The sequence below is a fragment of the Anolis sagrei genome, chromosome 4 (genome assembly GCF_037176765.1).
Source record: "Anolis sagrei isolate rAnoSag1 chromosome 4, rAnoSag1.mat, whole genome shotgun sequence".
Classification (NCBI taxonomy): domain Eukaryota; kingdom Metazoa; phylum Chordata; class Lepidosauria; order Squamata; family Dactyloidae; genus Anolis; species Anolis sagrei.
The window spans coordinates 82,535,197-82,815,978 of NC_090024.1; the positions used below are offsets into that span (position 1 = coordinate 82,535,197).

The window sequence follows — 280,782 nt, forward strand, 5'->3', positions numbered from 1 at the left end:
AGCCGACAGAGCAAAACAAAAGTATTAGATTTTCCATCTCACCATGTGGAATTTTAAGTGGTGTTTACTTCTGGAAAATTATTTGGAAAAATCAATTTCTCAGAAGCAAACATTAAAACAAATATTATCAGAATGCAGCCATTGGTGAAAGCCATTGAAAGTTTTTCTGGATACGAACTGCCTGATTACAAACAAAAGGGAAGCTGGTTTTCCTTGTCAAATGCAAAGATAATAATCTTGGCCTTTGGTTATCATGTCCCCTGTCAACAGTATGTCTGGCAGCAGCCTGCAGCACACAAGCTGCTTTAGACATTGCTAGGTTGTGTCGGGCTTCAGCAACATAAACACTCTAAACTAGGATTTGCACATTATTCAACAAGGGATTTATGTGCCAGATTTCACCAATGAGGTTATAAAGAAGCCCATGTAAAGCAAATTCTGGGTGATATAACACAGCTACCTAGAGTGTAAACACATGGATGTGCAGTAGGTTTTCCATTACTGCACTAGATATGATAGATACACACAGTGTAATCTTTCCGAAGTGGTTGCACTAGTTGAGGGATTCTGGGAGCCGAAAGCCCAATAATTTTGCAAACTTTCAACATCTCTGAATGAAAGACTATTGGGGGGGTGGGGGGAGGGAGCAACAGAACCAGGAAAGGATTAACAAGATAGTTGCATCACATCAAACATATTTGCATTTTTTCCTTGTTGCTGAAAGGGCGGAACTGTCCATGAGTCATGGAGAATACAGCTACATTTAAAATAAACTATGAATTAAATAGCACTATAGTCAACAAGGGAATGTCATAGAATAATTATTTTTGTGAAGGCTAGAGTTTCCTTATTATATATTTCAAAAGATATAGATTAGCCATTTCCCTTACACACTTGTAAAAAAAATGTTGTTTATTCGTTCAGTTGTTTCTGACTCTTTGTGAGCTCATTGACCAGCTAATGCCAGAGCTCCCTGTCAGCCATGGCCACCCCCAGCTCCAAGGTCAAGCCAGTCCCTTCAAGGATAATATCCATCCATCTTTTATATACAAGTGTATAAAAAGTGAAGCATTCCAGAAAGAACAGAAATGAGGTGTGCATTTTCTCATAAAAATAAACCTAGTATGAATTTCCTTACAAAAAATAACAACCGGAAGTATGAGATGAATCCAGACAAAGTGAAGAATGCATAGTTTACCTTGGCTTGTGCAACAAAACTGACCACAAGGCAACATTTTCATTTGTTGTCACTCAACAGATATCCCTGGCCATGAGTGTCTTTCCCTCTGTTAGTGGGTTGGACAGCTTGGGCCTTATGGGAATACAACCACTGATCATTACCCTCCTTCAATTCTAATTGCTGTTCCTTTACTAGCATTGTGTTGTTGGGGGGCTTTTGAGTAAACACCTTCTTTAAAAAATATTGTGTTTTAGTAAAAGCTTTCTGGTTCTCACAACAAATTTCGCTATATTAGGGTCGCAACAGAGACTAAAACATCAATGTGCATTTGATCATTTTCTAGATATTCAACCAGATCTATGTCAGAAGGAAATAGCCCCCCTGGTAAAACCTTTTCTAAAGTCACGAAACCAGGGAAACTGACCAGCTTCCCTGGTTTCATGACTTTGACCAGCACCATTTTTTTTTATCAAAGACCAGATTGCAATTTTCCTTGTGTTGTCCTTTCCCACTGTTCATTTGTTTACAGTTTTGCTGATTTGTCATTGGCAAAATGGGTCCCTCAACTGTCTCTGCCTTTTCAGGGGACGAATTGTTGTGTGCCTTCATGTCATTTCCAACTTACAGCAACCTTGAATGATGTATTTTCTTGGCAAAATTAGTTCAGAGGGGGGTTTGCCTTTGCCTTCTTCTGAAGTTGACAGACTATGACATGCCCAAGGTTACCCAGTGGGCATCATGACTGAGCTGAATTTGAATCTTGGTCTCCAGAGTCATATTCCAAGGCTCAAACCATGATATCACATGGCTCCCAATTAATTATTGAATGAATTATTCTATTAATAAATGGTAGCAAAGTTGTCTAGATAAGGAAATAGATCTCATCATAAGACAATGCTGCACAGATAATACAAAGCCATCAATTTTACATATATATATTTAAATAAACTGTTAAAATACTGAATGGAATAGAATAAAAGCAAATCTTTTAAAAAAGCAAAACAACAACAACAAGAGGGACAACCAGTCTGTTGAGCATGGATGAACAGTTTGTTGAGCATGAACACTGGAAATGTGGCTATAACTATAACATTCTATGGTTGACAGAAACAAAAAAACTACTTTATTTTTTCAGTTCTAAGACACTGCTATATTAACAGGGGAAATGGGGTGCATCTTAGAATTGCAGGTGTATTGTATGTATTTTTGATGATGGTGGTGGCACTGAAATTCGGAGGCATCTTACAATCGATGTTGTCTTACAATCGAAGAAGTTTGGTATCTGGTCCAGGAGCCATTCTGCACATTAGGTGGCAGCAAATCCAAGTGTACAATCAATAGAAAAGTATAGCCAATGCTGACATTGTGTAAGGCATGAAAATTGGGTACACGTATTTCCAAACACTTCTTATTCACACATTACATTTTAAGGTATAAACTAAAGAGACAAACAAACAAAAAACCCATTTGAGATAGCACAAAGTAAGCCTGTTTGAGGCACAAATGGCACATGTGAGATGGATTTAACCAGTGACCATTTTCCATGATGTCGTCTAGCACAAAGCATGCCATAAAAACATTACTGCTTTGTCAGAAAAATAATAATAAATTTAACCAATGTTTATATTTGGAATTATTTGGAATTATGAGAATCTTGTTAAGTGCTCTTATCTCCTCCACCCTATACCTGTACTTTACTTTTTTTTATCATTTTATGCTTGGGAATCTTATTTACTGCAACTTTTACATGTGCTTTTGTTATTGTTCCACTTGGTTGCTTTTCCATAGTTCTCCATACTGACTTGGAAGACAATTTAAGTACAGGCCCATAGCCAGGATTCAATTCGGGGGGGGGGGGGCTGAGTTTTTTTCAGGGGGGTTTCGGGGGGCTGCGTTTCGGGGGGGGCTGAGTCTGAGTGAAAGAGGGTCTACCCTAGCAAACCTTTTATATTGTTACCCCAATCCCCCAATGCATATGGGATATATTGAGTATGGTGATCAGATCATGATATGAATAAACATAACAGTTTAAATAATGCACCAGTAAGGCCTTTTCGTGAACCACCATGAGAATTTCGGGGGAGGCTGAAGCCCCTCAAGCCCCCCCCCCCCCCCCCCCCCGCGGCTACATGCCTGCTTTAGTATATACAAAACCAGAGAACTTTCTATTTAAAAGTTATTTGTAAATAACTACTCAAAAAATAGCCACAGGGGAAAAAACTTAGATGACTCAAGAATGGGAAACAAACTGTACACTATAGAGGATAATCAAGAGTGTCTCGAGGGCAGCAGCAAAATTGGTCTATTCTAGCAATTTAGAGGAAATTATTATCAGGGATGCGAATCATCTTGCTTTTGGTTGTGGTGATCTCTGTGTCACTAAAATTACCATTTGACAGAAATAATAGTTTTACCAACAGATTTTGGGCCAGCTTTGTGTTTAATTAGAAATGTAGATAGGTAGAGATTTTATGAGATCGAAAGCTTCAAATGTCAGATTAATTGCTGATGTTTTGGAAATATTGCTTTGGGAGAGTTTACCATTTTCTGCTCTGCCTCAAGTCACATGGCAATATGGTGCACAACATGCAGCCCTCCAGGTGTCTTAGACTTCAGTTTCCAGAATTCCTGACCATTGGATAAGCTGGCAGGGCTTCTGGGAGTTGGAGCCTGAAACATCTGGAGGTTGTTCACCACTGGTCTAGATGTCGGGGAGGAAGTTGGGTAAAATCTTCAGGCTCAGAGCCTACAATTGGAATAGTCAAATATGCTTTTTAAATTCCTACAACTCTAAAAAGTTGGTAGGATGATATGTCTAATCACATTAACAGTGCTGCTCTAGACAGATGGATTGAAACTATGGCAAGACCAGCTTATGAACAGTTACATAAGAAAAGAAGGGGGTGAACAGGGGAGGGAATAATGTAGCCATTCAGTTGTCATATATCTGTAATTCCCATCATTCCTCGTCATTAACTCGGCTGTGGGAAATTGTAATCCAAAAACTTCTAGACTGCTGCATAATTCCCAACCCTGTGATAGAATCATGTGTGCTACTTCTATTATTTAGAAAAGAAAAGGCTGGTGAGACACATCACTGCATTTCTTGCACATTCCTAACAAAAAACACAACCATGTTGAGTTAATCACCAAAAGTCAGGTGATGCAAGTTTTGCTTCCCTGGACTCTTGCGTGAGTCAGGGAGATGCTCATGAAGATCTTAAGGTGAGAGGAAATGATTCAGAGCCCTTGAAAGAGAGGGAGAGAGGGAGAGAGAAATGGCCTGTTAAGGAACACCCATCAGAGGGAAAACGGGATTCTATCAAGTTAGGTGGAAGAAAGAGGAAACCAAGAGCAGTGAATGAGTGGACATGAGGTCAGAAGATAACTTGAGATGAATAATTATGAATGCTGGACACGGCATATTATTTGAGAACACACAAATGCTGGACTACTTCAACAACTACCATGTAGGGCTACACAGAGAACCCACTGAAATCCACAAGCACATGGACAATTTCAACAGAAAGGAAGAAACCATGAAAAGAACAAATCTGGCTACCAGTATTAAAAAACTTTAAAATCATAACAGTAAATAAAGAACAACACTCAAAAACAGGGGAACTCCAGACAAGTAACTATCAGGGACAGCTAATCACCTCTTAATAAAGGATTCCCCCCAGGCAGTAAGAAGTCAGACCTTGTTACTGGTAGGCCATGAAATGTTAATCAAGGTGGCCAACTGAAACATTCACACCTACCTCCAGCAGACAAGAGTTCTTTCTCCCGCCCTGGACATTCCACAGATATATAAACCCCATTTTCCTAGTTCCCAACAGACCCCTCAACCTCTGAGGATGCCTGTCAAAGATGCAGGTGAAATATCAGAAGGGAATGCTTCTGGAACATGGCCATACAGGCTGAAAAACTTACAACAACCCAGTGAATCATAGGAGTTTTGTAAAATGGACAGCAATTCTGAAATTCCAAAGCAATGCAGCAAATGCACAAGAAAGAGTCCCATAGCCCTCCAGATGTCGCAGGCTTCCATATATCATCAGACCATTGATCAATAGTTAGGATTATAGGAGTTGTAATTGAAAACGTCTGGAAGCCTCATGCATGTCCTCCAACTATCACGATTTGACAGGCACAATCCCAATTAACCCTCTGTCATCTCATAAACAGCAATTATAGTATTAAAGGTTGCCATTTCAATAATTTAGTATATTATTCTAATTTCTCCCCTCTGGTGGATTATCTTTCAGACACCAAAATGTATTTAAGCTGCATTTGATCCTTTACTTAAAAAGAAAGAGCAATAAGAGTACAAAGTTAACGCTAAGAAATGGGAAAAAATGAAGTATGCACATTACAAAAGGAGGAAGAATCACAACTTTAGAAATCATCAAAAGAGACTAATTAATTTTACACAAATACTGTAAGCACATCTGAGAAATATTTGAAATGACTTGCTCAGTTGTAAATATGCACTCCCCCAAAGGGAGGAAGAGTAGTAATTCCATTTTATTACATCAATTGTTCCAGTTGAAAGATACCCATCAAATCCAAATTAAAATTAAAATCATATTGCAGTCCTGTGTTCAAGAAGCATAAGGTCTCTTATAATTGGATGTAAGCAGAAAATCTGTTTTTAAATACAAAATTAATTAAACCACTCAAGTACACAAATAAAGTCATTTACAAGTCTAATAAATCCTGTCACCCAAGACTAATTGTGGCTGTTGAAAAGCGAAATGCCTGCAACTAGTTTTATGTTATCTCACGGAACAGAGCCTCCTTTGGCATGACATAACAGCAACAGCATGGCTCTGTCTTGCAGAAAGAAATCAGCTTTCATTGCTTTGAGCCATTCAGGGAACCAAGGGTTCTGACTCTAATCTAGAAAAACATTTCTTTCACATGCTAGCATTATCCTCGCTCTGATCTACAATTTATTGTTCACTTACAATAGCAATCAGAGTAAAGGATATTTTAAAAATAAATGTTAGTTAAAATCTAATACAGCGGACCCTTGGTATCCATTGGGGTTTGGTTCCAAGACCCACCATGGATACCAAAATCCACGGATCCATTATATACAATAGTGTAGTGAAACATTGTTTCTTACATAAAATGGCAAAATTGAGGTTTGATTTTTGGAATTTTATTTGAATACTAGCTTGGGGTCCTGGCGATGCCTGGGTTACTTCTGCCCTTACAGAATTTGAATAAACCTTGATTAATTTGCTGAGTATGCCTGCCCTGTTTGGCATGGGTCTGCCCATGCAAAGCAGGTGAACATAGCATTGAATGAAACATGCAGAATAATCACAGGGTGTCTTAAACCTACACCTGTTGATAAACTCTACAAGCTAGCTGGCATTGCCCCCCCCCCCCCCCCCGATGTGCGACAGGAAATTGCTGCTAAATGTGAGAGAAATAAGGTTGAACACTGTGAAAGCTACCCAGTACATGGCTACCAGCCTCTTCCCAGTAGACTCAAATCAAGGAAAAGCTTTATGAGAACTACGATTCCTGTTGGCGTCCCTCCAGCAACAGCAAGGGTATCCCTCTGGGCAGCTAAATCAGGAAATCCCAACTGGACCCCTGCCCCCATGAGGGCCTTCCTCCAGGGGCGAACTAAGCATGGGCAATTTGGAAGTCCCTGAATAGACTCAGAAGCAGAGTGGGCAGATCAAAAGACAACCTGGCAAAATGGCACTACCTAAAAGAATCCCATACCTTGTGTGACTGTGGAGCAGAACAGACAACTTTGCATCTGTATGCTTGTCCATTGTGCCTTGCGTCATGTAAAGAGGAGGAATTGTTGGAGGCTACAGACAATGCCATTGCTGTGGCCCGTTTTTGGTCAAAAGATATTTAGCTGCCTGCACACCTATTTTTTATCAGTTTTATATTCATTTATGCAATAAATAAATAAATAAATAAATATTAAATAAATAAATGTGTTTATTTGCTCTGAAAAATATACACTTGCAGTTTTGAAATATCTTTTATTGTAATCTGTTATATTTCTACTAAAATTGTTTTAATCATGGCTTTAATATACAGCTCAACCTTGGAATCTATTTTGAAAATGGTGGCCCTGCTTCTGGACTTGCAAATGATTGTTTGAGCATGAATACCCTCCAAGCACATATTGTTAATAGTCGTGTGCATTTGGGGTAAACCTTGATTCGTTTTGTGTCCTGGCTTTCGGTGGAGCCCCCAATCTGTTTTTACTAAGCCCCCTGAAATTGGGAGGGCAGATATTTACTTTTGGTTTTTGGGCCCATTATTGGGGGGGGGGGGGCTTCCCACCCAGGCTCCCCTTCCCAGCATGTGCTTTTGGACAGGGTTTGCTTCACCCTTACCAGGGGAGTCGAAGAGCTCCCTGGCTGGGGCTGGAGATCCATCATGTTTGCTGCTTGCGGCTTGCTCCGCAACTCAAAGCGTAAGACCAAAGCGCACGGACCTGCCAGGGCCTGCACCTGAGCACTGAGTAAGCACCGGTTCTTACTCGATGCTCGGGTGCAGGCCCGGGCACATAGAGCCGAAGCGCCAGGAGCTACAAGGACCAGCACCTGAGTAAGCAGCACTACTTACTCAGCGCTTGGCTGCAGGCCCTGGCAGGCCCGGGCGCTTTGGGCCTATGTGCACGGCAATCCAAAAAGCAGGCTTGGAGCCAGTACCCGCTCCTGCCTGCCTTTCGTATTGAGTTTATTTTAGTTCCAGAAGAAGTATTCCTATTCTGTGCCATCCGAATGGCTGGAATGAAATCAAAACACGAATCAAACAAATGATACAGATACCAGGCCCATGACTAGTTGTTATGACTCACCTATGAGTAAGGAATCTATACCAGCATGATCTCAGTTAATATTTATGGCAGGCATCTTGGAGCCAGTGTCCAGATTGGTGGCTGTCTGGGCATTTCCCACTTTAGAAATTATGTTCTGTTTTGGCTTCCTCTTGCTTTCCAAGCTCAATTGAAAATGCTGCTCTTTGTTCTATAAAACCTAAAATGGCTTAATCTCTGCATACCTAACAAAGAAACACCTCAAATACCATTGGAATTACAAAGGGGAATAATTGGTGGACTTTCCTAAACCTTGAAACATTCTTATAGGTCCCTCAGAGCTCCAGCTGACACACGGTATGGAAGCAGTGTGTGTGCATTCATGTGGAGATAGATGGATAGATTCAGAGAGAGCCAGCTGGCCATAAGATTGGAGTATTAGCACATTACAATGTGCCTACAATAACCTAGTAATAAGTGAAAGTAATGTTAATGGACATGAAAAAGGGGTACATACCATATAATTTAACTTAAGAAAAAGACAGATTATGCCTGCCTTGAAATTTTTCCTCTTAAGTAATTCCAGTAATCAGCACTGGACAATTCTGGGGATAAAACATGTGTATATATCCTCATATCTGTTATCACACTATGTTGCCTCTCATTCAAATTATGCAATTTTAGAACAGCACGCCAGGCACTGTCATCATGTGGAAGTTAAGACCAATATTACAATTTGCAAGATTTGTAATTTGAATGAATGAACCCTATTTTCCTCCAATTGCCTTCTTTTTCCAGTTTCTAATAGAATTTAGGCCTCATTAACACTGACCAGTTTCAAACCAGTATTGGTTTGCTATGTAGACAATTACTTATGAAATCTTGCAACCAGTTTGAGGCCCCGGATGGTGATTACACAAACTATCTCTACGCAGATGACACAAAACTCTATTACTCCTTTCCACCAAAATCCAAGGAAGCCCATCGGGTCCTGGACCAGTGCCTGGCCGCTGTGATGGGCTGGATGAGGGCCAACAGGCTGAAATTGAATCCTGACAAAACAGAGGTCCTCTAGGTCAGTCGCTCGGCCGAACGGGGTATAAGGTGGTAACCTGTGTTTGACGGGATTACACTCCCCTTGAAAACACAGGTCCACAGTTTGGGGGTCCTCCTGGACTCAACACTGATGCTTGATGCTCAGGTGTCAGCGGTGGCCAGGAGGGCCTTTGTACAGTTAAAACTTGTGCGCCAGCTGTGACTGTACCTTGAGAAGTCTGACTTGACCATGGTGGTCCACACTTTAGTTACCTCAAGATTGGACTACTGTAATGCACTCTACGTAGGGTTGCCCTTGAAGACAGTTCAGAAACTATAGCTGGTGCAAAGGTCAGCAGCCAGATTGTTAACTGAAGTAAGTTACAGGGAATGGTCAATCCCCCTGTTTAAACAGCTCCACTGGCTGCCGATAAGTTTCTGGTCCTAATTCAAGGTGCAGATTATTACCTATAAAACTCTAAACGGTTCAGGGCCTGCCTATCTTCAAGACTGCATCCTCCCCTACAAGCCCACACGGTCCTTAAGATCTTCTGGGGATGCTCTTCTCTCACTCCCACCTCTGGTTGGTGGGGACGAGAGAAAGGCCATTCTCGGTGGTGGCCCCTCATCTCTGCAACTCCCTACCCAAGGAGATTAGGCTGGCACCCTCCCTAGCCATATTCCATATTCTGTAAGGAATTAAAGACGACTGACGACTCCTATGACAAATGACTTATATCATGACCTGAATCATGATCTAATTCTGAATTCCTATATTACATTACTGTATATATCTTTAAGTTAAGTTGAATCGATCCTGTTAAATTGCTCTGTTTTCATGCTATTTCCTATGCTATTATACGTTTCTATCCACCTTATTAAACCAGCTTATCCTTTAACCACCTTATCCCCCCCCCTCCAAAATTAGTCCACTGTTGCTTTAGATGCTGTTATTATCTTTGTTACACTGTTTATGCTGTTTTAATTTGTTATTGTTTTGTTTTAATTGTATTTTGCTTTGGGCTTGGCCCCATTTAAGCTGCCCCAAGTCCCTTCGGGGAGATGGAGATGGGGCAAAAAAATAAAGTACTCCTCCTCCTCTCCTCCTCCTCCTCCTCCTCCTCCTCCTTCTTCAGAGCAGAGATGTGCAGTAAGGGCTTTCTTTCGCAAATGTTTGTGGGAATTTGTTGTCTAGCTGCTGCAGTTTGAAGCTAGCTTCGACCTGCATTAAATGCTCAGTGTAGATGGGGCCTTAGTGTCATTCTAAAGTAGCTTCTCTGACTTTAAAATGTATTCTTGCCACTTGAGAAACTCGTGGTTGTTCTGTGCTCTTTAACAGGAAGCTGCTCCAAAACGTTCAATACAGAATGCCCCGATAACATCAGCAAGAAGGTTATTCAGTGTATGCTCCATCCTGATGCATCCCTTGAGACTGAAAGCCAACAAAAGTGCCAGCATTCTTTGACTCATTGAGACAATTGAAGCACAAGCAGAACAATAATAAAGACACATGTCTAGGCATTTAGGGTAGGAACAGGACATAAATCAGGCATGCTGGTTACCGCCTTATCATCTCAGGAAAGCATCAGCTGTTTGCAAAGCAAATATCTGCAATATCTGAATCAGCATTCCGTATGACAAGAACTTTATCAATGTCATTGTCTTCTATGTGCCTATTGATTCCATGGTAGGAATTCCCCACTGCCTTAGACTTTTTGGCAGATTCCTGTTCCCAATCCATTCTCAATTACCAGCATTTAACAATAGAGCAGCCACTGATACTCCTTGTTACAGCCCTTTATTGAGGTCATCAGAGAGTAGGGAGGAGAGAATTCATAGTCTAACTGGAGCCACAAAGAGGAAAGAACCTCTCCAGAGGGTAGCTAAAAACTGGGACATCTTCTGTGAAAACCAAGGTCCCATCTACACGGCCATATAATGCGGCTTGAAACTGCAGTATACGGTCAGCATAGTCTCATGTAATGCTGCTCAATGCTGCTAATCTTTGCTAATGCACTTTAATGCTTCCAGGTGTTATTGTTGACTATGTACTCAGAATCCTTCATTATTGGTCATTCTGGCATTCTGGGAGATGAAATCCAAAAATATCTGGAGAATTAACAATTGGATCACTGCTTTAGTCTATTTCCTTTAACTGTTATACAGGTTGACTATTCCGCATTTAAAATTCTTGAGACCAGAGGTGTTCCATATTTCATTTTTTTCAAATTTTAGAATAATGAGATATCTTGAAGATGGAACTCAAATCTAAATCTAAAATTTATTTATTTTTCACATATACTTTATACAAATAGTTCCTGTGTGTGTGTGTGTGTGTGTGTGTGTGTGTGTGTGTGTGTGTGTGTAAAGGTAAAGGTTTTCCCTTGACATTAAGTCCAGTCGTGTCTGACTCTGGGAGGTTGGTGCTCATCTCAATTTCTAAGCCGAAGAGCCACCTTTTTCCATAGACACCTCCAAGGTCATGTGGCCAGCATGACTGCATGGAGCACCATTACCTTCCTGCCAGAGCAGTACCTGTTGATCAACTCTGATGAGTTTTCGAACTGCTATGTTGGCAGAAGCTGGGGTTGACAGCAGGAGCTCACCCTGCTCCTCAAATTTGAACCTGTGACCTTTTGGTCAACAACTTTAGCAGTTCAGTGGTTTAACCCACTGCGCCACCAGGGGCTCCTCTCTCTCTCTCTCTCTCTCTCTCTCTATACACACACACGCATTAATACATTTGTGCATGAGATAAAGTTGTATGCACCAAAACATCAGAAGCAAAGGTGTCAATGTTTCAGTCACCCCTTGTGGATCCTTTGAACAACATTCAAAGTCATGTTTGCATCTGTCTACTAGCTTAGTGTTTCTATCACTGCAGCAGTTTTTAGTGCTGTCTGAAGACCTGTGCCGAAGGCCTTCTCAGAAGTTTTCATGGCACACGGGAGAGCTGTAGGAAGGAGAGGGTCACATTTTCCCATTGCTGCTCATGGAAGCAACTCCATTTGCAGAACTATCCTGTTGGAATTCGGCTGTGTTATGAAGGCATCATAATCAAAGCCATTCTTAGAGCTGGTATACTATGAAACTCTTCTAAATTTAGTTGTTGTTTTTAATTATGGAGGACCAGAAGACTTCATCATTTCTCAATTTATGATGGCTTTTTAACTACATTAAAAATAAAACGACTAAGGATAGGTATTTGACTAAAGATGGAGGAAATCAGGACTGAGAGTTTTAGATTTTGGGTTGCTGTGGGTTTTCCAAACTGTGTGGCCATGTTCCAGAAGCATTCTCTCCTGAAGTTTCATCCACATCTACGGCAGGCGTCCTCAGAGGTTGTATAGTCTGGGGATGTCTACCATAGATGTGGGTGAAACATCAGGAGAGAATTCTTCTACAACATGGCCTTACAGCCCAGAAAACTCACAGCAACCCAGTGAATCTAGCCATGAAAACCTTCGACATCACGTTTTAGATTTTAATAGGCAATCCTAGCTCTCCTTTCCAATAAGTGGAATACTTAGAATTAGCTATAAGTAGATGAAGATTGTTGTTGTTGTTGTTTTTCATTTCTGCTCTAAGTAATCTGCTTTAATAGTTTAGGAAGGGCATAGGAGGATGGAAAATTTGAAGGTATAGAAATATAAGCAACAGACCAGGTAATAAAATGTAAAATGAGTTTGGAATTGCATGTGAAACAAGGATATGTAATCATTAGCTGCCTTGCAAAACCTAAGGACCAGTATTCATTGAGCATGGAGGAGAAAAGCCAAGAGGTTATTGGCTAGGAGTAAGTAGTTAACACAACCAATGAGAATGTACAATGAGTGGAAAGAAGAACCAGGCTTGTGCATACCTGCATAGCATTTTGATAGAAATAAAGTTTAAGACCAGTTGTCAGGATAACAAATGGAGTATTTCACACAGTCAATACATGTGACATCATACCAGCAACTACGCAGGTTGAGCTTCTGATGTACCTTAGATGACCCACTCATTAAACAAACAATATAAATTGGCTGCCAACCAACGAGCTTTGAACTGATAGCACTTCCAGACAAGGCTTTTTTTTTTTATCATGACAGCATCACCATGGGTCATTCACTTTGTGAATGGAAGCTTTACGACGTGTCATCTTCTTCCAAACATAATTCCTTCCTCACTTTGCTACTGCTTCTTCCATCATTTTTTCTTAATGGCAAAAAAAAAAAACATTAATTAAGAAGCAAAGATAGAATAGTTGTATGGTGAATTTACCAAGGATGGTACCAAAAAGGTAAATTCTCTTTCCTAGTCTAATCCACATCAGAATAACCTTTTCATAAGACCTATTTACATTACTAATGCAATCTAGCTGTAATTCAGATTATGAGCTTCAGAGATCTGATCATGCCCACCATTTCCAGTTACTGGTTGTTGATGTCTGTTGATGTATTTTATGATATTTTTTACTCTTCTGGTTTTAATTGTTTTAATTATATTGTTTATAAGTTACTGTTTTTTAAATTGTGTTTTAGTTTGTAATCTTTGTTTATACTGGGGTTGGTCCCCATGTAAGCCGCCCCGAGTCCCATCGGGGAGATGGTGGTGGGATATAAAAATAAAGTGTTTGTTGTTGTTGTTGTTCCTTGGATTTACCTTGTTTGTGCACACCTACCTGTAATATACCAAACTGACACTGTATAGTTACTCACATGCGCCATCTTTGAATTAGCACTGTTTCTATTTCTTTCAGCTTCAAAGAGATTTGCCTACTTCTGTCTTCCCAGCCAAACAACTTTTCAGAAGAGCCCTATTGGAGACACTGTTTGCTTGGACATCAGAATGAAGTTCCCTGCCATGTGATTAATAGTGAGAAGATATCCTGATTAACCTTGGGCACCTTGCTCTAAGCAAGTGATATCCCCAGCTGGGAAGCTGTTTGTCCAGGAAGATGGCAGCGGTGGTAGACACGAACAGAAAGGTAGAGTCAGGGACCAGTTTCTCCATCAATTCCTAGTACAAAATTGATGGGATCTTTAATGTCAGAAAGCAAACATCACAGCAAGTAATATGAATATGTAAAAAGAAAATCATGATGCTCATCATCCAGCCCCCAATGCCATCACAACAAAACACAGCCACAGCTTTGTATATCACATTAAAGCAACATTTTTCAACCTGGGAGTTTGGACCCTTGGGGGAGGGGGGTTGTGAGGGGGTTGTCAGAGGGGTCACCAAAGACCATCAGAAAACACAGACTTTTCTGTTGATCATGGATGTTCTGTGAGGGAAGTTTGGCCCAATTCCATTGTTAGTGGGTTTCAGAATGCTCTTTGATTGTAGGTGAACTATAATTTAACTCCCAACTACAGTTCAATTACAACTCCCAAATGTCAAGGTCTATTTTCCTCAAAACTCCTCCAGTGTTCAATTTGGGCATATTGAGGATTTGTGCCAAGTTTGGTCCAGATCCATCATTGTTTGAGTCCACAGTGCTCTATGGATGTAGGTGAACTACAACTCCAAAACTCAAGGTCAATGCCCACCAAACCCTTACAGCATTTTCTGTTGATCATGGGAATTCTGTGTGCCAAGTTTGGTTCGATTCCATCATTGGTGGAGTTCAGAATGCTCTTTGATTGTAGGTGAACTATAAATCCTAGCAACTACAACTGATAAAATTAATCCCCTCCCCAGTCCCACCTGTATTCAAATTTGGGCATGTCGAATATTTGTGCAGAAATTTGTCCAGTGAATGAAAATACATCCTGCATATCAGATATTTACATTACAATTCATAACAGTAGCAAAATTACATTTATGAAGTAGCAATGAAAATAATTTTATGGTTGGGGGTCACCACAACATGAGGAACTGTATTAAGGGATTGTGGCATTAGGAAGATTGAGAAACACTGCATTAAAAGCCTAAAAGAATAGATTTTACTGCTAAAGAGGTTGTACATTGCGGATCAGGATCAAGGCAGTTATAAGGTCAGTCCATTTTTTTATGTTGACAAGTCCATATGAACAAGAGTTGATCCCTAATAACAAGATGTGAATAATGTGTGACTAAAACAGATGCTGTGGGATTGCAACTACCATCAGACCATGTTACGGAATGATGGGAGCGGTTATTCATCTTGATGGCCACATTTCCCTTACACTTCCTACATAATTGTACTTATGAGTAGATCTATTGTCCCTCTATCTTTTAAAAAAATCATGAGGAAAAAAAATGGGGATTGGGAAATAATCCTACTACAATGAAAATAAACTCAAATTTATTTTAGTATTAGTCAATGGAAAAATCATTAGAAATAAGAGGTCTGGGTTTCAATAAGGAGGTTGCTTCTTTTACAGTAAATTGATATTCCTTTTTCTTTCTCAAGGCAATTGCCTCAACTGCAGTCTCAAGTGAAACACTTCACATTGCTCTTTGGAAGAGGTCTTGACCCCTTCTTTGCTTCAAGCCCCAGCAGGATGGTCTTGTGCAGCTTCCCTCAGTCCCTACCCTGAAGCTTGTTGCCGAGGCAATGCACAACCAAGACAAATATTTCTGCACTAAACCTAGTGGAAGATTTCTGTCCTTTCGACAAAAACCATGTCACTGCCCACGTGGAGTGGAAAAAAGGCAGATTGCAGAATACATGGCAGAGAGTTAGTAAAATAGTGCATTCCTGACATAAGGAGGAGAGTACAAATTGCATCAGCAGGGAGACAGGGGAGCAAATTTGTGCTCTCCATATTGTTGCTGTTTCTTTTCACCAGTCAGGGAGTGAAAATGGCGAGCAGGATGAGTATAATTCCCAGAAATAGGAGAATCTCCATCTGCACTTTTCTTTAAACTTTTTTGGAAGAGGCATTTCAAGAATATTTATTTACTTAATTATTAAAAAGAATATTTATATCTCACCCTTTACATGAAGATCATAGCGAGGCTTACAATAACATTAATTTAAGACAAACAATAAATAATTAAAACATATTAATATATATTAAAAACAACTCAGTTGAAAAGCAGAAAATTAAAAGCCAGTTAAAATAGTATTGAATAATAAAACCATAAAATATGTGCAGCCTGGATAAAAGCAGTTCGGCACAAAAAGCTTTAATAAAAAACTGGCACTGACACTGATTATAACATTGACACTAATGAAGTGTCCAGGAGAAGGGAACTCCACAACTGTGAAGCCAATGCCTTTGACAATGGATTTTCCCAAATGATGAGATATGGAGGAGGACTCCTCTGATAGAGTTCAGTTATCAATTCAGTATTTTGGAGTCATTGAATTATAGAGTTTAACCTCCTTATCCATGGATACTACACCCACAGATTCAACCATCCACAACTTGGAAATATTTTTTAAAAAGCAACTAAAAAGCACAGGATTGTTGTGAGTTTTTTGGGCTGTATGGCCATATTCCAGAAGCATTTTTCCTAATGTCAGGAAAGAATGCTTCTGGAACATGGCCATACAGCCTGGAAAACTTACAGCAACCCAGTGATTCCAGCCCTGAAAGCATTCGACAACAAACTAAAAAGCAAATCTTGATTTTGCCATTTTATATAAGGAATACCACATTACTACACCATTAATGGAACTTGAGCATTCAGAGATTTGGTAGTCACAAATCTCTGAACTGGACCTGGAACCAAACCTCAGTGGACATAAAAGACGTGTTGCCTTGGAAAGGTGCAATGCAAGGTGAAAGGGATAAAGAAAGATTAATGTTTGTGTTTCAGTCTCCTAAAATGCAGACTTTTGGGTAGGTGACATGAGAAATATCGTAACACATTTTATATAGGGTTTCCGTTGAAGAATATTCTGAAACTTCAGCTGGTCCCCTGGTGGTGTAATGGGTTAAACCCTTGTACTGGCAGGACTGAAGACTGACAGGTTGAGGGATCAAATCCAGGAAGCATGCAGATGAGCTCCTTCTGTCAGTTCTAGCTCCCTCATGCGGGGACATGAGAGAAGCCTCCCATAAGGATGGTAAAACATCAAACATCCAGGCTTCCCCTGGGCAATGTCCTTGCAGACACACTAGAAGCAACTTGCAGTTTCTCAAGTTGCTCCTGACACACACAGAAAGCTGTTCCAAATTGCTGCAGCTAGATTATTAGGTGCAGCCAGCTAAAAAGGCAACCTTTGTTGCAGCAGTTCCACTGGCTACACAATGTGCTAGACTTTTATAAGTTGTGATGGTGGTGACTTTAGTTGCTTTGGTTGCTTTTAAACTTTTATATGATAGTACGATTTAACCGTTTGTCGTGACCATTGTAAACCTCTTTGAGTCCCAAATGGGGGTGGGACAGGATATATATAAATATGGTAATAATTGTGATGATGACAATGCTGCCATGAAATTTGGGTTTGCTGCCATGTGATATAGGGTTGGATTAATGCTGATACTAATCTCAGCGCCCTGCCAGACAGTTTTCTCTTGTCTCCCTGCATCCCAATAGGAGAACACTCAGCACAGTGTAATGGTTTGAGTGTTGGACAAGGACATTGAGAGACCAGGGTTAGAGTCCTTCACTTGATTCAGTGACTTTGGACAGATCACAGTCTTTCAACTTCATAGGAAGACAAAGGAAATCCCCTGGGGAAAAAATCTGCCAAGAAAACCCCACGATAGTGTCACCGTAAGACACTTGAAAGCATCACAACAACAATTATCACAACAACCTTTAGGGTCGGGAATCCCAAAGCATGTCTAGAGAAATGGTCAATAACCATGGCCAGCAGTGCTTGACACTACTGTTTTTAAAGGAAAGAGGAGAAAGTGGAGGAATCTAAATCCCTCCAGGGACCTGACTCCATCCTGTTTAAGACTCTTACAGCATCCTCAAAGCTTCACACATAACTGTTTTTGTAATTTGAGGCAGGCACACTATCGCAAAAATTGTATCAACAGTGAAACCAAGACTTTGTTTAACAAGCCATACTGAAACTTAAGCAACAATCCATTTCTGACCTGGAGCCTTTGCTTCCCAAACCATGAAAGCATCTACTTGAGGAGGTGATTTGTTTGGAGAATTGCAAAATGAAATGTTAGAAATGAGAAAGCTAGTAGCACAGTTTTTTTACTCCACCTGAAAGCTACTCTCTGCCCTTTATTTTCCTGTGCAAAACTGCATCTTCCTTAGAAGCGTGTGTGGAAGAGGGTTTACTTACACTAATTTCAGAAGAAAAAGTATCTGAAGAATATTATATGAATAGCCTGGGCCCCTGATAGTGCAGTGGGTTAAACCGCTGAGCTGCTGAACTTGGTGACCGGAAGGTTGCCAGTTCAAATTTGCGGAGTGGGATGAGCTCCCACTGTTAGCCCTAGCTTCTGTCAACCTAGCAGTTTGAAAACATGCAAATGTGATTAGATCAATAGGTAACGGCACTCCATGAAGTCATGCAGGCCACATGACCTTGGAGGTGTCTACGGACAACACCGGCTGTTTGGTTTAGAAATGGACATGGGCACCACGCCCCAGAATTGGACATGACTGGACTTAATGTCAGGGGAAAATCTTTACCTTTAGTTTACTAGCCTGGGCTACTGCCAATTCTTTGTCAAGTCTGAGACTGGCAAGATATTCCCTTGATCGTGCAAACCACCATGATAGTTCCAGTCTGTATTTTTTTTATTAAACAATACAAACTGTTATCAATGGGCCTCTACTTCAAATATATTTTATGCACGTAATTATATTAGTAGTTCAAAAACATGCAAATGTGGGTAGATCAATAGGTACCGCTCTGGCAGGAAGGAAATGGTGCTCCATGCAGTCATGCTGGCCACATGACCTTGGAGGTGTCTACAGACAACATCGGCTCTTCAGCTTAGAAATGAAGATGAGCACACACACACACACCAGAGTTGGACACAACTAGACTTAATGTCAAGGGGAAAACCTTTACTTTTTCCTTTAAGTAATTATAATACTCCTTTACATTGAGTCAGGCCATGAAATCCTCTCAATGTCTTTTCTTTGCCATATATTCTCCGGCTTTCTTATCTCCTTTTCCAAAACATATTTAAAGTGATGTTTACTTTAAGGTTAAACCTAAGACTTCTTGCATGGAATCCATGTGCTCTGTTATTAAGCTATACATTTTCTAGAAACCTGTCAAATATGACTTCAGGCAAGGATGTTGCTAGTCAACTTCCACCACTCCAACACTTGGTGGACCTCTTGATAATCTGGTTTATATAGCATGTAGAAGAGCCTCGGATAATCAAAACATGATTCAAAACTTAGGTGAAGAGGAGCCACAAAACAATACTAGCAGCCATACCGGAAACTGCATCTTAAAGCAAAAAATCATTTTGAACCTGTTGTTTCAGGCATTGGACTGGGAGAAGGGACAAAGTGATCCCCTACCACCATCTGATAGAAACCTTCTACACTGCCATATTATCTGCAGTGTAAAAGGAGCCTTAGTCACAGCCAGCCATGGTCTGAAGGCTTCTCTGGAGGTTCCAGTGTGTGTTCTCCTTCTTCAGGAAAGAGCATGGCAGGAAAGCCATGTGCATGGTTCTACAGAGCAGAAATACACCACAGTGTTGCACTATGGACTTCTCAGGATGAGACATAAGGCAGGCTGCTCTTGAGCAAATATTGATGTATTTGTATATTGATAGAAAGTCTACAGTATGGTTTCAGGTCTTGTTCTCAGGGGGATCTTTTCTCAGAGGTTATCCTGGAGGCCATCTGTGATGTGGTGACACCAAGCTTTCTCCTTGATTACCTTACACAATGCTCCTCAAAGCAAGATATGGGCGGTATAGTTCAATAGTTCTTCTAGCAGGTGTATTTATCCATCTAACTCACAATTGTCTCATCTTATTGGAAACGCGTTTCCTCTTTTATGTCACCTACTATTCCATTTAACTAGAGATATCACTTACACAACCCAAAATTTGTCTTCCTCCAATGATAGATAGTCCTTCCCAAAAAGCTTTCTTGAAATCCTCACAATTTGTTTTGTTTTTCAGCATCCTTAATTATTTGGTGCCATCCCAAATTGTCGTACACATCTTTGACACCCATTGAGCTGCAAAATAAATATCATTTGCTTTTGCAAGGGATTCACAGCTTCCTGTCAGCACTTCCTATTCTAGCTTATTGATCCATAAGAGAAACTCCGATTTTACACTATTTGCTAAGTTTACTCAGCAAACTTTGGCTGTGACCTTGGTCAAAACCTTTATGGAAGCTTCATCTATATTTTGTTCAATTTTATGTATAAATCAGAAGAATGATTTCACTAATTTTACGAATTGAGCTTGAAATGCAACAGAAGATGTAACAGATTAAAATTTACAAACAATTATGAACTAGGATATTTGTTTCAAAGGAATCACATGGATCTATCTTCAGAAAAACGATTCTTCTGGGTGTCTAACTATATCCCTTTAAATCATACTTTCCACTAATTATCTACCTGATAATTTAGACTAAAATATGGGTAGTGTAATTTCCTGATTTATATACTCTCAGTCCCATCTAAAAAGCTTATGCTACATTGACTGTTTTTTTTTTCAGTTCTCTAGTTTAAAAAAAACAGTAGTGGTGACATGCTGAATATTTTTGGTAGAAGAACAAGAGTTTCACATTTCAGCTCTATGACTCTGAAACTTTCCCATCAATGTGAGATCGAGCTCTTTTGGGGGGTCTCCCAGCGGGAGAGATCCCTGAAGACCGCTAAAGGGGTCCGTTGACCTCAGTGAGCAGCCAGCGAAAGCCAATCCAAAGAACGAGAAATATTAAAAATTAATCTCACCAGAGGCTGAAGAGGTTCAGTGACCGAGGCGTTTATTTCTGCGATTCAGCTGAAAAGGATGCAATTGCAGGGATCCTTCCACCACAAGCATGGCGGAGTACAGTGATGCAAGCATATTTATACAATTTTTGAAAACCCAGAGTTCAAACCTTCCGCCCCGGCTCCTCTGATGTTCCCCGCTGTGATTGGGTGATGGGCGGACACCTGGGAGGCAGCCCTCCTGCCCCTGGCGCCTCTGTACCAATCAGGAAGCTCCAGTGGTCTGTAGGATCCAATGGGGAGACCTCTGTCACATGGTGGCGACAGCCAATCAGGAGAAATGGGGGCGGGATGAGGGAGCACAAAGGAATCTGGGAAAGGAATCTGCAGACAAAGGAATGCCATGTGCTCAGCGAAACAAAGGAAAAATGTCTCCAGCTGATGCAGCTTTGGGGGGGGGGGATATGAATGACTATTTCGGCATCGGGCCTCAGGGGGGGATCAACGATGCCTTATGCAAATACAATCTTTTTATTCCGAGCATCCATAAGTCCCCTTATCCCATCAGACATGCTCAGAGAATGGGGAGGGACCATTATGGCTATGGTTCCATGCAGGGTGAATTAATCAAAGGCGAGTCTTGGGAGATGCAGAGGTTCTCCCTCAGGCAGTTCCTGGTCACATCATTTGTGGGGCAAGGGTTAAGGGGAAAAGGGGGAATAGACCATACTACACAGCAAGATACATACATTCAAATCATAAACATTTCATGGCAACAAAACCCCATCTTTGTCCCACATCCCAAGTATATTTAATAGAGGATCTAATTTTAATTGAAAACTTGGAGTCCCATGGTTCTGGAGAAAGTTTGTGGAAATGGAGGTGGCTTGCAGTTCAAAGCAAGCAAGCAGACTTGGGGAGGGATGCTCGGCATCAATTGGACCATATATAGGTGGAATAGGTTTTTTTGCAGCAGGTAAAACATTTATAAAGGGACAGTTTTAGGCAACAGTTTTATGTATCTGCTGCAGTATGGCAATCATCTATGTTGTTGAATGCAACTCTATCTTCCTCTCCATCAATTATATTAGCTGGGACTTGCAGCCAATAATGCCTGAAATGGTCTATAAGACCCTTTTTTTCACTCCCACCACCTGCAATTGGGACAGGGATGGGACCGAAAGCAGGGCCTACTCCAATGACCACAGTGACTGAGTTGGTCTGTAGTGGGAGATGCGGTTCATCAAATAGGTATTATGGTCTGGAATAGAGTTACCTTAAAAACTTCTGTTGACTTTGTGAATTATTTATTTTTCAGAAGAGGTACTATATACATTCATTACATGTGCCTTTTGTGTTTATTGGTCCATATTTGAGTTTATCATATTGTCATAATGCTAATTGCTCCAGACCAAGGCTTCTTAAGCTTTTCCACTCACAACCCCTTTTGGTCCAATACTTTTTTTTTCACGATGCCGGAAATACTGGTATACAAATTAGTTATAAAAATTCAAACAGTTACTGATAACAAATAAGTATTTCAAGGCTTTCTAAATAGGTGAAGTTCCCTTTTTATGAAGTACAGCTGAAGTAACTTCTGCATACTTTCCTGTAAATACTGCACAAGAAATGCATGTAAATAGACAGCCACTAGGTGATGTTCAGAAAACGTTTACTGTTGCCAATTTTTTTGGGACCCCAATATTCAGCTAATCAGACCCCATTTGGGGCTGCAACCCACAGTTTAGAAGCAGTGCTCTCAACTAGTGAAACATGCATTTCTTTGGCTGTGGTGAAATTAAGCAAACATTAATATTACATTCTTAATCAAACTGTGGGGTGTTTCATTTCCATGCAATGAATGCAGAACAGTCCACATCAATAATGATCAAAAATCAAATTTCAATCAATGGTTCAAGGAACAACTTTGTTCTCTGGTTTATTGTAAATCAACTTGATACAATATGATACAAAAAAGACCAAGCTGAGACCTCCTTAAACATTTTACAATAAATTACGTGATACAAAGCATCACAACTTATGTAATATTGCAGTGGGCAGTAACTCATTGGTATAAAAAATTTCCATAAAAGAAATTAAGCTGCAGAAGGGACATTCAAAGTCATGATCAAGAGGAGTCGGAGAAATAAATTAAAGAGAATATTATTTCAGTTTATTAGCATTGCACTCTGCATCTATTTGCACAGCCAAGCAATAAAAGTCCTTATATTGATAATGCAAATTGCCACAGTAGAATAACAATAATTTTGCTGCAGGAAAATATGGAAAAACCCAGTTTCAACTAAAAGAGGAATTTGAAATATGAGTTTGTGCACCTTGTTATTACCTCTGCAACAAAAACAGTTTTTGACGTCATCTTTTAGTTCCAGTATGTATTTTGAAGGCCTTTTTAGGCTAGAAGGCAGGTCACCGGGAACACAAGTTAAGTACCCAGGGGGGGAAGATGTGCAGCAATTAGGAGTTTTTCTATAGCTATCCTCTTATTTTTGAAGATACAGGCCAATTCTTCAAATTATAATTTTAACATCTGATTGGTTGGTGTTGTTTTCATTAATGACATGTGTTCACATAGAGCAAACCAGGCATACGTGACCGTGCAATCTGACAACAATTTGATAACTGGTTTTCTTCTGCATGCTTACTTGGGAAAGATCCACAGTAGTTTCAATGTCACTTAGCTCTTACTATGCATGCTTAGGATTGCAAAATTATGTCAGGTTCCTTAATGCATTTTAAATGGCTGTTTATTCTATTTGGCTTCATGGGGTCAAAGGTTTACAGTTCGAATGAAGTTTGTTAACTACTTCCAGTTTGGAATGAAATGTGATCATTTGATTGAATACACATGTGTAGTGTGGAATACATCTAGCCACATTAAAACAGTGGATGTGGCTCTTAATGACACATACCACATTATCACAGGATGTCTACACCCTATACCACTGGAGAAATTGTACTGTTTTGCTGGTATTGCATCATCTTCTGTCAGGAAGTAGCAGCCTGTAATGAAAGTACCATGGCAGTGGCTCTCAACCTGGGGTCTCCAGATGTTTTGGCCTTCAACTCCCAGAAATCCTAACAGCTGGTAAACTGGCTGGGATTTCTGGGAGTTGTAAACCAAAAACATCTGGGGACCCCAGGTTAAGAACCACTGTACCAAGGCATTGACATCTCCGGCCCATCCTCTGTTCAGATATCAGCCAGCACACCAATGCTGGACCTTCCCACAGCAGCACCAGAGGTGCTCCAAGTAGCCAACTTCTGGTCAAAGGATATTTAACATAATGCCAAGTTTTTCACTTTGTTTGTGTTTTTAAACACATTATAGACTGTACCCTCTATTTGCTTCTGACATGATAAATAAATAAATTTGATTGGTGCCTCATAAGAAATATTAAAATGTAGAGACTGAGCAATTCCCTTTCTGAGTATCGTAGTCCTGCTAAACACACTCATACAGTCAAACCATAGGATCAGAGTTGGAAAAGACCACAAGGGCCATCCAGTCCAATTCCCTGTTTGGAGGAATATACATTTGAATTAGGGGGTAGAAGCAAAATTAGAAGTGGAAAAACAAAAAGTAGACACAAGCACAAACATAGACAAGAACTCTGCCATTATGTTTCACTTTTCTAGTTCCACTTGCAAGAGCACAAATAATGGAAGGAATATGAGGGAAAGCAGGCTACCAATTTTCATGTAATCAAAAAATAGAAATCGTATTTCGGTGCAAATTGAAAATACAATAATGTCCTCAGGACAATAAAAAGTGCACCATCATGTAGGCTTGCTTACACAAGACCATAGTTTAGCTTCTGAAAATCTGGATAAATTGCATCAGTGATTTGGTTCAGCATGAATCACTTTGTTGCTTTAGGAGTGCAAATCAGTGAGCAGCTCCAGGCTTGATACAAATTCTTTTTGAATTTACTGTTTGAGGTTTCCAACCACCGTGTCCCCCTTTCAGTCCTCCAATTGTCTCACCTGTTTGTTTGTTTGGGTTTTGAAAACCTTTTAGTTATTTGCGGTGTGTTTCTGGTTCAGTAAACCTGCAAAGGTAGTAGTATTAGTTCTGCTGAAAGAAATCTGCCACTGAAGTCTTCTCGTGCTCCCTGTACAATGTAATCGCTTGGCTCATTAAAACCAAGAGACTGACAGATGAAAGGGAAATAGATTAGCTAAAGGAGGCTATTCAGAGTTGGGCAAGTTTGTGTTTTCTGTGTGTATTATAATTGGGGGTTTTCTGGGATTTTTTCAATACAGAGAGAAGAATGTCAAACATGAAAAACAAGGGGTATGTTTGCAAACACAGTTGTATAAACAGATGTATTACCTTGCTAAATCGAAGTACTGCCTCATCTCATCCAATATGCTGGGGTTTTTTTTTTTTCAACAGCGGTCAACCAGACTCAGGTGGTATTTTCTATAAAGCATCTAGGAATCAAAACTGAATTGCCTAACTCATATAAAAATATGTATTTGTGTGTATATGTGTGTGTGTGTGTGTTACTGACAGAATTATCTTTTATGGATTTGTTAAAGTAGACGGAGCTCAATTATTTGACAGGGAGGGGGAAACTAATTCAGGCGGTAGATGCTAGGAGGCCAGAAGCAACCCCATGACTGTTCTGGAGTCTCTTACTCTGTTCTCAAAACCTGAACTGGCTTGTTGCTCTTGAGTGTTGTTAAGGACCTTCCCTGTTGCCAGCACGGAATAATTCATCTGGAAGTCTAGCCAGCTTCTGGATGTAAAATGAGGGAAGGAATCATTTAAGGCAGGGGTACTCAAACTTTTCAAACAGAGGGCCAGGTCACAGTCCCTCAAACTGTTGGAGGGCCAGATTATAATTTGAAAAAAAAAAGCATGAATGAATTCCTATGCACACTGCACATATCTTATTTGTAGTGCATAAGACACTTAAAATGATATAATAATTAAAATGAGGAACAATTTTTACAAATATAAACTTATTAGTATTTCAATGAGAAGTGTGGGCCTTCGTTTGAGATAGAATTGTTGTTGTTGTTGCGTGCTTTCAAGTAATTTCATACTTAGGTTGACCCTGAGCGAGTGCCGGGTAAATGACCTTGGAGGGCTGCTTCTGGCCCGCGGGCCTTAGTTTGAGGACCCCTGATCTAAGGAGACACTGATGATTTCTGTTTTTATTGGTTCTGTATGGTTTTTATATTATATGCTAAATGTTTTAAATTGCTTTTATGTTTGTTGAAGCATCAAATTGTTGCCAACTGTAAACTGCCTTGAGTCGCCTTCAGGCTGAGAAAGGCAGTATATAAATATTTATTTATTTATTTATTATTTGAACTTATATGCCGCCACTCCCCTGGGGCCCGGAGCGGCTTACAAGAATAGCTAAAATCTAACAAAATTTAAAAGCAATTTTAAAACAATTTAAAAACAACAATATCAAACATTAAAAGCCTGTCGAAACAGGTATGTCTTACATGCCCTGCGGAAAGCTGGTAAGTCCCGCAAGGCACGGACTTCAGGTGGCAGAGTATGGTAAAGAAATAAATAAATTGTCCACTGCAGTGTAGAAATATGAGTACTAACTGGCTCAATATGTGGCAAGATATTAATTTAGAAGTCTAAATGAAGAGGAAGTACAGAACAAGTACAGATGTCACACTGAAGCTACTCTAAGATATTGCTTAATATGGTATATTGAATTAACATCCAATTTTTATCATCTCAATACTTTTATGAAGCAATTTAGGAGGAAAGTTGAATCTCTGAAATAGAAAATGACTGTATTAATATAAATGGAGAACTTTGAGGATTACCGGCTCACCAACTCCACATGCTTATTATTTATCAAGTTATCTATGTATTGCATTTGCATGCTAGAATGGGATTCAATTAACTCTTAAATAATTTCCACACATGCACAACAGTAGACATTAATGGTTTAGCCATGTGCCTGGTATCTCTGAAGTCATGTATGCAAGATTGTACTGCAATAACTTTATAGGTTATGCTTTGAATGTATGTCAGGCACAGACACTCTGCTTTCGACTTCCATTCATCCATTCCAATAACATGAATGGAGACATACTGTAGTTTGTTATAGTCCAGGTCAGCCTCAGCCTGATGAACTTCATGGCTAAGTGGAGAGATTAAAGTCTTTCTAGTACACATCATACAATGTCTTTGCTTTGAAAATTCCTTTGTACTGGAACTAGCTTAAAAAGGCTCGCAAAACTTCAGAATTTATGGTGGCCGTATTTTGCAGGGGGTGGGGCGGGTTGACAAAATTTATTTGTAGGAGGTTTCCACTGCCTTCCTCTCATCCATGGTTTCCAACTATGGTTTCATCTCTCAGGTGGCAGATGCTGTTATTTGGGGGGGGGGTGATTCTCTGGCCATTCTTCACTATTGTCGGTCAGAACTCCAAGTGCCATCCAATATATCCTGGACTTTTACAAATCGGTTTATTGGAGTATGCATTTATATTGCCACTGCTAAATATTCAGTTGTCAGTACAGCTAACTTCTAGACCTTAACTGGGAAGGTGTGTACTTGCATCATCTTTGTCTTTTGCTTCAGGCAGCAAAATGTCTTGGGCCAACCCAATTAAGCCACTTGCAAAATGAAAAGAGTATTCCTAGGTAAACATATTTATGACATTCCTTTATGGCAGAAACAAAAGCAGTCACAGTAATTGGTGTCAATCTGTCATGCAGATCTGCTCACAATAACCAAGGAAGCCCTGAACTGATGGCTGCATTTCACAAGATAGTTTTGAAACAATGCATAACGTGTCTGAGCAACAATAGATGTTAATCGTGGCAGCACCTGCTTAGTAAGGTTACCAAACACAGAAATTAGTTCTCTGGTTATTATCATTATCGGAAGACCACATTTGCTAATTAGAGTCAAGCAAAAGGTCAGAGGAGATTAATGGTGGGGAAAAAGAAAGACAGTCGTATCCTTCAGTGCACCCAGGAAGGACAGAGCATGAATATCCCAATACTGCCCTTTCCTGGGCCTTTTGTCATATAAACATCTCAAGTGGTAATGCATTTCTACAGAAATTTCTTCACAAATAAATAACACCCATGAACTATGATCACAATCTATTCCCAATGTGACCAGCTTTGAAAAGAGAACTGTTATTTCCAGGGAAGAGGACAAAGGCTATTTTTACATCTTTGTTTAAAAATGTTAGAACCTTGGTAACAGAAACATATTTTTTAAAAGTACAAGAATGTGCAACTCTGTTCTTGTCCTGCTAAAACTAGATACATTATGTTTTTTTTAAAAAAACTGCCACATTTTAAATTGAGAATTGTCTGTATAGTTATACCTCGACTTACAAATGACCCAACTTGTGAGTCTTTGAGATATTATCAGTTGCTTGGCTCAGTTTTTGCTTAAAGATACAAGCAGAGATCCAAATTACAAGCTAGATATTCCTTTTTGTGGCCTCTTCCTCCACCACTATCTCCCCTCTCGCAAGTCCCTCTCAAAACCTCTTTCCACTCTTTTTTCTCTCTTCCCCTCCATTCATTTTTCTCCACCTCCTCATGATGGCAAGTGGCAGCATTTGGGGGACGGGGGGTGGGGAGGGGAGTGTACATGCAGACATGGGGAGAGGAGCACATGTGCAAGGAGGTGGTGGCAGTACAAGTGTTCCCTTCATCAGCCACCACTGAGGGGGAGGGAGGGAGGAAGGTAGTGGCAGCTGAGGAGAAGGAAGGAAGTAGAGGAAGTGGCGGCCTTCCTTTTCCCCTTAGAGAGCTCCCTTGGGCTGGGGAAGGAGCAGGGGGATTTCTCCCTCTCTCCCCCTCCCGGAATAGTTCCAGTTTTCAGAGGAGTGCCCCCCTCTCCTCTGCCCGCCCCATCTGGCAAATGAACTTGGTGCGAGCTGCCAACAGAAAACCCCAATGAGTGTCCAAGCCGCACCTGATGCAACAGTTTCTTTCTTAGCCACCTCAGGCCAAGGAGCTGTGTCAGGAACCGGTTTCCTGGCCTTGGACGTTGGCGCAAAAAACCAGAATCCTGACATGGAGAACTGATAAGGATATGCAGCTGGTGGCCTTGGGGGGGAGCAGTTGGTATTTGGCGGGGAATATTGCGCGAGAATCTCGGTCGGCGGGAAAGGGAATTCAATTGTGAGGGAGGGTATATAAGGGTTGACCTGCAGCTGTACGCCAATCCTGGCTTTCTTTGTGTATGAATGTCCAGCAGTAAATGTTCCTGATTGATAACGGATTGGCGTCCTGTGTCGTTATTGGGGCGGCTGCTGTGAGCTTACATTAAGCCGGGATTGCTTGTACCATCCCGCGGCTGTGGTGAGGTACCCTTATGGAACAGGAGGAAATTCCAGTGGAGGGGGAAGAGCCAGAATCTCCCTTTGAGAATGCGGAGGAGGAGTTGGAGAGAGTGGCTGCTTTGGCTACGTCGACCACTTATGCCCGACCCAACGGAGTAACCCAGAGGCGAGTGAAGGGGGCAGAAGCGGCAGCGAGAGAAAGCAGTGGGCTAGGATTTCCCTCCCCGCAAAGATTGGAATATCTGGAGGAAAAGGTGGCGGCCATGGAAACCACACTCGCAGTGATGTCGAGGGTGATGGAGCGGCTGGCCCCCTTGACAGAGGAACCCCAACCCCGAGGAGGATCGGTGTGGAGTGCGGAGGAGAGGAGTGACCGGGAACCCGGGGCACGACCGAAATTGCAGGCGAGTTGGGGAGCTGCGCCAGAGAGTGAGGAGGAGGAAGGACGACCCCGGGGCCTGACGCTGACATCCCAGCAGGCGCTTCTGGTGCCCCCGGCAGGAGCCAGGCATGGCACAGGGCGACACGGACTGCCCTCGGGCCAGCATGGGCTCCAAGGAGGGCTGCTGGGAGCGGAGAGCCAGGAGAGGCAGCCCCTTCTCCACCAACCGAGGAGGGAGGAACTGAGAGTCGAGTTTGGAGGCGAAGCCGGGAGCCTCGATTATTTCCTAACCATGGTGAGAGGATATCTAAAGGACAACGCACGCACCTTTGGATTGGAAGCGAGCAGAGTGCGGGCAGTGGGCGCAGTGCTGAGGAGGGGAGCAGCGGAGTGGTATGTCCAGCTCCACGCCAGGCACGACCCATGCTTGGGATCCACGAGGCGGTTCCTGGCAGCGATGGAAGCACGTTTCAGGGATCCGCTTGAGAGGGTGCAAGCGAGGGAGAGGCTGCAGACGATAACCCAAGGCCAGCGTTCCGTGTCCGAATACGTGGAAGAGTTCCAGTTGCGGGCTGAAAAGGTGCCGGAATGGTCCAATACCACTAAGGTCCAGATATTCAAGGAAGGCCTGCGGAAGAAGATCTTGGCTTGGGCACTTCATCGCGATGATCCGGAGGAGATAGGCGGATGGATCGAGCTGGCAGGCCGCATCGAGACGACCCTAGCCCAGGTCAGGAGACATCGTCGGGCGGTGCCACAGCAGACGAGAGCCAAGGAGGAGAGTCGGAGGATGGAAAGAGGCGCGATTGGGAAAAGCCCAGCCGGAGGGCCTAAGGAGCAGAGAGGCGGCTGTTTTGTATGCGGCCGTGTTGGGCATCGGGCCGCAGTTTGCCAGCAAAGAAAAGGGGGGATCCCCCTATATCAAAGTTTAGACCGGCCGCTGGGAAGAGAGCGGAAGAGAGCCCCCCTCACAGGGCCCCGGCGGGGGATCTGGTGAGTCATAACCCAGGGATGTTAGTGTTCCCGATAAGGCTAGAAGGGGAAGGGAAGTGGGCCAGCTGCAAAGCCCTCATGGATTGTGGCTGTTCCAGAAACATTATGACCCCGGAATTGGCAGAGGAACTGAATTGTGAGAAGGCCGCCCTGCCAGCCCCTATAGCGTTTTCACAGCTGGACGGTTCAGTAGCCACTGGAGCCCCGGCGCGATTCGAAGTGGGGGGAGTGAAATGCAAAATAGGGAACTGGGAAGGCGGCATAACCTTTGTAGTATCCCCTATAGCAACTTACAATGTGATATTGGGGATGCCGTGGTTGAAGGAGGCAAACTCACAAATCAATTGGAGGGAGGGCAGCCTAAGCTTCCAAGGCAAGGAGAAGGAGGAATGTCGTAAGGGGGAGGGAAGCACGGCAGGCGGAATGCAGGAGATCCCCCCCGAGTATAGAGACTTTGAGGACGTATTTGACGAGATGGAAGCGGATCAGCTTCCTCCCCCAAGACGGGTCGAGGTGAAAATCGAACTCAATGGGAATGCTAAGCTACCTAGGAGTAGGCTATACCCCATGTTGGTCAAGGAGATGGAAGAACTGAGGAAGTACATTGACAAGAACTTGGCCCGGGGGTTCATAGTACCATCCGAATCCCCATTGGGGGCCCCAGTGCTGTTTAGGCACAAAAAGGACGGCTCATTGAGGTTGTGCGTGGACTATAGGGGGCTGAACGCTGTAAGCACGACCAACAACTACCCAATGCCTCTAACCAAGGACTTGCTGTCGAGACTGTCAGAGGCAAGGGTGTTTACGAAAATTGACTTAATTGAGGCCTATCATAAGTTGCGAATATGGCCTGAGGACAGGTGGAAAACGGCTTTTACCTGTGCGCTAGGGCACTTCGAATATTCCGTCTGTCCTTTCGGGCTAAAAGGCTCTGGAGCAGCATTCATGCAAATGATTAATGAGGTCTTACACCCGTTACTGTACCGCGGAGTGTACTGCTTTGTAGATGACGTAATTATATTCAGCCGTGATAGGCAATCCCATGTTCGGTTGGTGAGGGAGGTACTCCAGAAATTGAGGGAAGCAAAATTGTTTGCAAAATTGCAAAAGTGTGAATTTAATAAGGAACAGATAGATTTCCTGGGATACCGAATCTCCAGGGGAGGAGTGGCAATGGATCCTTCAAAGGTGGAGGATGTCAGGGGGTGGGGACCCCCCCAAACACGCAAGCAGTTGCAGTCGTTCCTAGGATTTGCAAACTTTTATCGGGGGTTCATAGAGGACTTTGCTCAGGTAACTTTGCCCCTAACTGAATTGCTGAAAACGAAGGGAAAGGGAGAGACGGTAAAGGTACGGTCCCCGGGGGCAAAATTGAATTGGTCAGCAGAATGCCAGAGGGCGTTCGAGGAACTGAAACGCAAGTTCACAGAAGAACCTGTCCTAGTCCACCCTGATCTGACTAAGCCGTTTGTAGTTCATTGTGACGCATCAGATTGGGCCTATGGGGCCGCCTTAATGCAAAGGGATCCGGAAGGGAGGTTGAAACCTTGCGGATTCATATCAAAAAAGTTCAGTGAAACTGAACGGAACTGGCCAGTGTGGGAAAAGGAGGCCCTGTCAATCCTAAGGGCCCTAGAGACATCAAGGCACTTACTGGAGGGAAGCGGCGTGCCCTTTGAGGTATGGACCGACCATAAGAACTTGCAATACATCACTTCCCCCAGGAATCTGTCAGCGAAGCAGATAAGGTGGGGGCAGTTCTTCAGCAGATTCGATTTTAAGCTGAATTTTCATAAGGGAAAACAAAATGTGGTCGCGGACACGTTGTCACGAATGCCGGAAGATGAAGGGAGGGGGCAGGCCCCGAAGGGTAGTATTTTCTCAGAGTGGCAGTGGGGCATGGCAGTGCAAACCAGAGCACAAACGGAGCGCAGTCAAAAGCTGGTGGGGGTTGAGAGCAAGGACGGGGGATGGGAGGAGGAGATAAGGCAGGCTTGCAAGGAGGATGTGTGGCTGGAGAGGAACAGGGAAAAGGTGGAGTGGAAGGATAGATTGGGGTTCATGAATAGAAAGTTATACATCCTAGTCAACCTACGGGAGGAAATGATGATCAGATGCCATGGCAGCAAGGGAGCAGGACACGGGGGAGTTACGAAAACCCTAAAATTACTGGCACGCCAATGTTGGTGGCCCGGGATGAGGGGTGATGCAAAGTTGTACGTGTCCCGATGTAATACATGTGCGCAAAACAAGGTGCCCACACAAAAGCCAAAAGGGTTGTTGCAGAGGGTGGCAGAGCCATTAAGACCTTGGAGTGTAATCGCCATGGACTTTGTGGGCGAACTCCCAATTAGCCGAGGTCAGCGCTACATATGGACAGTAATGGACTTGTTCTCGAAACAGGCGCATTTCATAGCGTTACCCAAACTGCCATCCGCAGAAAAGTTGGCTGAGCTGTTTATTAAGCATATATATCGGTTACATGACTGTCCCGATCAGGTGATCAGTGATCGAGGGGTACAGTTTACGGCCCGGTTCTGGGAAAGGTTCATGCAATTGATGGGGGTGGAAAGGACCCTGAGTTCAGCGTTCCATCCCATGACCAACGGGGGGGTTGAGCGCACACAACAGACGTTAGGATTATTCCTGTGAACATACACAAACCATTGCCAGAACGACTGGGCAGACTTAATTCCATTCGCAGAAGTAGCATATAACGGAGCCTGTCACGCATCCACAGGGAAATCCCCTTTTGAGATAGTCTATGGCATGGAAGTGACCCCTTTGCCAAAATTGCCGAGTTGGGAGGAGGAACCCTGGGGGAAGGAAGGATGGCCAGATAAAGTGAAGGCGAGTTGGGAGGAAGTGGCGAAATCACTCAGAGAAGCCCAAAGGAAATATAAGTTGTTTGCGGACAGAAAAAGGAGGGAGGGAGACAAGCTGGAGGAAGGGGAATTGGTGTGGTTGAGCACCAAAAATCTCAAATTGAATACCCCCTCCAGGAAGCTATCTCCAAAATACATCGGTCCATTTAGAATTTCCAACAAAATAAACGATGTCACGTATAAGTTGAAATTGCCAAAGGTTTTGGGGAAAGTACACCCAACATTTCACTGTAGCCTGTTAAAGAAATACCAAGGTCTGCTAGATGAAGAAGGAGTATGGTAGTGACATGTATTTCCCTTCCAGGAAGAAGAGGAGGAAGAGGGGGACGTCATGTCAGGAACCGGTTTCCTGGCCTTGGACGTTGGCGCAAAAAACCAGAATCCTGACATGGAGAACTGATAAGGATATGCAGCTGGTGGCCTTGGGGGGGGGGGAGCAGTTGGTATTTGGCGGGGAATATTGCGCGGGAATCTCGGTCGGCGGGAAAGGGAATTCAATTGTGAGGGAGGGTATATAAGGGTTGACCTGCAGCTGTATGCCAATCCTGGCTTTCTTCGTGTATGAATGTCCAGCAGTAAATGTTCCTGATTGATAACGGATTGGCGTCCTGTGTTGTTATTGGGGCGGCTGCTGTGAGCTTACAGAGCTGCCTCCACAGCAGCAGCCTCTTAATTTATTGAGATAAATTTATTATTATTATTATTATTATTATTATTATTAAACTTTATTTGTACCCCGCTACCATCTCCCCAAGGGACTCCGTGCGGCTTACATGAGGCTGAGCCCACTATACAACAATAAAACAATAGCAACAGTAATACAACAATAAATAAAGCTCATAAACAGAAAATAGCAATAAACATTAACAATAACACAGTGATGCTTAAAAACCTATGGCAGGGCCAAATGTACTAATTAAAAATTTAAAAAATAATGCTGGACGTGACCAGGTGACATATAAACAGGATAGAAATTTTGGAGAGGGATAAAACGTGCAGGCAATCCTAGATCACTACTAAAGTGCGTTTAGGGACATATTGCTGGGAGTTTCCTTATTCTGGGAAGGCATACTGGAACAACCATGTTTTCAGGCTCCTCCTAAAGACTGCCAACGTGGAGCATGTTTGATGTCCCTGGGGAGTGAGTTCCAGAGTCGAGGGGCCACCACCATGTTAACAAATTAACTCTTTCTCTTATCTCAATACTTATTGATTTTCCAGCATCCGCTTGGAAAGGACAAAGGAAATAAACAACTGCCACCCCAGATAGTAACAACAACAACAACAACAATGCTGCAGCAGCCACCTCACCACTGCCAGGATATAGGGTAAGAAGAAAATGGTGGATTGAAAGTGGGAGGAGAGAAAAGAGGAGGAAAGGATGGAAAAGAGGGGAAGGAGAGGGAAAATGTGTGGGCAGTTGTGGACTGTGTTTCACCTCCATCCATTGGCCACACCTTGTTTGGGTGATATGGGGGCTTTGATGAGCTGGTTGTGGGTTCCTCTTGAGAGACTTTTGGAAGGATGGGAACAGATGAGAAGGAGGACTTCATCTCCCTGATCTTGACAAAAAAAATGTGGTTTTTGGGAGTCTGGGATGGATTAATCGCATTTCAATGAATAGTGTTTTAATGAATAGCATTTCAATGAATGGATTAATAGCATTTCAATTAATAGCATTTCAATGAATTTCAATGGGAAAATTTGTCTTGACATATGAGCAAATTGAGTTACGTGTAACAGAATGAATTTAACTCATATGTCAAGGTATTACTGTATATTTTACACCCTCCAAAAGTTGTGGATTGAAACAGGATGACTTCAAATCTGCCAAAGAGGTATACAAGTACTCAGTTGGTAGTTTCTTTTCAGCCTACAACTCTCTTTCAAAATGACAACAAACATGGCAGTGCTAAAGAGTCATGATTGTTACCAGACAGAAACAACATTCTGCTCACAATTTGGTGCAGTGGTTTGAGCATATGACCATGAATCTGGAGACTAGGGTTCAAATCCCCTCTTGGCCATGGAACCCACTGGATGACTTTGGGCCTCAGAGAATGAAAATGGCAGATTTCTTCTTGCCAAGAAAAACCTGTGAGGGTTCAAATAGATTTGAAAAATTTGAAGACACACATCAACAATAGCAAAAATTGCATTTCTACAATACACATAAAAAGGAATTCGGATACTATTAAATTAAAAATAGTTGAAATATTTACATGTTTGTTTAAGTATGCCTGGTTATTTCTGACCTAGATGATGTGGATCTCTTAACAAGCTGGGCACAGGTATATGCTTTGATGCTTTTCCTCAAATTTGTGTTGTACAGAATGAACAAATCTTCTTCAATAATCAAATGAAAAAACTTGTACTAGTAAATGCTTGCAACCCTAAAATAAATCAAAGGAGTATGCAAGCTCTGGAATCAAATGAATGCAGGCTGACTAAACAGGAATAATTTCTATGTTGTGCAATTTAAAATATTCAGCTCTCCTTACATTTGGTTAGGGACTAATACAAATCCGCTGACTCACTAGGAAGGAAGATTAATATATGTATTACCTCCCTTTTCTGCTTAGATGATGAAGTAGAATTGACAAGCTACACACTATCTCCTATGTCCAAAAAGGAGGACACAGGAGGACACCACATCATGTATTCCCCAACTGTGCTGTTTCAACAGGCACAGTCCTAGCTAATACTTTGCCATCCCACTTTCTCAACTGTTCTGATTTCCTCCCCCAACTTTCCGCTTTCCTCTGCTGCATACTTTTGGTGCTGCAAATTGAGTTCAAAGTATAATGATAGTTTGCATTTAGTTAAAATAGCAGAAGAGAGAATTTTGCTCTTCTACTTCAAATAATGGTTTTGTATGTTCTTTCTTGGGGAGCCAGTGTGGTGTACTGATTTGAGCACTTCACAATGCTTTTTATCATATGAATTTGGTACAGTAAAATTACAACTATATATTAGCATCTGTGGCCATTCCTTATTACACGACATTGTGACTCTCCTATCTCAGATGTACATTCCAACCATTATTATTGTGTACATTTTTGTTAACAGGTAAAACATCAGTAGCTCAAAATGTATTGATGCTTTTCCATTACTGCCCCAGGTGCAATAGGTTTTTCCCACTGCGATGTCATGGCATCCATGGCCATTAATTTTCAGTGGCCATTAATTTTCTTCTCTCTCCTTGTTTATTCCCAAATTGTGCTGGTTTAGTCAAATTCCAGTGAACAAACAAGGGGATCCCATGATGCACTTGACTCTCAAGAACAGGATTTGAATTCCCTCTCAGGCCTCTTCTGCACTGCCATAGAAATCCAGATTATCTGAACTGGATTATATGACAGTGTATACTCATATAATCTAGTTCAAAGCAGATAATGTAGATTATTTGCTTGGATAATCTAGACCAGTGGTTTTCAACCTGTGGGTCCTCTGGTGTTTTGGCCTACAACTTCCAGAAATCCCAGCCAGTTTACCAGCTGTTAGGATTTCTGGGAGTTGAAGGCAGAAACACATGGGGACCCACAGGTTGAGAACCACTGATCTAGAGTATATGGTAGTGTAGAAGGGGCCTCAGCATGGATGACCTTGGGCAAGTCAAACTTTTTCAGCCTCTTAGAGAGGCTAATACAAAACAAATATTTTCAGTAAATCCCATAATAGGGTCACTCAAAAATAAAACAGGGAAGAGTAGAGCCGTGTAATGTATATCACTTTCAACTCGTTGGAAAAAGGCAGGCTATATAAATGTAATCAAATACAATCCCAAAAGCATACTGTATGTGTAATCTGTTTGACTTTAAGTAATGAGCTAAGTAAGAGTGTATCTGTGGATGTGTTTTTCTGTCTTAACCATTGGACCCAGAATATTTCCTGCACCATTAATTTTATAATTTATTAAATGGATTTGTCATGGAAGACATGTTTTAACTCAGTATAAATAATCAATCCTAAATCCTGGCAGGAATCCTCATTGAACTCAGCTTCGATCTACACTGCCATATAATCTAACTAGTTTCTGAATTCAGATTATCTGCTTCAATCCACATTATCTGCTTTGAACTGGATTATATGAGACCCCATCTACACTGCCAAATAAAATCCAGATGATCTGCTTTGAACTGGAGTATATGATTGAGTGGAAGATGGAATTTGAGCAAGTGTTGCTTCTTAAAACAGGAAACCATGCTTCTAATCAAGCATCAGAGTGCCCCAGAAACCAACTGGAGAGACATAAATTCAAATGTGGACATACAGCTGATTAGTCACTCTCTCCCAGTTTAACCTGCTTCATAAGGTTTCTGTGAAAATAAAAAAGAAAAGGTAGAAAACATGTGGTGCTCTGAGCTCTTTCAAAGAAGAGGGGAAGCAAAATAAAATAAATTATCCAAGGAGAGAGGTTCACTGACCCTCTCAATCGCCAAAGACCATCAGAACATATATATTTCTGATGGTCTTAGGAACCAGGCATGTAGCCGGGGGGGGGGGGCTTGGGGGGCTTCAGCCCCCCCCCCCAAATTCTCATGGTGGTTCGCGAAAAGGCCTTACTGGTGCATTACTTAAGCTGTTATGTTTATTCATATCATGATCTGATCACCATACTCAATATATCCCATATGCATGGGGGTATTGGGGTAATGATACAAAAGGTTTGCTAGGGTAGACCCTCTTTCACTCAGACTCAGCCCCCCGGAAACTCAGCCCCCCCCCTGAAACCCCCCCTGAAAAAAAATCAGCCCCCCCCCCGAAACGAAATCCTGGCTACGGGCCTGTTAGGAACCCCTTTGGCAGAGAAGGATGAAGAACTTTCCACCTGACCTTCTTCTCCTTTTTGGAAACAGATCACAAATCCTCCTATCAAAAGCCCTCTTCCACTGTGATTGGCCAGCCTCTCAGCCAAGGGGAAGGCTGTTTCTGAGACTCCAAGCGGAAAAGGGAGCAAATGTGCTTGGCACATGGCAGCGTGGTGTGCTTGTGTCGGTGAGGGAGAGGGTGCTAGGCTTGAGCGAGGCTCACGCCAGGGAGTCTCTTCAAGGCATGGGGGTTTTGTGAGGGAAGTTTTGCCCAATTTATCATTGGTGTTCAGAATGCTCTTTGATTGTAGGTGAACTATAAATCCCAGCAACTAAAATTCCCAAATGTCAATGTCTATTTTTCCCCAAACTCCACCAGTGTTTACATTTGAGCATATTCAGTATTTGTGCCAAATATGGTCCATATCTATCATTGTTTGAGTCCACTGTACTCTCTGGATGTAGGTGAACTGCAACTCCAAAAGTCAAGCTCAATGCCCACCAAACCCTTCCAGTATTTTCTGTTGGTCAAGGGAGTTCTGTTTGCCAAGTCTGGTTCAATTCCATCATTGCTGGAGTTCGGAATGCTCTTTGATTTAAGGTTAACTATAAATCCCAGCGACTAAAACTCCCAATTGACAAAATCAATCTCTCCCCATAACCTCACCAGTATTCAGATTTGGGCATATCAGTTATTTGTGTCACATTTGGTCCAGTGAATGAAAATACACCCTGCATATCAGATATTTACATTACAATTCATAACAGTAGCAAAATTACAGTTATGAAGTAGCAACAAAAATAATTTTATGTTTGGGGGTCACCACGACATGAGGAACTGTATTAAGGGGATCACGGCATTAGGAAGGTTGAGAAACAATACTCTAAATGTTGTTGGATCTTTAAAAAACCCATCCGCTGTAGTCAAAACAGTCAATGATGAAGTATGATTATTATTGCAATCCCAAATCTAAATGACCACAGGTTAACACTCTTGAAATAAATTATCAGACTTGAAATAAGGGACCCTTCTGTATACATTTAATATTAAAGCCTTATGCAGCTCAAAACCTAAATTTGGGGAAGAAAAATATTAGATTGCTTAATTTGTGTGTTGGACTAAACCCTGCCTAAAAACTAACATGCAACAGTTCCTGTTGGAATTAATCCCGAATGCAAAGGGGAAAATTGCTGGGGAATTTATTACGGATGTGGTAGATAGATGAAACCTTTCTCAACTAACTAGTCATTCTCTACCTTTGAAACTTGGCAGTGACTGTTGAACTTCCTACAACTGAAACAGAATTCAAAGACATCTCCAGGTTTGTCTGGAACAACATGGCTGTGTTATTCTTGTAGTTTAGGGAATGAAATTGGTAGCAAACTCTTTTGCAGACTTCCTCAGTTGCATACCAACTTATACTACCATTGTTTTAGCATTGTGGGATATAATTAATAATAACAGCAGCATCCATTTTGTCCTCCTGGTTAATCTCTAAGGAACAACAAGATTACTTTGGAAACCACTGAAGGAGTAGGTGGTGAATCATGGTGCTAAATGACAGCACCTGTCTGTGGTGCCAAAAAATGCAAGGACACCCTGTTGCGGCACTGAAACTGTTGATGAATAGCAGAGAGCATCCCACTCCACTATATTTTGAAAGAGAAGGGAGGCTAGATAGACTAATAATTGTGGAAGTCGCCCAGTTTTAGCGGTGCAGTTCTTCTTGGTTATTACAGTGGCCAATAGGGAAACAGAACTCACCAAAAAAGTTGGAGTCTGAACCACATGTTGACCATGCTTGGATTAGGATATCAGGTCCAGAGAAAGCCATGTTGTATCTTTGAAGAACACATCTCCAAATGATGAGTAGATGCTAAAACTTTAAATCTCATGCAGACATGATTTAATTCATTATTTGAATGAGAACACACAATAGGCAATTCATAATGTCTGTTAAATTGCCAACTTTCCAAATAGGGGAAAACCTGGAGGAAAGTAGCTGCCACATACCACAAACACACCAGGCTATTTGCAATGAATTGAACACCAGATTCCATTATGCTTAACAATGAAACTGCCCTAGCTTTCGATAGATTGTGACATTAATAGACAGTGAGAAAAAATAGGTGACAGGCAAAGAGATGAAGCATTTATTATGTGTGATTCAGGTCTTTGGACTGAGTTAGTCATGGCTCAAAGAAGTTATATTCCAAATTAGGGGAAATGCCAGGTTTAAATTGGGTTAGGTGCAACTTTCAAGAGAATGAGGAAAGCATATTTCCATTGGGTGTGTTATGCATAAAAGATTAAAGATTTTATTGTGTGAGACAGGCAAACTGGCAGGGCAGTTGGACCATCACTTTTGGTAATAGTCCCTATTACACAATGCTGTGTGCTGCTGGTCTTCCTCTTCCCTGAGATTATCCTATCCCTAGGTATTGACAGATAACAATTGGTGCAACTTTAGTAAAATATCAGATTCAAGGTAAGTCATTTTCACAGGACTTCTTGGAGTTGTGATGTTTTGTAAGACCTGCATGGTATCATTGGGCTTTAGGATCTACTATCCTTTATGAAATACTATTCAGTGTCATACAAATGCTGAATAAACTGGAGAAGAACTATACAAGAGTCCAGATTTTGTACAAATTGACTTGCCATAAGATTCAATAGAGATGTATCTTGGCAGACATCACCAAGGTCAAGAATTCATCATAGTGACGCACAACGGCATGATTGATTTGGATGTGAAACTTGTAAAACGGAATTATCTAGTTGCATGAGCTTGTCTGTATTTTGATGTATGGGTCGCTCAGCAGTCAGGAATGTGATGCTGCCACTTTGAATATCCACACCACATTCAGGCCTTCTGAAGAGGGTTTTGCACCTGTCCAACAAGATTTGCAGCTGATAATCATATGAATTCAAGGAAGGGATCTGGGGACAAGACATGATTGAAAGGTCAGTGTAAACCATAGGAATGACATTGCAATGAGGAAAGATTAACTGTACACTGCAACAAGGAAAGATTAACTGTGCATTGCAATGAGGAAAGACGAACTGTACTTGTACTTCCTTTCAGTTATCCAACATTGTTATCAAATATATGGCAGTCTCACTGACAACACATTGTTAGATATATATCTAAGGATAAAATTTTATTCACATTTGACATGATTATGAGCACAATGGGTGGAGTTTAGTTAGTTGGACTTTGAAATCAGTGAGGCCTAAGAGTTTCTGATTCTAATGGGAACCTGCTGCAAATAAAATATTATGAATTTAATCCAGAAGGATTTAGTTCCAAGTAGCAGTGCATAGTACTGGGTTGAACTATTGGCCAAAAATCAACATTCATATGACAGACACTTCCATGTTTATCTGTTTTTCCCAGTAATTATTATAAAAGAAGTAGAGGTTCTGATTAAATCAGTGATTCTCAACCTGCGGGTCCCCAGATGTTTTGGCCTTTAACTCCCAGAAACCCTAACAGCTGGTAAACTGGCTGGAATTTCTGGGAGTTGTAGCCCAAAACACCTGGGGACCCACAGGTTGAGAACTACTGAATTAGATCCATCATATCAAAGGGAATAATGCCATAATCTAAGTAGACATCCTCCCCCCTTCACTATTTGTTAAATAGACAAAAATAAAGCATACAAAGGACCATCAAGTCCAGATTGGTTCTGTTATTTTCAGGTTCAGGTGTTATTGGGCTGCAATTCCCAGCAACAAGAATAGTATACTGTATATAAAAATAAACAATTTCAAGAAAGAGAATCAAAATTCAAAAGGTTGTTTCCAAGATAGCCAAGAGTCCAAAATCCTTTCAAATACAGTCTCCAGAGTCAATCCACAAATATATCCATAAGCAAGATAGCATGAATCCAAAGCAGGCAACCTATGCCGCACATGAACTAGAAACAAGAACAAACTTAGAATCTTGAATACATGAATTCCAAGAACATAGGACCAAAAGCTGAGAGCTGTTCACCTGAATACAACATTACTCTCACAATGAATTGTACCAGCAGGAACCACTTTAAAAGGTCTCAGTCCCTCTTATAACATAATTCCACACACACCTGCTTTTCTTCTCACCTCTAATTCTCTGGGAAAAGAGAGCCTGTATTTGTTGCATACCCTGTCTTCGCAATCCCAATTGCCTTGACCTAGACAAACATTCGTCTCCCACATTTCTCTCAGCCTGCACTTCTGGCAGGTTCTCATGAGAACTGATGTCACTTTCTCCAGTCTTGTGGGAACTGCCAAGAGATTCCAAAACAACTCTCTCTAGGTGACTTCTATCCTCCTCTGGGCCCTCTGAATCTATACCAGCATTGCCTTCCTCATCTTCTGAGCACTCAGAATCAGATCCAGGCTACAACACTATATATCAGCAGGATCATTGAGTTATAACGCACATAGCTTTCAATTATGGTTTCATAATTTTTTTTTAAACCTCCCTTCTAGACAGCACTCATATTTTTTTAAACAGCCTCACCTCATTCTCCACTCTTCACCCCACTAATAGACAGACAGACAGACAGACATGTGTGCATCTTCAAGTTGCCCATTGGCTTATGGTGACCTCATTAATTTTTTGGGAAAGGGTTAGTTTGAAGTGGTTTTGCCAGCTGATTTCCAATCCAGCTACTAACCAGAGCTGGTCCTGTTTAACTTTCAAGATCAGGTAAGATCTGATTTGTTCAGAGTATGTATGCTGAGAAAGATAGATAGATAGATAGATAGATAGATAGATAGACAGACAGACAGACAGATACTCAATGTTCATCTAACTAGTTCACATAGGCCAATTAAATCCTTCAGTTGGATATAAATAGCCTACCTGCACAGTCATAGACATTTATTTGTATCAGTGACTGTGCAGCGAAGCTTCCCATTTTCTTTTTCTTTTTAAAAGATTTATATTAAAATTGTAAAAGCAACTATCTTTTCATCTTCTTTAAAGAAGACATTTGTACTGCAGAAACGTTCTTCCATAAGCACCCTGTCATTCATCCTTATAATAAAACAATATGACAATGGCAGGTCTGTCAGGCTGCTCTAATCTTGCCCTGAAGCAATTACAGGTAATGACAAAATATTTTTCTTACATGTGTTTTCTAACCTTCAAATTCTAGCCAATGGTATTGCATCTTCATATGAGGAGGCAACACTGTTTCTTAGGAATTTTATTTCACTGCTCTCTCTATCTTATGCACACACACAGAAAAATCGTTAAATTGAAAGACATTTTTATGAGGCTTTAAACAGATTATCTATTTCAGCCTCTTGTTACTTAGACAAGTTTATACAGTCCAGTTGTAACCAAATACTTTTTCAGTGAAATTCTGTGCATATCTCATATTTGAAAGTAAATCCTACTGCGTTCAATGGGCCTTACTTCTACATAAAATACATTGGTTATGTAATGTTAATTGCACAGTGTCTTCACTGTTTCTTAAAAAGAAAAGAAAAATATTACAGTGCCCAAATTCTAAAGAATTATACAACTATTTCAACGTGCACAAGAGGACTTCGGACAAACTTTGCTCAAAAATTATTTATTTATTTGCCATATTTATATCCCACCCTTCTCACCCCGAAGGAGACTCAGAGCACAATCCGATGCCATACAACACATATCCAGCAAATAAAATATACATTAAAACAACCACTAAAACATTTCAACATTAAAATAATGTAATCCGGTATCATAATCAAAGGCCATTCCAGTTATCACTGTACCATTCTACATTCACTTATTGCACTGATAAATTATCCAAAAGCTTGGATAATTTAGTTTTTAGTTTTTCCTGAAGGGCAGGAGGGAAGTGTCTGACCTGATGTCACTGGGGAGGGAGTCCCACAACTGAGACACCACCTTTGAGAAGACTTTGTCTCTTGTCCCCACCAACTGCACCTGCGAATGAGGTGGGACTGAGAACAGGGCCTCCCCAGAGGATCTTAATCTCTGATATGGTTCATAGAGGGAGATGTGTTTGGACAGGTAAGCTGGGCTAGAACTGTTTAGGGCTTTATAGGCTAAAGCCAGCACTTTGAATTGTGCTTGGTAGCAGACTGGCAGCCAGTGGAACTGACATAACGGAGGGGGGGGGGGTGTATACTCTCTGTACGCTGCTCCTGTGAAAAATCTGGCTGCCACCTGTTGGACTATTTGAAGCTTCCGAACAGTCTTCAAAGGCAACCCCACATACAGCATGTTGCAGTAATCTATTTGGGATGTAACAAGAGTGTGGACTACCATGGCCAAGTCTGATTTCCCAAGGTAAGGGCGCAACTGGCGCACACGTTTTATTGTGTGAATGCTATATTGTATTGTAATATGTTTTCAATTGTGTAATGATGATGCATTGTGTGGTTTGCATTTTTGTATATGAACACATGTTGTGAACCGGATCTGAGTCCCTCTTGTAGGTGAGAAGATCGGTATAGAAAACTTTTAAATAAATAATTAATAAATAAATGCTCCCCTGGCCACCACTGAAACCTGGGGTTCCAGGCTCAGCAATGAATCCAGGAGAACTCCCCGAGCTGCGAACCTGTGCCTTCAGTCAGAGTGTAACCCCATTCAGCACAGGCTGTAACCCTATACCCTGTTTGGCCTTTCAGACGACCAGGAGTACTTCTGTATTGTGTGGATTCAATTTCAATTTGTTCTCCCCTCATCCAGATTGTCACAGCTGCCATGAATTCTACTATTACTAGTCCGGCTGATGAGGAAACTGAGGAAGGCTTTACTAGTAGCTTGCCAAAGTCTAAATTCTTGGCTACTGGAGACATGAGGAGAACTACCAGGGCCCCTCAGCTTTACTAGTACAGAAGACTCCAATTAACAGGCACCCATGGAGATTGGTAGATACCGGATACATGTATGGTAGTTTCTGGTTGCTTGAGAATTACTATTAAAAGTAGGCCTACTATACCATACCATAACATAGAAAAGGTAAAGGTTTTCCCCTGACATTAAGTCCAGTTGTGTCCGACTCTGAGGGTTGGTGCTTATCTCCGTTTCTAAGGTGAAGAGCCAGCATTGTCCGTAGACACCTCCATCCGTAGACACCTCCAAGGTCATGTGGCTGGCATGACTGCATGGAATGTCGTTACCTTCCTGCCGGAGCGGTACTTATTGATCTACTCACATTTGCATATTTTCAAACTGCTAGGTTGTCAGAAACTGGAGCTGACAGCAGGAGCTTACGCCGCTCCCTGGATTCGAACCTGCAACCTTTCAATCTACAAGTTAGCAGCTCAGCGGTTTACTCCACTGTGCCACTGGGGGTTCCTACCATAATATATCATACCATAAATTCTATATTGACTTGATATTAATATTGGAATAAGATAATTAATAGCAAATTAAGACATAGAAGGACAACTTAATGTAACACAGTGTTCCTGTATTATAAAACCATCTTTGTTAATGCAGTATTTTTTCTTCAATTTTTTGCCAGTTGCTTGTGAGTTCCAGTTACTTGAGAGTTCCAGTTGCTTGAGTTCCACTTAACATAGGGCCCTTCCACACAGCTGTATATCCCAGAATATCAAGGCAGAAAATCCCACAATATCTGCTTTGAACTGGGTTGTCTGACCCCCAACCACAAATTTTTTTTTGCTTCTTCACAACTGTAATTTTGCTACTATTATGAATTGTAATGTAACTATATGATATGCAGGATGTGTTTTCATTCACTGGACCAAATTTGGCAGAAATTCCTGACACGCCTAAAATTTGAATACTGGGTGGGGTTGGGAGGGGATTGATTTTATCATTTTGGAGTTGTAGTTGCTGGGATTTATAGTTCACCTACAATCAAAGAACATTCTGAACTCCACCAATGATGGAATTGAACCAAACTTGGCACACAGAACTCTCATGACCAACAGAAAACACTGGAAGGGTTTGCTGGGCACTGACCTTGAGTTTTGGAGTTGTAGTTCACCTACATCCAGACTAAAAGAATTATTGATCTGGACCAAACCTTGCATGAATACTCAATATGCCCAGATGTGAACACTGGTGGAGTTTAGGGGGAATAGACCTTGACATTTGGGAGTTGTAATTGCTGGGAATTATAGTTCAAATACAATCAAAGAGCATTCTGAACCTTAGCAATAATAGAATTGGGCCCAGACTTCCCATACAGAACCCCCATGACAAACAGAAAATACTGTGTTTTCCGATGGTCTTTGGCGACCCCTCTGAAATTCCCTCGCGACCCCCCCCCCGGGGTCCCGACCCCCAGGTTGAGAAACACTGTTCTATTCAATATTTTAGAAACTGTTTTCTAACTCAAGCATGAGTTATAGGTTATAGAAGGACAGATACACATCTCCTGCTTTCACTTCAAGGCAAGGTCTAAGTTGGAGTTGACCTGAAGGGCCGTAACAACAGGAGCAATCCTATCATAGGATTTTCTTGGCACGATTTATTCAGAGGAAGTTGACCTAATTTGTATCAAATTAATGTGATTCAGAGTGGAAATATGCAGACAGGGAAGAAGACATTGCTTTAACACTGAAGGGAATATCCTCTGATGGAATTGCATTAAGCTGTTTTGCTACAAGAGGAATCTTGTGAATGTGCAGGTCATACGGGATTCCTGCCTTTCCCAACTGTGTTTAGGTTTTGTTCCTGTCTTTGTCTTATTGTCTTTATAAGTTTTGATTATATTTGACAGCAGTGTTAAGTAGTTCAGCTACAAAGATCCAAATCAGATAAAAGTGTGCTTAAATTCTTGAAACTCGCCTTCCATCTCAAGCTTCCTGACTTGGCAAAGGGCATTCAAAGGCTGTTTCAGGTCACAATTTGAGGTTATAGGAAACATTACTGTGGTTTATCCTGTACTACAGGCAGCAATATGTTCTCCAGGGACTTGTTTTAATTCCAGTTTATATGTGAATGTACATAGCTGGATATCCCAAGATTAGATGGTGAGGCAGCTGAGAGCATATGCCACAGCTTTAGGTATGTGCAAATAAATCAGAAAGTGTTATAAATTCATTAAATTTGTGTATTTGAATCAATATTAGACACATGCAGGAAAGGTGAGGGGAAATTAGAAATTGAAACACTCATCAATCATTTTTGTTAACATTCTGTAACATTTGGATGCCTCCCAAGGTCAGTTTAATTTTCAGTATAAGTATTAAGCAACTTTGATAAAGCCAAGAGAACATAAAGTGTTTTGAAAACCAATCCCTTTTCTTTGGACCAATTGTCACCACAAGCAAAGGCACTCGGGGTGGGGCTAGCAAAGTTAATGGGCGGGAGACTGCGAACACAACATTCTTTTTAGAAATGTAGTTTGGGAAGGTGATGCCCCTTGTGGCAGAGAGTGCAACAGGCCCTGCCCTAAACAACATTTCCCAGAATGCAGTGTTCAGCTTCAAAAAACCACAATGGCCAGCACCAATCATTTAGACTCAGTCTAATAATAATAAATAAAATTACTGAATCTGCAAAGAGGACTAAAGTAAGTAAGTAATAGTATAAATCTGTGCTAGGTTGAAGTTATGTGGTTGTGTGCCATAAAGACAGACACACATTTTGCCTAAAATTTTTAAAATCCCCAAAAATCTGTAGCTATGTGAATCTTTCTGAAACTTCTGGGGATTGATGCCCTGGTTATCTTGTGTATTGTACATAAAATTCAAGAAGATAGCTTTTGCATTTTTAAAAAATAGTTGTTTATAAAAACTGCAAAATTTTCCCCAAAATCAGTGTATAAGTGAAACATTCTGAAATTTGGTGGGCTAACAGTGGAAAAGGTGTTCTACCATTGTAGTAAGTTTCACCCCAATAGTTTTAAAAATGAGGGAGATAGGAGCCCCTGAGGTTTCCCCAATGATAGTAATTATGTACAATTACTATAATAAAATAGTAACGAAATTTTGTTACTCTTATTACATTAATGAATTTTTCACTACCTATATTTTAGGAACAATGTAGAAATGAAATGCCAATGCCCCCAGTTTTGTAATGACTTTTGAACCATTTCTTAATGGATCGCATATCCCTATGGCCTAAACATTACCTGAGGCATTCACAATAAAAACCATGCTGCATTCTTTCAGATTGATCCAACTTGGAAACTGGTTTCACCCAAAATAAAGCAAAAAAAAAAAACTATTTAAAATGGATCTCCCTTTGCAGGAGAAAGCAGTGTATTTCTGGGGTTAATCGGTTCATTGTGAAAAAAAATCCTACCTATGATTACTGTGAAATAAGCTCTATTGTCTTCAGTGATACTTACTCACAGGTTAAGTATGATGAGAACTGAAGCCTTATTGTGGCATGGGCTTTCCTAGACAATGACATACTTTTCAGGTATTTAATGTGAGCTATGAAGAAGAAGCATTTCCACATGCATGCTCAAGTTATATGGGAAGAATAAATAACATTATTGCATGATGATGATGATGATGCTAATGATGGAGAAAAGAGAACAAAGGGAGAAAAAAGGATAGAAGAACGAATTGTGAACAAAAAAGCCAAAACCATATATTCTCTGCTTATTGAAAAAAAACAAATAAATCATGTATGTATATAAATATTATATACATTCAAGAAGAAGGTATTTTTTGCAAGATAACCTCATAATTCACACTGAAACCCCAGGGAGAGGAGGAGGGTAAAGCTTTTTATGAATTTCAGATCTGTAATCCTACACTCCTGTTTTCCTTTCTGAACAATCCACATTGATTCTCAACATTCATTCTGATCCATGGAGAAATGCACACACACACATATCTGCTGGCAATGTGAAAATTGATATTATCAAGGCAGAGGGATAAGCTCTACGAACGGAAAGGTGTAAATTAGATTGATCACATACAATGCACATAAACCAGTGATGGGAAAAATAAAAACAAACCGTTAAGAAACCATCTCATCTTTGGTGGTGAGAAACCACACTTAACAGAACTGTTTCAAAACCAAGGTCTAGAGAACCAACATTCATTAACAAATCTAATTGTCTACTACAAAATCTGAATGTAAACTATGGATTATGACATAACAGCACCATGGGTAAATCAGCTTCTCTTTGGAACATAGTAAGCTGTGTACAACACCAGCAGATTGAACAAGTGTAGCTGAAGATTTTGAACAGAATTTACTGTATAACAACAGAAATAAAAATCTACAAAAAAAAAAGATGGATGGATGTTATCCTTGAAGTGAAGGGCTTGACCTTGAAGGACTTTGGAGGGGGGGGGGTGGCCAAGGCCCAACAGGGAGCTCTGGCATGGGCTGGTCCATGAGGTCACGAAGAGTCGGAAATGACTGAATGAATAAACAACAAAAAGTGGGAGAAATCAAGCAAGAGAGCTGTCCAAAGTGCTGAGCCTTATCTCATAAGTAGGTCCAACACTTTAGTCAGCTCTTTTAACGTTCATGTAAAACCCACAGTGGAGTCACTGCATTACATGAATGGCCAGAGATATGTGGCACTGAAACCACATCAGATCACTAGCATATAAGGTTTAACTGTACAAATGTGCTCCTGGCCACATCTGAACGCTGCATATCCAGGTTCAAGACTGAGCCCAGAGTATTTATTTATTTACTTTGCTTATATACCGCTGTATCTCAAGCCCGAAGGCGACTCACGGCGGTTCACAAACAGTAAAAACAGTAGAAACAGCAGTGGTTCCATACAACATATAACAATTGACTTAACACATTATCCATAAATTACCAATAAGCAATTACAATGCACAATTATTACAAAAAACAACCGTACCCAATCTTCTCATCATCCAAGCATAGTCCAGGTTCGTCGTCCATTGTTCCATTCCTATGTTCCATTACCAGATTGCACTAAATTACTCAAACGCCTGCACAAACATCCAGGTCTTCACCTTTTTGCGGAATACCATTAGAGATGGTGCTAGTCTAATGTCCGTAGGAAGGGCGTTCCACAGCCAAGGAGCCACCACCGAGAAGGCCCTATCTCTCGTCCCCGCCAGCCGAGCTTGAGAAGCAGGCGGGATCGAGAGCAGGGTCTCCCCGGAAGATCTCAAACTCCTCGTGGGTTCATAGGCAGAGATGCGGTCAGATAGGTAGCTAGGGCCGGAACCGTTTAGGGCTTTAAAGGCCAACGCCAGCACTTTGAATTCAGCCCGGTAGCAGATTGGTAGCCAGTGGAGTTGGCGCAACAGGGTGGTTGTATGCTCCCTGCGCTCCGCTCCTGTTAAAATCATGGCTGCCGAGCGTTGGACTAGTTGGAGCTTCCGAGCTGTCTTCAAAGGCAACCCCGCGTAGAGAGCGTTGCAGTAGTCTAAACGGGATGTAACCAGAGCGTGGACTACTGTGGCCAAGTCAGACTTCCCAAGGTATGGGCGCAGCTGGCGCACAAGCTTTAGCTGTGCAAATGCTCCCCTGGTCACCGCTGAAACCTGGGGTTCCAGGCTCAGCGATGAGTCCAGGGTCACACCCAAGCTGCGAACCTGCATCTTCAGGGGGAGTGCGGCCCCATCCAACACAGGCTGTAACCCTATGCCCTGTTCGGCCTTGCGACTGACCAGGAGTACCTCTGTCTTGTCTGGATTCAATTTCAATTTGTAGTATATCCAAGCTAAGAACCTGTGCCTTCATGGGAAATATATATCCATCTAGCAGAGGTTGAATCTACCTTTTGACAAACCAGAAGCTTATTTGTCTGGTTTAATTTTTTATTTGTCCGTCCTCATCCAATTCATTCCTGACCATAATACCAAAAGGGCCTCCTTGGAACTGGCCATGGCTAATTTCAATGTGTAAACCCAAAGAACACAGATTCTGTTCTACAGGAAATCTAAATGTAATAGGTTTGCTTTAGGACAGTAAACAGATGCTGGTATGACTTGAATATATCTCTGTGCAGTGCTGTTTCAAATATTCACAACCTTTTTCAAACCAACAATGTCCATGCTACCCAGCAAGTTAGAACTGGATAATATCCTTAGCATCGGTGGTTGTGAGGTCAGCAGTCAGTGACCTCTTAATTTATAATCTGTAAAGCCCAGCAGTGAAATATTTGTTAACAACAACGTGTGAGGCTGCAAGAAAGAATGAGCTTTTATGATCACCTTTCACCAAGTGTTTTGTATCTTAACCAATTCAAAATCTAGAGTTACAAAAGAGGAAATTCTTGATGTTGTTAAACAAACATTTTTTTTCCTTTCAATTTCCCACCATATTTAACTCTTGTCATTTCACTTTCAAGAAACTATTGCTGGCATGTTGGAGAATGTGGTTAAGTCACTTCTGGCTAACTAAGTTGTTTAACCAGTTGCAGCAATCAAGATGTGGGATTTTCCTAATTTTCAGGGAACAGTGTCCTTATATTTTTGAACAGTTGGAAAGAAGCAGGAACTTTGTCACTTAAAGTTACCTGTGTAAGTGTGAAAGAAGCTGCACCTGAGGAAAGTTATGGTTCTGTGCAGCTGTTAATTCTACAGGAGATACAATTCTCTTTCTATATGGGTGGATCTAGTATGTTGTTGTGCATCTTAAATACATTTCCAACTTATGGGGACGCTAATGCATTGCAATAACAGGATTATCTTGGTGAAATTTGGGGTTTTTTTGCGTGGGGGGGGGGGGGGGCTTGTCCTTGCCATTTTCTGTGACTGTGAGAGTATAGCAGTGGATTTCTATGGTAAAGCAGGTGTTTGATCTCTATTCTTCCAGTATCCTAGTCCAGCACTCAAACTATACTATACTGATATCAAGTATATTCATATCAATAAATCATGAGATAATTTCTGTTGCTAGTCCTACCTAAAGTAGACCCATTGATTTCCCTATGTGTTTACTTGTATGTGTGTGCCTTCAAGTTGCCAGTTGACATACAGCAGTGGTTCCCAACCTGTGGTCTGTAGGCCACCTGTGGTTCACAAGAATGAAAATATGGTCCACAGCCTCACCGTTACTATACCATTGCCTTGAAACCCTGCTGCAATTAGAGCAACTTGCCTTGCAAAACCCTCTTATACTGCCGAGACAACAGGGATGGCAGGAGGGGAGAGGCTGACTACCCGCAACAGATTACTACTACCACATCGGCTCTAGAGGATAACATATGGTTTTTCTGTCCGTGAGAAGATGGAGACTCCTGGATGGCATATGTGTATCAGAAACTAGAGCTGATGTGGTCTATCCAATGCAATTTTCTGAATCAGCACCCCAAATAACCAAATGAAATCTAAAGTTGACCAAAAACTGATTTGTAACCCTTTTGGTGTTCATGTTGGAGAGTGGTCCCTGGTCAAAGTGGTCCCTGGTCAAAAAAGATAGGGAACCACTGACTTACAGGGCCCCCAAGTTTTTCTTTGGCAAGAAACAAAGAGGTGGTTATGACTGTTCCTTTCTCTGAAGCATAGTGTACAACTTGACTTACCATCCAACAATTCAGTGAATTGATCTACAAGCTACTGTAGTAGCTAAGGTGGGACTAATCTACAAGATTTTTTGTTTGTGCACTCCTTTTGAATGAAGACTATATTGTTTTATCTTTCATGACTTCCTTCTTACCCAGTATCTGTTGTAGGGTATATAGACATAGAGTAGGCAATGTGGAGAATCCCTATGGTTCCTAGAGACTCTGCTGCTTCCCCCTTTTAACTGAAAATGACAAAATTCCTACTTATCCAGTAGGGAGAAATTTTGTTACAACCCCCAAGTTATATGCCTGGGGTTCCTCCCTCCCAAACCTGGAAGTTTTGTTTCATTTAGACTCTGCGCCTCGGCTATGAGCTCCAGAATCTTGACTATGATATACATACATTTTTGTCTGTGTAGTCAATTTTGACTCCTCAGCATATGTAAATGGCAGGTGGAAGTTTGTGATAAATTGATCACTACTGGCCAGATTCTGATGTTTATTCCCAGTTAGAGTAGACCCACTGAATCCATGGTTTGATGGTAAACCAATATATAGGTAAATCCCATTGATTCAATGGGTTGATGTTAGTTGGATGTATTAATAGAACTGAGACCTAAAGCAGAGAAACAAAGATTAAAACCTTTACAGCAAAGCATGATCTTTCAATTTCACACCATATTTATGCTCTTGGCATCCTCCAAAGGTGGACAAAAAAGACAATTGTCACTGGCCAAAACACATTTTGGTGCTACCAATGTTAGATCTATTTCTGGGTATATTTGATCTCCTGATTCAAAAAATTAGATCATGTTTACCCTTTCAGCTCTAGTTGTTGAGATATAGCATATACCAGTCTTCATCTGCCCACGCATAAAAAATCATTATAACCATATCTAAGAAACTAGAGTCGATGTGGCCCATCTAATGCAAATTATACCAGGAACAAGCCTAAAAATCAAGACACAAAAATGTTTATTTGTTAGGCTGTGTTTTCAGAAAATTCTGTAGGAAAGAAAGACTAGAAAGGGATATAAGTACAAGCAAGGGTCTCCACTTTACTAAGTGGAGATAAGATTGTGAAATTTAAGACATACGTTAGACAAATCAATTTTCTCCATGAAATATGTGGATAATAGTACTTCTAGTTAGTGGTAGCACAGCAGTTTAAAGTCGCTAGCTGCAGAAAAGGCTATTGTACTTTAGTGTACTATTTTAATATGTAATGACTTTGCACTTTGTTGTACTTGTATATTATTGTATTTTCTTATATGCTGTAAACCGACCTGAGTCCCTCGTTGAGGTGAGAAGGCCGGTATAGAAAACTTCTAAATAAATAAATAAATTGACCGGAAGGTCAACAGTTCAAGCTGTGAGTCGGGGTGAGCACTCAACTCACAGTCCTAGCTCTCTACCCACCTAGCAGTTCAAAAGCGAGTAGATAAATAGGTACCACCTTCTGGTGGGAAGCTGAAAGGGTGCTCCATGCAAAGATGTTGGCAAAGATTGGAAAAGGCTATGACCAGCAGGCTCCTTCGGCATGGAAAAATGGAACAACAGCACCTCCCCATGGCTGGAAGTTGAGCATCACCTCCAGGTGCCAGAAATGGATAAAAAAGAAGACCTTTATCTATCTGTATATTGTATGTCATTGTTCATGTTAAAGGCATTGAATATTTGCCTTATATGTACTGTAATCTGCTCTGAGTCCCTCCGGGAAGATAAAGCGGAATATAAATAAAATGTATTATTATTATTATTATTATTATTATTATTATTATTATTATTATTTACAGTAGACTCTTGCTTATCTGGCATAAACGTCAGATAAACGAAAATGTTGGATAATATAGTCTCTTACTGTTACCCATCCAACGTGGTGCTAGACACCTAGAATACTAACAACAGACTCAAATGGTTAAGGCAAGGCAATGCCTCTGGACTCAAGTGGCTCAGCAGGAAGTGCCTGGATGTGGAAGCGGATCATGGAAATCTCAGAGGGAGGGAGGGAGGGAGGGAGGGAGGGAGGGAGGGAGGGAGGGAGGGAGGGAAGACACTTCTGCTTCTGCTTCCAGTCCTGTCTCTTTCCCCCCTCCTCTTCCTCCTTATCTTGCCCTTTTATTGGGAATAGAGAGGGAGTTGGGGAGCGCTCCTTTTAATTGAAGGGGTAGTGTTGGAGGAAAAGGGAGCATCGGATAAGAATGATGGATAAGACGGAATGTCAGATAAGCAAAGGTTGGATAAGCTAGACTCTACTGTATTATTTTTAGGACTGCTGGGAAAACTATTGAGATAACATCTTACATGTGATGGTATGCATGGGCTATTTGCCATAGCACAACAGATGTATTCTGCAGCATAAGGGAAAGCAAATACAACATTGTTATAAGTTGGAACCATGGGCTGTAGTTGCATGTTGAGGTTGCACATTGCACATTGCAGTTGTGCATTGCACAGAAGCACCAAATCATTAACAATAGCACAGTGCTGTTGTTTGGCATGGGGATTGTATAGCGCTGCCACAGCATGTCTTCATGTGCAGAAATTTACACTATGCTGCGGAGATGTTGAATTGCGGCTGATGAATGTGAACCGCTTGTATTTGTAAAGTTGCTAGTTCTGGTGGTAGTGGTGATGATATTGAATAAAAAGCAGCAGTAACAAGCAATAATAATTAACAATCCTTGCCAAATGCTTCTCAAAATAGGGTGAAACTGCCTTATAGTGATGAGGCACGCATATATCAGGAAAACTTTTTTTAGTCTTTGAGTTGCATTTTTGTGGATAGTCACTGTGCTTGTTGTACACCATTTCATGCATTACCCTTTCCCCCCTAAGGCAGCAATAAATTTAGGTGAACAAATTTCATGGCAGAATAGGGGGGAAAGGTAACATCCTTTGATCGCTAAGAGGGGCTCAATCTGCCAAGGTGTGGAGGCTGTGGCCTTCCAAGTTGCCCTTAGCTCTTTTGCTGACCTTGGCTATTTTTGTGCTGTAGGGGAAATGCTGACATTCCCTCTCTAACCCCACCATCACTTTTTCAAAAAGACATGGAGGCTTCGCTGCACTTATTCTGACTATTTTTTGAAAACAGCATGAAACATCTGATTTATTCAGCATCAATTTTGTTCCTCCAGTTGATTAAAATTGATTTGACTTCCTCCAACAAATCCAGCATTTCCTCTTGAGCAGATAATTAGTTCTAAAGGTAAGAACCTCTCTTGGAATTAAATGTTTCATTCCTGGAATCTGCCAATCAGTATATCTAGCAAACTATGAGATATTGTTTTATTATGTACATGGAATTCTAAACACACTGAGGTTGCCAAAATTAAAAGGAAATAAAAAAGAGTTCCTGTACTAAAAGAAAGACACTATGGGGAGAGAATCACAATCTAAATACTCCTCTAACTCAATGGCAGTTAGGTTCTCTACAAAAACCCTTCTGGATTGAACTCGGTCAAATATTGAAATGTGGGAAATTAATGGCAAAGCAATTTGCAGGTGCGCAGAGGAGGAGGAGATGGAAGAGGAAAAAGATGAAGAGGAACAGGAGGGAGGCTTTAGAACAACAGTTCAACCACCAGCTGCAGTAAATCTTGCTAATCAAAAGGTTGGCAGTTTGAAGCCCGGGTCAGGGTGAGCTCCTGGTCTTTAGCCCAGCTTCAGCCTACATAGCAGTTTGAAATGTGAGTACAGTAGAGTCTCGCTTATCCAACATTCGCTCACCCAATGTTCTATATTATCCAATGCAGTCTGCCTCCTGCCCGGATCCACTGCTGTTTCAATACATTGCAATGTTTTGGTGCTAAATTCATAAATACATGAACCACTACATAATGTTACCATGTGTTGAACTGCTTTTTCTGTCAATTTGTTGTAAAACATGATGCTTTGGTGCTTAATTTGTAAAATCATAATGTAATTTGAATTTTAATAGGCTTTTCCTTAATCCCTCCTTATTATCCAACATTTTCGCTTATCCAACGTTCTGCCAGCCTGTTTGTGTTGTATTAGCAAGACCCTACTGAAGATAAATAGGTACCGCTTTAAAGTGGGGAGGTATTTAAGGCACCCATAAGGAAATGCCAAAAAATGTTGGCGATTCAATCAAGGAGGAAGTTTAAAAACAAAACTCTTTGGGAGGGAAGATGGAGCAACAGCATTCTTCCCTCTGCCCTGTGGCTGGAACTGAGCAAAAAGCCTCCAAGATGCTGATGTTGGGAAAACCTATATATACCTCTATGTACAGTTGCTGTCCTGTCAGTGTATAATGGCATTTAATGTTTGCCATATAAGTGTTCTGTGATCCACCCTGAGTCCCCTTCAGGGTGAGAAAGATGGAATATAAATACTGTAAATAAAGAAATAAAGAAATAATTATTGCATGTGTGAGCCCTGATATTGTATATTTAAAGTGATGAATTGCTCAAAATGTATTAGCCCTAACCACTCCCTCTTGTTTCCCCTCCAATTTAGCAGCCGACGAATCAAGCCTTGAGCAGCTGTCTGGAGACTAGAAGACATATAAGAGAAAAGCTATGGTTATCTTCAGCCACAATTTGACAAGCAAATGCTTAGCCCCTATCATTTTTTTAAAGGGTAGAAAATTTTAAACTGGAAAAACATGTTTGTTGTTTTGGACTGCCATATTTGTCAAGGCTTCAGATTACAAGAAATGTAGCTTGGAAACTCAAACCTGTTCTTCTGATAATGTGAAAATATCACAAAAACTTCTGTAAAGTCTAATACTCATTCCTAGTTCCTTCTTTTGCAGTAGTTCCAAAATAATGTGTAACCTCTACAGTCTTTGTATTCATATACTAACATTAAGGTAACAGCACATTCAAATTGGGTAAGCTGTGAAATAGAAGTGGTGGGAGCAAAAATGCTGTATTTCCTTGTGTCTTTGCTGTCTGTGAATTGCATGCAGAAGTTGTGCATAGGTATGTTTTCAATTAATCCAGGAGATTACTGTCCATTATTCCGGATTTCTATCAGAAACTATGGGAGCCAGTGTGGTGCAATGGTTGGACTGTTAGGTTAGGACTACAAGAGACCAGAGTTTGGGTCCTGCCCTGACAGGCAAACCCACTGCGTAACCTTGGGAGAGTTACATTCAGTCTTAGAGGAATACAATGGCAAACTGCCTGTGAGTAAATCTTGCCAAGAAAAGTCTATAGGATCACCATAGTTATAATTGCATTTACTGGACAAAATAAGTAAGATGGAAGACTGGAGCTTCTCCACCTAGCCATGAACTGTCCCCAGCCACGCATTGCTGTGGCCCAGTATGGGGATCTGGAAAATAAAGTAATGAGAAAATATTGGTTCCTAATATATGTAATTTCTTTAGGGGTCCCTTTTCAAATCTATGATACTATATCTGTCATATGCATGTGTGTGTGTGTGTGTGAATCATATATATAACTATGGCTGGATGGCTCTTCGTCAGGAGGGCTTTGATTATGTTTTCTTGCCCTGGTGAAGGGAGTTGGACAAGATGGCTTTAAGATAGCATTTCTCAACCTGGGGGTCAGGACTCCTGGGGGGATCATGAGGGGGTGTCAGAGGGGTCGCCAAAGACCACCAGAAAACACAGTTGGTCATGGGGGTTCTGTGTGAGAAGTTTGGCCCAATTCCATCGTTGGTGTGGTTCAGAATGCTCTTTGATTGTAGGTGAACTATAAATCCCAGTAATACAACTTCCAAATGTCACGATCTATTTCCCCCAAACTCCATCTTTGTTCATATTTGGGCATATGGAGTATTTATCCCAAGTTTGTTCTAGATCCATCATTGCTTTAGTCCACAGTGCTTTCTGGATGTAGGTGAACTACAACTCCAAAACTCAAGGTCAATACCCACCAAACCCTACTAGTGTTTTCTGTTGGTCATAGGAGTCCTCTGTGCCAAGTTTGGTTCAATTCCATCGTTGGTGGAGTTCAGAATGCTCTTTGATTGTAGGTTAACTATAAATCTAGCAACTACAACTCTCAAATGACAAAATCAATATTTTTGAGTGATGGTCACTCCTTGGGTTAGTAGGTGTCTTTTGAGTTATGATGTTACTCAAAACGAACAGAGCATTTAGAGAGAGAGAGAGATGGTTACATTATTCGTTTGAATGAATAAATGTGGAAAGTAGATTGTTCATGTGCTATACACATTTGTAGTATGTGCGGTACACATTCATAGGGTAGTCTGTACAGTTTTTTCATCAGTCTTGCATAAGTGGTTGAAGCGGTAGCAATCCCATGAACACACCCTAAATGTATACTGTTATGCATGTGTGGGCGTTTCTCGGAGTTCATTATGAACATGTGGGGATGAGTGCCCACAATCCTTCAAGTTATCTGTCTGCAATAATGCATTCATGTTGTTTCAGAGGTTCAATTTTCCTTCTAAACTGCTTCATTAGACTTGAAGACACAAATTTTTGTTTATTTTATTTATATTCCATCTTTCTCTGAGCAAGAAATAAATTACTGAATCCACAAAGAAACAGACCTGCAATGTGTTAATTGGAAGCAAACACACTTGCACACTAAGCACTTTCCCCAAAGTTTCAAACAAATCAGCAAGGACAATAAAAATGTCCCAGCCCATCTATTTTGTCATAGCCAATGCAACACATATGGACAAAATGCTCCATGGCATTAGGGAATGGATTGTGGATCACAATATGGAGAAACAATGCAGTGCAATCTGGTCGACAATAGGTTGGCCCATTCAGGGGGAAGAGGGATTGGAATTCTTATTGACAACATACAAATGTACATAAACATAAGCTAAGCCACTGCTTCTAAAATTATGGGTCCCAACCCCAAATGGGGTTCTCTTAACTCAATGTTGGGGTCACAAAAAATTGGCAACAGTAAAAGATTTATGAATGTCACTAATTTACACAAATCAGTTAGCAACGATGTGCAGTGTTTCTAGTGGACTTTACAGAAAATGTTTGTGCTTTACTCCACAAAATGGTAAATCAGCCTATTTAGGAAGCCTTGCAAATGTTAATTTATTTTCAATAAATGTTTGATTTTATACCTATTTTATATACTTATATACCTGGAGTCACGTAACATTTCTTAGGCAGAAAGAGGTTGTGAGTGAAAATGTTTAAGAAGCCCTGACCTAGAGCACAATACATTGGAATTCACTAAAGGGGTCAGAAAATATTGTTTAGTTACTTCAAAAAAACAAGTGGGTGAGAGGCATTTCAGCCCTGAAAAACCCTAGCACTGTTAATGGTTACAGACTCTCACTAGGTAACCTGTGTGTCTCCTTCATCTACAGGTGCTTGAACTTTAGAGGTAAATTAAAATCTCTTGATCTCTCTGCTAATGGATCTTTAGGTTGGCTTTTGAACTGGGCAGTCTTTAAGGTGGAAGGTGTCTTCAGATTGTCCTCTGTAAAGGAGGACAAAGAGTGATTTTTGTGTGCTCAACAGGGTAATATTGCTATGTGTTATCTTCACTATACCTGGAATTGTAACAGAAGAGGGTGTTTTGCCATTATTGTAGACTCCCACTTATCCAACTTTCGCTCATCCAGCGTTCTGTATTATCCAACACAGTCTGCCTCCCGCCCGGATCCATAACTGTTTCAATACATTGCGATACTTTGGTGCTAAAGTCACAAATACAGTAATTGCTACATAATGTTATCGTGTATTGAACTGCTTTTTCTGTCGATTTGTTGTAAAACAGGATGTTTTGGTGCTTAATTTGTAAAATCATAATGTAATTTGATGTTTAATAGGCTTTTCCTTAATTCCTCCTTATTATCCAACATTTTTGCTTATCCAACGTTCTGCCGGCCCATTTATGTTGGATAAGTGAAACTCTACTGTACTTTAACCACATGTAGTAAAAAGTGTCATCAGTTGCCATCTGTAGATCCAATAGCCATTCAATAAGAGAAGTTTGAACCATTTTGTATTAGTTCATTGCAAACTCCCCCAAGACAGAACTGGGACAGTTTAGTCTCACCAAACAATGGATTTTTTTTAGTTTCGGCAATCGAACACCATGAAAGAGACTCATGTAGTAGTTAAAATATTTATTTATAATATGTTTACCTTAACAGGCATCAGATATTTTCCAAATTTCATACAGAAATATGTAAGACATGCATAGACCAATATGGCCTGTTCAATGTATATTCAACATAGTAAATATAATGACAGCTCCATGAATATAAATATATTATATATAGATTTAAAAAAGCACATCATACAAAATCAAGTTCAGACCTTACTCAACAAATACAGTCAGAGAGAAATTGAACTAGTAACAGCCACAAATATTAACCTTTGACTTTTACACCATCACTTTAAACTTTCTTCTCTTTCTAGAGATTGCTATATTTTTTCTTGCTCTCTAGAATTATACTAAAGACCTCCCAACTTGTTGAGATCAGTCCTAGGCAGCTGAGAACCAGACAGGCCCTATATCCCTGGATCAGATCCTAGGTTTTCTGCTTTAAACTGGATTACACGTCTCCCCACTGCCAGATAATCTGGGATAAACAGAAAACCTTGGATCAGATCCTGGGATATAAAGCCTGTCTGGAAGGGCCCTCTGTATCTATTCAAAATATTGGTGACCCAGATCTCCACTTGACATCAAACACAGCAAGGTCTTCTCTGATGGTGTTTGTTTACGCAGTTTTTAAAAACATGCTGAATTCCCATGTATTTAAAACTCTTTACACCTCCATCCTAAGCACACTTGTTTGAAAGTATGACCCACTGGAACACAGTGACATCTACTTCTGCTGTACAATTGTGTTACATCTCAAATAGAGGACTGTAATATTATTTCCCCATCGCTTTTTAGAACACGGACAGCTCTTGACCCACAGCCCTGAAAACTCAAAAGGAACTAAACAGTGAGCTACATGTGTTCATGACTGGTACAACAAAATTAAATAAGATTCATGTGACATTTGAAAGTCACAAAAAGTTTGAACAACACTTTGGCGAAAGTGCAAGCCAGAGAATGTGAGGTAGACTTGTTACATAGGAGATGGGTTCTGATCAAAGTAGCAGAATCAACTTGCATTCAGAGTCAAAGCTACAGCAGTATTTTCTTTCAAAGCTTGACCACTGAATTTCTGATCTTCTTGATCACAATTCAGATGTGCATTGTTTTTTGAGCTGCTCCATCCAAAACCTTCCACACTGAATGAGCTCATGTTGCTTCAGTTTTCTCCTTTCTTCACAACCGGAGCCCAAATGTATCCCTTCTTCTTCTGATAGTCCACGTGGGGGAAAGTCCATTTAAGGAATTCTCTTGGACCCAACCCGTTCAGCTGAATTCCAAGAGGATGGCAGTATTTAACTGCTTTGTCATCTGTCCGAAGGGAAGATTCATTTGGGCCCTCCTTTACCTTTAGAGAGTTAATATTTAGAACAACACTCCTTGATCTCTTCCTAGAGAGGAATGTTAAGAAGTCAAAACAGAGCCTCAGCAATGCTTTGTCAGTAAATCTCGATGACTCGAGGATTAGGGCTGGCGATCTTTCCACTAAGACGTTGTCTTCAGGCTTTCCCAAACATTTTGCTTTTTATATGTTCGGTTATGCTTCAGCTGCTTTGGTTTATGAAGCCCGCTCTTCAGTTTGGCAATACTGAAAGAAGCTTTGATGCTATTACTGATGGTATCCAACCTGCAGAAACAAGAAATCAAATACATTTAGAGATCATATGTTCATACTGGTATGTATTATAGACATGAACATCATGAATTCTACTCTGTTTAGTTATATATTGCTGAAAATTTTAAATCATCCAAATTACTAAGCACATATGCAGTTCACTTGAGAATTATCCCGACCTTATGTAAGCTTTGGCACTTTAGTTGGCCCCTTTCCTGTACTTATGACACTTTATTGGCCAAGGACACCGCCCTGGCAACCCAGCCTTCTGACTATTTCACTTTGCCTTGGCCCTCCCAAGGAATCATTGCACTTACTCTGAGCCTGAACCCAGTTTCAAATTGGCCAGCCTGGGTATTGTTTTTATGATGTTAATTGATTTTAATGTTTTTATTATTTGTTGTTATTGATTGTTTTTACTGTGTCTGTTTTATTGGTAATCCTTGTCCTTCCGTAAGCCGCCCCGAGTCCCTTCAGGGAGATGGAGGCGGGGTATAAAAATAAAGTCATATTATTATTATTATTATTATTATTATTATTATTATTATTATTATTATTTTACTGACACAAAAACACAGTATGTCACAGCAAATGAGATCTATATGCTGGATATTATTATTATTATTATTATTATTATTAATTTTCCATGCTAGTCTTGAGAACACATGTGAAACACAGATCCTCCTATACAAAAATTGGTATATTTAATCTAATAGAGTGTCCATTTCATCCTGATATGGATATAAGAGATGGTAGATGGTAAAAGAGTTGCTCACTAAGGTCCCTTCTTCACAGCCCTATATCCCAGAATATCAAAGCAGAAAATCCCACAATGTCTGCTTTCAACTGGGTTATCTGAGTCCACGCTGACATATATTCCAGTTCAAAGCAGATAATGTGGAAGGGGCCTAAATTCACATGTTGTCCAATTGCTGTTTGTTCTAAAGACTGCATAGAAGAGTCTTCTCCAGTAGAGAGTGTCTCTTTCTCCTGAAGTCCTCAAAGACAGAAGTACTGGCTCAAGCTTTCTACAAATGGTATAAGCTACAGAAAGGTGAACTATATATCTCATATGAAGTACACAATTGAACTACTAAACTATATAAGGAAAAGTTGTAATACCCTTTGGAGTTACTTCCATTATCATCTGTAGCAAAACTTAGTGTTGGATCCTGCAATGGTATAACATATTTTCCACAACAACATAAAGTGGGCCCTCAGTATCTGCTGGGATTTGGTTCCAGTGCAATCTGTAGCTGCTAAAACCATGGATGCTCAAATCTCATTATGTGCAATGGTGTAGTAAAATGGTGCAAAATCAACTCTTTTTTCCCAGCTGCAACAATTCCTAATGCTTTGTGCCTTGTACTGAATTGCAGAGATGTTTATTTCAATTACAGATGCAAAAGACCAACTCACCTTCTCATTTTCTTGCTGTTGGCTAATTGCCTGAATGCACACCCAAGCCCTTTGCAGTCTCTGTTTTTAAGAAGGTATTTCCATCCTTTCTCTGTAGTGGACTGCGTCCTGTATAAATTGGGAAGAAAAACAGAAGAATTGCTATGAGAAAAAAATGCATTCCATACATAGACCACTATTTTCTTGTGTTTATTAATTATATCTGAAACCTTCCCTTTCTCTATACCTGTCCTCCACCACAATTCTATCTGGGAGGTAGTTTATGCTGAATTGATGTTTGCATCATGGTGTAAATCTAATAATCTATCCAATATGCAACTCTAACTTTGTTACATTAAGCTTTCTGAAAATCCTGATACAGTTAACGTCTTCTGTTCAATAGGAACATGACTGTTCAGGTGATTGTGGCTCAAATCTAGAGCACGGAAATGTTATCTTTGGACTAAAACTCCCATCAGGGCAGGCACCCAAATTCTGATGAAATCCCTTTAGTAATACTTAGGCTGCTTTTTTGTGTGTGTCAGGAGCAACTTGAGAAGCTGCAAGTGGCTTCTGGTGTGAGAGAATTGGCTCTCTGCAAGGATGTTGCCCAGGAGATGCCCAGATGTATTACCATCCTGTGGGAAGCTTCTCTCATGTCCCTGTATGGGAAGCTGGCGCTGGTAGACGGGAGCTCACCCAGCTCCCTAGATTCGAACCACTGCCCTTTCAGTCACCAGTCCTGTCAGAACAAGGGTTTTACCCATTGTGCCACAGGGGATCCTCACTTAAGCTGCTGAGTAAGTATATTGGAGTCTATTTGCTTAGTTCATTACAGTGGACAAAAAAAAAACAAGGCAGTACATACCAGTTTTCTTTTCCAGCTTTGCAGAAGTTGACACATTTCTTGTCTTTCAGATTTGCGCACTGGCATCGGTTAGGAGATCCTTGAAGGCTTCTGAGAGGTAAGTCTTCCAAGGAGCGCCTGATTCGAGAAGCACTTCCCAACCCGTATGGCACAGTCCGCCTGTCAGGAAGAAAAGAAATAAGAAAGGTTAGCTTCACTTGCAGCGATTGTGCTCTAGGATTCTAATTTATTTTTGAAAAATAAAATGGCTCAGGCTAATTTGGGTTGCTGTGACGTTTCCGTGCTGTATGGCCATGTTCCCAGCATTCCTCACCATTGGCATTAGAGCTGCAGTCTTGAAACATCTGGAGGTTATGATTCCCACTCTGTTCTAAGGACACTTCCAGACTAGCCCTATATTCCAGGATCTGATTCCAGGTTTTCTGTTTATCCAGATTATCTGGTGGTGGGGACTCATATAATCCAGTTTAAAGCAGAAAATATGGGATAATATCCTGGGATAAAGGTCCTGTCTAGAAGAACCCTAAGATTTTCTTTGCTCTTCTGCAAAATTGACAAGCTAACAGCAGTCCCACCCTAACATTATTGCTTTAAGTAGTTGAAGTCTACAGAAAGAATGAGGACAGATTTTGACTTAAACTAATGTATTAAAGCTGCAATTCACAAGCAAATGCCTCTGCAAACTACTTGGTTTATAGATGAACTAAAGTAAGATAAGACACAGGTGCACACACAGCCAAAAGCAGTTGAATCGGCTTTAACGTTGCTATGTTAAGTAACCGTTAATGAAGTATATTATCTTATAAAGTAAGGCCTGTAGATTCCCAGAATTATTTAACATTACTTGGGGGCCAGGTCAGGATAAGGCTGCAAAAACTGAGTATGTTCACAACAAAGTTCTCCTTTTGCTTACTTAGACATAATCATTTTTGTGTGTGTATCAGAGCAACTTGAGAAACTGCAAGTTGCTTCTGATGTGAGAGAATTGGCCATCTGCAAGGATGTTGCCCAGGAGATGCCCGGATGTTTTGATGTTTTATCATCCTTGTGGGTGGCTTCTCTCATGTCCCTGCATGGGGAGCTGGAGCTGACAGAGGGAGCTCATCCATGCTCTCCCCAAATTTGAACCTGTGACCTGTTGATCTTCAGTCCCGCCAGCACAAGGGTTTAACCCATTGCACCACTGGGGGCTCCTTGACATAATCATTAAATTGAATATAATGGGAGTTTTCCACTTTGGGAAAACGGACTACAAGCCTAAGCATTCCCAGCCTATGAGAGGAAGGTTTTCATATTTTATTTTGTTTTTATGAAGAAGTATTTTCTCTTTGCCATCTGCAAGGGTCACAAGTGAGCACGCTTATGGCTGCTATCAATCTCATGGGTTTTAGAGATTACAGCCACACATTTAAGGCTTAAAGCACATGCTTCCTTGATAGTAAGCCCTAGGAGTCTCCAGGAGATTTAGAACCAAAGCCAACGGGATTCTGCTTTTTTTATGGTCATGTCAGGAGCGAATTGAGAAACTGCAAGTTTCTTCTGGTGTGAGAGAATTGGCCATCTGCAAGGATGTTGCCCAGGGGACACCCAGATGTTTGATGTTTTACCATCCTTGTGGGAGGCTTCTCTCATGTCCCCACTTGGGGAACTGGAGCTGAGAGAGGGAGCTCACCCACCCTCTCCCTGGATTCAAACGTGCAGCCTGTCGGTCTTCAGTCCTACTAGCACAGGGGTTTAATCCACTGCGCCTCTGGGGGCTCCATAGGATTCTGCTGTTAGTGGTGTTTTCTGATACCATGGCCTTGATGTCTGCTTTTACTGCACTACAGTACAATTGCTTAGGTTTAGCGTATGTGCATCGAACCCAGATTGCAAGTTTCAAAAGTGCATACAATCAAACATCAGGTGCACTTAGACCTCCCATTTGCAGCTCTTTCGGACCAGCTGCTTGGTAGCACCAGGCAGATAAGGCAGCGATAGGAAGATGCCGCCTTCCAAAGTAATGAAGCAGCAACTTTCGACTACAATCCCAGGGCGATAAAAACTACATTAAGGGCTTAGCCCGAAGGCGGAGGAGGCAAGACTCACTCGGGGGTGTTGATCCAGATGATGTCCAGGTGGCAGAAGTAGACACACTCCTTATCCATCAGGGAAGAGCAGGAGCAGCGCTTGGCCCGACGCAGCGGGGAGAGGGCGCTGGAGGGACGCTTTTCAGCACTGCTAGACGCACCGAGCTCCGCGGCATCTGCGAAGGAGAAGCAAAGGAGAGGAGATGCTGAGTGGAGAAGGGAAGAAGAGGAGCCTGGCCAGTGCTGTGCATCTACAGTGCACAATGAATGCAGTTCGACACTGCTTCAACTGCCATGGCTCAGTGCTATGGAATCACGAGAGTTGTAGATTTACACAGTCTTTAGCCTTCTGTGCCAAAGAGTGCCTCACCAAACCACACAACTCCCATAATTCTATAGCATTGAACCATGGTAGTTTAAGTAGCATCACACTGTATTCATTCTACAATTTTGATATATCCTTGGACCTAGTGAGAAGCAAAGGTGGGCTCTACAGAAAGAAATACGTGAGAGGAAGTCATAGGGAGGAGGGAGCAAGCAAGCTTGTTTTTTGCTGCCCTGGAGACTAGAACGCAGAACAATGGCTTCAAACTACAAGAAAGGAGACCTGAACATTAGGACAAACTTCCTGACTGTGAAAGCCATTCAGCAGTGGAACTCTCTGCCCCAGAGTGTGGTGAAGGCTCCTTCTTTGGAAGCTTTTAAACAGGCTGGATGGCCATTTGTCGGGGGTACTTTGAATGCAATTTTCCTGCCTCTTGGCAGGGGGTTGGACTGGATGGCCCATGAGGTCTCTTCCAACTCCATGATTCTATGATTTTAAATGTGGCACTGGTTCTAGCACTCTAAGCTTGCCTACTGCTGTTGTTCCAGTTCACCTGCCACACAACATGGTGTGGGAATTTGAAGTGTGTAGTTTAGTGATGCCCAAGGGTTCCTACTGCCAACCTAGCAGTTCGAAAACATGTAAATGTGAGTAGATCAATAGGTACCAATTTGGCGGGACGGTAACAGGGCTTCATGCAGTCATGCTAGCCACATGACCTTGGAGGCATCTATGGACAACACCGGCTCTTTGGCTTAGAAATTGATATGAACACCACCCCCTAAAATCAGACACAACTAGACTTAATGTCAAGGGGAAACCTTTACCTTTATCTTTACCTAGCTGAGAAGCGAGGATCTCGCCATGGCAGTGAAAGTGGAATCATAGTACTCTCACAATGCAGCAGTGATGGGCATCTACACTGTAGCATTGATAGGTTTTGATACCACTTCACTGCCATAGCTCACTACTATGGAATCCTGGGATTTGAAGTTTCATGAGGCACCAAAACCTTGTCAAACTACATCTCTCGCGATTCAATAGCATTGAACCCTGACAGTGTCAGGCTTCATTCATTCTATAGCATGAATGAGCCCTTGGAAACTTTTCAGCTCTGCGGAAGATGCTGCGAAAACACTCCCATAGGTACTAGAAAAAGACTAATCCGGGGAAGGACACACTCCAAAGAAATCATAGCGGGTTTCCCCACTCCTTCAGGTTTGTATTTTGTTTATTTAGGAAAGGGCATCCTGGTCCATGTGCCAAACTGCATTCCCAGCTCCATTCTGGGCAGCTCTGAGCTCAACTTTACCTTCAGGCATATCCCTTCCCAGGTGCCAGCCAAATGGGACTCATGCTTTCCATTGAATCATAGACTTGGAAGAGACCTCATGTCCAACCCACTGCCAAGAAGCAAGAAAATCGCAGCCCCAAACGGTGGCCATCCAGCCTCCAAAGAAGGTGCCTCCACCCACTCTAGAGCAGAGAGTTCCACTGATGAACAGCTCGTATAGTTAGGAAGTTCTTCCTTATATTAAGGTGGAATCTCCTTTCCTGTAGTTTGAGGTGGAATCTCCTTTCCTGTAGTTTGCTCCACATCCTAGAGCCCTTCCACACAGCCCTATATCCCAGAATATCAAGGCAGAAAACCCCACAATATCTGCTTTGTGCTGGGTTATCTGTGGGTCCTTCCACACAGAATATCAAGGCAGAAAACCCCACAATATCTGCTTTGAATTGGGTTATCGGAGTTCACACTAAGATTATGTAGGATACAGGGCTGTGTGGAAGGGTCCATAGTCTCCAGGGCAGCAGAAAACAAGCCTCTCCCTATGACTTCCCCTCCTTCTGCCCCCATTCTGCAAAACTTGAGGCCACATCGCAACCCCAACCTCCATAAGCTAAAAGGATCTTTTGATCCAGGCGAAGGATCCCAACATTCTCTGCCTTTAAGGAGCATCTGCACTGTAGAATGAATCCCCTTTGACACCACTTTTAGCTGCCATGGCTCAGTGCGATGGACTCGTGAGCCTTGCAGTTTGGTACCTCTGGAGACGAACCGTGGCAGTGAAAAGTAGTGCCCAAGAGCATTCCTTCAACACATTGACACACCTCCCCAATAGACATCCTCCTTCAAATTGGGGCCTTTATTTAGTGTGAACTTGGGAGGAAAGTCAGTTCAGTTCAAAATATGACAAAGCAGTGAAGCAACCCTGGCCCCAAAGGCTATCATAGAATCATAGAGTTGGAAGAGACCTCATGGGCCATCCAGTCCAACCCCATTCTGCCAAGGAGCAGGAATATTGCATTCAAAGCACCCCCGACAGATGGCCATCCAGCATCTGTTTAAAAGCCTCCAAAGAAGGAGCCTCCACCACACTCCGGGGCAGAGAGTTCCACTGCTGAACAGCTCTCAAAGTCAGGAAGTTCTTCCTAATATTCAGGTGGAATCTCCTTTCTTGTAGTTTGAAGCCATAGCTCCGTGCCCTAGTCTCCAGAAAACAAGCTTGCTCCTTCTTCCCTCTCACATATTTATACATGGCTATCATGTCTCCTGTCACCATTCTCTTCTTCAGGCTAAACATGCCCAGCTCTTTAAGCCGCTCCTCATTGAGCTTGTTCTCTTGATCATTTTAGTTGCCCTCCTGCTTAGCCAGAGGTTTGCATCTATTCCAGGCATGGGCCAACTTGGGCCTTCCCTCCAAGTGTTTTGGACTCCAACTCCCACCATTCCTAATAGTTTCAGGTCCTTTTCTTTTTTCCCTCAGCCGCTTAAGGAAAGGGCCTGAGGCTGTTAGGATTGGTGGGAGTTGGAGTCCAAAACACCTGGAGGACTAAAGTTTGCCCCTGCCTGCTTGTGGAATGAATGTAGTTTGACCCCACGGCTCAAGGAATCCTGGAAGTTGCAGCTTAGTGAGGTAAGCATCAATCTTTGGCAGAGAAGAATCCTATAGCTTTGAGCCTTGGCAGGAAAGTGGTGTCAAACTGCATCCATTCAGAGGGCTTCCCACCTTCCTGGGCAGCCTCTCCGTCAAAAGGTGGCTGTAAAATCCAGCAAGGATCTCCTCCAAAAGAAAAGCTTGCGGCATCTCTTTCTTACCTGCCCGCGGAACTCCTTGGCTCATGACCATGAGCAGAGGAAGGATGAGCCGCGCGTAATCCATCCCCATTGTGTTTCTTTTTCTCTTTTTCCCACGAGTGTAAAGTATCCTTTTGGTAAAAGCGGGTCGGCTCCTGAGTCTTGACTGGCTGCCTTGCTTGCCGGAGCGCTTCTGCCTGGCCCGCCTTCCCCGCGGCTGCTTTTATAGAGCGCCGGGTAAACAGCCCCGGGCTTTGATTTGATCCGGAGACAATGTTATTGTGCGATTAGTCACCGAGAGGCAACGTGCGGGGCGAGATAAGGGGAGGCCGGGGAGGAAATCGCGCGAGTTTCTCTGAGCGGGGCAGACGCCGTCTGGCCAAGGCAAAGGCAAAGGGGCAGGCAAGCAGGCAGGCAGGCAAGCAGGCTCGCACAGGAAAACAAACACCCGGCGCAGACCTGGCCAGGGGGAAAAAGCAAGGGCAGCCCCCGGGCCCAGGAGGGGCGCCTCCAAGGCTCGGCCGGCAGGGGGCGCGCTGGCGCACTCGCTCTCGAGTCATTCTGCATAGGTTCTCCACTGCAAAAGGAGTCAATGCAGTCCCACACCTCTTGATCTGACCTGGCTCAAGGCCATGCAGTTTGGTGAGGCACCAGCACTCCAGGGCAGAGGAAGCTCAAGGACTTGCAAAATTACAGGTCTCTGGATTCTATTGCATTGAACGCTGGCAGTTAATTAAATTAAATCTATATAAATAAAAATGTAATGTCCCGTGACCAACAGAAAATACTGGAAGGGTTTGGTGGGCAGTGTCCATTGGTTTTGGAGTTGTAGTTCACCTACACCCAGAGATCACTGTGGACTCAAACAATGATGGATCTGGACCAAACTCTGCACGAATACTCAATATGCCCAAATGTGAACACTGGTGCAGTTTGGGGGAAATAGAATCTTGACATTTGGGCGTAGTAGTTGCTGAGATTTATAGTTCACCTACAATCACAGAGCATTCTGAACCCCACCAACGATAGAATTGGGCCAAACCTCCCACACAGAACCTACATGACCACCAGAGTGGGCCACACCAACACATGTGGATCCAAACAATGAGTAACATAATTAAAAATCCAATGGACGAATTGCTGCCAAATTTGGGCACAAGACCCTACTAACCCAAGGAGTGACCATCACTCAAAAAATTGATTTTGTCACTTGGGAGTTGTGGTTAATGGGATTTATAGTTCACCCACATTCAAAGAGCATTCTCAAGTCTCCTGGGAGTTGTAGTTTGGTGAGGCACCAGCACTCCATGGCAGAGGAGGCTCAAGGATTTGCAAAACTACAGATCTCAGGATTCTATTGCATTGAGCAGTTAACGTTTGTCCAACTGCATTCATTCTGCAGTAGAGAGGCCCCCTTACTACTATTATGTTTATTTATACAGTAAATAAACCTGGTGGTGCATTGGATTAAACTGCTGAGCTTCTGAACTTGCTGATTGAAAGGTCGGTGGTTTGAATCGGGGGAGCGGGGGGAGCTCCTGCCAACCTAGCAGTTCGAAAACATGCAAATGTGAGTAGATCAATGTACACCCTTAGCGATCACAGAGAGAAGGCCTTGCCTGGCAGAGAGGGCAACCCTGGTGCATCATAAATAGACACAGTACTGTATTTTTACACGCTCTGTAATCTTCTCGGCCAAAGAGTGCTGGTGGCTTACCAAACTATAACTCTCATGATTCCACAGCATTGAGCCATGGCAGCTCAAGTGGTGTCAAACTGCATTCATTCTACTGTGGAGATAAGGAGCCCCTGCCGGCAGGACTGTTGACCACAGGGAGCATGGTGAGTTCCCATCTGTCAGCTCCAGTTTCTGATACAGGGACATGAGAGAAGCCTCCCACAACACCCCCTAGGCAATGTCCTTGCAGATGGCCAATTCTCTCACACCAGAAGCGACTTTCTCAAGTTGCTCCTGACATGGAAAAAATGCACATTTTCAAGGCATTTAGCAGTCTCTGCCAAAGAGTGCTGGTGTCTCAGCAAACTACAAATCCCACGCTTCCATAGCATTGACCCAATGCAGTTCAAAGTTGTCATCTGCAAAGATGTTTCCCACCCAAAGGACACTATTATTTGTCAGGGTGCTTCAACACTTTAGAATGAATTCAGTTTGACTACACTATAACCACCATAGCTCAATGCTGTAGAAACCTGGGAGTTATAGTTTCACCTTCCCAGCCAAAGAGTGCTAGTGCTTGCCAAACTACCAATCTCAGGATTCCATAATGTTGAACCATCACAGCTCAAGTGGTGACTGCATTTATTCTGTAGTGCCGAGGCACCACAGTCTATTAGGTATTATTGAGAGGTGTCAAGTTGTTTCCGACTTATGTTGACCTTAAGCAGAAGAAATCACAGTTTCCTGAGGCTGAGAAAGTGCGACTTGCCCAAGGTTATCCAATGGCTTTCTATGGCTGAGTGGGGATTCAAATCCCAGTCTCTAGAATTGGAGTCCAGTGCTCAAACCACGAACACAATGTTGGCTCTCTGCTAAGATGTTTACTTCAACATTTCTGACAATTCTTTCATTCTTGTGTTCCCACTATTTCTTTGCAGGTGGTAGATCATAATCTTGCACAGATTCCAGAGTATCATTGCAGTATTTCACAACATTTCTTATATCCAGTCTGTGTGATCTTGTGCATAAACTGATAAGGTGGGCGATAGCTTCATTACTGATTACCCCATGCATTTTACATTTCATTCTTCTCCCTCGCTCTGCTGGGTCAGTGTTCTTTTTCATGTTAGTCACTGTGAGTGCCTCTACACTGTAAAATGAATGCAGTTTGACACTTTGACTGCCCTGGCTGAATGCGATAGAGTTGTCGTTTTACCAAATCTTTAGCCCTCTCTGTCAAAGAATTCTTGCTTCTCAGCATCTCCAACCAGGCTCAAACCCAGAACCTCAATCAATGGCTGGTACCAAAAGAGAGACTCCCCCCTGGGCACACAGAAAACTGTGCGGCTTGGAAGGCGCCACGAGATGCACCACGAGATGCAGAGCCGACCTCAAGAAATGGGGCTACAAAGTGGAATCCACGACATGCAAGTGTGGAGAACAGCAAACCACTGACCACCTGCTGCAATGCAACCTGAGCCCTGCTACATGCACAATGGCAACACCAGAGGCACTCCAAATGGCCAGATACTGGTCAAAGGACATTGAATCAACTATCAAGCTTGCAAACATTGTGTTTTGTCTGTCTGTGTGTTTGTTTGTTTTGTTAAAAATGTAATGCAAATGTCTGGTTGCTCCTGACACGTTAAATAAATAAAAGCATCTCCAACTATGATTCCATGGTATTGAGCCTTAATAATTCTACAGCACAGAAGAACTGGCTGACTCTGAAAGTATGCAAGTCCTATCCGACGTTTAAAATCACTTTCCACTCACCTTCTGGTTTTACTTTATGAAACTTCCCATTTTCTACTAATACAAGGGGGAATCATGTGGGGAACAGAGCTTGGAAAAATTATTCCTTTGGACTGCAACTTCTGGAGGTCCTGGAACAACATTGAGACAATGATGGGATACTCTGAGTCTGGATTAGATCTACACTGCGCTATATCACAGAATCTGATCCTAGACTATCTGCTTTGAACTGGATTATATGAGTCCACACTCAGATAATCTGGAATAAACAGATAATCTGAGATCAGATCCTGGGATACAGGGAAATGAAGATCCAGCCTGAGATAACTTTCACTGACAGCCAACGTAGTATGGAGCTGAACGGTTCCATCAAGTAGATGAACAGTTCAATCTTGGCTGCATAGGTCATGCCTATAAAGGTAAAGGTTTCCCCTTCATTTAGTATAGTCGTGTCTGACTCTGGAGGGTGGTGCTCATCTCCATTTCTAAGCCGAAGAGTTGGCATTGTCAATAGACACCTCTTAGGTCATGTGGCCAGCATGACTGCAAGGAGCGCTATTACCTTCCCGCAGAAGCGGTACCTATTGATCTACTCATATTTACATGTTTTTGAACTGCTAGGTTAGCAGAAGTTTGGCTAACAGTGGGAGCTCACCCCATTCCCTGGATTTGAACCACCGACCTTTCGGTCAGCAAGTTCAGCAGCTCAGTGGTTTAACCCGCTGTGCCACCAGGGGGCCTCTGTAGCTCTGTGGATTTACAAGTCTGGTGTTTGGGATGAGAAATGTCCTAATGGTAACAACATGACAATGGAAAGAGATGCCTCAGAATGTGGTGGATTGTTTTCACTGGAGGTATTTAAGAAGTGGTTCAGCAGTTACCAAGACAGTTGCAATGGAAAGATTTCTGTGCTGAGCAGCCAGTTGGATTAGATCAGTGCTTGTTTGGAAATGCAGCGGAATAAATAATTATGAAATAGGAAGAATGAACATGGAATGGCTAGACGATGCTGCTGGATAATGTTTTAACTGGTGATGATATGTTTTTAATGGTTTTATATGGCTTTTATAATATTAGGTTGAATGCTTTAACTGTATTTTTATGAATTAAAATGCCAATTACAAAATGCCAATTACAAAATTGGCATTAAATTCCGCCAATTTTGTAAGCCGCCTTGAGTTGCTGTAAGGCTGAGAAAGGCGGGCTACAAATGCTGCAAATAAATAAATAAATAATTCTCAACATTTACTTTCCTAGAATGGCAGAATGACATCTCCCAGAATCCCACATTTTTGGCTGTGTTAGGGAGAGTTTTTGGAAAGTGACATATCAAAACACATGGGGAGCCACATATTGAGGACCACTTGTATATCTCCCTCATTCCCTCAATAATTCTCTGAATTTGCCAAAGCTAAATGGTCTCGACAGAGCAGGATTTTAAAGTCTCCTAAACTTAAGTACCCTGGAATGTCCATGAGGTCTGATCTACATATATAGCAAAAAGAGAAATTCTTGAGGGGATTATGTGGACTGTACCCCTGTAAGTCAGACCTTCTACATTTTGTCAATACTCTCCCCAACTTTTAACACACAAAGATTTTAGCACAGCAGGTTAACTGCCAGCTGCAGTAAATCTTGCTAACCAAAAGGCTGACAGTTCGAAGCCTGGATCAGGGTGACCTCCTGGTCTTTAGCCCAGATTTTGCCTACCTAGTAGTTTCGAAAATAGTAATGAGAGTAGATAAATAAGTACTGCTTAAGCAGGGAGGTATTTAAGGCAACCATAAGGAAATGCCAGAAAAATGCCAGCAATTCGATCAAAGGAGGAAATTTACAAACAAAGCTCTTCAGCAGGGAAGATGGAGTGAAAGCACCACCACCACTACCACCACCACCACCCCCCGCCCCGGTTGGCTGGAACCGAGCACAGCCTTCAATATACCAAGGATGGGAAAGCCTATCTATATCTCTATCTATGTACAGTCACCTGTCTTGTCAGTGTATAATGGCATTGAATGTTTGTCATATATGTGTTCCGTGATCTACCCTGAGTCCCCTTCAGGGTGAGAAGGAAATACTGTAAATAAAATAATGAATAAATTAAATAACAGACATAGAGAAAATCTGAATATCTCCTTCCTGTGTTCGTTTTCTAACTGCAGGGACTTCCATGTGGTGGGGCACTTTCAAATTGTGATCCCCATTTGTGTTCTTGAGAAATTTAGTTATCTCAGGTGTCTACTTCTGCATTCCATTGTTACATGGACCATTCCTTATGTGCAATACTTATGAAAAAGTGCAACTTTGTCTGAGAAAGGGGCAGTGCTTCTGCATGAGTTTCACCTTAATTGGTTTACTGTGTTACAGTCATGCTTCAGCTTGCCAACTATGTCACTTGGTGATACTTATCTCTGCCAAGTTAAAATAAAAATAAAAATAGAGATTGCCCTTTGAAAGACGAGACCTTGGAGGCAACCTAACATCCAAGTGACTCATCCATGCATGTCCTCCTGCCTATCTAAACATTTTTGCTGGTTTACTTTGGATTTGCTCAGGGTAAAACTATGCAAGTGCAAGTTGCAAGCACATTTTCCTGCATAGCATCATACAGTAATGAGGAAATAGAGGTTGTTAGGATTATTGTTTGAAAACAGCATATTTAGGTGCTATTTTTAAAGTGAGTGGGTTTTTTTTATTGTGTCAGAAGAGAATTGAGAATATACTGCAAGTCACTTCTGGTTGAGAGAATCGGTCATCTGAAAAGGTGTTGCCCAGGGAATGCCCAGAGGTGTTACCAACCTGTGGGAGGCTTCTCTTATGTCCCTGTATGGGGAGTTGGGGCTGACAGATGGGAGCTCACCCCATCTCACAGATTCAAACTGCTGACCTTCAGGTCTTCAGGTCAGCAGGTCAGCCAGCACAAGGTTTTAACCTATTGTGTCACCAGTGAGTGAGTCCATTGGTCAGAGTTTCCAAGACCAGCAAATACCTCTTATGCCAACAGTATTTTCCAGGTTCAGGAGAAAAGTGATACTATTTCCACAGTGCAACCACCACACTTTTTTTTTAGCTTTGAAGAATCTAATAGAGTAGCCAGCACACCAAAATCATCCTTACACAGTGGTTCTCAACCTTCCAAATGCCTTGACCCCTTAATACAGTTCCTCATGTTGTGGTGACCCCAACCATGAAATTATTTTTGTTCCTTCTTCCTAACTGTAACTTTGCTACAGTTATTAATTGTAATGTAAATATTGGATATGCAGGATGTATATTCACGGGACCAAATTTGGCACAAATACCCAATATGCCCACATTTAAATACTGATGGGGTTGGGGGAAGGGTTGATTTTGTCATTTTGGAGTTGTACTTCACCTACAATAAAAGAGCATTCTGAACTCCACCAATGATGGAATTGAACCAAGCTTGGAACACAGGACTTCCATGACCAACAGAAAATACTGGAAGGGTTTGGTGAGCATTGACCTTGAGTTTTGGAGTTGTAGTTCATATACATCCAGAGAGCACTGCGGACTCAAACAATGATGGATCTGGACCAAACTTGGCACGAATCCTCAATATGCCAAAATGTGGACACTGGTGGAGTTTGGGTAAAATAGACTATGACATTTGGGAGTTGCAGTTGCTGGGATTTATAGTTCATTTACAATCAAAGAGCATTTTGAACCCCACCAACAATAGAGTTGGGCCAAACTTCTCACACAGAACTGCCATGACCATCAGAAAATACTGCGTTTTCTCATGATCTTTGGCGACCACTCTGACAACCCCTCATGACCTCTACCAGGGGGTTCGACCCCCACGTTGAGAAATCCTGTCCTAACCCTTCTAAAATGGCACTGTAAAGAAACTGACATTTTAAGAAGAATGACCATTTTTTTTCCTCCTTTCAAATTTGATTGCCAAACATGTGAGAACATAACAATGGCAGCCCACCAAAAGATGCTCATCCTATGAAAAAATGTGTCTCTTATTTTAAATGCAAATATTGACCTACAGATTCCACATTACAATTTGCTTGTGTTATGTTTGTGTGGTAACAGTGAGAACGCTATGTTAATTGTAGTAATGCTTTCGGATAAAGTACAAAGTCAAGCCAGAGTATATTTTAGTTGTCAGCTATAATTGGATGGTGCAACAATTAGCATCTAGCACCATCACTTGCTAAACAAATTAAAAATCTTGTACCTACAACACTTGCTAAGCTTCTCCGTCTTTGTTACAGAGACTTCTTCCTTTGATCTGGAAAATCACTGAACCAAGTAACTTCATAGAATGTAATCTTAATGCCAGTAAATTACAAAGCAGACATTTTCGCTAGAGTGGCCAACTTTCCTCACTGCCCCGGGCTCTGTGTCTTGATAAGGTAATTGGCTCTACACACTGGAGGAGAATTTGTCTGACCCACTATGGGTATACCCAGAATCCTGGACTAACTGGAGCTTAACTTGGACTCTGTTCATCAAAATTCTTCTTATGTTCATAGGCACTTTATAGGCAGAAATTAGCTAATAGTAATATTTATATTCATGCTGTGAAAGATTTCACCTGCTAATCCTTGCACAGCAAGCAGATATTTAACTAACTTATAATCTTTATTTTGCCCTGTAATGCTTCCTAATGTATAATACTACTTATCTGACTTGTTATCCACACCCTGATCCTTGTGTAAATTTACTTGGCTAGTGTTGCTACTGTTTTTCTTTATTCTTGTGGTTTGAACGGCAACGTGATTTTCCAAAATCTTACCAGAAATGTCAAATTTGCATGGCAGAAAGCTTTTCCTCTCAGGACTTCATCACATTGAAGCAGGGAAGTGTTTGGTAGAGTAGAACCCAGTCATAGTTAGTTTTGAAATGAAACAGATGTTTTCTTTACCTTCATCACACTGTTAAATGTATCAGTGTTATTCAGTTGTACTCAGCATTCTTTTAGTTGATTTTTGCCATCACACTGTAATTAATAGGAACACCCACTGTCCCTCCCGTATGTTCTTTGTGGGGGAAAAGCCTCCTCTCTTTGAAATGTCAGATGATATGTGCCATCAATTCCAGAAACAAGGAAGCAGGGAGATGCATCTTCCCACTCTCCCTCCCTCTCTCTCAACTGCCCCACAGAGAAGGGAGTGGACCTTGGCAAACTATAACTCCCAGGATTACATAGTATTGAGATATGGTATTTAAAGTAAGGTCCAGCTGCCTTCATTACACAGTGTAGATACACTCAGAGAAGGTTCATGGACCTTGGGAACTGCAATTCCCAAGACCTTCACATGGAGATATAGCATTTATAGTAAGGTCCAGCTGCATTCATTCCATGCACCCAGAGAAGGGTATGGAGCTTGGAAAACTATAACTCCCAAGAGGACTCAATTGCATGGAACCATGGCATTTAAAGTGGGTGCAAGGGCATTCATTCCATATTGTAGATGCACCAAGATGTACGGACCTTGGAAACTAGCTCTGTTCCATGCTATTTCCTATTCTATTATACGTTTCTGTCTTCACCTTATTGATTCATTTGTCTTTGAATTAGTTTGCACAGTGGCCTTCTCCCCCCCCCCCCCCCCTCCAAAATTTTAGCCTTTGGTTGTTTGATACATATTTACTATTGTCTGCTGTTTTATGCTGTTTAAAATTGTTATTGTTTTTGCTTTTTGTTTTAATTGTACTTTGCCTGGGCTTGGCCCCATGTAAGTTGCCCCGAGTCCCTTTGGGGAGATGGAGACGGGGTGGAAAAATAAACAACTTCTTCTTCTTCTTCTTCTTCTTCTTCTTCTTCTTCTTCTTCTTCTTCTTCTTCAGCAAGGCCACAGGTTCACTTCTTCTGCTGCAGAAAAACCTGCTTCCTAGTTCCATTACTCTGTTATTCTTTCTTGTTTGCATTTTCTTTCAAGGAATTCAGTATGGGACACATGGTGCCTCATTCTTTACCTCCTCTCTAGGACCAGTTATGCAGAAAGTACTGAAGGTACTCACCAGTGCTGAAATGACTTCAGAGAAGTAGCACACACATTTGTGCCCACATGGCTTATCCCTCTATCTACACCCCATATTTTTGAAAACAGGCACTTTGTTAGCTATATAATACCAAACAAGAATGGGAAACATGTGGCCATCTTGTTGAACTGCTGTTTCCATCATCTTTCAACACTAGGTGGCCTGGATTGGACTGTTGCAACACCTGGAAGTCTATAGGTTCCTATGCTCTCTTATACAGTTTTCCCTAACTTTGCACCTTTCCAGATGTGCTGGATCACAACTTTTATTAGCCTCCGGCAAAACCCCATTTGTGTTGGGAATAGATGGTATAAGTCATTTATTTAATTTGCACTCTACCTTTTCCCTAGTACAGGACTCAAGCAGGGTTACATTTTGCCCACTGTTTTCATAGTTCTGTCTGTGTTTGTTGAGGGATAGGCAATGTGTGGGCCAGAAGTATGAGTGCCCACAGCACAATGAATCACCAAGGGCCATAATACTATCGGTACTTTCTGCTGAAATGATCTCATTGCGTTATTATGAAGAGGAAAGCAGTGGAGACCTGTGTAAACTACCTTGAATTCCTTGGAAGAAAATGCACCAAGGACTCAGAATAGATGGTAAATAACCATGCTTTGTGTCAACTGACCTCTGTTTCCTGATTTCTTTAAGGTTTTAAATCTCCTCAATTTTCTATAAATTGGCCTGTTTGATTTTGACATTTTTAGAACCCTCTTTGGCCCCTTCCATACACCTCTATATAATCCACATTAAATTGGATTATACGGTAGTGCGGACTCAGATAACTCAGTTCAAAGCAGATATTGTGCATTTTCTCCCTTAACAATCTGAGTTATATGGCTGTGTGGAAGGGCTCTTTTTCTGTATATAATTGTATACAGAGTATCTAAATCAGGCATGGGAAAACTTCAGCCCTCCAGGTGTTTTGGACTTCAACTCCTGTTGGAGCATGCCAGGAATCAGTGAGTGTGCATGTGTCAACTGTAAAACAAGATGCATTAAGCTGATTGGACGAGCTACGCCTGGAAAGATGGCTAAGCCTGGGACTTTTGGATACTGTTGCATTTTTGTTCAGGCTTGAGCTGTGCAGGTGCAGAGAGAGAAGAGGAGAGAAGCAGAGAGAGAGGGGGATTTTGAACTGTGCTCTCGCTTCATGAACTGCAGAAGGAATTTATCCACCTGGACAAAGAAAGACCATTTTAAATATCTCATGAAATGACATTTAGTGAGTTGATGCAACTGATCATATTGTACATATGTTGTTCTGAATTTTTTTTTGTCGTGTCAGGAGTGACTCCTGGTGTGAGAGAATTGGTCGTCTGAAAGGACGTTGCCCAGGGAACGCCTGGACGATTTGATGTTTTTATCATCCTTGTGGGAGGCTTCTCTCATGTCCCCACATGAGGAGCTGGAACTGATAGAGGGAGCTCATCCGCCTCTCCCCGGATTCAAACCTGCGACCTGTCAGTCTTCAGTCCTGCCGGCACAGGGGTTTAACCCACTGCGCCACCGGGGCTCCTTGTTCTGAATTATTGTTCATCTGCATGGCATATTTTCTTTCTCTGGCAAGGCAGTGTGTGGGCTGATCAAACGTGAACTACATGTGGTTTATTTTACATTACACCACAGGTTATGGGCATAGTATCACACCTCAGTGATACATCTACTTCTGCCACTGCCACTGCAAAAGTTATTTTTAAAGGAATGTAGTTAACTATTCCTTTAAGGAATTGTGGCAGTTGAAGTCCAAAACACCTGGAGGGCTGAAATTTGCCCATGCCTCATCTAAATCCTATATCTAAAGATGTCTTTATATCCTAGACACAGAGCCCTTGGCATCCATTGGAGTTCGATTCCATGATCCTCCATGGATACAAAATCAGTGGACTACACACACACACACACAGTGGCATAGTAAAATGGTGTCTCTTATATAAAATGGTAAAATCAAGTTTGATTTTTGGATTTTTTAAAAAAATTCAAGCCATGGATGGTTGAATCTGTGGATATACAAGGGTTGAATGAAAAGTAATGCCTCCACCTTCGTAACTCCTCAACAGATGGCAGTACTGTTTTGCGGCAGGTACTGGCTTGTTCAGTAGGCTCTCCTCTACAGTTCCATTTTGGTGGGAAGCCTTAACATTGAACAGTTGTGTTGTTAAAGTGCGAAGTATGGAACCCTGCACAGACGGTCAGTCAATGCGACTTAAGCAACGTGCAGTCATTGAATTCTTGACAGCAGAAGGTGTCACCCCAAAGGAGATTCATCAGAGAATGCAAGCTTTTTATGGTGATTGTATTGATGTGAGTACTGTGAGTTGTTGGGCGAGTAAGTTTAAAGATGTTGAGGTGGGAACATCTGACTTGCGTGACAAACAAAGAGTTGGCCGCTTTGTGACAGCAACCACTGAGTTTCACAAGCAAAAGTTTGACAGATTGATTCAGGATGATCGTCGTATCACTCAGAGAGAAATTTCAAGCATAATCAGCATTTCACAAGAACGTGTGGGTCACATTATTGCTTTGCTTGGCTATCAGAAGATCTGTGCACGATGGGTATGTTGAGAGAACTGTGAGACGCTGGTTGCAGAAACAGAATGTCGACTTCTTCCATGACAGCTTCAGAAAACTTGTTCAGCGTTGGCAGAAGTGTATCCAATTGTATAGTGTGGAAAAGTGAATAGTGGTAGTTAAAAAGCACGTTCTAAGGATTATTTCTGCATTTGATTTATTAAAATATTCCCATCCAAACCCAAGTAATGAACATGGAGGCATTACTTTTCATTCAACTCTCGTAAAATCCATGGATATGCAGGGCTTATTCAGTTTTCTTCTTCTTCTCTCTCTTTCCGCCCTTTTGGTAATCTTTCCTCAAAAGGCTTGAAATAATACGTATGAATTTTTAATCTCTTTCTCTCATTCTTCTTTTTCTTCAGGTCGGTGGACATTTTTATTAACGTAATTAGAAATCCCATTGCTCAGAGAAGGTGTCAGAGACATGGCCTCTTCATTGCTACGGCCTCTCTCTATTCAAACCCTTCTCCCCCATTGTCCCTGTGTACTACTCTATGGGGATTAGCAGAGCTTTGAAGTTGGCTCCTCGGCCCCTGTTCTTCCTTTGTTACTGCCCCCAAGATGAGTACCCTTAAAACATCAAACATCTGTGGGGTTTGACAGCTAATTACAGCAGTTTTCTTTTAAGGGTGTGGGGTTTTTTTTTTAAGATAGTGAGTAGCCACAGCACTGCATTTGTATTCGGGGATGTCCAGTCTGCTTTTTTGGATGGTGAACATCCTCTTTTTAAAAAGAGATTATTCAAACTGACAACCCAAAGGATGTGGTTTTATGGAATTACAAGGATTTAAAAAGTGTCCTGATGAAAGGTGGGAAACCTAATTCACAAATTCTGGTGTCCTTGCCCACATCAGATAGCTTAGATTTTCTCCCTCTTCTTCCTTTATGCTAATACAAGGTTGCGTTTCCCTTATCTGAAATGCTTAGGACCAGATATGGTCCATATTTTTATTTTTGGGGACATTGCGCATGCATCACAAGCTATCTTGGAGATGGGATCAAAGTCTAAACATGAAATTTGTTTATATATATATATATATATATATATATATACACAATAATTTTTAATAATGCATATGAAATCATGTTTGTTTACACAAAACCATCAGAAGACAAAGGTGCCATAATCTCAGCCACCTATATGGACAATTTCAGATTTTGAAGCATTTTCGATTCCAGATGAGAGATACTCAGTAAGTATGGTGTTTATTCAATATTTTTGAAAAATGATGCTGAAATCATTGTTGAAGGCTTTCATGGTTGCAATCACTGGGTTGCTGTGAGTTTTCCGGGCAGTTTGGCCATGTTACAGAAGCATTCTCTCCTGACGTTTCATCCACATCTATGGCAGGCATCCTCAGAGGTTGCTCTTGGTCCCACCTCCTTCGCAGGTATGGTTGGTGGGGACGAGAGAGAGAGCCTTTTTGGTGGTAGCCTCTCAATTGTGAAACTCCCTTCCTAGTGATGTGAGATCATCCTCCTCCCTCCGACATTTAGAAAACAAGTAAAATCCTGGTTTTGGAACCAGGCATTCAGAGATTCGCTATAATCCAATAGACAGCTGGTTTCCCTTTTGAGATTAAGTCTTGTTGAGTCCGACTCGGGTGGTGGTGCTTATCTCCCTTTCTAAGCTGAAGACCTGGCATTGTCCATAGACCCCTCCAAGGTCATGTGGGTGCCATGACTGCATGGAGTGCTGTTACCTTCCGATCAGAGTGGTACCTATTGATTTACTCACATTTTCATGTTTTCAAACTATTAGGTTGGCAGAAGCTGGGGCTAACAGCAGGAGGTCTCCTCACTCCCTGGATTTGAAGCACCAACCTTTCACTCAGCAAGTTCAGCAGTTCAGTGGTTTAACTCGCTGTGCCACTGAGGGCTGAAAATCAGTTTGACTGTAGCTGCAATGGCTCATGGACTCTGTTTATGGACTTTGTTGTTGTTTTAAATGCTGTTTTAAATCCTGTTTTAATTTTATTTATATGTGATTATTTTATATGTAATGATTTAATGCTTAATGTATTTATAATTTGTTATGTTTATGTTTTGATGTGGCATCAAATTGTGCCAAGCTGTAAGCTGCTCTGAGTCCCCCTTGGGGTGAGATAGGGTGGGATAGAAATATGGTAAGTAAATAAATAAATAAATCATGACCTCACAACCTCTGAGGATGCCTATCGTAGATGTGGGCGATACATCAGGAGAGAATGCTTCTGGAACATGGCCATACAGCCTGGAAAACCCACAGCAACCCGGTGCTGAAATCCCTTATTCCATTCATACCTGAGTTAGAGGAGACATTACTCCAAGATTAATGGTTCAAACTACTCAATCCTCAGTGCTCTTTCTATTCACTCTCATGGATTTTCTCATTTCTACAGACATCATGTTGATTCCATGATAAAATGCTGATGAAGCACCATGTTGTTGTGAAAATATCAGCCGTGACTCTTCTGAAAAAACCCAGATATAACATCATGTTTGCTTGCCAGTAAGGATGTTTCTTCCCACACATGCATTCCTGGATGATACCTCCAATTAGCCACTGCATTCCTCCAGAATAGAGATGATGAGAGAATTATATTGCTTGCAATTTTCTTTCCCCTCTAACTGTCATGTGGAGGGAAGCATGGAAATAAATAAAATTTACTTGCTCTTAGAAGCAGAAGGCAAACAGTACTTGCATTTCCTTTGGAGATTAGATAGATATATTCTCCCCCCTGCATTCCTCAAGAGTTTCCCCAGGCAATAAAGATGTGGGACATAGCTGTTCAAGCCATTGCATGTTACCATGATGGAGACTTTCCTTACTTTTTTTGGACTTCGGATCCCAGAATTAATGACATCCACTGATTCAGTCATCAACGGCTGAAATATATACCTCCTCCAAATCAAATTATAATTTTGTTATTTTATGCAAAGGGCACCATTTTGCTATGTCATTGTACATAATGGGACTTATATGTCGATATCCATGGGTGTGTGTGTGAATCCTGAAACTCAAATGCAGCAGATGCCAAGGACCCATTGTAATATTTAAATAGTAACTACAAATATACTGTTAGTAGGAAACAACACTTAAAAGCTATTTAAGACCTCAAAATTATTTCTACAAATTCACATCTTCAAGTGCTGGCATATTATTATTTACCATATTTATACCCTGCCCTTCTCACCCATAGGAGACTAAAGGCAGCTTACATATATAAGAAGTGATTCGATGCCATGTATTCCAAGCCCAGATCCATTTTTCTATCCATCTACCTACCTCCTACCTGTTTAATAAGTGCACACACATGCTCACTCTCTTACATTACACCTGTAAGTTAATTGGTACAACTACTACTTAAGGCTAGACAATTAGAGATACTTTAAAAGATCCAAGATTTCACTAGAACAGTGTTTTTCAACCTGGGGGTCACAAGGGGTGTCAGGAGGGGGGTCGCCAAAGACCATCAGAAAACACAATATTTTCTGTTGGTCATGGGGGTTCTGTGTGGGTAGTTTGGCTCAATTCTGTTGTTAGTGGGGTTCAGAATGCTCTTTGATTATAGATGTACTATAAATTCCAGCAGCTACAACTCCTAAATGTCAAGGTCTATTTTCCCCAAACTCCACCAGTGTTCACATTTGGGCATATTGAGTATTTGTGCCAAGTTTGGTCCAGATCCATCATTACTTGATCCATCATTACTTGACAGATCCATCTCTGGATGTAGGTGAACTACAACACCAAAACTGAAGGTCAATGACCACCAAACCCTTCTAGTATTTTCTGTTGGTCATTGGGAGTTCTGTGTGCCAAGTTGGTTCAATTCCATCATTGGTAGAGTTCAGAATGCTCTTTGATTGTAGGTTAACTATAAATCCCTACAACTACAACTCCCAAATCACAAAATCAACCCTCAACCCCAACCCCATCAATATTCAAATTTGGTCATATTGGGTATTTTTGCCAAATTTGGTCCAGCGAAAGACAATACATCTTGCATATCTGATATTTACATTACGATTCATAACAGTAGCAAAATTACAGTTATGAAGTAGCAACAAAAATAATCTTATGGTTGGGGATCATGGTATTAGGAAGGTTGAGAAACATTGCACTAGAAGCAAAAGCCAAGAACAACGTATGAATCCATTTGGATTTAAATCAATGGTTAAAGTGCATATGGAAGGAAAATATTCCACTCTTAAAATGATGAACCCATAATATTACCCAAGTACCCTTTCACATGAGGCAATGATAGTGCTATGATTCCACTGTAACTGTCATAACTAAATCTTAGTGGAATCTGGGGAATTATAGATAAAGGATAGATATTTAAAGTCCCAGACACAGAGTTCTTCTTCCTTCCCAAGATTTCATAGGATTGTGCCATGGCAATTAAAGTGGAATCATATTTAAAACGAGATAGTGTTAAAAACTGGACTCATTTGCAGGTTTTCCAAGTAAAAAATCCAACATGCTCAGTCTTGTCCTTAGCCTATATTGGATTACAATTCCTATCCTGAACAGCATGAACCTGGGAGTTGGAATAGCATCTTAGTATCATATGGGGAGGAGCCCCCTGTGGTGCAGTGGGTCACAGTGCTGAGCTGCTGAGCTTGTTGACCAAAAGGTCGCAGGTTTAAATCCGAGGAGTGGTGTGAGCTTCTGCTGACAGCCCCAGCTTCTGCTAACCTAGCAGTTCGCAAACATGCAAATGTGAGTAGATCAATAGGTACCCTCCGGCACGAAGGTACATACAGTCATGCCGGCCACATGACCTTGGAGGTGTCTACAGACAACACTGGCTCTTCAGCATAGAAATGGAAATGAGCACAACATCCCAGAGTCGGACATGACTGGACTTCATGTCAGGGGAAAACCTTTACCTTTACCTATCATATGGGGAGGAAAGCTGGGAACAACAGAACTGCTGGTCACTATTACATCACATTGTCTTGATGCAACATCCAAAGAGGCTTGCAAATAAGTTGGCTGGGCAGCTATATTCCTGAGCTTGCGATTCGGAGCTGGGAAGGCCAGTCATTTTGCAGTTCCACCAAAGCACTGCACAGTCTTGAGACTGATCCTTGTGGGCTTCCAGAAAAAAGAGGTTATGTAAAATGCAACAAAATCCAAGTGTCTCTGCTTTAGTAAATACATCAGGCCACAAGGTGGTGCTTTGCTCTATACTTTTGTCCTAGTCCTGGAAGACTAGGATCAGAGTAAGTATAAGCATAGTCTTTAGTAGTGCAAGATTTGCTATAGAATTTGTTTGCACTTTCCCAGATGATGGTAAATCAGGGTCACCAGAGCAAAAACTGGAAGTAGTTTCTATCCCCTTAATAGATGGGTAGAAGAGGAAATTTCAGCAGGTATTCCTTGTCAAACAACCAGGCAACAAGCAATACTTATGAAATTCCATCTTCTATACAGCCATTAAAGCAGTGGTTCCCAACCTGTGGTCCATGGACCACCAGTGGTCCCCAAGAAAAAAATTATGGTTCCCGGCCTCACCATTACTACACTGTTGCCTCGAAACCATGCAGCAATGAGAGCAACTGGTCTCGCGAAACTCTCTTATAGTGCTGAGGCAACGGGGATGTCGGGAGGGGAGAGGCTGTCTACCCACAAAAGATTACTACTACCACATTAGCACTAGATTATGAAATATGGTTTTCTGTGGGTGAGCAGATGGTGACTAGTACTAGATGACATGTTCTGTATCAGAAACTAGAGCTGATGTGGCCTATCCAATGCAATTTTTTTAATCGGCACCCTAAATAACCAAGCTGAATCTAAAGTTGACCAAAAACTGATTCGTAACCCTTTTGGTAGTAATGTTGGAGAGAGGACCCTGGTCAAAAAAAGTTTGAGAACCACTGCATTAAAGGTACAGGAACCCATTATAGTTTCATTCTGGCAACTCTTCAGAATCTGAAGGAACAAATTATCCAAATGGAAACAGTTATTCATTGAAAATGTTTTTTGAGAACTGGAGTCGGTGTTATGGTTAAAAGACTTGAAATAAAACCCTCATCCAAATCCCTACCAAGTTGTAAAGTTTGCTAGCCAGTTGCTATCTCTCATCCTCACCTTGTCACAGGGTTAACATATTTTTTTGAAGGAAGGTTGCAATACCAGTACAAGTGAAGATGAGGAGGAAATTGCTCTTGAAATTGCAGAAGTTATTTACTTAGGTGATCCCTCAATGTCCGTGCATGATGGCCTTCCAAGTGTAGTGTCTTGGCAGTGGATACGTAGGTGACTGTGGAGACCTATTCTTGACCCGAATGTTCTTCCACAGTGAAGGCATCAGTTTTCAGGTGGAAAGTGGTCCCAGGCAGGGTTCATTTGACGCACCTTCCTCTTGGCATGTTTTCTTCTTTTGCTCTCCCTTTGTGCCTCTTCGAATTCCACAGCACTGCTGGTCACAGCTGACTTCCTGTTAGAGCATTCAAGGGCCAGGGCTTCCCAGTTCTCAGTGTCTATGCCACAGTTTGCTTGGTTTTATTTTGTTTGAGGTTGGTGCACAGGTGATTAACACACAGTCTTCACAGAGTGAGGGTCTCAACTAGTGGCATGGTTAACACCTTCTCAATCTCTTGTAGCCTTCCTCCCCCTTCACAGCCATTGTAACATGAAGCATGTTGTCTTCCGCCTGATCCACCGTTGAGGTCTTCAGATTGTGCTCAGTCTGGAACCTCCACTGCAGCCCCTCCTGGGAGTGCATGACTCTTATGGTTACGCCCACAGGTTCATTGGAACACACAAGCCTCCACACCACAACAAGGTGACAATCTATAGTTAGTTATATGCCTTCCTGACTGTACTGTTTATTTAAATTTTTCATGCTGGCTGAGCCTAATGTACAAAAATTACCAGAATACTTGCTGGAAATGTAAAAAGTCAACGGGCACCTATTTCCATCAATGGTGGTCCTGCCCAGTTACACAGAAGTTTTGGAAAAACATACAAGAAGAGTCCCAGAAAATTATAAAAAAGAACATCCCGTGCAAGCCCGACTACTTCCTACTAGGACTCACTGATGAAGACCTAAAGTTGGATGACAACGAAGACATCATTTTTACGTATATAATTACAGCGGCTCGCATGGTCTTCGCGAAAAAATGGAAAGAGGAAGATACCCCAACAGTGGAACAATGGCTAGACAAACTAATGGATATCAGAGATATGGACAGACTAACCTACCACTTAAAATGTAACTCTGGCAAATCAATGAAACAAACGGAATGGTCAGAAGTAGACGAATACATAAAGATGAGAGCTGAAGGGAGCTCTGCTCAGGGAACAGAAAGAAAAAACTAAATGATCAAAGAGACATTCAGTACACAAATAACTAGGCCAATGAATCTATACCTCGACACGAGGAATAATAGGACAGGCAACACTATAGGTAACTATTCTGTAAGGAAACAAATTGGAAGTCGTTTTAACTGTGTACGTTTTCTACGTTTGTACGTTTCTACTTTCTGTGCATTGTCTGTCAATTGTCTGTATGTAGGGGGGCATGGATGTTAGGAGGGGGGTATGTTAGTTGGGGGGGGGGAGGTGGATGTATGTTGTGGGGGGGAAGGAGGGGGGAAGGGATATCCGGCCCCCCTTATCTGATGTCTGTATCAATCACCCAGATCCCTGAAGATTAAGGAATTTGTAATTTACACCTACTGACATCGGGGGTTTATTGGGGTTTATATGTTTATACGTATATGTATATGTATATGTCTATAAATTTGTAAAACCAAATAAAGATTATAATAAAAAAAAAATTTTCATGCTGGACCTGTCAGCCAAAAATTATCTCAGAGTGTATTGTCGAAGGCTTTCTCAGAGTGGTTTACGAATTATTAACTTGACAGTCTCTTGTCTTCAGGTTCACAATCTAAGAAAGACAGGATCCATAAGGAAAAGTGTGTGAGAGGGAGTTAAGTACAGCAGATGTTGGTTGCTCTTCTCTATTTCAGAGGCCAGAGGAATGGCAGGAGGAACAGGGAGCTTACTCAGCACATAAGGTCATGAGGCCAGTCATTTTCCCAGGTAGTGATAGCCAGGATCAGCCCTTTATGGGGGAAATGTTCTCTTGTTGTGAAGTACCATATACTTCATATACATACTTCCTGTCCTTTAGGAAGCAGCTAAAATCCTGGTTTTGGAATCAGGCATTCACAGATTTATGATGATCCAGTATAGATTAAGAGTTATTTGACCACAACATTTGGATTAAAATGGATGATGTTTTTAACTTGATGAATTGTTTTTTATATGTGTTTTAGAACTTATTTATTGTGTATGTGTTTATGATGTTATTTATTGTATAGCATTACATTTTTGCTGTTAGCCGTTCTTGAGACCCTCCACGGAGGTAGAGAAAAACGGGATATAAAAGTTCTAAATAAATAAATAAACTCAGTAGGCATGGGCAATCCATGGTTCCAAATGGTTCCAAAGTACTTACAAAACTAGAGGGAGCTAGTGCTTTGCTTCCAAAGTTCTGCTAAAGTTCTGGTGGTGAAAATTTCAGAACTCTAACACAACTTCCTCGTTATTGGCAATTTTTATGTCAGAACCAATTAGGAACTGCCATTTATAACAAAAGTTTGAAAGTTTTGTTAGAGTTCTGAAATTTTCACCATCAGAACTTTAGCAAAACTTTAGAACAAAACCACCAGCACCCCCTAATTTTGTAAGTACTTTAGAACCATTTAGAACCATGGATTGCCCATGCCTAATACTCAGGTATAAGTCAAGCTCAGAAATTAGTTGATAATAGGTTTGGGGACCCAATTATGGATTTTGATATGACCTGTGGATAAGCTGAGGGTCATTTCGCAGAGAAGAGAAAGCACAAATACTGCCTCAAGAGCCCATTTGACCCTGGCTACCACAATCACTTTCCTGCCCAGCCATTCAAAAAGGTCAGAAGCACTGAGGGGATTGTCCTTCTTTTAGATTCTTCCAGAATGGACTAAGCTGTCACCTTTTGTCAAAGGAGTGGCTTCTTGTTTTTGAATAAGACTTACTTTGAGCCATGATAAGTTGATCCAGGGTTTTGTTTTTGTTTTTTTACTCAAATGTCTAGACTTACTGTATGCCTGATAAGGTAGGTTAAAGGGAAAGTGTCTCAGAAAGCTGAAGGCGAGAAGATTCTTATGCTGCAATACTCATGGCAATTGGTCTATGGGCATATCTACACTGATCGTTTAGTTCTGATTCAAATCAATATTGAGAGAAGTGTATTGCTGTGCTGACTTTTTCTCGTGTCAGGAGCAACTTGAGAAACTGCAAGTCGCTTCTGTTGTGAGAGAATTGGCTGTCTGCAAGGTCGTTGCTCAGGGGATGTCTGGATGTTTTACCATCCTGTGAGTGGCTTCTCTCATGTCCTGCTGTGCTGACAATTACGTAGGAAATCCTGGAACCAGTTTGAGGCCCAGGTGGTGATTGCATACACCACAGGGCACTGATGCACCTTAAGGGCTTTGTTTTGTGTGCTCTTGTAGGAGTTTCTTGTCTGGCCACTGCAGTTTGAGGCTAGCATCAAACTACATTAATTGCAAATGGTGCTTAAGTCACACATAGCTAGGTAGATCACAATTTGCTCAAAATCTCAAAGGACTTCTTTGGGGAAAGAACATATCAAAGAGCAAAGCAATAACCGCAAGTGTCTATTTGCCAGTCAAGGAACGTCCTGTACGAGAGCTAAACACTTCCCATACTCCCTTCCAAGCAGGCCTGGAATGACCAAGCTCTCAGATTTGGGTGTTTGGTTGATCTTGCAGTAAAGGCTTTGTATGGACTTGAAGTTTACTTTTCTGCACAAAGGTCTTTGACCTTTTAATCCCACTGAAATAATCCTGCCCTTCCCCATGTCTTTATTTGTTTGCTTTTTCTACTTCAGTGCATTTTAAGACATTTGCTGCTACTTCTGTAATAGCCCTAGGTGTTTCAGCTTGTTGCTTGTCTCCCTCCTTCACATTAAGCAGACATAATAAGTACGGAGTAGTAGCAAGACCGATGAAATTAAACAATGAAATTTATTAGTAGTGTGTTAACAAAAGCAGCATGTAGTTAAATGTCTGCATGGTCGGAAAGATTATTAATATTGGCAAGACCTCCTCCCTTACAGAATTCTCTACAACAGTGGTTGCCAACCTTTTTTTTTAACCAGGGAGCACTTGACCAGGGACCACTTTGACCAGGGATCACTTTCCCACATTTATTTTATTTATTCATTTTGAGCATTTATACCCTGTCCTTCTCATTCCCAAAAGGGATGGTTTACAACAGGCAACCATTATATGCCAAACAATACATTAAAATACACAGTTACAATTTAAAAAGCAATTAAAACAATTTAATTTAAAAGAGTCTACCAGTTCAGAGTCATAGTCCAGGTTAGTCCATTGCCAGGAGGGAGGAAGCAGACCTAGTTTTATTGGGGAGGGAGTTCCACAGCTGAGGAGCCACAACGGAGAAGGCCCTGCCACTTGTCCCCACCAGTCGCACCTGCGAAGTTGGTGAGACTGAGAGCAGGGCCTCCCTGGATGATCTTAACGTCCTTGGTGATTCGTAGAGGGAGATACATTCAGACAGGTAAACTGGGCTGGAACCATTTAGGGCACTGGTTTTTAACTTTCCTAATGCCATGATCCCTTAATACAGTTCCTCATGTTGTGGTAACCCCCAACCATAAAATTATTTCCATTGCTGCTTCATAGCTGTAATTTTGCTACTGTTATGGATCATAATGTAAATATCTGATATGGAGGATGTATTTTCATTCACTGGATCAAATTTGGCACAAATACCCAATAAGCCCAAATTTGAATATTAATGGGGTTGGGGTCGAGGGTTGATTTTGTCATTTGGGAGTTGTAGTAAATAGAGAAAAATAATAAACATCATAAAAGGCTTGAAAAACCTCATCTAATAATAATAATAATAATAATAATAAGAAGAAGAAGAACTACTACTACTACTACTTTATATTTGTATCCTGCCTCCATCTCCCTGAAGGGAAGATTAAAATAAACACATTAGAATACATAAAACAACAGCATAAAACAAAATAAAACATCAAGTTATAACAAAATATAAAAACTACTTATACAGAAATATATACGGTACCCATTTCCAGCTTAAAATGAGAATATTGATTCTGGTTCAGATGATTTTGGAAACTTCAGTCTAAATTCAATCATTTTACCTCAATAGAACAGACTCATTAAATCAGGAAACACTTATTTAAGTTCCATTGGTTCAATAGATCTACTCCAGTTGATACAAACAGTTTCTTGTGGGGTATAAATAAATATAATAATTATCTTTAAGCCTTTTGTTTTGCAAGACTTTTATAAATAAAAATATAACTCAAATGTTTGCACACACTGACCTACAATTCAGTGTTTTTGGAAGGAGTGTTTGGTCTCAGAGCAACTGTTAATTTGACTGAGTCCTGCAGAGGAAACCATTGAAATAATAAATTTCTGTAAGAATAAAAACAATAAATTGCTACTGTGGCATCCTTTTAACTATGAGGTTTAATGAATACTTGCTGGCAAGGAGGTTATCTTGGGCTCCCTCCTGACAAATTGATCAGGACAGTTTGCATACATTCAGTGGACAACTTTGGAGTAAGCAATCATTTCTAGTAATATTGATGAATTGCCTACATGCTCTGTTTATTAATATTTGTGAGCTGTAAGCAGTCAGGAAAAGCAGAAAGAAACATTTATGAAATAAGCATTTTTGTTTTACACACCCTCTGAATGTGTCAGGTTATATTAATATCATCATTATCATAATTATCATCATCATTTCATGCTTTTATTTCATGATTGAGATGCAAAGCAGCTCACATTAAAAATGATGCAATTTCAAATCTGCAATGTGCAAATATTAAATAAAATTAAACATCCAAATCAATTAAAATCATTCCAAACACTTAAAAACTGTTAAAATGTACATGCATTGAAACAACAATGCTACCATATACTGATATAGCATCATCTACAGGGGTTTGCAAAGTTTGGATGAGAAATAAACCCTAAGATATCTTCAAAATCTGTGAGGAACAGGTTTTAAGCAGGAAATTAGATATGGGGTTTTAAAAAATCAACTCTCAATGATTTTTTGCCAACATAATTTTTATTCAGAGAAGTTGGAGGTCCAAAAAACTGCAGACCTACCTTTTGTCAATAATGAATCTAAATCACACAGTAGTATTTCACTGTTTATACCAATACATGTTCTAGCATCAACATACTCTTAATGTAAGGTTTGAAAAAAACAACAACGCTTATACACAAGAATATACTATTAAACTGGCTAAATGTGGCCTTATCTTTTGCAGTGTTAAATAACATCTGTTAATATGCGCCTTAGGTTATACAAAGAATGCATATTATGTTCACTTACAGAGCAAAGATCCTTTTTGGATGAGTGGGGAATTTGAGCATTGTAATCCTAGATGGGAACATTTGCATATTCTCCTTACAGGTTGCCTCCTGTATCTTGACATTTCAAGGTCTTTCACATATGGTTGGGAGTGGGATGCACCCAGGAAAGTCTAAACATGACATTCATTTAGTGGTTTCAAATACACTGTTTCAGCCACTCATGTGAATAATTTTGGAATTCCAGATAAGGGATGCAGAATCTATACTGAAAATAGAAACAGATCACACAGCAACAATATTATGGCTATGTTGGATCTCCTTGAAGGTGGATAGATGGTTATGCTGGGTCTCTGTGACATTGGATGGGTCAATCCTTTAGGGAGCTGCAGGGAGAGAAGGGTTAAGAGTCAATGTGAAAAGAAAGAATGTAAGAGAAACCTGAGGGAGAACTATAAAGTTCCTGTTCAGGGTTCCAGCCAACCATCATTCCTTTACCCTTACATAGGGGCCGAGCTTAGTACAGCAGGCTAAACTGCCCGGGTCGGGGTTGAGCCCGGGTCAGGGTTGAGCACCCACCATTAGTCCCAGCTCACCTGCCCACCTAGCAGGTTGAAAGCAGAAATGTGAGTAGATAAAAATAGATACCGCTTTTAGCGGGGAGGTAATAAAGGTGCTCTTAAGGACATCAATTGGAGGAAACCTCCTTGGCATGGAAGATGGACCGACAGCATCCCCCCCCCCCCCTGCCATGGCCAGAGTTGAGCACAGCCTCCAAGATAACATGGGAAAATGCCTTTACATCTGTTGCCTGTCCTTGTTATTGTATTATCAACGTTGAATGTTTGCCGTATGGTGGGGTATAAATACTGTAAATAAATAAATAAATAAATAAATAAATAAATAAATAGCTCAGACATGGGCCAACTTCACCCCTCCAGGTGTTCTGGACTTCATCTTCCTCAATTGTGGGAGTTGAAGCCCAAAACACCTGGAGGGCTGAAGTTTTCCCATGTCTGTAATAGCCCATTACATACACCTCCCCACTTTCTTTCTCACACACAGAATTTCCTATTTTACCCCAAAAGGTATAGCATTCTATGTATATAAATTAAACATGTCCACTTCTCATTAAGCTCATTTTCAGTCTTCTCATGTAGCCCTTGTGATTGTCTGTCATAATCAGATTCCCTACTTCTGCAGAGCTTGGAGTCTACCTTGCAGGATCTTGAGCATTACCTTACTGGCATGTGAAATAAGTACCACTGCATGGAAGTTTGAGCGTTGCTAATATCTTTGTATAAATGTCTAGGCGACATTCAGAAACCTTTTATTCTTGCCAGTTTTAGTGACCCAACACTGAGTGAAGGGGTCCCCATTTGGGGTCGAGACCCACAGTTTAAGAAGCTGTGATTTAGTCTATAGATGTGGGAATGGTAGGCCACCAGCAGCACCCATGCTTGCACAATACTTCTTCAGAGGAACCAGAACAGCTTTCCAAATTAGTTATATCCCTTTTCCCAAGGACATCAACCATAATAGTGCACATAATAAAAAATAACTAATTGGTATGCAATACATTCTCCACACATGAACCAGAAACTTAGAATGGGTACAATTATGTTATTAATCTCCCAGCTATCAACAGCTGTCAGGCGGGAAGGAGTAGCAAAGATGATTATTTTAAATCAGGAGAAAGAATCTGACTCAAGAGAGGCAAAGGAGGGATTCAAGAGGTATTCGCTCTTCAGTGATTCTTCAACTGCACCCCACAGGAAGGAATCAGAGGCCTAACCTGGACACAGGAAACTTTTCCTTGATACATATATTTATTATACATACATATATTATATTATATTATACATATATTATATTATATATATATATATATATATATATATATATATATATATTATACATATATTATACATACATATACATACATATATTCTGTCCTTCAGTCAAAATTTCTCAAGAGTGTTCACATATTTTAAAGCATGTAATATATAAAATAAAGTTAAAGGCATTTTTAAAACTCATCATTTTTATTTCAAAATGGGCATTTGCCTGAATTTGACATTTTTTAATCAAAATTACCTTGGCCATTGGGAAGGGCATAACACCACCCTTTTATTCAAGAGAAAAAAATACTTATCATAAAATAAGCAAAAAACAGTGAAGGTTCACAAATATGTAGAACTGGTCATATTGATTGCGGAACTGAAACCTCACTATGTCAACATGTCAAAGGAAAACAAATATGCATATCAAGCATTAGAACACCAGCTTTCGAGACAAAGCTATGCAGAACTTTGATTACATAATTTTGTTCCAGACATGATTTCATATTGATGTTTGAGCCACACAAAAACATTAAACAGGTATGTGTGGCTGGAACATTAAACTGGAGTGCCAAGAAAATACATGGTTGGTCCCCAGAATTAGCTTCTTCCACCTCTCAGTCAAAACTAACAAAACTAACAAAATGAAGTTCAACAGTGACAAATGCAAGATACTCCACTTTGGCAAGAAAAACAAAATGCAAAGATACAGAATGGGGGATACCTGGCTTGAGAGCAGTATGTGTGAAAAAGATCTTGGAGTCCTCGTGGACAACAAATTAAACATGAGCCAACAATGTGATGTGGCGGCAAAAAAAGCCAATGGGATTTTGGCCTGCATCAATAGGAGCATAGTGTCTAGGTCCAGGGAAGTAATGCTACCCCTCTATTCTGCTTTGGTTAGACTACACCTGGAATATTGTGTCCAATTCTGGGCACCACAATTCAGGAGAGATCTTGACAAGCTGGAATGTGTCCAGAGGAGAGCGACTAAAATGATAAAGGGTCTGGAGAACAAGCCCTATGAGGAGCGGCTTAAGGAGCTGGGCATGTTTAGCCTGAAGAAGAGAAGGCTGAGAGGGGATATGATAGCCATGTATAAATATGTGAGAGGAAGCCACAGAGAGGAGGGAGCAAGCTTGTTTTCTGCTTCCCTGGAGACTAGGACGCGGAACAATGGCTTCAAACTACAAGAGAGGAGATTCCATCTGAACATGAGGAAGAACATCCTGACTGTGAGAGCCGTTCAGCAGTGGAACTCTCTGTCCCGGAGTGTGGTGGAGGCTCCTTCTTTGGAAGCTTTTAAACAGAGGCTGGATGGCCATCTGTCAGGGGTGATTTGAATGCCAATATTCCTGCTTCTTGGCAGGGGGTTGGACTGGATGGCCCATGAGGTCTCTTCCAACTCTATGATTCTATGTTCAATAAAGGCCCCTTCCACACTTTCATATAACCCAGATTATCAAATCAGATGATCCCCATTATCTGCTTTGAACTGGATTATATGTCTACATTCAAAGCAGATAATAAGATAGATTTTAAATGGCAGTGAAGGAGACAAATTTACCTAGTGCTGTACCACCACTGGAAGTCTAGGATATAGTTTGGCTCTAAGTCTTGAAAAGAAGCCAATTGTCTCTTTTCCCAGAGAATATGTTCTGAACACCTATTTTCAAATGTTATTAAGTATTATCAAGTTGACTTTGACTTCTGGTGACCCAATGAATGAGAGATCATCAATGCTTGTCATCTATAGCCTTGCTCGTGCCTTGCAAACTCAGGGCCATGGCTTCCTTGATGGAGTCTATTCACCTGGATAGTCTTTGTCTTTTTCTACTGCTTTTGCTCTTGTTAGACCTGTGTCTGGCTATATTTGACCCACTGATTCCAAAAATTGCACCAGTTTTCTCCTATCAGCTCTAGTGTTTCAGATGCAGAACATATGCCACATATTAGTCATCGTCTGCTTGCCCATAGAAAACTATGGTAACCACATCTAAGAAAATTAGACCTGATGAGGTCTATCCAATGCATTTTTTAAATCAGTGCCCTAAATAACCTGAGAAACAGGCCTAAAAACCAAGACACTAAGATTTTTTTGGTTGCAGTGTGCAAAGAGGATCAAGGACAGAAGACAGAGAGGAAGGTAAGAATAGGCACCAACAATCATTATCAGATTTCCCTTAGGGATTTATCTTCTCAAGGACAAAAAGATTGTCCCTTATAAGTAGGTGTCCTTTATGATAACGAATGCTGTCTGTATGAGAGTTTTAAAACTTTTCATAGACTGTATAAAATCCCAAAAATGCTATTATTTTGGGAGGTGGGTCTTCTTTAAGACAGAAGCATGTATAAGGAATAATTGATGAATGTGGACAATATGACAATTAAACACAAATATGCATGAATAAGTTAACTGCCACCAATATTTTCACTTGATATAAACTTGTGAAAAGCTACTTCTTACCAACCCTAAACATGCTGCTTATTGTAATTTCGAAAACTAGGCAACAGTACCAACAAGTTGGTATGCACTGCTTTCCATTTTCAAATTTCATCAAAAGGGGATGTTTCATGCAAGCAGAGTACGTCTTGAGCTTTCTTGTACGTTTCCTTCTGGACAATACAACAAGGATCTAGAGTACAAGGCTGGCACCTGCTGTAGCCCACAATCCTATGCACACTTAGGAGAGAGCAAATTGGACTTTGGTGTAAATATCTCCAGGACAGGTCCAACAGATTCTGCTGCCTAAGGTGAAAGGCTAGAAGGCACTTCTCCACATTCAGTATACAGAAGCTGGGTAGATTAGTAGTCCAACCTTACTTCAACAGTGGGAGAATCTTTCAGTACAATTTTAATTACAATATTAAATCTTTCGATCATTACCAAATTACAATTACCAAAGATTTTGTAATGTTTCTTATAAAATGCTGGCGATCCTATTCCTCCAAATATGATCTGCTACAAAGCTTTTCCCCTGAAAAAAAAAACCCAATATAAATTGAGGAGCAGGGAAGAGAATGTGCTCAGTGGCTTTGTATACAACCTTCATATCCATTTTCCCCAAATACTAACTGCTGCACATGAAGCAAGTCAATTGTAACATAAGGAGAAAACCAGCACTTTCGTGTGATGCAGTGATTTTGTATAAATGGCTTTCACTTAACACCAAGGTAGCAGAGGTGAGTCGAGGAAAACAAACAAGGCTTAACATTTGACCTTCAGAGGCACAACAAACCAAATAAAGCTCAGCTAATGAACTCATCTGAAGCCAAGCTTTTCCTTTCCTGAATGAACTTCAGGAATGTAGCATGCTCTCATTTTGGGGCTTCAGGGGAGTCTCTCTGTGTTAGAATTATATTTGGTACACTCAAATGAACCATAGCTATCCACCACATTTTGCTACCCAAACCTCCTTTCATGCGGATAAAGGAGATTTCTCTTATGGCTTGGAAAACCTGCCTCTGTGTTGTAAGAAACAGTGGCAACAAAATCAAAGGACCCTTTGTATAATATTTTGTTATCTCTATGTCTATTCAACACTACCATGACAAGGAAATAAATCATGAAATGCTTGAGTAATCTATTTACTCATCCCATCAGTACCAGTGTAGTCTGAATGTCTAGATTGGTCTTAAAATGTTAATTGTTTATAGAAGCAGTATCAAATAATCCAGTTCTAATATCCCAATACCCTAACACCACTACATGTGTCCCTTTCCTGTAAAAAACAGAAATGACTGAAATGTGGAACCCAATGTCTTTGGTTTTACAGTAGAGTCCCAGTTATCTGACATAAATGGGCGGGAAGAACGTTGGATAAGCGAAAATGTTGGATAATAGGAAGAGATTGCTTGCTCGTTCACTCAGGTGGTGACTTTGTTTGTTTACTAAGTCCCCTACCTTGCTCGTCCCGGTGGCAAAGGCGATGACGGCAGTGGTTGCCATTGCCATCCTCCCTTGCTCGCTCACTCACCAGGTTTTGGTTCTGCCTCCGCCGCCACTGCCTTTGCTGCTGGGACCCAGCCCGGTGAGTGAGCAAGTGAGGGAGGGTGGCAGCGGTGGCAGAACCAGGAGCCTGGCTGCCTCTTCCAGGCTCCTGCTTCTGCTGTTGGTGCCAACTTTTGCGCCTGCCCTCCCTCTCTCCCTCCCTCCCTCCCTCCCTCCCCAGGCCAGGTCCTGGTGGCAAAGGCAGCGGCTGCTGCCTTTGTTGACAGGACAAGCAGGCCTTCGGATAATACAGAGTGTTGGATGAGCAGAGGTTGGATAACCAAGACTCTACTGTATTTCAATTCAGTTTTATTATTGATTCAATTGTATTTTAAATTGGTTGTCTTTTCATTTGGTTTTATTTTAACAAATGACAAAAGGGTCAAATATACAGGTTTGGGGTATAATTTAAAATGCTCAAAAAAGTAGGTTGTCAAAAAGTGGGTGACATCTGCATACAATTACAGTGCTATTATTCTACTTTAACTGTCATAATGAAATCCTGGGGCAGTTTGATCCGAAGGTAAAGCTTCCTGGCTGAGAATTCAAAGTAATCCCTCCCTAACTCCGTAAGATGTTGCCATTATAGTTAAACTGCATTTCTCTAGTCAAACTTATTCTGCTGTATACAATACAGAATTTACACAGAGCACTACTTGCGGAATCTACTGGCTTTTCCATACGTATGTAATCAGTAGGGTTATTTGACTCATTTCAAAAATGAAGTATATTTGTAAAATGTAGCATATGGTGTCTGCTATGCAGTGACACACAGCTATTGGTCTTTTTGAGATAAAAGATGGTAGGAAGTACACATAGTTTCTAATGACATACACTAAGGGAAATAAAATCATTTGAAAGGAAAATACACTAGAGTCTTGTTTATCCAACCTTCACTTATCCAACGTTCTGTATTCTCCAACGCTGTCTGCCGCCTGCCTGGATCCACAGCTGTTTCAATATATTGTGATGTTTTGGTGCTAATTCCGTAATTACAGTAAATAGTACATAACGTTACTGTGCATTGAACTGCTATTTCTATTGATTTTATAAAGCATGCTGTTTTGGTGCTTGATTTGAAAAATCATAACGTAATTTGACGTTTAATAGGCTTTTCCTTAATCTCTCCTTATTATCCAACATTTTTGGTTATCCAATGTTCTGCTGGCCCGTTTATGTTGGATAAGCGAGACTCTACTGTATATTCAAGCCAATGCAAAATCTTTTTTGAAAGCCACAGAGTTTAACATAGCTAGTAATTGAAGAAGAAATAGCAGTTACAACATAATATTCAATTACTGTTTAAAACCAAATAATTGTGTAAACAAAGGACATAAAACTATTTTTTCTCAAGCATATCACAATTTAATAAAATGACTTTATGCTTGTGTGACTTCAAAAAATGAGGAACAGAAACTAAAATTTTTGTTGTTATAGTTGGAAAGAAACTTTCTTGTGACATACAGGCTTAAAATACCTCTAATTTTAATTAAAATAAGGAAAAAGTAGACCCTCTTTAAATTTTTGAGAGGCTTATGTTTTCTACAAAAAGAATACTTTGTTAATTATATATATATATATTTAAAAACTACTATGAAAAGACTAGTGAACCATAAATCCCACGGCTGGAAGTAGTCTTGCCTATCCACTAACCAAGTGCCCTTCGGATGTGTTGGACTACAATTGGCAGCTATTGGGTGGATTCTGGGGGCTGCAGTCTGATCCATTTTGGAGGGTACCATGTTGGGAACAGTTTTACACCACTGCTTGTTACAAGTTTTCCAAATCCATTGCAGAAATGAATGGAGGGTGTGCAAGGGAAAAGAAGTTCACACACTTTACATGAAGAAGGCACAACCTGAAAAGTGGTAAAGTCAGTAAACAAAAATTTTACTGAAAGAATTCAATAACACAGACTGGATTTTTTTAAAGTGTAAAGCTAATATTGTACACAAGAAAGATGGACAGACCCTTCCTCCCCCCCAAGACTAATATGGATACAATAAATATGGAATTGTACATACTCATTCTGTACACACAAATGTCACCCCACAGCCATAAAAAATTACATTTAACAGTGCAACATATAATTTATTTCATTCAACATAGGATTTTTTAAATTTTGTTTTTGCTTACGAAACACAAATAACTAATTGGTTTTAATATACATATAATATATAATTTTGACAATCTGTACAGTTTTCTAAACATAGAACTCCAAAAAAGAAAAAAGGCACAATAGTCTATACAACATGTACAAAAAATGGCCGGAGTTGACAAGAAACAATTATTGGTCGAGAGTTCATGATTGCACAAAGATTAATAAATGAGTTTGTGTCAGAAAAAAAATGTGCTTTAAGTAAAAGGGAGGTTTGCAAAGAAACCTAGTAAGTGTTACTTAAAAACACACACACACACACACAAAACAAAAACACACACACGCATACACACAACCCAACATAAAACCAAAAACGCTAGGTTGCTATTACAAGTCTGTCTTCATCATCACTGCTGCCATCGCTGAACTCCACAGTATTCTGTCTTTCCGCTAACCCTTTCCGCCTTTGTACTGGTCTGTTTAGAGAAATAGTCTGATTTCTGGGGGAAGTGGATAAAATGTCAGAATTCACCTTCATGGGAGGCTCTGATGTAGAAAGCTGTTCGACCCGAACAGAATTGATATTGCACTTTGGTTTTGTATGACTCTCCGAGTCAGGCTTTTCAGCATCCAGTTTACCTAGCCTTTCATGCAGTTGGTACTCGCTCAAAGGAGCCGGTTCCAGTGGGTTTTCAATGCTGTACCGCTGGTTGGCAGGTACCACCTGAGGAGACAGGGCACTGGCAATCTGAGCCGAGTTGTTCCTGGAAAAACTCCCAGAACCCGGATCTGGACAAGGTTCACAAGGCTTGTTGTTGGTAGCTGGGACCTCTGGAACGCCTTGTCCCTCTGAAGTCACGGGGCTGATCGAAGGGATCAGAGTCGGCAGTGCTATGTTTAATATTTGCAGACCTGGAATGTGTGCCTGAGGGGGAGTGTTGCTTTGAGGGGCAGGGTTAGCAGTCAACACTTGTAGTCCTACAGCATTTAGTGTTAATCCTGTAGGGTTTATCTGCTGAGCAATGTTGGTGTTGGTTAGGCCTAAGATGTTCATGGCTTCCATGCCCAGGGATGGAAGAGGCTGCAAGGTCGATGTGCTCAGGCTCTGGATGCCTGGTACATTAATCTGGCCTATTGGGATACAGGGGACAACACTGTTCACTTCAGCAACACCCAGGTGACTTGCGGTGCCAGAGGCTACACAGGCCGGATCGCCAAGAGAGCTTGTAGTTCTGTGGATCACACTAACAGTTGGGATAGTAAGCTGCACTGGCCCGGCCTGAAAGGGCAGAAAAGTAGAGTAGGCGGCCAAGCCAGCAGGTACCACATGGATCCCACCCACGGGAATCATGCCGTAAGGGGTCTTGGTTTGTTGCTGGGAGTGCAAAGGCAGGTGGCTAAATAAGTGAGTCTGGGGAGATGCTGATTTCATGGTCAGCTGATGATGCTCCTCAAGCTTCTGCTCTTGGATCTCTGGAAAAGATGGGTCCAAAGTAGGAACAACTGTTGTCGTTTGGGTACTCCGGTCCACAGGTGGAGAGGGAAGTCTTGTAGAAGTTGTGCTCTAGAATTAGACAAGATCAAGGAGGGGGTGGGAGAGAGTGATAAGTCAACTGAACATTCCTTCAATTGTAATGTGAGAAGAGCAACTGCTAAAACAAAATTTCCCTCCCAAGTTTGCATACAGATTCTTTTACTGACCACAAATCCTGTATCATGGTTTCATTGTGTGTGTTTTTTTTTCTGCTCTGAACATTTTGAAACATTTAATGACTCGACCAGCCCAAATTGTTTCCCTTCCCATGTTGAGAAAGAGTCGCTAGCTGAACTTCTGATTCTTTGTTTTCTTTCCAGTTGTACTTAACACGCTATAAATATCCTTTCAGTTTCCAAAACATCACACAAGATTGTGTTCTCCAAGGGAGATTGTTAACAGCTTAAGGTCATGATTAAAAATTTGGAACAAATCAAGCCAGGAGATACTTATTCAGCTTGTTTTGTTTTCAAAGAGTCACACTGATTATATGCATATACAGGCAGTCTCTGCTTATGGACAAGATAGGTTCTGTAGGTCTGATCCTAAGTTGAATTTGTACATAAGTTGGAACAGGTACATTTTTGAGTGTTACTCCAACCCAATATATATATATTGGGCTGGAGTAACACTCAAAAATGTACCTGTTCCAACTTATGTACAATGTCAACTTATATATAGTTTTGGAAAGCATAGGGAAGAATTAATACCCTTGTAACGTTTCTTTTGTTATTCGTGATCCTTTTTAAAAGATTTCACCTCACTTTCTTTCCCTACACAATTGGAATTTGAAAATTTGGGTGTTTTGTGGAAACAAGGATTGGTGAGAAAGCTTCAGGGGAGATACCTATTTCCCACAATAACTCTTTCAGGAGTGACTCCCCCCCCCCCCCCCGAAGGGTAGATTTCTCTCACTTCCTGTTGTCTAAACCTGTTTGTAACTAGGAGTCATATGTAAGGAGCGGGCTGAGCTCCCTCTGTCAGCTCCAGCTCTCTCTGCGGGACATGAGAGAAGCCTCCCACAAGGATGGTAAAACGTCAAACATCCGGGCATCCCCTGGGCAACATCCTTGCAGATGGTCAATTCTCTCACACTAGAAGCGACTTGCAGTTTCTCAAATCGCTCCTGGCACACACACACACAAAATGTAAGTTGGATGTCTGTAACTCAGGAACTGCCTGTATAGGCTTTTAGAAAAAAAATTAAATTATGGTTTTGGGACCAGGCCTTTGGGCAGTAGAAGTAAATGTATGCAGCATTTCAGAAAGACAAGACGAGACTGTTTTAATTATTGTTTTATTGTTTGTGGATGTACTGTTTTTAACTTGATTTAACTAATTGTAGTGTATAATTGTAATTGTTTGTACTGGCATTGAATTTTGCCATTACTTATATGTAAACCGCTTTGAGTCCCCCTCGGGGTGAGAAAAGCGGTATACAAATACTGTAAAAAAATAAAAAAAAAATAAAATAAAAGGGGTTCAGTGTAGTAAAGATTCCTACACTCTCATATTTTTAATTGCCAGCAGTGGCCAACATTTCATCAGAGTCCTTCCCTTCTTTCGCTGAGAATGTGGAAGCCCTGTTTTCTTGAAGGGGACGGTGGCCTTTGTGTCAGTCTCTTTGTATTTGTTTTACACTTTATATTTCCTCACAGAGTCTTGGGATAGCTTTCACAGCTTGGATGTAAATAAAAAGAACATGAAATGAACTATTATTAAAAGGCAATTTAATATAATTGTTAAAAGCAGCTGAATAAAAAGGTATGTATATGTATGCCCATGAACACACACATAATTGTCACATTAGTATATTTATTGCAAATACGGTATATATCCCATTAACTTCATTGTGCTGACTAATGTGATGAAGAAATCTAACCCACATGGTATTTCTTCAGCTTCAAGTACGTCAAAGTGACTCATTTTCAAGCAATGGAAGTTTCACTAAAATATTTCCACTCAAGGACATCTAGGGATCACTGAGTCAAGAACATGCAAACATTATTTGCTCCCTTGCAATTAATTCTGGAGGCAAAAGCATGTTACCTACTCACCTTTGATGTTACTGAAGTAGTTATAGTAGGCACAGTAGCAGAACATCGTAGTGCCCCGTCTGTATCTGGATAATCCACATACATTGGATGGCATGGAGACTTGGGATTTGTCTCAGAGGAGTCGGCAAGCCCTGGGGTTGTGTCTAGTGTGTTTCCTTCACTTGGTTCTGCAGGCACAACTGATACTGGCGGCTCTGAGCTCCTGCACTCCGACTGCACGGTACTAAGTACTGTCATCTTTGTGAGAAGTGCTTTTGGCAGGCCATCCATAGAGTCCGTGTGAACCCCAGCAAAGCAATCTGCAATTCTGATCTCTTCATCAGCACTTGAGATCTCCTGAGAAACACTTCTAGATGGGTAATGTTGGGGACTGGCTGAAACAGAGGGGGTGGCGGATAACACCGATTCAGCTTGGCTGTCTTCATCATCATCATCATTGTCATTGTCATCATCATCTGGCCCATCTGAATCCTCTGCATCAAATCCAGACCGATCGTAACCAAGACGCTGCTTTTCACCTATGAAGGAGAGAGAAATTAAATATTTGTATAGCAGCACTGCAGGACAGAGTGGATATTTCACTGTGGTGCCACTGCAGTTCATTCAAAAGTGAGACATGATGCAAATTTTCATGACTAAACAAAGATAAGAAAAAGGTCCTTAAACAGCTTTTGATGCATTGTTTGACAAATATTGAGCAACTACATCACAGAGGTACTTCTTATAGGATACATATTCAAACACACTGATTCAAACACTCCCAAATTGTTCCATGCCCACTAAATATTACAAATGCTTGTATGTCTGAAAGAAGGGCTTCACTCCAGACTTTTCTATCACATAAGAACTACAGGTAGGTAGTTTTCTTTTTCATGAAGAAAGGGGCACATTCATATATGAAAAACTCCCTGTTCATTTGAGCATGGAATCAGACATTCCCGAAATGAAAGTAGCACATATCCTATGCACTTATAATAAACTTATAATAAACTTTATTTATACCCCGCCACCATCTCCCCGAAGGGAGAGCCATAAGTCTAGAAATTTTAATTTAAAAAATCAGCCCCCAACCTGGGTCAACTTATCAATGAGTCAGTGTGAATACTGTACTTTAATTCTTTTTTTTTGGGGGGGGGGGGGAGGAGAGAGAATTATTTGAGAAGAGTGGTAAAAAGTGAGAGTTTAGTCCAACCTGGGAGAACATAAAATATATGTCAATTCCCTCTACTGTGGTGTCACTTTTGACCTTTTTGAACGTTTGAGTGGGGTGGCTGATCCCTTAGACGGCCCTGGTGCTTTCTCTTCTCCATGGAATGACCTCAACTTATCCACGAGTCACATTAAAATCCATAATTTTGGCTTCAAAACTTGCCTTATACCTGACATCAATTTATACCGTGCATATACATGGTACTTGTATGTTTTTGAATCAATCAATATTTGACAGGTTCAGTATGATTACACAAGCCAACAAAACCAAACTTTTTATAATAATCAGAAATGAGAGTATCACAGTTTAAATCAATTTTATGCTAATTTTAAATATGTCTTTGTTTTCCCCCCCATCATTTCAACTTTTAAAAATATGACGAATGGCACATTACAGCAGACTACTGCAAAGTCTGCACATTTCACATCATATTCGTCTAACGGAAGCCAACAAATATTTTTCATCAGATATAATTTTAGGTCATTCTTATAGAGTTTTATGCGCCGAGTTCAGATCTGTGTTTATTTTCTCTATCATTGTTACTTTTTGCGATGAGGCTAATTGAATAATTAATGCATTTATGCACTGATATCAATTGCATCTAATTAACCACAGCCCAACAAGTATTTTTCATCAGATATTATTTTAGATCATTCTTATAGAATTTTTCATACTGAATTCGGATCTGTGTTTATGTTTTCTCTATCACATGTGGTTTCTGCAGTGAGGCTAATTGAATAATTAATGCATTTATGCACTGATATCAATTAGATTCTATTGATATCAGTGCATAAATGAATTAATTATTCAATTAGCCTCATTGCAAAAACTACACAAGATAGAGAAAAAATAAACACAGATCTGAATTCAGTGTGAAAAACTCTATAAGAGTGACCTAAAATTATATCTGATGAAATATATCTGTTGGCTTGTGTTATAGTAATGCCACATGGAAAAACTGATTGACAAACTATAACAGAGGTACAACCTTTGGTCTTGTTAATAATTCATGGATCATATGTCCTGGTAGTAAAATAAAAATAATTACTACAGAAAAGTAGGAACTTTAGTTCTTAAATGTAGAGCAGACAAGAGTTTAAAGTTTAAAGAATGTCCTTGTTTCCACTTACATTCTTTGATACCTCACATTCTATAGAAGCTCACTTGCTTGCTAGACCCTTCTGTTGTTTTATCGTTTTGTTTCTGTGTGCATTCCAGCATGCTACCATTCTCACATCCAAATAGCTCCCATGCTACTCAAAATTCATTTCTTGAATCTCTTTCCCCCAAAATTACTCTCTTCTAATACTTCCAACTCCTCCTTATACTGTCCCCTTCCTACCAATTGTTAATCTCTGACCTCATTCCTCACTCCTGTCCATTCAACTTATGGCTGTAGGCTAATGCTTAATTTGGCTGCAGTAAGGCTTGAAAATTCCAAAGAATAATGCTGATGGGGTACAAACAAGAACCTAATCTGCAGATTTATTTCTTTTTACAAAGCTGGAAGACTAGCGGTCTTTAAACCATGCAATGGTGAACCAAATGTGGACCTAAATAGTCCAGCCAGCTGGCTAGAGGCGCACCTAGCATACTGTTGGTGCTAAATTAGTATCAACTAATTTCAATTGTTTCGTTCTGTTAGAAATGTAATACAATGGTCTGGTTGCCCCTGACACGATAAATAAATAAATAAATAAAGGAAGGATGAATTATGCTAGTTATGAATTTGTCTAGCAAGTGGCAGCGGAATGAAGTTCTGTAGCTGGATTTTTTTACCACGCAATAGTTGCACCCCCCCTTCAGCCAAAAAAGGGGGGAAATATAGTATTGTGCATTAATGACCAAAACTGCATGCTGCCTACAGTAACACACAAACTAAGCTTTACTATTACAGCAAAATCAGCTATACATTCTCAGAGAATGAACTTTTATGACTGTCATCTAAACCAAGCTACAGCAAGAATAGCTCCTGTAAATAAAATAAACTGGGTCAATTCCCTGTTTTGTGGAAAGGGGAAACCCCACTGAATGCATGAATCAGAGGAAAGACATATTCTAATGATTGATTTAATTAAAAAGCCCTTTTTATTTAATTTATCTTGGTGTTCTAGTTTAATTATAAATCTGACATAATTATTGCTGTTTTAATAGAGAAATTGTATAGGCCCTCCCCCAAAATACAATCTATTGTTTTCAACAAGAAATATTATTTAAAAAGTCAAACTTTGTACTTTGTGATCACACAATAGAATGCCATTAATTTTCTCACACCAAAAGGCGAATGACTGGGCAGAACCTAGCTATGTTTAAACACTTTTAAAGTCTTAAATATTTCAAGTGAGGAGGGAATTTTAATATTTTTCAACTGAAACCAGTGAGATGTAAAATGAATTCATTTTGGCTGGATTCTTAGGGTAGAGAGGGAGCCTTTATCTCTGTGGCAATTAAATATGACAATTTCCAGTTTACACAATGTTAGCCTTCCATTACACACTTCTTTGAAGCTTTTAAATTAAAGCATCACTTTAACAAGAGAGAAAAAGATAACTTAATAACTTATTCCACACTATACATTCTGCTGTAGGTTCAACCTGATCAATAAGGTACTTCAGTTAATTCTTTATAGAACTGCACATCCAGACTGCTGGGACGGTCTGGATGAGGGCAAACAAATTGTAATTAAATCCAGACAAGACAGAGGTTCTCCTGGTCAGTTGCAAGGCCAAACAGGGTATAGGGTTACAGCCTGTGTTGGATGTGGTTACGCTCTCCCTGAAGACACATGTTCGCAGCTTGGGAGTTCTCCTGGATTCATTGCCAAGCCTGGAACCCCAGGTCTTGGCGGTGGCCAGGGGAGCTTTTGCACAATTAAAACTTGTGAACCAATTGTGCCCATACCTTGGGAAGTCAGACTTGGCCACAGTGGTACACGCTCTTGTTACTTCCGCATCGACTACTGCAGCATGCTCTACTTGGGGTTGCCTTTGAAGACTGCTCGGAAGCTTCAATTGATCCAATAGGCATCAGCCAGATTACTTATGAGAGTGGTGTACAGGAAGCACACAACCCTCGTTACATCAGCTCCACTGGCTGCCAGTCTGCTACCGAGCACAATTCAAAGTGCTGGCTTTAACCTATAAATCCCTAAATGGTTCCAGCCCAGTTTACCTGTCCAAACACATCTCCCTCTATGAACCATATCGGAGATTAAGATCATCGGGGGAGGCCTCTCGGTCCCACACCCCTCGCAAGCATGACTGATGGGGACAAGAGACAGGGCCTTTTCAGAGGTTGCCCCTTTGCCATCGAACACCCTCCCCAGCGACACCCCCTCCCTCCTAGCATTCAGAAGAAAAGTAAAAACTTGGCTATGGGATCAGGCTTTCAGACAATAGTGCAGTGCAGTAACAGATGTGGAATATGTACAATGACCATGGAAAGGTTTGGATTACGACTATGATTTTAATATGTAATGTAATGTTTTAAAATATCTAATATGTATTAATTTTAACTTAATTTTTAATTTTAATATTTTGGAATTTTATGTATTTCATGGCATTGAATACTTGCCTCTGTTGTAAGCCACCTCGAGTCCCCTTCGGGATAGAGAAAGGCGGGGTATAAATAGGGTAAGTAAATAAAAATAAATAAATCTGTTCTGTTGAGGAAAATAACACATGCACCATCCCTACAAAGGCATGAATAAAAGTTGTATGTTATTTTAAAACAGACTTTCTAAAAATACAGTAAGTTCCAATTTTAGTTTCATTTAAATTACTTATCATTCACAATATAGCATTGCACAAGTTTGTGTAGAAACAACTCCTTTGAATTTAACAACACTCTCAATTAATGGAGTGCAAGCCAAGTGCAGCAACATTCAGCTATCACAACATGGAAGCAAAACATCCATACACACTGCAGCAGCTGAACATATTTCCTTATTCGAGACCTCATGTGCTTTTAAATGCTAATGACTAGATTAGATCATATTTATTCTGTTTTATTTTTGTTCTTTATTACATGACAGTGGAATACTGACATCTGCTGGGGAAGCTCAGTTTGGAAGAATCTATAAACCCCAGAGATTAAAAATGATGTTTGCCTTGAAATGGTAGGGAGTAAAGGGCATGCTAGATTCTGCGTTTCTTTTCATACAAGACAATTACAGATTTGTTCAAACAATTTCTCGTTTGCTGCTATTGGCTTTTATCAAGTCAAGCACTAAGCAAATAGGCACAATCTCTTCTCAATTGCTGGTGGAGAACACCAGCTGTGAAACTTAGGGGATCTCCCAACATATCTTCCTTGGTGGTAAATTGCAGTGTGCAACTTTCAAGAACCAGTTAAAGACCTACTTATTCAAGTGAGCTTTTGACGAATGAATTCAAATACTAATGACAGCAAGGTTGATTTGCACTGACCTTAGCAAAATATACTTATTTAATTATTGAGTCTCTACAATAATTGTAATTGGTTTTCAATGTTTTTAATGCTTAATATTTATTTATATCTTATTTCTGGACGTTATTATATTTTGTGTGATTTTTGTCTTGTATTTTATGTTAAATGTGCTTTGATTTGTACTGTATTATGTTGTGAGCTGCTTCGGGTCCCATTAGGAAGGAAAGTGGGATATAAATAAAGAATTATTATTATTATTATTATTATTATTACTCCAAAAGCTGCTGTTATAAATTAATTATGTTTAGGAAGAAATATTGCTAGTTCGCTGTTGGATGTTCCCTGAGTGAATCTGTGTAAAATTTAGTACCTTATTAGGGAGGCAACATTTAAAGATTTTATTAGACAGGCTGATTTTAGAGTCTGTTTTGATCAGGTCTGGTTACAATTTTTTAAAAGTCAGGTTTTTTTCCAATGCATTTGCACTCTTTGACAGTTTTCACTATCTGGTCCTTTTCTCATGTGGTTTCTCCATTTTCCACATTCTTGGTTTGCTGTAGGAGCCATTTCAATGAGAAAAGTGAGGCTAAAGCTGAGGCATGGGGCAGGAGCAGAGTTTAGCATGGAGCTGCCTTTGGGAACTGTACAGTGGGTTCAAAAAGGCCTCAATGAGAATTCTGACTTGGGCCAGTTACAGGGAACATATGAGTCCCTTGTTGAAAGAGCATCCTTGCCCCCCCCCCCCCCCAATCTTGTTTCCAGGCACTAGTCAAGTACTGGCCATGACGTATGAAGTCCAACGTAGTTTAGATCCAGGCTACCTGAAAGATTATGCCTTCCTATATGAACCTGCAAGCTTTAAGATCCTTGAGGGATGGCTTTCTCCCCAACCTCTCTGGTCTAGACATGGAGCAGCTCTCTTGGTGACTGTTGAATTACCTTCCACGAGAGTCTAGGTGACTTGTCACCTCCTCGCTTTTCTTTCACCAGCAGCCAAACATCCTTCTGATGCATACAGACATTCAATTATTATATGGTTGTGTGGGAGATATTTTATGATAGCTGGTTTTAACCTTTTTATTATCAGGTTTTCATACCCCCCGCCCCCATAAGCTGCCTTGGTTCTCATGGTAGGAGAGAGCTGGAATATTAAATAAACAAATAAACATGAACACATACTATCCTATCAAAGCCATTATTTCCTGACCCTTAAACAAAGATTCAGAAATCTATGGAAGTGCTGTGGGCCAGCATGGGAACCCTAGATAGCTCCTGCCATTTATGATGGAATATTTTCACTAGTGAGAGACTGTAAGCATTTTGTCTCAGTACATTCCATACAAATCAACAGGTTTATTTCTTCATAATAAGGGCACTTAGGACTGAAAATTAGTTACCTAATTAAGAGGAATGCGCAATGAAAACGTAGGCCAACACTGTGAAAAATGATACCCCCAAGTTATACTATGTCACACTGAATGGTTCACTTAGTCTGACAGCTTGGTCCAAAAGCCAGCATTCCAAACATAGTAGTCCTGTAGTTCATGTGGAAATGGCATTCTTCAGATCAGGAGATGAAAGATGCAAGGATGATTTGGAACATAAAAGGTAAAACTAAGTGGTATTTGCTAATGCCCAAATGAATGAAAAAAAAAAAAACCAACTCAAAACAAAGAACACTGCCAGTTGACTAAACCCCGGTGCTGTGAATTCTGCATTCATAGAATGTGCTAGTCTTGCACAGAACAATGGAAACAAGCACTACTTTTTGAGGCAGGAATTTCTTTCCAAGAATGCTCTGAAGTTTCCTGCCCCTTCCCTTCGTCTGACATTCAAATGCTAAGCAATCTATACATTTTAGTATTGAGTTATTTGAGATTCATCTGAAGATGAATAAAAATAAAATAATAAATAAGTTAGACTGGAGAAGAATTTATATTTCTCATGAGGTCTTAGCTACATTTTCTGATCTACTCTTGTCATCACGATCAATTAAGAACAGGGAAAGGATGGCTTCAAACTATAAGAAAGGAGATTCAATCTGAACATTAGGAAGAACTTCCTGACTGTGAGAGCTGTTCAGCAGTGGAACTCTCTGCCAGAGTGTGGTGGAGGCTCTTTCTTTGGAGGCTTTTAAACAGAGGCTGGATAGCCATCTGTTGGGGGTGCTTTGAATGTGATTTTCCTGCTTCTTGGCAGGGGGTTGGACTTGATGACCCACAAGGTCTCTTCCAACTCTATGATCCTATGATTAACCAGTCACCTCTGCTCATGAAGAACTACAGGAGGTCTAGAAGTTTCCATAAAATTTGGAACTATAGTCAGCCCTACATATTTGCTGGAGTTAGAGGCACTTTTGTTGTTGTTTTTAATCTCAGAGATCATCTCTCTAGGAATATCTAATTTCTCCAGCAACACTCTTTGGTCAATATCTATCAGATCATATGAGAGGACCTAGCGATTCCTACAAAAGTGGTCTATCTAGGAATTTCTAGGTCCTCTAGGATGACTCTATGACCACTTTCTGGCAGAGACTGACCACAAAGTCACATTGCACGATGAAAACCTTCACTAAACCACACTAATGTGTGTTGCAACACATTAGTGTGTTGGCTGCAATGTGTAGAGAGAAATCTCTTAGTCTATGTGAAATTAGCAATAAATCATATATTTTTAAAAATACAAAGATATTTATTCTATGCCACAGCCAATATCTGACCTAGCAATCTGGAGAAGAAAACCAGCATAGCTTTATTAAATCTCCATTAACTAGAAATCCTCCTGAGTATCGTGAAAGTGGCTCAGTATTTGGACCACCTTAAGAACTCAAATGTTCCTATTTCCACCCCACCCACCCCCAATAAACGATCTCTATTTAGTTTAGCCATGGGAGTCATAGCAACACTGTAGCTCAGGAGAATCAACAGCCTCATCTTGGAAGACAGTAATACTGACACGTCTATCATTTCTCTGATGTCTTCACATCAAACCCCTATTTTCTGAACTTGGATATGTTTAAAGAGCAACCGGAAGATAGGGGAGGAGGACTATTGTGGACCTCTATTTCTAAGCTCAAATAAATTTCATGTGGTCAATATCACAGACATTATACTGATCAACACCATTTTTAAAAGGGTTAATGTGATACATAAAACATTTATAAATTAAGAATACTTTAACATTTATCAAAATATTACTCTACAAAAATGATTCAGTTCGAACTGTGAGTGATAACAATTGCCAAGTGCACCATGAGCCATGCCAACTGAGATAAGGAAGTCATTTTTCACACATTTTAAAAAATTGAATTTAGGTTGATTCAATTATATTGCTACTTGCTGCCAAATAAGAGAAGGCATTTTGATCATTTGCCCTTTCTGCCTCTTTCAATAAAAATCACCACTTTATCCTTTTCTATCTTTGAACAATCCAATAAACGATTTAACATAAATAAGAAGAAATCCTCTATAAGAAAGGGGGAAAGGATGATCTTTGAACAAAAAGATGACAAAATAAACATTGTACAGACTGTGTCTTAAATCTGTACCAGGTTACAACAGAAGACTGAGTAAAGGTTTCCTGCATACCTTATTCATTATAATTTGGCAACATCCTGGTTTATTTGTTCCCTTTCATATGCAAATTGATGTATGAGTGAACAGGAAATATAGATATGTGCACCTTTCACAGAGTGTGGAAACATTACCTTTTAAAAATTGAACAGCTTCTAGTCCAAAAAAGCTCACCAACTTTTTCAAACTCTGACTTTGCATTGCCACCAAATTTATTTTAGTATTGGTGTCTCGTTATTATGATTAAAAAAATAGTGACTATATAGTTTTTCTATAGACTGAACATTCTGTCTCTCAAATTTTTCAAGGAACAATGAGTTGATTCAGAGTTACATTTGTTTAGGTGTGTGGGGGGTGGGGGGGGGGGGAGAAGCAAATATCCCCACCTTGCATCCCTATAGCAGAGGACACCACACATACCTAAGGTAAAGGTAAAGGTAGTCCCCTGAAATTAAGTCCAGTCATGTCTGACTCTGGGGTGTGGTGCTCATCTCCATTTTTAAGCCGAAGAGCCAGCATTGTCCGTAGACACCTCCAAGGTCATGTGGCCGGCATGACTGCATGGAGCGCCGTTACCTTCCCGCCGGAGCGGTACCTATTGATCTACTCACATTTGCATGTTTTCGAACTGCTAGGTTGGCAGAAGCTAGGGCTGACAGCGGAAGCTCACGCCGCTCCCTGGAATCGAACCTACGACCTTTCGATCAACAAGCTCAGCAGCTCAGTGCTTTAACCCACTGCGCCACCGGGGGCTCCCACACATACCTAGAGGAACCTATTAAATAGGCGGAATCTCCTTTCATAGTCAACAAGGTTCCCCCCTAATATGGAGGTCACCATGGGGAGGATGATACTGGATGAATAATTTTGGATCCAGTACAGAATTACAAACCCACAGATATAAAACCTGAGTTAGTAAACTTAACAAGCAGAAAAACAAAAACAATTATTAATAATCTCCATCAGCAGGACCAGAGCCACGGTGGCGCAATGGGTTAAAACCTTGTGCCGGCTGAATTGCTGAACTGCCGACCTGAAGGTCGGCGGTTCAAACCCGTGAGAGGAGGTGAGTTCCCATCTGTCAGCTCCAGCTTCCCATGCAGGGACATGAGAGAAACCTCCCACAGGATGGTAACACATCCGGGCGTCCCCTGGGCAACGTCCTTGCAAATGGCCAATTCCCTCACACCAGAAGCTACTTGCAGTTTCTCAAGTCACTCCTGACATGAAAAAGTGTCCCAAATCAGTGGCTACATTACTGCAAGATATGCCATGACAATGCAGGTGTGTCCCGCAGTCAGTCCATGGCTTAACTCACAGTGGGCACAATGTATTCAGCTTTGAAAGGTCCATTGCTTTGTGTGAAGTTTGTCATAAATCATGCTACAAGGGCTGTTCTAGCACATAGCATGCCCGGTATTTTGGTCAGTAATAGATAAGAGGTAATTTGAAACCTCTGAAGCAGTGTCTTTGCAGACGACCAATTCTCTCACACCAGAAGTGACTTGCAGTATATTCTCAAGTCGCTTTTGGCACAAGTAAAAAAAAAAAAAGCAGGGCCAGAGAATCTTGAAGGAAAGGACAGGTACTGAAATTGTCAAAAAAGTCGAGTATCTGGGAATTTACAGGACTTAAAAATCTGAATCTATATAAAAACTATGAAAAAACATGGGCTGGAATACAAAAACGATTCAAAACAATGGTTCCAGCTAGAGCATTCTTTGCTGGGAAGAATATCTATAATTAAAATGAATGTTTTCAAGATGTTAAAAATGCCCCTGTTCTGTATCTACTCTTGTACCCTTCCCCACTCCTCATATATTTTGCAATTAAATATATTGGGGTGGGGGGCGAAAACCTCATGAACAGTTCACCTTAAATCAGAACCAACTTAAAGCTATGTGGCACACAATGAATGAAAAAACATACATTGCTTATTTCACAGAAGGAAATCATGCAATTTATGTAACTACCAATAGAAAAACTGTGTAATAACTAGCAAAGAACAAACAATAATGTATCCATCTCACATCTTTTATCCTTCTCCTAGAGCCTGGGAACTGAGCCAGTTCTCAAATATGAAGGCTGCAGTTCATTGTCCTCACGCATCCTATAAAAATAATTGAAGATAAAGAATTCCTTGGTCTGCTCATGAAGCAGAATGAGGCACCAGAAGGCACCCTTCAGCTTCAAATTATAGATGGAAAACACAGTTCTGAATTCTCTCCTAAGAAGGAAAAACATCTAGCACCTCCGTGAAAAAGGTCTTGGCTGTGCTATTCACCTAACGGCAAGAAAGATTAAAAACACAAACAAGCATTGAAAGCTAGTTCAGCCTATTCCATTCTGTCACCTTGGAACTGTCACTTTATACCCATGTCATTCTGCCACATATCAAAACCAACCTTGATTCTCTGATGGACTATGGAAAATAGGTACACTGCCTTCAGGTTTATTTATACTTCTTAGATGAATCTATTCAGATCTATGTTATTTTAAGCCTTAGGAGGCACGAGTAGTGAGCCACTTAAGAGGAAATTCTTAGTGGCTGTTCCCAGGTTCTGGAATTTTTAAAATCCCACTCATGAGAGAAAAGCAGGAGAAATAAATAAATAAATAATTTTTCAACCACAGTAATCATCCGCAGGTGTTTGGCAATGAATGTGGGTTATTGTTGATGGTGGCCTTCACTGGTTCACTGCTGTTGCTTTTTTAATGGATATGTTTCCATTTGCATTTACTACTGTTGATTTATTATTTGAGGGATATTTTTTGACAAGAAAGGTAGGAAGTAAATGTCACAAAACAAACAACAGCCCAAGAGATACACAGCTTCTAAAGAGCAGAACTCCCTTACATTATAGATATGTGGCTAATTTAAACTAACAACAATAACAATGTAAATACCTGCAAGGTTTGTTCAGATTTTAAATTCAGTTCATGTGAGTGGTGTGATGAGCACTCTTGTATTGAAATTATATCTGAAAAGTCCTACCCTGTAAAAACACCCTAACAAAAGATTTGAAAGGAAGAAAAATGTTTTGGGGAAAAACAGGAAGTACAGCACAACAAGGCATTTCAAAAAGTTTACCATATTCTTCTATATCTTGATCATCTATTGATCCCACTGAGACTCCTAGATCCATGCATTTCTTGCTATGCGCCTTGGACTTCATATGTTTTGTCAAGTTTCCTTAAGAAAAAAAAATCCTAATGGTTATGGTTAAGTAATCACCTTTGTGCTTGAACAGAAACCCAATTATCTGATACATTGTTTTCTAATCAACATATACTACAATGACAGGAGATGGATGAGGAAAGGACTGATGGACTTAAAACTTCTTTAGCTTTGTATAGGTACAGTTTCATTAATATACAGTAGAGTCTCACTTATCCAACATAAACAGGCCGGCAGGATGTTGGATAAGCGAAAATGTTGGATAATAAGGAGGGATTAAGGAAAAGCCTTTTACAATATAATTTTATCAATTAAGCACCAAAACATCATGTTTGAAATCCAAGACCAGAGTTGGGAACACACTCATATACTGTAGATTAACTGCATCCAGAATCCCATATTGAGCATAGAGGAATGGCAACACCGGAAAACCAAAATTTGCAAAACACTAATATTGGTCAACTGTCTCTAAACTCTCATCTGGAGCTGGGTGGCTCCCAACACAGACTTGTGCCTTCCAGCCTAGCAGAATGGGGCTGGATTGGATAGCATCTTAAGGGTGGGGATCTCTTGTGTTTCTAGGATATGGTAACAAGAGGAGGAGGAGAAGAAGACCAGAATTGCAAGTTGCTGCAAGGCTGTCAGAGTTAAAAGAGGGAGAAGGAAGAGGAAGAAGAGAGAGCACATGGGAGAGGAAAAGGAAGGGGGCGGGGAGAGATGATCTCAAACAAAGTGTGTGTGTGTGTGTGTGTGCGCGCGCGTGCAGGAAGAATGGGGGGATCCTCTGCCCACCAAGGCAACAAGGCTTCTCTCCCCCCTTTCTTTCCTTCCAGCCATGAGCCCTTCCCCCCCTTGATCTGGAAACAAGGCTGGGTTGGAGATAAGTTTCCAAAGCAGGAGCAAGGCTCTGCGTGCACAAGAAACAGGGAGAGACAGAGATGGAGAGCCATCATGTTTCCTTTTTCACTCCTCCCTCCCTTCTTTTTTCCCTCCCGTCCCTCTTTCTCTTTTGATTCACCCCCACTTCCCTCCCTTCGTAAATGCGCTCTCCTCTCGCATGGAAAGCTGCTCTCATTATCACATATCAAAGGGTGCAATGTTTCCAATGGGCCGCATGATGGCGCCGGCTAACATGGAGTGTCGGATGAGCGGAGCTCGGATAACCAGAACTCTACTGTGTGTGTATATATATGTGTGCGTGTGCGTGTGATATATTCTCTCATTGCTTAACCAAACATTTTTATAATGTTACACAATAGAAGAAGTCAGTAAAAAGAATATTGGCCTTGCCATTTAAGTTAATTTTACATATAGGATGGAAGATCTCTTTGTGTAGAATGCCCTTGCTGCTCACCTGCTTCTTGCTAAGAGATATATGTATATATTGAACTGCCCTCCTACTCTCTCTACCTAGGCATGATTCCTGCATGGCAGAATGAGATTGGACTGAGTGAACCTTGTGGTCTCTTCCAACTCTATGATTCTATAATTACACAGCCCAACAAAAAGAATTATTGATGTCTTGGTTTTTAGGCCTGATTCTGGAATTATCTGGGGCACTGAGTTAGAAAATTGCATTTGATAGAGCACATCAGCTCTAGTTTCTTAGATCATGGTTTTCTATGGGCAAGAAGATGGCAACTGGTATATGACATATGTACTGTATCTCAAAAAATTAGAGCTGATAAGAGTAAACTGGTTCCACATTTGGAAGCAGCAGGTCGAATATACCCAGAAACAGCCCTAACATTTGAAGCATCAAAACATATCTTGTCCAGTGTTATGTAGGTTCAAATACAGGCATTCCAAAATGTGAAAAGAATAAAATTAGCTTCTGGTCTCAAGCCTTTTAGATAAGGGATACACAAACTGTATATTGTTATGTTATATACCAAATGTTCACATATAAACTATATAAATAAATATATATTCATTTTATAGTATGTTAGGTATTAACTACGACAGAATCACATTTTGCTCCCACATCATTTTTTGCTTAATATTTAAAAGTTATGTGGTTGTCAAGGATATTAGATAAACAGATAATGATTGATATTAAATATTCTCACTTTAATGGCACATCAATCTCAATTTATTTAGGATTGCCATGGTTGTACATAATCAGTCCCACATGCTTATCAAAAAAGTTGGGGAAATGGGATATGAACAAATAATGAAAGTTAATTTACCTTTAGTCTTAAAGGAAAAATTGCAATAGTTGCAGTGATAAGGGCGGACATCTGTGTGCGTGCGAATATGTTTCTTCAACATACTGGGCTTTTTACAGCGTATCCCACACTCTTCACATATATACTTTCCTCTCCCTCTGCCACGAACATAGACATATTCTTCATTTGATTTGTACCTAATTTAAAAAGAACAATCTGATGTGAAAAACAAAAGTCCTGGAATAGATGCTAGAATTTCAAATAGCATACGAGAACAGATACACTGGCATATTACAATAAAAGGTAAAAGTTGAGATTTCCCCTGACATTAAGTCTAATTGTGTCCGACTCTGAAGGGTGGTGCTCATCTCCATTTCTAAGCCGAAGAGCCTGCGTTGTCCATAGACACCTCCATGCAGTCATGTGGCCAGCATGACTGCATGGCACACCGTTACCTTCCTGCAGAAACGGTGCCTATTGATCTACTCACATTTGCATGTTTTCTAACTACTAGGTTGGCAGAAGCTGGGCCTAACAGCAGGAGCTCATCCTGCTCCCTGGATTCGAACCACCAACCTTTCGGTCAGTAACTTCAGCAGCTTAGCGGTTTAACCTGCTGTGCCACCGGGGGCCCTCAGGCATATTACAATAGTTGACATAAAGGCACTACATTTATATAATGATGCCTTTGTGTCAACTTCAGCCCTTTCCCATGCAAATTTACCATACTTTACAATGGTTAAGTATTACTTTTTACCAATATTATCTACAGTTAGCAAACCTGAAGGTATTCTGAAACCATTTTCTGAAATGAAAGGAAATCCATGAAGGAGTGTTTAAACTGGTATATGCATATTTGGAAACCATCTACGATTCACATTTTGTGTGTGAATATTTTCCAGATACAATATTAACTCCATTGTTATATATTTTCTTTGTTTTTCATTTTCTTGCAAGAAAGGTTATATTTAGTAACAAAAATGCTATACTTTCATCGGAGATTAGCCCGAAATCCAAATCAAGCCTATTTAGTAGTTACTTAACTATTGACAAATCTCTGTAGGTAGGTAGGGAGTTGTTTAGATCAAAGCTTTTTGGAAATATGGAATGAAACTGGGTTGTTTCATTCCAAGTCCACCTTGAAATCAGTTTGAAATGTTTTATGTTAAGTCACCAAGATGGAGACTGACTAGTAAGATGATTTGCTCACTCGGAGGAAAAATAATCTGGTACAGTAAATGATCTTGGCTGTTTGAATGTGCTACTCTATGAATTTAAGTATGTTTCCCACAATTCAAAGGAATTTCACCAGAGACATGTAGAGGAGTAGAGGGACAGGGAAATAATCGTGTCTCCCTACGAAGTACAGTACAACTCCCATACCTATAGGAGTGGTATCCATGTTTTCATCTACCCACATCTAACAAAATATCACCTCTTTAGGAACTTTCTAGGTCCTCCAGATGATTCTATGGTATACTTCCACCAGCAGCTACCAAACTGTTGCCCTGGAGTCATAGAAAACCCCAAAAGAGGAGAGCTCTTAAAGAATTTACTAGGTCCTTGAATGTGACTTCTGGCAGAAATCAGCATAGTGTCTAGATCTAGGGAAGTAATGCTACCTCTCTATTCCGCCTTGGTTAGACCACACTTGGAATATTGTTTCCAATTGTGGGCACCACAATTGAAGAGAGATATTGACAGGCTGGAATGTGTCCAGAGGAGGGTGAGTAAAATGATCAAGGGTCTGGAGAACAAGCCCTATGAGGAGCGGCTTAAGGAGCTGGGCATGTTTAGCCTGAAGAAGAGAAGGCTGAGAGGAGATATGATAGCCATGTATAAATATGTGAGAGGAAGTCACAGGGAGGAGGGAGCAAGCTTGTTTTCTGCTTCCCTGGAGACTAGGACAATGACTTCAATCTACAAGAAAGGAGATTCCATCTGAACATTAGGAAGAACTTCCTGACTGTGAGAGCTGTTCAGCAGTGGAACTCTCTGTCCCGGAGTGTGGTGGAGGCTCCTTCTTTGGAGGTTTTTAAACAGAGGCTAGATGGCCATCTGTCAGGGGTGCTTTGAATGCAATATTCCTGTTTCTTGGCAGGGGGTTGGACTGGATGGCCCATGAGGTCTCTTCCAACTCTATGAGTCTATGATTCATTTCAACAGGATTTGTTATTACCCAGTTTCCTGTTGTTACTGTAAGTTCAGGAACACCCCCCCCCCCACACACACAAAAATCCAGAAGTTGTACTATAATAATGAAAACACTAAAAAACAAAAATACTTACCCTCCATCAAATATTTTAACTCTTCTGGGCTCACTTCTGGATGAGGTCTCATTTTCTTGATCAGTGCTTGCTTCCGAGTTTTCTTTATTGCTCGATTCCCTTGCTTTCTTTTGTTTAACTAATGCCCGCTGAAAGAGATGCAAATTTCTATTTTTTATATTAAAAGACACATTTGTGTTTATCTATCATAGTTTACTATTACAGGTGAACATCTGGCAATATACATTTCAAAGGCTACCATTTGCAGCCATAATTACTTCTGTGCAGAGCAAACAATTAAATTTCAGTTACGGAGCACATGTTATGCCTGATTTAAAAAGTCACGAATGCAATTATAGCACCTCAGACAATCAAGCAACTTAGTCTTTTATTGTAAATGTCATTTTGGAATCAGGGCAAGTTCACCATTATTAGCAATCAGTCTACTTTCACAAGGATTAAAACGTATGTGATTTGGAAAGTAACTACTTTGAATTAAAATAATAAGATCACCACCAAAACTATGTACATTTGTCTAGAATACAACTCTGATAGAGATTTGTCTTTGTTTCTCATCTTGGAAAAGAATATAGACTCATGTAAATATGCTGCTTTTTAAAATATAATTTTATTAATAGAGTGTGGGGAGGGATAAAAGAATGGATATAAAGTTGGGATATTTTTAACATCCTGCTATAGTGTCTTTTTCAGTAATTATTTAAGACAGAAAATTAATATAGTGTTAAAAAAGTGTTCCCCTTATCTAAATTAAAATAGAAATTTTGAAAGTGGGTATAGCTTAAAGCACAGAAGATAGAAAAGTTAAGAAAAGAAAGAAAAGGCTCTCCTTAACACTTTTTACCCTTTTACTGGCTTACGCACTGTAAATATTCTAGTTAACATAATCAGAGCTGGGTCAACCACACTGTGAAAGGACACAAATAAGCACTGGGTGAAGAATTCAATGTAATAGAAATCCTTAGCAGGACTACCAAAGGCAACTGGTCGGCCATTGTGTGAATAGGATGATAGACCAGACAGGTTTATGAGTTACCAGGTATTCTAAGGATTTTTATGGGAAAATGTTAGAGGGGCAACAAGATGGACTTCAAAAAATTACTTGCCCTTCACTATGACTGTGGCTAGATTGAATTGGATTGTATGTGTCAACACTGCCCATATAATGCAGTTCCAAACTGCATTATAGATCCAGCCCAACAGAGACAGATCAAGACAAATGACTTTATTTATTTATTTTACAGTATTTTTATCCCACTTTCTCAGCCCAAAGGTGCCTCAGGGTGGCGTATGGATTGGCAACAATTAGATGCCACAACATACATACATATGTTTTTGTGACATTATGTTCTATTATTGTAATTATGCTTTATTTAAGTATCTGTATTTTTACGACTTTCATTTTAATTCTCTTTTGGTTATTAGTTTATTATTGTCTATTGTACATTTTTGATGTTATGTGATTTTAATTATGGCATTAAATGTTTGCCTTTTTGTATATATATGTAGACCGCCCTGAGTCTCCTTGGGGAGAGAGGGTGGTCTAGAAATAAAATATTATGGTTATCATGGATGCCATCTAGGTTCCACATTACATTCTGCGTGGCTATTTTGCTTCATTGTTCAGACATTGTTCCCCCATACCTATGTATGTGTGCAAGCATGTGCTTAAATCAGTAGTTCTCAACCTGTGGGTCCACATGTGTTTTGACCTACAACTTTCAGAAAGCCCAACCAGTTTACCAGCTGTTAGGATTTCTGGGAGTTGAAGGCCAAAACATCTGGGGTCCCACAGGTTGAGAACCATTGGCTTAAATGCTTGCTAAAGAATAACACAGGATTCATCCAACAAACTAGTACAAAGAAACTTAGCCTCTAAGATCCAGTCTGGATCTGGAAAATAAAGTAATGAGAAAGTGTAATTTCTTTATGCTTGTGGGTAAACGGTATTTCTTGTTGTTTCTTTGTCGGTGTTGATGTAGAGATTGTATGGTTTGCCTCCTCTGGAACATGCAACATAGAATTGTCCTTTTTTAAGGATCCCTTTCAAATCTGTGACACAATATCTGTGTGTGAATCATATCTATCTATCTAATCTTTATCTATGGCTGGATGGCTCTTTGTCAGGAGGGCTTTGATTACATTTTCTTGCCCTGGTGAAGGGAGTTGGACTGGATGGCCTTAAGTATTTTCTGTTGGTCATGGAGATTCTGTGTGTGAATCAGAATTGCCCCAATTCGTGGGGTCCAGAATGGTCTTTGATTGTAGATGAACTATAAATCCCAGTAACTACAATTCCCAAATGTCAAGGTCTATTTTCCCCAAACTCCATCTGTCTTCATATTTGGGCATATGGAATATTTGTGCCAAGTTTGGTTCAGATCCATCATTGTTTGAGTCCACAGTATTCTCTGGATGTAGATGAACTACAACTCCCAAACTCAAGATCAATGCCCACCAAACCCTTCTAGTGTTTTCTGTTGGTCATGGGACTCCTGTGTGCCATGTTTGGTTCAATTCCATCATTGGTGGAGTTCAGATTGCTCTTTGATTATAGGTAAACTATAAATCCCAGCAACTACAACTCCCAAATGACAAAATCAATTTTTTGAGTGATGGTCACTCCTTGTGTTAGTAGGTGTCTTGTGGTCAAATTTGGCGGCAATTTATCCCGTGGTTTTTGAGTTATGTTAATCCCCCAAATGAACATTGTATTTTTATTTATATAGATTTTAAGTAATGTGTGTGAAACAGAGTTTGTGTACATTGAAACATCAGAAAGCAAAGGTGTCATTATCTCAACCAACTTTGTGGATGATTTTAAATTTTGAGGATTTCAGATTTCCAGAGAAGAGATGTCCAACATTTACCATCCTCAATTTCTGAGGTATTAGCAGCTTTATAAAACTGTAGTCTTCTTCAGATGGCTGAACTGCAATTTTCATCTCCTTATAGCAGAGCTTTCCAAACTGTGTGTGGTTGTGGTGCATAGGTGTGTCATGCAGATGTAAGGAGAAACTTCTGAGTTTATGTAAGTTAAGTAATAAATTATATATATTTAAAAATATAAATAAAGATTTTTATGAGATTAGTTGTATGTGTGCTTTTGAACTGTGGTGCTTGAGGGAAGTTCTGAGAGTGCCTTGGACAGCGAGAAGATCCAACCAGTCCATACTTCAAGAAATAAAGCCTTACTGCTCATTGGAGGGAAGGATAATAGAGACCAAGATGAAGTACTTTGGCCACATCATGAGAAGACAGGAAAGCTTGAAGAAGACAATGATGCTGGGAAAAATGGAAGGAAAAAAGAAGAGGGGCCCACCAAGGGCAAGATGGATGGATGGTATCCTTGAAGTGACTGGATTGACCTTGAAGGAGCTGGGGGTGGTGACGACCGACAGGGAACTCTGGCGTGGACTGGTCCATGAAGTCACGAAGAGTTGGAAACGACTGAACGAATGAACAACAACAACAAACAAGTTGTGTGCCCCATATATTTTGTTATTATAATTTATATATGTGCCTGTACCTCTTATGAGTCGGTTTAACCTTGTTTGCTAGTAAATATGAAATACTGTGTTGCAAAATGATGCATGTCTAAAAGGTATGTTACCTTTTAGACATGTTTGTAAAGCTGTGTACGACACCACTGGCCATTTGGGCTACGGTTCATGGAGTTTTAGTCCCACACGTAACCCGACATCTTAGCTACTTGTTCCTGATTCAGGCTGAGATGGATTATGGAAATGAAAAGCAAAGTATCTATCTGCTAATCGTTGTGATTGCAGAAAAATGGTTCCATCCTCCTGAAATCTGTGAGTGTAAGGAAAAGTAAGTTTTCTTTTCCTTTAGTAGAAGTCCACAACCATATTCTGTACTAAGGCCACTGAATAGGGGAAGAACCAAAGATTGTAGGCTTGGAAAATGAGGTGGGGTAAGTTTACGGTGTGTGTGTGCGTGTGTGTGTGGAGGGTGGGTCAAGTATGAAGCTTCATTTAAATTAGAGGCACCAAATGTTGTCAGGCCTTGAAATACTTTATTGTAATGCTTTAGACATATCTCAAAATGCCTTGGTTTTACCCTCATCTGCCTAAAATACATGGTTTCTTAGGATTTATGTTATTAAAAAATCAGCCAATTAAAGTTTATGGGATAGAAAGGGAGGAAACGCACAAAAACACAGAACTATAAAACATTTTATGTGGTTATATACTTGAAATAACCTGATACATTTAGGTTTCTGCACAGAAGTAACTGTGCATGATTTAGTAGCTGCAGAAAAGAGATCCACAAAGCAGCCTTCTTCCAAATGTATCTCTACTGCCAGAGAAAATTAGCATGCCAGTTGTCTGAAAGGGCAACATATGCTTTAGCTTCTCCCTGATCATTAATGATCTTCTTCTGTGCACATTTTCTCTGAGTGTAGCCTGAATTCTACATTTACTAATTGGAAACTAATCCTTTTAATCTTTCCAAAACTATAAATTAGCCCAAACATAGGCAAAGTTCCAAGCTAATTGATTATTATAGTCATATGTGTAAATTATTTGGTTGACATCCTTAGCAAACTTGCTCATTCCAATTTAATAAAGTAACACAGAAACATAAAATTTAGATTTTTTTTACTGACTCTGAATTGAGCCTGTAAGTTGGCTAACTATGTCAAGCACAGTTCACTAAGAACGGACATTTACACAAGTCCACTGAAATTAATAGTAGTCATATGCCACTGAATAATAGTTGCCCCCCTTTTTTCGACCCCCAAGTTGGTATTTTTGTTTTCCTCGTGTAATTGATGCATTGGAGCTGGTGGGATCTGGGGCTTTCCTTCTCTTACTTCCCAGGAGGCAAGAGGGAGAAGACCAGCCAGCTCTATTTGTATTTCTTTTTAAAGATTTTTTTAAAAGAAAAAAGGGGGTAAAGATATTGGATCCTCTGTCAATATTATATATAGGCAGTCCCCAAATTATGAACAAGATAGGTTCTGTAAATTTGTTCTTAAGTTGAATTTGTATGTAAGTCAGAACACGTATATTTTTAAGTGTAACTCCATATATGTGTGTATGTGTGTGTGTGCACGCACAAGCAAGCATTGGATACCATAGGGAAGGGTTAGCACCCGTGGTGTTTATTTTCCTGTCTGCACCTCTGTTCAAAAGATTTCACCTCACTTTCTGTCCCTGTGATAATTGGATTTTGAAAAAGAAATGCTTATTGTGGAAATAATAATAATAATAATAATAATAATTTTATTTCTTACCTGCCTCTCCTCACGGCTCAAGGCAGATCGCAACACAGTTAAAAACACAGAAAAAATAAGGATTGGGGGTAACATTTTGTTTTGTCTTTGTATTGTCTTATTTTTGCGATTGTATTTAAAATTTTGTAAATTGTCGCTATGACACTGCCTTTGTGAGCCTACCAACACTCTATTAATAATATAAGTACATTAGAAAGTATTACATGATGTGAGATGAACTATTTAGCAGCACTGGTGAAATAAGATTACTATGAATTATTATAGAATCAGTTCAAGTTGTGTTAGTGTATTGTTTTTATGACATAAATATCATTAATTGGATCATGTCGATTTTGGGATGCACAAATCCCTCTCAATATAAACAAATGGATCAAGAAGGAAAGTTTTTGAAGTCTGAAAATAAGATGTAATACTTAAGATTAAGGATGGATGTCCCCTTCACATATTGTGCTAACTGCAAGTTATATGTTTACATTTTATAATTCTCTTTTAAAATTCTCTCCTGCTTAAAAACAAAAAAGCAACTTCCACAAGATTACATACTGCCATCATAAGATATAGCTTTCTTTAAACTCTTAGGCCTAAATTCATTTGATAGCCCCATATTATGTAGATTCCTTAATCAATGGATCATGAATTGTTGTTGTTAACTGCTGTCGAATCAATTTCAATGCATGGCGATCCCATGAATGAGAGACCTCCAAGTCTCCATGTCATCAATAGCACTACTCAGATATCTGAGATTCAGGGACATGTCTTCCTTGATTGAATCTATCCATTTGAAATGTGGTCTTCCTCTTTTCTTACTGTCTTCTATTTTATCCAAGCATTATTGTCTTTTCTAATGATGTCAAGTCTTCTTGTAATATATCTAAAGTATATATTCAGTCATCTTGCCTTCTAGGAAGAGTTGTCTTTTTAGCAGTCCATGGTATTTGTAGAACTCCTCTCCCAGCATGATATTTCAAATTACTTGATATTCTTTTTTTGCTGTCTTCGACACTGAACATAGGTACTGGTATTGATTCAGTCAAGGAAGCCATGAGTTTGCAAGACCTGGACATGGCATCTGATGACCAGAAATCTTGGAGGTTCTCATTCACAGATTGCCATAAGTCAAAGTTGACTTAATGGCAAATGAACAACAAACTGATTTATTGAATCAAGAGGTCTACTTTTTATCTATATAAGAATATTTAAAGACTGTTTTTTTCTTCAAATTGTTATCAGAAATTGGCTTCCATGAGATAAGCTTTTCCATTATCCAAAGTATTCAACATTTCTAAAGAAATACAAATTGAGATTATACAGAACAAAGTATTCTGAAATCTTCCACATGCAAATGTCACTGACTTTTAAATATATATAAGCAATTTAATATCCCCCTCCCGTAAAATCAATGTGTATTATGCAAATGCCAAGTACCTTAAGTAAGTTGTTCTTCCACTTGCTTGAGTAAACCAATATATCAGCTTTAAAGTTCGTACTTATTGCTTGAGTATAGGAATATTTCCCAGCTTTCTGCTTTGAATTCAGAAGAGAAAGAGCAACTTTTGTTGGCAAACCAAGTGGATTGGAATTGTTAGGACTGACAGACCACGAAGTATAAGCTGAAGTCTTTTGTTCATTTTGTAACAGATGCATAGGCTTCCTTTTTAAGAGGAAACACCAAGTAAAGCTTGTTGCTGTATTTAAGCTTGGAAAAGATTGGTGTTGCAGGTCACCCACATTTACAGCAGAGACAGTGGCTCCAGATTTTGCTTGGCTTTGGACACAGGGTTGCTTAGCTTCCCTATTAACTTCTGGAGTCAGCCTTTCTTGACCATTACCAAGAACTTTGAAATATGAAATCTGGCTGTTCAACAAAGCTGGTTCAAGGGGTTTTCTCACTGCAAAACCTACAGTGTCAGAGGTTGGCAGGTTGTGTTCTAAAGATTCATTTCTGTATGAAGAGCTGCCAGATTGAGCAGATTCAACTGACCCAGGCAACATATTGACTCCGCTGCCCTGGTCATCTTGATCCAATGAGAAACTTTCAAGGGGCTCAGTGGTGCAAATTTGCCGCACTAGGAGGGGTTTCTTTTGCCTATTAGGCTCGCTAGCCTTTGATGAATTCAGTGATACAGAACCTGTTGTGCAAGCAGCACCACTTTCATCTTTAACACGCTTCTGTTGCTTTTCCATGGCAATGTCTAAACTATTGGCTGGGGAGAGCATTCGTTTACTTGAGGCTGTGGCTTCCTGTTGAGGGAAGAGTCCACCAGCTGGCGCTTTCTGGATTGTATTTAAAAAACCCAATGCAGCCGATTTTTTGCTTTCTGCCTCATAAATCAAGTCTTCAAATGCAGGTGTTGGCTGTGAACTTGGCAAAGACCTCAGGTGATCTTTGTGGGGTTTTGGCAGATGAATTTGATCTTTCACTGTTGGCACAGATAAAATATTCCGTTTACAAAGAGACTGGTCCTGAGTCACTAAAATTCGAGGAAGGGGGGCAACCGTAGCTAAACCATATGACGGAATATTACTATGAATTCGCACAGGGACAACAAATGGTGGAATTTGATACATCTGACTGCTGCAGCCATTGGGAACAGTTTGTTGCAAGGTTTGTGCCACATATGGCTTGGACAAGTTGTCACTTAACTTTGTATGGACCTCTAGTAAAGTTCCAATCTGCTCTGTGCCCAGAAGACCTAAAGAATATTGCTGTCCTACTTGCAGTGCTTTAACCTGAAGTTGATATTTTGGAGCAAAGCCATCATCCTGTACACTGTACTGGCTAGTAATCATGCTTCTTCCTTTCTGAGTTCCAAGTGCTGATTCTTTATGGGGTGATTGGGAATGCTGACTGAGTGAAGCTTGACGGTTGTGGAGATGCAAAGAACTGCTGAAAGACTGTTCACTAGAAGGCAGGGCAAGAGAACTGTTAGCTTTCACTGACTCATGCAACGGGTTGGTGTAAATCTGTGGGAGCTGAGAACCTGAAGTTAATTCCTCAGAAGTATTCCCAAAACTCTGCAACCTCTGAAAAGACGCTATAGAAACATCTGTTGTAGGAGCAATTTGAAAGGAAGAATTTGACATGATGTCAGGCTGATTCTTTTCTGGAGCAATATTTAGTGATATCTGTCGTACAAGGGCCCCTCTCCTCCTTTCTAACAGAGGGACATGTCCCATGCCACTGCTGCCAGATGCCAGTTTGGAAGTAGATGTCTCTGTAGGTGAAGCAGGCTTAGATGGAGTTACCACCCCACAATCAAAGGATTTGCTTCTATAATCTGCAATCTCCATAGATGGCTGGGTACAATTAATTTGCTCAGAAGCAGCACGTCGCATCTCTCTGTATTGAGAACCAGGCACACTGAGTGTATTTGAACCAGTAGGAATTGGAAGGAACTCCAGGGATTTCGTAGGTTCCATTTTGGAAGCACTCTCATTCTTGGTGACATCATCTTTATCAAAAGAAGCTGAAAAACTAGATGTACGTGATAGACTACTCTCTCGACTTAGACTTCTGGAAAGGGTTGAATCAAAGCTTGATTCTGCAGAAGAGTGCTCAATATCAGCCAAACGAATTCTTTTCTTTTTGGGTGGAAGCTTTTCTGTTGGTAGCTTTGATAGTGTTTCACTACGTTGGGGCCAGTTAAATTTTTCTGTCTTCTCCTGATCACTACACTGGCATTCTTGGTCTTTATCTGGTTCCTCTGTGACAAGTATTTCAGGAACTTGGATGTTATGTTGACGAACAAGCCTGAGTGGCTGCACTGGGGCATTCCTCTCATTAGAGGTAAGGGGACGTTCATGAAGCAGAACTCTTGTTGTCTCTATGACTTGTGGGGGGTGGGAGGCACTGAAAAGGGAATGCTTTTCCTCTTGAACTCTAACGGTATTCAAGGAATGGAGCTTTACAGCTTTGCTAGTATCCTGAAAGGAAACTGGAGATACTCTTTCAAAAGAATCTGATTTTTCAAAAGAACTGGGTCTGCTTAAGGAGTTCGTGTGCTGTATTACTGAAATCCCAGCCCCTTGTCTTTTCAGTTCATTTTTTTCCTGTGTACTTGGAACAATCTGTTTTGCTCCCTGCAATAACACCTTTGGCTCCATGGTCTGTTTGGTGCTTTGGATCTCCAGTTCATCTTGTGCCAGTTTCTGAAGTGAAATGCTGTGTAAATCTAGAAGAGCAGAAGTATGCTTGGCAAGACTGACCACACTTCCCATTTTAATTTGACACTCTGACTTGACCAGACCTTTTGACAAATGAATAGCATCATGTGTTGCTGGCTCATCATCATCATCACCAACACTTTTCATTTTCCGTCTTTTTCTGATTTGAGATGTCTGTTCCCAGACACCTGTTGAGGTGGCAACTTTATAGTGAAGGATTTGTGGTTGTGTACTGTTCAAGGCTGTCTTATGTTCAGAGTCTCTAATGGCTGCCTTGGTTTTTGGTCCATGCAACTCTGAGCAGTAAAACTTTTTATGATTCTCAAAATTTTCCAATTTTCTGTATCTGTTTCTGCAAGTTTCACACTCAAACATAGTCCCTCGGCCTTGATGTGACTTTTTATTTTTATCCATATTTGATCCTTGTACAAAAGACTTGCTTCTGGCCAATAAAAATTCATTTGATGTGCTACATCCATAGCTTTCATCTACAGAGCGTGATGGTCCAAAAGTGTGTCCTTCAGAGGCCGAAGAATCTTCTATTGCTGTCTGGCGAACAAGGGTACGGGGGTGTCCACCCTGTATTTGGGGAGCGGTAGGTCCTGGCACAAAAACATCATCATTCAGAGAGCCAATTTTGTCATCAAAAGACTGGCTTCCACGTAGGATGTGTGTAGGAGGTACAACATTTGTAGGTACAGCTGAATAACTGGTAGTGGGCATAGAATTGCTTCTTGTTATAGGTAAACAGTCAAGCGTTGGTACAGACAAGAGAAAAACTTGCTTTGACTTATCAGTTGGAGTAAAAGGAGACTTTGGTATATCAGAACTTGAGCTAGTTCTTCTACCCATTGGTTTCAGGTCAAATTGGAAGGAATCTTTAAAAATGTAGGACTTTGGAGAATCAATACTGCCTCTTCTTGAAAGGGAGGTTCTCCGTGGTTTCACACTATCCAACTGTTTGTCATCCACCACAGCCTCATTATCAGATATTAATTTTGAAATGCGTTCTTCAAGAGTTTTAGTTGCTAGAGGTGGTCTCATCTGGCCAGATGAAAGTAGTGTCTTGTCCGTCTGAACAACAGATGGCACAGTATTGCTCATACGCGGCACACAACCCTTAACTGTATCTTTTTCAGAAGTGGGCAATCCCTTCATAAATGGAGCTGGTGGACTCATAGTCTGATCTGAACTTTCTGAACGTGAAAAGTAACCTGAATCAGTACTACCTAAACTTCGTGGGCTCAGGAGACATTTTGCTTGCTGGTCCTGAGAACAATCTGTTGCCTGCTGCCTTTGTAGCTGTGCATGTATTGCAATCCCCACAGATGTCGCAAGCTGTTCCTCAGAAATACTTGTTTCTGTTTTCAGATGTTGCTTAGGATCAGACTCTCTTACAAAATCAAGGAGAGGTAAATCTGGTTTCACACTTTTGATTTTCAGGTCCCTATGTTGTTGTGTTGTAGAAACTGCAGAGTTTGAGTCTACTACTTTGGGGCTATCAGATCTTAAAGGAGAAATGTTCATAGGGTAAACTATCACTTTAGGCAAAGCTGTCTTTGCTTGTGAAGCCGCGTCCTGAAAGGAAGAGTCACCCAATATATATTCTGGATTGCTTAGTGGGATGGGACTACCTTTGTGCAATGATTCAGAAACAGAAGAGGATTTCATTACTGGTGCAATCTCCAGTTCTAATGATCCTTGGTCATCTTGCCTTTCATCAGCTGTGCCTTCATCATCACTGTCACCACTTTCTTCTACATCTGAATGGATGCTAAGTGCTTTGTCTGATTCATGGGAGAGAAACAATCCACTTGAATCTGGCTGGAGGACAAGTCCAAGTTTGATGGCATGCGCATGAGACTTTTTGTGCTTGTACAGATTGCTTTTGGTCTTAAAAGAAAATCCACAAGTCTCACAAGGGTATGGTCGTTCTCCTGTGTGAGAGCGGATGTGCTTCAGGAGAACACTAGGCTTGGCACAAGCCCTGTTACAATACTCACAGACGTATTTCCCCATTTTTTTAGGCTTCTGGACTTTGAGAAGGTTACATATTTGTTCTACACCATGGCTGACGACTGAAGCTATCTGGGCTGAATTGTACAAAGGTGCTATAGGTAACTGGGTAGTGGAGCTAGATGGATGAATTGACATAGGAGAAGAAGATTTTGCTACAAGTTGGTTTTGAGAAAATGCCTGAGTAATAGATGATTGGGGGTTGATTACTGAAGAAGTTACTGCTATACTGTATATTTGTTGAAGCTTGTGATTTTCCTGATTTGGCTGATCTGCCAGTGAGTTAGTGAAACTGGGGCACACTGCAATTTGTTGGTTTTGTTGTCCAGATTTACCAAGAACTTGCTCTTGTGACTGAGCAACTGAGTGTATCTGTGCTTGTTCAGTCTTCCCTGATGTCGCTACATGCACAGTTTGTGAAGTGCAAGGATAAAACTGAGATCCAGCTACAAATTCTTTTTGCAGCAAAGCAGCAGGACTTCGGCCACTCAAAGTATTGGATGTGAGAGAAGAAGAGGCGCTTATAGTTTTATTTGGTCTCAGTTGTTCTATTTGCATCCCACTAGAAGGGCACTCTTGTGCTAAGGTGTTCAACTCAGGCTCCATAGCTTTCAATAAGACATCAAATGCAGTATTTGTACAGGAGGATGAATTATTACAATCAACGAAGTTAGTACATTCATTATTGTCAAGCTTGGTTGTATCTGAAGAACTAGTGGAACTTTTTTTAATTGGTTGGGCTGAACTGTAGTCTTCTGCTGGCCATTTATTCAAGTCCAAGGACTGAGGTAAGAGAGACAGCTTGTTTTGTGGTAAAGTATCAGATTTGATTGTTTTAATGGCTACCTCACTGCTAAGCATCCCCACATTTTGTTTTTTCTGTTTCCCATTTTGTGTAGCCAAACTATGTACTTCTTTTAGGAGCTCTGAAGTATCGGGAAGAATTTTTGAAGATGAAATAGGGCCTTCTGCTTTTTCTTTAGATTTTGCTCGTGAAGGGGTTCTCAAAGGTGATTTTGGTATTTTCGTCTGATGGTTCCCAGTTATGATCTTTTTGCGCTTTATGCCACTTCCTCTTGCAACAGCCTCAGAGATATCTGTCCAAAAACATAAATAAATAAGTAAATAAATAAAAGTCATTTGGTGACTATGCAAGTTAGATATTTTACATTGGAAGGAGAGGAGGAAAAGTTGGATCCTGCTCTTCCTAAATAGGTTTACTCAAGATGAAAACTAACCTATGCGAAATACACGATTCAAATCACAAATTACAAGTATCTAAAAATAATAAATTACAAATTTCTGCTAAAATACAATAAAACAATATGAACAAACAGGAGAGAAAGCAAGTAAAACAGGGGTCCTCAAACTTTTTAAACAAAGGGCCAGATCACACTCCCTCAAACTGTTGGAGGGCCGGATTATAATTTGAAAAAAACATAAATGAATTCCTATGCACACTGCACATATCTTATTTGTAGTGCAAAAACCACTTAAAACAATACAATAATTAAAATGAAGAACAATTTTAACAAATATAATTTTATTAGTATTCCAATGGGAAGTGTGGGCCTGCTTTTGGCTGATGAAATAGGATTGTTGTTGTGTGCTTTCAAGTCGTTACAGACTTAGGTTGACCCTGAGCGAGGGCCAGGTAAATGACCTTGGAAGGCCGCATCCGGCCCCCGAGGCCCTCAGTTTGAGGACCCCTGAAGTAAAATATTCATAACTTTCTTGAAAATTTATACAAATAAAGTTTTTAGAACATATGGCTGGGAGTCAGCTGCATTAAGATCACTACCGACCGAAAGATCATGAGTTCGAATCCAGCTCGGGTCAGAGTGAGCTTCCGACCGATTTATGTAGCTTGTTGTTGACCTTTGTAGCCCAAAAGACAGCTGCATCTGTCAGGTAGGAAATTTAGGTACCACTTATGTGGGGAGGCTTAATTTAACTAATTTACAAGGCCATAAAATCTCCATCAAGCATGCAGGGAATGAGGAAGTACTTCATTGCTGTTGCAGATGGACGGTGAAGTGACAGCTCCCCCGGTGGCCAGAAAAAGTTGGAATGTTAAATAGCCTCTGTCTATATATGTTGTGTGTCTATGGCACTGAATGTTTGCCATGTATATGTACATTGTAATCTGCCCTGAGTCCCCTGCAGGGTGAGAAGGGTGGAATATAAATACAGCAAATAAATAAATAAATAAATAAATAAGTTAATTGAAAGTTCTATAATCAAAGCTTTTGCTCCCACTTTGAGCAAAAACTATATCCAGTTCAAAAAACGATTTAAATGACACAATGTGCCCAATATCACCTGAACTGTACAAAGCTAAGCAGCGCTAAAATCCATTTTTTTCATGAAACCATATTAAATGTGAATAAAGTTGATCTCCTTCAGACTCTATCCCATTTCTTCCCAACATCAGTTTCTAGAACATACTATTTAAGCTTTTTAAAAAGCATGTAGTCATTGAACAAAGGATTTGCCAAAACCAGCTTTTTGCAATATTGTAACTCACCGCAACTCTGCAAACGATGTTTGGTTAAAAGTTTTCAATATGAATATAAGTAATATTTAACTTGATAATTTCCTAGTGTAATCTAGATATTTTTCCAGAAAAGAAAGTTGCTGATAAAGCAGCACTATTCAGTTTATCTATATAGCATCCCACAATGACAGAAGAAAGGAGAAATACTATTGTCCTTTCAGTTCCATAGTATCTACATCCAGCGAATAACTCTTGGAAAATTCTATATAGGTGATAAGTTTCAGTAGGCAGGGTATGTAAGTTGCAACTACAAGGTGTTCTAGATTTATATTTGGTCCACTGGACTACAGTCAGGTGGAGGTGATGGCTTCACAGACACTATTCTACACCTATAGTGTATTATGATCTGAATTATGACAGTTGTGGCTCTGAATGGGGTTCATCCAGATCTTTGATTGTAATAACCTGGCTACAGCTGACAGTTCAATTTCTAAGTATGCTGTTGAAATCCAAACAGCTCATTTCCACATCTAAGAAAACTGTTAAGAAGATGCAGAATATACTCTAAGCAGATCTGCAACAAAATCTTTGTTTGGCAAAATAACTTTAGACCTCAAGACTCTTGCAATGCTCATTTTAAAACATCTGAGTGTAACTGTCTCTTTGATGACACTGCAACACAGTTGCTTGCATGTATTTCTCCCCATATTTAAGACAGAATTGTCGGGACAGCTTTAAAAGATGAAGTGTTAAATTAGCACACACAGTGTGGTTTCTCCCCTATTGTCAAAACAATCTCAGCTCTGCTGGGTCTGGCGCTTGCAATGGACTTTGCTGAGTGGATTTCAACAGTGAAGGATTTAAAGCATATGGGCTTACAAATGGTTCATTTTCTTCAAGATTGACAAGTACGAAAAACGTAATTTCTATTCTAATAAGATGCTAAATGCCAAAATTTTGATTTAGAATTTAATCCTTGTACCGTAGACCTTCTACTTTTGATTGAGACATAAGTCTTCCGTGAAAATGGAGAAACTGCAAACAAGAAACCCTCCTTTTAAAAAAATATCTGAGAACACTTCTCTAGGAATCTCTAGGACATTCAGTACAACTCTGGCCAACTTCTAGAGATTTCTAGAGAGACCATATTAATCAAATCCATGAATAATCATCCCATATTTGCTTCCAGGATGCAGCAGACAAATATACCAAATATTTAAGTAAATAAATTTAGGAGTAGAAACCATAACTGCTTTTTCAAATCCTAGAGAACTAAGTTCTGTTGAGGCACATCCTTTTTTGCAGTTAACTGGAGACCTGAAAAAAATCTAGTAAGAAGCAGGACAACTGCATGGACAACGAACACATTGCGTAAATGTGTTGAAGTTGTCATTTTTTTAAAAAGTATTTGTGCTTTCCTGGATTATTCTATGGTCATAATCAGCACCATCAGTAACTTTTAATTCTTACTCACAGGGTGGCTCTTAAAGAAAAAATGGTAGATATGAAAATACCAAGGGATTTCATGGTTTTATACTTGTGGGTCTTACTGTGTTTCTTGTCCATTCTTCCACCTTACTGCCTGAACGACAGAGTAAAACAGATATTCCTTGCAGCTTATAGAACACTGCTCTTTCAAAAAGAAAACTGGATCTCTTTGAAGACTTTGAAGATATCTGCACATTCTTGGCCAGATTGTCCATACTTTCATAATGGCTGAATTAGGATTAGTTTATTTCCCTATAGTCTTTTAGAAGAACTAAAATCAGTTTGAATATGGAGGTGATATGAACAGACTCCAACTAGTAACAATTGATGCTTTCTTTACATGCCTCAAAGATAACCTTTGTGAGGATAATGCCAATATTGATATTTCTGAGGAAGAAGGCACCTGATACAGTCAATCCCCCCATCTCCTGAAAAAAAAGCTACTTCAAGCTAAATTAAAGCATGAGGGGTATCTGACAGGTTCTTCCAAATTCCAAACTTTGTAAGACATTAGGCTAATGGGTCAAAAAAAAAGAGAAAAAAATTGGGAGGGGGGGAGATTTCCTGTCTTTTCTCTTGGCAGACATGAACTTGACCCTTGCCAATCCTTGTTGGACAGACTGGTTGCCCTTTTCTTAGGCTGCACTTTCAGAATTCCAGATTCCCTTTCACACCAAACAAATACAACACTACAATTCCATTTCAATTGCTATGGTAACATTGCATGTAATCTGGCATTTTGGCAAGGCACTAGGGCTCTCTGACTCAGAATATCTAAAGACCTCTCCCTAAACTTCACATTTGAGGATTCCAAAGTATGTTACCATGGAATCATAGCAGTATAATTGCGTAATGGGAAAGAGGCCCAAGATTTTTGATATAATCTGGCAAGTTTAAAAATAAAGACCTCCAAATGTGAAGCTTCCCCACTGATGTTCGTTTGCCCAGCCTCAAGACACTTCTACAATTATAACTGTCGCAATTGCATTTCTGGTCCTTTAATTCCAAGAAGAAAAGATCTAATGTATCAAACTAAAGATCCATCAGTGTAGAATCCTGTTTCTTATAGTAGTCAACCAGAACTCCCTGCAAAGCTCTCGAGGAAAGGTGTGGTACAAGTACCATCTAAATCTGGTGACAGTAAGCAGACAAGGAGCAACTTTGGGGTCTCAGTTTGACAGCATTGCCTCAGTTTGACAGCATTGCCTTTAGTCAAGTGAAAATGATGGAATGGTCTGAGAAAGGTAGAAATGATGAGGTGTGATAGAGTCATTACTAAATTATGGGCAAGCGCTGGGCCATTCTTATGCCTCACACTTGAATAGAATATCTCTACATTTGTGATATGACTTCCTTTATAAGAAGTCATACATAGCCTGATTCAAGTTATATCTGTTGTCCTGAAAACTTTCCCCTTATGGCTATCAAACCAAATCTTTATTTACGGTCAGCAATCAGTATAGAATCCTTTTTGGCTAGTGCACTATTCCCCCAACCCCACAAATCAAGACACAAAATAATGTAAATTAAATTTATTACCATTTATGCTATTTATATTCTTCCACTATGTATGTATCTGGCAAGATCCTAAATCTGGTCGTCCATTCTTAAGATGCCAGTAGATTTCACTTATCTAAAACTGCAAGTTCTTGGTCAAAACATCTTGCTATTTTCCTCCAAAACAGTGTTCTCTGACTACCTTAGCCTGCAATATTTATGTTGGAATAAGGAATCATAGATATTTGCAATGCTTTTACATGTAAAGGAAAGCATGTGTGTTTTATATTCAGATCTGGGCAACAAAACTCAAAGTGAGAACCAGTCCTGAGTATTTAGCACCCTTTCTAGTTAACAAAGGAACATTTCCTATATCATAACAATACTGTCATATCAAGATAGCCTTATGCATAGTTAAGCACAAAGCTGCTAGAAATTGGGATGTAAGAGAAAAGAGGACGGAAAGTAAACATACCTTTTTGTGGATCTTCACTTTCATTAAGTTCTTTTTGTGCTTCTTCAATTTTATCTAAGGAGAAAAACACAAAAGATATAAGAACTAGAAAAAAATACTTTTAACATTAAAATGTTATTGCTTTTTCTGAGTGCTTGAACATTCATTTGTTCAAAAAGTCTTAATATTCATTAACAGTTACTGTCTTCACATACAATGCAAAGCCTGCTCACTCGAAGATCATCCTATTCTGAAAGCTTACGGTATGTTTATACTGAAAACACACACCATGGTACTAAAAAGACAGAAAAGAAATGCAAGAAAACATTACTGGTTTTACCTGTTATTTCAAATCTGAATCTGAAAATAACCCAGGGCTTAAGAATGGCCTTGAGAAAAGGGCTATAATGAAAATCCAGAAGGCAGCAGTTATGTTTTAAAGGAGAGTCACTGACATTCATCTATGAAGTGGAATGAAGGGGTCCCTTGAGAGGATGTTGAAGTTCACAGTGTAACAAAATAAAGGAGATGTTCAATAGGGTTGAGATCATTCTGAAACAACTTCAAAAACTTTGTCCTAAAAATGAATTCTTTCAGAATTTCAGAGTCCTTACAATCTGACTCTGCATCACATGACAAGATGATAAACAAGGTATTAACAATAATAATAATCTTTCTTTATACCCCCGCCACCATCTCCCCAATGGGGACTCGGGGCAGCTTACATGAGGCCAAGCCTAGCAACACAATACAATAAATGAAATCAAAACACAAACTATAACATGATTAATTACATAAAACAAAAAATACAGCAAACAATATACAATTAAAATAAAATCATTCATAACACAGTAACAGTGTTATCTGTTTGAAAAATTCAATGTTTAAATTAATATCCTTCCTCCACTCTACTTCAAACAAAAGAAGCCAAAACTCATATTTAAAAGCTCCTGTAAATGTATTTGGGAGAAAAATTGACCAATACTATTATGACCATAAATGCAACACCTCCTACACTCTACTTCCAGTGCATAAGACTTAAAAATACACATACACATTTCAGTGCAGTTTGACGTACATTCAAATCCTCCCTCTTAGCCTTCCCACCTCCCCATTTTCTTCTTTCAGCTCCTTTTATTGTGACAGTGCCATGAATGACTTCTAGACATTAAGATATCGATTTAAACATTTGCCAAGATAAAGATTTGCCAATATTCCATTTTCAGGCATGGCACCACCATAACTATTGGCCATGCGTTCACTGAAAACATCTACTGATTTAGTATTGAAAGTAATTTAATATATAAGTCATCAAGACCCTTTCACTTTTGTTTGCTTACATCCTACTTATATATTTCCATAATTTTCTAATTTTGACTTCAAAATGGTAAACATTTTACAGCACTGTTTTTTCCACTTTAATATGGTCACGTCATTTCTCAACAGTCCTCCACTCTTTGGCTTCCAACTTCTCCAACTGCTCAAAAGACTCTCAGTTTTCCATATTTATCTCAAACATTTCCCACTGGAACTCAAAATGGAAGTATTCATTTACGAATAACATTGAGCAACTTTGACATAGCATTTATCTAACTGAATCTTAGGCCTGAATCAAAAAACAATTGGGGAGTGTCTACAGAGCTAATAAAGCAGTGGGCTGTTGTAGGATTTTAGGCTGTATGGCCATGTTCTAGAAACATTCCCTCCTGACGTTTCACCTGCATCTGTGGCAAGCATCTTCAGAGATTGTGAGGTTTGTGGGAAACTAGGAACATTGGGTTTATATATCTGTGGAAGATCCAGGGAGGGAAAAAGAAATCTTGTCTGTTAGAGCTAGGTGTGAATGTTTCAATTGGCCACCTTGATTAGCATTTGATGGTCTGACAGTTTTAGGTATGGCTTGTTATTGCCTTGGAAATTCCTATGTTGAGAGGTGATTAGGTGTTCCTGATTGTTTCTTTTCTGCAGATCTCCTGTGTTTGAGTTTTGTTTATTATTTACTGTTATAATTTTAGGGTTTTTTTATTATTGGTAGCCAGATTTTGTTCATTTTCATGGTTTCTTCCTTTCTGTTGAAATTGTCCACATGCTTGTGGATTTCAGTGGCTTCTCTGGTGGTTGTTAAGAGTGCTCCAGGATTTCTGTGTTCTCAAATAATACAAACTCAAACACACTTGGTGGCAAATGGAATGAGGACACTCATCTCTAACCTTCACTACAACGCCAGTTGATGAGCTACTGATGACTGGCACTGCTCGTTCACTTCAGCTGGCTTCCCACAACATATCAACTTTCCTTGCAAAAATTCCCTGCGAGAGCTACGTGCCTTGTAACCTTACTTTCTGGATAACCCTTGTACATTATACAAAACACCCAGGCAATAGGAGTAGATGAAATAACAAAAAACTTCGTGAGTTCCCAATGTTTAAGGGAAGTTAGGCAAATAGCTTCTCGAGAATTTCATGACCAAAAAGGTTTGGAAACCGCTGCAATAAGACACACAGTTTATATGGTTTATCTAATACACAATAGAGAATTCAGGTTGATCATATACAAGTGAGTGAAATTCACTCCCACAAATGTATGGGAAATACCAGGATCAAATACACTCCAATATTAAGATTAACAAAGGTTGCAGCATCTGCTTTAGAAAAGCTTAAAATGAAGACCAATAAAAAGTTTAAAGTATCTACATTGCTCAGTAATCACTTTCAAAACTGGAGCTGTATCATTCCTCATTGTTTGATTTTCCAGCTGCTTAACGGTTGCTATTTCAACTCAACTCATCCCCATGACAACCATAGACACAGGTTGCTATAATTTTCCAATCACTTTATTGAGACCGAGGAAGACTTGCTCAAGGCCATTCTATGGATCCCATTCTGATATGAACCAGCATTTGATTTAAGGCTACAGTCCAATGCAGTTTCCCAGTATCCCCTGCAGTATTTTCTAGCTGCGTGTCATAAACATCAAGCCATATTAATGATCTAATTCTTCCAATTTCTGGTCTTTATAGAAATACATGATTTTTATGCAATCAGAGTAGGGTGGGAATCATGTGGCTCTCCAGATGTTGTTGGATTACATTCCTCAGTGTTCCTGGATATGCTGATAAGGATATGTTGCTGGGACATTAAGTCCCACAACACTGGAGGACTGCATGAATCCCAACCTCAATTTAGGCTATGTTTAATATCACGGTATGAGGCAAGAACACTGTTGAATGTTTTGATTTTAATAATGAATACTTGCAAAAATGGTTTATGAACAACAAAGACAGAGACAGCCTACAAAGGAAATGTGTAAAATATAATATGAGATAATCAAATCCGCCCCCACACCTAGCTGCTCCAATCTGAAATCTCCAGCAAAAGGAAAACATGCTTCAATTATTGATGCCCACAGCATTTTGATATCACCAACAGTGCACACAGCAGATGAATGGAACAGTTTTATCTATGTCTGATTTAAAGTCCCCTATATATCAGAAATGACTATAATGGCTACTGAAAAACCAGCCCATCCCAAGTATTCTCGTTTGCTCTTACTTATTCAGAAAATAACAGATACCAGACCAAAATAAAAACTCTGCAGCGCTGGGAGGGGGGAAATTACATTTGAATGGGAATATTAATTGTCTGCAAGCAAACAAGGGTTGATATGTTTCTTCCTGCTGGGCCACTGTATGCTGCTAGCTTAATCTATAAAGAGGGAACTTGTGGGATGAACAATTTTCTTAGTTCTAGTCTTAGGACTCCATTACCTGGGCTCCACCTGTCCAAACAACATCAACTATTTCACATAGGTACATAGCACTTGTATAGCATAACACATACAGTATAAGCTGTAACCTAGTTTTCTCAAGCTTTCTACTAAGCAAATATCCTAAATTGATTACAGGTCAGCTAGTGCCAAATATTCAAAGCACAGCCATACATATCCCACCCACGACCCACGTTTCCCCCCCCCCTCGCTCTCTCACACACATATATATCAAAGTACCTAGGTACGTACAAAGGTTTGTTTGCACCAAAAGGCTGCTACATGGCTTGATGGACTCCAGAAATGGCTGGATGAAGAAAGGCAAAAGAAAAGGTGAAGGTGTGAGGGAAGGGTTAGGGTTAGGGGAAGGGGAAAAGGAAGATAAAGGAAGGGGAGGAAAGGGAGGGGAAGGGGAAGGATAAGGGAAAGGAGAAGGGAAGAAAAAGGGAAAGGGAAGAGAAGGGAAGGGAAGGAAACAAAACAAAACAAAACAAAATAAAGGATGGGAGAAAGGGGATGTAAAAGGAAAGGAAGAAAGAAAAAGAAGGTAAGACAAAGGAAAGAATGAGTCAATGAACAAATGACCAAAAGAAAGAAAAGGGAAGGTGTATGAGGAAAAGAAAGGGAAAAAAAGGTAGAAAAGAGAGGGGACAAGGTATATGAGTAAAAGAGAGGAAGAAAAGAAAGAATCATAAAAAAATGTAAACCCGGACTACGCTAGGTATATACACTAGTAGTCTTATAAAGTAATGAAAGCCAACAGCACAAGGGACCCAACCCAAAGTGCAACATGTGGCATACCCAACGGTTTGGTTCTCTCTCTTGTGTCAGATAAGAAGAGTGTGATTATTTCATGTTTCCTGAAGGCAAGAGCCGGGCTTCCTTTCTTGGATATAAATTACACAAGCTACTTGGTATAGCCATGTGCACAACAAGAGTACATATTTGAAACTGCTTTGAACTGCTGAACTTAACCCAAAACAGTGTCCAATGAAGAAGGTTAAGTAAGGTTTCAAATTGTATCTCTTATATAAAATGGCGAAATCAAGACTTGGTTTTTTTAGATTTTTTTGGGGGGGAGGGGGGTATTTTCAAGCTGTGGATGTTGAAATTAACAGATGCAAAGTTTGTGGATATGGAAGACTGACTGTAATTTACACAGTTCATAAACTATGTTTGCTAAGAGGTGGAACATTCTGGAATAACTAACCCGAATAGGAAAATGTTCTGAACTAATTTTTCATTTATTCCATGTGACTCAGCAGCACTGATTATTCTAATCTGAACGGGGTCCTGCTTTATATGATATACATATAAGTTATACAAGGGTTTATCATTATTAAAACTGACATCACATTTAAGACAATTTCCAAACTCTGTCCTCTTCCCTAAATCATAGTAAAGGAGCGGAACGTCTGGATGGATCCTGGAAAAGGGGGGGGGGATGGGCCATATATCAGGGTTAAATCAACTAGCGTGCAGGTCAGATATAATAATAATAAGTCAGGTCAACCTTCTTCAAGAAGACAAATAACTTGCCTCTGCCATATCACAACCATACATAGAGCTAACTCTCTAGAGCAGTGGTTCTCAACCTGTGAGTCCCCAGGTGTTTTGGCCTACAACTCCCAGAAATCCCAGCCAGTTTACCAACTGTTAGGATTTCTGGAAGTTGAAGGCCAAAACATCTGGGGACCCACAGGTTGATGACCATTGGTCTAGAGAATGGGAGCCCCCGGTGGCGCAGTGGGTTAAACCATTGGGCTGCTAAACTTGTTGACCGAAAGGTTGCAGTTTCGAATCCAGGGAGCAGTGTAAGCTTCCGCTGTCAGCCCCAGCTTCTGTCAACTTAGCAGTTCAAAAACATACAAATGTGAGATCAATAGGTACCGCTCCGGCAGGAAAGTAACGGCACTCCTTGCAGTCATGCCGGCCACATGACTTTGGAGGTGTCTACGGACAACGCCGGTTCTTTGGCTTAGAAATGGATATGAGCACCAACCCCCAGAGTCGGACACGATTAGACTTAATGTCAGGGAAAAACCTTTACCTAACCTAGAGAATGTTTGAGAATTTCTGCAGGTGCACAATGAAACATTGAAGAAGAAAGCCAACCAGATACACTCTATTAAATGCTGGCCATTAATAGGAGCTGCACATTTTCTAATTTTCGACCATGATAACTAAAGCAATGTTTTTGCTCATGCATCTTTTCACCTTGCCGAGGAGGATGTATGTCAGTTGAGGGTTTTGTAACCAATTGAAAAATGGCTCAAGACAAATAGGCCTACAGCTTTCTCAGCCTTGAGACACTCTGTTGAGGTAGCCATTACCTTGCTCCCTCGCGGCTCCTGCTTTGTTGGAAGGCTTTTCTGTTCTGCCTTCTTATTTTGGCTTGGGTATATTGCTAACCAGCTGTTTTGTGACTCTCGGTGGTTGCTATTCAGTTGTTGATTTTGTTTTAGGCTACTGTTCCATTATCCAGGCACAGCCCAAAAGGGGCCTAGACAGAAAAGGATGGTCCATTTTATGGACCATCTACCTGGATAATGGAACAGAACATGTTTTATGTCAGGGTTGGTAAATGTGTATAAGCAGAGTAAGTAGAAGCTTTAGCACAGTATTTAAACCAAAGTATATCTTGCTGTATAATAAAATGTCACTTAGGCTTGAGAAACAAGTAAAAGTACCTTTACTTTAGTTCAGAGGTTCAAAAAAGGTAACAATATATACATCAGTTTATTTGAATACAGGCAGGGAACAGAGAATAAAATAATCCTTTTAAATAATCTTTGAAATATGCCTCATGCCATAAAATAATCAATCCTTAAGATAGTTGACAGCCAGCAATTTCTTCACTGTCCAAAGAGAGAACAAACGGCAGAATGACAGTTAGAACCGTTGGCCTCAGCAGCCAGCCAGAGGCAGCAGCCCATCAGAATCCCAGCTGCGGGTACACTCAGCCAATAGGCTGCTGACACATCTCTATCCAGTTAACCCACCACATTGCCTCATCCTTTTTCAAATCCTAACATTTTAGTACTCTATTGTAGGATTTGAGCTAAAGTGAGCTATCAGTATCTGCTGGGGTTTGGTTACAGGACGCTCTGTGGATAATGAAATGCTCAATCCCATTGGTGTAGTAAAACAGCATCCTTTATATAAAATGGCCCAAATCAAAATTTGATTTCTGGATTTTTTTAAAAAAGAAAACACTTCTGAGGTGTGGTTGCCTGAATCTGTGGGCGTGGATGCAGAAACTGTGGATACAGTGGGATGCAGTACTATGAGGGTGACCTACATGACATATTGCATTGATTCACTTCTAGGTGTTTTAATTTTGCAGCTCTTCCGAGATAACACATTCATAAGAGGTAAATACCTAACATGTTGTGGCGAAAGAGGCTACATTCATAATGGCAAACAAGGTGCAACCTCTTCCAGGCAAGAATTTTATCAAAAATCATCCCAATGCTCTGCATATTGCTTACAAAAGGCAATATCAATTTTGGACCATGTATAGAACAAAGCTCTGCTTCTGTGACCTTCTCCATTCTTTCAAAATACAAAATGTTTAAAAAATCTGAACAGACTATCAGTCTAAATCAGTGGTTCTTAACCTGTGCATCCCTCCATCCATATATATATAGCTTTCAACTCCCAGAAATCCTAACAGCTGGCAAACTGGCTGGAATTTCTGGGAGTTGTAGGCTAAAACACCTGGGGATCCATAGGTTGAGAACCACTGGTCGAAATACACATCTGTACATAAATAAAGGTAAATGAGGTATTTGATACTGTGCTGATCTTTTGCCAGGCAATATGCAGCACTGAAAAGAGTCAACAGGCATGAGCACAATGGCAAGCTTTCTCATTTCAAAGGACACCATCATTACCAACAGGTCAGATATAAAGAAAACTTTGACCTTCCGGATATTTTGGACTACAGCTCTCAGTAACTCCAGCCTTCTTGGTCAATCAGAAGAAATTATGGGAGCTGTAGTCCAACAAGTGGAGGACAAATGGGTCAAAATCGTGATACTATAATCAAATATGCAGGGGGTTACATTACTGGTCATATCTTCTTTCTTCCTTTCCTTACATGTTTGATCATGAGAACCTACACAGTGAATGTATAGCATCATAATTCTAATTATTTGTCACAGGAGAAGTTATAGGATGTGAGGAAACAGATGGGACCAAACAGATGGTGCTTCAAGAATATCTTGAAACTCTCAGACTGTCAAGACACACAGGAGTTTTTTCAATGTATTTTCAGGCTATTGCTTCTTCATTCAGAGCCAAAAGACAACATAGCCATAGTAACAGACTGACAGACCAGGTATAACCTGAAACCACGTCTATTCAAAAATGAAGATTTGTCTTTATGTTGTCTGAGTGTCTCCTTTTCTCCTCCTTTATCCTAACTGGTACATGCAATTGAGTCTAAATAGATGAAAAAATGTTCTGAATAAAGAAAATTAAAATGATTATAAATCTCAATAATAATAAAGCTAATAAAAACTACTACAATATTCCAGTTGTAATGATAATGCATTAAAGGCATTAAATTGTGTATGCACTTAAACTAAAAGCACTGAATTATATTTCTGAACGGCTAGACTCTAAAGTTTTTTTCACATTTGTTTCTCCAGTTATAGTTTCTTCTAATGATGTGCTAATATTTCAAGGAATAATGTCTGGTTTCTTGATAATAATGTGTTGTTTTGTGTACCAACTTGTTCTCCAGTCATATTCACTGAACAAAAGTGAAGGTGAAACAGAAATAATTCTACATTTTAAACGGAGTGCCATAACCAGTCCTAAATAAAATGTACTATATGTTACTTTAAAGACAAAGAAAAACAGATGTTTAATAATTTGAAGAGTGATAACAAATTTCTCTAAAACGAGGATTTCAAGGCTATAATTTTGTACAGCACAGACATTAAAGAAGGTATCAAAAGCTGACCTGGTCAAAGAAACAAATGAACTGTACCATCTTAGGCTTACCACTAGGAGTCAGCTTTGTATAGATCAGGGGCTAATACAACACATCTAACATACAACACTCAAACCCTTACACATCATGTATAGTCCAACACTCAAACCCTTACACATCATGCTGGCTCTTTTAATTCTGGCCTAGCAGTTCTCCCTTTTCATAATTTTAAGCTACTCAACATCTAAAGCAAAGTTTTCCAAGACTGAGACCACAGTTATAACACTGCTTTCCCAGTTTTAGGGCTGCATGCTGAAATTGCAGTATAGAAAAGTCTCGCTTATCCAACTTTTATTCATCCAACATTCTGCATCATCCAACGCAGTCCAGGGTGGGAGAAAGAGACCACCCTTGTCTGTTTTGGTACTAAATTTGTCAATACAGTAATTACTACATAACGTTACCATGTACTGCACTGATTTCCTGTTGATTTGTTGTAAAACATTATGTTTTGGTGTTTAATTTGTAAAATCGTAACATAATTTGATGTTTAATAGGCTTTTCCTTAATCCCTCCTTATTATCCAACATTTTTGCTTATCCAACATTCTGCCGGCTAGTTTAGATTGGGTAAGCAAAACTCTACTGTATATAAGTAAGGCAGGGTTGGAAAACTGGTAAGCAAATGACAATTAATCCAAAAGAGTTATCCCCTGCTTGATAGCCCTGATGGATTGAGCTTAATTTTCTCACTGTATGAGGTATAGAAAGGATTTTCACACTACCGTCATCTTGCTAAAACTATGATAAAATGTTGGTTCATGAAAGAAGATAGAAACACAATCAAAGTTAAGTCTTACAAGAAGCCAGAAATTGTTCTTATTTTAATATACCAAGGGAAGACCTGCACCACATTATAATCAAACTGTCCATGGGGAGAGCATTTTATACAATCTTCACACCACTAAATGTTATAGCGGTTTAACTTTTCAATACAGCTGGACCATGGAGCTTTTAAAGAATGCACACAATGTAGTGGGAGATGAAGATTGATTGATACTGGGTATAATTCTCAGAGTTGTGGAGAGTACTCTTCCAATAAAACCCCAGGACTTCTGAAATCAGTAGAACTGCAAAATTTGGTGCATGGCAGCCTAAGGCACTCTTTTAGCCGCGTTAGAAACAGTAAATCTTGGAACTGTAGCAATTGAAGAGAAACAAAGTACTGTATTACCTTAAGAAACTGGTTATAGCAATATTATCTAACAACCATCTTTTGAAAGAACATTTATATTAATTTTGACTTTTATAATCTGATTTTCTATGAGAAAAGTCAAACAATGGCTTTCAATACTTCACAACAAAATTATAAATAAAGCTAACACCAAAAATAGATGAGATGAACTGATGCAACAGAGAAACAGGAAATATGTCAGCCTTGAGGATTAAGATTGCCCAAATTAAGAAGTGGCCTCAGTCCTTTGATAATCTTGTTACTGGGAGATCACTGCAGGGAAAAGGTTAGCAAACTTGGCTCCTACATTCTAACTTCTAGGAAAGTTTGGGGCAGAAGAAATGATTTCTTGTCTCTATCAAGATCCTAGTGGGACTCAAACCACATCAGAAAAACATCGCTTCTTGTTATTTGTTCCAAAAGACTAAAAAATAATAGAAATTCCCAATCAATTACCTGGGATTACATGACAATAAAGCTATAAACAACTCCTTAAGTGAATAGACTGAAGTTGCTGGTATCTTTGATGCCTAAGTTTGATCAAAACCTGAGTGAAACCTCTAGAGAATGGGATATGCTCTGTGTGATTTCTTTAGCACTCAAGTGAGAAGTTTTCCATATCCCTTAGAGGTTTTACTATTTCAATTTGAGCCTAAACGAAGCACTAACATGCAAAAGAGTAAAAATATGGAGGATATAAAGCTCCAAGCAAAATTGCTAAGCCAAATAGAATGGGATGTTTGATTTCAGTCAGTGATATGAGATGGTAGTTTTAAAAAGAAAAATAACCCTTTCATACTATAGTATATATAGCCACTAAAGCTGCTATATGATTTGAAATATGTATTCAATAGCCAGAAGCCATCAAACATGATCAAAAGAATTACTGACTTACAGAATGCCATCTTTATCTTAAGGCTACTGTATCTGACACAGCATATCTTCAGTAATAACACTTTATTCAAACAGGTGTTTCTAATGGCTTTATAACATAAATAATACTGTCCTAGCCATTATAGCCATCTCATTCTTCACAATCTCTCATCCCTGGTCCAGAATATACAAACTGCTAGTAAAAACTTGACAGACTGTATTTTGTTAGGAGGTGATATTAAGGTCTCAAAAGCTTTACAAAGGATCTCTGATTTTCTACAATCACCAATAACAGTCTAGTAAAAGACAGTCACACAAACCAAGGCATATTCAGACAGATGTTACAATATTGAAATATTGCTTATGGGCACAGTTCATAAAATTATTAATGTATAAATGAATGAGGGATAAAGATTGAATATACTTTATCTGAAATGTTTGGGACCAGAAGAGTTTTGGATTTTGGAACATCTGTGTACGCATATTAGATCCAAGTAGAAACATGAAATGCATTTATTTTTCATATACACCTTATGTACATAGCCTGAAGGTAATTTAATACAATATATTAAATAATTTTGCTTGTGACATAATGTTTCTGTACACTGAACCATTAGAAAGCAAAGATATCACAGTATACGTTATGCATGTGGACAATTTCAGATTTCAGAATTCTGAATAAGGGATGCTCAATTTGTACAGTATGAAATACAGCACGTAAAGTCTACTAACCCCTTTCATGCAAATACAACAGCTAGTTCCAAATAGGTACATCCCTTTAATATACAGACAGTCCTCGAGTTACAAACATCAGACTTACAAATTACTCATAGTTAAGAACAGAGATGAGACAACAGGAAGTGAGAGAAATCTACCCCTTGGAAGGGAAATACACTCCTGAAGGAGTTTTCATGTGGAAATGGTGTCTCAACTGAAGCTTTACCACCAATCCATTTTTCCACAAAAAGCAATTTAAAAAAAACTGAAGGACAGAAAGTGCGGTGAAATCTTCTGAACAGGGACACAGACAGCAAAATAAACACCACAGGGATGTTAACCCTCCCCTATGATATCCAAAGCGCTCTCTCTCTCTCTCTCTCTCTCTCTCTCTCTCTCTATATATATATATATATGTATGTATGTATGTATAGTTGGCTGGAGTTACACTAAAAAAGTGTACCTGTTTGACTTACAAACACATTCAACTTAAGTACAGACCTACAGAACCTATCTTGTTTGTAACTTGGGGACTGGTTGTATAGAACTGATGGAAGTATTGACTTATCATTCAGCACATAATTCCTTGATTCTACTCTAGCTGAGACTAGCAACTTTAGGATCTAGATATAATTCTACTTTGACGATTTCTTAATTCACATTAAGCTGAATACATAGACATTGGATGAAATAAAGACACCAAATCCTATCTGACCTTAGAAGTAGAGTCAACTCTGGTTTGTACTTAGATGGAAGACTACCAAAGAATACAGGTGTTGTGGGCTATATTTCAGAGAAGGAACTGGAAAATCCACCTCTAAGTATTCTTTGCCTAAGAAAACTATGAAATTCAAGTTGACAGGTGACTTGAAGGCACACAAACCTGTGTGGTGTTGATGCTGTAGAAGAAGCAGAATGGAACCTCTCTTCAATCTCTACTGCTCTAGCTCTTCATGCTACCTCAAACCTGTTCCGGTAGGTTTCTCATCCTGGCCCCTGTGATGAGTTTGGGGGCACACTAATGGTTGAAGCTGAATCTTGATAAAATGGCGAGACTGTTTACCTACACCTGGCCCTGATAGCTACCTATCCACAGAGGTTTCATCTTATAAAGATTCACTTTCAGTTTACTGGCCCTCGTCCAAATCATTACAGAATCCAGGCACTGGGCCAGCAACTGCACAGTTCCGGTTGACCCAAGGAGAAATTAAGCTGAAAGTCATCTGCATACCCAGCTCCATAGCTCCTAATAACCTCACCTAGCAGCTTTATATATAGTACAACTCTCACATCGAAGCAACCAGTAGTTTCATTTATCCACATCTGGATAAATAAAATATCCAAATGTCCTCTCCTGGCTAGGTCCTCCAGCACTGGAAGTCCTTCATTTCAATAAGTTTCACTTAATCCTGCTGTTTCACGAGTTCACACAAAGCCAGGCAACATATCCACCATGGATATTGGGGTTGTACTGGAAACGCTGAAGAAAACGAGGGCTAAGATCCAATCTTGCAGCAAACTACAACGTATTAGTGATGAAGCAGAACAGAAATCTCTCATTGCTATTATTTGGGAAACTGCCTGTAGACAGAAGTAGAATCACTGTAAGGCACTGCCTCCTACATCCATAGTACAGCAGGATACTATGATCAATGGTATCAAACACTGTCACCAAGAGATTAAGGAAAATCAATTCAGAAGCCCTTCCCAGGTTTTCCTCAGACTAGATCACCCATCAAGGGCAATTAAGGCCACCTTAGTGCCAATACTCTGGTGTGAAATTAGGCTGAAATGGAAACAACTAATCTGTTTCCTCTAAGAACACTTAAAGTTTTCCAGCCAACACAAGGTCAAGTGAATGATCTAAATTCAAGTACACTGTTCTCTCACTTATTGCAGGGGTTACCTTCCAGGACCATCCGCAACAAGTGAAAAACAGTGAAATAGGGACATCCCTCCCCTTCCCTCCTCACCCTCCTCTTCCTCCTCCTCATCGCCGCCTGGGCCTAGGAGGCAGCGGGGTCCAAGCAGTAGCAAGAGGCCCCGGCGGCGACCATGAGGAGGAAGAGGAAGGTAAAGAGGGTGAGGAGGGAGGAAGAGCCACCCCCTCGCCCTCTTTACCTTCCTCCTCCTGGTCGCTGCTGGGACCTCTTGTTGCCAAGCGGCAACTAGAAGTCCCAGCAGTGACCATGCGAAGGAAGATGAAGGTAAAGAGGGCAAGGGGGGGGGGGAGGAAGAGCCACCCCCTTGCCCTCTTTACCTTCCTCCTCCTGGTCGCCATCGGGGCCTCTTGCTGCCATGGCGTACAGTGTTCCCAAGCATTGCGAAACAGTGAGTCCACAGTAAGTAAACCGTGAAGTAGCGAGGAAAAACTGTATTAGGTAGACTAAAGGCAATAAATATTAGGTAAACTGTGGTAAAAGCCAAAGACGGGTGAGGTAAGGGCAATAAGGTCTTAAAATAATTCATGAACTGTTCTAGTTTTGGGGAGTGGAAAGGTGATGTCTGAACTCAATCTACAATGTGGTTGCCGCTCTTGGTTTATGCAGCACAGGAGACCAAAACATTTAAACTGATATCTGAAACAGAAAGGAAAGAAATGAGAGAGAGCTTCTATGATATTTTAAGGAGCATACCAGAAATCTTCTTGAGTTACTGGAACAGAAGACAAGGTGTGAGAAATATGTACACATTATTTTTGACTGCAATTTTAAGGACAGCTTTGTTATTTAAAGTACCAGCAATATTGCGCATCTCATCGCAGAGCCTAAAATTAGTATTCCTTAATCAATGTCTGCACTGAGATGACCATTAAATACTTTCATATTAAGATAATAAAATCCCATGGTTTAAAGATGAATATACACACGCAGGGACATGTGAATACAATATCTTGGACAAAAAAAGGAATGGAGGAACATAAAGGGAAAAGGAGAACCCAAGTACCAGAGACCACAGCACACAGTTCTGTGTCTGGCTACCCTGAAATGCCACAATAATTTGAACTGATATGCAAGGATGCATACAGGAAAAATAACAATACTATTTCTGAACAGAAATAGAAAACAGAAAAGGAAAACAAAACCTGCAATCTGAAGTGGCAAAGGTGGCATAAAATTAATCTAGTTTCATGCCAGGAAAAAGACATCTTGTCTTGCCATTCATTTGCTATATAGCTTAGATGCTATTCAAATTTGTCAAAATTATAATAAGATTAAAGTGTGATCCCTGGAATAGTCATCTAATTTATAATGCTGATCTCTCACCATCAATGTGTAAGCTCCTTGACTGCTAAAAATTAGGTCAATGGTTTCCCCCAGTGATAAGGTACTCCTGAGAAACACCTTGACTTAATGCTTCATGTAGGATGACACGAACAGATGCCAAGTAAAAGTGTAACATGCTCTTCAACTCTTCCCAGGCTGTGCTATAACTGGATTAAGAGTTTTATCTTTATTCTCCATTCAGTGCCACTCAGTGATCATTTTGATAGCCATAGTTTGTTTTACTCTAATAGAGCACAAGTCAAGTTGTTTATCAATTTGATTCTCCCTAGATTTTTCTTTTGGTGAGCTTAGTGCAGGCCTCCAAAACAGTGGGCATAGACAGCCCACTGTCATCCTGACAGGTTCTTAAATATGTAGTGTGGGCAAAAGGCAGATGCATGTGGGTATGTGTCTCTTTAATTCAGGGTTGTGCAACACAACAAACTGGCAAATTCCAGAGGAGGTTGAGCACTCCTTATCCAGAATTTCAGAATCCAAAATTGTCCACACAAGTGGCTGAGATAGTGTGACACCTTTGCTTTCTGATGGTTCAATGTACACAAACTTTGTATCAATCAACAAAAATATTTTAAATATTGCATAAAATCACCTTCAAGAGATGTGTATAATGTATGTATGAAACACACATGAATTTTGGGTTTGATGTCTCATTATATACATAAATGCAAATACGTGTATTCCAAAATCCCAAAAAACCTCCACCCTATCACACTTTTGGTTGCAAGGATTTCGGATAAGGGATACTCCATTTCTACTCGGTAGAAGGCCAATGGGGCTGCTAACAGGATTGTCTTTCAATCTCATAAATAGATTTCAAATAAGATGTCCAACAGGTTTTTATTTTTTGTACTCTTGTATATATTCTGATTACAACAAAACACACTACAAAATAAGGACTAGGAATGCAGTATTGAGATTTCAAGCTTCTTTCCAGAACCAAGATACGTACATGAGATTAAATAATTAGCAGAGGACAGGAAATGTCCTGGCACGAGGGGAAAAGGAAGATTTGGGTGACACACAGAAGTCCAGCCTATGACCCACAGCGCTAGAAGCATTACCCAGACTCACTTAGTTCTAAGCTGTTAGCAAGGAAATTCCCTCTGTTAATCTTTCACAGGTATTAGCCTATATATAACCATTTGGATACAACAAAACAATTTAGAATTCTGACATGTCCTCTTAGATGTTCTCACAATTGGCTAAGAAATCCCAATCAGATTTGCAGTACTACCTAGTTAAAATACATAATATACTATGGATGAGGCCATTCACAAATCCATTAAGCTTCAGAGGAACTTTGGAACTAAATCAGTAGATGTGTCATGCATTGCTTCCTTTCCACAGGAAGTATTTACTGAAATCCTACACTGTCAAAGGTCGCTGTCAAACAAACAATTCATTCTTTGCTTTCAGCAGCATACGCCTAATGCGGCCAAAAATAATTTTAAGGTCAAGTAACGCAATCTTGATTTTGATCCATTTGCCAAATAAGCCCCATTACCCTAGCTAATATCCAGTCAAAATACTTACCAAAAAAATGCATTCCAAGAAAAGCTAATATTATAAAATCCCATGTCCTTTGTACGCATTATAGTGAGAAAATTGTGTGCATACGCTGCAGAAAACTTTACTTTTGGAAGATTCACTTTTAAACATAAACCAAAATGCATCATTTTAAAGACATTATGTTTCTAGACATACATGCAAAGGTAATGCTCATCTTACACGTACACAGACAGAAAGTCGTATTAATATTATGAGATAATCTTATAGAACATTTCCGATTACAAACAGCAACATATTTTTGGCTATAAGCACTATTACCTATTTATAGCCTCCAACTATTTTAGGATGAGATTCCATCATTTCTTCCTCCTTTATCACACTAACCAGCTTAAGAGATATTGCATAATACGACTGCAATAAATCAGACCCTGTAAGCCACATATGCTCATTTTTGTGAATACTTATTTCTTTTAAAAAAAAACAAAAACCCATAAAACATATAGCTGAAATATCAAATCCAAAAGTAGGGTTAACTTTGAAATTGTTTGGGTTCTGTTATTTTTAATTTATTAAACTGTTGTTTTGTATTTATTACCTCTTTATTCATAAAATCGTATGCATTTTAGTGAGGCTATTTCACAATTCAATACTTCTTACCCTCGTTCCGTGTACTGATTGTACACTACACAGATCCAAGTATTTATTTTCCAAATACAGCATAAAAAGTTCCCTCTATAAGGACTATGCTAAACAACAACCATTGCACAGAGCATTTTAGTACAATCAAGTCCTATTAATGAGCATTTACATAAAATTGATTAATTTCCACCATACATTCCCACAAATTCACATTCACTTTACACATGATCTCTTAAAATTTGTAGTGAAGGAACAAATACCGTTCTAAATGCAAAACTAAACAACAACTATTTCACAGAGCATTTTAGTACAATCAAGTCCTATTAATGAGTATTTACATGAAAAATTATTTTCCACCATACATTCCCACAAAATCATATTCACATTACACATTATCTCTTAAAAATTGTAGTAAACCTACAAATAATGTTCTAAATGCAAAATAATTTCCGGGTTACATACTTAACCTATCATTTCAATAGCACAGAAGGAAAAGTAAATTAACGAACAGGTAAAATTTATTTATTTATTTATTTATTTATTATGAAATGCCTTCTAAGTAGAAGACAAATTTGTTTTATTTCTTGTCTGGCTACTGTAAATTTATTTTAATATTTGGTATTTATTTATACTCTGTCTTCCAGATGTCATGTCTAAATCACAACCAAGTTCCAACTAGAAAGAACTGATGAACCTTGATAAAGGCCAGAACAAATTTGAAAATTTCCTCGACTAATTATCAACACGTAGCAGTTCTCAAGATTGTTTTACAAATCATTTTAGACACCTACTAAAGAAAAAAAAGCTCAGAGGTAAAGAATTGATTCCTCAAATCTGATAATAATTTTGAAGGCAGGATAATTCACAACGAAAGATCCCAGAGCTTTAAAGAGATCTGATTAGCAAGAGCTATTCTTGCTTTGATTGACAACAAAGACCAGAGTAAATAACAGATTATTATTATTATTTTTAAAAGAAATGACCAAAAGAACTTACCAAAACGGAGAAAGCCTATTTTTGCCATTTCTTCCATTCATGCTTTTTAAAAAATAATCCTCATGCCTGACACAGCACTCGTTGCACTGAGACAGTGTTTACTAACAGCCACCACATAAATACCGATTCATCTCTGCTTAAATATCACCACAGTGTTATCGCTATAGCCAATTGTCAAAAGATATCCTCCTTACAAGGCAGAAGAATATTAATCGAAATTTGCATATTTAAAGTTGGGTCATGTGACCCCCAATCTTTAACCACAACAAGATACATAGATTCTCCCTTTCATGATCTTAGTCCTTTTGAAAACTTCTTTAGATCCAAAGAGGGAACACGACATTGTTTAAAATGCAGCACCAAATATATAGACATATATACCTAGCCTTCTTTGTAACAGGCTCCTACACGCTGCTTTATTGCTCCTCTTGTAGTCTATGACCATTAGAGAGCATTGGAAACAGTCACATTACCCGACAGCTGACAGGTCATCCCCCATTATCGGTGCCACAATGCACCTGAATTGCCCCGCCACATCATGTGCTATTCAGGGAGCAATGCTCAGACGTAATCTCTTGCAAGCTTAGGGATCCTAGGAATCCTCCCCCGCTATCTCTCCATGGCAACAGTAGCTACAGTAAAGACGGTCCACCTCTTACGCAAGCAAATGAATATGAAACACTGCCAAGAGGCCACAAATGCCAGCAGTCAAAACATTACTTCCACCCCTCCCGGTGTAATTGTTCCCTTAAAGAGGCAGGAGCACATTTCTCGTTGTTGCTGCTGTTGTTGTTTTGTTTCCTTCATCCTGGAAAGGCGTGCACACGTCTTCATGCACAAAGACAGGAGGATTTGAAGGGATGGGAAACTTCAAGCTGTGTGTAATAGCATAGACTGAAAAAGCATTCACTGCTCAAAAAGCACCCCCTCCTTCCCTCCCCAAAAATTCAGTAATCGTACTAAAAAAACACTTCTGTACGGATACAGTTTTTTAAAATTACAATGATTCCTGGTTGTTTAAAAGTTTACAGATTCAAAAGCACAAGTTTACTTATTTATTTATTTATTATTTACTAGCTGTCCCCTGCCACGCGTAGCTGTGGCCCACATGGGGGTTCTGTGTGGGAGGTTTGGCCCAATTCTATCGTTGGTGGGATTCAGAATGCTCTGTGATTGTAGGTGAACTATAAATCCCAGCAACTACAACTCCCGAATGTCAAGATTCTATTTTCCCCAAACTCTACCAGTGTTCACATTTGGACATATTGAGTATTCGTGTAGAGTTTGGTCCAGATCCATCATTGTTTGAGTCCACAGGGATCTCTGGATGTAGGTGAACTACAACTCCAAAACCAAGGACACTGCCCGCCACACCCTTCCAGTATTTTCTGATGGTCATGGGAGAACTGTGTGCCAAGTTTGGTTCAATTCTATTGTTGGTGGGGTTCAGAATGCTCTTTGATTGTAGGTTAACTATAAATCCCAGCAACTACAACTCCAGAATGTCAAAATTCTATTTTCCCCAAACTCTACCAGTGTTCACATTTGGGTATATCTATGGATGTAGGTAAACTACAACTCCAAAACCAAAGGACACTGCCCAACAAACCCTTCCAGTATTTTCTGTTGGTCATGGGAGAACTGTGTGCCAAGTTTGATTCAATTTTATTGTTGGTGGGGTTCAGGATGCTCTTTGATTGTAGGTTAACTATAAATCCCAGCAACTACAACTCCCAAATGACAAAATCATTTTTTTGAGTGAAGGACATACATTGGGTTAGGTGTCTTTTGTCCAATTTTGGTGTCAATACGTCCAGTGGTTTTTGAGTTCTGTTAATCCCACAAACGAACATTACATTTTTATTTATATAGATTTATTTCAAACACTTGTATCACGCCCTTCTCAACCCCCCTGGGGGGGGGGGGGCTCAGGGTGGCTTCCAGTTGGCAACAATTCGATGCCACATAATAAAATACAAACCACCAATAATTATAATAGTTAAAAACATTAAAACTTTAAAACATTAAAAGCAGCAAAGACATTTTTTCCTTTTGATAACGTGTATTATTCTACTTGGTTGTTTTTGTAAATGTCCACGAAACAGCTAAACTATGTTTTAATACTCAGGTTTGTTTGTGAGTTAAAGAGTACACCTACTGACTCTTTATCCCAAAGGGATGAATCAGCTCTTAACTTGGGTTCACCTAAGCAGCTGGGCTGGTGCCAAGACAGAACTGGCTACAATTCTTTCCATGGTCATCACGTATTCCACCTGTTTGGGAAACCCAAGGACATGGAATGGCATTCACCATCCCATTCCTGTTCTCATTACAATGGTGGTCATTGGGCAGGCTATGACATGCCATAGTTGGCGAGGGAGCAAGAGCAATCAGTTAATGGAAAAGGAAAGGAGGGGGTAATTATCTCTCTGTCCTCGCAACATCACTCTGGCTCTGGCACCCCTGCCAACATCCAGACGAGACATGGGCAGTAGTTGTGGCCCAGTGGCCACAACTATGATGAAAATAGGAGGGGAACAATAACCAAAATGGGTTCAGTGTCTATGGGTTGTCAGGAATCCTTCCCACCTCCACAGCTGCCCAATCATCCCAACCCCCAATCCTGAATTCAACACTCCGGATCGAACCCAGGATAGTGTGTCCATGTAAAACCACCTAAACTCTTTTTTTTAAACATCTGTCCACAATTTTTGGGCATAAAAATATATTTGTATTTTTTTTTCATCAGAAAAATCTGCCTGTGGGTTCCAATTTGTATTCAGGTAAGACACTCAATTGTTTAATGAATCAAATGTTATGAAAAGAACCTCAGATACAAAATCAACTTTCACACCATGCAACTATCACTAGTCCAATAGGTTTGCTGGTCTGGATGGTACCTTTTGCAAGAAAATTAGACATCACTCAGCTTGCTTCCAACCAAATGTATCTAATGCCATATGCCTGTTTATCCCAAGTACATATAGAGCAATAGTTCCCAACCTGTTGTTCGTGGACCGCCAGTGGTCTGCATGAACAAAAATATGGTCTGTGGCCTCACCATTACTACACCGTTGCCTCAAAAACACATGGCAACAAGAGTGACTGGTCTTGCAAAACCCTCTTATAGTGCCAAGGCAACGGGGATGTAGGGAAGGGTTAGGGTTAGGAGAGGCTGACTACCCACTAATCAGTTCTAGGATTATTAAATATGGCTTTCTGTGTACGAGCAGATGGTGACTACTGGATTACATATGTTCTGTATCAGAAACGAGAGCTGATGTGGTCTATACAATACAATTTTCTGAATCAGCATCCCAAATAACGAAACCAAAATTGACCAAAAACTGATTCATAACCCTTTTAGTACTAATGTTGGAGAGTGGTCACTGATCAAAATGGTCCCTGTTCAAGTGGTCCCTGTTCAAAAAAAGGTTGGGAACCACTGCTTTAGAGATAAGATTATTTGACTCATCAATATTGATTCACAGGGAATGTATTCAGAATATGAGATACTCATACAAAATAGGAGTAAAGTAGTGGCATTTAAGACTTTTTCCAACCTGCCTCATCCTCACATTTTATAATATTAAAGGACTTACAATATCGTAAAAGCTGATTGGTGCATAGTAGCATGTGCACAGCAAAACAGAAGTCTACTTTTTCAGATGCACTAGAGTCTCATCTGTGAAAGTTCATTTCCTATAGATAATTTTGCTAGTTTTTTTTATACATTTGCTCATCTCGGGAAGCCATAACCTGCTGAAGCTACTCAAGATCTTTGGATTACAGCCACTGTAGATACTGGAAGAAGATAATGTTTTAATTTTTCCCTATTTTCTATTCCACCAGCTTAGGCTGCAATCTTGGCATTCCACTCCACTAAACACTGGAGGACTTCTTACCTCATAAACCTGCATGATATTGTTTATAAAGTCTAACAAGAAAAGGGCAACCAACTAAATTAGGGATGGATGCACAAGAATTAGGGACATAATAGGATCAATTTAGATAGACTGCAGTAACATTCAACTGAAATCAACTCTTCCTTCAGGAAACAGCCAACTGCTAAATGCAGCTTTCAGCTACTTAGTCCCCCCCCCCCCCCCCCCCCCGATGTTCTGGAAGAGAGGTTCTTACGTACAAGCCACATACCTCATGAATTAAACACACATTTCAAACAGTTGTCTGTGGCAAGCTGCAATGTACCACAATTGACTGCAGATAAATATATGAAACCCACATTGGATTCCAATTTGCACCATGCTATTCAAAATATAAACTATTTTACACACCAACATGCCAGAAAACAATATGAAGTTGCATTCCATGTTGTATGTGAAGTCACAATAATTTGTTCTCTCACTTCCACTTCTGTACATGCAAACTGTCAGCATGTTTAAGAAAGAGTAGTTTAAGCACTGGAGTTTTCTTCTTGTTTTTTGGAACTGAGGTTTATGTAATGTAATCATGACCACTGTCACTGTATGTATTAAGGTAATTCAGATCACCTTCGGCTCCAAAGAAGGTCACAGTGGAGATGTCAGGTTTCCGGACACCTCGGGTACAGCTACTTATGGGAAGAGACCAGGGAGACATAAAAGAACAGAAAAAAAATGGAGGAAGTCTAGTTGAGGAAACGAGGGACCTACAGGAGTCTGAGAACCAGGACATTGGTTTCTATACCAGGAGTGTTCTACTACAGATGCCAGACTCAAGTAGGACATCACCCCAAATGCCACCAAGATATAGTGTCTCAGGAGAGGTCAAGATAGACTTGTTGGACAACTCTTGGCTGGCTACCTGATAACCCAGTGCAGCGATATCAGGGCAGAAATTATTGAGGTGCTGCAGGCCTGGTTCCTACCTCAAGAAACTAGGTCTGTGGTACCTCAACAAGGCTTGACAAGGACTCAACGGACTTCAATGAACCAGGCAACCAAATCAAGGACCAACAGCAGTCAAACAAAGGTTCTGAGACAGTTGGACAACTCTGGGAGCAAAGTACTAGAGTGACTTACAATTAAGGACTATGGACTTCAGAATCATTCTTGCCAGGCTCAGGGACTCACTGACAAGTGGCTTACACCTCTCTGAAGTACAGGTTCACAAAATCTTGTCACTGGCATCTATTGGGCAGGCCAGTTCAGCAAACACATATACAGATATTTTCCCTGAAGACAGACTCTTGCTACATGTTCAAAGGCAAAGAGTCTTGAAGGGCAGGGTGCACCTTCCTTAGGTGAAGGTGGGAAGCCCATTATTCTTCTGGTTTGCATTATTTTGCTTCCGCCTGGCATCCTTCAATAATTTCTCTGAGCTCACTCCAATTCTCCCTACTCATATTTTGAAGCAAATGCTTAAACCTAAGTTTTCAGAAAATGAAACTTCTGATTAAAGATAATAGGTCCAGAAGCTTCCTTGTACTACCTTTTTCTCGGAAAAGAATTCAAGCTCTCAGTCTTGTGAGATAAATCAATTAATAACCCTTCCAAGCCTTGCTCCACTTAAATCTAAATGCATCTTTCTTTCTGGTCTCTCAACTTCTGAGGACTGTATTTCCCCAGCTAGCTTTTAAGTGAACAGATGGAAGCAGACAGTCATAATTGTTATGGTATTGCATTTGGGACTTGGAATGGAAAGAACAATACTATACTCTGGTAGCTACCAGCCTTTCCCTGCCTCAAGGTGACCTCTGGACATCTTGCCCCAATGTTGCAGCACTGCTACATTTCTCCTGTCACTGCCATGATGACTTTGGTCACAACTCCCCAAATATTATCCTCCCTGGCATGTAGAAGTTTAAGGACCAAATGGCAGGCATGAAGAACATAGTCCTTGCAGTGTTTCACTGTGGGCTTTTTTCAATAACAGAGTGATAAAATATTAATATGAGACCCGGTGTAGTGTAGTGATTAGAGTACTGAACTGGGACTTGGCAGATCCAAGTTCAAGTTCCATTGAGCCAGGAAATTCCCTGGGTGATCGTGGCTCAGTCACTCTCTTTCAATCTGACCTACTTTGTTATGAGGATAACACTGGGGAGAATGAAAGTCATGCATATCACCTTGAATGCATTAGCAGAAAGGTAGTGCTTAAACATAACAATTAAAACAAACAAACATGAAATATCAGAGTCAGGAAGGCAGACACAGTTTACTGTGATCATCTGTGACAAGGACCTATCTGCAAGCTTTTGTAGCCAAAATAATGCCATAACTTCTTATCATTTCCTTTTATGTCCCCTACTCTTTTGGAAGCTACCAAATACTACCAAGTTCATTCAGTGCTTAGACCATAGGTCTTTTATATATAAGGCAAAAAAATAAATACATGAAAATCAGATTATTAAATACAATATAAAATACACCATTAAAATCCTATAAATCGTTAAAATGCAACATATATCAATGGTGAGATGCACCCTTAAAATTCTACATACTGCACGGGCTAGCACTTGTGTAATTAAAAACCAGGTAAAACCAAATAAATACAGCATTATTAAAACTTAGATATAAACACCTTGGATATAAATAGCCGCTATTAGTTAAAAGCATCCCCTGCAGTCGACTGCAATATCAGAAATTAGTCTTGCCCGGATTTTCTGTGCTGCCAGGGCAAAAAGAGACACCTTGTGAGTAACCACAGGGTCGGCCAAGAGACAGAAAATCTTTTCTGACACAGTATTGGTTTGGAGGAGATAATGTGGTATTTTCATGTAGGTTATCTGACTGAAGTTTATAATCTATGCTTATTGTTCAAAGGAACTAGAGTAAAGAAGTCCAAATACACACTTGAAACCAGTTATCCCAAGGTGAAAAAAAGGCAGCTAAGTGTCTTCTGGAAAGGATGATGCTCTTGAACCCAGAAAAACATAACCAAAGGAAGCCACCATCTGTAGCCTTTTGTTATTCTTAATCACTTCCTATTTTTTCTCACAGTACATCTTTTCCTTATACGTTATTTTAATTTCTAGGTTCTAGAAAACAAGCAAAAACAACTATCAGCTATTGCACTTTAAAACAATTTATGCACATTGGAGCAATCAACAATAGAGTGTAAGATAATGAAAATGTAAGGTATCATGCTCCAGTTAAGGCAAAGCTGGATGTTCTACTAATTTGGAGAGTGGTTTGTATTTTTGACTCATTTTGATAGAAGAGATCAGTTCTTCCTGGCTTTTATAAGTAGCAGTTTATTTGGAAGACCACATGCTTATTCTCAGAATATCTGAGTCATTTTGCACAGTACTTAATACAAAATCCTATTAACATTGCCCTAGACCATGTAACGCATAGAGAATTGCCACCCATGATCTCTTCCAGTTTGTTCAATGATCCCCTTCAACTCCATCCTTTTATCAGACTTTATGGAACATGCTACCAAAAATATTTAAAGTAGAGGAGTGTATGAAATGCTTCTTTTTGTCATGTACATCATATACATGGCACCTTTGCTCCACCGCAAAAGATAAAATGTTAAGATTACAAGTACAATCCACTTTAATATCATGATATGACATAGTTGTAGGTTAAAATTTAAATAGATGCTATCTCTACCTCAAAGTAAAGAAGGAGGGAAATGAGCTGGCAGTTCAGACCTTGATGACACTAGCTCCAGATATTAAACAGACACAAACAGAAGTAAACAAAAAGAAAGTATCTGGATTATTTACACTCGCTTCCTGTAGTGCGAATCAAAGAACAATAATCAGAAACTGCGTATTTTACAACCAATGTGAACCTTTTAAACATATCTAAATGTAGCCACTCATTTGCTTAAATATTATATTCCCTTCAATTCATACAGACAACTTCCCAAGTATTCTAATCTCACCAAGGCTTAACACTGGGAACTCCGGTTTGGAAACAGTCTATTTCTATGTTCTGTATGCAACCTTTTCTTTGGGAAAAGCACTGTTCTACTGAAGAAATTTTTAATTCTGAAGCACTAAAGACAACAACATTTTCTACAAGTTATTCAAAACATTTGGTTTTCAAGGCAAAATTCAAAAGGCTGGTTTTTTCCTGGGTCATAAATGTCATTTCCTAATTGGTTCAATCATAAAAAGACGGGAAACGTTTATTAAACTGCAAAAACTGTGTTTTTGTGCGACACCCTGCAGAACATTTGCTGTAGTTTTTCAATGAATATCTCATTAAGTCTCAACCAATTCAACATAGTTTGTGGCAGCCACCAAAACAAAGTTTCTGGAGTATAACAACTACTCTCAGAGTAAGTCCTGCACAATTAAAAAGGAATAACATTTTCAAACCAGGAACAGATTTTTTTTCAAATTTTGTTACATAGTGTAATTTGTAGAAACCAACATATATGTAATTGTTTACAGCATTATCTTCATGTTTAGAAGTCAGAGCTGGCAGGGCAAGGCATCCACTAGAGTTGTCTCATAAACAAGGTCAATGGCATTGTCTGCACTGTCCTGTGAGCAAAATTACAGTCCTCATAGACACCAATGGGGTTTAGTGTTCAATGGGACAGCTATCTCTGTTGTTATGCAAAATATTTTGCCATGGTTCCCTCCTAAACAGACAATGAAAGATCACTGCCCTTATAAAAGACCTGTCTGTTGGACACAAAAGAGGTTAGATCAGCCTGCTATGTCTACAATTTGGATTCTCTTTTTGGGCTTGGTTTGGGGAACTCTGTACTTCAGATTTTCACTGATTCTGGTATTTACATTACAGGCTGTAGATGTATGGATGGGGAAGATTACTGTATAGTCACAGGCTCTTGTGTTTATGTGCATGAGCCTTCCAGTCACCTGCTGACTTATGATGACCCTACAAATTTCATAGGGTTTTCTTCAGCAAGGAATACTCAGGGGTATTTTTTGCTAGTTCCTTCTGAAATATAGCCTACAGCTCTGGCATCCTCCCACTGTACTCTCTACTGCTTGATTTAATGTCAGCTTTGCAACCAAGAGGCTATTGGAGGAAAACTTCCTAAATGTGGTTCAGGAATTACTACTACTCCTTTTATTATATAGTGTATAATGACTTCCTTTCTGTTTCCTTACTATAAAGGCACAATCAGACCTGAAGTGAAAAGTCTGAAGACCTTAGGCCCCAAATATAAGGCCACAAAACAGTTTACTATTGTACTTAGATTGAACTTCCACTTCAGAAAGTACGAATTTACTTCTCACGTGGCCAAGGTTGAAAACAAGTTCACATATGATTGATAGTGGCTGTAGGCATTTACTCTTGTAGTAAGTCAAAGTGTGACAGAAGAAGAAGAAAGGGCCTTGTTGTCTTCTTATCCTATTATTAAACTGGAAATATTCAGTGAAGGTGGGTGGCCTTTTTCCATTGCTTATTTTTTTTCCTATGAGACCAAAAGAATCAATTTAACAATGCATAATTCTATCAAATTATCACCACTCATTTGTAAAAAAATGTTTTTCATCTGACTATCCACAGGCAGTACATCTATTTAAATATATAGCAGTTCAGAGAGCCCTTAAAGATACTCGATCCCATCAGATCTTGATATCTAAGCAAGGTCAGCCCTGATTAGTACTTGGATGAAAGGTTACCAAGAAATACTGGTGTTGTAGGCTGTATTTCATATCAAGGAACTGGCAAAACACCTCTGAGTATTCCTTGCCTTTAAAAACCCTGTGAAATTCATGAAGTCTTCATAAGTTGAAGTTATGTGTATATATACACACTGAATCAACACTTCCCATCATTAGCGGAGCAGAGAAAAGAGTGATTTCCTTGACCCAGCCTGCTGTGTTGCTCAAAAATCTACAGTATTGAGTTGTCAAACCTTCTGGAGCAAAGTCTGGAGGCACTGGAAGCTGTAAGGTAGACAAGGGTGATAGGACCATCCCATAGTGTGAGCATATGTCCACTCATGCATCATTGAATTCAAACCAACATATTTACAAAGTCTAAAAGGAGTTGAAGAATGTATATGTATTGGCTTGAAATGTATTAAAGCATTTTAAGTACTCTAATAAAATATATATTTTCAAGCAAAGTATTACATTTGTTTGAATATAACACCAAAAACCTAAGAATGTGTTACTGAAATGTTTTCCCTAATCAAATGGTTATGGCCAAACTACATGAGCTACTGTAGGATCTTTTAAAACCATATATTAAGTGCATACAATTGCTATGGCATATGTTTAAAGTTTTGTTCGCTGAATGCTACTCAGTTATGCTGAAATCAAATCTCGATACAATACCTTCCATCTTACAGATTCCCTTGGAAATTTGGATTTCTGGCTACATCCTTAACAGAGCAGCCTGTAAACCCTGTCAGTATGCAGAGGCCAACAGATTCCTTGGCATCATGAAACTGGGTGGAATCAGACTCTGGAAAAGTTAAGTCCCTGTATTGTTTTGAACATTTATATGTCACACCAGGATTACGCAGACAGCATTTAAATAATGCATTCTTTCTCTCTCTAAACATATGTGTGTAGAAAGGGGAATACATATACAATTTGCAAGACATCTGAAGTTCATTGAATTTTTTTCCATTGCTACCAAGATGAGTTAGTTCAAGAAGCCTCCAATCCATCTAAGATACCAATTGGACAGTAGCCTTCTCCTTACAGCTGAGCACTGGTAACAGACAGCCAAATGTAATTAATGGTGTATGATGGGAGTTGAGAATCAAGCATCCCACAAATACTGATAGACTGTAAATCCAAGCGGTCCAAGGCAACATTGCCAATAATTGGGAATGCTGAGAGTTGCACTCCACAACATCTGGAGGGTCACATGATTCCCATCCTTGTAAATGTCCATCTGTATCCACCATGAATAAACACTCCAGATACCAGGTATTACCGCAATTAATTCTACATCTAAAGAGTGGGCTGCATCCAGGTGTAAGCATATTTGCTGTATATACTCATGTATTAGTCAACCTCATGTATAAGTCGAGGAAGATTTGGGGGACAAAATTATGGATTTTGATATAACCCCTGGATATGTTAAAGGTTATTCCAGACAGGGGAAAGCGCTTGCACCGTCACAGAGGGTCAGATGCCCCTGGCTGCCATTTTCTCACCAAGACATTGAAAAAGGCCAGAAATGGCACTGCAATGGAGAAAGAAGAGAGAGGTCGGTGCTTCTGTTAGGTTCTCCTGGAATGAACTAGCCTTTTGCCACTTTACTCAGAGAAGGGGACAGTTCCTTTCTTGATAAGAGTTAAGATTCAGTATTTGTATTGACCCGGAGCTAAGTTGACCCAGGTTTAGGGGCTGAAATTTTTACCACAATTTCTAGATTTTATACATGAGTGTACAGGATATGTTACATTTCAATCAACAGCAGCTTGTTTTATAGCATACTACTCATCAGGAATTATAGGTTGCTTACCTGTAACCGTAGTTCCCTGAGTGGTCTCCTGTGAATACATACATGTGGTAGTCCTCTTATTCCGCCTGAGCGAGCTTAGGGAACCTACTTTGTATGCATCTAAATTGGACTGCCTCTATACTTTTGATTGCTGTGTTATATTTGGTGCTAATAATGTCGGCCACAACATCCTTCAAGCGTTGTGCCAAGTGTCCGAATAACTATCCGGACAATGAGGGACACTCTGTGTGCCTCGCGTGTCTGGGGGAGGGCCACCTCACTCAGGCCTGTGCCATCTGCAAGGCTTTTACCCCCCCCCCCCAGACTCGTAAAAATAGGGAGCTGAGGTTGAAAGCTGCCCTTTACGAACGGGCACTCCTCCCTTCCGGCCCTTTGACCTTGCTGCCAAGCCTTGATTCTACCGGAGAAAGCAACTTACCTGAAGGGGCCGGAGAACCTCCATTGCGGCAAAAGAAGAAGGCCAAAAAGGCCAGGCCTAATGGCCGCCAAGATGGCACCCAGGCCCCTTCCTAAACTTTAACTCAGTGGTTCTCAACCTATGGGTCCCCAGATGTTTTGGCCTTCAACTCCCAGAAATCCTAACAGCTGGTAAATTGGAGCAACAATGCCTTAACTAATCAACCCACAATCACTGTTTTTGTTTCTAACAATGTAATCAAGTGTTATGTCTTCCTTACTTTTTCCTCAGTCCAATACATATCATGAATGTATCATTTTCATTTTATATTCACAAGTTGACATCCTATTTTTCAAAATTACTTCTCCTTCCCAAGTTTTATTGAAGAACAGCTGTTATTTATATGAATTCTAAGCGTCTTCACAAAATGTATCTTCCCTTAATAACTATAATTCTTCTTGATCCTGTCTTTGAAACTATTGTGTCTATTTTAATTAAAAATATATGCCCAGATTTATATTCCAAAAATGTCAATTAAACACAACACAAATCTTTCGGCAAATGGGAATGAAAACTGTGATTTAATTATTGTCGAAGGCTTTCATGGCCGGAATCACTCAGTTCTTGTGGGTTTTTTCGGGCTATATGGCCATGTTCTAGAGGCATTTCTCCTGACGTTTCGCCTGCATCTATGGCAGGCATCCTCAGAGGGTGAGGTCTGGAGCTGGGAAAAAAGGGGGTTTATATATCTGTGGAAAGACCAGGGTGAGACAAAAGGCTTTTGTAAGATGGGCTAGGTGTGAATCTTTTCAATTGACCACCTTGATTAGCATACAATGGGCTGACTGTGCCTGGAGCAAACTCTTAATGAAGGTGATTAGATGTCCCTGCCTGTTTTTCTCTCTGTTGTTTTAATTTTAGAATTTTTTTAAAACTGGTAGCCAAATTTTGTTCATTTTCATGGTTTCTTCCTTTCTGTTGAAATTGTCCACATGTTTGTGGATTTCAATGGCTTCTCTGTGTAGCCTGACATGGTGGTTGTGAGAGTGGTCCAGCATTTTTGTGTTCTCAAATAAAATGCTGTGTCCAGGTTGGTTCATCAGGTGCTCTGCTATGGCTGATTTCTCTGGTTGGAGTAGTCTGCAGTGCCTTTCATGTTCCTGGATTCTTGTTTGGGCGCTGCGTTTGGTGGTCCCTATGTAGACTTGTCCACAGCTGCATGGTACACGGTAGACTCCTGCAGAGGTGAGAGGATCCCTCTTGTCCTTTGCTGAACGTAGCATTTGTTGAATTTTCTTGGTGGGTTTGTAGATTGTTTGTATCTTGTGTTTCCTCATCAGCTTCCCTATGCGGTCAGTGGTTCCCTTGATGTATGGCAGGGACACTTTTCCTCTGGGTGGATCTTCATCTTTACTCTTGTGGCTTGTTCTTGGTCTTGCAGCTCTTCTGATGTCTGAGGTGGAGTATCCATTGGCCTGTAGAGCCCAGTTGAGGTGGTTCAGTTCATCTTGGAGGAGGTGGGGTTCACAGATTCTTTTTGCACGGTCTGCCAAGGCTTTGATGGTGCTTCTTTTTTGACTTGGGTGATGGTTGGAGTTTTTATGTAGATATCTATCTGTGTGTGTGGGTTTTCTGTAGACGGTGTGACCCAATTGTTGATCTGGTTTGCGGATGACTAGGACATCTAGAAAAGGCAGTCTTCCTTCCTTTTCTTTTTCCATAGTGAACTGGATGTTTGGGTGGATGCTGTTAAGATGTTCCAGGAACCTGTTGAGTTCTTCTCCTCCATGGCTCCAAATGGTGAAAGTGTCATCCACATATCTGAACCATATAGTGGGCTTTTTGGTTGCTGTTTCAAGAGCTTGTTTTTCAAATTGTTCCATGTAGAAGTTAGCTATGACTGGGCTGAGAGGGCTCCCCATAGCTACTCCATCTTTCTGTTCGTAGAATTCATTGTCCCACTGAAAATAGCTGGTGGTGAGGCAATGGTGAAACAGCGCCGTGATGTCTTCTGGGAACCTCTGGTTGATGAGTGCCATGGTGTCTGCAACTGGGACCATGGTAAATAGAGACACCACATCGAAGCTGATCAGTTTGTCATTTGTATTTAGCTTGAGATTGCTGATTTTTTCAATGAAGTGGGCTGAGTCCTTGATGTAGTGTGTTGTGAGCCCAATGTGGCTTTGTAACTGTGCAGCAAGAAATTTGGCTAAGTCATATGTGGGGGACCCAATGGCACTCACGATTGGTCTGAGTGGGGTGGAGTCCTTGTGGATTTTGGGGAGTCCATAAAGCCTGGGTGGAAGGGCTTCCGATTTACATAGCTGCTGTCGTATGTCGAAGTTGATGGAGGAGTTTTTAATTAGAGTGTTGGTTTTTCTGGTTATTTTGGAAGTTGGGTCTTTCTTAAGTTTTCTGTATATGGTAGGGTCCAGGAGTTTTCTGATCTTCTCCTTGTATTGCTCTGTATGCATGATGACTGTGGCATTCCCCTTGTCTGCTGGCAGAATGAGGATATCAGGATCTGAATTTAGGTCTCGAATGGCTTCTCTTTCCTTCCTAGTAATGTTACTGGAGGGGAGTTTTGCCTCCAGTAACATTACTAGGAAGGAAAGAGAAGCCATTCGAGACCTAAATTCAGATCCTGATATCCTCATTCTGCCAGCAGACAAGGGGAATGCCACAGTCATCATGCATACAGAGCAATACAAGGAGAAGATCAGAAAACTCCTGGACCCTACCATATACAGAAAACTTAAGAAAGACCCAACTTCCAAAATAACCAGAAAAACCAACACTCTAATTAAAAACTCCTCCATCAACTTCGACATACGACAGCAGCTATGTAAATCGGAAGCCCTTCCACCCAGGCTTTATGGACTCCCCAAAATCCACAAGGACTCCACCCCACTCAGACCAATCGTGAGTGCCATTGGGTCCCCCACATATGACTTAGCCAAATTTCTTGCTGCACAGTTACAAAGCCACATTGGGCTCACAACACACTACATCAAGGACTCAGCCCACTTCATTGAAAAAATCAGCAATCTCAAGCTAAATACAAATGACAAACTGATCAGCTTCGATGTGGTGTCTCTATTTACCATGGTCCCAGTTGCAGACACCATGGCACTCATCAACCAGAGGTTCCCAGAAGACATCACGGCGCTGTTTCACCATTGCCTCACCACCAGCTATTTTCAGTGGGACAATGAATTCTACGAACAGAAAGATGGAGTAGCTATGGGGAGCCCTCTCAGCCCAGTCATAGCTAACTTCTACATGGAACAATTTGAAAAACAAGCTCTTGAAACAGCAACCAAAAAGCCCACTATATGGTTCAGATATGTGGATGACACTTTCACCATTTGGAGCCATGGAGGAGAAGAACTCAACAGGTTCCTGGAACATCTTAACAGCATCCACCCAAACATCCAGTTCACTATGGAAAAAGAAAAGGAAGGAAGACTGCCTTTTCTAGATGTCCTAGTCATCCGCAAACCAGATCAACAATTGGGTCACACCGTCTACAGAAAACCCACACACACAGATAGATATCTACATAAAAACTCCAACCATCACCCAAGTCAAAAAAGAAGCACCATCAAAGCCTTGGCAGACCGTGCAAAAAGAATCTGTGAACCCCACCTCCTCCAAGATGAACTGAACCACCTCAACTGGGCTCTACAGGCCAATGGATACTCCACCTCAGACATCAGAAGAGCTGCAAGACCAAGAACAAGCCACAAGAGTAAAGATGAAGATCCACCCAGAGGAAAAGTGTCCCTGCCATACATCAAGGGAACCACTGACCGCATAGGGAAGCTGATGAGGAAACACAACATACAAACAATCTACAAACCCACCAAGAAAATTCAACAAATGCTACGTTCAGCAAAGGACAAGAGGGATCCTCTCACCTCTGCAGGAGTCTACCGTGTACCATGCAGCTGTGGACAAGTCTACATAGGGACCACCAAACGCAGCGCCCAAACAAGAATCCAGGAACATGAAAGGCACTGCAGACTACTCCAACCAGAGAAATCAGCCATAGCAGAGCACCTGATGAACCAACCTGGACACAGCATTTTATTTGAGAACACAAAAATGCTGGACCACTCTCACAACCACCATGTCAGGCTACACAGAGAAGCCATTGAAATCCACAAACATGTGGACAATTTCAACAGAAAGGAAGAAACCATGAAAATGAACAAAATTTGGCTACCAGTTTTAAAAAAATTCTAAAATTAAAACAACAGAGAGAAAAACAGGCAGGGACATCTAATCACCTTCATTAAGAGTTTGCTCCAGGCACAGTCAGCCCATTGTATGCTAATCAAGGTGGTCAATTGAAAAGATTCACACCTAGCCCATCTTACAAAAGCCTTTTGTCTCACCCTGGTCTTTCCACAGATATATAAACCCCCTTTTTTCCCAGCTCCAGACCTCACCCTCTGAGGATGCCTGCCATAGATGCAGGCGAAACGTCAGGAGAAATGCCTCTAGAACATGGCCATATAGCCCGAAAAAACCCACAAGAACTGTGTGATTTAATTAGTTCGATCATTCACGTCCTTCAGAATTCTCTATGTTAATATCTGTCCCATTCTATTTTAATCAAACCAGTAGATTTATGACTGTCAAAAATAAATACTGGAAGAGATATTCGTACCAATAACTTAGTATATTTATATATTTTTTCTTCTTCTGCCATGCGGCTGTATTGAATTGCATACATTTCAGTGCTCACCTTAGCAATATAAAGGTGCATGGCACCATCATTTCATATCTAATTAAATATACCATTAAATAGATTCTAATATCTATTATTATTATTATTATTATTATTACTTTTATTATTATTTCAACCCTGCTTTATACCTCTAAAAAGAGACCCAATTCAGGCCATATTCAATACTATATTTACTCGAATCAAGCACTCACCCTTTTTGACTAAATTACCTTGCCAAAATTAGGGTGTGCATTAGATTCGAGTCATAAGATAATCTCAGTGCTGAGCCAAAGCAATAGGAGAAGCTACTGCAGGAGCACCTGGAGCTCCAATTTAAGGGATGTTGTCTGTAATTTAATTGTCATAGTTAAATGCTATGTAATCCTGGGATTTTTAGTTTGGTTAGGCACCCACACTCTTTGGCAGAGAGGGCACAAGGTCTTGTAAAACAACTGGTCCCATGACTCCGTAGCATTGAACCAAGGCAGATAAAGTGGATTCATTCTACAGCATAGATGCACCCCAAGGTTTGCTTTTCCATTGCTGAAAACTTTGGTGCTCTAACACTTTTGTTTTTAAAGAAGGAATGCTAAGCAGGCAGCAATTGTAGTGGCCACAATACAAAAAGTGCACCTTTTGCTGCTGCGCATTACATTTGCCAGTAAATACCTTTTTTGAGTTTTGAAAATCGAGGTGCACATGAGACTTGAGTAAATACCACTATGTTTCTTCAAATACAGAACCAATGGATTGCTGACTGTACTTAGAGTTGTTGTCTAACTTTTCTTTTTTTAAATTCAAATAATCAATTTGATCACAAGTTTAATTAATTTAATCTGTTTCCAACTAATGATATCTAAAATGAAATCTCAAAGCAGTGTACAGAGAAGAAATGAAAGCGAACAACTAAAAGCAAAAAAGAGCCAAGGCAAAACAGACAATCTAAGGTAACACAACATATCACATGTATATTCTACTCACATCTCATATATATAATTGATTTGTTTATTGCTGCATTAATTCCTTGGACTACATTTAAATTCAGGCACGCCAAATACTAGTAGCAAACAGTTATCGTTAAGTGTGAATTTTCATTAATTTTTCAATATTCAGAAGTTTCATAGATCAGAGAGGTAGCAGAAAAGGGTTGGCATTTTTGTAATATGCATTTTAAAATATAATTCAATTGAGTTTATTTTAGAAAAAGAAATGTGTATCCATTAGGTTTGTTAAATTATTATTTAAATTTATGTTAAATGCCTGCACTAAAAGCATTACCAGAATGAAGCCGAAAAATACTATCCAGAGTTTTAGTAGTTACCCAGGCATCCACCTACTCCCCTAATTTGAGCAGAGAAGGGAAAGAATCAACTGTACAACTTCTTCAAACCCCATTTTTCACCAACCCAACCAACAATGTTTCTTTTCCTTTCCTCCCTCCCTTCTAATTTCGTCCACAAAGGGTACTTCTCTACACAGCCACATACTGTGGGCCAGAAGCAGCTTCCAAAACACCAATTCTAGCTCACATTGAGGCCCATCAAAGACACTCTAGCAGCCTTGGCTGTGAGAGGGCATCCACACTTCCCAACTGCGCCGAAGCTGGTTCACCCATCCCGTGGGCCACATTCCAGTATTGAACTCAAAAAGATAGAGCCAAGAATATCATTTAAAATAGAGCTTAAGTGCCTCTGTGCTACTGTGTTTGAGCCTTTCCCAATTTATGGTGACCTCAAGGCAAACCTATCTCACAATTTTCTTGGCAAGACTTATTCAGAGGGATTTGCCTTTGCCTTCCTCAAAGAGACTATCACCTGTCCAAGATCACACAGTGGAGTTTACATAGCTGAGTGGAGATTTGAACCTTGGTCTACAGAGGCATAAATCCAGTGCTCAAACCACTACATCATGCTGGGAGAAGCATTTCAATAATGCAGAATAGGATAGCGAACACTGCAGGGTGTTGTCTCTCTAGGACAGTGGTTCCCAACCTGTGGTCCATGGACCACCAGTGGCCTCCAAGAACTAAAATATGGTCCAAAACCTCACTGTTATTATACCATTACAACTGGAGTGACTGGTCTTGCAATACTTTCTTATAGTGCCGAGGCAACTGGGATGATGGGAAGGGAGAGGCACGACAACAAGCCTCCTGACTGCTGCTTCTCCTATTCCTCCCTCCCCGAGTGTAACCATTCCATGTGGCACCTGAAAGCAGGGGTAACCTTAGTGTCTTCCTTTTTAGGCCTGTTCCTGGGGTTATTTGGCAGGCTGATTCAGCAAATTGCATTGGATAAACCACATCAGCTCTAAATGATTAAATATGGTTTTCTGTGGGCGAGCAGATGGCGACTACTGGGTGGCATATGTTCTGTATCAGAAACTAGAGCTGATGTGGTCTATCCAAATGCAATTTTCTGAATCAGCACCCCAGATAACCAAACCAAATCTAAAGTTGACAAAAAACTGATTCGTAACCCTTTTGGTACTAATGTTGGAGAGTGGTCCCTGGTCAAAAAAAGGTTGGGAACCACTGCTCTAGGAGAAATATTTCAACATTTCAGAATAGGGTAACAAAACTTCCAAGTGATGGGATCATGGCATAGCTATTTGAAGAAATTCAAGATTGGGAGCTCAAGACAAAGAGATTCAGCCAAAGTTTTCTACTTCTATTTTTAAAATATAATCTCTTAGAAAAGAATCTACATCAAGGAAGAAAAAAAATAATGAAATCCCATTGGGACTACCACTCTCTGTATACTTCAGAAAAGACAGATTTTACCCACACAGCTTCCACCGCCACAATTATCAGATAAGAATGTCTATACCACATTTTATTTTAATAGGCTGAAAATACCCCGAGGTATTCTTTCATCACTTTGTCTGGGATGTAGCAAACAATACTCCAAAGTTTTTGCTTTTTGCTTTGTCCTAAATTTCTTGGAAAGAAAACAGCTATGACAAAAGGGTTATTAAATTAAGATTCTAATAAACTTCAGGTATTTTGCATTGACTATTGAAATTATCATGAGTTGTCTCAACGAAATACCCCAGAGATGACATAAAAGGATAATTTAATGAAACATGCACTGCTTTGAAAGCACTGGAAAATATTTATGTTACTAAAAAAGAAAACATTTTAAAGCAATTCATGTTGCACAAAGTGAACAAGAAACAAGGAAATGTCGTCCACATTCAGAGAAATACATAGAAGTGGCTCGCAGAAGCAGCAGACAGTGGTAACAGAGACTGATAAATCAAAATGCTGTGTTAAATTGTTGATTTTGTGGAAAATGCATGCCCATAGTTAAAATACACAGGAATAACAGTGTTAAAGCACATACATTGCATGCAGATAGCCCAGGTTCTAATCACGGCCTCTCCAGACAGGGCTTGGAAAGATTTCTCCCATTGTCTTACAACACTGAACTAGGCTTGTGCAATCTGGGTAAACATTGACTTGTTTCATGTCGCGGCTTTCAATGGGGCCTCTGATCCGTTTTTTGTGAGCCTCCCAAAATCGGGAGGGCAAATATTTGTTTTCCCTCTGGAGTGCCAAAAGATCCATTTTTATCGGCCTTGTGTGTGTGTGTGTGGGGGGGGGGGGGGTTCCAGGCTCCCCTTCCCGTCATGGGCATTTAAGCTGTTTCTGCTCTAGAAGAGAGGTTCGCAGTTGCAGGCTGGCACGCATCTTAAGGAGGCTTCTTGCCCGTTTCTTGACTCTAGGGGAGCTGTGCTCGGATGTAGGCAGGCACACATGCTTTCTGGGTCTGCACGCCACATACACTCTTTCCAAGGCAAGGAGGCAAGTTCTGTTTCTTACTCTAGAGAAGGCACTCAACTGCAGGCAAGTGTGCACGCTTTATGGGCCTGCATAACACACACACACACTCTTTCCAAGGCAAGGAGGCTGCTCACAAAAAGCAGGTGAGGCTTCAGGATCAGCTCCTGCTTGCTTTCGTGTTCAGCTGATTTTTGTATCAGGAGGGGGCTTCCTGTTACGTGCTCCCAAAGATAACAAGAGTAACGAAAGAATGGATGTAACAAAGGAAAATGGATCTGCGCACAACTCTAGGCTGAACTAGTGATCTCTGACATATAGAGCAGCCTCATGTATTTCTGAGAAGCTTCTTCCAGCAACTCCTGAAATGGCACCACAATACTGAGTCTACAAAGGATAACATGGTTGCAAGTTACACCATATATGGCAGTGGTTCTCAACCTGTGGGTGTTTTGGCCTACAACTCCCAGAAATTCCAGCCAGTTTACCAGCTACAAGGATTTCTGGGAGTTGAAGAACAAAACATCTGGGGACCCACAGATTGAGTACCACTAATATATGGTACCTCATATCATTAATGACTTAACATAGAAATCTCTGAAGCCACAGAAAATGATTTATTTATTTACTTATTTGGTGTATTTATATACCGCCTTTCACAGCCAATTGGCGACTCAAGGCGGTTTCCATCAAATCAGTATACATAAAACATAATACAGATAAAAAACATTAAACAGTATAAAACATCACAAAAGAAGTAAAAACAACAATGATGAAAAAGCTGGGACTCCTTTAAGACAACTCATGACTTCAGCCTTCCTCTTCTGTATCAAAACATCCCAATGATGTGATGTTTTTCTCTTACTAAGTTTATTTGCTTTCTGAGAAACTAGCCTCTAGGGCAGAGCTTTCCAAATGGTGTGTCACGACACATTAATGTGTCAGCTGTGGTGTGTAGGTGTGCCGCGTGAACGTAACAAGAAACCTCTGAATCTATGTGAAATGAGCAATAAATCATACATTTTTAAAAATATAAATGAAAGGTTTTCATGAGATGTTGTGTCATCATACATTTCATTATTACAATTTATGTATGTGTCTATATAACGAGTTGGTCTAACCTCAGTTTGCTAGTAAAACTAAATTACTGTGTTGTGAAATGAAGCACGTCTAAAAAGCATGTCACCAACATGAAATGCTCGGAAAGCTCGGCTGACGGGCTGAGTGAAGCTGCATTAAGGACATCCTCTTATTCGGGCCATTAAAATATCTGCGCCTTACATTATAGTATAGACATGCAGAGTGGACTTTGAAGCCCTGATATAGTGACATACAGTAAATGTATCACATGCAAATTTGGTGACAAGTCTAAATATTCGCATCCATGTTTAAAAGTACAGCTCATATCTTGAGCAGAAGGACCAGGAGATGGCAAGATTCAGTCTTGCCATATAGTATTGAGAGAATAACAAATTCAAATGAATGGTAGCCTTAACAAATATTGTCCATTATCTACCAATCTTTTTTAAAACATCACAAATGTTAGAATTTCCCATAATTTCCTAGAATAATGGTGCTTAACTACCTTAAGGGAGTGCTTTTGCTATATTCTTAAAACGTTTTTAATGCACCCAATCTGGAGATATGATATCAGCCCTCCAATATGTTAACATTGGAAAGTCCAGCTCATCTGTTTCATAGGCAAAGAAGAAACTATGTTGGCAGAAATGTATCCAATTGCCTGGGGATTATGTGGAAAAGTGAATAGTAGTAGTTAAAGAGCACATTCTAAGGATTATTTCTGCATTTGATTTATTAAAATATTCCAATCCAAACCCAAATGACAATGGTGGAGGCATTACTTTTCATTCAACCGTCATATATTATGGAAGTTAGCACAACAGGAGCGACTCCTGACACGACCAAAAAAAAAAAAAAAGCTAACAAAATGAGCCTGGTTAAATAATCCAAATGCAGCCCAAAAACCATTTAACCTACTTATAAATTCATTCACATGTTCATATTTTCATGTTATTAGCACATTTAACTACATGTTTTACTTCGCAATATTACTATTTTTCAAAGTGTTATTATTCTGCACACAAAAAGGAAAAAAAATCAGATGTTCTGAGCTGTTCAAAAGAAAGATGATAGGGGAGTTTGAAAATTAGATTAAAATATTGTATATTGCAGCACATGTGGTATTTACTCAGATATTGAGAAAGTGTACAAAATCAAACAGTTCCTGTATTTTTCTCAAGTCTAGTGCACATTCTTTTTGGCTAAAACATTGTCAAAATTAGGGTGCGTGTTAGTATCGAGTATTATGGTAATCTAAGCACCCTTCCAGACAAGCCCTTGTTGCAGGATCTGATCTCAGGTTTTCTGCTTTAAACTGGATTATGTGAGTCTGCACTGCCAGATAATCTAGATCCTGGGATATAGGGCAGCTCCAGAAGGGCCCTAAGCGCAGAGCCACAGGAAAAGGGGAAATTTCTTCAGAAGCAGCATGAGGCTTGCAAATAAGGCGCAGCCACAGGGAAAAGAAGAGGAAAAGACACAGGAGAAGGAAGCTATTTGCTTTTAAAATATTTTCTGCCTTTTCCCTCTAAGTTAGACTGCTACTGAAGCCAAACTGAGTACTTGGGAGGCAGGGAAGAAGCCCAGCCAAAAAGGGGAAAGAGGGAGAAGGAGACGGGGAGAGGCAGCTCCTGCTATGGAGCCCAGGCTCACAAAGTGATTTTTTTTTCCAGCTCCTTTGCTTGAGATATAACTTACACCAATTGGGATTCATTGAGGGTCTCTCTTTCAAATATGAATTAGCACTGACCCTACTTAGTTTCCAACATCAGATAGGATTTGCCTCGTCCCACTTTAAACCTTCATAGTTCTGGGCCTTGTAGTTCAGTGAGGACCAAGACTTCTCTTGCTGAGAATGGAAAAAGCCCTTTCCCTAAACTACAAGCCCCAGAATCCTGCAGGAGGCAGCAGAAGGATAGAAAGCAGGAGCAGACTCTAAATCCTATTTTTTGGCTTATTGTCTTTGGAGTATTTAGTCCCCATAATTCCTTCCAGTAAGTCAAGGGAGTTTTTCAGTGAGATTTCCTTGTGATTCCCCTTTGCAGCTCTAAGTAGATTTGGGGGATTAAAGTCTAGGACCCCAGCATAGCCCTCCAAGGGTGCATCTACACTGGAGAATTAATGCAGTTTGACACCACTTTTAATTGCCATGGCTCAGTACTATGCAATCCTGGGAATTGTAGTTTGCCAAGGTACCAACATTCTTTGGCAGAGAAAGCTGAAAACCCGATGATTCCATTGCATTGAACCATAGCAGTGAAAGTGAAGTCAGACTGCATTAATTCCAGTATATTAATTCCAGTATAGATTCGCCCAACGACTTTTCACTTGCCTAGGATGCACCTATACTGTAATCATGTATATTGTTTGATAACACTGAAAATAACATTATTCTCTGTATGGAATCCTGGGATATGTAGTTTGGGGAAGCACCAGCTCTCTTTGGCAGAGAAGCCCAAAGAGCTTGTAAAAGCGATGTCAAGCTGCATTCATTCTATGGCATACATTCATCCATAGAAGCTGAAGAAGGACAAACATAAGAGGCTCCTTGAGAAAAGGGTTACTCATTTCTCTGGTTTTCCTTTCAGTTGCTGAAAGTTTTGGTGTCCTAACACTTTGGTTTTTAAAGAAGTGGTTCTAAGCAGGCAGCAACTGTAATGTACATCTTTGTTGGTAAAATTACAAAGAATGCACTTTTTGCAGCTGCACATTACATTTGCCAGAAACTATGGGTTTTTTTGTGTGTTTCAGAGTTTTGAAAATTGAGGTGTGCATTATATTCGATGGCGCACTAGATTTGAGTAAATACTGTATATACTCGAATATAAGCCTAGCTTTTCAGCCCCCCTTTTAGGCTGAAAAAGCTCCCCTCGGCTTATACTCGAGTCAAGGTTACTTATTATTTTACTCTGTTATTAGTATTATTTTTATTTCATGTATTATTTTACTCTATTATTATTACATTTGCAGTATGTTACTCTATTATTATTATTATTATTATTATTATTTTACACTATTTATGATTATTAGATTTATTATTTTACTTTATTAGTATTGCCCGACTGCTCACTGGAGGGAAAGATATTAGAGACAAAGTTGAAGTACTTTGGCCACATCATGAGGAGACAGGAAAGCCTAGAGAAGACAATTATGCTGGGGAAAGTGGAAGGCAAAAGGAAGAGGGGCCGACCAAGGGCAAGATGGATGGATGGCATCCTTGAAGTGACTGGACTGACCTTGAGGGAGCTGGGGGTGGTAACGGCCGACAGGGAGCTCTGGCGTAGGCTGGTCCATGAGGTCACGAAGAGTCGGAGACGACCGAACGAATGAACAACAACAAAGTATTGCATTTATCATTTTTACTCTATTATTACATTTAATATTTTACTCTATTATTACTATTATTATTGCATTTCCATTATTTTACTTTATTATTATTATTATTATTATTATTATTATTATTATTCTGTTTATTATTATTGTTGGAAGGATACGTAAGTACATTTACACTGAAGGTTAGAATAATGATTTAATCAGAGTTGGGCATTGTTATCTCAAATTACAGTTTTATGTAAATATTCAAAAACATTTCACCTCCTGATGCCTCAATTAATGTAATTTTATTGGTATCTATTTTTATTTTGAAATTTACCAGTAGTGACTGCATTTCCCACCCTCGGCTTATACTTGAGTCAATATGTTTTCCCAGTTTTTTGTCGTAAAATTAGGTGCCTTGGCTTATAATCAGGTCGGCTTATACTTGAGTATATACGGTACTTAGCTTCCAAGTATAATTAGTCCCTATTCTTATTCAGTGCCACTATCACCAAACTACAGAGATTCCTGAACTACAAGAAAAGAAAAACTGTGGCAAAAAGATAACACAACTTAATTATCATATTGAAAAAAATGGATATCATAGAAACTTCCAGCAGGAGAATATGGCACTTGAACAGGTCAGAGAATGCAACCCACTCCCACAGACAGCGATCAATCGTCAGGGAGAAACCCCAGCTGAGGATATTTCCCCCTCAACAAAGAGAGGAACATGAAGATCAGCCAAAAAAAGGAGCATGGGGATCAGAGTATTTGGAAGCATAAAATAATCCCTCCATAAAAAATCTCAATGCAAATGTTGTATTTCTTTTTCTTCTGGAAATAATAGCCAGAATAGAAAAGGATGATTATATACTATCTCGAGATTTTCCCTTCACAGTGTCGACTAACCTGTGATCCTATGATGGAAGGCTGCCAACTGAAGTGAGCATTGCTCTACTGGGCCATTGTACGTATTATCAAACTAGCTGGCATACTTATACCTCCCTGAGAAAGCCTTGAAACCTGAACCTATAGCAGGTGTCAACACACACACAAACTTCGGAAACCCCCTGAAGTGATGTGTGAAGGAGTTCCGGCATTAAAACAAAATGCAGTGAGGAAAGCTCGATGTTATTTCTTCCTCCTCCCCCAGCCTCTCACTTTGCTTTGCTACCAAGTTCCTGTTGCACAAGCTTTTGAAGAAAAGGTCAGGGAAGTTCCACTACTTGAGCCACAAAGCGTAATTTAGAAAGAGAAGTGCAATGACTGTACCTACGTGGCAGCCCAACCTCACCATTTAACCAGCTACACTTACATGAGGCCAGGAAAACAATGATGCTTTCAGCTTCAACACACACAAAACGGGGTGACATTAAAGATCAGAGCAAATTGTTCTAACACATTTTACACAATACTACCAAGGTAGGCGTTTTTCTTCTGAGCAAAGATTATGGCTTGGCTTGTACTTTTAGTGCTGCATAAAGAATAAATTTCACATTCATACACACGAGCGCCTCGCACCATGTCTTGGTAGCCCCTTTCACACATACGCCAAATATGCTATTCTGAGGATGGGGAAATCCATGCAAGTAGCACTGAGGGGTGCAAGATGCACTCTAACTCCTCATAGATGGAGTGCGATCTGGAGAATGCAAAGAGTGAAACACATAACTGTGTGTGCACCTTACACAATCATAGGAGCTGCCACGTTTATTATTTATCAAAGATGGACTTCAGATTCCTCAACTCCAGCTTTACTTATTTTATTATGATTCTACCCACTTCAACTCCCAGATGCTTCAGCTGCCTTGAGCAATGATCAGGGACTCTGGGAGATGAAATCCAAAAGACCTGGAAGATCAGATTTTGGGATGTGCTACTTTAAATGAAGAGTTTAAAAAGTATTTACAAAAAATAATATTTTGACATATTTAAAGAAAAATACAAAAGAGCAATTGCAATAAACAATGCCAGTGACAAACTTAAATTAATTGATGACATTTAAATGTCCTGCAGCACTCTTTAGTTTAGATCAGTGGTTCTCAACCTGGGGTCCCCAGATGGCCTTCAACTCCCAGAAATCCCAACAGCTGGTAAATTGGCTGGGATTTCTGGGAGTTGTAGGCCAAAAACATCTGGGGACCCCAGGTTGAGAACCACTGGTTTAGATCAATAAAGTGATCCTTATGTAACCCAATCTCATTATTCCAGAGTAGGTCAACAGTGGGATCCTAGGAATGCTTGGCTTTTTGAACCGAGAGGGAAGGGACATAATATAATAATAACTAGTGGGATCATAAACCTGCAAAGATAGTGGGAAATAAACATGCAAAAATACTGTGGGACTTTTGAATCTGGTCTGACAAAGTCTTACAACACAATACACCAGACATCACAATTGTGGAAAAGAAAAAAGTTTGGATTATAAATGCAGCCATACCAGGTGACAGCCGAATTGACGAAAAACAACAGGAAAAACTCAGCCATTATTAGTGCCTCAAAATTGAACTGCAAAGGCTCTGGCATAAACCAGTACAGGTGGTCCCAGTGGTAATCAGAGCACTGGATACCATGCCAAAAGATCTCAGCCGGCATTTGGAAACAATAAACATTGACAAAATCACAATCTGTCAACTGCAAAAGGCCACATTACTTGGATCTGCACGCATCATTCGAGAATACATCACACAGTCCTAGATGCTTGGGAAGTGTTCGACTTGTGATTTTCTGATTCGAAATCCAGCATATAGATCTCATTTGCTGTGACATACTGTGTTTTTGTGTCAATAAAATGATGATGATAATAAAACTTTATTTATATCCCCCCACCACCTCCCCAAAGGGACATGGGGCGGCTCACAAAAGGACCCAATAGTGCAACATATAAATACAACAAAGTACATAAGCAAAATAACACAATAACAACAAAGTCCACCTAAACAAATTACATAAAACACCATATAAAACCCCATAAAAGATTCAATAAAATACAGCAGTGGTTGTGGATATAAAATGAACTGTAATTAATATCAGTCGTGTAAAGTGCTAGGGCAGCATTTCTCAACCTGGGGGTCGCGACCCCTGGGGGGTCACCAAAGACCATCAAAATAGACAGTATTTTCTGTTGGCCATGTGGGAAGTTTGGCCCAATTCTGTCATTGGTGGGGTTCAGAATGCTCTTTGATTGTAGGTGAACTATAAATCCCAGCAACTACAATTCCCAAATGTCAAGGTCTGTTTCCCCAAACTCCACCAGTGTTGACATTTGGGCATATTGAATATTCATGCCAAGTTTGGTCCAGAACCATCATTGTTTGAGTGCACAGCTCTCTGGATGTAGGTGAACTACAACTTCAAATTTCAAGGTTAAAGGCCACCAAACACTTCCAGTATTTTCTGTGGATAATGGGAGTTCTGTGTGCCAAGTTTGGTTCAATTCCATCGTTGGTGGAGTTCAGATTGCTCTTGGATTGTAGTTTAACTATAAATCCCAGCAACTACAACTCCCAAATGACAAAATCAATCCCCCAACCCCACCAGTATTCGAATTTGGGCATATTGGGTATTTGTGCCAAATTTGGTCCAGTGAATGAAAATCCATCCTGCATATCAGATATTTACATTACGATTCATAACAGTAGCAAAATTACAGTGAAGTAGCAACGAAAATAATTTTATGGTTGGAGGTCATCACAATGTGAGGAACTGTATTAAGGGTCGCAGCATTAAGGAAGGTTGAGAACCCCTGTGCTAGGGTGAAACAAATTGCTAGATCCTCAGATATAACAGATAGGGATTCCAAACATGGTTGAAGTCTTGTTTGAAGAGCCATGTTTTCAAATTTGTTCTGAAAACATGGAGAGTGGGGGCTAGTTTAATCTCTCTGTGGAGGGCATTCCAGAATCGGAGGGCCACCACCGAGAAGACCCTCTCTCTCATCCCCACCAACCATGCTTGAGACGGAGGTCGGACCAAGAGGAGGGCCTCCCTGGCAGATCTTAGGGCCCACGCCAGTTCATAGAAGGAGATGCAGTCTCAAATATAAGTTGGACCTGAAGCATATAGGGTAGGAGTCCTCAAACTAAGGCCCGAGGGCCAAAGGGAAGTAAACAAAGCCCTCTTGGTCTCCAGGAAAAAAAACAGAACCCTCTCTCTCATCCCCCCCAAGGTCATTTACCTGGCCCTTGCTCAGGGACAACCTAAGTCTGAAACGACTTGAAAGCACACAACAACAATCCTATATCATCAGCCAAAAGAAGACCCCCCACTTCCCACTGAAATACTAATAAGTTTATATTTGTTAAAATTGAGTTGTTGTAGGTTTTTCAGGCATATGGCCATGCTCTAGAAGCATTCTCTCCTGATGTTTCGCCTACATCTATGGCAAGCATCCTCAGAGGTTCCCTTACCATCGTGGGATTTTTTTTTTTCATTACATAAGACTCACGGCTTTTGTAGCATCGAATGACTCAGCTGAGACACTGGTTCCCCAACTCGGTGTAATGTAGGGACAACATTCAGCCATGCACAGGCTCCTCCTTTCAGTCTAACATGTAGTGTTTATTTTTACCTGCATTTTCTCCTATCATTTCGGTTTTTAATATTTGCTGTTTTTTTTAAATACCGTAGGGACTCACATTTCATTCATATTCAAACAAAACCTACTATTTTGGTGTAGGAAGGTTTAATTGTTTAGAGACAAGATTCAGATAAATTCTCAAAAATGCAGAGAGCTTTCAATCTGGAAGCCTTCTCCTTGCACCTCAAATTGTCTTTGCTACTATTGCCAAAACTGTGTTTCTAAGGCCTGGGGGAGTGAAGACTGATTCGTTATAGTACAGGTCTCAGGAGACACATTTACAGCAGTGTTTACTAGAAACGCAAGATTCAAATTAACATGCAGGTACAAGCCCGTGACTGTACCTAGCTGCCTGTTTCTTGAAAGTAAGAGGTGAGCTTCCCGAAGGAGGCAGGAGTAGTTGCTAAGCAGAAGCAGAGGAGAAGACAGAAGGAAGAAAAGAATGAAAGGAGCAGATTCCAGAGAGGGAAATGGATAACAACATCAAAGGTTAAGAGGGAAAGTACTGTTCTCAAAAGCATATCATTAGGAGCCTAGGAAGTTGATGTGCCTTTCACATTTCACAATAATTGTGATAAGATTCCACTTTGAGTGTCATAGCAACATCCCAGGGAACCCTGGGGCTTGTAGTTTAGTAAGGTGCCACAGTTCTCTGAGAATTTTAAGTACAGCTCCCTAAATGGTAAATCCCAAGATGGAGTCGTGGCAGTTAAAATGAAATAATAGTGCTGTAATTCTGTAGTGCAGAAGGGTTCCCAAATTGAGCTACTTTCTGGCCCAGTACTGTCTATTCACTGGCAACAGCTCTATTCTGTCCCAAGGAAAAAGCTCTCATATCACTTGTTTAACCCAGTGCCCCTGGTGATGCAGTGGGTTAAACCACTGAACTGCTGAACTTACTGACCGAAAAGTCGATGGTTCAAATCTGTGGAGCAGGGTGAGCTCCCACTGTTAGCCCCAACTTCTACCAACCTAGCAATTCAAAAACATGAAAATGTGAGATCAATAGGCACCGCTCCGGTGGGAAGGTAACGGTGCTCCATGCAGTCATGCGGACACATTACCTTGGAGGTGTCTACGAACAATGCCAGCTCTTCAACTTATAAATGGAGATGAGCATCAATCCCCAGAGACGGGCATGACTGGACTTAATATCAGGGGAAAACGTTTATCTATCATTTTTTAATAGATTCTCTAATGGAGATAATGGAGAACTAAACATAAGGTCTTCTACATATAAAGAAAATGCAGTAGATTCTTGGTATCCACTAGGATTTGGTTCAAGAAACTCCCATAAATACCAAAATCAGGGGATGCTCAAGTCCCATTATTCACAATGGCATAGTAAAATGGGATCCCTGAGATAAAATGACAAAATCAAAGTTTGTTTTTTTGGATTAAGAAAGAGACATGGTTGAATCTGTGGATACAGAATCCGTGGCTATGGAGAGTTGGCTGTACTCCATCACAAACCCTTCTCAATGGATCATTCTTAAAGCTCTGAACCACACTCTGGAATCCCCTACCTGGCATGTCCAAAAGGGCAACGTCTCCCAGCTTTGGAAGAACCCATAAAATGGGTTACAAATGAGAGTTGTAGTCATTCAAACTAAATCTGGCTGTATCTCAATTTCCTAACTGCCCTCCTGTGTTTCCAGCTTGAGCGCTAGTCAACCAATATTATGCATTCTGTATACAATAATTTATTTAAGCTATTTTCAGTGCAGTAAAACAAAACCTGCACCACAACCATAACTTACTACTATTACCACCAACCCTTTCTCCATTTTCTCTCATACCTCATCTTCATCTTATCATTACAACAATTTATGGCCCACCTTTCTCTCAAAATGACATTCAATGTTGCTCACATCAGTTAAAAAGAGGCAGAAAGGAATTCATTTTGTCCCAAAACTGGGAATAGACTGGTTTTATCTGTTGGGCAAATAATGAACTATGCACTGATACACAGTTTTTCCAGTAAGTCATTCAAAAATAAGTGAATGAATATCATCTGTGAAGATCTAAAGAGGAACAAATCAGCATCATTTCACACATAACGTCTTCCATACTTGCATGTGCCTCAGTAAAGGACAACACCAGCAAGAGGCTTTGTACAGTCATTCATTCTGCCTTCCAAACCTTTGTCTGGATGCATTTCAGACTAAGCCAAGGCCAAAGTCTTCAGGAACGACGCCTGTTTTAATACATTGGGGGCCAGGCAATAACTGAATTTTTCTTCAACAGCAATGTGAAACAGTTCACGTCTCACTAGCTGTGTCTTACGAAGCTTATTAAACTGTAACAAACCAAACATCTGTTTGTACTGCTGCGGCTAAAGCCAGCATAAGAGCCAGATGTCACATTGTTACTAAGAGATGTTCAATAGTTAAGCCTTACAGAAAAGATACAGATTTAGACAAGAACAGAGAACCTGTGATCCTCCAGATATTCCTGAACTACAACTCCCATCTTATTTTAGCATTGGCTATGATATGTAGAATAGAGGGAAGTTAAAATCCAACAGCTTTTGGAGGGGATTCCAGCATCAGAATACGGTCATCCTCACACGTATGCAGTTTTGACTTTTGCAGATTTGATTATTCATGGATTCTTTTTAGGAATCTCTAGGTGTGCCAGTGTGATTCTATCACCAACTTCCTCCAATCATGCTGAAAGACCTAGAGATTTCTAGAAAGAACACCTCCCTAGTTGTTGGAAATAGCAACCTTATCAATCCTCCACTAGTTATTTGTTATGTATAATTCAGATTGCTTACTGTATAGGTGTATATTGATTTGCAATTTTACCTAACCTCTTTGTTGTGGGAGTGGCTGCAAAATTTGCCCCAATTTTGGGAGGGTGATGTACTACCTGTACATCATTTTAAACCAATTTTCCTTAAGATCATATGCATAAAGACTCAGACTCCATTTCCGTTAGTAGAAGCCATTAGACTCTTAGAGAGAGTAGAAGCCATCTGTACGCTTTTAGAAATCAGAGTGCGTGTTTGCGTCAGAAGCAGTATGCCTTTAGAAGACTATAGGAACAGTTCAGTTTACTCTTCAGTAAGCTGTATGCTTAGAGATCAAAACAGAGATGTTTTGGCTTATGGACTATTGTTTCTAAGGAAGTTGCCCTGTGTTACCTACACAGAGAAACTACTTAAAGTCCTATTGTAACTGGATTCATAAGCAAAGTGCCTGTATGCTGTATACATGACGTTTGTGAGCAAACCAATTGTGTTATTTTTAAAGAATACTGTTTATTTTGTCTCTCAAGAGCATGATTTAAAGGCAAATATATTTTAAGGGAGAGTAGATGTTTTTGGGCAACTAAAAGGAACACTTCTGAAACTGCTGAATACCTATGTATGTTTTTGTGCATTGGCATGTCTTTGTCCCTAGCAGTTCAAAGACATACCTCAGTACATCAGTTTAACAGCTGAGAGGCTTTAGGTCTTGCATATATGCTAATGAATGCCATTTTCCAAAAGGCTGTGACTTCTTTTTTATTATTAAATAGTGTTTATTAAATTTTAAAAATACATAGGCTAAAACGACAAAGAAATAAATGGTTATACAAACACATGTGCACTTAACCCCTCTCATCTAACCCCAAACCCACCACCACTACAACATCAAAAGATAAACACATTAAGGCTAGGAAAACAGGATAGGGAAGGTTGTAAGGGTAAAGACATTGGGGTTTGGGAAGCAGGGGCGGGGGGGAATACTACAATAAAGTTATGGTTAGAACTTCAAATTTTCTTAATCATGGTTAGTATTTCTTTTTTCTAGTCTTTCTATTCTCCCAGATGTACTCTCGTCTCCTCTTTCTTCTACAACAGTGGTGGGTTGGTCTGTCCATCTATGTCAAAACGTTTTGATGTTCCAGTTAGTTTCTTCTTTATAACAGTATATTCCCTGATTTCTTTTTTTTTTTTTAAAGATTTGTCAATTCATCCATGTTTCTGATTTCTAATATTCTGATTAGCCAATCCTCAATTTTTGGTATTTCTTTTAGTCTCCACATTCTTGCATATGCTATTCTTGCAGCTATTGTTATATATGTTAGTAGGGTCTCTACAATCTTTTTGAGATTCAGTTTTGTTATTCCTAATAAATATACTTCTGGGCGTATTTGAAATATTATATTCAATTTTTTTGGGTTTCCTCGTGAATTTTATTCCAATATTGTTTGGTTTTCCTACATGTCCACCACAACTGCTGCTCTGGGACAGAGTGAAGAGAGGGGGGGCCAGGGGACCGTTCCACCTTGTCGCCTTCGGGCTTGAGATACAGCGGTATATAAGCAAAGTAAATAAATAAATAAATAATAATATAATATACATATAATATTTATAATATTATAATGTAATGCAATATAATAATATGATACTACAATTATACATTTATATTACATGTAATATTACTAATAATATTCAATATAATGGTATAGTACAATATATTAATATTTAATACTGATATTGTACTATGCTAATAACATAATACATTGTATGTATATATCTTGTAAGCTGTTCTGAGTCCCCTCTGGGGTGAGAAGGGCGGCATATAAATGTCGTAAATAAATAAAAAAATATACGGTAGAACGAGCCTTCCTATGTTTCACATTTCCAGCAATTGGTTTGTATCTTTATACTAATTTGTCCTAATTTTGGGAGGGTAATGTACCACCTGTACATCCTTTTAAACCAATTTCCCCTAAGATCATATGCATAAAGACTCTTTAATTTTTTATTCCAACTTTCCTCCCATTCTTCCAATCTTATTTGTCTTCCAATATTCTAACAAGGTCATCCCTTTTCTGTGACCAGTGGTTTCTCAAAAAGGTTATGAATCCCATTTCCCAAATGGTTATAGAGATGCAAAACTGGTCGTCTCATAGTCCTTCAATACAACGGACCACAGATTCATGCTGGAAGACCTTGAAAATCCTGGTGAGGTCTTCTCCAGGGGGAAAAAATACTAATTTATTAGCATTTTTTTTTCATTTTCACACTGGTCCTCTGTCCCTAATCCTAGGGAATGTGGAGGGCTGAGTGCACTTTGACCATACTGTAGAAAAGAAATCACATTACATTACACACAGTTCAGGCCCAGTTTACCTGTGTTCTCCCCTATAAACCATTGAGGGTGTTAAGATCTTCCGGAAAGGCCCTGCTCTAGGTCCCTCCACTATCACAGTCACGGCTGGTGGGAATGAGAGACAGGGCCTTCTCTGTGGTGGCCCCCTGGCTATTGAACTCTCTCCCAAATGAAGTTAGGTCCCTCCTGTCCTTCAGGAAGCAATTGAAATCCTGGCTTTGGAATCAAGCATTTACAGAGTGATGACGGAAACCAGTAAAGACTAAAGTTATTGACCACAATGTGCGGACTGAGTTGGACAATGTTTTTAACTTGGCGAATGGTTTTATATGTATTTTAATCTTATATGTATTTTAACCTATTGTTTTATGGATGTTGTTTTAAATGTTTATTGTTTGTTGTTTGCATTGAATTCTTGCTGCTAGCCGTTCTGAGTCCCTCCACGGAAGTAGAGAAGACCGGGATATAAAAGTTCTAAATAAATAAATTACATTTTTTTCTTCTACTGCATATACCGTATATACTCGAATATAAGCCAACCCGAATATAAGCCGAGGCACCTAATTTTATCACAAAAAACTGGGAAAACGTATTGACTTGAGTATAAGCCGAGGGTGGGAAATGCACCCACTATGGGTCAATTTCAAAATAAAAATAGATACCAATAAAATTACACTAATTGAGGCATCAATAGGCTAAATGTTTTTGAATATTTACATAAAACTGTTATTTAAGATAAGACTGTCCAACTCTTATTAAACCATTATGCTAGCCTATTTCAATGTAATTGTACCTATTATTAAAATAATAAATATAATAAAAATAAGAGTGAAATAATGAAAATGCAATAAAAACAGTAATAATAGTCAAATAATGAATGTAGTAATAATAGGGTAAAATACTGTAAATGTAATAATAATAATAATAAATAGATTAAAATAATAAATGTAATAATAATAATAATAGGGTAAATACTGTAAATGTAATAATAATAATAGAGCAAAATAATAAATAGAATAATAATAATAATAATAATAGAGCAAAATAATGTAAATATAATAATAATAGAGTAAAATAATAAATGTAATAAAATAATACTAATAATGGAGTAAAAGAATAAAATACCTTGACTCAAGTATAAGCTGAGGGGAGTTTTTTCAGTCTAAAAAGGGGGCTGAAAACTAGGCTTATACTCGAGTATATACAGCATATCATGAACTGGTTTTTTCTCTCGCCTGGTACTCTTTCAAGGAGTTCTACCCTGTCCCCATTAATGTGACATAAAAGAGCTCTCTCATCCTACCAGGCAAGATTGGAAATGCAGAGTTATAGTTATTTCAGCTGCTCATACAAGGATTTTCCTTTTCCTTCCCTGCCTCTCTACTTATATTTCCCCTCAAACCAAAAATACTGTGTTGAGATTCTTCCAACCAAGTTACGGAATGCAATTCCAGTAATACGTAGCACTTAGAATCTTTCTTAAATCTTCAAAGCTCAACATGCATTATCTATCTAATCTCTACAAGAAACGCAAGCCAGTTTTACTTCCACGATACTGATTGGGGACTGGGAGAGCACTGGATTGCCCAAGGCAACCAAATAATTTTATGCCAGGCATGATTAGAACTAGGAATATACCAGCTCACACATTCATCGACTGGACCACACAGGCCTCTCTCCCCCTAATTTTAACAGGAGTTAAGACAACTGCAACTCTTGAACCTTTTCTGCAATGTCTTTCCTCACTCCCCGTTAAGGTATGTTTATAAACTTTCTCCAACAAAATAAGCACCATAAAGGACAGGAATCAGTTCTCCGAAGCTCACTCTAATTTTTAAAGTTTGTTTTTAAGAAGAGCATTAAAACCTACTGGTCAGCAATATACTTAGGAAATTTAAATTTATTCTCAGAATGTACTTTTCCAGTTCTTAGGGAAAGTGTTACTCATTATTTCTCCTGCTTCACTACCAACAAAGCCTTTACGATTCTCATGAGACATAAACCGCAAAAAGAAACAACCTTGTTAAAAATTTTAACTCTTTCCCCAGTGCTCTTGATTAATAAAACCACTGACTGTTTAATACATTGCCTCACTTTGTGGGGAAAAAAAACTCACTGGAAAATGGGGAAAGTCTCTGAGTGAAGCCTTTTGGATGTCCTCGGATTTATACAACTTGTGAAAACACACAAATCCACACAAACTCCTTAGACATAAGGTTACATGATTTTTGAAATTAATTTCCAACCTATTATTGATATTGATGAACCTTCTATATGTATATGCATTACAGAAGTTACAAGGCCAAAGGCAGGGAGAAGGACAGTTACGTGGATTTGTGACATCAAAAAGATTTGCATTAGTGGGGTATAAAATTTGGTAAATTACATTCTTTTTTACTTCGCTGGATTTTATTCCACAAAGGTAAAGGTTATCTCCTGACATTAAATCCAGTTGTGTCCGATTCTGGTGGGTGGTGCTCATCTACATTTCTAAGCCAAAGAGCCGGTGCTGTCCATAGACACCTCCAAGGTCATGTGGCCAGCATGACTGCCTGGAGCGCCGTTACCTTCCCACTAGAGTGGTATCTATTGATCTACTCACATTTACATGTTTTCGAACTGCTAGTTTGGTAGAAGCTGGGGCTAACAGTGGGAGCTCACCCCCTCCCCAGATTTGAACTGCCAACCTTATACTAAAATAAAAGACCTGTTTTTCAGATTGTCACAACATTCTTTGTTATTTTTGTTCCAAACTACTGGAAATCATTTTACAAGCAACTCAACTAAAATAATATGACTTTCCAGTTCAGCACCAATGAATTTATAACTATATTCCATTCCCAAACTAACCTTTGATCTGTTTTAGAGTGGAAATGAAATATTTAAAAGTTTGAAAAATATTCTGTGGAAATAACCTTCTGTGATTATATGAGGACATCCGGATGGTACTGAACTGCAGGTCTCATTAGCCCTAGGCAACATCAAGAATGGTAAGAAAATGTGAGAGTTAAAATACAAAAACCCAGAGTCCCACTGGATGCCCTGTTCCTGCCATACATTAGTCATGTGAAATGTGGCACTGAACAGAGACCCCAGAACTGTTTCCAAGGTGAAGTTCAATATTGATTGGTAAGTTGTGACTGATTTTATCTACTTGCAAATTGCGTTCTTCATCCACTATAACTAAAACATTCCCAATAACAAAAACTCTTACAAGCACATTTACGCGCCCTCCATGTGGCTTAGTAAGGTAAAGGTTTTCCCCTGACATTAAGTCCAGTCATGTCCGACTCTGGAGGGTGGTACTCATCTCCATTTCTAAGCCAAAGAGCCGGTGTTGTCCATAGACACCTCCAAGAAAATGTGGCCGACATGACTGCACGGAACGCCGTTACCTTCCTGCCGGAGCGGTACCTATAGATCTATTCACATTTGCATGATTTCAAACTGCTAGGTTGGCTTACTCTTAAATAAGTGTGCATAGGATAAACTTCAGAGAGCCTTTCATTACTCCTGGAAGAGCTCAACAACACTTGTTGCCTGAATATTTCTCAGTGCTTAGCCATAAGTAATCCCTGTGGAGGCTGAAGTATATGGGAGTATAGGTAGTCCAATTTTGCCAAATCATTAGCCGAGGGAGTGTGTCAAAGCGTGAAAGCCCTCAGTCTAGTCTTGGGGTGGCATGATCCTCTGCTGTCTCCAAGTTCCAGGATCAATGGCCCAGGATAACCAGAAATATGATCAGGAATACAAATTATGACTTGAAATGTTCACAATTGCTGACTTTTAAAAAAATGACTAACTCCAAGTTGCAGCTCAGCTTTCTTCTTGCCCAGTGATGCAAAAATAATGACCTTCTCAATGGTTTAAACATCTGATAAGCACTAGACCCTGCCTTGCTCTTTAAAGCTAAGCGGGGTCAGATCTGTATTAGGACTGGAGATTTCTACCAAATACCAGGTACTGTAAGCTATATTTAAGAGGAAAAATATTACCTGAGTATTCCTTGCCTGAGTAAATCATGTTAAATTTATGGGACCACCGTAAGCCAACAGGTGACTTGACATACAGAGAGACCTTTCCACAGTATCCTGTTATGTGCATGGTGTACTCATAACTTTGAAAAAAAAGGTAAGATGTACATTATAGTTCCTGTAATTTCAACAGAAATGAGGACATCCTGAAAATGAACAAAATCTGGCTATCAGTATTTTTAAAAACTCTAAAAATTAGGACAGTAAATAAAGAGCAACACTGAAAAAGCAGGGGAATTCCAGACAGGAAACAATCAGGGCCAGCTAACACCTCCTTCTACTGGATTCCACACTGTTCTGCCAGATCTTGGGTTCTGGCTTGGAAAAGCTCCATAAACAGTATGCAAAAAGAAAAAAAATTCATTTTAATGGGGTTAAATATTTTTCTCCATACTGAGACACAGATTTTGTACAACACTAGTCTAGACCCAATCCATGTCGAGCGCAGATGGGGGAGCATCAAGATGTTCTGCATTATGTTCATTGCAAAACTAAAATACGCTTATACTGGAATATGGCTGTCTAAAGAGTCATTTTTTGGCTTTAATATCAGACAATATTTTTAAACCTTTGTTTATGTAGGCTGCTAATAAGAAAAGGTAAGACTCATCCACAAAAATCAGTTTCCTATGTCATTACTTTTCAAATTTACATTGCAATAAGGAAGACATTTTCAGCATCATACCAGTTGTGCTATATAAAAGCTAATTGCTAGAAAGCCAGACATGATCAGACAGGGAATTGAGAGAATTTCATAAAACTGGACAAATAACGGACAGATACATAAAAAGCCAAGTGGGAACCCAGGAAAATACCTATTGTAAGATATTATTATTTAGCTCTGTATACCATGATTAGAATGATAGAAGCATAGAGCTGGAAGAGACCAGAAGGACCATCTAGTCCAACCCATCATCAGTAGTGTTTTGATTGTATATTCCTCCATGACAGAATGGGGTTGGATGGGATGTGGCCTTGTGGTCTCTTCTAAATCTATAATTCCATGGCCAGCTGCACTCTTTTGTCACAAGGGCTGTGGTTAGCACAGCAGGTTAAACCGCCAGCTGCAAAAAATCTAGCTGACCGGAAGATTGGCAATTCAAGCTACAGGTCGGTTTGAGCTCCTGCTGTCAGCCCTAGCTTCTGCTTACCTAGCAGTTCAAAAACAGTATTGTGAATAGATCAATAGGTACCGCTTTGGCGGGGAGATAAAAAGGCGCCCATGAAGACATGCTGGCAATTCGATCAGGAAGGAGTCCACGGACAACAAGCTCATCATCATGGAAAATGAAACAATAGCACCTCCCCATGGCCAAAGTCGGAAACAGCCTCCAGGTGCCAGAGATGGAAAAAAGATGGGAAGTCTTTACCTCTGTTTATGTACTGTCTGTCTTTGTTAATTGTATATAGGCACTGAATATTTGTCGTATATGGATTCTGTAATTCGTTCGGGGAGATAAGAGTGGAATATAAAAAAGTATATTATTATTATTATTATTAATTATTATTATTATTTTAGTGACACAAAAACCAAGTGTCACAGCAAACAAGACGTATATGCTGGATTTCGTATCACAAAATCACAAGTCGAACAAGCGTCTAGGACTGTGTGATGTATTTTCGAATGATGCCCGCAGTTCCAAGTAAGGTGGCCTTTTGCAGTTGACAGATCATGATTTTATCCATCTTTATTGTTTCCAAATGCCGGATGAGATCTTTTGGCACGGCACCCAGTGTGCTGATTACCATTGGAACCACCTGTACTGGTTTATGCCAGAGCCTTTGCAGTTCAATTTTGAGGTCTTGATAATGGCTGAGTTTTTCCTGTTGTTTTATGCCAATTCGACTGTCACCTGGTATGGTAACAACAATAATCCAAACTTTTTTATTTTCCACAATCATGATGTCTGGTATATCGTGTTCCAAAACTTTGTCAGTTTGGATTCAAAAGTCCCACAGTATTTTTGTGTGTTCATTTTCTACTGCTTTGCAGGTTTATGATCTCACCAGTTCTTAATAATAATAATAATCCCAAATGTAGACTCTGCATGGAAGCAGATGAAACAATAGATCACATTCTCAGCTGCTGCAAGAAGATCGCGCAAACAGACTACAAGTAGAGGCACAACACCGTTGCTCAGATGATCCATTGGAACTTGTGCCACAAATACCATCTGCCTGCGACAAAGAACTGGTGGGATCACAAGCCGGAAAAAGTTACAGAAAATGAACATGTCAAACTCCTCTGCGACTTCCGAATTCAGACAGACAGATTTCTGTAGCACAATATTCCTGACTTCAGAATTGTGTTAAAAAACAAAGTATGGATTGTCGATGTCGCAATCCCAGGTGACAGCAGGACTGAAGAGAAACAACTGTAAAAGCTGACACAGTATGAAGATTTAAAGATCGAACTGCAAAGACTCTGGCACAAGCCAGTAAAGGTGGTCCCAGTAGTGATCTGCACACTGGGTGCAGTACCTAAAGACCTTGGTCTGCATTTAAACACAATCAGCGCTGACAAAATTACCATCTGCCAGCTGCAAAAGGCCACCTTACTGGGATCTGCACGCATCATTCACCGGTACATCACACAGTTCTAAACACTTGGGAAGTGTCTGACGTGTGATCCAATACAACAGCCAGCAGAGGGATCTTGTTTGCTTTGGACTCATCTTGTTGTGTTTCTATAATAATATATTATTATTATTATTAGTAGTAGTAGTAGTAGTAGTAGTATTGGTCTGCAACTTCCAGCACTCCTCCCCAAAGCTGGATAATGATGCTAAGACCTGAATTCAAAGGACAACTAGGAAACTGCATTAATCTTACCATAGATAGGTCTACTCCTTACACATGGTGACAACACTGAGACATTATTTAATTTGGTTCAAAGCCACCATGCACAGATTAAAAAATGGCTGCTTTTAGTGGGTTGATACATTCAAGCAGTATTTGTTTGGGTAAAGTGTTGACTTGCAGACAAACAGAGGACTATGTGAAATGGCAGGAGTGAGACAAATGCATTTGAAACACCAGAGAAGCTCAGCCATGCCCATTACAAACTAGAGGTCATGCATAATATGTAATGCACTACTCCTGTGATGCCCCAACCTGGTAATAAAAAAAGAATTTTTCTGCTCCTTTCTCTGCACAGTAAGCATGGAAAATCCCACTCCCCGAGTCCCCACCCAACTGCTTTTCTTGTAAGCATCAAGGTTTCCAGAATGAATGAATGAAATATATATATATATATATATATATATATATATATATATATATATATATGAGATTAAACCTAGGCCACGGCTTTATGCGTTCTGAAGTATAAAGCTAACAACTCTTGATGCCTTACTTTCTTCTTGCTGAGTGCCTTCAAATCAGATCTGACTAGTGGCAATCCTAATGTGATTCTATCCTTTTTTAAAGGTAGTTACTATACCTTTGTGTGTTAAGATGAGAAATAAACTACAAATAAAAGAGACTTTCTACCTCACTTCTGCAAGGCTATGGAACCTAGAACACAATTTTACCATCACAAAGATACAGTGAAGCAGATTGTCTTGTCTACTATACACACAAGCATTTTTGTTTGTTTGTTTTTATAGTAAACCAAATAGCAAAATCTAAGAAAGCATTAGGTGGTCTTTGTTTTGCCTAGAAGTTGGTTTATAAATACTGCCTTTCATTAGTATAGTTAGATTCTCTTAACGCAACAGTTAATCTTAAGATCTGAGGAACATTTAAAACAAAACTGCAAGCTTTGCAATTATCAGAGCACTAACGAATATTAGACATTTTAGTTCCACAGAGCACAAATGGAAAATCTGAGACCTGCAATATTATTGGTGGGTTTTCTCTCCTTCAGCAGGCTGAGTATTTTCATATTAAAAGGGGGAAAAACCTGCCAATTTAGTGGAAAAATCAACAGCATCATAAATTAACTTATCTTTAAAATAAGAATTGCTATAGACATTGTTATAACAAATCCCAAGATGACATTTGTATAAGGCCAATCTTTAGAGTAATTGGGTAAAAATATAAATAAGTTGAAACAGCTACACACTAAATGCTATTATTCAATATGTATTTTCTTCAGCAAATTAAAGAAAAATGTCAATAATAATAATAATAATAATAATAATAATAATAAAGCAACCGGGAAGGCTTACACAATATGAGGATTTAAAGATCAAACTGAAAACACTCTGGCACAAGCCAGGAAAGGCGGTCGCAGTGGTGACCTTCGCTTGCACTTAAAAACAATTGGCACTGACAAAATTGCCATCCGTCAGCTGCAAAAGGCCACCCTACTCACGCATTATTTGCTGATACATCACACAGTCCTAGACACTTGAGAAGTGTCCGACATATGATTGAATACAAAAGCCAGCATGGTGATCTGGTTTGCTGTGTACTAATCTTGTTGTGTATTGAATAATAATAACAATAATAATAATCTTTATTTTAACCCATCCTCTCTCAATCAATGTTGTTAAGAGAAAAGTGTTGTTTAATGTTGACATTATATTAAACACTGTCATATGTCATACAATATAGTAGATGAATGGAAATTTGAGTCTCCATATACTGTAGGGTTTTACTCTTCCATAACCTCCACTACATTGTTGAAAGAAACAACACTATTGGTATGATTCCAAGTAAAGAATTGGATGCTAAGAGGAAGCAGTTGACTTAAAACTACACAGAGAACTAACAGTGGGAGTACTCCCCGCTCCCCAGATTCAAACTACCGACCTTTCGGTCAGCAAGTTCAGCAGCTCAGTGGTTTAACCTGCTGCACCACCGGGGGCTCCTATATATGTATAAGGTGGATAATAAGAAACATAAATGAATGTTGTGTTTAGACTTGGGTCTCATCTCTAAGATATTTCATTACGTATGTCCACACAAATGCAAGTATTCCAAAACATTCCATATCATTTCTGGTCCTGAGCATTTCAGGCCCAATCTACACTGCCATATAATGCAGTTTAACTACATAACATAGCAGTATAGACTCATATAATAGAGTTAATCTGCATTTTGAAATAGCATTATATGGCAGTGTGAATGGGGCATGAGATAAAGGCTACTAGACCTATACTTTAAATATTTTCTCAAGCTGAAGACTTTGTAATTTGCTAAGGAGCAAAAACCAAGGACTATTACCATCTTTGTGCCAGTTAATAACTGTGGTTCAAAATGATGCTTAAACTGTACATTTTCATAAAATGTTTGTTATATAGAAACACTGCAATATAAACAGGGAACTCCATTATAGCACATTAACACAGTAAGTGTGAATTGACTATATAAGCTACAATCTTCACCTCATGTAATAGAAGCAGTTCTAAAACACAACTGTAGTAACTCTGAAGTAAACATGCAGAATAATGTATTTGGTTCATGAGAAGTGTCCTAACTATTCAAGTGGCATTACATACATTTCAGAAACAAACACTATGTGGAGCAAATATTAATGAAAACAAGGCAGGAAACAGTCAGGCTTTGAAGCTGCAATGCCATTCAATGCTAATCAAGCTGGCCAATTGCAACATTCACATTGGCCTAAAAAAAACAAGAGTTCTTTCTCCCACCCTGGACCTTCCTCAGATATATAAACCCCACTTGCCTAGTTTCCAAGATACCTCACAACCTCTAAGGATGCCTGCCATAGATGTGGGGGTTTTTTTCTGTGTCAGAAGCAACTTGAGAAACTCCAAGTCGTTTCTGGTGTGAGAGAATTGGCCATCTGCAAGGACGTTGCCCAATGGACGCCTGGATGTTTTGATGATTTATCATCCTTGTGGGAGGCTTCTATCATGCCCCACATGAGGAGCTGGAGCTGATAGAGGGAGCTCATCCGCGCTCTCCCCGGATATGAACCTGTGACCTTCAGTCCTGCTGGCACAGGGGTTTAAATCCATTACGCGACAGGGGCTCTTAGATGTGGGTGAAACGTTAGAAGAGAATGCTTCTGCAACATGGCCATTCAGCCCGGAAAAGTCACAGAAACCCAGAAAACAAGGAAGTTAAACTTTCAGCATAGATAGTAAAAGTACCTGCACATCCACTTCTCAAATTCCTGATGCTGTTTATCTATCCCAATATCACACTTTGGAAATATAATCAGGATTTTATTTTATTTTTATTTTTTGAAAAACATTACCAGTAGATGCTCAACAGATTGGGCACCTGGGAATATTTATTCGAACATGTGCCAAATCATACTAAATTGTTCAATCACTGATGAAGCCTACGAAGCAGAAATATTGTTTAGGCCCCAAAGACAACATCGTGTTTGTGAAGCTCCACTGATACAAGGAGACAATGCACATTCTCTGTCTGACATGATTTCTAATCTAGGCATAGACAAATTGCAATATTGACAGTTTTGCACAGGTCATCAAGACCAGTCTCTTTTTTTTCCCTTTTAGAAAGGGGTAGCAGGAATTCCTAGCCACACAGACGCAATCACATTCCAGCAATAAATTGCTTCAATCTTTAAGAGAAACTAATATCAGTGTATACTTTATAACATGCAATGTGCAATGCAAGCATCTTTATATATTGCTCCAGACATGTGGATTTATTTACACTATATTAACAAGCACAATACAACAAAAAGAGCAAAGAAAAACACTGAGCTGTTGGATAAAGACTACTCCATTATTGTTTATTTCCAGGCCTCAGACATAAGAGGTCCTTGCAATACATGCAAAAAATGCACAGATTAAAATTCTGGTATGTATCTATAATTTAAAACCATTGTTCCCAACCTGTGGCCCTACAGGTGTTTTGGACTTCAACTCCCAGAAATCCCAGCCAGCTTACCAACTGTTAGGAACCGTGGGAGCTGAAATCCAAAACACCTGGAGGCCCAATTGTTGGGAACCACTGGTTTAAAAACACTAAGATTGAAGATAAGAAATATTTATGAAAGTTGCTGCATTATGTCAGAACAGAGGTTAACTTTAGACAACCATACCTTGCTATCCTAAACTATTGCATAAGAGGTTACATCTCTTATGACTTAAATAACAGAGAAACAATCCTATGTTTTCAATACCTGAAATATAGCATATTTAACGAACCTTCATGCTAAGCTTGTATCTCTTGTCATTTTCCAATCCGTTTTAAGCTAACAAAGCAACGAGTATAGAAGAATGCAACAGGTAGGTGAACATATGAGAAACAGCACTGTGGCCAGTTTTGGCAACAAACAGAAAATAATGGATATTTCTTCTAAATGACAGAAATATTTCAGATCACTTTGCAATCAAATTTGCTAAAGCCATGACCTTTAAAAATGTTTCAATACATAAGTGTATTTTTTTTCTTTCCATAGCCAAGCTTCTTTCTTACCTCTCAAATTTCTCGGATTTATTTGTTTTGTTCGAGGCATTCTCATCCAGTCATAGAGAGTTTCCAAGAAATGGAGAACAGGCCAAAAGCAGCTCCATAAACATTCCAGTAGAGTCAGTTAATCCACATACTAGGGAGAGGAAAAAAGATGACATTAAATGAGGTCCTAAGCAACAAAATATTATCTTCCCAATTTTAATGAATGTATCACATTAGAACTATTATTCAATCAATTGGGTTGTGGTTCTTATAAACCCAATAGTCACAATGGACTGGATACTCCCCGAGTTCAGAAAGCACATTAGTAACATGTAAAATAAGTAAACACAAATATCCCATCCACCAGTTTGCGTAGATGCCCTTACAAAAGTCATGAACACAGATTTAAAACCAAAACGATGAGCTTATTTCAGCTTTACCAACTAATATGTTTCCTTTATACATTACTGGGTCACCTCCTTGTGTTTACTATTATTTATTTATTTTATTTACTGCATTGGTAGCCCGCCTTTCTCAGCCTTCTGGTAACTCAAGGCAGCTCATAGAAATAGCAATTTTAGTGCCATACATTCATAAAAATAGTTAAAAATATTCAATTCAACATTAAAAAAGCACATATTTAAAAACATATAACCACGAATGTCATCCTGTTAAAATCATTATCCAGCAGCAGCATCCAGCCATTCCGTGCTCATTCTTCCTATTTCATAATTACCTATTCCGCTGCACTTCCAAACACTTATTCAAAAAGCCAAGTTTTTACTCTTTTTCAGAAGGTCAGGAGGGAGGGTGCCAAGCTATTATCCCTAGGGAGTTCCACAGCTGAGGGGCCCCCACTGAGAAGGCAGGATTGAGAGCAGGGCGCGCTTGCGAGGAAGGCAGGATTGAGAGCAGGGCCTCCCCAGCCCTGTATAAGGGTCACAACCTAATAGCCATGAAAGGAACTAACCTAGATCCATAACAAAAGCAGTTATTCAAAACAATTATACAGCCCAACACAAAACATTTCTTGGCATCTTACATCAAGATTGGATTACTGTAACACACTCTACATGGGGCTGCCTTTGAAGATGGCTCGGAAACTGCAACTGGTGCAAATATCGGCAGTCAGGCTACTAACAGGGGCTACCTATAGGGAGCACACAGTGCCCCTCCATTGGTTGCCAATAAGTTTCCAGTTCCAATTCAAAGTGCAAGTTATCACCTATAAAGCCCTAAACAGCTCAGGACCTGCCTATCTTCGTGACCGCACTCCCCCCCCCCCAATGAACCAGCAAGGGCTCTCAGATCTGCTGGGGAGGCCCTCCTCTCGGTCCCGCCACCATCACAAGCACAGTCAGTGGGGATGAGAGAGAGGGCTTTCTCAGTGGTGGCCCCACGGCTTTGGAACTCCCTCCCCAGGGAGATTAGACAGGCCCCCACACTGTCCTCCTTTCGTAGGGACTTGAAGACGTGGCTCTTCAATCAAGCTTTTGAGAATGTTTAGTCCTTAGTTGTCCTGCGTAGTAGTCGCACATCCTGCACTTTATCCCATGCCCTCTGTTCACTACTGCAGCTAGCACTTCTTTTATTCCTAATGTTTACAGATTGACTAGGTTTACAGCAATTTACCTCCAGTTTGATTGAGTCTGAGTTACGTTTTTAAATGTGCATGTTTTATTTTATTGTATTTTATAGTGTGCTCGCTCTTTTTTTTCTTTAGGTACTTTGTGCCGTCTATAAGCCGCCCTGAGCCTCTTCGGGGAAATTGGGACAGGCTATAAGAATAAAGTTGTTGTTGTCTTAGTTTTTAGGCCTGTTCCTATGGTTATTTGGGCCTCTGATTCAGAAAATTGCATTGGATTGGGCACATCAGCTCTAGTTTCTTAGATATAGTTACGATTCTTTATGTGTGAACAGATGGCAACTGTATATGGCACATGTTCTGTATCTCACTATCGCTGATAAAGGAAAACTGGTGCCATTTTTGGAATCAGCAGGTCAAATATACCCAGAAATACGTCTAGCATTTGAGGCACCAAAATATGCTTTGGCCAATGTTATAAATGGTGAATCTTTTACTGATAGGCTCATTTGTAACTATGAGTCATATGCAAGTTGGATGTTTGTAACTCAGGGACTACCTTTACTATAAATATTAGTAGCATTGTTAGATCAGACCAAAAATCAAGCAAAACTATATTTGCTGTTCTAATTAACTGCAACCCGATCCCCTTACAGCAGGCATGGGCAAACTTTGGCCCTCCGGGTGTTTTGGACTTCAACTCCCACAATTCCTAACAGCTTCAGGCCCCTTCCAGTTGAGGGGGAAAAGGAAAAGGCCTGAGGCTGTTAGGAATTGTGGGAGTTGAAGTCCAAAACACCTGGAGGGCCAAAGTTTACCCATGCTTGCCTTGCAGCATATGAAGAAAAACATTTTTAAAAGACACAGGGGCAACACTTTGCCCCACACCTCTGAGAATAATATCATATGACTGCAGAAAGAGTTGGAAATCCAGCTCTATCACATCTTTGCCATGGAGAAGTTGCACCTACAGTAGTTCCTACCAGCAATTCTAGAAAGAACAAGCCAACAAGTGAAACAAAGTGGAATTCATTTGTTTTATAACTTTGTGCTGGGCAAATATTTACTTAATGGTACTTTCGCCCCCTGCTTAAAACAAGTTCCCATTGTTTTGCGAAAGAAAATGAAAGAACATTCCGTCACCCACACGCCTTCTCCCATATCAATCATTCTTATATACAAATCCAGGAAAAGAGTCAATTGCGATCCACTAGTGGCCCACGCAAAACGTGTGCACTCCGTTAGACACGATGCTGGTTGGACTGGGTTGGGGACCATGTAGCTAAAGGCTAGCAATGCTCAAGTGATCAGCAAGAAAGTGAAAATGCAAAATAGAACTGCTGAGGAATTCCTTAGCTGCTGTTTTTTAAAATTAACTGGGTTTTTTTCATGTCCGGAACGACTTGAGAAACTGTAAGTCGCTTTTGGTGTGAGACAACTGGCTATCTGCAAGGATGCTGCCCAGGGAATGCCCGAATGTTTTATCATTCTATGGGAGACTGGAGCTGACAGACGGAGCTCACCCCACTCCCCAGATTCGAACCACCGATCTTTGTGATAACCAGTCAAGCTGAATAAACACTCTTTAAGAAAATAACCAGATACTGATAACTGATACTTGAGTCTAACGGACTCTCACTCTTATTAACTTCCACTCCTTTTGACACAGATCTTCAGAAATAGGGAAATAACTGCAAGCATGCTTCAGCTAACGGAGCCATGGGGAATTTATTTATTATTTATTTGTTACATTTCTATACCGCCCTTCTCAGCCCGAGGATGACTCAGGGCGGTTTACAAAACCGGCACAATTCGATGCCACAATAATATAAACAGTTAAAAGCATATAAACATCCTTAAAATTCCATAAACAATAAAATCAATAAAACGTAAAACATAATGAAGTTTCTATTTACAAAAGGGTTTCATGCCCACCCAGCTCACACATTTTGTCCTTGCTTACTGTATAGCTCTGTGGTTTCCAACCTTTGGGCCTCCAGGTGTTTTGGACTTCAGCTCCCACAGTTCCTAACAGTTGGTAAGCTGACTGGGATTTCTGGGAGTTGAAGTCTAAAACACCCGGATGACCAAAGGTTGGGAACCACTGGTCTAGCTGGAGGTGTTTTTTGTTTGTTTTGTTTTTTTTAGCAGTATCAGCATTGGGATTATGGTGAAGAAGGGGTGGTGAACAGCAGACTTTCCAATTGCAGAACCACAGCTACAATAAATAATGCAATAAAGTTTGAGATGGGGGGGGGGAATCAGAATTTGGCTTTAGTTGGCTATATCGGGCAAAGTACGCATATCTTACTGAACTCTTAATAGCAAAAGAGAAAGGTTGAATAGATCATCCTGCCTCACCAGTTCCCCAGGATGACAGCTGCAGAAAGACACAGACGCAGACGTCCCTGGAAAAGCCTTTGAGTCATCCCTAGATGGTTCTAAATGTTTTTGTTTACTTGTGTGAGGTTCAACTGACCTGGTAATTTAATTTCTTGGAGGCATATTATTATTAGTTTCTTTGAACATATTGAACTGTACTTCCCATGTTATTTCTGCTAAAGTAGCAAGGCCAGGCATGGGCAAACTTTGGCCCTCCAGATGTTTTGGACTGCAACTCCCACCATTCCTAACAGCCTCAAGCTCCCCTTCTCCAGAGCTATCTCTTCTTCTAAAATCCTACCAAAAGTTCAATTCTTCATTTGGAGGTAAATTCCCATCTTATTTTTCCAATACTTTTTCTAGAAATTTTCTCCAAATACTTTCAAAGTCTTTTATTTTACATAACCCCTTCTTTAATTTTAAGTTTGATGTTAGATTATCATTCAATGCCATTTTCCAGCCTTCTTTATACCATTCATTAATTTGTACTTTCATTTCCCTTTTCCAATATCTTGCAAATAATAATCGAGCATGTCTATTTTCCCATCCTCTTTTTCAATTGAAAGTAATATTTCTACTGGATTCCTTCTAATTTTTATATCCATAATATTTTCTAAAGGTAAAGATTTCCCCATGACATTAAGCCTAGTCATGTCCAACTCTGAAGGTTGGTGCTCATCTCCATTTCTAAGCTGAAGAGTCGGCGTTGTCTGTAGACGCCTCCAAGGTCATGTAGCCGACATGACTACATGGAGCACCGTTACCTTCCCGCTGGAATGGTACCTATTGATCTACTCACATTTGCATGTTTTCGAACTGCTAGGTTGGCAGAAGCTGGGGTTGACAGCGGGAGCTCACACCGCTCCCCAGATTCGAACCGGCATGACTGCATGGAGCGCCATTACCGTCCTGCCGAAGCAGTACCTATTGATCTACTCACATTTGCATGTTTTCGAACTGCTAGGTTGGCAGAAGCTGAGGTTGACAGCGGAAGCTCACGCCACTCCCCAGATTCGACCCTGCAACCTTTCAGTCAACAAGCTCAGCAGCTTAGCAGTTTAATCCACGGTGCAGGCATGTAGCCGGGGGGGGGGGGGTCTGCGAGGGTGGTCTGCGAGAAGACCTTACTGGTACATTATTTATACTGTTATATTTATTCATATTATGATCTGATCACTATGCTCAATATATCCCATATGCATGGGGTACTGGGATAATGATACAAAAGGTTTGCTAGGGTATATCCTCAGTCAAACTCAGTCGTCAGTCCACACCCCCCCCCCCCCCCCCCGGAATCAAAATCCTGGCTATGGGCCTGCCACTGCGCCAAGCCACCGAGGGCTCCTATTTTATATATCTATCTATATATAAATGCTCTGTTTGTTTTGAGTGTCATCATAACTCAAAAACCACTGGATGAATTGCCACTAAATTTGGCCACAAGACACCTACTAACCCAAGGAGTGACCATCACTCAAAAATTGATTTAGTCATTTGGGAGTTGTAATTGTTGGGATTTAGAGTTCACCTGCAATCCAAGAGCATTCTGAACTCCACCAACGATGGAATTGAACCAAACTTGGCACACATAACTCCCATGACCAATAGAAAACACTAGAAGGGTTTGGTGGGCATTGACATTGAGTTTGGGAGTTGTAGTTCACCTACATTCAGAGAGCATTGTGGACTCAAACAATGATGGATCTGGACCAAACCTGGCACAAATATTCCATATGCCCAAATAGGAACACAGATGGAGTTTGGGGAAAATAACATTAACATTTGGGAGTTGTAGTTGCTGGGATTTATACTTCACCTACAATCAATAAGTGTTCTGAGCCCTACGACGACATAATTGTGGCAAACTTCCCACACAGAACCTCCATGACCAACAGAAAATACTTAAGGCCTACCAACTCCCTTCACCGGGGCAACAAAACATAACCAAAGTCCTGACAAAGAGTAATACAGCCATAGATACAGATCGATATATATGATTCACACACTCACTCACTCACTCACACACACACACACACGTTTATGACAGATATAGTATCATAGATTTGAAAGGGACCCTTAAAAAAGGACAATTATATGTTGCATGTTCCAGAGTAGGCAAACTAAACAATCTCCACATCAACACTGAGAAAGAAAGAGCAAGAGATACTGTTTACCCACAAGCATCAAGACATTACATATATTAGAAACCAAAATTTTCTCATTACTTTATTAAGAACCCCCCGGTCTTGTAGTGGGTTAAACCGCTGTGCTGGCAGGACTGAAGACCGACAGGTCGCAGGTTCAAATCCGGGGAGAGCGCGAATGAGCTCCCTCTATCAGCTCCAGCTCCTCACGCGGGGACATGAGAGAAGCCTCCCACAAGGATGTTAAAACATCACAATATCCGGGCGTCCCCTGGGCGTCTCCTTCCAGACGGCTAATTCTCTCACACCAGAAGCGACTTGCAGTTTCTCAAGTTACTCCTGACATTACCAAAATTACTTTATTTTCCAGATCACCAGACTGGGCCACAGCAATGCGTGGCAGGGGATGGTTAGTTTATTTTTTTCTATTTCCGTTATAACCAATTCCCAAAAATTGTTTAGGGAGAAGCAGGAATGTAGCCCGGGGGGGGGGGGGGCTGGGGGGGCTTCAGCCCCCCCCCCCCGAAATTCTCATGGTGGTCCGCGAGAAGGCCTTACTGGTACATTATTTAAACTGTTATGTTTATTAATATCATGATCTGATCACCATGCTCAATATATCCCATATGCATGGGGGTATTGGGGTAACGATACAAAAGGTTTGCTAGGGCAGACCCTCTTTCACTCAGACTCACCCCCCCCACCAAACTCAGCCCCCCCCCCAAACAAAATTCTGGTTACGGGCCTGGGGAGAAGCCTTTAACAGCCTCACTGAACTACAAACCCCAGAATTCTGCAGAAGGCAGAAACCAGATTGAAAGTGGATTCATTCCCTAATGTGATGAAGTAGCTAAACACCTGGGGTCCCACAGGTTGAGAAGCACTGATCTATGCGGTTGAGCCTGCTCATGGGGCCATCCACGTTTGCTAGGGTTAGCAATAACTTGGCAAAGACAGTAAGGTTTCCACATTTCCCAAACGACCAGGGCCACTGGTTGATCGAGCCCAAGAACTGGCTGGTTAAGTCTCCAGCAATTAGAAAGACAGAAAGAGAGACCTGAGCACTGGTTTCCTTCCCGCTCATAATTGTGGGCTGTTTGGATCCAACCCACTGAAAAGCACATTACATAATATTTACACTTTGCAAGGAGTACTTCCGTTGGCCACCAGCAGGATTCCTCCCCCCCCCCCCCCCTCCACTCCTTTCCCCCTTTCCTTGGGAGCGCACCCCAAGGAAGAAAACAAGCCTGACACCCAGAGGTCTCCCTTTCCCGGATTTGGCTGATGTGGGGAAGGGAATGGGTCTGGAAAGAGCGCAAGGGGGGGGAGGGAGGGAGAGGGGGAAGGAAGACGCAACGAGGGCGCAGCGGCAAGGAGGGAAAAAACATGAATGGATCTGGAGGGGAGGGAGGAGCCTGGGAAAACCCCTCTGCTGCTGCTGCTGCTGCGACGACGCAGGGCTGAACAAAGCAAAGCACACACGCCAGGAGGAGGAGGAGGAAGAGGGGAGGGAGGCTGGGCCAAGAGGGAGAAGGAGAAAAGGGGGGAAAGGAAGGAGGAGGAGGGAAGGAAGGAAGGAAGGACCAGGGGATGATGCCACCCAAACCCTTTGCCCGTCTGCCTACCTTGCAGGACCTGCCAGGAAAGCTTCTCCCAATCGTTGGCCCAGACCCAGACCCCTTCCATGCTGGATCAAAGGGGACTTTGTGCCCATGGGTCGGTCCCTCCTTTGGCTGCTGGGAAGGGGAGACTCTCTCTCTCTCTTTCCCGCCCAGCCCCTCCCTCCTCCTTTCCTCCCTCCCTCCCACTCCCCCTCCCACCTGCTCGGAAGGCAGCCCAAGGCGGCGAGGAGGAGGAGGAGGAGGAGCAGCAGCAGCAGCAGCAGCAGGCAGGAGACAGCGACGCCGGCGCCTGGGTCCCTCCTCCTCCTCCTCCGCTCCCCTCCAGCGCAAGGCTGACCCTGCGCTCAACCCCATCCCCTCCCCTCCCTCCCAAGACCCACAGCCTTGTCCCCGCATATAGAGCCCTGCAAAGAAGTCCCACGCCAACGCACAGGGCACCAGCCACTCCTCACAAAGGCAGCCTGCACTGTAGGGAGTTGGGCTGGATGGTCTTCCTGGTCTCCTCCAATTCTAGGGTTCTATATAAACAGTTCACACAATGAGTCATATCCTAGAAGCTTTACAACCACCTAACACAGGCATGGGCAAACTTCAGCCCTTCGTCCAAGTGTTTTGGACTTCAAGGCAGCCTACAGACTTGGGTTGGATGGTCCTCCTGGCCTCGGCCTTCCCTCCAGGTGTTTTGGACTTCGACAGCTTGCACAGTAGGGAATTGGGCTGGATGGTCCTCCTAATCTCCTCCAACACTTCTGTATGAAGAGTTCACACAGTGAGTCATATCCTGGAAGCTTTCTAACCACCTAACACAGGTATGGGCAAACTTCAGCCCTCCCTTCATGTGTGTCGGACTTCAAGACAGCCTGCCTGCACAGTTGGGAGTTGGGCTGGATGGTCCTCCTGGCCTCCTCCAACTCTAGGATTCTATATGAAGAGTTCACACTCAATGAGTCATATCCTGGAAGCCTTCTAACCAGCTAACACAGGCATGGACAAACTTTGGACCTCCCTCCAGGTGTTTTGGACTTCAAGACAGTCTGCATAGTTGGGAGTTGGGCTCCTCCAACTCTAGGGTTCTATATAAAGAGTTCACACAATGACTCATATCCTGGAAGCTTTACAACCACCTAGCACAAGCATGGGCAAACTTTGGCCCTCTCTCCAGGTGTTTCAGACTGCAAGACAGCCTGTACAGTAGGGAATTGGACTGGATGGTCCTTCTGGCCTCCTCCAACTCTAGGGTTCTATATAAAGTGTTCACACAATGAGTCATATCCTGAAAGCTTTACAACCACCTAACACAGGCATGGGCAAACTTCAGTCCTCCCTCCAGGTGTTTTGGACGAGACAGCCTGCCTGCACAGTAGGGAGTTGGTCTGGATGGTCTTCCTGATCTCCTCCAACACTAGGGTTCTATATGGCGAAGTCACACAATGAGTCATATCCTGGAAGCTTTCTAACCACCTAACACAGACATCTGCAAAATTCAGCCCTCCCGCCAGGTGTTTTGGACTCCAACTCCCACAATTCCTAACAGCCTACAGACATCGTCCCTCCGGGTGTTTTGGATTCCAACTCCCACTCAGGCTGGTTAAGTGGCTAAGGGGTAAAAGGAAAGAGCCTGAGGCTGTTGTGGGAGATGAAGTCCAAAACACTTGGAAGGCCCAAGTTTGCCCATGCTGAACCTAACAAGTTGGGCATAGCCTTGAAGCAGCATTTCTTATCTGGGGGCCAGGACCCCTGGAGGGGTCGCCAAAGACCATCATCCTATGTTGGTCATGGGAGTTCTGTGTGGGAAATTTGGCCCAATTCTATCGTTGGTGGAGTTCAGAATGATATTTGATTGTAGGTGAACTATAAATCCCAGCAACTCCAACTCCCAAATATCAAGGTTCTATTTTCCCCAAACTCCACCAGTGTTCAATTTGGGCATATTGAGGATTTGTGCTAAGTTTGGTCCAGATCCATCATTGTTTGAGTCAACAATGCTCTCTGGATGTAGGTGAACTACAACACCAAAACTCAAGGTCAATGCCCACCAAACCCTTCCAGGATTTTCTCCTGGTCATGGGAGTTATGTGTGCTAAGTTTGGTTCAATTCCATCATTGGTGGAGTTTAGAATGCTCTTTGATTGTAGGTGTGCTATAAATTCTAGCAACTACAACTCCCAAATGACAAAATCAATTCCCCCCACCCAATCCCAACAGTATGCAAATTTGGGTGTATCAGGTATTTGTGCCAAATTTGGTCCTGTGAATGAAAATGCATCCTGCATATCAGATATTTACATTATGATTTATAACAGCAGCAAAATTACAGTTATGAAGTAGCAACGAAAATAATTGTATGGTTGGAGGTCATCACAACATGAGGAACTGTATTAAGGGTCACAGCATTAAGGAAGGTTGAAAACCACTGCCTAAAAGCAAATGTCTCAGGTCCAAGCCTCCAGGAGTTGAAGCCTGGCACAACCACTTTGGAATCACTGCTGTGGCTTTACTAATTATGGGGTTCTGAAGTATATTCTGCCTGGCAGCGGCCTTCTAGGGTTGCAAAGAGACCTTCTTCTTTCTCCCACCCTGGACATTCCACAGATATATAAACCTTACTTGCCTAGTTTCCAACAGATCCCTCAACCTCTGAGGATGTCTGCCATAGATGTTGGCAAAATGTCAGGAGGGAATGCTTCTGGAACATGGCCATAAAGCCCGGAAAACCCACAGCAACCCACAAAAGTCTTTGACAACACATCGACCTCCTTTGCCTTAGAAACCCTGCTAGGGCTAAAAAAAACCAGGCCTTGCTTCCTCCAGGACACGTGCTCTGCCACATGCCCACAGAGAGAGGCACACACGCCCCTTGGTGCCCCTGGGAAGGAAGAAGCAAGGGAAAAGCCAGCCCAAGCCACTGCTCACTCTCTCCACATGCGGAGGGCTTTCCCTTCCAAGCACCACACCCTCCGTGACTCCCAACACCATGTGGCCCAGTCAGCCTTACCTTCCATGGACACAAGGCATCGCTTGTGACATCAGCGCCACTTCCTTCTTCCAAAACAGCAACAAGAGTCATGTTTAAGTCCCAGTTTTCCTCTTCAAAACATCTCGGAAAAGTGCCCCCCCCCAAAAAAAAACAACACTTTAGCTGAACACCCACCTTCATTGGCTCCCTTTCACATGCCCTGCCAATCAGCAAGACCCTAAAAATGCCATAGAATCATGGAATAATAGAGTTGGATGAGACCACATGGGTCATCTAGACCAACCCCCTGCCATGCAGGAAAAGCACAATCAAAGTACCCCTGACAAATGGCCATCCAGCCTCCAAGGAAGGAGTTTCCACTCAAGTTCCCCTTCCTGCCATGCAGGGACACACAATCAAAGCACACCCAACAGATGGCCATCTGGTCTCCAGAGAAGGGAAAGCCATCATATTCCCAGGCAGCTCTTACCATCACAAAGTTCTTCCTAATGTTCAGGTGGAATCTCTTTGTCTGCCACTGAAATGCATTGCTCCTTAACCTAGTCAAAAGCTTACCCCTTCCCCAATGAGACATCTTTCCGATACTTAAACACAGCTCTCGTGTCCCCGCTCAAGCTTCTTTTCTCCAAGCCAAACAAAACCAGCCATTTTACATGCCATTCTGGACAATATATCTCTTGAGTTGTATTGCTTAGAATTAGTCTTTTCCCAGCAGAATCAATGGGACTCTATGACTTCCTACCATTGAGACTATACTATTGAAGCAGCCTAGAGTTGGAAGAGTCCACAAGAGCTATCCCAACCAATGGCAAACTTCGGCCCTCCGGGTGTTTTGGACTCCAACTCCCACAATTCATAACAGCCTACAAATTTCAGCCCTCCAGGTGTTTTGGACTCCAACTCCCACAATTCATAACACTTACAAAATTTGGTCCTCAGGGTGTTTTGGACTCCAGCTCCCACAATTCCTAACAGCCTACAAACTTTAGCGTTCCAGGTATTTTGGACTCCAGCTCCCACAATTTCTAACAGCCCACAAAATTCGGCCCTCCAGGTGTTTTGGACTCCAACTCCCACAATTTGTCTTCTTCCCACAAAGGCCACCCCCAAATGTTGCAGGCTGTGAAAGAGAGGCTCATGGAGAGGAACCCAATGGGTAAATAGACCCCAGAGGGCCAAAGGGGGCAGCAAGCATGGGGTGGCTGCAAACAAAGAGCATACTGGGGGAGAGCCATGATTAGACTCCAACTCCCACAATTCCTAACAGCCTACAAACTTTGGCCCTCCAAATGTTAAGCACTCCAACTCCCACAATTCCTAACAGCCTACAAATTTTGGCCCTCCAGGTGTTTTGGACTCCAACTCCCACAATTCCTAACAGCATACATATTTTGGCCCTCCAGGTGTTTTGGACTCCAACTCCCACAATTCCTAACAGCCTACAAATTTTTGGCCCTCGGGATGTTTTGGACTCCAACTCCCACAATTCCTAACAGCCTACAAAATTCGGCCCTCCGGGTGTTTTGGACTCCAACTCCCACAATTCCTAACAGCCGAATTGTGAGAATTGAAATCCAAAACACCTAGAGGGCCAAAGTTTGCTCATGCCTGAGCTATCCACTCTAACTTCATTCTGCCATGGAAGGAGATACAATCAAAGCACTCCCAACAGAAGGCCATCAGCCTGTGCTTATAGACCTCACCATACTCCCAGCTCTGACATCAGGAAGTTCCTCCTAATGTTGAGGTGCAATTCCAAACAGTCCAGCCAGGTCTTCCTGCCCACTTGAGAGGAATGGCAAAGTGGGGCAATGCACCCACCCCTCCAATAAGCCCCTTCCCACCCTTTATGGGACCCTGCATTTGCCCTCAAGCCTTCTCCCCACAAAAGCCACCCCCAAATGTTGCTGGCTGTGAAAGAGGGGTTCATAAATAGGTAAATAGACCCCAGAGGGCCAAAGGGGGCGGCAAGCATATGGTGGCTGCAAATAAAGAGCATACTGGGCATGTGAGAAGGCTTCAAAGGAGGGCTGTGGGGGTCTAGAAAGGGGAAAGTGGGGCTGGGCCGGTCTTCCCTCCCTCTGTCTCTCTCTCTCCTTGTGCTGCCTCCCCCCACCCTTTCCTTTCTTCTCCCTCTCCTCCCCCTCTCTCCCCCCCGGGGAAGCGCCTTCAGTGCTGGGGACCCGAGGGCAAAAGGAAAGGGGGGAAATCAACGATAATCAGGGGGTGAAAAAAGCCAGGCGGGGGGTTGCGTTACCTTCGCTCACTTTCTATTGCAGGAAGCGGGCCGGGTGACGTCATCGGGTCTCCCGGGCCCCGCCCCCTTCCCCCTGTCTGCCGGGGAGGGCCTGGATGGGAGGAGGGAGGGAGGGGGAGGGAGGGGTCTCCGAGGGGGTTTCCTGGCTTCCTGGCGAGGGGGAAATAAAGGGCCAGGCGCCAAAGTCCAAACTTAGGAGTTGGGGTTTTTCCTTCGCCACTCCACCCCCTTCTCCTTCTTGCACCCTTTGTCAAGGCTTCCTTCGCTCTTACAAAGGCGGGGCATTGTAAAAGAAACGTCCCGCCTTTTGGGGAATCCCTGCGGTTGCGTCCTCAGAAACCTTGGCCTCAGTTGGGACTCCACACTGGAAAACTGATGCAGTTTGACACCCCTGCTCACTGTCCTCCACACAGCCATGGAACTCAGACTATCGAGGCAGAAAACCCCACAATCTCTGCTTTGCACTGGGTTATCTGAGTCCCAATTCAAAGAATATAATGGAATCATGGGCAGAGAAGGCCGAAAACCTTGTCAAACTACAACTTCCAGGGTTGCTCCTGGACACAGCATATTGTTTGAGAGCCCAGAAATGCTGGACCACTCAAACAACTACATAGAGAAGTCTTTGAAATCCACAAACATGTGGACAATTTCAGCAGGAAGGAGAAAAAAACAGGAAAATGAAGAAAATCTGGCTAACAGTATGAAAAACTCTAAAATGAGGTCAGTAAATGAAGAGCAGCACCAAAAAAAAAAACAAAAAAAAAAAACAAACAGACAAACAAACAGGGGAATTGCAGACAAAAATCAACCAGGGCCAGCTAACATCTTCCAACAAAGGATTCCCCCAGGCAGGAAGCAACCAGGCTTTGAAGCTGCAACTTTGAAGTTGGGAGGTATTAGCTGGCCCTGATTGTTTCCTGTCTGCAATTCCCCTGGTTTTTCCGCATCTTGCTCTTTATTTATTTACCAGTATTAAAAACCTCTAAAATCAGAACAGTAAATAAAGAGCAACACTAAAAAACGGGAATTCCAGACAGGAAACCATCAGGGCCATCGAACACCTCCCAACAAAAGATTCCCCCAGGCAGGAAGCAGCCAGGCTTTGAAGCTGCAAGGCCATTCAATGCTAATCAAGCTGGCCAATTGCAACATTCACACTTGTTTCAAACAGGCAAAAGCTCTTTCCTATCCTGGACATTCCACACTTGCCTAGTTTCCAACAAAGTGTAACATGCACAGATATCTATAACAACAAACATAGAAAACTGTAAATTGCAAATCACAATAAACGTAACATGGGAACAGTAACTAGACGGATTAGTAATTATTTATAAATGAAAGGTTGCTTATCAATATACTATAAACACAAAGAAACTTAAACTTCCAGAATAACAATTTCTGTATTCCAGGAGATTCTTCATTAGTTCATAACGTCAGGAATAGTTATGTATTGATGAAGAATCTCCTGCAACATAGAAATTGCCATTTTGGAAGCTGAAATTTTATTGTATTCTAAAAATATTGACAAGCAACTTTTCATTTAACAATAATTGAGTTACTATTCCTTTTTTCCAAATTATAATCCAGCCCTCCAACATTTTGATGGACTGTGACCTGGCCCTCTGTTTAAAAAGTTTGAGGACGCCTGGTCTAAAGCATCATACAATGTTTAAGAACATGCAAATGTGAGATCAATAGGTACCACTTCGGCAGGAAGGTAACGGCAATCTATGCAGTCATGCTGGCCACATGACCTTGGAGGCATCTACGGACAATGCCGGCTCTTCAGCTTAGAAATGGAGATGAGCACCACCACCCCCCCCCCCCCCGAGTCGGATACGACTAGACTTAGTGTCAAGGGGAAACCTTTACCTTTTTAATGTGATCTTACCATAGGGTTATCTGAGACTAAGGGTGTGACTTGTCTTAGGTCACCTAGTGTTTTTTCATGGCCAAGTGGGGATTTGAATCCAGAATCCTAAAGCATTGGAAATATTGTGAAGATAACAATAATAATAATAATAATCTTTATATTCCACAGCAGATACGTTATCTGTGTGATGCCTATATCCCAGGCATGGGCAAACTTGGGCCCTCCGGGTGTTTTGGACTTCAACTCCCATAATTCCTAACAGCCTACCGGAAGGCCCACGTTTGCCCATGCCTGCTATATCTGGATTGATGCTGGCACCAAAGAAAAAAAGACCAAACTGTGAAGCTGGATCAAACAAAGCCAGCTGACCTAGAAACCAACTTCATGGTATGGGGCCATTATAAAAATACCACATCAAAAGTAAATAGTGTGTAATCCACACAGAGAAATTAGAGTTATTGTAGACCACAAAACCGAATGCCATTTGATATAGTTATATACTTTCTATGATCAGCAATGGCCTGCTTCATGAGAGTATCAAATACAAAGTGGTGAGGGTGGGGGGGGGGGGGTGGTTCTGAGAAATGAGATGGCCTTCTGTTGTTTTCAGTACTTAATTCACTCACAACTATACGCTAAAATCCTAGGTGCTTCACAGAATACCTCAACTGAGTAAAAATCAAAGTATTATGTAGTCCTATATTTATTATTGTTGTTTTTGAGTTGTAACTAACATGTTTATTGTTTTGCTTTGCCTTATGTATTATGATTAGTTTTTTTGATTTGTTGTTTGGACTTAATTTTTTTGTGTGATTACTATTATTTATTCTGTTCTTCCTTGTTGTAAGCTGCCCTGGGTCTCCTTGGGGAGAGGGGGCGTGATATAAATAAAGCATTATTATTATTATTATTATTATTATTATTATTATTATTATTAAAACAACAAGATGAGTCCACAGCAGACACTCTGCTGGCTGTTGTATTGGATCACACGTCAGACAATTCCCAAGTGTCTAGGACTGTGTGATGTATCACCGAATAATGTGTGCAGATCCCAGTAAGGTGGCCTTTTGCAGCTGGCAGATGGTAATCTTTTCAGCGCCAATTGTGTTTAAGTGCAGGCCAAGGTCTTTAGGCACTGCACCCAGTGTGCCGATCATTATTATTATTATTATTATTATTATTATTATTATTATTATTATATTGGGTTGCTGGGAGTTTTCCGGGCTTTATGTCCATGTCCCATTCTTGCCTGACATTTCGCCCACATCTATGGCAGGCATCCTCAAAGGTTGTGAGATCTATTGGAAACTATGCAATTGGAGTTTGTATATCTGTGGAATGTCCAGGGTGAGAGAAAGAACTCTTGTCTGTTTCAGGCAAGTGCAAATATTACAATTGGCCAGCTTGATTAGCATTGAATGGCCTTGCAGCTTCAAAGCCTGGCTGTTTCCTGTCAGGTGGGAATTCTTTGTTGGGAGTTATTAGCTGGCCCTGATTGTTTCCTGTCTGCAATTTCCCTGTTTTTTTTTTCCATGTCTTGCTCTTTATTTATTTACCAGTATTTAAAAAAAACCCTCTAAAATCAGGACAGTAAATAAAGAGCAACACTAAAAAAACAGGGGCATTCCAGACAGGAAATCATCAGGGCCACCTTCCAACAAAGGATTCCCCCAGGCAGGAAGCAGCCAGGCTTTGAAGCTGCAAGACCATTCAATGGTAATAATTGATAAATGATTAATAAAGAAATAATAATGCTGCCCTACAACTCCTACAACAACCTTCATGGCCACACAACCTTGAAGCGAGAGTACTTCAGTGGCCTAACTGCCCGGCCATAGCAACACCTATTGAATGACTCCTTGTTTCAATTGTATTTACATCAAGACCAGAATGTACTCCAAATAAAAAAGTGCACACGTCTGAAACAATTATATCCTGTAAGCCGCTCTGAGTCCCCTTTGGGGTGAGAGGTGCAGCATATAAATGTAGTAAATAAATAAAAAAAATAATCAAACTGGCGAACTGCAACATTCACACTTGCCTCAAATAGACAAGAGATCTTTCTCCCACCCTGGACTGATATATAAACCCCTCTTGCCTAGTTTCCAGCAAACCTCATAACCTCTGGGGATGCTTGCCATAGATGTGGGCAAAATGTCAGAAGAGAATGCTTCTGGAACATGGCCATACAGCTCAGAACACTCACAACAACCCAGTGATTCCAGCCATGGAAGCCTTTAACAACACATTATTAGATACTGTTTTTGGAAATCTAGCAGCCGTTCTGTATCAGCCAATGTAATCCCATCTCTCTCACACAGCGCAATTCTATATATGTTTACCCAATTATTTTTATTTTAAAAAAAACAATGGGGTAACCTTGCACAAGTCACACTCTCTCGGCCTCAGAGGCAATCACCCTCTGAACGAATCTTGCCAAGGAAATGCTGTTATAGATTTTTCTCAAGGTCACCATAGATGGGAAATGAAAACGTACCAAAACAAACCAGGTAAAAACCTTTTGCTCTCCCAGGCAATCTAAGAAGTGTGCACATGCTTCATATCTTTGGTCATCTATCCTGTGGCTGAGTTTACATGCTGAAGTTTGTTATTATCTCCTCCACATTTTATCTGGTGTACACCTCGCTTGGAAGATAAAATGTGGAGGAGACAATAACAAGGTCTCCAAGACACCTTTCTTTGTAACTATTTGCAAATTGTATGATTTGCAGGGTTGGCAGTAGTGAGGCAGAAGCTGAATGCAGGTTGAATCTCTCCTTATTGAAAACCGGGACCAGAAGTATTTTGGATTTCCCCCAGATTTTGGAATATTTGTCTGTACATATTAGACATCTTGGTGACAAGAATCTAGTCTAAAACATATTTTGTTTGTGCTTCATATGCACCTTATATGCATTTTCTGGAGGTAATTTTATGCACAATATTTTAAATAATTTTGTGCACGAAATGTTTGTGTACATTGAGCCTTATGCACACAGAGAGGTTCTTTAGGCTTGTTCTTAAGTTGAATGTGTATTTAAGTCAAAACAGGTACATTGTAAAGTATAACTCCAGCCATATATAGATAGATAGATATGTAGATAGATAGATAGGTAGGTAGATGATAGATAGATAGATAGATAGATAGATAGATAGATAGATAGATAGATCTCAGAGGCTGTGAAATCTGTTGGAAACTAGACAAGTGAAGTTTATATATCTGTAGAATAATGTCCAGGATGAGAGAAAGAACTTTTGTCAGTTTGAGGCAAGTGAGAATATTGCAACTGGCCACCTTGATTAGCAATTAATAGCCTTGCAGTTTCAAGGTCTGCCTGCTTCCTATCTGGGGGAATCCTTTGGGGGGGGGGGTGTTAGCTGGCCCTGATTGATTCATACATGGAATTCCCCTGTTTTTTGAATGTTGCTCTTTATTTACTGTCCTGATTTTAGCTTTTTGTTAATACTGGTAGCCAGATTTTGTCCATTTTCATGGTTTCCTCCTTTCTGTTGAAATTGTCCACATACTTGTGGATTTCAAAGGATTCTCTGTGTCGTCTGACATGATGTTCGAGTGGTCCAGCATTTCTGGGCTCTCAAACAATATGCTGTGTCCAGGAGCAACCCTGGAAGTTGTAGTTTGACAAGGCCTTCGGCCTTTTCTGCTTCGTCAAACTCCAAGCTCCCACATCAATGGCAGGCATCCTGAGAGGTAAAAAGGATCCCCAGTGGCACAATGGGGGCTCCTTTTGTGCTGGTAGGACTGGTCGGAGGCTCGAATCCAGGGAGAGCGCGGATGAGCTCCCTCTGGCAGCTCCAGCTCCAGCTCCCCATGCGGGGACATGAGAGAAGCCTCCCACAAGGATGGCAAAACATCAAAACATCCGGGCATCCCCTGGGCGACGTCCTTGCAGACAGCCACTTCTCTCACACCAGAAGCGACTTGCACTTTCTCAAGTCGCTCCTGATATGAAAAAAAAAATCATCTGAAGGAGAGGAAAGCCCTATATAGATATAATTATATACACACACACATATATATAGGATTTGCAAAGACTTGCAAACATGTGAGGTGAAAATTCATAGATAAAATTATTTTTATATATAATAAACACACACAAAAATATACAGATATATAGGTGCCTCTAGATATTTATCAATATCTATATCTATATAGGATTTGCAGAGACTTGCAAACATGTGAGGGGAAAATCCATATAAAAATAATACATATATATATGGATATGGAGCCCCCGGTGGCGTAGTGGGTTTAACCACTGAGCTGTTGAACTTGCGGACCCAAAGGTCACCGGTTCGAATCCGGGGAGCGGGGTAAGCTTCTGCTGTTAGCACCAGCTTCTGCCAACCGAGCAGTTCGAAAACATGCAAATGTGAGTAGATCAATAGGTACTGCTTCGGTGGGAAGGTAACAGCGCTCCATGCAGTCATGCCGGTTCAAATCTGGGGAGCAGTGTGAGCTCCCGCTGTTAACCCCAGCTTCTGCCAACCCAGCAGTTCGAAAACATGGAAATGTGAGTAGATCAATAGGTACCACTCCAGCGGGAAGGTAACAGCGCTCCATGCAGTCATGCTGGCCACATGACCTTGGAGGTGTCTGTGGACAACGCCGGCTCTTCAACTTAGAAATGGAGATGAGTCGGACACGACTAGACTTAATGTCTGGGGAAAATCTTTACCTTTACTATAGATATGGCTATATTGCCTCTGATCCCAGATTATGTCTTTATCCTGGATTATCTGGCAGTGTAGCCCAGGCCTGGGTAAACTTCGGCCCTCCAGGTGTTTTGGACTTCAACTCCCACAATTGAACTCATATAATCCAGTTCAAAGCAGATAACCCAGGATGGTGTAGAGCAGAGCAGAAGGGGCCTCCAAGAGGTTCACTCAAGGGAAGACGAAATAGCATGGGACTCCATTGGGGAGTTAGGGTGGGGGGCGTTTCCAAAGGCGCCCGTCGGAGCCCCCCCTGCAGAGGCCCTGCCATGCCCGGCGCTGGAGCTGCTGCTGCTGCTGACGCGGAGATCCCGGAGGTTCCTCCTCGCCTGGCGGGTCATGCAGGCTGTGCGCTCCCCGCCTCCGCCTCCTCCCCCCCCTCCCCTTCCTTCCTCTGCCGCTCTGGCTGGGTTTTCCCGTCCCCTCCTCCTCCTCCCCTCCCTCCCAGCAGAAGAGGGTCTCCCCCCCCCCCCCCCCCTCTGCCTTGCCTTCCCTAGGGCCGCCCTGACTGTCCTGCTACTACTTACCTTTCCTGGTGGCCCCCGAAGTTTGGAGAGAGAGCCGCCGAGGGAGAACCCCTTGCCCCCCCGCCTCCTTCCCTCCTTCTAGTGGTGAGAAGTGGGCGGGGAGGAAGAGGGGGAGGAGCCCAAGGCAGGCAGGCAAGGCTGGATCGGCTTGGCTTCGCTTTCGCTCTCTTTCTCTTCCTCTCTCTGGCGCCCTGCTCCTCCGGGCTGCGCCAAAGGGGGGCCCGGCTCCCGGGCTGCCATTGGTCGAGGCGCCGTCACCCTCAACCAATTAGATGGAAGGGTCTGACCAAAGAGGTCTGACCCTGGCCCTAAGGGACCAGGATGGAGTCATTCTGAGCCTTAGCACCATTATTGTACCCATCCAGTTGGAAGCATGCCTTTAAAACTCCTGTCTTGTCTGTGTCAGTTGTGGAAGTTGAAGTTCAAAACACCTGGAGGGCCCATTGCCCATGCCTAGACTCAACTGTGTGGATCATAATAAATTGTGGCAAGTTCTTGGTGGTATGGGCATACCACCAAGAACCTGTCTGAACATATTCTCCCCTATGAACCATCTAGGTTGTTAAGATCATCTGGAGGGGCCCTGCTCTCGGTCCCACCGGCCTCTCAGGCGCATCTGGTGGGGACGTGGGACAGGGCCTTCTCGGTGGTGGCCCTTCGACTCTGGAACTCTCTCCCACTGGAGATCAGAACTGCCCCCTCCATTCTGTCGTTCAGAAAACGGGTGAAAACCTGGCTATGGGGTTTGGCTTTCGACGAGTGAATCAATATTTCTGTGATCGGATAGATGACGATGAATGATGGGCTACGAATTCACTATGACGACTGACCATTGTTATTATGTGATTGCATTTTGCTGTTATAACATTTTAATTGAATATGTTATATGATGTTTTTAATGATTGTTTTGTGATTTTATTGTTGGAAACTGGCCCGAGTCCCCCGATAGAAGGGAGAAGACCGGTATACAAAATTGCTAAATAAATAAATAAATCGCCTTATTCCTGAGGAATCTGTATAAGGACCAAGTAGCAACAGTCAGAACTGACCACGGAACAACAGACTGGTTCAAGATTGGGAAAGGGTCGTATACTCTCTCCCAATCTATTCAACTTGTATGCAGAAAACATGCGATGTATGGGGCTTGACAAATGCAAGGCTGGGGTGAAAATTGCTGGAAGAAACATTAACAACCTTAGATATGTAGATGACACTACTTTGATGGCCGAAAGTGAGGAGGAGCTGAGGAGCCTTCTAATCAAGGTGAAAGAAGAAAGCGCAAAAGCTGGGTTGCAGTTAAACATTTTTAAAAAACCCCAAGATTATGGCAACTGAGCCCCCAGTGGCACAGTGGGTTAAAGCCCTGTGCTGGCAGGACTGAAGACCAACAGGTTGCAGGTTCAAATCCGGGGAGAAGCGGTTGAGCTCCCTCTATCAGCTCCAGCTCCTTATGCGGGGACATGAGAGAAGCCTCCCACAAGGATGATAAAACATCAAAAATCATCCGGGCGTCCCCTGGGCAACGTCCTTGCAGACGGCCAATTCTCTCACAACAGGATGCTCCTGACACGACAAAAAAAAAATGGCAATAAGAATTATTGACAACTGGGAAATAGAGGGAGAAAATGTGGAGGCCGTGACAGACTTTGTATTTCTAGGTGCAAAGATTACTGCAGACTGTAGCCAGGAAATCAGAAGACGCTTACTTCTTGGGAGGAGAGCAATGTCCAGTCTTGATAAAATAGTGAAGAGTAGAGACATCACACTGGCAACAAAGATCTGCATAGTTAAAGCAATGGTATTCCCCATAGTAACCTACGGATGTGAGAGCTGGATCTTAGGGAAGGCTGAGCGAAGGAAGATAGATGCTTTTGAACTGTGGTGTTGGAGGAAAGTTCTGAGAGTGCCTTGGACCGCGAGAAGATCCAACCAGTCCATACATCAGGAAATAAAGCCCGACTGCTCATTGGAGGGAATAATAATAATAATAATAATAATAATAATACTTTATTTATACCCCACTACTATCTCCCAAGGGACTCAGTGTAGCTTACATGAGGCCGAGCCCACAACACATCAATCACAAAGCAATAACAACAAATAATACAAAGCAATAAAGTAAAACTCATAACAAAAAAACAATAAACATTAACAATAACACAGCGACAGTTAAAACCTATGGCTGGGCCAGGTGCAATAATTAAAATTTAAAGATAATGCCGAGCATGAACAGATGAATATGAACTAGGATAGAGTTTTCAGAGAGGGATGGGGCAGGCAGACATTCCTAAATCCATAGTAAAGTGCATTTAGAGGACATAATGCTGAGAGTTTCCTTATTCTGGGAAGGCACACTGGAACAACCACATTTTCAGGCTCCTCCTAAAGACTGCCAGAGTTGGGGCATGTCTGATGTCCCTGGGAAGTGAGTTCCAGGATAAGATATTAGAGGCAAAGATGAAGTACTTTGGCCACATCATGAGAAGAAAGGAAAGCTTAGAGAAGACAATGATGCTGGGGAAAATGGAAGGAAAAAGGAAGAGGGGCCGACCAAGGGCAAGATGGATGGATGGGATCCTTGAAGTGACTGGATTGACCTTGAAGGAGCTGGGCGTGGTGACGACCGACAGGGAGTTCTGGCGTGGACTGGTGCATGAAGTCACGAAGAGTCGGAAACGACTGAACGAATGAACAACAACTACAGACTACTGGTCACATGACCTTAGAGGTGTCTATGGACAACACCAGCTCTTCGGCTTAGAAATGGAAATGAGCACCACCCCCCCCCCCCAAAGTTGGACACAACTAGACTTAATGTCAGGGAAAACTTTACCTTTTTAATCTTATTTTAAGAAACAGCACTTGGGGGGCCAAATTACAACTAAATGACCAGTAGATCAATGACCAGTAGATCAGATACAAGGTGAACTAGAATTTTTTGCGCACACACCAGGAAATGCACGCTCACAACATTTGTTGGTTGGTTTATATCCTGATTCTATCAATATTTGGTATGATTGGCAACAAATTTTCTACAGTGCCATATTAAAGATTATTCCTGCATGTAAGGTCTCTGCTTCATTTTTTATTTGGTCACAAGGTAGATGAATGAAATAGATGGTCAACTCTCACATACCTGCCCATCACCAAATATAGAGATAGGATGTTTTCCATTGATCATAATGGGATGGACACATGGGGTGAATCTACACTGTAGAATGAGTGCAGTTTGACACCACTTTAACCATCATGGCTCAATGCTATGGAATTTTGGAGTTATAGTCTTACAAAGCTTTTTGGCCTTATCTGCAGAAGTATGTTGGTGTCTCCCCAAACTACAAATCCCATGATTCTATGGCAAAATGCACCAATGGAAGGAAACAAAAGAACTGAGGAATTTTTCCTCACTCCCGAGTGTAGTCACAACCACAACTAGAAATCATTCTGAATGTTTTAATTTTCAGAAATATTTCTATGTATCCCTGTGTCTCTGATGTTTTATCTTCTTCTCATGTCCTTAAAAGAAGGCACTGCTGTTATTTAGACTTGGGCTCAGCTTGAGGCACTTCGTTTGAGGTATGCCAGATTTTGAAGGTCAGATCTATAAAACAGGAATGGAGAACATCTGGTCCTCTAGACATTTTGGCATACCATTTATACCACTCCTACCTTGTATAAACAATGGTTAGGAATTATGAGAGTTGTAGTCCAAAATACCTAGGCAGGGAGTAAAACCTCCCCATCCTGCTGTAATGTACCCTTCAGTTTTACTCATCATCATTATAATATAAATGTTTATAGAATAACTGAATGAGAGTAAATACATTGAAAAATAATTGCAATATGTAAAAATGCAATACTGAAAAATGCATCTCCTGTAACAGCAATAATATTAAATTTTGGCGATAATAGATTTATGATTACATCATAATCTAAATCCAAATACAGTCACACTTACTAGATATACTGAATTCTGGATCCATAACCCTTCAGAGTTTTAATCTTAACACTAGAGCCATTTTACAGGAATTGGATCCAGTGTGTGTGTCCCTCTAAAAGGCTGCAATGCATACTTGAGTATAAGCTGATCCAAATATAAGCCAAGGCACCAAATTTTACCACCAAAAACTGGGAAAACATATTGTCTCAAGTATAAGCCGAGGGTGGGAAATGCAGCAGCTACTGGTAAATTTCCAAAGAAAAATAGATATCAGTAAAACTACACTAATTAAGGCATCAGTAGGTTAAATGTTTTTGAATATTTACATAAAACTGTAATTTAAGATAAGACTGTCCAACTCTGAATAAACCACAATTCTAACCTTTTCAGTGTAAATGTGCTTACGTATCCATCCAGTAATAATAGAGTAAAATAATAAATATAATAATAATAATAATGGAAATGTTTAATAACAGTAATAATAACATAAATAATAAATGTAATAATAATATTAGAGTAAAATAATGGAAATGTAATGATGATGATGATGATGATGATGATGATGATGACAAAGTAAAATAATAAATAACCTTGACTTAAGTATAAGTCGAGAGGGGCTTTTTCAGCCTAGAAAAAGGATGAAAACCCGGCTTATACTTGAGTATATAACAAGTGTGTATTTGTGTGTTGATTTTTTTTAGTTTGAAAAGTTATAATATGCAAAATATAATGCTGTATTCATGATAAACATAGCTCCAGCTACTTAATAAGTCCCATTGAGTTTAGCAGGAATTAGTTGCAGATACTGGTATGTATGCATAGGATTTCAATTTTTATCAGTAGCCCCTACCATCAATAAACATACCCAACAACTATTACAAACATTTTTTCATCCATGGATAAAGACAAACACTTGCGCTGTTCCAAGATTTATTCTGTGTTTCCTATACTAACCTGACTTAATGTACTTCTCTCTGCGATAACATATTGGTATTAATTATATTTATAGTTGTCAAAGAAAAAACTATTTGAGGGTTTGTTTTTGTTTTGTTTTTTGCAATATAATAGGGTCCTGAAAAAAATTACTTTTTGGTACTACAACTTAACAGAAATTTCCCAGTGATCATCTTGATCAAGTAATTCTGAGAGTTACAGTGCAAAAGATCAACTTTTCCAAGCTCTAAATATCATTCAGTTTGACCTGAGAAATTCCTCAAGTCCTTCACATTAATGAAGTTGACGAGGACTTGAAAATACTGCCATTCACGCCTTTCGGAGTGTTACAGCATTGTAAACGTCATAGTGCTAGACTACTTGGAGAGTGAGGTGGGGTAAGCTTTGCTTGTAAACAGAAGTCAGAAGCAGCAGACACTGTACCAGATTGACGGGGTGAGAAATATGGTGGCTTGAAGTAGGAGGAGAAAATCACAAGTATCAACACATTAATCATATCCTATCCATCATCTGTTCCTTAGTACCTGCTACTTTTAAGTTAAACTATCTGAAAGCTTACCCAGGAAAGAGGGTTTTGTCGGATGACATGAGGTTTGATGAACAGATTTACCAGTCTCATCAAACCTCTGTCAGTCTTTCAAAAATCTTCATCACACACACACACACCTTTTTTTATTACAAGAACCCTTTAAGAGGTAGATTAGACTGAAAGACTGCAAGTGGCCAGATCAGCCAAAGAGTTGCCATAAGTCAAAGTTGAATGAACAGTAAATAACAATGATAGCAGCCACATAATAAATTAAGGACAGTCTGGCATGAGTTTTGCATCACGTTGACTTTTGTTTCATTTATGTGATATGTGAAGACCTCTAAGCAGATTCTCCCAACCCCTTCTGTAGATCATCAAAAGAAGTGTGGCATGGGCCACCAGCTGCACTGGTGCCTTCAAACTGTATTATATGAGTCCCCACTGCCAGATAATCTAGGATAAACAGAAAACCTGGGATCAGATCCTGGGATATAGGGCCTGTCTGGAAGGGCCCACTGTTTGGTTGGTTTGTCACTTTTCTGTTTCTTTTTTCTTTTCAAGTTAACAGGTACCACAACAGGTTCTGTAGCATTTCAGTGTACTCTTTCTGTATGCACCCGCCTCTCTGTTGCCCATAAATTAGTTATAGATGGATTGTACTTTTGAAATAATAAAAGCATTGGAAGAAAAAGAAACCTGAATATTTAAAAATTGTTATATGAGAAGAAGCTTGAGATCATTTAGTGATAGTTCCCCATCTGTTTCTGTCAAAATTGATCTAATTTACGGTAACTGAATTAGGGGCCAGGCTTAGCACAGCAGGCTAAACCGCTGCGCTGCAGAAAAATTCTGCCAATCAGAAGGTTGGCTGTTTGATCCCAGGTTGGGATTAGCACCCGCTGTTAGCCCCTGCTCACCTGCCCACCTAGCAAGCTAAACTGCTGTGCTGTAGAAAAATCCTGCGGATCAGAAGGTTGGCAGTTTGATCCAGGTTGGGGTGAGCACCCGCCATTAGCCCCAGCTCACCTGTCCACCTAGCAGGCTAAACCGCTGTGCTGCAGAAAAATTCTGCCGATCAGAAGGTCGGCTGTTTGATCCCAGGTTGGGGTGAACACCCGCCGTTAGCCCCAGCTTACCTGCCCACCTAGCAGGTCGAAAGCAGAAATGTGAGTAGATAAAATAGGTACCACTTTTAACGGGGAAGTTACAAAGGCACCCTTAAGGACATTGATTGGAGGAAAGCTCCTCAGAATAGAAGATAGAGTGACAGCAACTCTCACCCCCTACCCCTACAGCTGGAGTTGAGCACAGCCTCCAAGATGCCAGAAATAAGATGGGAAAAACTGCCTTTGCCTCTGTTTGTGTTGTCTGACTTTGTTAATTGTATAGTCAGCATTGAATGTTTGCATTTTGTATTTTTTTTTTGTATTGTACCTTTGGGCTTGGCCTCATGTTAGCTACCCCAAGTCCCTTTTGGGGAGATGGTGGCAGGGTATAAATAAAGTTTATTATTTATTATTTATTATTATTTGCATATGTATGTTCTATAAACCATTCTGAGTCCCTTTCGGGATGAGGAGGGTGGAATATAAATAAATAAATAAATATTTCTGTATTGTTATGTGCCTTCAAATAATTTCTGTCTTATGTTGACCACAAGGAGAACTCATGAGAATATCTGGTTCAGATGTTTTTGCCTTTGCCTTTTTCTGAGGCTGAGAAAGGATATATGTGGCCAAGTAGGGATTTGAACCTTGGCCTCCAAGGTTGGGTTATAATCCAACTCCTAAATAGCTACACCATTGTACACTGATATTATAAGTAGACTAGTTGGAGAATTCAATTGAAACCCAGAGTGAATTCCATGGAAACATAGACTCCTATAGTGTGCCCCAAAAAACTCAATTAAAATCAAAACCTATTCCTTGGTGCAGTGATTTTTGTTCTATGTGGATAATAATTTAAAAGGGGGGTAGAGATAATATGGCTACAATTTTCTATTAAAATAGTAATTTTCATTAGAAGGGTACTTACTTAACATAGTTGTGATAATGGAAAACAGACGGCAATTTTAGTAAAACACACTGGTTGCAAAATGTCAAACACTCAGGGAAAATACATGTTTCTTATTATAAAATTAAATGTTAGACATGAAAACAGTTGCAGCATATTCCCCTCTTTCTCTGTGACTGAAATAAAATGCAAGCAATGAAATGGATGTCTTGCTGTGGTCTGTCAGAACATGGTAATATGCCATTTAGAACGATTGAGGCTGAATGTTTGTGCTGTTTCCCATCATTTGTGCTGTAAACACACTTGCTGGCCTCCGGCGCAACAAAAATATTATTAAACTACCTTAAAACCCTTAAAGGTACGATTTTATTTCAGCTCATCTTTGAAACCTTGGCTGCACAATTATTAATTTCTTAAAATGTTTTAGTACTAGATCCTTTTGTGGTGCCAGATATTTATGTAATAGTACCAACTGTGCACTGAGCATTGTATTGGAGACAGAAAAGTCCCACAACTCATTGGGCATTCAAGTTGAATTCAGTGCTTCAGAGTACACAGCTGTTGCTTTTTTGGAACAACCAAGTAACAAGCTGAACTAATGACAGTGCTATATGGCACTGATCAACTCCACTCCTCCAATAATGAAGCAGGACAGGGAGACATGTAAAATGGCAGGACCTTTACATGACAAATGAGGCAGAACTGTCTGGAACTGACTGCCATTTCACCGCAATGCAAATCTTTGTATGCCTGCAGCTAAGATGTGACATGGAACCAGGCTATCTGCAATGGCCAGTAAATTACATCTCCTGACCTCAAACCACAACAGGACTTCAGCAACCTAAGGATCTTTAGAGGAGCCAGGATAGTGTTGTTGTTTGGACCATGACTCTGGAGATCAGGACTCGAAACCCCGCTTAGCTATGGAAAATCACTGGGTAACCTTGGGCAAATCACTTTTTCTCAAATTCAGAAGAAGACAAAGGAAATTGCACCATTAGAAAGAACTTACTGACAGTTTGGCAGTGGAATATACTGCCTTGGGGCATAGTGGAGTTACCTTCTCTGGTGTTTTTAAAACATAGGCTGTGGCCATCTGTTAGGGGTGCTTTGATGGTGTATTTCTGCATGCCAGCGGGTTGGACTGGATGGCCATTGTAGTCTTTTCCAACTCTATGATTCTATGAAAGGAAAATCCCCTCTGAATAAATCTGTCCAGGAAAACCTTGTAATATGGTCACCTCAGGTATCTTCAAGTCATATGTTGGAAATAAGTTTAAGACAAACAACAACAGCAGCAGCAGCATATGGATTTCCAATTGAAGGCCCATCTGTGGCGTAATGTAAAATAAACCACATGTAGTTCACGTTTGATCAGCCCACACACTGCCTTGCCAGACAAATAAAATATGCCACACAGGTGAATAGTAAAGATCAAGTAGTTTACTCTTCGTAAATCCAGAACAACACATACACAATGTGATCAGTTGCACCAACTCACATAATGTCCTTTTATGAGAGATTTAAAATGGCCTTTCTTTGTCCATGTGTATAAACTCCTTCAGCAGTTCATGAAGTGAGAGCACACTCCAAAATCTGTCTCTCTTTCTGCTTCTCTCGCCTTCTCTCTCTGCACTTCCATAGCTCAAGCCTGAACAAAAATGTAACAGTATCCAAAAGTCCCAGGCTCAGACATCTCCCCGGGCATTGCCTGACCAACTAGATTCATACATCTTATTTTTCAGTTTACACACATATACTCACTGATTCCTTGCATGCTCCAACACCATCTACCCATTTCACAGACTGAGATAGTAGAATTCTGCATTGCAGCATTTCAAATGGCAAAACAGGGCTCACATGTTTTTAATGCTTTCTGATATACTCCCCATATAGCACACAGTTGTGTACCAGAGTTAATGGCTCACCTGCAGTCCGAAATTGTAACTGATACAGAATTCTGCATTCAAAGACTTTATTCCCTGTTTGGGTTCTATTTGCAGAAATATTTTGCAAACAATGAAGTAAATGGATATGTGTGTGCATTTGTTGCTGGATATCTTCAAGCCATTTCTGATTTATGTTGACCTTAAGGTGAACCTATCCTGAGGTTTTCATGGCAAGATTTATTCCAAGGAAATTTGCGATTGCCATCTTCTCAGGCTAGGAGACTGTAAAGCAATCTTCAATAGAAATAATAGCTGAGGCGGAAATGTGAGGTGGGCAGTTGGAAAATACAAGTTTCTTTCTGTTGTATCCAAAAGATTGGGGGGGGGGGGCTCTCTGGTTAGCATTGCTTCTAGGCAAAGGTGGGGAACTTTTAAATCTCCTTATGTTACCATGATTGTTTGCTGGGATATCTGACATCCCAGTGATTTAGGATTATAATTCCTTGATCTTCACTTACTTTTTCTAATGTAGTGTAAAACCTAGATATTTTATAAAAACATAGCAATTTGAGTTCAGTGTGGGATATTTTTATTATTATTATTATTATTATTATTATTATTATTATTACAGAAGTTTTAAAATGTTTATGTACATAAGTCTGAACTGGCGAAACCATCTCTGAGTATTCCTTGCCTATGAAATACCTCTGAAATTCATGGTTTCACCGTAAGTTGATAGGTGACTTGAAGGCACATACACCCATAGGCATGATGCAGCATGACTTCTCCTTTAGGGACAAATTGTACCAATTTCTTCTTCTCTAGAAAAGCAATCCCAGTAATAATGGGTATTTTTAATTAATGATAAGACTTCTAAATTTTTCTGATTTTGATACATTCTAAGTCATTCCCATTGAAATTAATGATATTTCAAAGAGCATGATTTAGAGTACACTTCTCCAACCTGGTGCCCTCCAGAGATGTTAGATTTCAACTCCCATCGTGCAAGCCAAAATATTAGGTAATGTAACAAAACCATTTTAATAATTTGCATCATATGTTTTGTTTTGAAGCTATATCTAGAAAGGGAAAATATTTTCTATCACTGGGGGGGGGGGGAGTCAAAGAGAACAGATTTCACCAAAGGCAACAAAATAACTTAGAAATTCATGATGGAAATCTAGCAATACAGCAGTGATTTCAGCTAGGACCACGGATATAGAGCTCCATGCCCGGTGAGCATTCACTAAATCAGATCAAGCCAGATTGAGAACAAGCACTCCAGGCTGAAGGCAAACCTACAGAGGTTTATTTCAATTTGGCCAAATAGGATGCAAGTACAAACAATATGTTTCCAAAGGTACAAGCACAAATTCACAGAAAAAAAAAACATGATATCAAAACCTGCAGGAGGAGATTTCTGTGACAGGAAGAAAGACAGTTGGTGGTTGGTCAGTTTCAAGAGGAGGAAATGGTGATGTGAATAGCTGATGAGTTCCTGATTAAGGGTGCCAGACCAAAAAGACAAAGGTGGTCATCTCAGTCAATGAAGGACTTGGCTGCTTGTATAGAGAGTTAATGAATTCATATTTGTGGAGCCCCCTTTTCTGAGGAAACAGCAGACTCTCAACTTCAAGTTGAATGAACAAACATCCCAAACTTATCCTGGTTACCAAGGGCATTTCCACACATGATTAAATCCCATGCTGAAATAAGTTAAAGTAACCTGCTTCAGCACGGGTTCTAGTCCCCACCTCCTCCCACAACCCTGGGATTTCTCTCCTGGATTGGCTACTGAAATTGGGATACTTTAAAAGGTCCTTGGGAGCCATGAAGCCTCTCCTCGCATCCTCCTGGTGTGAGAAAATGAAAAATGACACCTGAGGAGATGGGAGAAGTGAGGAGGAAAATCGCTTCTCACCCCCTGTCTCCTTACAAGTCATTTTCTCATGTCAGGAGGATATGAGAAGAGGCTTCATGGCTGCCAGGAACCTTTTTTTAGTAAGTTTTAAATGACAAATCAGGGGTTGGGGGAAGGGGTGGGTGCCCTCCCATGGATGGGTGCCCTCCCAATGGATGGGTGCCCTCCCATGGGCACCCTCCCACATTTTTGGTGCAGGATGCCTGAGGAGACTCACCCCTGGTGTCATAGAACACGACCCTGGAAGTCAGTCCCCACAGGCCCAATACCTCATTAGACCTGGACCTTTCAGGAAGGACTGGATCTAGTGAGGTATTTAATTAATATGGGATAAACCAGGGAACCCTTGATTTATTCTGTATTAATTCGCTTTTACCAGAGGCATCTTTTGGAATAACTGAGATAGGTCCTGCATTTTGGGCCTGTCTAGATGGGCCCAAAGAGGACCATCTATCTACATACATACACAAAAGTTTTGATTTTATCTGTCTTGGGAAATATCTGAACAGACCCTGGCTATGATCTCCTTTCCCAAGAGATTATGCAAATTGAGAGCATGGAAAGGTAGCTGCTTTCAAGATACATTTTGATACATTGATTGGATAGATTTGATAGATTTTATACTTTTTTCTGAATTAGCACAGTACATGACATTTATTAATTTACTTACAACATTTATATCCCATCCACAGAAAATATTTTTAAAATAAAGAAAAAAAATCATACAACTTGCTTGGAGTCTCTTGATGATCTATAAATTTGGAAGTGGGGGGGGGGGTAGACAACAATACCACAAATCAAAACCTTGTGAGGGTTTTGAAAAACATTTGAAAAATGCATGTTTTTTTTTAAAAAAGATACTTTTTCTCCTAAGTTTTAGCAGCATACACATAAACTCACTCTTGCGAATCAAGGAACTCATTTTAAGTGTACATCATACTATATAAATATCAGAAGTATGAAGGGAAGAGGAAAGTGTATGGGCTGTTATTCTGAGACAGTTTTCATATGCTGAGTGTAGGAACAAACCAACCCCCCCCCCACCCCAGAGTTTTCCAAAAATGCTTGTCTTAAATTAGCTTCGTCATGCATTTACTTGTAGCCAAGAGTGACATTTGTATAGCCTCTGCAAAGAAGGGAAATGTTTCCTCATTAATTTATGGCTCAGGGCCAGTGTTTGGCCTGGTCTTGCATTTTTGTATTCATGCCTGCAAAGTTCATGTATTTAAAGAGGACTGGTTTGGCTAAGGGAGAAATTCCTGGTACTCATGTTTAAATTGTCTTCTGAGCAGACCTATACAAATTCTGACATTTTCAACTCGATTGGTAATGACTACCAGGAATCTTTTTATAGTCTAAAACCAGCCTAAGGAATTTTGCAACACGAGCACGGGTTTGTACCCAATGCTGCAGAAAACGACTTGGGTTCCTTCAGAATGAAAGATCATAATGAGGAACAACTATAAACAATTTTGCTGTGAGAAACTTCAGCCCCTTCCACACAACTGAATAAAATCTGCTTTGAACTGGAATATATGGCAGTGTGGACTCAGATAACTCAGTTCAAAGCAGATATTGTGGGGTTTTCTGTCTTGATATTCTGAGTTATATGGCTGTGTGGAAGGACCTCTATGAGTCTAAGAGCTGACTCTCAAAGGTGTCCCACAGGATTTCTTTCCCAGGGAATTGGAGATTTGCACAGAAGTGAACAGGTATAATGTTATGTAACATGATTTTTGTTACTGTATTATAAATGACATCTTCTAATTGGTTCTATCATAAAACATGGAAGCATTTTATTAAACTTTGTTTTGTGGGACATTCTGCAGCACATTTTGCTCTAGTGTTTCCATGAATATCACATTATAGCTCAACCAATTCAACATAGTTTGTGGCAGCCACAAAAACGAAGTTTCTGGAGTATAACAACTACTTTCAAAGTAAGTACCACACAGATAAACAGAAAATAACTCTTTCAAACCAGGAGCAGGACATTTTTCAATTTGGTTACATAATGTAATTTATGTGTGCCAGTGCAGCCTTTTTCTTGTGCTTTAATATTTACAGTCATATTCAATTATTAAAAACAGTGGGAGGAAAGTCCATAGAATTGTAATTTGATGGAACCAGTATAGTGCAGTAGTTTGGGTGTTGGACTATTACTTTGGAGATCAGGGTTTGAAATGAAACCTTTAGGAGAGGAGAAAGGGAAAGAATTCAGATGAACGACCTATTTAAAAATACAGTACTGGATATTACATATTTCCTCATTTTACTGCCTTTATTCACAACTTTGCAAGGCTTTCCAATCAAAGAGCCCCATATTCTAATCTAGATACTTGGAATCATTAGTGAACATATTGGAAAGTATAGACCTAGGTTCTGGATGATGGGTATCTTTAACAGGGGAAGAAGAGATTAATAAGGCTGGAGGTTACATAAGTACACGGATTGTTCATTTTAATTTCTACATCAGACATCAATAATATAATTTTTAATTTGCTTGAATTTTAAACTGTAATTTGCTTGAATTTTAAACTGTCTTTTGAAGCACCACCTTTTGTGTATGAAAATATTTGGTTATTCAAACACTCTAATTCCCCCTAAGACAATGTGTATAGCAACATTCACAATTTCCTAGGGTACTTTTCTAGACTGGCAACCCCCACGTTCTTCCGCAAAGCACCGCCTCCTATAATAGTCAGTCCTCCATATCTACAGATTCTGTACCCACAGATTCAACCACCCACAGCTTTAAAATCCAAAAAACAAACCTTGGTCTTTTATTACACCATGGATTCAGACATCCATGAATTTTCAGATCCATGGGGATCCTGTAACCAAATCCCAGTAGATACAAAGAACCCACTGTATTGATATAAGAATGAACTTTAAAATATATGCATTAAGTAGATTTTTAGGGTTTACAATGTTGGGGAAAATCCATAATTTTAAATGAGGCTTGAGTTAGAAAGATTATCTCTTTTTCACTACCATTTACTAACATGCGTGGGTAGACACACTACTGTCCAATACATACTACACTAAACTCCTGTATTTTCTTTTCTTTATGTGCAGCAATACCTTCCTATCTGAAAAGATGGAAAAAATGACCAATAAACTGAACTAGGGATCTAGACCTATAAAATGCTGTCCTCCAAAAAAAATTTTTTTAGTCCTATTGTTGCAAAGATATTGGGATAGTAATTTTCCTGCTAACTATAAAAATGCAAAAGAAATATTTTAATTGTTTATGTATATTAAATTTAGTTCCAAGTTTATGGCAACCTGACTGATTGATAACTGGCAAATAGAGAGAGAAAATGTGGAGGCAGTGACAGACTTTGTATTTCTAGAAGCGAAATTACTGCAGACGCAGACTGCAGCCAGGAAACGTTTACTTCTTGGGAGGAGAGCAATGAACCATCTCGATAAAATAGTGAAGAGTAGAGACATCACACTGGCAACGAAGGTCCGCATAGTTAAAGCAATGGTATTCCCTGGAGTAACCTATGGATGTGAGAGCTGGACCATAAGGAAGGTTGAGCAAAGGCAAATATATGCTTTTGAATTTTGGTGCTGGAGGAAAATTCTGAGAGTGCCTTGGACCGCAAGAAGATCCAACCAGTCCATACTCCAGGAAATAATGCCCAACTGCTCACTGGAGGGAAGGATATTAGAGGTAAAGATGAAGGTCTTTGGCCACATAATGGCCAAAATACTTCATCTTCTCCAAGCATTTTTTCCAAGGAAAACTTGGAGACGATAATGATACTGGGGAAAACGGAAGGAAAAAGGAAGAGGGGCCGACCAAGGGCAAGATGGATGGATGTTATCCTTGAAGTGGCTGGTTGTCTGTTGAAGGCGTTGGGGAGCTCTGGCGTGGGCTGGTCCATGAGGTCACGAAGAGTCAGAAATGACTGACTGAATGAATAAACAACAAATGTTGCCCTTGGCAACTTCATGTGTGGCCCCCAGAGGCACTTTCTCTTGTTGCTCAATAGATGTGTCAGCTAGATGGCAGGGAACACACATAGTTCTTCAATGTTTTTAACACGAGGCTAGATGGCCATTTGTCTGGAGTTCTGTGATTGTTTTATCCCTGGATGGCCCTTGTGCTGTCTTCCATCTCCATGATCTTATGGTTGCCAGTGTAAACCGCCCTGAGTCCCCCCTCGGGGGTTGAGAAGAGTGGAGTAGAAATGTTGGAAATAAATAGTAAATAAATAAATCATCTCCTCCCCATGTACACTTACAAAGTAGGAGATGTCCCATTTTGTAGAATTTTGTAGAATTTATAAAATAACGTGAAGAGGCAGCACAGGCCATATAGTCCAGTCCTCTGCCATGCAGGAATACCAACTAACACATTCTGAAAAGATAACCATCTAACCTCTGCCTAAAAAAGGAGAGTTCATTATCCTCAAAGGTTGTCTTGTCCAGCTCTTATGCTTAGGATACTTTTCCTAATTTTTATGTGGAATCTCTTTAGATCTGTTTGTTTGTGTCTTAGTCCTAGAACATCAGAAAACCAGCATGCTCCATTTTCTACATGAAATCCTTTCAAATATTGAAAGATGACAATCATAACACTCCCATAACCTAATTATCCTAAAGGCAAAAGTTCCTGCCTAATCTTGGAAGCCAAGTAGAGTCATTTCTCGTTATTGCGTGGATGGTAGCAATCAACCCTCCTGTTTAAGGAGCTCAATTGGCTGCCGTTTGTTTTCCGGTCCTAATTCAAGGTGCAGGTCATCACCTACAAAGCCCTAAACGGTTTGGGACCTGCCTACCTTCGTGACCGTTTCTCCTTCCACACATCTGCATGACCTCTTCGCTCGTCGGGAGAGGCCCTCCTTTCGCCCCTCCCTTTATCACAGGCCTGACTGATGGGAATGAGGGAGAGAGCCTCCTCCTCCGTGACCCCTCGATTCTGGAATTCATTGCCCATTGAGATTAGGCAACCCCCCACCTTAGAAACTTTTAAGAAGAACCTCAAAACTTGGCTTTTCCATTGCGCCTTTGGAAAGTGATTTTACATCTCCCGCTGTCACTCCCCCCATAATGTTTGTCCATATTTTGCACTGCTTCCAGCTGTTATGAAGGCCAGTCTCCACCACTCTGTCGGTTATGAGTTTCTCCCTTACAAATATACCTGTTTCTATTTCTATCTCATCTTGAATTTTATCATTACCTGTACATGTGGCCTGCTCACTGTGATCGTGTTTGGTTTTTCTCTGTATTATTTTGCATTTTTTAAAATGGTATTTTTGCTTTACTTATCCTTTTGCAATGTTTATTTCATGCTTTTGTTATGTTGTTAGTTATACTATTGTAATTGCACTACCGGGCTTGACCTCATTTAAGCTGCCCCGAGTCCTCTTTGGGGAGTAAATAAAGATGATGATGATTATTATTATTATTATGGTAGACAGCAATTAATACCAGGTGCTGTAGGTCAATATTTCAAAGGTAGGAATTGGAAAAATAATCTCTAAATATTCCTTGTCTAAGAATAAACTATGAAATGCATTTGGTCACTATAAATTAGCTGTTAATCTGAAGGCATATACACACATAATTACATTTCAGTTTTTCTCTTCTCCAAGCAAAATATACCCAGCTCCCTGAGCTTTTTCTCATAGGGCTTGGTTTCCAGATGTTTGACCATCTTTTCTTCTTTGGACATGTTCCAGCTTATCATTACCTCTTTTGAACTGTGGTACTCAGAGATAGATACAGTATTCTAAGTGAGGTTTGACCGAAGTTGAATAGAGTAGCAGTATTACTTTTTTTGATCTGTACACCATTGATGCAGTCTAGAACTACATGCTGGCCTTTTGGCAACCACATCACACTGCTCACTCATATTTAGCTTGTTTTCTGTTAAGACATCTAGACCATTTTTACAGAAGATGATGCAGACTGGACCGACATAGAGCTTCTAAGCTCAAAATAACTACATTCCTACAATAAACAAATGTGCTGAAGTGAAGAATGTACAGTAGCAATCTGTTAAACACACACATCTACAAGTATGATGTAAATGCAAAAATCATTAATTAAGTTTAGAAACACACCAAGTGGATGCAAGCCTTTGCTAAACTCCCAGGGAAGTAGATCATTTACATTCCAAACCTTTGCTGCATAATAAATACCCAGATTCAAATCTCTTTAGACTGTGGCTCTCCATAGATTTCTAAAAATGTACGCTTATGGAGTAAACAGAATGCTTAATGGCTTCCAGCGGCATATCAGATTTGTTACACTTATGGGAGGATTAGTTATCAAATATTCATGCCCACAGCTCTTATGCAACACTAGGATTTTTTTTCAACTTGTGGAATAAATGCAAAGTTCACCAGATGTATGAGATAAAGGGATTGTTTTATCTGACATGGGCAGGCAAGTTTTTCCATGGATTATTAATGTCCAGAAAACTCAGAGGGCATGATTTGCAGAACATAGCTTTTGTAGCATTCCCTGCGATGGGAATGCAAAGGCTTCTTGGTGATTGCATTCGCAGCTCCATTAGCAAAGCAAAAAATCTAAGAAAAATAATAAATTCCATGGTCTAAAATTAAGGATGTCAACAGATCTGACTGCATATTTTATTTCTGCTTATTTGTATCCAATATTTCCAGAACGGGGAGTTGTATATTCTCAAATTCTTACTATTTCTGTACCTGTGGGATCGTTAACACCAAGTGAATATATAAAGTATGGCTTAAAATTATTTAACAATTGTGTCTCATCCCTGTGAATCTTGGGAACAGATCCAAAATACATTTCCTCCCCTTTGTCAATTTTTTTTCTTTTGCAGATGTTGATGGCAAATATTCTTCAAGTCTTCTGTGCATGCGGAGATGTTCTAAATGTTCAGTGAATATTGGTAACTCGGTATCGGGCACTGACATATATCCAATTATTTTGTATTAGCGTCAACAACTGATGAAAGATCACATTAAAAATAAGGAAGTAAATCTTCTACCTAGGCTTAGGAATCTAGCATTGGCAATGGGCCCTATCACATTACATTGTGTGTATCCTGCTAATGGTCTCCCCTGATTTTCCTATATCTTGCTATTAATGGGTGAAATTCGTCAAAAGCTCTCAATCCTACAGTGTTCCTGTCCCCTACTTTGGTGTGATGGGTCCCTTCTACTTCAATGCTGGCTTGTTAACAGTAAGGTGATGACATTGGCAAGATTCTCCTCCTCTCTCTGCCTTCCTTGCTATTCCCAAACCGACTGAATTCCTTTTATTTCATCATGTCAGTAGCAAATTAATTTTTTTATTATTTATTTTTATTCTGGGTATTTGTACCCCACCCTTCTCAACCCCTGGGGGGGGGGGGGCTCAGGGTGGCTTCCAGCCAGCACATATTTGATGCCTACAAGGAATACAACAAAACACACATCAAAACAATAAGTATAAATAGTTAAAACATTAGATTAATACAATAAAGTCTACTAAAAAAGAAAGCCAGTCTGGTGGCCATTGTTTCAACGAGTTCTGTAATTGAAACTTGTCCATAAATCGTTTCCATAGCCGTTATCGTCATTGTCATCATTAAGTCTGCAAGCTTACCCAAAGGCCTGGTCCCACAACCACATTTTTAATTTCCTTCTAAAGGAGAGGAGGGATGAAGATGACCTCATTTCCCTGGGGAGTGAATTCTACAGGTGGGGGGCCACCACTGAGAAGGCCCTGTCCCTCATCCCTGCCAACCATGTTTGTGACGGGGCAGGGCTGAGAGCAGGGCCTCTCCAGAAGATCTTAACCTCCGAGGTGGAACGTAGAAGAAGATACGTTTAGACAGATACATTGGGCCGGAACTGTATAGGGTTTTATAGGTCAAGACCAGCACTTTGAATTGTGCTCTGAACTGGATTGGCAGCCAGTCCAGTTCAGACATAGAATGGATAGTTTGATGGTACTTCATAAATAAGTAGTTGCATATCATATCATATCATCCAATTTTATTTTTTTACATATCATGATATGTAAAAATTGGGGCTTAAGACGGGGGGGGGAGGGGAGCACAGTGGTGGGGGAATAAATGGGGGAAAATGTTAAAGCAAAATAAGAAAATAAAATGTTAAAGAGTGGTTGAATAATATGTAACAGCAATAACAAATGTATAACAAATATAGTAATGGTGATAAATCAATACAATTATTTTAAAAATAATAAATAAATAAATAAATAAATAAGTAAGTAAGTAAGTAAGTAGTTGCTCTTAAATCCACATCAGAAAATTGTCATTTGGATACTGCTATTTTTGCACAAAGTCTTTTTGCATTTCTAAGATCTTCTGGGGCTACAGTGATCTGAAAGTTTATTTAGATGTAATTTGGAGAGCAAGATGCTGATCTGCATATGTAGGAGTCTGTATACACAGAAAAAGGAGGTCCCATAAGGGAGTCACTGATTTTACAATATCAGCAAGTCAGACGTTTTCCCAGTTGAATTCTATCGGCAAAAAGACCATGCTTGAGTCACTCTTGGGATGCTTTGATGGAATTATGGGGAGAATCTAAAATACCAGCCTCAAAGCTGTTCTCAGGTGGCTGCTATCTATCCATATTCATTCAATTCGAACATCTCAGTATTCGTGGAACCGGAACCAAAACCGGGTATTCACATACAGTCTTTCTCACACATGTACAGTCCACAATACAGTTCTGGCAGACTCAGGTACACACACACAACACATACACTTTTCTGAAAAATCTCCGTAAGTACTAAAGAGCACTGAATGCAGAATGAGTTATCATATATCTAGACTAGATAAGGAACAAGTGTGGTGTAGTGGTCTGAGCACTGGACTAAGGCATTGACAGAGCTGGGTCAGAATCACTACTTGGTCATGGAAACCCACTGGGTGACCTTGGGCAAGTCACACTCCCTCAGTCCAGAGGAAGACAAAGGTTAACCCCCTCTGAACAAATTCTGCCAAGAAAACCCTGTGATAACCCTATTGCAGGGTTTTCTTTGCAACCTTTGGGTTACCATAACTTGAAGTCACAAACAACAACTACTACTACATATTACACTTTATTGGGGCTCCATTCTACAGAATCTTGGGATTTGTAGTTTATGAGTTACTTGGAATGCTTTCCTACAGTCATCTAGTGGTCTGGCCTTGAACTACATAACTAGAGCTTTCTACTGCACTGCTTCTTAAACTGTGGGTCGCGACACCAAATGGGTCCCCTTATTACAATGTTGGGGTTGTGAAAAATTCGGCAACAGTGAAAATTTTCTGAATACCACCTAGTGGCTGTTTTAGACATTTACACAAATCTGTTGGCAACAACATGTGTGTTTACAGTGGAGTCAGCAGAAAATGCTTCAAGCAGTACTTCGGGAGGGACGCGGGGGGGGACGGGGGACGACAGTTTGTTTAGCAAACCTTGCAAAAGCTGATTTACTATCATTAACTGTTCGACTTACATGCCTATTTTATACACCTATATATCTGGGGTCATGTAAAAAAATATTGGGAGGAAAGGGGTCATGAGTGGAAGTTTAAAAAACCCTGATCTAGTGGATAAAAATACAGACCTCTGTATTTTATTTATTTGTTTGTTTATTTACTATATTTGTATACCACCTTTCTCAGCCTGTCGGCGACTCAAGGCGGTTTACAACAAATCAGTACACATAATATCATAATACAAATCAAAACATTAAAACACTATAAAACACAACAGAAGCAATAAAAACCAATATCATTAGCATCTCCTTATTATAAAAACATTGTCCAATTCCATCGTCGAGTCATTTGGTTTCCTATGTCAGTTACTCTGCATTTATAAACGCTTGCTCAAACAACCATGTTTTAACTTTTCTCTGAAATGTTAAGAGAGAGGGAGCCAATCTGATCTCCCTAGGGAGGGCATTCCATAGCCGAGGGGCCACCACTGAGAAGACCCTGTCTCTTGTCCTTGCCAACTGTACTTGTGACAAAGGTGGGATCGAGAGCAGGGCCTCTCCGGACGATCTTAAGGTCCTAGATGGTTCATAAGGGAAGATACGTTTGGACAGGTAGATTGGGCCAGAACCGTTTAGGGCTTTGTAGGTTAAATTTCAAAGGCAAAATAACAGCAAAGGCACTTAAAATAGAATCAAATAAAGACAAAGGTCCAGGAACTTGGCATGAAGAACTTATCATGAATCCAATGTTGCTTCGTCTAAAGCTAGATTCAGTACTTGGCACTTATATGCCTACTTTATTTCCCAAATAGCTAAGAACAGATTTTTCCTCAATTTTGGTTTCACTTCTAGCTTTTGCTCTAATCTAACTGAGCACCTTAATTTCTGATTTGTTTGTCTTTGTTGACTAAAAACACTTCTTCTGTTCAAGGCTTCATTAAAATTTGCATCTGGTGATAACCGCCCAGACACAGAGCCTTTCCCGGGCTCAAGACCTTGAGAATCCCTTTGCAGCAATACAGACATCAACTGAACTGCATTCAGGCCCCACCTCTCTAAAACCAGCCCCCCCAAAAAGACCATCATCCCCATTACCTTCAGGAACATCTTCATTGACAGCAGCCCCATTCCCATCAGAGGAATCAACTTGAACATGAACAACATTGTCATTCCTAAAATCCAAAGCAACCTGATCCTTAGACACAATCACAGGCTGAACAGGCTGATATACAACACTGGCTTGGAATGGGGAATAAGATAGGAACACCACATCTGTGTCTCTAGATTTAATGTTACATACTTAGCTGGTTTTGCAACACACCCTTTCCCCAAATCAGCCATAACAAAAACAATTCCACTTGTCCCCAGCCCTTGTCACTATGATACCACAAGAAGCAATTCCCCTGATCTTTCGGGACTGTCTGACAACCCCAATTCTATCTTGCACAAGTAAGTTAGTCTTTAACTTCACTGAATTTAGCTGAAGTACCAATGCAATATGCAAGGTTTTTTAAAAAAATTTAAGTCCCTGCTTACAGCAAATATGTAATGAAGTGTTGAGATAATAGGTACTATATATATATTTAAACCAGCGGCTATACAATTCTAGCATGGCTCACATGTAATTTGAAAGGCTCATTCATTACAGCACCACACTCTTTAACATTGCTGTGAGGCCATTGTTCCAGCCACTGCAGTCGTGCTTGGTTCGAATGGAAATGCAACCACAATCAATTCACTCATTTTTCCTATGGAATGAGAATACAGAGAAATTGTTTTGTCTATGATGACTCAGCAGGCCTTTCCCTCTGGCATTTTTAATTCATCATATTTGTTATTTGTTGAGTAAGAAAATGAATATAATGGGCACATGGAAGCCCCTCATTTTGCAAGCTGTGTTGCTTTTGTAGCTTAATGAAGGCAAATGCTTGGATTTAGACTGGAAACCTATACTCAGGTCATGCTGGTTTAGATGAAAGATCACGGCATATGATGCCAGGATAGCCATACACACATACATATATATGTTTGCATGTGCATGTAGAACTTCATCTCATTAAAGGAGAGGCACTAACATGTTACGGTCTGACTCACTTACAGTGAGTCTACACTGTAAAAATAATGTAGTTTTTATTTATTTATTTATTTATTATTTACCATATTTCTATATTTATTTATTTATTTATTATTTACCATATTTCTATACTGCCTTTCTTCTTCTTCTTCTTCTTCTTCTTATTATTATTAAACTTTATTTGTACCCCGCTATCATCTCCCGAAGGATTTGATGCGGCTTACACAGGCCGAGGCCTCAACACACAACATAACAATACAATCTAAGCAAATCAAACAATTAAAACAGAATAAAGCAAAAGAAAACAGGCACAATACACTAAAACACAATAAAACTGGGCCGGGCCAGAGTAATGGGTACAAGAATTAAAAGTGCTGATGTGACAGGAGGTATATATAAGTCTTCTTAGTCTGAAGGCGACTCAAGGCGGTTTACAGTCTGCAACAATTCAATGCCCCAATCCCATAAAATACAACTGAAAACATTAGCATATAATATAATATATAATTTTAACCATGGCTCAAGCTATGGAATCCTGGGAGTTGTAGTTTCCCAAAATTTTTAGCCTTCTCTACCAAATAATGCTGTGTCTTACCAAACTACAAATCCCAGAATTCCACATCATCAAGAAATGGCAGTAAAAATTGTGCCAAACTGTATTGATTCTACAATGTAAGTACACCCTAAACATTGGGGAAACATGGGACTCAAATTCCCATGAGGGTGACCTCTTACTATTCCAGTTTAAATCATTTCACAGGATTATTATCAAGATAAAAATGAGGGGAGCTAAAATATTTGCTTTGATAAATGAGTGGATTTATAAGATCAATCTGGCTTTCCTGATACCAGAAAAGGAGAAGGCATAGAGCAGCTGGAACGGTGAGACTAGAGACACTTCAGTGTCATTGAAACAGTGTGTCCAACTATAAGGGAGCTTTCCATGGTGCTGAACCTATGGGAGAGGGAGTCTCAGCACTTTGGATAGCTCTTATAAATACTGGACTATAGCCTGGACTGTGTTTACAGGAAAACAACCTGCCACTGTTGCAGACAAGATGCGAGGAGGCAACACTTAATTGCCTTTTGGACAACAACTCCCAGAATCTTCCAGCCATTTTCCAAACTCCTGTAGAGGGGAGGGGAAAATCGTTTCTACCTCTTCCCTTGCTCTAAAGCAGTGGTTCCCAACCTTTTTTTGACCAAGGGCCACTTTGACCAGGACCACTCTCCAACATTAGTACCAAAAGGGTTACAAATCAGGTTTTGGTCAACTTTAGATTTGGTTATTTGGGGTGCTGATTCTGAAAACCGCATTGGATAAACCCTATCAGCTGTAGTTTCTGATACAGAACATATGCCATCCAGTAGTTGCCATCTGCTCACCCACAGAAAACCATATTTAATAATCTGGAGTTGTTGTGATCTATCCAAGGGGTCGGGGCTGGTCAGTGACAGGGAGGGAGTGGCAAGCAGCGCGAAAGGAGCAGAAATAAAATAAAATAAAATAAAATAAAATAAAATAAAATAAAATAAAATAAAATAAAATAAAAAAGAGGAAGGAGGCTCGCGGACCATCTTTTCGTACTTGCTGTCCACTAGTGGTCCGTGGCCCACAAGTTAAGAACGACTGTTCTAAAGGACAGAGGATGAAATGATGGATGGATGGACAGAGGATAGGAAGATTTAAAGAAAAACGGAGTATAAAGGCATATACTGGAACTGCCGCCAACTGAACTAAAGTATCATTTCTGAGCTCAAGTATAAGGAGGCTGTGAGTTACACTTGTGAATTTGGAAGAGTTATCTAAACTACATTGTCTTTGTTTGACATTGTTGTTTTCCTACTCTATGCTATGCTGGTTCCATGTACCCCATCTATAGACATGTTTAATTTTATTAAAGCATAAATTTAATCTGAATTGCTTTTAATAATAATGATGTTTAATACTGTTTTAATATTTGTATATTTTAAATTGTATTGTAATGCTTTTAATGTTAGCCACTTTGAGTCTCCTCATGGAGAAAAAAGCGGAATATAAATAAACATAGTAACAACAACAACAACCAATAACAATTTGGAAATGATTGGAAAATTACTTTGGTTTTATCAGTTCAGATAAGCAAATCTTGCTTTAGAGGAAAATTGTTTCTTTTTGAGGCTTGCAGGAATAAACTTTTCCTTGCTTTGAACAATTTGTTCTTCAGTGGTGGTGGTAATAATCTAGAGCCTTGGAAATTGGGCAGAGGTTTATGAGACTGGTGAGTTGTCCACTCTTTCTCTTGGACCTAGGAAGAGAAAGATTGAAGGAAATGGTTAAAAATTTTAAGTAGGGACTTTCCTGTTTTACATGCTGATATTTAACAGTGGTTGTAATGTGTTGGCCACTTGACAGGAATAATCCTGGAATTCCTTAGTTAGCATTCAGTCTATAGCAGAGGACAAAAGGGGAAGTAGGGTCCACCATCACGCCAATTTCATCATACCTCTTCCATCAAGGTCCCTTGGTGGAACAAAAGCAGGCTACAAACACTTATTATTATTATTATTATTATTATTATTATTATTGACACAAAAGCACAGTATGTCACAGCAAACAAGATCTATTTGCTGGATTTCGTATCACAAATCACAAGTCGAACCGTTCCCAAGTGTCTAGGACTGTGTGATGTATTTTCGAATGATGCGCACAGATCCAAGTAAGGTGGCCTTTTGCAGTTGACAGATTGTGATTTTGTCGATGTTTATTGTTTCCTAATGCCGGCTAAGATCTTTTGGCACGACACCCAGTACACCAGTGACCACAGGGACCACCTGTACTGATTTATGCCAGAGCCTTTGCAGTTCAATTTTGAGGTCTTGATAGTGGCTGAGTTTTTCCTGTTGTTTTTGCTAAATGCGACTGGTATGTCACCTGGTATGGCGACATCATCACCATCACCATTATTATTATTATTATTATTATTATTATTATTATTATTATTATTATTTGATACACAATAGGATTAGTATACAGCAAACAAGATTACTACACTGGCTTTTGTATTGAATCACATGTCGGACACTTCCCAAGTGTCTAGGACTGTGTGATATATCAGTTAAAAACATGTGCGGATCCAAGTAGGGTGTCCTTTTGCAGCTGACAATTGGTAATTTTGTCAGTGCCAATTGTTTTTAAGTTCAGGCCAAGGTCTTTCAGCACTGCACCCAGTGTGTCAATTACCACTGGGACCACCTTTACTGGCTTGTGCCAGAGTCTTTGCAGTTTGATCTTTAAATCCTCATATCATGTAAGCTTTTCCAGTTGCTTCTCATCAATTCTGCTGCCACCTGGGGTTGCAACCTCGATGATCCATACATTGTTTTTTTCCATGATCATGAGGTCAGGAATATTGTGCTCCAAAACTCTGTCAGTCTGAATTCAAAAGTCCCAGAGTAGTTTGACATGTTCATTTTCTATTACTTTTCAGGCTTGTGATCCCAGCAGGTTTTTTTTGTCACAGGCAGATGGTATTTGTGGCACAAGTTCCAGTGGATCATGTTAGCAACAGTATTATCCCTCTGCTTATAGTCCATCTGTGCAATCTTCTTGCAGCAGCTGAGTATGTGGTGTATTGTTTCATCTGCTTCCTTACAGAGTCTACACTTGGAATCTGTTGTCGACTTTTCAATTCTGGCTTGGATGGCAGAATAGCTTGTTCTAATAGCTTGTTCTTGTACTACAAGAATCAGGCTCTCTGTCTCATTTATCAAAGTTCCATTTATGATCCACATCCATGTTTTGTTCTTTTTAATTTTGCTCTCAATGTTTCCCAGGAACTGTCCATCTTTGGCAAGTGTTCTCTTCTGCTCTGCACTGTATTTTTACAATATTCACTCTTTATCTTTTGCACTTTAAGTAGTTTTCTACTATTGATTTCCCTCAATATTGATTTTTGACTGCCTTTCACATAATCTGACTATTATTATTATAATCATTGGTCATCAGTCCTTCCATTATGCAAAGGGAAGGGTAGAAAAGAAGGGCCCTTATGTGTCAACTGGGAGACCACTTACATTTGACTCCCACTTTTAATTGAACTATTTCTATTCCATCTGTATGCTTGTCCATTGTGTCCTGCCTCATGTACAGAGGAGGAATTGTTGGAGGCTACAGACAATGCAGTTGCTGTTGCCCGTTTTTGGTCAAAAGATATTTAGCCACCTGCATACCTTCTATTTTATCAGTTTTATACTAATTTATGCAATGCTTTTGATACGAAATAAGTAATTCCATTGGCCACTGAAAATTGGCAGCTCACACCTGATTTTGCTTTTTTTTGTTTTTTGTTTTTGTACCCCTCCTGTCTCCCAATGTCTTTACTTTTTGTTTAATGTCTTTGGGATTGGAGTTATGAGGGCAGGGATGGCTTTCTCATTCTTAGCTGCTCTGAGAGCCTTTTCTGGGTAAAGACTGAGATAAGAATACCCATATTTACTCAAGTCTAATGAGCCATTGAATCTAATGCATGCCTCAATTTTCAAAACCATGAAACTAAAAATAAAGTATTTGCTGACAAATGTAATGTGAAGAAGCGAAAGCTGCATTCTGTGTAATATGGCCATTAAGTTACAGCCTGCTTAGCATTCCTTCTTTGGAAACAAAAGTGTTAGAGCACCAAAGCTTTCAGCAATGGAAAAGAAAACCTTGGGGGGCATCTATGCTGTTGAATGGATCCACTTTAACTGCCTTTGTTTGTTTATTTATTTATTTACTATATTTATATACTGCCCCTCTCAGGTGACTCAAAGTGGTTTACAGTCAGCATCATTTACATAAAATACAATTAAAACAGTCAATTTAAATATAAAACCAAATAAAACAGTCAATATCAATAAAACATATATCAGTTTGAGTCTCTTAGTTAAAAGCATTATCCAATAGCATCGTCCAGTCGTTCCGTTTCCCCCCTCTATGTCTGTTGTATTGTATCTGCAAATGTTTGCTCAAAAAGCCAAGTCTTTACTTCGGAATGTTAAAAGGGAAGAGGCCGATCTAATATCCTTAGGGAGTGCATTCCATAGCCGAGGGCCTTCACTGAGAAGGCCCTGTTTCTCGTCCCCACCAGACATACTTGTGACGAAGGTGGGATCATCCCCAGATGATCTTAAAGTCCTGGAGGGCTCATGTTATGGAGTCATGGGGCTGTAGCTTTACAAGGTCTTGGGCCTTCTCTGTCAAATAATGCTTTTACTTCACCAAACTACAAATCCCAGGATTGCATAGCATTTAGCCCTAGCCATTAAATTAAAGATGGCATCCCTCAAACAGGAGCCCCAGGTGCTCCTGAAGCAGCTTCCCCTATTGCTTTGTCTCAGCACTAAGATTACCATATGATGTGAATCTAGTGCACACCCTAATTTTGACAATGTGATTTAACCAAAAAAGGTAAGCGTTAGATTCAAGTAAATATTGCACTTTGCAGAATTTTTTAAAAGCAAAGGCGAAACCCCCTATTATTTCTCCAGTTCAATTTTTCTATATATTTGAATAAGGCTGTATCTACACTGCAGAATTAATGCAGCTTGGCTGCACTCTAACTGCCATGGCTCAATTCTATGGAATCTTGGGATTTGTAGTTTGCTTCTTCTTTTTTTGTCGTGTCAGGAGCGACTTGAGAAACTGCAAGTCGTTTCTGGTGTGCAAGTCATTTCTGGTGTGAGAGAATTTGCCGTCTGCAAGGACGTTGCTCAGGGGACGCCTGGATGTTTTGATGTTTTACCATCTTTGTGGGAGGCTTCTCTCATGTCCCCGCATGGAGAGCTGGAGCTGATAGAGGGAGCTCATTTGCGCTCTCCCCGGATTCGAACCTGCAAACTTCAGTTCTGCCAGCACAAGGGTTTAACCCACTGCGCCACCGGGGGCTCCTTGCTGAGATACCAGCACACTTTGAGAGAGAAGTAACAGACTTTGTAAAACTACAGCTCCAATGATTCCATTGCATTGAACTATGGCAGCTAAAGTATGGTCAAAGTCCATTAATTCTACAATATAGATGCACCCATAATAACCTTATTATTGGTGTTGACCTATAAAGCCCTAAACGACTCTGGCCCTGTTTACCTCTCCGAACGTATTCTCCCCTACAAACCATCAAGATTACTAAGATCATCTGGAGAGGCCCTGCTCTCGGTCCCACCGGCCTCGCAAGCGCGCCTGGTGGGGACGAGGGACAGGGCCTTCTCGGTGGTGGCCCCGCGACTCTGGAACTCTCTCCCTCTGGAGGCCAGAACCGCCCCATCCATCCTAACATTTAGGAAACGGGTGAAGACGTGGCTGTGGAGTCAGGCCTTCGAGGAATGAGAGAACACCATAGGACCCTGGATGGAAGTTGATGTAGATCCATCTTAATAGGACGACTGACCACAGTAGTTTTAGACATAGTATTATTTTAAAGTTTTTGTAATTGTGATATATGATATTTTAATGAATGTATATGTTTTTATGACTGTAAACCGGGCTGAGTCCCTCAACGAGGTTGAGAAGCTCGGTATACAAAACTGTGAAATAAATAATAAATAAAATAAATATCTTTATAGATATAGACCCTTCCACACAGCTCTACAAAATCCACATTGAACTGAATTGTATGGCATTGTGGACTCAGATAATCCAGTTCAAAGGAGGTATTGTGGATTATTTGCCTTGATATTCTGAGTTATATAGCTGTGTGGAAGGGCTTGTAGTGAAGTTATGAATGTCTGGCATCACTGAAGTGATCGTTTTAAAGAATCAGTGTCATTCATACTTGGTGGTCACATGGCATTGAAATCTGAATGCCAGATGCGGATGCAAATGTGGAGTATGGGCAGAGAGCCAGCAGCAATCTCTTCTTACTAACACGTGAATTCCATATTTGTTTCAGCATGAGGAAGAAGTGGATACAGCCCTGTAGAAAGTTGTCAGAGTGAACTTTGTTCAAGCTTCAATTAAGCGTGGGGAAATACTACACCAGTGGAAATCCCCTCTTCGGTCACAGGCATAAAGTGCCCAAAGTGTTAAATCACTGGTGCCGTGTCAGAAGAAGGAATGTCCCATGTAACTGAGAAGATCAGCTCCGCCCTGCGGCCTGCGGTGAGAATTTCACCCTAACATTGCTGGCTTACATGTTCTGTGCGCAAATTCCACATTATGCATTTTGAAAAATTCCACAAAGATGGGGAAGCGGTAGAGCAAAGACAGGTTGCATTTTAACAAAATCAGTCAACCTCTTTTCAGAATGAATCACCTTCACAGAATGAAAGCACCGGAGCGCTTGCCCTCCCCACTCTTTCCCTGTCTAAACAGTCTGACATCTGTCACCGTCATGGAGGTAGGAGATTGCTCATATCCCTCCTGTGCACAGCGTTTGCTCTCATCATTTCCTGAGGAGATGGAAGGGATCACTTTGCCCACATTCTCCAGCTGGTTGGAATGCGTTCTCATCTTATGAATTATTTTCTAGTTGTGACAAGGAGGAGGATTCATGGGCTCTTGCAAGAACACACGTATGTTATTGCCACTGTTTTTCCTGGCATGAGAATTGTGGTTGAAGCGATTGAAGCAGCCGGTATCAGGGATTTGCATAACAAATTTGTAAATGAGGAACGAATTATCTATCTATCTATCTATCTATTTATCTATCTATCTATCCAAAATGTTGCTAACAATATTATCTGCTTCTTCCTTCCATTCCTGTATCTATTCCTAGATGTTATCAACCAACTTGTCTTCCCCTGTTTATCTTTCTTTAAAAAAATTGGTGTCATATTAACCAAATCCTTGCTCTCTTTTGACTTTATCAAACGAGCTAATTTGCCCGCAGTACGCTGCTTGCTCTTGCCATGGAGCCCATTCGCCAATGTACATCTACTCCTGGCATGGCTCTGTGGCAAAAGGGGAGACCCAACATACGCTGGCACCGCTGCGACATTAGAAGCTTCCTATGTTACCTCTGCAACAATGGGGGGAAGCTGGGTGGTGGATGCTTCCCCCCATGAGATGGGGCCAGAGGTAAGTCAGATGATGTAGGACATGAGGCGACAGGTTTTCCACACCTCTCATCAATTAGGCACAGATATTTACAGTATTCCCTCACAGGATGGTAAAACATTCTTGCGGACTTGAGAAACTGCAAGTCGCTTCTGGTGTGAGAGAATTGGCCGTCTGCCCAGGGGACGCCCAGATGATTTGATGTTTTTATCATCCTTGTGGGAGGCTTCTCTCATGTCCCCACATGAGAAGCTGGAGCTGATAGAGGGAGCTCATCTCCCTCTCCCCAGATTTCAACCTGTGACCTGTCGGTCTTCAATCCTGCTGGCACAGGGGTTTAACCCACTGTGCCACCAGGGGCTGCTGAGATAATTGACTGCAAACTATCGTATTTTTGCACTTTGAATTAATTTGCAGCAGTGGAAGCAAGCTGAAGACAAAGCGGGAAAGCGGGAGGCAAACAGACTAACTGGGATGTTTTAAAAGTAGTTAAAAAAATAAGATGGTAGAGGATTGATCAGACTGTTTCTGCCAAATCAGGCCAGTTGAAGGCTATGTGTAAGATAAGAGTTATGGATCAACAAGTGCTTTTCCTTCTTGCCTCGTTGCTGCATAGAAGCTATTAGGGTGTCACAATCTTGACTTCATGTTCTGCTTCAACCAGTCAGGATCATCTTGGACTCTTCTGACAGCTTGCCAGTTCCTGGAGAGCCATGAAGGAGTCGCTGTATTAAATGACCATGTTCCTCCTGTTGGCCAAAACACAGCTGGCTATCAGGTTTAATTTCAGAGTGTCTCTGACAGGGATACCTTAAACTTTATTGGCTTGTGTCAGTTTCTATCACAGAGCTCGCACTGTTTAAATGTGGTGTATTATTTTTGGTCTCCGTGACTCAGAGAGCTCAGCGACGCGTACAGCAAAAGCTATAGTATGTGTACATTATTGCCTCTATTTTCATGGCATGGGAATTGGCGCTGAAGGGACTAATCACCAGGTACGGGGGATTTGCTTCATAAATTTGCAAATTAAGAGTAAACGATCAAATAGCTTCGCACAGTTTTAAATCGCATGGCTCCCGCTGTCTTAATGGGAGTTTGCACCATGAAATAATAACATTCTTACAATTGTATAACACATTTATGCCGAAAAAGAAAATCAAACAACTACACATGCTTAACGTGCTGGGGTACAGTCTACGTAGGCTTTCCATTCTTTATGAAAACAAAATTGACCCCATGCAAAGCCATTTTGTATTTGTTGGAGTACAATGCCACGTTGGCTATGAATTGCTAGCAATGTGAACCAATAGTGCAATGCTAACAGACTTACAGTGGTTTACTCATCATGCTACTATCCTAGGAAACTCTGAGCAGTACAGTTCTGGAAGGGAAATGCACCACATTTTCCAAATTATGGGTGCATCTCTATGGCTTTAATGCAATTTGACACCACTTTAACTTGATATAGATCAGCATTTCTCAACCTGGGGGTCGGGACCCCGGGGGGGGGGGGGTCGCAAGGGGGTGTCAGAGGGGTCGCAAAAGACCATCAGAAAACACAGTATTTTCTGTTGGTCCTGGGAGTTCTGTGTGGGAAGTTTGGCCCAATTCTATCCTTGGTGGGGTTCAGAATGTTATTTCATTGTGGGTGAACTATAAATCCCAGCAACTAAAACTCCCAAGTATCAAGGTCTATTCTCCTCAAACTCCTCCAGTGCTCACATTTGGGCATATTGGGTATTCTTCCCAAGTTTGGTCCAGATCCATCCTTGTTTGAGTCCACAGTGCTCTCTCGATGTAGGTGAACTACAACTCCCAAACTCAAGGTCAATTTCCACCAAACAGTATTTTCTGTTGTTCATGGGAGTTCTGTGTGCCAAGTTTGGCTCAGTTCCCTTGTTTGTGGTGTTCAGGATGCTCGTTGATTGTAGGTAAACTATAAATCCCAGCAACTACAACTCCCAAATGACAAAATCAGTCGTCGTCCCCCCTCCCCACAACCCCAACTTGGGCATATCTGGTATTTGGGATTTGGAAATCAGATATTTACATGACGATTCATAACAATAGCAAAATTACAGTTATGAAGTAGTAACGAAAATAATGTTATGGTTGGAGGTCACCACCACAGGAGGAAATGTACGAAAGGGTTGTGGCATCAGAAAGGTTGAGAACCACTGATATAGATCATTGTTATGCATTTTTAGCCTACTATAGGAAAGAATACTGGTCCCTCACTAAACTATAAATCCCAGGATTCCATAGCATTGAGCAGAAGCATTTAAGGTGGTGCTAAACTGTATCAAATCTACAGTGTGGATGTGTTATTAGACCCCCAGATTATGAATTAAGAGATGTAGCTTATAATATAGGAAATATAGCTAGCCGCATGGCTATTTCTGATTGTCCGACAATAACCTTTTCATAAAATTCTCTGGAAATTCCCCAGAATGGTATCTCAGCTTGCCCTCACTCAGAGGAAATGATCATAATCTTCATACTATGAACTGGTAAGAATTGGGGGGGGGGGGGGGGGCAATGAATTTGCATCAGAACCTTTAGGTCCCCTTTGTCTGTTTTATATGATATGATCTGGGCTAGCCTCTCTTTCCCAAGTCTCTGTATCGGACCCCTATGGAGAGACCCAACTTGACCACCTTATTATTATTATTATTATTAACTTTATTTGTACCCCGCTAGCATCTCCCGGAGGACTCGATGCGGCTTACACAGGCCGAAGCCTCAAACACAATACAATAGAAAGTATAACATCACAACAACAAGGCAAATCAAACAATAAGCAAAATAACATAACACCACAATACTAAGTAAATCAAACAATAAGCAAAATAACAACAAAGACAGTACATCAGGACATTATTAAAAACTGGTTCGGCCGGCGCACTGGGGTACAAGGGTTAAAAGTGCTGAATGGTAGGAAGCACCCTAATGTTTATCAAGCTTAACACAGAAACTGAACATATGGGGACCCATCCCAGACCATCATCACAAGAAAATCCACATACCTTCTCAATTGCACCTCTCTCCTGGATAGATCAATAAATGGACAGCTACTTCAAAATAATCCAATTGCAATGTATTTGACTTCCCCACCACACCAAAGACCAACCAGCAATAATGACAGAGAGAATCCCTGGCCAACTGATGAGCAGATCCTAGTTTCACACTGGACCAATCAGACGCTAGTGCGGGAGTCTTGAAAAACTGTCGAAACGTTATAAATATCCCTATGTTCACAACTGCAGTATGTCAATTCTTTGGAGCACTTTCTCCACTGTCATCCTCTCTGGCCATTGAGAATAAGCCTCTGATCTTGCCTTCAACCTGTATGTGTCTCATTTGGCTTTCTGGGAAGCTAAACACTCTAGGCCCGTGAACCTGCGATTTAATGAGAACTAATTACTTTGCTGCCAATTGGTCCAGTGTGAAACTGGCACCGGGATTGTGGCGCAGCTGGCTGAGTGTCAGCTGCATTAAGATCACTCTGACTAAAAGGTCATGAGTTCGAAGCCAGCCCGGGCTGGAATGGGTGTCCAGCCACTGTGTAGCCTGTTGTCGACCTTTGCAACCCGAAAGACAGTTGCATTTGTTAAGTAGGAAAATAAGGTACCACCTTGTGTGGGAGGCTAAATTAACTAATTTATGAGGCCATAAAGAAAACTCCGGGATGTGGAATGCGGAAGAACTTCATCGGTGTCGCTGATGGACGATGAAAGCAGCAGCTCCCCTGGCAGCCAGAAAAAAGTTAAATAGCCTCTGTGTATTGTCTGTATTCGTTGTCTGTCAAAATGGCATTGAATGTTTGCCATATATGTGTACACTGTAATCCGCCCTGAGTCCCCTGCGGGGTGAGAAGGGCGGAATATAAAAACTGTAAATAAAATAAATAAATAAAATTAGCAGTGCTGAAATCCCAGATGCGCCCTATAATTTCCGATGTTCTTTGAGAGAAACCACGATAACATGAGAGCCAGCACTAAATTACAATTCTGAAGAACACCTTTCAAATCTTTGCTGGGGCATGGGAAATTGTTGGGTGTCCTTGGGGAAGTCACAAGTCCCCTCAGGGAGATAGGACGGAATAATAATAATAGTAATAACGTTTTTGTTGTATCCCGCCAGGACTCGGGGCGGTTTACACACAGCATAAGGTGCCTAAAAACAAAACATAAAATGAAAACAATTTTAAGATACAATTAAATAAAACATGTAAACATGAAACATCAAGTAACAATTAAAAGCAGGGCTCATTACCAATAAATAAAGTATTTACCAAAAAATAAAGTTATTATTATTATCTGTTTTGCCATATAATATGGACTGAAACTGCAGTATATTGACAGTGTAGACTCATATAATGCAGTTTAACTACATTGAACTGAATTATAAGTCTACACTGACCATATAATACAATTTTAAATGGCATTACATGCAGTGTAGATGAGACCACAGCCCCTAGTCTCAGGAGAAGTTAAAGGGAAACCCCTCTGATTCTGAATAAATCTTGCAAAAAACAAAAAACAAAAAACAAAACAGAAAACAAACAAAACTTTGAAGTGGTAGGATTGCCATAAGTTGGAAACTCTTGAGAGCACACAATAATGATATCATAAATGGGTATAAATGCTTTAATGTTTTATTTATGTCTCATGTTTTAATGGTTTAATGATTTTAATGTATAGTTATATACTAGTGTTTAGTTATTATGATTTTTCTTTTACATGTATGTTGGATTGAATTTTTGCTATTGGTATGTTGTAAACCACCTTGAGTCCCCCTCAAGGGTGAGAAAGGTGGCATATAAATATAGTAAATAAATAAATAAAGCCCATTCACATTTTAATGTAATAAAATATGCACAAAAAGATGTTTACCTGCTTTACTTTTACTCCCTCCCTCTCTCTCCCTCTCTCTCTCTCTCTCTCTCTCTCACACACACACACACAAACCAACAACTTTCTGAACTGATACTGAACCCCATGTCCTCTACTGATGGTCCATAATACTATTGAGTATTAAAGGTGGTGCTCCCAGAAAGGAGACACCAGTTCAGTGCAATGCCAATTAATGTGCTTTTGAACAAATGTTATCCACTTTTTCTAAAGCCAGATTAGTACATTAGCTATCATGTTTGATTTGCATATAGTAAACCCAGGTTAAATTTCTGCTTAGCTATGAAGCTCATGGGGTACTATCGTGAGACTAAAATAATGCACCAAGCTCCTTGAAGGACAGCAGGACAGCACAAATAAATATCATTAGTAGTCAGGCTAAAATTCAGATTTTACAGTTTGCAGTTTGTAGATCTTGTCTGTGATGAAACTGGAAAAGACAGTAAATAAAGAGCAACACTAAAAAAACAGGGGAATTCCGGACAAGAATCAGCCAGGGCCAGCTAACACCTCCCAATAAAGAATCCCTCAGGTAGCAACCAGCCAGGCTTTGAAGCTGCAAGACCATTCAATGCTAATCAAGGTGGCCAATTGCAACATTCACACTTGCCTCAAGCAGACAAGAGTTCTTTCTCCCACCCCGGACATTCCACAGATATACTGTATAAACCCCACTTGCCTAGTTTTCAACTGACCTCACAACATCTGAGATGCCTGCCATAGATGTGGGTGAAATGTCAGGAGAGAATGCTTCTGGAACATGGCCATACAAACTGGAAAACTCACAGCAACCCTGGAAAAGAATAATTCAGCAATGTACAAGGGAGCATATCTAACCATTGCTAATCCAACTCTGCTGAGAAAAGATAACTTTTCAAATGCTGTTCTAGGAGTTCATAGCTGAGAAGAAATTTGAACTAATTCCAAACTCAGTACACAACTCACCAGGCATACTTGTTTACTCTCTGTTGTGATTCTAATAACTTATATTGAACCAAATTAACAGTTCTTATCAGTGGTACACTCCCCTTGGATATTACCTTCCAAAAGGTAACTTCTTTCCCATAAAATAAAGATGGCTTGAATGAGAAAAGTCTGTGACTCAAGAGCCAAGGAAGCATTACACAACTGTGCTTTTGGCTGCTATAGAAAATAATTTGCAGTCATATGTCTTCCCAGAGGCAACTGTGTCTAGGAATTTGGCTCTCTGAAAGCAATACGTAAGCAGCCAGTAGAGATGGACACTCCGCTTCTTTGCAGGGAGTGAAATCTGAAAGAAAAAGCTTGCCAAATGCCTTATAGCATGTTCCTCTCAAGAAAGACAGAGTGAGGCAGGATGTGGGAGCATATTGTGACATAGCTATGAAGCTAATTTACTGGTCTCTTATGAAGTGACCACAGCAAAAATGGGTTTCTTGGGAAGCCTAAAAATTAATATGCTTGGAAAATACACAATAATGATGCAGAAGTACATAGAAATACAGTAATGACTCTTGGTGTCTGCTGGAGTGTGGTTCCAAGACCCTCTATCGCTACCAAAATCCATGGATGCGCAAGTCTCTTTATATACCATGACATAATGAAATAGTGTCCTTTATAAAAAATGGGAAAATCAAGGTCTTATTTTAGGATTTGTGTATGTATGTGTGTAGAATATTTTGAAGCTATGGATGGTTGAATGCAGACTCCATGGCTATAGAGGGCCAACTGTATGTATTTGTTAGGGTTATTTATACAGGATTGATTTTGAGTAAGTGGCCAGAAAATAGAACCTTACTAAACTGAATTCCAGGGACAATAAACAGATGGCCTCTTCAAGTTCATTGGTAGGGTTGTGCTTTTGGGGTAAACCCAGAGGTGGCCCTAGGTAATTTTCAACGGTAAACAAACAGTACTTTGGCGCCCCCCCCCCAACCAATCATTGATATATATTTTCTGTTCGCCATGGGAGTTCTGTGTGCCCTATTTGGTTCAATCCCATCATTGGTGGAGTTCAGAATGCTCTTTGATTTTAGGTGAACTATACATCCCAGTGGGGTGGTGACAGCCGACAGGGAGCTCTGGCGTGGGCTGGTCCATGAGGTCACGAAGAGTCGGAGACGACTGAACGAATGAACAACAACAACATACATCCCAGTAACTACAATTCGCATATGCCAAGGTCTATTTTCCCCCAAGAGCGCCTCAAGAGTGCCCCTGGGCAAAATCAGCTATACTGCGAATGCTTACTTTGCGTAATGGTTGAGCCGCCCCTGGGTAAACCTTGCCTCATTTCATGTCTCGGCTTTTGTTGGGGGTCCTGATCTGTTTTTTGGTAGCCTCTTGAAATCAGGAGGGTAGATATTTGTTTTTGGTTTGGTACTCCAAAAATTGGACCACTAGGAGGGGGGGCACTTCCCACCCACTGGTTCCCCTTTTCGGCATGCACTTCTGTTCTTATCTAGCACCTCCTGTTTCTACTCTAGAATAAGAGGTGCTTGACTGTAGGCACTGGCAGGAGCACACGCTTTCCAGGCCTGTCTGTACTCCACACGACACATGCACTCTCCTTGGAAAGAGAGTGTCTGTGGGACATGGCGTGCAGGCAGGCCCGGACAGTGCGCATACCTGGCTGTACCTGCAGCCAAACGCCTCTTACTTACTCTAGAGTAAGAAGCACTCAGCTACAGATTCGCTCCCGGCCTGCCTGCATGCCCTGCCACACACATGCAAGCCCCGCCACACACACACACTCTTTCCAAGGCAAGGAGGCAAGTTTGGCTGCAGATGAAAGCAAGCTTTCGTGTTGAGCAGATTTTCATACGGGGATGGGGTTTCCTGTTTTGTGCTCTCAAAGAAACGGAAGGCACAAAACAAATGGTAGCAACAGTAGAAATGAATTCTGGGGTCCTAGAACATTTTTAGAACAATAACAGTATAGTAAAATAATTATACAATTTCACTTTGTTTTGTTTTTTTAGTTCTGTCCACCACTACTTGAGACTAACTCGAAAACTACTTCTAATATACTTAACTGGATTTAAATTTCCATTTCATAACTTCTAACACTTCACCAGGGAAAAGTGGATATTTGTAAAAGCCTTGCTCTTATGCCCAGGACTCTGAAGAGAATCCTGAGCCCCATTGAAAGGTGAATATGTTTATTTTACATTGACCTGTTCAATGTTTGTTTTATTCATAAACTATCCATATCAATTTGCCTTTACAAAGAGAGGGTTTAAAGCACGTTTAGTTTCAAAAAGGTACATATTATAAAGTATAGCTGCACCATTTACTAAGTTTGGAAAATGATTACAGATAAATAAAATACGCTATGCCCTCTATATCTGCAGGACTGCTACCACAGTTTCCTTTATCCATCTCCAGCAAAATATGTCCTCTCTAGTTATTTTCTACATCCTCCAGCACAACTTTATGGCCTTCTTGGCTTGGAAATGCTTCATTTCAACAGGATTCACACTTATTTATGCTTTCCAGGAATTTATCCATTGTGGACATAAGGGCTGTACTGTATACATAAAATCATGATTAACATTCTGCAAATGACCTTTGAAGGTGTAAGTCTAATTTATGACTATACAACTAACTTGTTGCATTATATTATCCATTTACTGTGCAGCTATTAAACTCTCCCACCTCAATTTGACTCTTAAGCTGTTACAGTCTGCTCCTCTCTCTGTGGTTATTTACTAGCCATTTGGAGAGTACAGGAAGGACAGAGCAGTATATAGAGTCAAAGAAAGAAAGGCACAAATTCATCAAAATTAGGAATATGAAAACTTAACAGAGTTAGTCAGGGTTGAAAGTAGAGATGAATTAACACACAGGTTAGCTACTTAGGCCTGGGAGTGAAAGACTGGAGAGAGGAAAATGAGTAAGAGACATGAGCTAGTTTGATGGGGCCAGTCAGAGTCAAGATATTTAAATATAGGTAGTCCCCAAGTTATGAACAAGATGGGTTCTGTAGGTTTGTTCTTAAGCTATTTTTGTTTGTAAGTTGGAACAGGTACATTCTTTCAGTGTAACTCCAGACACACACACACACACACGTATATAATAGCTTGAAAGGAGGAAGTCCTGATGGCTCTTTGTCATAGAGGATGGAGCAACCGCACCCCCTTGTGGCTGGATTTGAGCACAACCTTCCAAAATGCAAAAAAGTGGACTTCAACACAACATACCTCCTTTCTGTTTTGTCTGTCTCTGTATTGTCTATCCAAAATGGCATTGAATGTTTGCTGTGTTTGTGTACTTTGATCTGCCCTGAGTCCCCTTGAGGAGATAGGGTGGAATATAAATAATGTGTTGTTGTTGTTTTTGTTGTTGTTGTTGTGTTGTTGTTGTTATAACATAGGGAAGGGTTAACCCCCCTGTGGTGTTTGTTTTTCTGTCTGTGCCCCTGTTCAGAAGATTTCGTCTCACTTTCTGTCCCTGTGATAATGGGATTTTGAAAAATATGAATTGTTGTGGAAACAAGGATTGGTGAGAAAGCTTAAATGGAGAAACATTTTCCCCATGATAACTCTTTCAGGGGTGGATTTCCCTTCCTAGGAGTAGATTTCTCTCACTTCCTGTGGTCTCACTCCCATTCTTAACTGTGAGTTGTTTCCAAGTCAAATGTTTGTAACTTGGGGACTGCCTTTTTGGTGCTTGGGAAAATATGCATAATTCTCCCCTTAAAGCTACGGTGTGTTTTTCAAACAGTAGAGTCTAGTATGAAAATTCAATCAAGGTTATGGATCAACTGAAGAATATTTCAGAAAAAAATTCTTGGTCTTCTGAATTCCTGCTGGGATTTCACTTAGGGTTTTAAAGACATTATCCCCTGTGAAGCTTTGCATAGGTGTGTTAATAGCAAAGATAACAAAAACTTCTTGTAATCCCTTCCCTATCTAGCTGGAGTGCTTTGATTCTTCCAGTGTATTTTGTTTCAAAGAAGTAACGTTGCTGATTCATTAGGTGGCAGTGAAGTTCTTTGTAATTGCCTGAAATGCCCTGGTTTTATGGGTCATTAAGAACTTGGATTTACCTCTCCTCCCAAGTACAAAGTCCATGTGAATCTAATCCAGTTCCAATAGCATACTCTTCCATCGATGCTCAGTAACATACTGGACATCGATGCTCAGTAACATATTTAAGTTCTGGTGAAATTATTTTCTCAAGACATTGAAGTTCATTTCAATGTCCTTTGTGTCTTTTCTTCTTCTTTTTTGGAAAGAGGGGGAGACGTCATTTCACAATCTTCATCCAGAAGCTAGCTAGCTCCTTCCTTAGTGTGTGCCCTTTTGCGGGCAATCTAAACCAGCAAGAAAATGTTTGCAAACTGCTTTGGGAGAGGCAGGGAGAGAAGAGAAGTTGATCAAGAATTGGAAGAGCTGCTTTCCCTGGTGATGGAGGTTGAAGTTTTGCTGCTGGGTCTTTTCTTCTTCTGGGCAGCTGAGCCCACAGTTGGAGCAACATCTTCATATCTCTTTTTGTAGCCATATCCACCATTATTAGAAATCACACGTTACTAGTAGTTTCTGCTAATCTGGAAAGTAAAGTTACAAGATTTGTTAAAAATACAAAAAAAATGTATTTTGATAACACTTACATGGATTGTAGCATAGGTATTACATTATTTTTCTACACAATCACCATTTAGTTCAATACATTTTGTCATCCGTTGGATGAGTTTTTGATGCCTGTGTCATAGACGTTTCCCTCCGCCTTTTTTAACCCAGTTCGTCACTTTGATTTTCAGTTCGTCATCATCAGAAAAGTGTTTTGCACCTAGGTGTTCCTAAAATTTAGTGAACAAATGATAGTCACTGGATGCAAGATTGGGGTTGACAGAGGGTTGGCTTAAAATATCCCAGCCAAATGAAGTCAACAACTCTTTTGTTGCATGAGCAGAATTCAGACTCCTGCTGTCAACATCCCACGACGTTTGTTTTGGATGGCTCTGCGAAGTTTCTTCATGGTCTCACAATATATTTCATACCCATTTTGTCATGTGCTGTCTTGACATTACATCCTATCCATAAACTGAAATGATTTCGCGATGAATTGCAGCAGTGTTCACGCCTTTAGCATTTAGGTAGCGTATTACAGCATGAAACAGAATGAGGATGCTCATCTCTAATCTTCACCACAATGCCAGTTGATGAGCTACTGACAACTAGCACTGCTTGTTTGTTTCTCTGGCTCCTCCTTACATGGCAGTGATACCAACTTCCCGCATGAAAATTCCCTGCAAGAGCTGTGTGCCTTGTAACTTTATTTTCTGGATAACCCTCAAAAGTTCCCTTCCTTTTATCTGCTGGAGTTATTTATCCACTGCAACTTCTTTTCCCTCACCTCAGCTTAGCTCTCTCTTTCAGCAAGAACACATGAAGCAAAAATGTTGAAATACAGAATTTTGTATGTACTCATTTTTCTTTTAAAATTCACCCATTTTAATTGCATTAAAAAACAATTCACATAAAGCGCAGTCAGCCCTCCATTTTCATGATCTACATCTTGTCACTGTATATGACAGAACTTGAACATCCATCAATATGATCTCTGTGGTAAGGTCTTGTTTTTGTTTTGTTTTGTTTTGATTTATTTTATTGTTTTACCCCACTCCACCCTTTATCCTTTCCCTCCATGGGGAGATCTTGGAACCTAATCTCAGCAGACACCAAGGATTCACTAGGAATTTTCTAGGTCTTCCAGCATGACTCTGTGATAACTTCCAGTGGAAGTGATACATTTCAATAGGGTTCATTACTATCCATAGCTTCTTGTTCCCACTGTAGGTTCAGGATCATATCCCCTGCAGATATTATTTGGGGGTGGAGGATCAAACTGTATTATTAATAAAAGATTTGTGGTAGGGCTCCAAAATTCTCAAGTATATGGCTGATACCAAAGAGTGTGTGATTTTGTACCACCATATTTTACACAGCACTAACTAGCATTGTATTATTAGAGCTGTTGAAGGGAAGAATACAATATTACCATCCATAGAAATGTAAGGACTATTTCAGGCTTCCTCTGGTCATGGTTCCATACTGTTCCTGTCTGGCAAAGACAGCCCCGATTAATCCTCTGTTGTCCTACTTATCCAGCTTTATTTGAATATGTCTGCTTCTTTGTCTTTCCCCCTTTTTCTCATTAACATTACTTTTTGCAAGCTGTGCTCAATTAACTTGGAGTGGGACAGAAGAAGAGGAGACAGAATTTTGCTCTTTCCAGGAGGCTCAAGCAAGAACTGACTTCTGCAGCTTTCCCTGACTTGCCTGGTCTTCCACGTTAATACTTTTGCCATCTTGAGCACACTTATATATTGCTTGGCCACACATCTCCCAGTTTTTGTCTGAGAAATATTGGAAGCTGTGTTGTTCTACTAATCACAGAAGTGGCCTGCTAGTCTAGCCCAAAGAGACCAAATGCATGAATTCTCTGACCTTGATTGACTGACTAATCATTGCAGGCACTTATTGCTGTACTTCAGCATCCTCTAACTGGAAAGAACATATTGTTCCTTATTCACCTCTTTCCAATCCAGATAAACAATCTGTGGTGCTCAGAGGGTGAGTAAACAGCCTTCAATATAATGTAAAGCAGCCTGAAGTTGACATTGTTTTACAGATTACAATGTCTAAATTCATCTTCTGAATGTACTCTGCCTGATGAAGTGGCTTTTAGTATCCATTGGATAGCTACAGGCTCAGATCTGAAAAGACATTACCATCATGCTGCTAATAGAGAAGAAAATGTTATTGCATTCATTTTGCTGAATAAATTTAAAAACTTCTTCAGACCAACAGTGGATATATCCTCTATTAACCCATCTTTGCAATTCTTTTAAACAATACCCAGGTCAGCAAAGACCAGGTCCTGTAAGCTATACTTCAGAGGAAGGAACTCGTACCTCTGAATATTCCTTTTCTAAGAAGATCCTATGAAATTCATGGGGTTGCCATAGGCCAATAGGGGCAACTATTATACATTTAGAAAATATATATATACACAGTAATGCTTCTTGTAGGAAGAATCATAAGTGAGATTGAGCCTGAAAGCACTTGAGGTGCAACTCCATTGCACAGCGTGACATCACCACCCTGACTCCCACAAATATGGGCTTAGTGGATCACTCCAAGTCATGCTACCTTCAGTAGGAGATGTCATATTTCCGATCACTGATTCCAATGATAGAATCTCTGTAACCATGTTCATCTGAAGATGATTACAAAACCCTGTACAGAGTTTTGTGCTCAATGTAAAATAATCTAAGAGGCCATCAGGCACATGTTGTGAAGCCACCCTGAGTCCGTCCATCCCCCCTCCGGGAGGTGAAAAGGACAGGGTACAAATGTACTAAATAAATAAATAAATAGTAAAATTGTGACATTTATGAGTCATGTTTGCATGTACTCCCATGTAACTTTTCCCATTTTAGCCCTATAAATCTTTTGGCTTCCTTGTGTCACATTGAAAGAATCATCATCATCTTGGGCCATACATAAAATACGTGAACACTAATAATAACTGGTGAGGGAAAAAAGTGTCTATGCATAATTTTCAATGACCAATTACCAATCTCGATAAAATAGTGAAGGCCAATGACTAATCACCAATCTCGATAAAATAGTGAAGAGTAGAGACATCACACTGGCAACGAAGATCTGCATAGTTAAAGCAATGGTATTCCCCGTAGTAACCTACGGATGTGAGAGCTGGACCATAGGGAAGACTGAGCGACGGAAGATAGATGCTTTTGAACTGTGGTGTTGGAGGAAAATTCTGAGAGACCATAAGAGGCCAGAGGGGGATTGGCCGAGTGGGTGAAGGTGGTGGTTAATGCCTCCCTTCGGGAAGGCAAAATTCCAGCCAGCTTAAAGCAAGCTGTGATAAAACCGCTGTTGAAAAAACCATCACTGGACCCCACTCAATTCATCAACTATCGGCTTGTTTCCAATCTCCCCTTCTTGGGCAAAGTCATGGAACGTGTGGTGGCCTCACAACTCCAGGCATTCTTGGTAGACACGGATTATCTGGACCCGGCACAGTCTGGCTTTAGGCCGGGGCATGGTACCGAGACAGCCTTGGTCGCCTTAGTGGATGATCTGCGTCGGGAGCTCGACAGGGGGAGTGTGTCCCTGTTGGTGCTGCTTGACCTCTCAGCGGCCTTCGATACCGTCGACCATGGTATCCTTCTGGGACGCCTCGCGGGGATGGGTCTTGGAGGTACTGTTCTGCAGTGGCTCCGCTCATTCCTCGAGGGTCGGTCTCAGAAGGTGTTACTGGGAGACTCCTGTTCAACCCCACAACCTTTGTCTTGTGGGGTTCCTCAGGGTTCAATACTGTCTCCCATGTTGTTTAACATCTACATGAAGCCGCTGGGCGAGATCATCCGGAGTTTCGGAATGCGATGTCATCTGTATGCAGATGATGTCCAACTCTGTCACTCCTTTTCACCCACTACTAAGGAGGCTGTTGAGGTCCTGAACCGGTGCTTGGCCGCTGTGATGGTCTGGATGGGGGCGAACAAATTGAAATTGAATCCAGACAAGACAGAGGTACTCCTGGTTAGTCGCTAAGGCCGAACAGGGTATAGGGTTACAGCCTGTGTTAGACGGGGTCGCACTCCCCCTGAAGACACAGGTTCGCAGTTTGGGTGTGATCCTGGACTCATCGCTGAGCCTGGAGCCCCAGGTTTCGGCGGTGACCAGGGGAGCATTCGCACAGTTAAAACTTGTGCGCCAACTGCGACCGTACCTTGGGAAGTCTGACTTGGCCATGGTAGTCCACGCTCTGGTTACATCCCGTCTTGACTACTGCAACGCTCTCTATGTGGGGTTGCCTTTGAAGACGGCTCGGAAGCTCCAATTAGTCCAACGGGCGGCAGCCATGATACTAACCGGAGCGGGGCGCAGGGAGCATACAACTCCTCTGCTGTACCAGCTCCACTGGCTGCCGATTTGCTACCGGGCCCAATTCAAAGTGCTGGCGCTGGCCTTTAAAGCCCTAAACGGTTCTGGCCCAACCTATCTATCCGAACGTATCTCGGCCTATCAGCCCACCAGGACCCTAAGATCTTCTGGGGAGGCCCTGCTCTCTATCCCGCCTGCTTCACAGGTGCGGCTGGCGGGAACGAGAGACAGGGCCTTTTCTGTGGTGGCCCCTCGGCTTTGGAATGCCCTCCCCATAGAGGTGAGATCAGCCCCTTCGCTGATGGTATTTCAAAAAAGGTTGAAGACATGGATGTTTAAACAAGCATTCGATTAATCCGGTGCAACGAAATTGATGAACAAGGATTGGTTAATCATGGACGACGAGATTGGATTGCGATTATAATTAAGAGATGCATTGGATTGTTATTGGTGGCCCAATAATATTGTGTATTGTGTATGTGTTTTTATGCTTTTTTAATGGAATATTGTTACTTGTCGTTGTGTTGTGAACCGCGTTGAGTCGCCGATTTAGGCTGAGAAACGGCGGTATATAAGCACAGAAATAAATAAATAAATAAATAAGAAGATCCAACTAGCCCATACTTCAGGAAATAAAGTCCAACAGTTTGTTGGAGGGAAGGATAACAGAGGCAAAGATGAAGTACTTTGGCCACATCATGAGAAGATAGGAAAGCTTAGAGAGGACAATGATGCTGGAGAAAATGGAAGGAAAAAGGAAGAGGGGCCGACCAAGGGCAAGATGGATGGATGTTATCCTTGAAGTGACTGGCTTGACTCTGAAGGAGCTGGGGGTGGTGATGGCCATCAGGGAGCTCTGGCGTGGGCTGGTCCATGAGGTCACAAAGAGTTGGAAGTGACTGAACGAATAAACAACAACAACAACAACAACAACATTCTTTTCATGATTCCCACCACTACAGACAAGCAAAAACAAGCCCTCGCATAATAATCCTAATTATGCATCACCTCATTCAGAGGCAAATTATTGATACATCCATTTAATTAACAAACTTTTGCCATACAAGTCTTATCTCAATATACATTGTTCCAAAAGTCACTTTACCTTAATTGATGCTTTATATATTCCTTGTATGTATATCACCCGTTTCCCATGCCTCCCCCCCCCCTTTGCAATTCCTCCCTCTCTCCTGGAAAAGTGATCATGCTGTGGAGACCAGGGTTTGACTTCATACCATGGAAACCCACTGGATGATCTTGGGCAAATCACCTTCTCTCAGACAAAGGCAAATCTCCTTTAATGAAGAAAACACTGTAATGGGGTTGCCATAAATTGGAAACAATTTGAAGGCACACAACAATGATAGCTCAAGTTGACATAAAGCCAATTCATGTTTTCCAGGTAATAAAATGTGTCAGCATAAGTTGATAATTATCTTCTTTACTCCTACTCTTTATCTGTGCCTTACACACAGCAAGTTTGTGAAACAGTACTGAAGCTCCTGTCATCTTCTGGGAGTCCATAATACCATCTAATCTTAAAGATAAAACTGTGTGGCAAGTTTGCTTTAGATTCGCCATACATTGGAAATGTCCTGAAGGTACATAACAATCTGAGAAGATAAATCCATGCATAAAATTCTAGAGTGCTCCCACATGTTTGTGCGTAAGTACTAATCTAGCACCGATAAATATATAGATAACAGCCTAGTTCTTGAAATGATTTGAATCAATGTAAGGGCTTTACAATTTCAGACAGCAGGGAGATGCTCAACTGATAACAGACATTGAGCAAAGAGCATTCAAGGCATGTCCTTTACCACTGAAAATTCCAACAGGTCAACTGTCTGTTCATCTAATCCAGGATTTTGAAGGTTTTTTAACCAAAAAATGTTAAGGGTTGAACTAGTCCCATAGCCAGGATTTTGATTGGAGGGGGGAGGGGGCTGAGTCTGAATGAGAGGGATCTACCCTAGCAAACCTTTTGTATCGTTATCCCAATACCCCCATGCATATGGGATATATTTCGAATGGTGATCAGATCATGATATGAATAAACGTAACAGTTTAAATAATGTACCGGTAAGGCCTTCTCATGGACCACCCCGAAAATTTGGGGGGGGGGGGATGAAGCCCATCAAGCCCCCCCCTCCCCCTGCCCCCAGCCCCCAGCTACATGCCTAGGTTGAACCCAAAATCCTGCCGTGACAAGCATATGATTTCCACCTCCACTATGGCCTATTTCTTCCTGGAGAAGATGATTGCTGCCAAGCCCTCAATCAGATGTTTATGGAGAGCTGCTAAGAGCAAGATACTTATGTAGAGTGCTTAAACAAATGAAGAAATGGCCTGTTTTAATCAGAAAGAACATGGGCAAATTCACAATAGTTGAGAAAAATATTGATTTAGTGGTCCTGAGCAGACTTTGATGATTAATTCAGTGGATAAAAATCTATAAGAACAGCTTGCTTTTGTTTGCTGCTTGGAATCTGAAGCATGTGACTAAGAAATCTAGGAACCCTTAAATACTGCACTGAACCTGGAATGCTTTATTGGGTGAAGCAAAGTGAATGAAAGAGAAAAAAACAAACCCTTTAAAAAGTCCACCTCAAACCTGGATCCAGGTTAAAGTGGATGGAGCCAATCAAGAAAGACACAGCACTTGTTAGAGTGCATTCAGTGGTTAGAGATTTTGATTTAAGGAGCAACAAGCCAATGGTTTGGAGAGAAAAAACCCCTAAGCTTTATTGTGTGAAAACATAATAGAAGTTCCGGGTTGTTGTAGGTTTTTCGTGCTGTATGGCCATGTTCTAGAAGCATTCTCTCCTGACTTTTCACCTGCATCTATGGCAGACATTCTCAGAGATTGTGAGGTCTGTTGGAAATGTCAGGAGATAATGATTCCAGCCATAAAGGCCTTCAACAATAAATATAGGTTCATTTATTGTCATTTAAAAAAAAATAAAGAGTAGCAGGCCTACATACTGTCTCAGAGATTATTCACTTGTCAGTTGAGATAGAATTGAGGGATATCTAAAAAAAGCAGGGTCTGGTTGCTTTCTCGACCACATGAGGACTAGGAATAAAGAGCAATCTTTGAATCTGTTTCCTGGTTGGAAAATACCCAATGCAGCTGCAACAGGTGTATCTTAAAAGAAGAGGGAGCCAAATGACTGGGACTTAACTCTTTCAGGTTTTCTACCTCCAACAAAGATAAAACTCTTTCATTGAACTATCACTGGCAAGTTGATAGTTCAATGCTTAATTTTTTCCCCCAGAAGTAACAATACAGAGAAACCACTTGAAATACTCATTGTTCTCTGCCTAAGAAATGAGCAGTTAGCTTTGCAAAGGACAGGGACACCTGGATCTCTAACTGTTTAACTTTTTTAATAGCAGTTACTTTGCTTTTGCCAATGGAGTTGTAATTTTATTACCTGCCTTTTATTGCTCTTTGACCCTAGTCCTCACATGGCCTCTACTTGCATTTATATTGCTCAGTACCATCTTAACTAAACAACAGAGTAATATCTGAGAAAGAATGTAGGCCTGTGACTCTACCATTATCATCTTTAACTCCTGTATAAGGTAAAGGTTTACCCCTGCCATTAAGTCCAGTCCTGTCCAGCTCTGGGGGTTGGTGCTCATCCATTTCTAAGCCAAAGAACCAGCATTGTCTGTAGACACCTCCAAGGTCATGTGGCCAGCATGACTGCATGGAGTGCTGTTATCTTCCCGCCGGAGCGGTACCTATTGATCTACTCACATTTGCATGTTTTCACATTGCTAGGTTGGCAGAAGCTAGGGCTGACAGCGGGAGCTCACGCTGCTCCCCGAATTCGAACCTGCAACCTTTTGATCAGCAAGTTCAGCAGCACAGCGGTTTAACCCACTGTACCACCGGGGGCTCCTGTATAGTTTTTCTGATTTCTTTCTGTTGAAGGAGTGAAATCTCAAAAGCGTACACAATAAGATAGTATGCTCCATTCCAAGAGTATTGAAGGAATTCGCGGAAGTCATTTTGGAACCACTAGCAATAATCTTTTGAGAGTTCTTGAAGAATGTGACAAGTCCCAGCAGATTGGAGGAAGGCAAATGTGGTCCCTGTCTTCAAGAAGGGAAAAAGGACAGCCCAAACAATTACTGTTGTTTGGGTCACCCTTATGTCAATACCAGGCAAGATTCTGAAAAAGATAATTAAGGAAGTGGTCTGCAAACACTTAGAAATGAATATAATAATCGCTAATAGCCAACATGGATTTATCAAAAACAAGTCATGCCATACTAATCTGATCTCTTTTTTCAATAGAGTTGCAAGCTAGGTAGATGCAGGGAATGCCAGTGGATTTCAGTAAGGCCTTTGACAAGGTCCCCCATGACCTTCTGGCAAACAAACTAGTCCAATGTGGGCTAGGCAAAACTATGGTTAGGTGGATCTGTAATTGATTAAGCCAATGAACCCAAAGAGTGCTCACCAAAGATTCCTCTTCAGCCTTGAAAGAAATGACGAGTAGAGTACTGCAGGGTTCTGTCCTGGTCCCAGTCTCTATTAATGATTTAGATGAAGGGTTAGAAGGCATGATCATCAAGTTTGCAGGCTACACCAAATTAAGAGAGATAGCAAATACTCCAGAAAACAGGAGCAGAATTCAAAATGATTTTAACAGATTAGAGAGATGGGCCAAAACTAACAAAATGAAGTTCAACAGGGACAAATGCAAGATACTCCACTAAGGCAGAAAAAATGAAATGCAAAGATACAGAATGGGGGACACCTGGCTTGAGAGCAGTACATGTGAAAAAGATCTTGGAGTTCTCGTGGACAAGTTAAACATGAGCCAACAATGTCATACAGCAGGTAAAAAAGCGGGACTCAGGGTGGCTCACAACCAGCAACCTTTAGATGCCAAACAAACAAATAGTAATAAAATCACAGTTAAAACATTAGCGGATTGGAGGAAGGCAAATGTGTTCCCTATCTTCAAGTTAAGAGGGATAGCATATTAAAAACATCTATTTTACAAATTAAACAAATCCAAATCCAGAGTCATAATCCGAGGTCTGTCCATTGTCAGTCACATTATTTTTGCCGCTAAACTGGCATCAACCTGTATGACTTCAACAGTGTAGATGTCCTTTTAATTACTCTATACTCATATATTTGATGTGACCTAGAAAAACAGATCTTTGTGGAATTACACAAGCTTGCAAGAAGTAGTGGGCTGTTCATTCTAGGACAGAGTGATGACAGATACACCAGGACAGAGATATTCTTTGTTCACTCTCCCTCATATGTTTTAGATGCAAGTGAAAGTCTAAAAGATAAAGCTTTAAATGTATGATGAAATATTGATGCAAGCATTTCTGGATGCTTATTATGCTCTCCCTTTTGAAACAGTGATTAACATGTTCCAGTACATTCTCAAATACAATCCATATCCACAATAGTAGTTTTACTTGTGCATTTTGCTATTTCGTAAATTAAATTTATTCTGAACTTGTTAGCGCTATCTGAGTTTGACCCAAGTCAATGAGGAAAGTCATATAGAGTGCTACTTTTACATTTGTTAGTGATACAATGAGAAGTTTGTGTAGACAGTTTTGTTACATGGAAAGATGAGTTACAAGTCTTGATTTTGCCTTTCTAAAACTTTGTGGTGGCTCTGTAAATCATAGAATAATAGAGCTGGAAGAGACCTTGTGGGCCATCTAGTCCAACCCCCAGGGATCTGCAGTATGGAGAGGCACTAGCACTCATTTGGAGAAAATTGCAATGTCCATAATCCCATAGCATTGAGCCATGATATTTGAAGTGGCATCAATCTGCATTAATTCTACAGTGTAGATGCGATCCAATTCTATGAGAAACTAAATGTAGGTCTTTGGCTTTAAAGATCCTCCATCACTCTTCTTCTACATTTAGTCACACCTTTGTCTGATGAAGCCAGTGAAGTTTTGAAAACTTGTATGATGTATTTTGCGCATTTCAATTGACCTGCCAACAGTATCACTATTTTGAGGACTTTGAATTTTGTTGTATTTTGCTGCATAGGGAGCACAGTTATGGTTGAACATGCCAGCATGTGTTAGATGTGGTATAACTTAGTGATAATTTCTTATGAAAGTATATATACTTGAAGCCAATCTTGTACTTCTTCCATTATCTCTCACAAACGGGGACAGGGTAGGTTATTCCCATAACATCAGAGTTTGTTGCAAATCCTACACAGAACTAGACCTCCTCTGAAGGAATTATCTGGCATTATCGCCTGAGCAACTGCACACAATTCTCCTGCGTTTTTGCCAGTTGACAAGTATTGGTCCCACCACACACACCCCATGAACAAAAAAAGTCTGGAACAAAAATGCATTAACCATCTATTGATTTTTGCTATTGCAGCACAGTGTGCCTTCCAGCTAATATACCACCATGAGTTCAAAATAAATGCCCCATGCCATTTTGCAGCCATGAAACCGAAGTACCATGCTCTGGCTGTCACTAATATTTAGAGGAAATCTAAATTTCTTCCTTGGGGAGGGAAGACAGAAGGAGGGCACAACAATTTCCTGCAACTAGAACATATCTCACATTGCAAAAAGTATTGGCTTTATTTGATTTTCTCTGCCTTTAACAGTTTCTTTTGCTTTCTAGCTGTGAGTGGGACACATTTGCTTCCACCTAGGGAAAAAAATGAGAGGAGAGGACATCTAAAATGTCTTAGCTCGTAGTGGGCAGTGGAAATTTCTGATAGATTGAAAACTAACAAATGAAGACATCAGAGCCACATAGAAACAGAGAACAAAAGCTTAAGATAAAAACTAAAACACGGGAGGAAGTGAAAAAAGTTCAAGATCCATTAAAATATCTATGAATTTATGTTAAGCAGTAGGCTTCTGTGGGGGATCAATTTTAGCCATTTCCCTTCAGCCAATCCGGCTTCTTCGGCTTGACCCGGTGGCCATAACAGCAAGGGCCCAATTGTCATGGATTCCTGTCCGTAATGGGACCAAGTGGCAGCTCATCATGGTTATTTGGCATCACAGTTGCATCCTGGATTCAGTGTATTCTTTGGCTTGAATTCTGGCTTGGCCTCTCTCTTTAATCTTTTTGATTTTCTTTGATTTTCTTTTTATTTAGTGGGACTGACTGGGAGTTGGGAACGTATGTGACGAATGGGTGCGCATGTATGTTTGGGGTCTTGGAGAGTCACCCTTTCAGCTTCTCCTTCCTCTTCTCCTTCAGAAAATAAAAAGCTAATTATTATTAATGATAGTAATCCCAGCAAACAAAAAGAAAAGCCTAATTCTAAGAAAACTACCACCACCTAGTTACCTCTTCTCTAGAGTAGAAAGTAGAAACAGCTATAAGGAAGCATTTAACCTGAAGAAGAAAGGTGTGAGGGGGGGAAAGGCACCACTCCAAGCAGAGCCTGCAGTGCAAATCAAGAGAAAAGAGAGGACTTTTTAAAGGAAGCCCAGGGAGAGAGCTCTAGGTCGATCACTCTTTCTTCCCTGGGAAGTGGGAAGCCTCCTTAAAATGCCTTGGAAAGCTGTTTGCTGTACCTGTAGTGCCTGTAGAGTAGAAAAAAACAAGTTTAACAAAGCATTAAACCCAGAAAGGATCGCAGAAAGAGTCATATCTGAACTTTTAATTAAAGCTACAATGACAAACAATGCCTAAAATGACAGGAAGGGGAGCCTGGAAAGTCCCCCCCCCCCAATGGGCTGGATAGGGTGCTTCTTTACCATTGTTGCTGAAAGGTTTGAAGGGGAAAAAGGAAAGGGTCTCAGGAACGGAAAGGGGAGCCTTGTAAGTTCCCCATTGCTGCCAGTGGGTCAAATCTAGCTGTATTTTTTGGGTGTGGAACCCACCAGTTTTTGGGCGGCACGTTAAAACCAGAATCTGGCCAGCAGAAACGGATCAAGATTCAGCTGAAATGCACAAGCCTATTAAGCAGTGTTAATAAACCAACATTGCTCAAGCTTATGGCTCCTTCTACACACCTGAATAAAATCCCATATTATCTGCTTTGAACTGGGATATTTGACTCTGATAACCTAGGGCCACTCCACGTAGCCCTATATCCAGAATATCAATTCAGAAAATCCCACAATATCTGCTTTGAACTAGGTTATCTGAGGACCCTGCCACACAGCCATATAATCCAGAGTATCAAGGCAGATAATCCCATGATATCTGCTTTGAACTGGGCTATCTGAGTCCACTGCCATATATTCCAGTTCAAAGCAGGAAAATGTGGGATTTTATTCAACTGTGTGGAATGGGCCCCAGTCCACACTCAAATAATGTGAGATTTTCTGTCTTGATATTCTGGAATATAGGGCTGTGTGGAAGGGCCCCTGTTCAAAGCAGATATTGTGGGATTTTCTGTCTTGATATTCTGGAATATAAGGCTGTGTGGAAAGGCCCTAAAACAGGCAAAATCCCAGCCACTGTGCACATTAGTTTTCATGTAAATAATTCATAAACTTTTTTATATGAAATGATGTAATGCTTCTGTTGTCTATCATGTACATAATTTATATATCTCTCTGTGTGTACATCTTCAAGTTGCCTGATGACTTCTGGTACCCCATGAATTTCAAAGGGTTTTCTTAGGCAAGAAATACTCAGAAGTGGTTTTGCCAGTTCCTTCTTCTGAAATATAGCTTACTGAGTATCTATTGGCAATTTTCCTTCCATGTACTAGCCAGCCAAAACCTTGATTAGCTTCCAATATTCAATTTGACACCTTTAGGATATTTAGGCAGAAATCATATACATAATGAACTCCCATAACATATAAATAGGCCATGCATCATTCTTCAGGTGCATTGCCTTCACTTGCAGAATTATCCTATTTGCATTTTGTGGAGGATGAAACATGGTGAGAATCAGACTTTTGATTATTCAGCCTAATACATGGAAAACTCAGGGCCCTTCCACACAGTTGTATAAAATCCTCATAGAACTGGATTATATGGCAGTGTGGACTCAGATTTGTTTGTTTGTTTACAGTATTTATATTCTGCCCTTCTCACCCCGAAGGGGACTCAGGGCAAATCATACATCTGCAGCAAACATTCAATGCCATTTTGTACACAACTAGACAGACAATTATACATAGGTAAGAGGTATATATATTGGCTTTCCATATTTTTTCGGCATATTGGAAGGTGTTGTGCTCGATTCCAGCCATGCTGTGTGTGTGTGTGTGTGTGTGTGCTAGTTTGTTACTTCCTCCTTTGGATTGAATTGCCGGCATTCCTTCTGGGTGCCTCAGAATACCTCCCCCATTTTTATGAGCGGTACCTATTTATCTAATCACATTTTTGCTTTCAAACAGCTAGGTGGGCAGAAGCTGGGCTAAAAGCCAGGAGTTCTCCCTGATCTGGCTTCGAACTGGCAGCCTTTCAACTGACAAGATTGATTACAGCTGGTGTTTAACCTGCTGTGCTAAAACTGGCCCCAGTTCAAAGCAGATATTGCAGATTATCTGCTTTGATATTCTGGGTTATATGGCTGAGTAGAAGAGCCCTTAGGACCCTTCCACACAGCTGGATTAAATCTAAATTATCTGCTGTGAACTGGATTGTATGGCAGTTAGACTCAGATAATCCAGTTCAAAGCCAATCACGTGAATTATCCGCCTTGATATTCTGGATTATATGGCAGTATAGAATGGCCCTCACAATAGCTACTGTGTTCTACCTGAAGCCATATTAGTTAGAGGATTTTAGGGCCTGTAGTTTAACACAGAGCTGTCTTGGGGCCCTTCCACACAGCCACATAACCCAGAATATCAAGGCAGAAATCCCACAACATCTGCTTCGAAGTGAGTGACCTGAGTCCTCTATATCCCTGTTCAAAGCAGAAAATGTAGGATTTTATTCAACTGTGTGGAAGGACCCTTGCTCTCCAGAAACATCAGAAAAAGGGGATTAGACTCTCTACATATTCTTGAAGACATGATCCCTTTTTCAGAGTAGCAAGCAACACTTTGGTTTAGAGCAAACAAAGCCCCTTTTACACAGCTGAATAAAATCCATATTATCTGTTTTGAACTGGATTATATGGCAGTGTAGACTCAGATAATCCAGTTCAAAGCAAATCATGTGGATTATCTGCCTTGATATTCTGATTATATGGCAGCGTAGAAGGACCCAAAGCTATGTATGTGCAAATTATGTTTTTGAGCTTTCTATAATTAAGAGGGAGGATGAGCAATAGCATCTAGTAAAGAAGGTAAACTTGTTTGGCATGAGCCACACAAATGAGAAGAGGGAAAGGAGTGGGAGAGTGAACTTTCCTTTTCATATGCAGTAGATTCTCAGGCTGGATCTACACTGCCATATAAAATTCAGGTTCTTTGCTTTGAACTAGGGCCCCTTCTACACTGCCATATAATCCAGATTGTCAAAGGAGATAATCCTCTTTATCTGCTTTGAACTGGATTATATGAGTCTACACTACTGCACTACTGGAGTTACATTTTTAAATGCACCTGTTCCAACTTACATACAAATTCTGGCAGGGGCTCAAATCAGATTGAAATTCCCTATTGTATAGCAAAAGGGATGCTTCATTTCTGCTTGGCAGCCAAACACCTTCTTGCAGTGAAATGGTCTCCTCAGGAACAATAGCAGCATGCAGACACAAAGCTGTTTGTTTCAGTTGGAAGGCTTTTATTTCTTAAGTTGCAGTGATAGTACAAATAGTAACACAGTATTACGGTATAAACAAACTCTCTCGGTTACTCTCTCCTATCTTCAGCCACCAACCTCCAACCTTCAACAACTCAACATAGGGTTACTACAAATTTATAGGCAATAGTATCTGCACTCACCTACCACACCCTAATTACAGTGAACCTGTAGATAATCGAACCTGTCATATAATAAGAAGAATAACACTTCATTTGTAGTCCACCCTATCTCCCCGAGGAGATTCCAGCATATACAGACACAAGGCAAGCATTCAATGCCTAGAAACTAGGCCTGGGTAACAACGGAAAAATTTGTTTCTAAAATCGATTCGTTTTTTGGGGGGTTTTGCATTTCGATATTTAAAAGAATTCCGAAATTTTCCTTAAAAAAAGTTCGATATTTACAAAATTTCGTAAATGGTAAAAAAATTACAAAACAATAACGAAACAATAATGAATCGATTCGTTAATGGCGGCCGCGATCGCGCAATACGCTAAAAAAACTTCTGAAGCTTCCCTCTCCCTCTGTTGTTGACTGTTGGTGTGATATTATAATTTTTTTTCACTTATTAAAC

The 280,782-nt window shown here is 40.5% G+C and overlaps 2 protein-coding genes across 7 annotated transcripts; both read right to left on the reverse strand.

Annotated features, from left to right (window-relative positions):
* Nucleotides 1-60,601: 60,601 nt before the first annotated feature.
* Nucleotides 60,602-70,326, reverse strand: EDN1 (endothelin 1). The gene is made up of 5 exons (XM_060774823.2): nucleotides 69,976-70,326; nucleotides 66,570-66,726; nucleotides 64,482-64,640; nucleotides 63,635-63,742; nucleotides 60,602-62,227 (listed from the first exon to the last, which is right to left on the reverse strand). The coding sequence occupies exons 1-5, from the start codon at nucleotides 70,043-70,045 to the stop codon at nucleotides 62,086-62,088; spliced, it is 636 nt and encodes a 211-aa protein (XP_060630806.2). The 5' UTR covers nucleotides 70,046-70,326; the 3' UTR covers nucleotides 60,602-62,085.
* A 31,762-nt stretch (nucleotides 70,327-102,088) lies between these two features.
* Nucleotides 102,089-224,098, reverse strand: HIVEP1 (HIVEP zinc finger 1). Of its 6 annotated transcripts, none has more exons than XM_060774817.2 (9): nucleotides 223,915-224,098; nucleotides 203,829-203,958; nucleotides 140,126-140,179; nucleotides 129,414-135,265; nucleotides 122,732-122,859; nucleotides 120,465-120,640; nucleotides 118,189-118,290; nucleotides 105,909-106,426; nucleotides 102,089-103,881 (listed from the first exon to the last, which is right to left on the reverse strand). In XM_060774817.2, exons 2-9 carry the CDS (start codon nucleotides 203,872-203,874, stop codon nucleotides 102,694-102,696), a joined length of 8,064 nt encoding a protein of 2,687 aa, XP_060630800.2. In that variant the 5' UTR covers nucleotides 203,875-203,958; nucleotides 223,915-224,098; the 3' UTR covers nucleotides 102,089-102,693. The 6 variants fall into 6 exon arrangements, with proteins under 6 accessions (XP_060630800.2, XP_060630801.2, XP_060630799.2 ...); XM_060774818.2 differs by lacking the exon at nucleotides 223,915-224,098 and adding an exon at nucleotides 216,775-216,838; XM_060774816.2 differs by lacking the exon at nucleotides 223,915-224,098 and adding an exon at nucleotides 211,544-211,650.
* Between the last annotated feature and the right edge of the window lie 56,684 nt (nucleotides 224,099-280,782).

Excerpts from the sequence above, each read along its gene's own strand:
- HIVEP1 (XM_060774815.2), bottom strand. The coding sequence starts at position 158,510 with ATGGTCATAGACTACAAGAGGAGCAATAAAGCAGCGTGTAGGAGCCTG. Across the intron at positions 122,860-129,413 it reads GGAAGAACAACTTACTTAAG|CGGGCATTAGTTAAACAAAA; the intron begins GTACTTGGCATT and ends CATCTCTTTCAG. Across the intron at positions 120,641-122,731 it reads GTTAAAATATTTGATGGAGG|GTACAAATCAAATGAAGAAT; the intron begins GTAAGTATTTTT and ends TTTTTAAATTAG.
- EDN1 (XM_060774823.2), bottom strand. The coding sequence starts at position 70,045 with ATGGGGATGGATTACGCGCGGCTCATCCTTCCTCTGCTCATGGTCATG. Across the intron at positions 64,641-66,569 it reads ATCTGGATCAACACCCCCGA|GCGGACTGTGCCATACGGGT; the intron begins GTGAGTCTTGCC and ends TCTTCCTGACAG. Across the intron at positions 62,228-63,634 it reads AACAGCAAGAAAATGAGAAG|GTTGGATACCATCAGTAATA; the intron begins GTGAGTTGGTCT and ends TTGTTTCTGCAG.